This window comes from Anomaloglossus baeobatrachus, chromosome 6, assembly GCF_048569485.1.
Source record: "Anomaloglossus baeobatrachus isolate aAnoBae1 chromosome 6, aAnoBae1.hap1, whole genome shotgun sequence".
Taxonomy (NCBI): Eukaryota; Metazoa; Chordata; class Amphibia; order Anura; family Aromobatidae; genus Anomaloglossus; species Anomaloglossus baeobatrachus.
In genome coordinates, this window is record NC_134358.1 from 550,479,951 (window position 1) to 550,751,954 (window position 272,004).

Genomic DNA, 272,004 nt, shown 5'->3' on the forward strand with positions numbered 1-272,004 from the left:
GTGATGGTTTGTGAGGTGCGGGGCCTGGTGGGCGCAGGGACGCGGGGGCAGCGCTGTGCCTTGCGGCACTGTGGTACTCACTCAGCCTGAGACACGGACACAGTTTGTACGGTAAACCAAACGGCTGGTAGGACGGTCCCACAGACGGCTGCACCTGCACTCCCGGTAGGTGACGGTGATGTCCCTCTTCCTTGCACCTATGGTTGACTTGTGGTAGCGGTGGATTCCCTCCGGTTACCCGCTCCCCGACTACAATCTGGGCCGGAGGAGCTCTACACTTTGCCCGCAGGCGCTGGCCCTGAGAAACTGGTGCCTTGGCGGTGGCGGTGTCTCTCTGCTTCAGGTTGAGCTGTTGCCTTCAATCGGGACTTGGTTGCTGGGGGATCTACGTCCCCTTCACTGACGGATTCGGCAAATTTGGCGACTCCTAGCCTTGCCGGGGTCCGAGAGGCCCCTGCCCTGGTGCTGACTGTCCTTCGGAACACTGCTCCAGACCACCGGGCACACAGCCAACGGGGTCCTTCCAGGAACTTCCAAACGGTCCCCCTCCAGACAGTCACCGCCGTCGCTGACCTTGCTGTTCTGGCCCTACACAAAGCTGGACCCTTCAGGCTTTCCTTCCTTCTTGTCACCTCACTTGCTTTCCTCCTTTACCACTTTTCTACTTTCACTACTTGGTTACTCCTTCACTTAGCTCCTCACTCAAGCTCTGCTGTTTACTCTTGCCCTACCCGGGCTACTCTGCCTGGTTTCTCCCGCCTCCAGAACTGTGACCTCCTCGGTGGGCGGAGCCCACCGCCTGGCCCACCCCCTGGTGTGGATCAACAGCCTCTGGAGGAAGGCAACAAGGATTTGTAGTTTAGCTGTGATGTGCCTACCTGGAGTGTGGGGTGTGGTGGTGTTGTGACCTGTGACCCCTGGCTTGCCCAGGGCGTCACATGAGTACTGAGCACCCGAGCATGGTAGTGCCCGCTCATCACTAGTTACAAGTACAGAGCACCCGAGCATGGTAGTGCCCACTCATCACTAGTTATGAGTACTGAGCACCCGAGCATGGTAGTGCCCACTCATCACTAGTTACAAGTACAGAGCACCCGAGCATGGTAGTGCCCGCTCATCACTAGTTACAAGTACAGAGCACCCGAGCATGGTAGTGCCAATGTGACGCCCTGAGCAAGCCAGGGGTCACAGGTAATGACACCACCACACCCTACACCCCGGATAGGTACACCTAAGCTAGACCTGAAATCCTTGTTGCCTTCATCCAGGGGCTGATGTCCACACCAGGGGGTGGGCCAGGCGGTTGGCTCCGCCCACCGATGAGTTCACAGTCCTGGAGGCGGGAAAACCAGGCAGATGAGTTTAGGAGTTGAGTGGTAAAGGAGCAAGTGTGAGGAGGAAAGTGACAGCAAAGAGCCTGAAGTTGGTCCGGGTGTGTGCCCCGGACTGAGACAGCAAGGTTAGCAGACGGCGGTGACCGTCTGCAGTGGAGGCTGATCGGAGGTTGCTGAAAGGACCGTGGACGGGTGGTGGCCCGGCGGTACCGGACCGGTATACAAAGAGAAGCCAGCACCATTGGCAGGGGCCTTTCGGATCCCGGCAAGGCTAGGAGTCGCCGTGAATTTGCCAAATCCGTCAGTGAAGGGGACCTCCGGGTCTCCAAACAACTAAGTCCCGATTGAAGGCAACAGTCCAAACGTATGAGAGAGACACCGCCACCGCCAAGGCACCAGTTTCTCAGGGCCAGCGCCTGCGGGCAAAGAGGGGCTCCTTCGGCCCATATCCAAGTCGGGGAGCGGGTTACCGGTGGGAATCCATCGCTACCAACATTGAACATAGGTGCAGGGAAAGAGACAGTCACCGTTAACTACCGGGGAAAAGCAACAGCAGCCGTCCGTGGGAACCGTCTTTCCAGCCGTGTGTTTTACCGAGAACTGTGTCAACGTCTCAGGCTGAGTGAGTACCACCGTGCCGTGCGGCACAGCGCTGCCCCCGCGACCCTGCACCTCACCGGGCACCGCACCCGGCCTGCCATCCATCCCTATCCCATCACCGGGCCCCGGGACAACCAACCCCCTACCCACGGAGGGGAGAAATAACAACAAAGCTGCTCCCTGTCACCGCTCCCGGGATCCCCATACAGAGCAGCGGTGGTGTCCACACAATCACCACAACCGTGGGTGGCGTCACGGACAATACATCCCCAAAACCAAACCCCTTTTCACTCACGGGCGAGGAGCGCCGCTCGAGTCCCCGGGATCCGGCACATCGCTCGAGCCACCGAGCAGCAGAGGCCACAGCAGCAGCGCCAGCCGGACCCGAGCAGTGGGAGAGCGCAGCGTCCCCTCCTCCGCCCGCGACACCCACTCATCACTAGTTATGAGTACTGAGCACCCGAGCATGGTAGTGCCCACTCATCACTAGTTACAAGTACAGAGCACTTGAGCATGGTAGTGCCCGCTCATCACTAGTTACGAGTACTGAGTACCCGAGCATGATAGTGCTCACTCATCACTAGTTACGAGTACTGAACACCCGAGCATGATAGTGCTCACTCATCACTAGTTACGAGTACTGAACACCCGAGCATGATAGTGCTCACTCATCACTAGTTACAAGTACTGAGCACCCGAGCATGGTAGTGCCCACTCATCACTACTAAACACACTTGTCATGAAAGGGGTAAATAATCCGGACACAGCAGTAATCTGTGCAGAATTTGGGTGAACCACTTGTTAGGTTAGATTTGTTGAACTCTTTATATTGTTCATATTTCATTACTTTATTGTAAATAGCAGAAATGTAGATATAATATAGAAAGTCACGTTGTAGGTATCTTCCCTCGATCTTGTAAGCCCCATAACATCTGCTGTATCTGCTTCTCAGGCGGTGATCATTAGGTCTCACATCCATTGTGTTTCCATTGTCTTTTTCACAATCCTTCCTAAAAAAAAAAAATACATTTCATTCTGTAAAAAATTGAATAAAATGAATTTCCATATTTCTCATCTATTTCTGTTTTACATGCTGCTATTGAGGCTTTTCAGAAGTAAGTTTCCATATATCGTGCACAGTTTGCTTTCAGCATCTGCGCGGAGGACCCTGCGCTTCCTGCGTCTAATGGCCTCTTACTTCTGCTCACAGTAACGTCTCGGCTCGGTGACATCACTGTTATTTCTGGATCAGTTCCAGGTCCCTGGAGTCTCCTTATACCATCTTTCTGCTAAACACAATTTACTCCTAATGCCGTCTGCTGATGAGACCGGCAGCAGAACGAAACTGCGGAAAAAGGTTGTTGATATGTTAAAATGTATTTGCCTGTAGTTTATTTTAAAAAAAAAAAACCTGGCTTTACTCACCCTCCCCTGGTCCAGCAGAGATTCATTGCTGGACCCATGCATGGTAAGTAAGGCACGATTTGTGAGATAAGGTGTTTTGAAGCTACAAAACCCCTTTAATGATACCAGAGGTCTGACAGAATCTGTTGGTCACTGTTTTAATATTAGAAAGAGGTTCCATATAACCATATTAGAAAAAATCCTGAGGGGCCAATGTTTCCGAGGACTCCACGGGTAGCACAAACTCATAATTATAGTTCAAAGGGGACAAACAATCCGAGTTTTTCTCGTGCAAATAACATAATTTATTATGAAAAAGGTGACAAATTTCGGTAAAAAAGTTGAAAGCATTGAAACGCCATGATCAATCCGGAAGGTGTTAATGGAATATAGAAAATAGAGAATTCTCCAATATTTGCAGAACATATAGGATATGCAGTAGCACATGACCGCAAGGTTTAACAAGATATTTCAATCACAAAAATGCCAAAAATAAGTTTACATCAAAGCGCATATATAAAGAATTATGAAAGATCCCCTTAGTCAGTATCAATATAATACAGCTATTTGTACCAGGACAAAGGACATAAGGGCCCAATATGTGTTTCCCAATTGGTGTAACTAGGTCAAAATAGTCCATAGAGCAAAGGTTCCCTGGGAAGCTGATATCATACCCATTCTATGCCGGCAAGGACTTCAGGAGAATGTGAAGAGTAGTAATTGTTAAAACCGGATGATACTGGATGATCCAGGCGTTGGAGGCCCCCAAAATGCCCAGCGTACGTTTCGATTTTCTAAGATGTGGAATCTTCCTCAGGGGACCACGTCACCTCGTCCCCTGAGGAAGATTCCACATCTTAGAAAATCGAAACATACGTTGGGCGTTTCGGGGGCCTCCAACGCCTCGATCATCCAGTTTTACCGATCACTACTCGGACTGTTTGTCCCCTTTGGTCACTGTGTTAGTGAATAGGGTCTATCAGTGTTATCCTGCATCTGTCATAGCTTCCATGGGCCGAGTGTCCATGCACAAGGTATTGTAGCATGAACAGACACTATATGGTATCATACACACTTTCCCAGAAGGATTTTGGTTACTCATGTACATTTTGGCAAACTGCAGTCTGTCTTTTTTCTGTCTCTGTGTCAGCAGTGGGGTCCTCCTGGGTCTCCTCCATAGCATTTCATTTCATTCAGATGTGGATATATAATTCACGCTAACACTGATGGCCACTGAGCCTGCAGGACAGCTTCCATTTCTTTGGACCTTGATTGAGGCTTATCCACCATCCAGACTATCCTGTGTTGCAAACTTTCATCATATGTAGCATATACTTCCACAAATTACCAGAAGTGAGGCAGGTCTGCATCTCCCTAAAATAAAATGAGTCTGGGTCTTTGTCATTTGCAATGATTGGGGTCAGACTTTTGCTCTCTGCTCCAACTCTCCTATCTGTCAATATGCTTACAGGCATAAACAAGAGGAGGGCGGTTAGTTCAAGGCAACTAAATAATTGGACAAGAATACAGTTATGGCCAAAATTGTTTTAACCCTTGAAATTGTTCCAGAAAATGAAGTATTTCTCCCAGAAAATTACTGCAGTTACACATGTTTTGTTATACACATTTGTATTTTCTTTCTGTGTATTGGAAAAACACAAAAAACATAGAAAAAAAAAGAAAAATTGGACTTAATTTCACACAAAACGCCAAAAATGAGCTGGACAAAATTGTTGGCATATGTCCAAATTTGACGAAAACTTTGTTTCCAGCATGTGATGCTCATTCATTCTCACCTGTGACAAGTAACAGGTGTGGGCAATATGAAAATCACACCTGAAACCAGATAAAAAAGGGAGAAGTTGACTCAATTTTTGCAATGTGTGTCTGTGTGTGCTACACAAAGCTTGGAAAACAGAAAGAGGAGAAGAGAATGATCTGAGGACTTGAGAACCAAAAGTGTTGAAAAATATCAACAATCTCAAGATTACAAATCCATCTCCAGAGAGCTTGATGTTCCTTTGTCCACGGGGTGCAACATAATCAACAAGATTACACCCCATGGCACTGTAGCTAATCTCCCTGGATGTGAAAAGCAGAAAAAAATAATGAAAGTTTGCAACACAGAATAGTCTGGATGGTGGATAAGCCCAAATCAAGTTCCAAAGAAATTCAAGCTGTCCTGCAGGCTCAGTGGGCATCAGTGTCAGCACAAATTTTATATCCACATCTGAATGAAATGAAATGCTATGGAGGAGACCCAGGTGGACCCCACTGCTGACACAGAGACATAAAAAAGCTAAACTGCAGTTTGCCAAAATGTACATCAGTAACCAAAATCCTTCTGGGAAAGCGTCTTGTGGACAGATAAGACCAAGATAGAGTTTTTTGGTAAATCACATCATTCTACTGTTTACCGAAAACATAATGAGGCCTACAAAGAAAAGAACACAAGACCTACAGTCACACATGGTGGAGGTCAGAGATGTTTTGGGGCTGTTTTGCTGCCTCTGGAACTGGGGGCCCTGACTGTATGCAAGACCTCATGAAAGCTGAAGATTACCAAAGGATTTTGAGTGGTAATGTAGAGCCCAGTATCATAAAGCTGGGTGCGCGTCCTAGGTCATGGGTCTTCCAGCAGGACAATGACCCCAAACACTTCAAGAAGCCCCAGAAATGGATGGAAACAAAGCGCTGGAGAGTCTCAAGAGGCAGCAAGGCAGCAATGAGTTCAGATCTAAATCACATTGACTCCCGTGGAGAGATCTTAAAATTCCTGTTGGGAGAAGAGAAGACGCCTTCAGATATGAGAGACCTATTTTTCTATAACATAAAATTATCTCCCCATCATCCTAGGACCTCGTACAGATGATAATTTACATTTTACCTCTTAATTCAGTATATAAAGTAGATGTGTATCCATGTAATACAGATCCTGTATACAACCGTATACATGGGACATGAGGAAGAAGGAAGGAATCCAGCAAAATTCTGCTGAGCACATTATCTACTACCGCAGTATTATAGCAGTTATATTCTTCTACATAGGGGCAGTATTATAGTAGTTATATTCTTGTACATAAGGAGTAGTATTATAGTAGTTATATTCTTGTACATAGGAGAAGTATTATAGTAGTTATATTCTTGTACATAGGGAGCAGTATTATAGTAGTTATATTCTTGTACATAGGAGAAGTATTATAGTAGTTATATTCTTGTACATAAGGAGTAGTATTATAGTAGTTATATTCTTATACATAGGGGCAGTATTATAGTAGTTATATTCTTGTACATAGGGGCAGCATTATAGTAGCTATATTCTTGTACACAGGGGGCAGTATTATACTAGTTATATTCTTGTACATAGGGGGCAGTATTATAGTAGTTATATTCTTGTACATAAGGAGTAGTATTATAGTAGTTATATTCTTGTACATAGGAGAAGTATTATAGTAGTTATATTCTTGTACATAGGGGCAGTATTATACTAGTTATATTCTTGTACATAGGGGGCAGTATTATAGTAGTTATATTCTTGTACATAGGGGCAGTATTATAGTAGTTATATTCTTGTATATAGGGAGCAGTATTATAGTAGTTATATTCTTGTACATAGGAGCAGTATTATAGTAGTTATATTCTTGTACATAGGAGCAGTATTATAGTAGTTATATTCTTGTACATAAGGGCAGTATTATAGTACTTATATTCTTGTACATAGGAGCAGTATTATAGTAGTTATATTCTTATACATAGGGGCAGTATTATAGTAGTTATATTCTTGTACATAGGAGCAGTATTATAGTAGTTATATTCTTATACATAGGGGCAGTATTATAGTAGTTATATTCTTGTACATAGGGGCAGTATTATAGTAGTTATATTCTTGTACATAAGGAGTAGTATTATAGTAGTTATATTCTTGTACATAGGAGAAGTATTATAGTAGTTATATTCTTGTACATAGGGGGCAGTATTATACTAGTTATATTCTTGTACATAAGGAGTAGTATTATAGTAGTTATATTCTTATACATAGGGAGCAGTATTATAGCAGTTATATTCTTGTACATAGGGGCAGTATTATAGTAGTTATATTCTTGTATATAGGGGCAGTATTATAGTAGTTATATTCTTATACATAGGGACAGTATTATAGCAGTTATATTCTTGTACATAGGGGCAGTATTATAGTAGTTATATTCTTGTACATAAGGAGTAGTATTATAGTAGTTATATTCTTATACATAGGGAGCAGTATTATAGCAGTTATATTCTTGTACATAGGGGCAGTATTATAGTAGTTATATTCTTGTACATAAGGAGTAGTATTATAGTAGTTATATTCTTGTACATAGGAGAAGTATTATAGTAGTTATATTCTTGTACATAGGGGGCAGTATTATACTAGTTATATTCTTGTACATAGGGGGCAGTATTATAGTAGTTATATTCTTGTACATAAGGAGTAGTATTATAGTAGTTATATTCTTGTACATAGGAGAAGTATTATAGTAGTTATATTCTTGTACATAGGGGCAGTATTATACTAGTTATATTCTTGTACATAGGGGGCAGTATTATAGTAGTTATATTCTTGTACATAGGGGCAGTATTATAGTAGTTATATTCTTGTATATAGGGAGCAGTATTATAGTAGTTATATTCTTGTACATAGGAGCAGTATTATAGTAGTTATATTCTTGTACATAGGAGCAGTATTATAGTAGTTATATTCTTGTACATAAGGGCAGTATTATAGTAGTTATATTCTTGTACATAGGAGCAGTATTATAGTAGTTATATTCTTATACATAGGGGCAGTATTATAGTAGTTATATTCTTGTACATAGGAGCAGTATTATAGTAGTTATATTCTTATACATAGGGGCAGTATTATAGTAGTTATATTCTTGTACATAGGGGCAGTATTATAGTAGTTATATTCTTGTACATAAGGAGTAGTATTATAGTAGTTATATTCTTGTACATAGGAGAAGTATTATAGTAGTTATATTCTTGTACATAGGGGGCAGTATTATACTAGTTATATTCTTGTACATAGGGGGTAGTATTATAGTAGTTATATTCTTGTACATAGGAGAAGTATTATAGTAGTTATATTCTTGTACATAGGGGCAGTATTATACTAGTTATATTCTTGTACATAGGCGGCAGTATTATAGTAGTTATATTCTTGTACATAGGGGCAGTATTATAGTAGTTATATTCTTGTATATAGGGAGCAGTATTATAGTAGTTATATTCTTGTACATAGGAGCAGTATTATAGTAGTTATATTCTTGTACATAGGAGCAGTATTATAGTAGTTATATTCTTGTACATAAGGGCAGTATTATAGTAGTTATATTCTTGTACATAGGAGCAGTATTATAGTAGTTATATTCTTATACATAGGGGCAGTATTATAGTAGTTATATTCTTGTACATAGGAGCAGTATTATAGTAGTTATATTCTTATACATAGGGGCAGTATTATAGTAGTGATATTCTTGTACATAAGGGCAGTATTATAGTAGTTATATTCTTGTACATAGGAGCAGTATTATAGTAGTTATATTCTTATACATAGGGGCAGTATTATAGTAGTTATATTCTTGTACATAGGAGCAGTATTATAGTAGTTATATTCTTGTACATAGGAGCAGTATTATAGTAGTTATATTCTTATACATAGGGGCAGTATTATAGTAGTTATATTCTTGTACATAGGGGGGCAGTATTATAGTAGTTATATTCTTATACATAGGGGCAGTATTATAGTAGTTATATTCTTGTACATAGGAGCAGTATTATAGTAGTTATATTCTTGTACATAGGAGCAGTATTATAGTAGTTATATTCTTATACATAGGGGCAGTATTATAGTAGTTATAGTCTTGTACATAGGAGTAGTATTATAGTAGTTATATTCTTGTACATAGGGGCAGTATTATAGTAGTTATATTCTTGTACATAGGAGCAGTATTATAGTAGTTATATTCTTGTACATAGGAGCAGTATTATAGTAGTTATATTCTTGTACATAGGGGGCAGTATTATAGTAGTTAAATTCTTGTACATAAGGAGTAGTATTATAGTAGTTATATTCTTGTACATAGGAGAAGTATTATAGTAGTTATATTCTTGTACATAGGGGCAGTATTATACTAGTTATATTCTTGTACATAGGCGGCAGTATTATAGTAGTTATATTCTTGTACATAGGGGCAGTATTATAGTAGTTATATTCTTGTATATAGGGAGCAGTATTATAGTAGTTATATTCTTGTACATAGGAGCAGTATTATAGTAGTTATATTCTTGTACATAGGAGCAGTATTATAGTAGTTATATTCTTGTACATAAGGGCAGTATTATAGTAGTTATATTCTTGTACATAGGAGCAGTATTATAGTAGTTATATTCTTATACATAGGGGCAGTATTATAGTAGTTATATTCTTGTACATAGGAGCAGTATTATAGTAGTTATATTCTTATACATAGGGGCAGTATTATAGTAGTGATATTCTTGTACATAAGGGCAGTATTATAGTAGTTATATTCTTGTACATAGGAGCAGTATTATAGTAGTTATATTCTTATACATAGGGGCAGTATTATAGTAGTTATATTCTTGTACATAGGAGCAGTATTATAGTAGTTATATTCTTGTACATAGGAGCAGTATTATAGTAGTTATATTCTTATACATAGGGGCAGTATTATAGTAGTTATATTCTTGTACATATGGGGGCAGTATTATAGTAGTTATATTCTTATACATAGGGGCAGTATTATAGTAGTTATATTCTTGTACATAGGAGCAGTATTATAGTAGTTATATTCTTGTACATAGGAGCAGTATTATAGTAGTTATATTCTTATACATAGGGGCAGTATTATAGTAGTTATAGTCTTGTACATAGGAGTAGTATTATAGTAGTTATATTCTTGTACATAGGGGCAGTATTATAGTAGTTATATTCTTGTACATAGGAGCAGTATTATAGTAGTTATATTCTTGTACATAGGAGCAGTATTATAGTAGTTATATTCTTGTACATAGGGGGCAGTATTATAGTAGTTATATTCTTGTACATAGGGGCAGTATTATAGTAGTTATATTCTTGTATATAGGAGCAGTATTATAGTAGTTATATTCTTGTACATAGGGGCAGTATTATAGTAGGTATATTCTTGTACATAGGAGCAGTATTATAGTAGTTATATTCTTGTACATAGGAGCAGTATTATAGTAGTTATATTCTTGTACATGGGGGCAGTATTATAGTAGTTATATTCTTGTACATAGGAGCAGTATTATAGTAGTTATATTCTTGTTCATAGGGGCAGTATTATAGTAGTTATATTCTTGTTCATAGGGGCAGTATTATAGTAGTTATATTCTTGTTCATAGGGGCAGTATTATAGTAGTTATATTCTTGTTCATAGGGGCAGTATTATAGTAGTTATATTCTTGTTCATAGGGGCAGTATTATAGTAGTTATATTCTTGTTCATAGGGGCAGTATTATAGTAGTTATATTCTTGTTCATAGGGGCAGTATTATAGTAGTTATATTCTTGTTCATAGGGGCAGTATTATAGTAGTTATATTCTTGTTCATAGGGGCAGTATTATAGTAGTTATATTCTTGTTCATAGGGGCAGTATTATAGTAGTTATATTCTTGTTCATAGGGGCAGTATTATAGTAGTTATATTCTTGTTCATAGGGGCAGTACCACTGTGGCTGCTCATGGTAATTATCCTTTGCTAATGGTTTACTTACTGTGCTCACTGTAAATGGGCAATATAACAATGTGTATACATTGGTGAGAGGGTCCTGTGCCTCAGTTCAGGGAGGATGCAGTTAATAATCCACTGGTTTTGCCCCTGGCTGTAGATTATAAGGAATGTCAGGAGAGGGGGAGTCTGGAGAATGAGTCACCTCCTAAACTGTCTTCCAGCTGCTGGAGGTGGAGACTCTGCTGCAGAGAATACAACTTGAGAACTAGATGTGGAGGAGGGTAAATTACAGGCCGGAGCTTTCCTCCATCCACTGCACCGACACAGTATTTCTCCTTCTAGCATATTTCTTTTGTTGTTGTACCCAACCAGTCCACCTACTGACACCCACCACCCCCAATCAGTGACAGTTGCGTTTATGAAGGTCAGGAGAAGTGGTACTGTGCAGTATATATACAGGTGAAAAAAGAAGTTTCATCCACTCTCTATAAAGACACATCTGCAGGTTTTTCCCTCCACGCTCTATACAGACACATCTGCAGGTTTTCCCTCCACTCTATACAGACACATCTGCAGGTTTTCCCTCCGCTCTCTATACAGACACATCTGCAGGTTTTCCCTCCGCTCTCTATATAGACACATCTGCAAGTTTTCCCCTCCGCTCTCTATACAGACACATCTGCAGGTTTTCCCTCCACTCTCTATACAGACACATCTGCAGGTTTTCCCTCCACTCTCTATACAGACACATCTGCAGGTTTTTCCCTCCACTCTCTATACAGACACATCTGCAGGTTTTCCCTCCACTCTCTATACAGACACATCTGCAGGTTTTCCCTCCACTCTCTATACAGACACATCTGCAGGTTTTCCCTCCGCTCTCTATACAGACACATCTGCAGGTTTTCCCTCCGCTCTCTATACAGACACATCTGCAGGTTTTCCCTCTGCTCTCTCTACAGACACATCTGCAGGTTTTCCCTCCACTCTCTATACAGACACATCTGCAGGTTTTCCCTCCGCTCTCTATACAGACACATCTGCAGGTTTTCCCTCCACTCTCTATACAGACACATCTGCAGTTTTTTCTCACTATCTGACATGAAATTAGAATAAACCTTTGCTGTTTTATGTCAATTAGGAACCAAAATTATTTCCATTTGCCAAATGCCAGAATAAAGAGAGAGAGAGAATGTTTTCAGGCATTGTTATTCCTTTCTGCACAGTGAAGTTTCCTCCATGTCATTAGTATTTGGTGGCGTTGCCCTTACACTGTGTGACTTGGGGGAAACGTTTTGGATCTTCTTCCAGAAGCTTCTCACAATAGTTGGTAGTAATTTTGGCCGATTCCTCCTGACAGATCTGGTGTAGCTGAGCCATGTTTGGAGCTCGCCGCTCGCTCCTGACTTTTCAACTTTGCCCATAAATTTTCAATAGGATTGAGATCAGGGCTTTATGATGGCCACTCCAAAACACTGACTTTGTTATCCTTAAGCCCCTTTGTAACCAGTTTGGCAGTAGCTTTGGGTCATTTTCCATTTGGAAGACCTATTTCCGCCCAAGCTTTAAGTTCCTGGCTGATGTCTTGAGATGTTCTTCAGTATTGCCACATAATCTTCTTTCCTTATGATGCCATCTATTTTGTGAAGTGCACTGTGGCGCCCCTGACCTGGTCAGGCACCACTGAGTACTGCACCCATGCTGGGGACAGTACAATACAGGTAATCCAGAAGGCTGACAGGGGTGTGGAACACAGGCGCATAGTGATCAGGTCTCACACATGTACCCATGAGAGGACCCCTGGGGATCCCAGGAGGGGGCAAAGCCTATACCTCCACTGGAATAGTGGCAGGGGGTTAAAAGCCTCCATCTCCTCTCAAGGGGTGTGGTGGAGAGTCTGGTTGCTAGGTGGCGTAGGCAAGAACAGGAGAGGAGGAGCAGTGAGTCAGTTAGAAGGAGAACTCCATAGGGCTCAGTGAGGAGCAGACCTGTGGGGCTGTTGCTGTCTAACAGCGCCCGCGCAGTGGCTACAGACGGGGGAGAACGGTCAACTAGGAGTGCTGCCTGAAAGCCAGCTTCAGCTAGAGAGTGCACGGAGTGGGAAGTACGGAGACTTCTAGAGAGCACCAGGCCCAACCGGGCGGCAGATCCCGAAGCGAGGATAGATTCACCTTTCCCTGCTAAACCTGCCGGTGTGGGGCTCTTACAGCCCACACCACAACTACAAAAGCCGCAGCCACGTAACCGCAAGTAGGGCCCATAGGTCACAGGAGGCAAGAGGCTGGAGTGGCCTGGCCCGGGGAACAAGCACACGGCAACACAAGAAGGGGAGAGAGGCTCGGAGCATCTTCCCTGGGTGACCCCCATAGGGACTCAAAGTCGGGGTCACCCCAAACCACCAAGGGCTAAGGAAGGCGAGTTTGTAGTCACCCTCATACAGTCAGCCGGAAGGATACCTGGTTCCCACCTGGTTCATCCCAGCTACGCCCGGGTTACTCACCCTGCCACCTGAAGTGAGTAAAAACCCTGAAAGACACTCTGCCTGTGTGTGGTCATTCTGCGACTTGTGGTACTACAGCTTTACAAAGGGCCCTGGGGCTTGCCTCACTCTCAGGAGGCTACTACACCCGACTGCACCCACCATCAGCCCCAGGCGTCCTCTAACCTGCAGTGGCGGTCCCCTCTGACCGCAAATACTGAGAGTGGCGTCACGATCAAACACTGAAGATTCCCTACCTGTGACCAGATCCAGCTACGTGGAGTCCCTGAAGGTATGCACTGATACAACACCGGTGGGGCTTCACATCTGGCGTCACGAACAGGATAAGGACTAGACCTGTTCAGACAGGTGACCATGTGCCTGGGCGGTCCGCTTGAAAAATTGGAAGCGCCGCCATATTGCCACCATGAAAAGCGCGCTGAAAAACAACAGCAGCCCGCGCTGGAAGAAGTTACCGCCCACGAAGAGGCGTGGCTACCCAGAGATCCCCTGCAGAGTTCTGACCTTGCCAGCTATGAGAGTGGAAGCGTCGAGAGACGGCGGGAAGGAAAGGAAGCCACAAGCCTGCTGCTGGGAGCGGAGCTGCTGAAAGAGGCAGAGCAGAAACTGGACAGCTTGTTACAGGAGGCAGCGAAGAGTCCACTGCTGGGAGACCGTGCAGAAGACGGCGCGGAAGAAATGGCGTCTGACCGCAGGAACCCAGAACCAGGCTCCGCTGCCTGGTGGTACCGAGAGCTGGCCCAGTTTTGCAACCGGCTGGAGACCCGGGTCGTGGAGCAGATTCGGGAGGAACGGATGGAACTGCAGGAGCTGACCGCGGCGGTTCGGGCCTATGAAGGGAGAGCTGCGCGCCGGGTGTCAGGCGGGACGGCGACGACGCAGACCCCAGTGCTACCAACAACGGGTGAGTCGAATGATGCCCCGGCCCGCGCAAGTGCCCCGACCCCTGCTGCCACGTCCGCGGTCCCTGAAGAGGCGTCCGGTGCGGCGACGCTGAAGCAGGCCGCAGCCACGCCAGGTGCGGCCCTCCAAGCCCCAGCGGCTGCAGCGATGCCCTGCTCGGCCCACCAAGACCCAGTCCCTGCAGCGATGCCCTGCCCGGCCCGCCAGGACCAGGCCGCCGCCATCCTGGGCGCGGCCCGCCAAGACCAGGCCGCCGCCATCCTGGGCGCGGCCCGCCAAGACCAGGCCGCCGCCATACAGGGCGCGGCCCGCCAAGCCCCGGCCGCCGCAGCGATGCCCTGCTCGGCCCGCCAAGACCAGGCCGCCGCCATGCCGGGCGCGGTCCGCCAAGACCAGGCCGTCGCCAAACAGGGCGCGGCCCGCCAAGACCAGGCCGCCGCCATGCCGGGCGCGGCCCGCCAAGACCAGGCCGCCGCCAAACAGGGCGCGGCCCGCCAAGACCAGGCCGCCGCCATGCCGGGCGCGGCCCGCCAAGACAAGGCCGCCGCCATGCTAGGCGCGGCCCGCCAAGGAAAGACTACCTCAGCATTTACCCCGGCCTGTAAGGCCAGAGCTGACACTGCTCCCCAGTCCCCGGAGGTCTCTGATAGGAAGCCCACGCTGGAGGAAGAATACTGGCAGATGAGGGCCGACATGGAGGCCAAGTTTCCCCAGTGGTTGGTGGATCTGTACCTGCGCCCCCCATGCACCCCTGAGGAGATTCAGATAACCCCTGCAGCTACACCAGAGAGTCCCCCGCATGGGCCAGAAGGAGAAAGTCCATCCCCAGTCCTGCCATCAGAGGAGTGCCAGGAAGAACTAAGGGGGGGAGGAGGCCAGGAGGCAGAAGGGCTAACTCCGACGCCAGCCGCAGCAGACTCCTACTCAGAGCCGGAGATGCTGCCATACTCCCGCTGGGACGAGGAGGACCTGACCCCCTCTGCAGAAGAAGAGCTGCCTAAGAGCCTCACCTGGGAGTTTGTGAGCTGCCCGCTACAGGATCCAGCCCGCAAGACACGGCGCAGAAGAACACAGTTTGCTCCAGCACCACAGTCTCCTGAACAGAGAGCAGTCACCGCCAGAGACCTAAAGGAGAAGCGTATGTTGAGAGAGTCCAAAGCCCAGGCCAGAGGACCCCTGTGTTATGGCGTAGTGGAAGATTTCAACTTGAAAAGTGGTTATGGCTTCATTGTAGCACCAGGAATAAAAGAAGGGATATTTGTAAACCGCAGAGATGTGAACGCTCACCTGCCTAGAGGACACCCTTGCAGAAATCTGAAAATGGGAGATTTGGTACAGTTTACCATGCACCAAGGTGAAAGGGGATTGTACGCACTTGATGTAACCTTATGTCCCAACAAACCTTACAGTCATCCCATGCCACAAGAAAGACAAGAAAGACAAGAAAGACAAGACAGAGATAAAGAACCAGATGTAGAAACAGATGAAGACCAAGAACGGAAAGATAAAGATCCTACAGATGAAGACAGAGACAAAGAGCAAGAAAGTCACAGGTGCCAGTGCCCAACGTGCCCTCGCCCTAGTGAAAAAGAGGAGTAAAGTAAAGTACAGAAAAGAAGTACAGAAGTTAAAGTTTTGAAAAGTTTTGTTTGCAACGTTTAAGAAATGCGCCCACAAAAACTATTGTGAGAAATAAACTTAAGGCTATGAACTTGCTATAGCCACAAACTCTCGCAGTGTAAATAGTTACACCAGTGGCACCGCCACCAGGGCCAGCCTGTTTAGGGGCTTGGCTCGTCTGCAACCAGGGGGGCCCGTCCGTAGAAAAGGGCCTTGGCTCACCTGCGACCAGAGAGCACGCCTGTTTATGGGGCCTTGGCTCACCACCACAAAGAGGGTACCTGGCCAGCACCAACTGTGGAGGCCGCCTCTGAATCCTGCCAGAAGAGGTTGACGGCGCGGATCCACCAGGCCAGGTATACCCTGAAACCACCAGCCCATGAAAGCCGCCTCTACATCCTGCCAGAAGTGGCTGAAGTCGCGGCCAACGGGAGAGGAAGATTGGAGGAAAGGTCTGGGGAAGTAGATGGCCCAGATCTGGTTACCAAAAGAACCGGTGACCTGCCTCCTGAGAGGGTTTTGGGTGGGTTAACGGACTTGTGGGTGGAGGGAGGTGATGTCTGATACCTGGTGCTTTTAAAAATGTTTTACATGTTTTAAATGTTTTATGCATTTTAAAATGTTGTCTTGCAGCCCGAGGACGTGCTGGTGATAACTAAGGGGGAATGTGGCGCCCCTGACCTGGTCAGGCACCACTGAGTACTGCACCCATGCTGGGGACAGTACAATACAGGTAATCCAGAAGGCTGACAGGGGTGTGGAACACAGGCGCATAGTGATCAGGTCTCACACATGTACCCATGAGAGGACCCCTGGGGATCCCAGGAGGGGGCAAAGCCTATACCTCCACTGGAATAGTGGCAGGGGGTTAAAAGCCTCCATCTCCTCTCAAGGGGTGTGGTGGAGAGTCTGGTTGCTAGGTGGCGTAGGCAAGAACAGGAGAGGAGGAGCAGTGAGTCAGTTAGAAGGAGAACTCCATAGGGCTCAGTGAGGAGCAGACCTGTGGGGCTGTTGCTGTCTAACAGCGCCCGCGCAGTGGCTACAGACGGGGGAGAACGGTCAACTAGGAGTGCTGCCTGAAAGCCAGCTTCAGCTAGAGAGTGCACGGAGTGGGAAGTACGGAGACTTCTAGAGAGCACCAGGCCCAACCGGGCGGCAGATCCCGAAGCGAGGATAGATTCACCTTTCCCTGCTAAACCTGCCGGTGTGGGGCTCTTACAGCCCACACCACAACTACAAAAGCCGCAGCCACGTAACCGCAAGTAGGGCCCATAGGTCACAGGAGGCAAGAGGCTGGAGTGGCCTGGCCCGGGGAACAAGCACACGGCAACACAAGAAGGGGAGAGAGGCTCGGAGCATCTTCCCTGGGTGACCCCCATAGGGACTCAAAGTCGGGGTCACCCCAAACCACCAAGGGCTAAGGAAGGCGAGTTTGTAGTCACCCTCATACAGTCAGCCGGAAGGATACCTGGTTCCCACCTGGTTCATCCCAGCTACGCCCGGGTTACTCACCCTGCCACCTGAAGTGAGTAAAAACCCTGAAAGACACTCTGCCTGTGTGTGGTCATTCTGCGACTTGTGGTACTACAGCTTTACAAAGGGCCCTGGGGCTTGCCTCACTCTCAGGAGGCTACTACACCCGACTGCACCCACCATCAGCCCCAGGCGTCCTCTAACCTGCAGTGGCGGTCCCCTCTGACCGCAAATACTGAGAGTGGCGTCACGATCAAACACTGAAGATTCCCTACCTGTGACCAGATCCAGCTACGTGGAGTCCCTGAAGGTATGCACTGATACAACACCGGTGGGGCTTCACAGCACCAGTCCCTCCTGCAGCAAAACAACCCCACAATGTGATGCTGCCCCCCCGTGTTTCACAGTTGGGATGATCTTCTTAGGCTTCAAAGCTTCTCCATTTTTCCTACAAACATAACGATGGTCATTATGGCCAAACAGTTACATTTTAGTTTTGTCAGACCACAGGACATGTCTCCAAAAATTAAGGTCTTTGTCCCTGTGTGCGTTTGCAAGTATTCATCTGGCTTTTTTCTGTTTCTTTTGGAGTAATGGCTTCTTCCTGGCAGAGCGGCCTTTCAGCCCATGTTGATACAGGACTCGTTTCACTGTAGATAATGACACAATCTTACCAGCTTCCTCCAGCATCTTCACAAGGTCTTTTGCTTTTGTTCTTGGGTTGATATGTACATGTCTGACCAAAGCACGTTCATCTCTGGTACAAAGAACCCATCTCCTTCCTGAGCGGTATGATGGCTGGACATTCCCATCTTGTTTGTACTTGCATATAAATATTTGTACAGATGAACGAGGCATCTTCTGGTATCTTGAAATTGCACCCAAGGATGAACCAGACTTCTGGAAGTCCACAATTCTCTTCCTGAGATCTTGGCTGATTTCTTTCGACTTTCCCATGATGTTACACATAGAAGCAGTGTGTTTCAGGTGTGCATTAAAAAAGATCCACAGGTGTGTCTGTAATTAACTCAGATGTTGCCAATAAACCAATCAGAAGCTGCCAAACACATGACATCATCATATGGGCTTTATCATATAGTTTAAAGGCATAGTGCTCTAAGTGTATGGAAACTTTTCACTGTGCAGAAAGTAATAAAAATGCCTGAAAACATTCTCTCTCTCTCATTATTCTGGCTTTTGACAAATATTAATAATTTTGGTTCCCAATTGAAATAAAACGGGAAATGTTTATTCTGATTTCGTGTCAGATAGTGAGAAAAACCTGCAGATGTGTCTTTATAGAGAGCGGAAGGAAAAACCTGCTTTTTACTGATTTTGTTACATTACATTATTTGTGTACTCTGATTTGTGTGTGATTCATCAGCACTAAATAGTCTGAGTTCGGGAAGTGAAGTGAGAAAAATATAGGAAAAATGTAAATTTATGGGATAAAATAAATAAAAATTGCCATGTGCGTATGTGTTCACTCTTTTTTCTACGAAGCCCCTAAAAATTTCTAGTGCAAGCAGTTACCTTCATAAGTCACATGCTTCGTGACAGGAAGGTCCCCTGTGTGCAATTTACAGTAATTGTCCCGGGGTCTGTCCGTATTTACACACCTTTTCTGAAAGGCTGCAACATCATTATGAGGTTCCACTAACCAAACAACACCATGAAGACCAAGGAGATCTCTAAACATCCCCATGAAGACAAAGGAGATCTCCAAACAACACCATGAAGACTAAGGAGCGCTCCAAACAACACCATGAAGACAAAGGAGATCTCCAAACAACACCATGAAGACCAAGGAGCTCTCCAACAACACCATGAAGACCAAGGAGATCTCCAAACAACACCATGAAGACCAAGGAGCTCTCCAAACAACACCATGAAGACCAAGGAGATCTCCAAAGAACACCATGAAGACAAAGGAGATTTCCAAACAACACCATAAAGAACAAGGAGAACTGCAAACAACACCATGAAGACCAAGGAGCTCTCCAACAACACCATGAAGACCAAGGAGATCTCCAAAGAGCACCATGAAGACAAAGGAGATCTCCAGACAACACCATGAAGACCAAGGATATCTCCAAAGAACACCATGAAGACAAAGGAGATTTCCAAACAACACCATAAAGAACAAGGAGAACTGCAAACAACACCATGAAGACCAAGGAGGTTTCAAAACATCATGAAGACCAAGGAGATCTCCAAATAACACCATGAAGACCAAGGAGGTTTCAAAACATCATGAAGACCAAGGAGATCTCCAAATAACACCATGAAGACAAAGGAGATTTCCAAACAACACCATAAAGAACAAAGAGCACTGCAAACAACACCATGAAGACCAAGGAGATCTCCAAAGAACACCATGAAGACAAAGGAGATTTCCAAACAACACCATAAAGAACAAGGAGAACTGCAAACAACACCATGAAGACCAAGGAGGTTTCAAAACATCATGAAGATATTCAAATAACACCATGAAGACAAAGGAGATTTCCAAACAACACCATAAAGAACAAGAAGAACTGCAAACAACACCATGAAGACCAAGGAGATCTCTAAACAACACCATGAAGACAAAGGAGATCTCCAAACAACACCATGAAGACCAAGGAGATCTCCAAATAACACCATAAAGAACAAGGAGAACTGCAAACAACACCATGAAAACCAAGGAGATCTCCAAACAACACCATGAAGACCAAGGAGATCTCCAAACAACATCATGAAGACAAAGGAGATTTCCAAACAACACCATAAAGAACAAGGAGAACTGCAAACAACACCATGAAGACCAAGGAGATCTCTAAACAACACCATGAAGACCAAGAAGATCTCCAAACAACACCATGAAAACCAAGGAGCTCTCCAAACAACACCATGAAGACAAAGGAGATTTCCAAACAACACCATAAAGAACAAAGAGCACTGCAAACAACACCATGAAGACCAAGGAGATCTCCAAAGAACACCATGAAGACAAAGGAGATTTCCAAACAACACCATAAAGAACAAGGAGAACTGCAAACAACACCATGAAGACCAAGGAGGTTTCAAAACATCATGAAGATATTCAAATAACACCATGAAGACAAAGGAGATTTCCAAACAACACCATAAAGAACAAGAAGAACTGCAAACAACACCATGAAGACCAAGGAGATCTCTAAACAACACCATGAAGACAAAGGAGATCTCCAAACAACACCATGAAGACCAAGGAGATCTCCAAATAACACCATAAAGAACAAGGAGAACTGCAAACAACACCATGAAAACCAAGGAGATCTCCAAACAACACCATGAAGACCAAGGAGATCTCCAAACAACATCATGAAGACAAAGGAGATTTCCAAACAACACCATAAAGAACAAGGAGAACTGCAAACAACACCATGAAGACCAAGGAGATCTCTAAACAACACCATGAAGACCAAGAAGATCTCCAAACAACACCATGAAAACCAAGGAGCTCTCCAAACAACACCATGAAGACCAAGGAGGTTTCAAAACATCATGAAGACCAAGGAGATCTCCAAATAACACAATCAAGACAAAGATTTCCAAACAACACCATAAAGAACAAGGAGAACTGCAAACAACACCATGAAGACCAAGGAGATCTCTAAACAACACCATGAAGACCAAGAAGATCTCCAAACAACACCATGAAAGCTAAGGAAATCTCCAAAGAGCACCATGAAGACAAAGGAGATCTCCAGACAACACCATGAAGACCAAGGAGATCTCCAAAGAACACCATGAAGACCAAGGATATCTCCAAAGAACACCATGAAGACCAAGGATATCTCCCAACACCATGAAGACCAAGGAGGTTTCCAAACACCATGAAGACCAAGGAGATCTCCAAACACCATGAAGACCAAGGAGATCTCCATACAACACCATGAAGACAAAGGAGATTTCCAAACAACACCATAAAGAACAAGGAGAACTGCAAACAACACCATGAAGACCAAGGAAATCTCTAAACAACACCATAAAGATCAAAAAGATCTCCAAACAACACCATGAAGACAAAGACAAGTCACAGTCAACGTGGTGAGAAGTACAAGTCTGGGTTGAGTTCTTGGAAAATATCCCAGTCTCTGATGATCCCCTGGAGCACCATCAAATCCATTCTCATCAAGTGGAAAGAACATGGTACCACAACAAACTTGCCAAGAGAGAGCCGCCAACCAAAACTCTCAGCTGAGAAAGGAGGGCATTAATCAGAGAGCAACACAGAGACCAAAGGTAACCCTGAAGGAGCTGCAGAGTTCTTAAGCAGAGACTCGAGGATCTGTCCATACAACCATACTTTGTGGAAGAGTGACCAGAAAAAAGCCTTTACTTACAGGCCAAAAATCAGAAGTCTCATTTTAAGGTTACCAAAAGACATGTGGGAAACTCCCCAATGTATGGAGGAAGGTGCTGTAGTCAGATGAGACTGAAATTGAACTTTTTAGCCAAAGTAAATGTTATGTCTGGTGCTAAACAATATGGCTGATCACCACAAGAACACCATCCCCACAGTGAAGCATGGTGGTGGCAGCATCATGCAGGGAGGGAGTTTGTTTGGCAGCAGAGATGGGGAAAATGGTCAACGTCAAGGGGAAAATGGATCATGTGAAATACAGGGATATTCTTCAGCAAAAGTTGTTTCAGTCTGTCAGTGATTTGAGACTGGGATGGAGATTTCACCTTCCAACATGACAATGACCAAAAGCTCCTGCTAAAGCGACACTACAGTCATGTAAAGGGAAATGTGTAAATGTATTGGAGCGGCCGAGTCACAGTCCAGACCTTAATCCAACTGAGAATCTGTGGTCAGAGGTGAAGATTGATGTTCACCAGAGGAAACATCTAATGGAAGGAGCTGAAGTTTTCAGCTATTTTATTTTGTTGTTTGCTTCACAATAAAAAGAAAATCAAATATTCACAGTTGTAGGCATGATCTTTACAGGAACTGATGCAAAAAAGAAAAAAATGAAATTCCAGGTTATGAGGTAGGAAAACACAAAAAAATGCCAGAGGGGGAGAAAACGTCGCAAGGCACTGCACAACCAACGTCCAGACAGTAATATACAGTGCTGGCCAAAAGTATTGGCACCCCTGCAATTCTGTCAGATAATACTCAGTTTCTTCTTGAAAATGATGGCAATCACAAATTCTTTGGTATTATCTTCATTTAATTTGTCTTCAATGAAAAAAAAAAAATAGTCATAAAGCCAAATTGGATATAATTCCACACCAAACATAAAAAAGGGGGTGGACAAAAGTATTGGCACTGTTTGAAAAATCATGTGATGCTTCTGTAATTTGTGTAATAACAGCGCCTGTAACTTACCTGTGACACCTAACAGGTGCTGGCAATAATAAATCACACTTGCAGCAGGTGACATGGATTAAAGTTGACTCCACCTCTGTCCTGTGTCCTTGTGTGCACCACATTGAGCATGGAGAAAAGAAAGAAGACCAAAGAACTGTCTGAGGACTTGAGACTCCAAATTGTGAGGAAGCATGAGCAATCTCAAGGCTACAAGTCCATCTCCAAAGATCTGAAAGTTCCTGTGTCTACGGTGCCTAATGTCATCAAGAAGTGTAAAGCCCATGGCACTGTGATAACCTCCCTAGATGTGGAAGGAAAAGAAAAATTGACGAGAGATTTCAACGCAAGATTGTGCGGATGGTGGATAAAGAACCTCGACTAACATCCAAACAAGTTCAAGCTGCCCTGCAGTCCGAGGGTCCAACAGCGTCAACCCGTACTATCCGTCGGCGTCTGAATGAAAAGTGACTGTATGGTAGGATACCCAGGAAGACCCCACTTCTTACCCCGAGACATGAAAAAGACAGGCTGGAGTTTGCCAAAGCTTATCTGAGAAAGCCTAAAACGTTTTGGAAGAATGTTCTCTGGTCAGATGAGACAAAAGTAGAGCTTTTTGGGAAAAGTCATCAACATAGAGTTTACAGGAAAAAATAGAGACATTCAAAGAAAAGAACACGGTCCCTACAGTCAAACATGGCGGAGGTTCCCTGATGTTTTGGGGTTGCTTTGCTGCCTCTGCCACTGGACTGCTTGACCGTGTGCATGGCATTATGAAGTCTGAAGACTACCAACAAATTTTGCAGCATAATGTAGGGCCCAGTGTGAGAAAGCTGGGTCTCCCTCAGAGGTCATGGGTCTTCCAGCAGGACAATGACCCAAAACACACTTCAAAAAGCACTAGAAAATGGTTTGAGAGAAAGCGCTGGAGACTACTAAAGGGGCCAGCAATGAGTCCAGACCTGAACCCCATAGAACACCTGTGGAGAGATCTCACAATGGCAGTTTAGAGAAGGCCCCTTCACATCTCAGGGACCTGGAGCAGTTTGCCAAAGAAGAATGGTCTAAAATTCCTGCAGAGCATTGTAAGAAACTCATTGATGGTTACCGGAAGCGGTTGTGCGCAGTTATTTTGGCTAAAGGTTGTGCAACCAAGTATTAGGGGTACTTTGCACACTACGACATCGCAGGTGCGATGTTGGTGGGGTCAAATTCAAAGTGACGCACATCCAGTGTCGCTCTCGACATCGCAGTGTGTAAAGCCTAGATGATACGATTAACGAGCGCAAAAGCGTCGTAATCGCATCATCGGTGTAGGGTCGGCGTAAACCATAATTACCTTGCTGCGACGGTCCGATGTTGTTCCTCGTTCCTGTGGCAGAACATATCACTGAGTGTAAAGTCACAGGAGCAAGGAACATCTGCTACCTGCGTCCCGGCTGCAATGCGGAAGGAAGGAGGTGGGCGGGATGTTTACATCCTGCTCATCTCCGCCCCTCCGCTGCTATTGGCCGCCTGTCGTGTGACGTCGCTAAGACGCCGCACGACCCGCCCCCTTAATAAGGAGGTGGTTCGCTGGTCACAGCGACGTCGCAAGACAGGTGAGTGCATGTGAAGCTGCCGTAGCGATAATATTCACTACGGCAGCTATCACAAGATATTGCATCTGCGACGGGGGCGGGGACTATCGCACTCGACATCACAGCATCGGCTTGCGATGTCGTAATGTGCAAAGCCCGCCTTAGGCTAAGGGTGCCAATACTTTTGTCTGGCCCATTTTTGGAGTTTTGTGTGAAATGATCAATGATTTGATTTTTGTTTAATTCTCTTTTGTGTTTTTTCAAAGCAAAATAAATGAAGATAATAATACCAAAGAATTTGTGAATGCAATCATTTTCAAGAAGAAACTGAGTATTATCTGACAGAATTGCAGGGGTGCCAATACTTTTGGCCAGCACTGTATATTATAATGGATTGGCACCATATCTTATGCAGCAGGTGCAAGGCTGTATGGACTCATATCCATAGGTTCAATGGATATAGAAAAAGAAAATAAGCAACAGTCCAATGTAATGTGAAAAACGACAGGACTCTTTATTAGACATCAGAGTATGGGAAGAAACCTGAGAACCCGGAGGAAACCCACACAAACGTGGGGAGAACACAAACTCCTGGCAGATGTCGTCTTTGGTGAGATTTCGACCCAAGACCTAAGTGCTACAAAGCAACAGTGCTCACTACTAAGGGGCAGTATTATAGTAGTTATATTCTTGTACATAGGGGCAGTATTATAGTAGTTATATTCTTATACATAGGAGCAGTATTATAGTAGTTATATTCTTGTACATAGGGGCAGTATTATAGTAGTTATATTCTTATACATAGGAGCAGTATTATAGTAGTTATATTCTTGTACATAGGAGCAGTATTATAGTAGTTATATTCTTGTACATAGGTGGCAATATTATAGTAGTTTTATTCATTCTTGTACATAGGGGCAGTATTATAGTAGTTATATTCTTGTACATAGGAGCAGTATTATAGTAGTTATATTCTTGTACATAGGGGGCAGTATTATAGTAGTTATATTCTTGTACATAGGGGGCAGTATTATAGTAGTTATATTCTTGTACATAGGGGGCAGTATTATAGTAGTTATATTCTTGTACATAGGAGCAGTATTATAGTAGTTATATTCTTGTACATAGGGGGCAGTATTATAGTAGTTTTATTCATTCTTGTACATAGGGGCAGTATTATAGTAGTTATATTCTTGTACATAGGAGCAGTATTATAGTAGTTATATTCTTGTACATAGGGGGCAGTATTATAGTAGTTATATTCTTGTACATAGGGGGCAGTATTATAGTAGTTATATTCTTGTACATAGGAGCAGTATTATAGTAGTTATATTCTTGTACATAGGGGGCAGTATTATAGTAGTTTTATTCATTCTTGTACATAGGGGCAGTATTATAGTAGTTATATTCTTGTACATAGGAGCAGTATTATAGTAGTTATATTCTTGTACATAGGGGGCAGTATTATAGTAGTTATATTCTTGTACATAGGGGGCAGTATTATAGTAGTTATATTCTTGTACATAGGAGCAGTATTATAGTAGTTTTATTCATTCTTGTACATAGGGGCACTATTATAGTAGTTATATTCTTGTACATAGGAGGCAGTATTATAGTAGTTATATTCTTGTACATAGGGGCAGTATTATAGTAGTTATATTCTTGTACATAGGAGCAGTATTATAATAGTTTTATTCATTCTTGTATATAGGGGCAGTATTATAGTAGTTATATTCTTGTACATAGGAAGCAGTATTATAGTAGTTATATTCTTGTACATAGAGGGTAGTATTATAGTAGTTATATTCTTGTACATAGGGGACAGTATTATAGTAGTTATATTCTTCTACTAGGGGCAGTATTATAGTAGTTATATTCTTGTACATAGGGGCAGTATTATAGTAGTTATATTCTTGTACATAGGGGGCAGTATTATAGTTGTTATATTCTTGTACATAGGGGGTAGTATTATAGTAGTTATATTCTTCTACATAGGGGCAGTATTATAGTAGTTATATTCTTGTACATAGGGGCAGTAGTATAGTAGTTATATTCTTGTACATAGGGGCAGTATTATAGTAGTTATATTCTTGTACATAGGGAGCAGTATTATAGTAGTTATATTCTTGTGCATAGGGGCAGTATTATAGTAGTTATATTCTTGTACATAGGGGCAGTATTATAGTAGTTATATTCTTGTACATAGGGGCAGTAGTATATTAGCTATATTCTTGTACATAGGAGCAGTATTATAGTAGCTATATTCTTGTACATAGGAGCAGTATTATAGTAGTTATATTCTTGTACATAGGGGACAGTATTATAGTTGTTATATTCTTGTACATAGGGGGTAGTATTATAGTAGTTATATTCTTCTACATAGGGGCAGTATTATAGTAGTTATATTCTTGTACATAGGGGCAGTATTATAGTAGTTATATTCTTGTACATAGGGGCAGTATTATAGTAGTTATATTCTTGTACATAGGGAGCAGTATTATAGTAGTTATATTCTTGTGCATAGGGGCAGTATTATAGTAGTTATATTCTTGTACATAGGGGGCAGTATTATAGTAGTTATATTCTTGTACATAGGAGCAGTATTATAGTAGTTATATTCTTGTACATAGGAGGTAGTATTATAGTAGTTATATTCTTGTACATAGGGGGCAGTATTATAGTAGTTATATTCTTGTACATAGGAGCAGTATTATAGTAGTTTTATTCATTCTTGTACATAGGGGCAGTATTATAGTAGTTATATTCTTGTACATAGGAGGCAGTATTATAGTAGTTATATTCTTGTACATAGAGGGCAGTATTATAGTAGTTATATTCTTGTACATAGGGGACAGTATTATAGTTGTTATATTCTTGTACATAGGGGGTAGAATTATAGTAGTTATATTCTTCTACATAGGGGCAGTATTGTAGTAGTTATATTCTTGTACATAGGGGCAGTATTATAGTAGTTATATTCTTGTACATAGGGGACAGTATTATAGTTGTTATATTCTTGTACATAGGGGGTAGTATTATAGTAGTTATATTCTTCTACATAGGGGCAGTATTATAGTAGTTATATTCTTGTACATAGGGGCAGTATTATAGTAGTTATATTCTTGTACATAGGGGCAGTATTATAGTACTTATATTCTTGTACATAGGGAGCAGTATTATAGTAGTTATATTCTTGTGCATAGGGGCAGTATTATAGTAGTTATATTCTTGTACATAGGGGGCAGTATTATAGTAGTTATATTCTTATACATAGGGGCAGTATTATAGCAGTTATATTCTTGTACATAGGGGCAGTATTATAGTAGTTATATTCTTGTACATAGGAACAGTATTATAGTAGTTATATTCGTGTACATAGGGGGCAGTATTATAGTAGTTATATTCTTGTACATAGGGCCAGTATTATAGTAGTTATATTCTTGTACATAGGGAGCAGTATTATAGTAGTTATATTCTTGTACATAGGGGCAGTATTATAGTAGCTATATTCTTGTACATAGGAGCAGTATTATAGTAGCTATATTCTTGTACATAGGAGCAGTATTATAGTAGTTATATTCTTGTACATAGGGGACAGTATTATAGTTGTTATATTCTTGTACATAGGGGGTAGTATTATAGTAGTTATATTCTTCTATATAGGGGCAGTATTATAGTAGTTATATTCTTGTACATAGGGGCAGTATTATAGTGGTTATATTCTTGTACATAGGGAGCAGTATTATAGTAGTTATATTCTTGTACATAGGAGCAGTATTATAGTAGTTATATTCTTGTACATAGGGGGCAGTATTATAGTAGTTTTATTCATTCTTGTACATAGGGGCAGTATTATAGTAGTTATATTCTTGTACATAGGAGCAGTATTATAGTAGTTATATTCTTGTACATAGGGGGCAGTATTATAGTAGTTATATTCTTGTACATAGGGGGCAGTATTATAGTAGTTATATTCTTGTACATAGGAGCAGTATTATAGTAGTTTTATTCATTCTTGTACATAGGGGCACTATTATAGTAGTTATATTCTTGTACATAGGAGGCAGTATTATAGTAGTTATATTCTTGTACATAGGGGCAGTATTATAGTAGTTATATTCTTGTACATAGGAGCAGTATTATAATAGTTTTATTCATTCTTGTATATAGGGGCAGTATTATAGTAGTTATATTCTTGTACATAGGAAGCAGTATTATAGTAGTTATATTCTTGTACATAGAGGGTAGTATTATAGTAGTTATATTCTTGTACATAGGGGACAGTATTATAGTAGTTATATTCATCTACTAGGGGCAGTATTATAGTAGTTATATTCTTGTACATAGGGGCAGTATTATAGTAGTTATATTCTTGTACATAGGGGGCAGTATTATAGTTGTTATATTCTTGTACATAGGGGGTAGTATTATAGTAGTTATATTCTTCTACATAGGGGCAGTATTATAGTAGTTATATTCTTGTACATAGGGGCAGTAGTATAGTAGTTATATTCTTGTACATAGGGGCAGTATTATAGTAGTTATATTCTTGTACATAGGGAGCAGTATTATAGTAGTTATATTCTTGTGCATAGGGGCAGTATTATAGTAGTTATATTCTTGTACATAGGGGCAGTATTATAGTAGTTATATTCTTGTACATAGGGGCAGTAGTATATTAGCTATATTCTTGTACATAGGAGCAGTATTATAGTAGCTATATTCTTGTACATAGGAGCAGTATTATAGTAGTTATATTCTTGTACATAGGGGACAGTATTATAGTTGTTATATTCTTGTACATAGGGGGTAGTATTATAGTAGTTATATTCTTCTACATAGGGGCAGTATTATAGTAGTTATATTCTTGTACATAGGGGCAGTATTATAGTAGTTATATTCTTGTACATAGGGGCAGTATTATAGTAGTTATATTCTTGTACATAGGGAGCAGTATTATAGTAGTTATATTCTTGTGCATAGGGGCAGTATTATAGTAGTTATATTCTTGTACATAGGGGGCAGTATTATAGTAGTTATATTCTTGTACATAGGAGCAGTATTATAGTAGTTATATTCTTGTACATAGGAGGTAGTATTATAGTAGTTATATTCTTGTACGTAGGGGGCAGTATTATAGTAATTATATTCTTGTACATAGGGGCAGTATTATAGTAGTTATAGTCTTGTACATAGCGGCAGTATTATAGTAGTTATATTCTTGTACATAGGGGCAGTATTATAGTAATTATATTCTTGGACATAGGGGCAGTATTATACTAGTTATATTCTTGTACATAGGGGCAGTATTATAGTAGTTATATTCTTGTACATAGGAGCAGTATTATAGTAGTTTTATTCATTCTTGTACATAGGGGCAGTATTATAGTAGTTATATTCTTGTACATAGGAGGCAGTATTATAGTAGTTATATTCTTGTACATAGAGGGCAGTATTATAGTAGTTATATTCTTGTACATAGGGGACAGTATTATAGTTGTTATATTCTTGTACATAGGGGGTAGAATTATAGTAGTTATATTCTTCTACATAGGGGCAGTATTGTAGTAGTTATATTCTTGTACATAGGGGCAGTATTATAGTAGTTATATTCTTGTACATAGGGGACAGTATTATAGTTGTTATATTCTTGTACATAGGGGGTAGTATTATAGTAGTTATATTCTTCTACATAGGGGCAGTATTATAGTAGTTATATTCTTGTACATAGGGGCAGTATTATAGTAGTTATATTCTTGTACATAGGGGCAGTATTATAGTACTTATATTCTTGTACATAGGGAGCAGTATTATAGTAGTTATATTCTTGTGCATAGGGGCAGTATTATAGTAGTTATATTCTTGTACATAGGGGGCAGTATTATAGTAGTTATATTCTTATACATAGGGGCAGTATTATAGCAGTTATATTCTTGTACATAGGGGCAGTATTATAGTAGTTATATTCTTGTACATAGGAACAGTATTATAGTAGTTATATTCGTGTACATAGGGGGCAGTATTATAGTAGTTATATTCTTGTACATAGGGCCAGTATTATAGTAGTTATATTCTTGTACATAGGGAGCAGTATTATAGTAGTTATATTCTTGTACATAGGGGCAGTATTATAGTAGCTATATTCTTGTACATAGGAGCAGTATTATAGTAGCTATATTCTTGTACATAGGAGCAGTATTATAGTAGTTATATTCTTGTACATAGGGGACAGTATTATAGTTGTTATATTCTTGTACATAGGGGGTAGTATTATAGTAGTTATATTCTTCTATATAGGGGCAGTATTATAGTAGTTATATTCTTGTACATAGGGGCAGTATTATAGTGGTTATATTCTTGTACATAGGGAGCAGTATTATAGTAGTTATATTCTTGTGCATAGGGGCAGTATTATAGTAGTTATATTCTTGTACATAGGGGGCAGTATTATAGTAGTTATATTCTTATACATAGGGGCAGTATTATAGCAGTTATATTCTTGTACATAGGGGCAGTATTATAGTAGTTATATTCTTGTACATAGGAGCAATATTATAGTAGTTATATTCTTGTACATAGGGGGCAGTATTATAGTAGTTATATTCTTGTACATAGGGGCAGTATTATAGTAGTTATATTCTTGTACATAGGGGCAGTATTATAGTAGTTATATTCTTGTACATAGGGAGCAGTATTATAGTAGTTATATTCTTGTACATAAGGGCAGTAGTATAGTAGTTATATTCTTGTACATAGGGGGCAGTATTATAGTAGTTATATTCTTGTACATAGGGGCAGTATTATAGTAGTTATATTCTTGTACATAGGGGCAGTATTATAGTTATTATAGTTATATTTCTGCAAAGCTCAGCAAGTAATAAGGAGCTATATGCAGGCAGTGGCCACGTCTTAGGCGCAGGGATGCTACAGGGGGAGGCAGGGGACGTGTTGCTGCAGGCCGGGCTGTCTGGACAGGAATGTGTGTGACAGAGAAAATGATTTTTAGCTGGAGGGAGAGTTGATCTTCCATCTTCGCCCCCCTCAGTCCTCCCCTCGCTGTCACTTAAAAGAATGATGATCTTCTTAAAGACATTCTTAAGATGCAGCAAGTTCAACTACAGAAGATGTGGCGCTGAACAACATCTTAACCGCTCATGACAACATTTGAGGACAGCTTGAAATCAAGGAGATGCTGAGACCTAGTGCTACAAATGAGTAAAATCAAAGGCAAGTTGCATTAGCTGCTAGTGGCCGATACAACATAGCCGAAATTTTCATGTAGTCTAAGGCGCGGTGCACGTGGGGCCTTTTTTTGCAGTTTTTGGAGCAGAAAGTGAGCAGAATCTCCAAGTTTTAGGCCAGGTGCACACGTGGCGTTAGAGTAGTTTTGACTGTTTGAGGTAGTTTTGGAGACATTTGACCAGGTTTACTTTCAGTTTCTGTTCCAAAATGTCCTAAAACTAATGCCCTTAATGCAGCTGACCCAGAGCAAAGAGGGATTCTGCAGGTATGTGGGAGAACCATGACGAGGCGGTCCTCGTGGGCAAGGTCTGTGTTTCTCGCTCCCTGGCACGCTACATGAAAGAAGGGGTCTTGGCTTGGTGTGTGGACTTTGTAGGCCACATGATGTTGATGGCTTTGGCTGACCAGGACCAGACGTTAACCAGTTTATCGAGAGAGACCACCAGTTTACTTAACAGTTTGATCACAACTACTGTGTAAATTAGAAGGCGGGCACGTGTCTTCTCGAAAGCATCTCGAGACACAATCTCTTCTTCTTGACTTGTTCTAGTCTCCGCTAGTTGCACTTGTTTCACCACAACCCAGCCTAGCTCCACAGCACAGTCCATGAAAGTTAGATTTTCCTTCCGTCGTTCCTTGTCTTCTCCTTCTTTTAGGCCTTGTGCGCACTAGACGGATTTTACCGTGGATTACCCGCAAATTTGCTGCATGTTTCGCTGCAGAAAATCTTCATACCATCTCTGCAGTGATTCACCAGCAAATCCTATGGGAAAAAAAAATGCTGTGCGTACTATGCGGATTTTGACAGCTGCGTGTTTTGCTGCGGGAAACAATTGCATGTCACTTCTTTTCCGCACATCGCTGTGGCATTTCACTCCATTGACTGTAATGTAATCGTGAAATCCTGCAGGGAATAACGCAGGCAGCAAATTCTGTGCGGTTCATTGCGTTTTCTTGCGTTATTACCTGCGGTATTTCGCGGTTTTGGGACATAATGTTCATCGCTGCCTGCGGTTTTGCAGGGAAGTGATGTCATTATGTCAGGAAGAGGAAGCGGAGCAGAGAGTAAACACACACATCACAGACACACACATAGAACACACACAGATCACACACAGAAATATAGAGCACACAGATCACACTCACACACAGACACAGACATATAGAATACACATAGAAATCAAACGTACATTTTACAAATAAAAAAACAAAAAAAAAACGTGGGCTTCGCTGTATTTTTACCGTCTACCGAGGTAAACACACAGCAGTGACCCGGTATTCTCAGGCTGGGGAGAGCGGTGGCCAGGGTTAATGCCCCCCCACCCCCATCCAGCAGCCGAGAATATCAGCCCGCAGCTGCCCCGGGACTGTCGCATGCATTATGCGATAGTCCCGGAGTGTCCCCGACTCTTCCAGATTGCCATGATGCGGTGGCAATCAGGGTAATAATAATGAGTTAATGGCAGCGGATCGCCGCCACTAAGTCCAGGCTTAATCATGGCAGCGTCTATGAGACAGCTTTCAGGATTAACCCGTAAGTAAAGTGAATAAACACACACACACCGAAAAATCCTTTATTTTAAATAAAACACAAAAAAGGCCCTCTTTCACCCCTCCCAACACACAGCTCCGGCGTAATCCACACAGGTCCAACGATGCTTGCAGACTGCTGCAGCCGCGTCTGACACACCGTACTGAATGCAGCCTCGCAACGAGACTGCAGGGGTAATCACAGGTCATTTCTCACGGTCGGTAATGTGAACACATTACCGCTCGTGAGAACTGCAGTGTGTCCTCACAGGGACTCTATCTATTGATTGGTCTGTCCTCTATCTATTGATTATCTATCCCTCTATCTACAGTGCGTAGTATTCAACCCCCTGCAGATTTAGCAGGTTTACACATTCGGAATAAACTTGGCATTGTGACATTTGGACTGTAGATCAGCCTGGAAGTGTGAAATGCACTGCAGCAAAAAAGAATGTTATTTCTTTTTTTATTTATTTTTTTTAAATTGTGAAAAGTTTATTCAGAGGGTCATTTATTATTCAACCCCTCAAACCACAAGAATTCTGTTTGGTTCCCCTAAAGTATTAAGAAGTATTTCAGGCACAAAGAACAATGAGCTTCACATGTTTGGATTAATTATCTCTTTTTCCAGCCTTTTCTGACTAATTAAGACCCTCCCCAAACTTGTGAACAGCACTCATACTTGGTCAACATGGGAAAGACAAAGGAGCATTCCAAGGCCATCAGAGACAAGATCGTGGAGGGTCACAAGGCTGGCAAGGGGTACAAAACCCTTTCCAAGGAGTTGGGCCTACCTGTCTTCACTGTTGGGAGCATCATCCGGAAGTGGAAGGCTTATAGAACTACTGTTAGCCTTCCACGGCCTGGACAGCCTTTGAAAGTTTCCACCCGTGCCGAGGCCAGGCTTGTCCGAAGAGTCAAGGCTAACCCAAGGACAACAAGGAAGGAGCTCCGGGAAGATCTCATGGCAGTGGGGACATTGGTTTCAGTCAATACCATAAGTAACGTACTCCACCGCAATGGTCTCCGTTCCAGACGAGCCCGTAAGGTACCTTTACTTTCAAAGCGTCATTTCAAGGCTCGTCTACAGTTTGCTCATGATCACTTGGAGGACTCTGAGACAGACTGGTTCAAGGTTCTCTGGTCTGATGAGACCAAGATCGAGATCTTTGGTGCCAACCACACACGTGACGTTTGGAGACTGGATGGCACTGCATACGACCCCAAGAATATTATCCCTACAGTCAAGCATGGTGGTGGCAGCATCATGCTGTGGGGCTGTTTCTCAGCCAAGGGGCCTGGCCATCTGGTCCGCATCCATGAGAAGATGGATAGCACGGCCTACCTGGAGATTTTGTCCAAGAACCTGCGCTCCTCCATCAAGGATCTTAAGATGGGTCGTCATTTCATCTTCCAACAAGACAACGACCCAAAGCACACAGCCAAGAAAACCAAGGCCTAGTTCAAGAGGGAAAAAATCAAGGTGTTGCAGTGGCCTAGTCAGTCTCCTGACCTTAACCCAATTGAAAACTTGTGGAAGGAGCTCAAGATTAAAGTCCACATGAGTCACCCAAAGAACCTAGATAACTTGGAGAAGATCTGCATGGAGGAGTGGGCCAAGATAACTCCAGAGACCTGTGCCGGCCTGATCAGGTCTTCTAAAAGACGATTATTAGCTGTAATTGCAAACAAGGGTTATTCCACAAAATATTAAACCTAGGGGTTGAATAATAATTGACCCACACTTTTATGTTGAAAATTTATTAAAATTTAACTGAGCAACATAACTTGTTGGTTTGTAAGATTTATGCATCTGTTAATAAATCCTGCTCTTGTTTGAAGTTTGCAGGCTCTAACTTATTTGTATCTTATCAAACCTGCTAAATCTGCAGGGGGTTGAAGACTACTTGTAGGCACTGTATCTATCTATCTATCTATCTATCTATCTATCTATCTATCTATCCCTCTATCTCTATCTATCTATCTATCCATTATCTATCTATCTATCTATCTATCCATTATCTATCCCTCTATCTATCTATTTATCTATCTATCTATCTATCTATCCCTCTATCTATCTATCCCTCTATCTATCTATCTATATATCTATCTATCTATCTATCTATCCCTCTATCTATCCCTCTATCTATCTATCTATCTATCTATCTATTTATCTATCTATCCCTCTAGCTATCTATCTATTTATTTATCTATCTATCTATATCAGAAGGAAATTACTTTTTTTTTTCTTCAATGTGCTTTCTTGCATTGAATGCATTAAAACACATGTATCAGCCTGCGGAAAACCGCACCAAAACCGCACCAAAACTGCACCAAAACTGCACCAAAACGCAACAAAACGCATGCGGATTTCGGTGCAGTTTTTTGCGGGTTTTTTTCCGCGGGTGCGGAAATCCTTCAAACACTGCGGAATTTTCTTAAGAAAATTCTATTTTCTAGTGCGCACAGGGCCTTAAAGGGATAATTTACCAATATGGTCAAACCTATCTTGTAGCTTTCTGCCGCTTAGGGAACTTCCTCTCAGGGCACTCACTTCATCTCACGTTAGGTTCCATCCAGGCATGTTACCTTTAAGAGTTATAAACTCTGGACCGTCCTGCTAGGCGTCTCGTCCCAAGACCCCTCTCACTCTGTCACTTAGTCAGTGCTCTGACCCAACTCGAATAGATCAATCTATAGATCAGTCATTCTCTCTCTATATTCCGGATCTCACTATCCACGTCCTTGGTCTCCACTCACACTAAGGACTTCCATGTCATGCAACTTGCCACTAGCCATACCTTAGGTCTGCTTCTGTCAAATGCTAGGCCCTATCTGACATTCCAACAGGAAACTGTTACTGTCCCTGCCCTCTAGCGTCTCCCATTATGGGCTAGTCCCTAACATTAACTGTTTATTGCCCTTCTGTTGGAAACATACCATCTATCACTAACTACATTGGTTACAATTAATACTATACATAACCATACCAATAATGTATGACATAATGCACATTACACATTATAACAATACAATTGGTGTCTTCAAGGGGGGGAAATCAACAACATGTTCACCACCTTTCATTTCCCCTCCTTTAATGATGGTCATCCTTTACCGTCAGAAGAATCTTCAAGATACCAATACATTACACTTTAGACTACATAACATTTCAATTAACATAATGTTTTTGTCTGTTCCTTTACGGAATAACACCAACCCGGTTGTACTTGATTAACATCTGGAACCACAATGTCCAGGTGCATTTTTGTCCTTTAACCCGGCACCAGTTCCGCTGTTAGATTTGACCCATTTGACCAAGATCCTTCATGACAATTCAACCAAGATCCTTTAAGTAAATAAATCACAGTTCATCCCTGTAAGGGTAGCTCGTCACGTTGAGGGCAAAGGCCATATCTCATCCATCAGTCCATAAAATGGAGGCACACTGCTTTATTCTCCCATCATTGCGTAGGACGGGGACACAGTCCTGTACACACTTTCCTGTTTACACAACAGGCTCACAGTCCCTTAGGGGCAATGTCCATTTTTAGTAATTTTCAGCCATCTGTGGCTACATCATGAGTTGTACCGGACCCTGATTTGTGGCCCTCTGTGAACTTAAGAACTCTTCAGGTGGTGCAACGGGCACAACACAGCCTTTCTAGCATTCAACTCTGTTTCTTCATGATTTCTCTACTTTCTCTGGATGTGGGGACTTCCTTTCCATAACTTCACCTCCTTGCTCCTGCTCAGGACACAGTCCTGCCTCAGATGCTTTGTGCATATGGATGCTGGCGGATGCCCCTGGCATGATCTGGATCACAACTGACCTGTGCCACATTTTGGGCACTCTCAAGTGCTTCTTCAACAAAACCCACGCGGACCCTCCAGGCTGACAGATTCCCACAGCTCTTTCCCAGTGTCACTTCTCCCTCTGGAAGCATTCAGCCAAGGTCGCATCACATTGGCTGTGACCCACCCGCGAGGGCCATCCATTTTCAGAAATGTCTCCGATATGTGTGCTGTGATATTATGCATCCTCCAAGGCAGGTGCTCAGTCACCACTATGCTCTTCTACACATAGATATGATGACCGGTCAAAAACTCCATAATGAAGTCATGCTTCCGCTGTAGGTCATAACTGAGGACTTCTCCATGGCAAGTAAGACCTTGATAATGTGACGCCCTGGACTAGCCAGGGGGTCACAGATAGGCCCCTGCACAACACCTACCCCCCCAAAAAGGTTCCACCAGACACCAAAAACCCTAAGTCACCCCCATCTGTTCCAGATGTCCACACCCGGGGGCGGGGTCAGGCGGTTGGCCATGCCCACCGAGGAGGATTGATGGGCAGGGGCGGGGAAAAACAGACAGTAGAGAGGAGTTGAGAAGTGACAGTTGAAGGGAGAGGAGTATTGGAGGTGGAAGTGAGAGCAGAAAGCAGAAGTCTGTCAGGGCCTAGGTTGAAGCCTAGGGACCCTGTGGCCAGGAGACAGACGGTGGTGGCCGTCTGCAGGAGGCCGGGAGTAGAACCGGCGGAACCATCAAGGCACCAGGGCAGGGTCGTAGCCCGCCGGTACCGAATCGGGGAGTCAAACCGGAGCACCAGGAAAGGGTACTCAGACCCCGTACAAGGCCCAGAAGCAACTGGACCAAGTCAAATTCACTGATTGCGGTCTGGACTTTAGGTCCATCCCCACCCCAAGTCCCGAGAGAAGGCAACAGCCCACTGAGGGGGATAGGAAGCCACCGCCCAGGCACCAAGATCCCACGGGCCAGCGCCTGCGGGCAGGAGCGCTCCTCCAGCATCTGCAAGTCGGGGAGCGGACTACCGGTGTTCAGGCATAAGTAGTCACACAGTCTACGGAGGTGCAGGGAAAAGACGACACAATCAACCCGAGTAGGGAAAACCACGCAGCCGGCTGCGGGCACCGACCACCATCCCGTTTTTGGTTTACCAGTGACTCAAGTGTGTTTCCTCTGAGTACACCGGTGCCCTCAGGCACAGCGCTGCGCTACGCCGCCCTGCCCTGCACCCCTCTGGCAGACTCTGCACCCTGCACCCCAAACGGGCACCGGGACCAACCGCCCCTACCCATGGACATGTTAACACAAAGCTGCGCCACAACACCGCTCCCGGGAGCCCCCACCATCACCACAGCAGAGGTGGTGCCAATAATCACCACGACCCGTGGGTGGCGTCACGAACAATCTCCATCGCGGCCCCGGCCGCGCACCCACCCGGTCACCAAAACAACCACCCCTTTGCAGAGCGACGTGACCCCCGGTCCGGAGGCGCTCGAGCCACCGACACACAGCTGAGCCCGGATCCGAGCGGCTCGGCAGCAGCAGCTGAGCGCGGGGCGGTACAATAACGCTCAGCTAAGGGATGCACCAACATCTCTCTCGCTTAAGTGATAGCCTGCCTTTTCTCTATTTTTCACATTGCACTTCTCTCCTTGGTCCTCAAGAATCCCGGAAGCAAAGGCCGCGTTGTTCTCTTAGTCCCTGGACCATTGGTGACAAACTGGATCTCCAAAGCAGGTCCCTGCTTCCTCTGCAGGACTAACCAGCTGCAGGTCTTCCACACCCCTTTGTGCTTCTCTGGATGAGAGGTCTGTCTTAGCCATTACACCTCTCATCATTCCACTGCTCTGCTTTTTCCTCAACTCTTTGCAGGGTAATGGCGCCTTTCAACTCAGCACGGAGTCTTGCGTCACTACTCTGCCTTTTGCTGGGTGAGGTGTCTCTCTGCTCACCATCCCGTTTCACCAATGCCTCTGCCCATTTTCCTCTGTTATTTGCATTGAGCGGGCCTGCTACTTCTACTTTACCCTATAAGGATGGGCAACTCTGTCTGTGGGCCGGCAATTCCAAGCGTAACACTCACTATGATAGGTCTAACCGCTGGAGGGCTAGATGGATCTCTGTGCCCTTTCACATCTTCTACATCCTCAATGGGTGAAACCTCCTTTTCGTACTGTGCAACCCACCACTATCTTGCAGTCTGTACTCAGCGCCATTTTAGACTGCATAATGTTCGCCACCATCCATATAACTTGAGCCTTCAACACATCACTTCGATCTTCCAGCTGCAATGCTCTATCCTGCCAACTATGCAAAACTGTAACATGGCATGGGGCGGTTGTCATGACCAAGGTGGTCGTCTTTAGTGCCTTAGCATTCTATATGAAAGAGGAGGCCCTGGCTGGGTGTGTGGACCTCTGCCACAGAGGTGATATGCCTTTGTAGGCCACATGATGACGATGGCTTCAGCTAGCGAGTACCAGAAGATAACCAGTTCATCGATGGAGACCACCAGTTCTTTAAAAACAGTGTTTTACTCAACAACAGTTTGGTACCTTCTCGTATGTTTCATTAACAAAGATCATCTCTAAACACAGAGTCTTTACTTATTCTACTTCACTTGTTTGAGCCTCAACTAGTTTCACTTTTTTCTCCACAACCAAGCCTTCCTCCACCGTAAAGTCATATTTTTTCTTGCAGTTCTGTGTCTTCTCTCTCTTAAAGGGATAATTTACCATTATGGCTGAACTTATCTTGCAGCTTGCTGACACTTAGGGAACTCCTACCTGGGGCACTTACTTCGGCTCATGTTTTGTCACGTACGGGCCCGTTACTATTAAAAGTTATAAGCTCTGGGCCGTCTTGCTAGGCGTCCTGACCTAGAACCCATCTCAGTTGGTCACTTAGTCCTTCGGGCATTCCTCTGACTCGGCTCCAGTAGATCACTCTATAACTCGGTCACTCTCTTAAATCTGAATCTCGCTATCCACATCCTTGGTCTCCACTCACACTCCACGTCATGCAGCTCTACTACTAGCCAGACCTTAGGTCTGATTCTTTCACAAGCTGGGCCCTGTCTCATTTTCTGACAGAAAACTGTCACTGTCCCTGCACTCTAGCCCCTCCCACTGTGGTTAAGTCCCAAACAATAACTGTTTACTGCCATTCTGTTGACAATATAACATTTATCATTAACTACACTGGTTACAATTCACATTATACATTACATACCGTAACAATAATGCATGAAACAATGCACATTACAAGTCACATATACCAACAATATCGGTGTCTTTTGCTGGGATTTGTAGTTACACAGAGGCTGGAGGATAATATGTTCTGTACTTGCATAGAACTGGAATAACAGGGCGTACATCATAGCATATGCTGGGATATGTAGTCCATCAGATGTTGGCAGAGCTACATTTATGCTTGGGATTTGTAGTCAGACTGAAGTCTTTTCATGATATTATCTGCTGGTACTAGTAGTTCTACAGCAAGCAGGGACTCTCTCTCTCCATGAAGAGTGAGCATCTTGTGTGGGTATATATATATATATATATATATATATATATATATATATATATATATATATATATATTAGTCTGATTATTCATATACCACCTCGAAGTTTCATCAGTGACTGGCTTAAGTCTGGAAAATATGACACAGTTGGGGGATGGAGTCGGGGGTGGGGTCCTACAACCTGTATCTTGAGAACACACACACAACAAGACACATGTTTCTTATCAGTTGTGTAGGAAGGAGAAGTTCCAAGACGTTCCAGCAAAGCACAGACCCTTCTCCCTGCCTCCCCCCCTTTACCATACAGGACAATAAATGGTTAAACAATCTAACACATCATCAAGTCGGAAAACTTTGTCTCAGCCGCCAAGTTCAGGCTCCACTTCTCCCTCCCCATCATCGGGGTTGGTCCTGAAGTCTTATGTAGTAATAAAGGAAAGCAGAGACACCATCCCAAAAGAATTTAACTCCACTCCTTCTTACATTTCTTAAAGAAACACGCCCTCTTCATTGTGTTAGACGTGGGACTACGACACCCAACATGTCGAATATCTTCATCTGATTCACAGTATATGGGTAAAGAAGTGGCCATAGTCATAACGGGGGATCTGAATAGTGATTAGGATCCCCACCTAATGCCACCAAGTCCTTATCTCCTCAGTGGAAAAGTCAAAGCCTTGACCCTTGTAGTGACCATTGTAGTGTAGACTCTTGTAGGGGTCCAGATACTCCTGATGCCACCAGGAATCCATTCCCTCTGTGCTGGAGAAGACAAAATCTGTACCCAAGTATTGACCCCTTGTGGTTAGCTGCTTGCCACAGGTTGTCCTACCAGATTCCACTAAGAATTTATATCTTTATTTGGTGGAGAGAACGGAAGCTTTTCCCTTGTGGTGGTCCTCAGGTGACCAGATAAGGACCTTCTGGTGAAACCACCAGGTCCTTATCTCCTCAGTGGAAAAGTCAAAGCCTTGACCCTTGTAGTGACCATTGTAGTGTAGACTCTTGTAGGGGTCCAGATACTCCTGATGCCACCAGGAATCCATTCCCTCTGTGCTGGAGAAGACAAAATCTGTACCCAAGTATTGACCCCTTGTGGTTAGCTGCTTGCCACAGGTTGTCCTACCAGATTCCACTAAGAATTTATATCTTTATTTGGTGGAGAGAACGGAAGCTTTTCCCTTGTGGTGGTCCTCAGGTGACCAGATAAGGACCTTCTGGTGAAACCACCAGGTCCTTATCTCCTCAGTGGAAAAGTCAAAGCCTTGACCCTTGTAGTGACCATTGTAGTGTAGACTCTTGTAGGGGTCCAGATACTCCTGATGCCACCAGGAATCCATTCCCCCTGTGCTGGAGAAGACAAAATCTGTACCCAAGTATTGACCCCTTGTGGTTAGCTGCTGGCCAGAGATTGTCCTACCGGATTCCACTAAGAATTCATATCTATATTTGGTGGAGAGAACGGAAGCTTTTCCCTTGTAGTGGACCTCAGGAGACCAGATAAGGACCTTCTAGTGAAACCACGAGGAACAAAATCTCAGTGGAGCAGAAGACACAATTGGACCCTTTTAATAATCCCTTGTAGTGATAAGAAGATGACGGGTGGCACCTTCTATCTTATGCCATCTTCTTAGAAGTCAAGATACCTTCTGTACACCTATAGTGACCCCTTAAAGACACTTGCAGCAGTTACTTGGTGACTAAGGACTTTCCACTTGACAACTCCAGGTAACTGGCCTGTCCCGAGGAGTGACCACTAGCTCCCTCTACACTGCGCCATCTTCTCAGTGATGAAGGCACAACTCAACCCTTACGGTGATCCGATAAAGACCCTTATTGTGACCAGTGGATGACAATATATCGATCTTCTACCTGATGCCTCCAAAAATCTAAACCCTTGGTGGTGAAAAAGACAAAGTAGTGATCACTTAGGGACCCTTACAGTAATCAAATGACACAATATGCCAACTTTTCAGTGATGAAGAATACACAACTTGTACTTGAGTAGTTATTACAAGGTGATCGGTTATATCACCTTCTCAGTGGTGAAATAAGACATAGCCTATCCCTTATAGTGATCAATAGGAGACCAAATAAGAACCCCCTAGTTTATGCCCTTTATGTTCTGCCACCTCCTCAGTGGTGAACACACAGCTCATTTGGTGACCTGATAAAGAACCTCTTTTTGCCTCCTATTCAGCGGTGAAAAATACTCCACGCGTGCACCTAGAAATCATTAGGTGACCTGATAAAGAGCTTCTACCTGATGCCTGATGCCACCATAACCCATCTCCTCAGTGAAAGTAAAAATACAACCTTTGCTCTTTAAGATGGTGACCTTGTACTTGATGCCACCAAGAAAATACATATTCCTGATAGTGGAGAAGACAACAATAGTGATCAATGGTGACTAGATAAGGACCATATACTATCATATGTATCATGTCTAGCTTCTATACCAGTGATCCCTAACCTGTGTCTCAGGAGCCCAAGTGGCTTGCAGCCTCATGACGTGTGGCACCAGGTCTATAAAATGTATATGAAGAGGAGGTGTCCAGATGGTGACTTTTGTGAGTAACTCTACATAGAAGAGCAGATGTGAATGGGGGTAAGGTAGGATCCCCTGGATCTTGGTGTGATTTTTGCGGAAAAACTGTGGCTGCGCTATACCAGTAATGGCATATGTGGAATGTGGCCCATGACCCTCTGTCTGAGCTAAATGTGGTTCAGAAAGGTTGGAACCTCTGCTCTATTCTAAGCTATCTTCTCCGTGGGGCTTGTGCCCATATAGTCATCCCTCAGATAAGGACCTTCTACCATGGTGTGGAGATATCATTGGTGCAACCTGGGCACTTGCGCATGGGCCAAAGAAATAAGGGGACCATGACCACCTCCAAGGCAGAAGGCATCTTCTGCCACATACACATTATTGGACCACAAAGGGTCTATAGGCTCAGGGACCCTCTTCTTTCTGTGTCCGTCCCTGTGTCTACCAGTCACCAGTCATCCATCCCTGGAAAAGACACAACCTGCAGCAGTGGTAGTGATTAGTCGAGGACTTGCCATCTGATGCCACCACCAGGAGGCCTCACCATCTCCTCAATAGTTCTGCTGGAAAAGACAAAACCTGCAATTTCAAGTAAAAAAAAAAGTTGAAATCTTTTTTAAACTGTCCACGTCCTCAAAAGAATGGAACTAATTTAACAACAGCATTGCCTTCGTCACCACCTCTCCTTTGTTGCCAAAAGTGGTGGGGAAGGCTGGAGATGCGAGGCTCAGCCCCTCCTCATTGGTCTGCTGGCTCCTGATGACTCTGAGCTGAGGGAACCTCCTGCTGTATATATGGGGAGGACCAGGCATTATTATCTTAGCATCAAGGCGGCAGGTTTCTGCAAAGTTTGGAGTAACTCAACAACACTGCATGCCAGCAACCCACAGGATCTAAGCAGTACCACCTTCTCACAAGGAGTCTGCATGACTAGCCACCACTAGCCATGCTCAGCTTTGTGGATTTACGGACTCTGTTGCTGCTTGCAGTGACTACTTACCTAGTAACATGTCAAAGTAAGTGCCTTCCCCTATTCTTCTTCTCAAGTCTGCAGCTAGGTCTACATAGCTTTTGGCTGGAGACTTTCTTGCAAGTTTTATGGATGCAGTGTGGGTTATAAGTAGCATTGTGCCCTGCAACAGATGTTTCATGGCTCCAGAATGTGCTTAAAGGGATTGTCATAAAATGCGCTGTATTTAAGGCATTTGAAAAGAGAAATAAGGAGAAATAAGATGCAGCCCTGCTTTGTGGTATTTGTGTAGGAGTTAGGGATGGATAGGACAAAAGTTTTTGGTACTTTGCGCATCTGGAAGTCCAGGGCGTTGTACTGTATTGTCTGCCGGCGGCTAAGCCTGTACGTCTGCGCCATCTAGCGGCCAACTCGTGTAATGCAGGTAGCTGATTTCTTATACTTTAATTCCTTGCCATTCCTGTGCTTGTCATCGTAAAACAGCAATGTTACATAAAGCAGACATTACATCACCAAAGAAAAATCTATGTCTGCAACTTCAGGGCAAACCTGAGCCCTAAGCTTACAGATTATCCTACAATGTGCACCTAAATATCATTCAGTTATGTGCCATTGTATCTAATGGCTCATCTGCAGGTAAATCACTCCTAGGCAAGGTGTATTGCAATATTAAGGTATTACTGCAGCATAAATCATATGTTATAGCATATCCTATGTGCAGTGGGCAGCTCTGCTGGAACCTGTAGTTCCACATGACCTCCTAGACTATAGCCATGCATTGCTCACCAGCACTAGGCAGGTGAAGAGTTAATGCACATGATCTCTGACTTTTCCCACAGCTGCTTCCAGGCATCTCCAAGTACAGACTGGTTCCCTTAGGAATTCACAGGGGCCATAGAGCTGAGAATACCCCGCCCTCTAGTGGGCATTGTGCAGTATTGCAGCCTCCTGTGTTTTATAAGTGCTCAAAAAAAAAATAAATTGAACACTAAAATACCATTGTGTTAAGTGTTCCCTTTATTTCTTTGAGCAATATATATTAGATATAGACCTGTGATGATCTAGCAGAGCTGAGTTTGTCATTAGGGACAAATTATTTTAGTTGTATAATGTGTATTGGTTTTACCCACATTGCAGGTACCTAAAATAATAAAATACTCAGATGTTTAGATACAAACTAAGCTCTGCTACATCTGTGTTTTGCACCCTAAGTTGCAGGGTTTTTATTATTAAACAGCACCCCTATTCCAAGTAGATGAGACATGAACAGAGTCTACAGAGTCCATGAATAATATGCAGATACAGCCACAAGATATATTACTTATAGGTGAATTAACAGAATGTGATCCCCCTATGATCTGCCCTGAGAGCAAAAAAATCTTCATTGGGTGATAAGTCCCCAACTACAGCTAGAGACCCCTACACCTGCAGCTAGAGACCCCTACACCTGTACCTAGCGACCCCCTACACCTGCAGCTAGAGACCCCTACACCTGCAGATAGAGACCCCCTACACCTGTATCTAGCAACCCCCTACACCTGCAGATAGAGATATGACACCCCTGAAATGGCCTGAAACTGCGCTAATAAGGTGGAACCACCCCTGACAGATGGCTGCAACGTGTGCCAGGGGGTTAACGTGGCATGCTGGGCTTTGTAGTTCTAAAACAGATGTTAGACTGCAGATTTAGTTTCTTATAAAATTAATACACAATATAATATTTTTAGCTATTTTATTTATAACCAAGATATTGTAACATTAGTTTATACATTTTATTATTATTATTATTATTATTATTATTATCTTAATTTTACGATTTTATAATAGTATTATTATATCTCACTACATCATTATAGTAGTTCTACATCTATTATTGTTTTATTATATTAGTCATATTCATCACTATTTTCCATTATTATTATAATTTTTTTTATAATAAGAATATTTATATTTTTTATATGTGTTCTTATTCGTTTTACCAATATTATATTGCTGTTATTATTATTACTATTATTATCATATGTAATAGACAAAATAATTACTGTAAGCCCCAGCTTACATTTATTGCATTATATTATTATTAATAATATTTTGTATTATTATTTATATTATTTTTTTTATTAATAACAATAATGATAATAATTGTTATTATGCATATGATTTGATGTTATTATATTACTATTATTATTATCCTTAGTTATTAGTAATATTATTTGTTTGTATTATTATTATCATCATTATTATCATTATTATTACTATTATTTAATAGTAGTAATAATTTATGTTTTTGTAACATTATTTGGTGTTAATAATAATAATAATAATAATAATAATATAACCAAATAATATTACTAAAATATAAATACTAATAATTATTATTATTTATGATATTATTAATATTATTTGTTGTTATTATTACCATTATTATTATTATTATTATTCATTTGATTTTATTATTTTTATTATTGTAATTTATTGTTATTAGCAATATTATCTGTTGTTATTATTATTATTATTTATATGATCATTATTTTATTACTTCCAAAACAAGGTTACTTAACTATTAATTTTATTTTTTCCCCTCCCTTTTTTCTCTCCTCGTCTCCCGCACAGATCAGGTCAGTAATTTCTACCTTTCCATTTTTGATTTCCCATGTGCATTTGTATATTTTCTTAGATTAGACCAATGGGATGGGCTCTACTCAGGGCCGGTGTTGGGTACCCCATGGATGACCGACATGTTGGCTGGAATGAGCCCACCCAGACGGGGTGTGTGGGTTGGCTTTACCTGGGGGCTCTCTCATATAGGGGGCAACATGGCACAGTCCCTATAGCTCCAATGTAGCGTTCTGCGCTGGATTTGTATGATCTCATTTGCACCTTTCCTATGGATCTGCTCAGGTGCGGATACAAAGTTACAACTTTTTGGGATTCTTTTTTTTTTCTTCATGCTGGAAATCCATTTTCTTGTCTCCTGTCCTTACTTTCCATGGGATCAGGGGATTTGTCATAAGGAATAGTCATAAAACTAACAGAAAACATCTGTGGGCCTGGAATGTATTGTGGTGGCTGGACATTTTTACCAGTATTTCTGGGGGAGGGGGAGTTTTGCAAATTTTGGATTTTTTCTTACTCTCTTTTTGTTTGTTTTTTACCTTTCCATTGTTTCTAGGTGCAAGGGGTAAGGAATTGTCTCTATTATCTTGCAGTATCGAGAGATACAGATGTAACAGAGCTGAGTTTGTCATTTTCCCCAAAACTTATTGTGATAGTGGATTTTACATGGGACTGCATTATCTGATCACAATGCACTTCCATAGGAGTCCAGGTCATATTTGCTACTTAAGGCTAATACATTGCATATCCAATGCACATCCAAAGTATTAAATGACAAATACAGCTCTGCTACATTTATATATATATTTTTTATTTTTATATATATATATATATATATATATATAGATGTATATATACATATATATATATATAGATGTATACATATATATTTTTTTATAGATATATATTTATTTACATATATATACTGTGTGTGTGTGTATATATATATATATATATATGTATATATATATATATATATACAAGCTTAGCTTTTCCCTGTCTGGATTTGGTGGAATGTGGTGCCTCGGGCGACAGCTGCGAGCAGGTCGGGGCAGACCTTGGTAGTGTAATGGGGCTGGGGGCTGTTTCGGGATTGAAACAAATTGAAGAAGATGCTTTGCTTTGATTGACATTTTGGATGCAATGTATATGATATACATGATGTAGCAGAGGTGAGTTTGTATGGCTTTAACATTTTTAGTGATATCATGATATAACTCCTTGCACATTGTGAAAAGCTTTCTTGCAGTCCCATGCAAATCGACAGGTAGAACATTAGAATGAGCTCAACTCAGCTGAGCGCTGCTGCGCTTGACAAGCTCAGCTCTGCTACATCTGTAACCAATGCTGGGTTACAAAACGTCATGTATATATTTATATGCGTGCTATGGTAATGGCTTTGGGTGTTGTATGGTCTGACCTCAGACATTAACTGGTCTCAGCCCATAGGTTCAGCAATATTTAACCATTTAATGGCTGCAGATGGCATCGTTCAGCTTCTTCCTGGCTTTTTCTGCCGCAGGCGGTCGCGATTATTCAATTTGTTGACGTGTTCACGCCTGTTTTTATCTGCAGGGCGCAAGAGGAGATAGAGGCCCAAGAGGAGAGCAGGTAAGGAGCAAAACCACTTAGCGATTCTTAATTTTCCACCAGTAGAGGGCGTGATAGTAAATATTCAGAATTCAATGTTTACAATATTCTATTTTATTTTTTTATTTTTTTTAATAATTTTAAATGAAAACATTCAACTTTTTAAATCAAAGCCATAAAGTCAGCTTCTATGGAATTTCTTTTTTTTTTTATTCTAATTCTTATTTTTGGACATTTTTTTTTACAAAACTGTTACGTCTCTGGGCATATTTATCAAACATTTGTTGCATTTTGACTTTTTTTTTTAAAAGACAAAAAAATTTCATTAGGAGAATAGGAAATGTAGCTATTTAGTGTTTAGTAGTGCATGTGTTTTTTTCATGTGTTTTCCAATTGGCTTTGATATATGGGTAAAAAAGCATGAAAATACACATCTACGCATATAAAGCAACAAAACAAGTTTGTAAAGCAAAAAAAAAGAAAAAACACAATACAAATGGGTATGAAGCCATAGTGTTAGACAGTTATAATGAAATAAAACAGTTATCTACCACATGGTAACTACAACTCACAGCATGCTACATGGAATTGTAGTTTACTAGCATCTGGAAGGCCAATGGTTACAGTCCACTGAGATAAACTTTCCATATATGTATCAGAGTATGTATAAGAGTGAAGATATATTGACGATCTTTGTATCTAAGAGTGAAGGTATATTGATGATCTTTGTATCTAAAGAGAGAAGGTATATTGACGATCTTTTTTCTCTTTATACTTTGTTACCGGTTGAAATTGAGTTTAATGAGATGTAAGAGTAGTTGCCCCTGTGTATGAAAAGAGCCTAAACTCTATATAGTCCCTGGGTCACCTTTAGTCCCAAGATTAAAACTGTACTGTATGAATCATTGTGTATAGTCCATTTGGACACCAGATTGTGATGAAGAACTTCCTCTAAGTTCCAGGCTTTAGAACAAGGTTGACACAGGCAATGCCCAAACTTTGCAATAAACTCTATGGGTCAACTTTAGTCTTCAGGTTGTGACTGCTTTATAGGGACAATATGGAAGTCCATACACGTAGCTTAGTGACTTGTGTAGACACCAGACCTTAATGAAGGACTTCTTCCAAGATCCAGGCTTTAGGCCAAGGTTGACACAGGGAATGCCTAAACTTTGTAATAAACTCTATGGGTCAATTTTAATCTTCAGTTTGGGACTGCTTTATAGGGACAATGTGGAAGTCCATACAGGTAGCTCAGTGATTTGTGTAGACACCAGACCTAAATGAAGAACTTTGTTCAACTTCCAGGCTTTAGGACAAGGTTGACATAACAAATGGCTAAACTTTGTACTATAGTCTCGAGGTCAACTTTAGTCTGCAGGTTGTGAGTACTCCATCTGGACATAGCCTATGAGGAAGTCTAAAACCATAGCCAAGCTACATGAATAGTCTATACATAACTCGGCTATGTTTCTAGACTTCCATATAGTCCATATGGACATGTATGTAGACACAAGACCTCCATGAAGAGCATCTTACAAGATCCAAGCTTTAGGACAATGTTGACATGGGGAAGCTTAAATTTAATTATAAATCAATGAGCCAACATTAATTTTCAGGTTAAGACTGTTTTATAGGGACTATATGGAATTCTATACATGTAGCTTAGCTACTTGTGTAGACTTCCGTATAGTCCATGTAGACCATATGGACATGTGTGTAGACACCAGACCTCCTTGAAGAAAGTGCTCTAATATCCAGGCTTGAAAATCAAGTTAACAAGGCAACTGGCTTACAAAGTTCATGTATTCTCAGTGGTGGGTATAATTACTACTTTTTAGGACCAAACATCCAACCTAATGGTTGAACCACTAGACCTAGGTCATCTTTTGGCCAAACAGGTTGGCCTATGGTTATAAACATAACTGCCTTTGCTCATGGCTGAATGTTGGATCCATTTTTTCCCCCAATTTTAGTCTTCCTCTTAGGGACAGCTTTTGGTGTAACCTTTTGAGCTGAGCACCTAGCATTTTCATGTCCAACTAAGTTTTGAGTGTAAAAAAAAATGCGAGATTGATAAGACGTGGTACAGATTAGCACAACTCAGTAGTAAGCCACCCACATTAATCTTTCCCAGGGCCTACCAGGAAGACCAGGCAGAGATGGCGATGATGGACTCCCAGGCTTACCCGGACCCGCAGGCCCTCCTGGACCCCCTGGACTTGGCGGAGTAAGACATTAAACTTATAGCAAAAATAAAAAAGAATGTAAAAATAAAATAAAAAACTGAAAATATTGATTAAAAAATATATTCTTCTCTCTACTAGAATTTTGCAGCTCAATTTGACGCATCCAAAGCTGGCGGTGATCCCGGCCCTCAGGTGAGAACCATACATATTGCAAAATAGTGCTTGTAAGGCCGGTTCTGGGTTTTATCTTGCCATAGATGTAGCTAGTGATAGCATAGCTTGATGCTCATTTAAGGCGGATGAAGATGGGTCTTCGGGTTGGCAGCTGCAATACCCATACTGTTTACTTGATCGAGCCCATATTTAGTATATGGATATTTTAGAGAACTAGAAATAGTAAAAAAATATAGATCAGATATTACTAAGGAGTTGCTAACAATAAATCACATTTTATTTTGTTTTGTAGGGTATCATGGGACCAAGAGGCCCTCCAGGATCCAACGGACCACCTGTAAGTATATCACTATCTAACAGACTATATGTGCTAATATTTTTAAAATAATGAATAGGTTTGGTTAAAAAAAATTATGGGGAACTCACAAAAAGAAGTAGCTTTAAGATTAGGAATATTGCAGAGCTGGAACTAATAAGCGATAACTGGGATAAGGGAGGTGAAGCTTCAGAATATATTGTTCTCCCTATAGATCTACATCGGGGAGAAGGGAGGATGAAGTTATTGTATAGGGAGTAATGTAAGGAGGCTTTATAGTAAGAGAGGAGGAAATCTCCGGGGTAAGGGTAATGGAGAATTTGGACAAAGGTAATGAACTTTGGACATGGTTGTAAAGCTCGGTGGTTAACTGTGATTTATATTCATTGAATAGGGTAGGATTGCTTTGGGGTAAGGGTAAAGTAACCATTGGATAGAGTGAAGGTGATACAATTTTTGGATAAGGGTAGCCAAAATTCTGGGTTAAGGGTGATGTAGCTTTTGGATAAGGATAGAAATCCCTGGGGTAAGGGTGATGTAGCTTTTGGATAAGGGTAGCAAAGATTTGGGGTATGGGTGATGCTATTCTAGGATAAGGTTAGGGTGGTAAAGCTCTGGATAGATATTTTAAGTAAGGATCGCTCTGGAGTAAGGGTGATAGAAATTTTGGATGAGTAGCTCTGGAGTAAGGGTGATAGAATTTTTGGTTAAGGGTAGGTCAGGAGCAAGGGTGATGGAAATTTTGGATAAGGGTAGCTCTGGAATAAGGGTGATAAAATCTTTGGATAAGGGTAACTATGGAGTAAGGGTGATAGAAATATTTGGGTAAGGGTAGCTCTGGAGTAAAGGTAATACAAATTTTGGATAAGGGTAGTCAGGAGCAAACGTGATGGAAATTTTGGATAAGGGTAGCTCTGGAATAAGGGTGATAAAATCTTTGGATAAGGGTAACTCTGGAGTAAGGGTGATAGAAATATTTGGGTAAGGGTAGCTCTGGAGTAAAGGTAATAGAAATTTTGGATAAGGGTAGTCAGGAGCAGACGTGATAGAAATTTTGGATAAGGGTAGCTTGGGAATAACGGGATAGAAATTTTGGATAAGGATAGCTCTGGAGTAAGGGTGATAGAAATTTTGGATAAGGGTAGCTCTGGAGTAAGGGTGATAGAATTGTTGGATAAGGGTAGCTCTGGAGCAAGAGTAATAGAAATTTTGGATAAGGGTAGTTTTGGAATAAGCGTGATAAAAATTTTGGATAAGGGTAGCTCTGGAATAAGGGTGATTACAAATTTTGGATAAGGGTATAAAGGCTCTGGGGTTAGAGCGATAGAAATTTTGAATAAGGGTAGCTCTAGAGTAAGAGTGATAGAAATTTTTGATAAGGGTATAAAGGCTCTGGGGTAAGAGTGATAGAAATTTTGAATAAGGATGTAAAATCTTTGGAGTAAGGATGATAGATATTTTCGATAAGGTTAGGTCAGGAGAAAGGGTGATAGAAATTTTAGGTAAGGGTGGCTCTTGAGTAAGGGTGATAGATATTTTGGATAAGGGTAGCTCTGGAATAAGGGGATAGATATTTTGGACAAGGGTAACTCTTGAGTAAGGGTGATAGAAATTTTGGATAAGGCTAGCTCTGGAATAAATTAAATTTCTGGCATAAGCGTTATGTAGATTTTGTATAGTAAAGCTGTAGATGGTAATGATGGATTTCTTAGATAGAGGTGCTAAATTAAGGAAGAGAAATTACAGAAAGTTTTGGGGAAAAGGTAATAAAGCTCATGGATCAGAATCCTGTGTGTCTGGAATAGGGGCTATGAAGCATTTGTATGAGGATCATGTAATGTAAGGCACATGTAGGAGACAAATATATAGTAATCATGGGATGAGTAATGAGATTTTGGGATAAGTGTTAACACAGTTCTCAAAAAAGGAACATAAGGGACAATGTATACTTGCTATGCAGAGGATTCTTTTAATGGCGGCTACCATTACTGGACAGATGCTTTTATCTATCATTCATTCCCTTTCTAATCTTTTTGGTGTTTTTTGTAGGGTTCTCAAGGTTTCCAAGGACTGGCAGGAGAGCCTGGTGAACCCGGTCAAACTGTAAGTTCCTCATAAAAAATAATATTAACACATTATGAAGTTAAAGAAGAAGAAAGTTAAAAATGATATTCCCATCAACGTCACATCTTTTTGTATTTTTAGGGTCCCGTAGGTTCCAGAGGCCCCTCTGGACCCCCAGGAAAAGCCGGTGATGATGTAAGTTCTGAGGATCAAGTTGTGAGATTCTAAGTTATTATAATATTACTATTAGTTGTGTTAATTAAAATTGTATTTTGCTTTGGTAATTTTAGGGTCACTCTGGCAAATCTGGAAGACCTGGCGAGAGAGGCCCAGTTGGTCCTCAGGTATGAGATCAACACTTCCATATCTCAGTCCTCTGTGTTTATCCCTTTGACTTGCCATTTGAGGGGCTCCATCAACCAAAACTGAAATTTTAAATGGACTTGCAAAGTTTTAAGGGTCCATTATTCGTCATTACCTTATATTAATTGGCATCGTGAACCCACCAAGAATCTACCCCAAGAGATGGTCCATTTGCATTATGAAGCAGATTATTCATTTTGTATTATGGAGCAGTATGGCAAAAATGGTTGAGGTTCTCCAAACTATGAAAGTGCTCATTGGTTTCAATCCTTCGATCCAGATAATAATGCAGGCCCTACCCACCCACCAAAAATCTACCCTAAGAGATGGTCCATTTGTACTTATGAATGGAGCCAGTATGGGAAAAATGGTTGAGGTTCTCCAAACTATGAAAGTGCTCAATGGTTTCAACCATTCGATCCAGATATTGATGCAGGCCCTATCCCTAAACAATATATCCAGATCATTAAAAAAGAGATATTAATGTAAAGTGTGGTCCGTTATTATCTTTTAGGGTGCCCGTGGCTTCCCTGGAACTCCTGGTCTCCCTGGATTCAAAGGCATTAGAGTAAGTATTATTCTTATTTTATGGGGGCAACACAGGGCTATATGAGTTCTATCACTTCCGGTAGAATGACGTAACTCATGTGGGTGGTGGACTATGTTCAAAACTTTGGATTGGGGCCCCTCCACTTTTGTGGAGGAGTAAAAAAGAGAATATGTGTATAGATCTATCTCTGATAAGTTCTGTCATGATGACAGTGATGTATTTTTACATTGTAGTATACGACATGTCACTGACTTGTGATGTGGGCCGGTACTGATGTAGGTAGCGCCAAGGACCCACATTCATTTTAGACTACCAAAACCCGTTGATTTTGGCCTTACTCTTCACTAGTGTCTTGGGAGAGTATAGAGGCCATGTTGAACTCACCAGATCTTCTTGTTCTCAAAGGGTATAGCCACCACTAGAAGTGATTATCAGCAAGTTTGGGCATATATAGGGGGTGTTGGGTGGGGTCACTGTTATCCGATTGTGATCACAAGTGAGATGAGGATGACCTTTTTGTACTGGGTCTTCTCCAGTGGTGCTGGCCATGGGACATTGCCCCACTTGCCCCTTCTTATTTGGCATCCGGTACTGATGTAGATAGTGCCAAGAACCCACATTAATTTTAGACTTGACCAAACCTATTGATTTTGGCTTTAATATGTGTGCTGGGGCTGCCTTACTCTCCATAAGGGTCTTGGGAGAATAGAGTGACCATGTTGAACTCACTGGATCTTTTTGTTTTCAAAGGGTATAGCCACCACTAGAAGTGATTAGCAGCACGTTTGGCCATATTTAGAGGGTGTTGGGTGGGGTTACTGTTATCCGATTGTGATCACAAGCTGAGATGAGGATGACTTTTTGTGCTGGGTCTTCCCAAGTGGTGCTGACCATGGGACATTGGCCTACCTGCCCCTCCTTATTCGCAATACAAGAGTACAATCTACCAGTTAATTTAATGCTTTGGTTTTGCTTGGCAGATGGATGAACTGACCTTTTTCATTTATTTCAGGGACACACTGGCAGTGATGGACAGAAGGGAGTTTCTGGTGCCTCTGGTAATAAGGTATCTATTCTTATCATCAACAATGGATGGACACTTGGCTATCAACTCTAAAAAAATGAGTGGGAAATGTAAATATTTTTGACAGCAGTAGAAAAACAAAGAAATGTTAGGATCGAAGCATAAACTAGTAAATGGGACCGCAACCTGCTCTGCATTAAAAGGGTAAAAAAGTATAAAACAATTATATAGCACAATAGCAATCAAGATGGCGGGTGGGAAATTCAGTTCTCACTGATTGTAGCCTATTAATCCTGTTAAGCCGCGGTCTTGAATGATGTAGTATGAGATCCTGTATAACCTCATTTACTAAACAATACAAGATTAGCAAAACAATGACTGAATTCAAACACAGCGCCACACCTTTTCACAGGTTGGACCTGGTATTGCAGCTCAGTTCTAATCATTTTGGTATTCAAGTTCAGCTCCCTTTAATAAAACTAGACAGGAGTTTTTAGTTTCTGCATGACTTAAAGCTATTGAATATATTTATATCCAGAAAGGCAGGAAGTTATGTCACAATAATGGATATTATGGGGCAGGGCCTGACTACGATTACACTAAACTCACATCAGTAATGGTTGTTTATGTATGTACATATTTTATTTTTCCTATAGGGTGAGAATGGTGCCAATGGTGAAAATGGATCCCCAGGTCAGGCTGTAAGTATTAAATTTACATAGTTTTTCTATTATTATTTTTATAATAATAATAATAATAATAATAATTATTATTATTATTATTATTATTATTATTATTATTATTATTAGTAGTAGTAGTAGTAGTAGTAGTAGTATTAGTAGTATTATTAATATTGTTATTATTATTATTATTATTACATGTTATTGTTTTACTATATTATAATATTATTTCTTTACTATTTTGGTCTTTTCATAATTTTACTATATTATTATTATTATTATTATTGTATTATACTATTTATATTGAATTAACACATTATTATTATTATTATTATTATTGTATTATACTCTTTATATTTAGTTAAAATTATTACTATTATTATTAATAATAATAATACATGTTATTGTTTTACTATATTATAATGCTATTTCTTGACAATTTTTTGTATAATAAAATTCTATTATCATTATTATCATTATATTTATTACTCTATAATACTATTTATATTTGATTAACATATTATTATTATATTTTATTATCATACAGTAAGATAACATTTTATATGTTAATTAAATATAAATAGTATAATACAGTAATAAATATAAAGACAATAATATAATTTTCTTACACAACAAATCGTCAAGAAGTAACATTATAATATAGTAAAAATAAAATGTAAGAATATTTTGTTGACTATTATTTTATTTTGTTTCTTATCATTATATTATATTGATATTGGTAATAGATTGTATTATTACTTTATTTACTACTTTATTTTTTCACTATATTATTATAATATTTTAACTTTTTTACCTTTTTTAATTTTGATATAAATTCTATATTTTTACATTTTTTTTTGTAAATATGTATCTATTTTAGTTATTCTTACTAGTATAGTAATAATATAGTAATGTCTAAATTATAAAATGTCTAAAATAATAATTCTAATGTCTTCTACATTGTTTCCATTTTAGATTATATTTAATATAAATACTAACATATTTTTTTTTCTGCGTTTATATTAAAGGGTGCTCGTGGTCTCCCTGGTGAGAGAGGTCGTATTGGATCATCAGGCCCCGCTGTAAGTAAATTAATACACTAAAATAATCACTTTTTAAAAATATTAATTAATTAGACAAAATGATACAGAAATATTGTAAACTATTACCGTAGTAGTACTCATATTAATAATTATATTCCATAAAACTGTTACATTTGAAGACCAGAGTTTACGACTTTATGTCAGAGATGGACACTTGGCGGTATAGGGGAGTGTTGGCTCTCTCGTTGCCTCCTCCCCATTTAAGACCACCCATTTTTAGGCAGGGTTTACATAAACCCAACCTCTTTGGCCTTAATTTTCCAGGATAGTTTTTGAAAATTTGGGACAGTCCAAAAAAGTTCAGGATTGTTGGTAACGATAGATCAGCTGACATAATTTTAGCATTGATTGGAAGTATTGGCATTTATATAGCAGAGAGGGCACCAAAGCAGAACCCAAAATGGGGCACTGGGTGGCTCTTTCCATCGTGTCCTAATATTCAAAGTTTCTTAGAATCAAAAAGAGCAGCAGTGTCATCCAGTGGCTGTTTTCTTTTTGCTTACTGCCTAAGTTGGGTCACTTCTTCACAGGGGCCCCATTGTAGTAAGATGACCAACGATGGAAGGCATGTCCCTGAAACCTGTCATAGAGGAAGCTTCCATATATACCAACAGTTGATTGCGTTCCGTAATATCTAACTTTGGTCTCTTTTTTTTTAACAGGGTGCCCGCGGAAGTGACGGTAGCGGTGGCCCAGTCGGACCCGCTGTAAGTATACAATGTATATAAAATGTCTATGCTAATGAGTAGAATTGGAATCATGTCATAGTATGTGTGAGATTTTCTTGTTATCCTCTAATATAAAAATATATGTATCAGTATACAGCAAAAAAGAAAATTGCCCCAAAAAAATGGGAAATGGCCTTTCTTCCCATGGGAACTAACTTGGGTTAGAATTAATAAATAGGGCAAAAAAATTGTAAATGGACTCTTATCCCATGGGAACCTACTTGGGTTAGAATAAATAAATATTTTTATTAGGTTAAGTTTTGGGGGCAGTTCTTCTTTAATATATGACTTTTTACTGATATTCAACTGTTTTATCTCATCCAGGGCCCAATTGGCTCAGGTGGCTCCCCTGGTCTCCCCGGTGCTCCCGGTGCCAAGGTAAGTTGTATATTTAGTGAAGTCTTACATAATATGGATGTAAAAAAATTTGAGAGGGGGATCTTGGTGCAACTTTATAATTGGCTTGTGACATCTTGACAGGGTGAAATCGGACCTTCTGGTAACAATGGCCCAATTGGTGCTGCTGGAGGAAGAGGTGAACCCGGACCCCCTGGCTCTGTTGGTCCCGCTGGACCCGCTGTAAGTAACTTCCTGCATTTTAACTACTAAAAAATATCATTTGTGAATTAGAACTTTATTAACACAATTTTATCATTTTTTAGGGCAACCCCGGTAACAATGGTGTCAACGGAGCAAAGGGTGCAGCTGTAAGTATATGTCTGGATTGTATTGGTTAAAAGGGGATATCTATGGGCTGTGAGTGGTCTTAACATTCAGACTCTAGCACCAAGATTTAAGGTTCCTGAGTTAGGTTCCTAACTCAGAATTTTACCAGTAAGTAAGCCACCATTGACCTCCATGCTATTGGCAAGAAAATGATGCATTTTATGGAACCTTGTGGGGGTATTATTATAGGGTGATATGCAAAAATTAACATGCTTTTATTACATTTCAGGGTCTTCCAGGTGTAGCTGGTGCTCCTGGTCTGCCTGGTGGTCGTGGCATTCCTGGACCTGCTGGACCTTCTGGACCTGCTGGAGCAAGAGGTCTTTCTGTAAGTGGCATTAGTATGTGCATACGGCCATATAGCATAATAGTGTGTCAGTTCTTCTGCTATATTCATGATAATTTTTTTTTTTTTTTCACAGGGAGATCCTGGTGTTGCTGGTTCTAAGGGAGATAGCGGAGCAAAGGGTGAGCCTGTAAGTAACAGCAATCATATCATAATAATTTGTTGATTTATTATAATAATGACATCCCGATAATTTATATATCCATTCTTTAGCTTTTCTCAATACTTATCATGGTTTCTTTTTTTTATTGCAGGGTAGTGCTGGTCCTTCTGGCCCTGCCGGTCCTTCTGGAGAGGAAGGAAAGAGAGGACCCAATGGTGAGGCTGGATCTTCTGGTCCCGCTGGAAATGCTGGAATTAGAGTAAGTATGCTCTGCAATTCCTATTGATGATTAAGAATGAATAAATTGCCTCAAATATCAGAGCCCAGATGTGATATCTGAATTATTTCATAGTTAAGTGACGTTATATAGATGACATCTTTTTTTGTGCGATACACATGTATCATTATACATATCCAGATTACATTGGAAACTTATACTACACAAATAATTTACTATGAAAATGGTCAGGAGTGGTCAATACTGTATATTATCATAGTTTGAAGAGCTGCTATAGGTGTCCATACACATAAGATGAAATCATCCAGCCAATCAAAATATTTACTGTGAAAATGGTCAGTACTGTATATTATCACAATTTGAAGATCTGCTAAAGGTGTCCATAAATATAGGATGAAAGTTGATCAAATCTGTTGATTTATGTGTAAGATATATCCCAACTTTTGCCTAAAGGCAAGTTTTGCTGAAAAGAAGAATTGGGCATGTTACTTTTCAATATGCCCAATCCTTTCTTTCTACAGGAGATTAGCCGAAATAAATGAAAAAAAGTCTAAAAGCAGCTTTTTCCCTTCTCCCCACTAAATTTGCCAGTAGGGAGGAAAGATCTTTGGCTGAATCAACATTAGCGTTAAGCTGCCAGTTATAGATACATGCTGTGTAGTCTGGGGCTTTCTACACTATTACAATGGTATTCAAAACCTAACTTGTGTCTTGCTTATTTTAGGGTGTTCCTGGAACCCGTGGTCTGCCTGGACCTGATGGTAGAGCTGGTGGCATTGTAAGTTAACTTGAAAACTAAATTATCCAAACATTTATTCTTATTTAAAGCCAGTTTAATCCATAACTTGATTTTAATTTTAGGGCCCAGCTGGTAATCGTGGTGCTTCTGGTGCTCCTGGAGCAAGAGGTGCCAATGGAGATGCTGGACGCCCTGGAGAGCCCGGTCTTGTTGGAGCTAGAGTAAGTTAATCTTTCCTTAATCTATAAACCTCTCCTTTGTGTTCCATGGGATGTTATGGATTTACTAATTGATAATCCTATTGTTTTAGGGTCTTCCTGGTTTCTCGGGAAGCACTGGTCCTGGTGGCAAAGAAGGTCTTGCTGTAAGTTTAGTACTATTTTCATTTATTTATGCACCACCATATTCCACAGAGCATTACAGACATGATCATCTCTGACCCCATTGGGGTTCCTAACATATTTTCATTATCACTATGTCTTTGGAGTGTGGGGGGAACATACAAACTTCGTGCAGATGTCATCCTGGGTGGGATTTGTTTTTTTATGCTTGGTCTAGAGTAGTTAAGTAACCATAGTTAAAGGTTGCATTTTGAAGTAGACCATCAGCCTCAAAAAATTGATGACCACTAATATTATTTCATCTATGCTCTATTTTATGCTTACCTGTTTGTCTTATGTTCAAGGGTCCCCAAGGTATTGAAGGCCGCTCTGGTCCTTCTGGTCCAGCTGGTCCAAGAGGAGAACCTGGTAGCATTGGATTCCCTGGACCCAAAGGTCCAAATGTAAGTATTCTATTGAAATATAACATTTAGTGTAATTGAACGACAAATAACCATACATGAGTTTAATCCCGATGTCTTCTCCACCCAGGGTGAGCCTGGAAAGAATGGAGAGAAAGGAAACCAAGGTCCCTCTGGAAACAGAGTAAGTACAATATCTAAAGTGAATCACTAAAGCAGTGAGCTGTACATAGGCAGAAAACGAGAGGCCTAGTTCAGATAGTATAAAGTTTATTTCCTATTAGAAGACACCACAAATTGGTAACACATTTTTGCTAAAAAAAAATATAATTAGCGGGCGACAGATGAGCCATTTGCTAGTTATCGCTGGTGAAGTCTAGCTTATTGTCATTATAGACCTCAAGTCCTGATTTTTTTGTAATGACAGTGAAATTCAGTGAATGTTTTTTTTATTTTCTTAATTTCATTGTATTTGTTTTTAGGGAGCCCCAGGTCCCGATGGAAACAATGGAGCCCAAGGTCCAGCAGGCGTTGGCGTAAGTTGAATTTTCTAATACTTTATACACCTTTTGCTAAACACCGCAATACAAAACTTCTATCCAGAGAAAGATCTAAGATAAGGAATATTTCCTACATTTGATTTCTAGGGTAACACAGGAGAAAAGGGTGAACAAGGTCCATCTGGTGCCTCAGGTTTCCAGGTAAGAACTTCTGACCATTCTCTCACTACAATATTAAGAATTGTATCTCGATCCATGCATACAATCATTAACCGCTGTTCATTCTGTGTCAATAGGGTCTGCCAGGTCCCGGTGGTCCTCCAGGAGAAGTTGGGAAACCCGGTGAAAGAGTAAGTTGGAAATTAATGGAAATTTGCAGTCGTCTAGTAGTCACCAGTTATGGGTTTGGTTACATCTTGCCCATTTATTTTATTAAATCAGATATTATCAGATATTTGTTATTATTATTATTTCCCATGTTCCGTAGAAGTATCCAAAGTTTTGTGTCCTCAATGGGTGCTGTAATCTAAGCTCCCAATGTAAAAGTATTGGGGACACTTTCATAGGTAGAAAATCTACCAGGATGTTTTTCAGAAAAGAAAAACTATATGGGGTGGGGGGAACATACATCCTCAAAGTAGTTATTGTCTTGGAGGATTTGGGTGCTAACCACCAAGCAATCAAATAACATCAGAAGAGTTTTATGATATGTAGTCATGTTCTCCATGACCAGTAGTATATACATACACTGTAGGCTGCAGTTCCTTGGATGATCTCTGTTGGTGTACTCTACAGGGAATCTCCTCTTTTACAGATTGACTACTTCATATTCATTGAAGAAAGACTTGACCGTTACTACTTTTCCCATATTAACTAATATATTTTTTATTTATTCTAGGGTGCCCCTGGTGATTTTGGCCCTGCTGGTGTTGCTGGTACAAGAGTGAGTATTTCATTAAATTATTCTGGCTTTCTTCCACCCTCTATCGCCATCATATATCTCTATATAAAACTTTTCCATGTATTAATTAGTCTGTAAAAAAAATTCCATGTTGCATAATACTATTACTACTATTGCTTTCTAGGGTGAGCGTGGTAACCCTGGTGAGAGCGGAGCCGCTGGCCCACTCGGAGCCCTCGGACCTCGTGGACCAACTGGTGCCCCCGGAACTGATGGAAACAAAGTAATTTTTTGTGGCTTTATTATTATTATTATTATTATTTAAAAAATATTCAATTGCTTAAAAAAATGCAACTTTTTGGAAAACAGAAGTACAATAATACCACACTAAATCATGGGCATGTTTCATGATTGAAAATTACCATTATCTATAGCCTTATTGCAGGCATTGGTACTCAACTGTTGCAGCCAAATTAGAATTATGCAAGTAATCGCTGCAATCATTTTTGTGATAGTGGTATATATTATGCAAGTAGTTGCTGCAATCATTTTTGTGATAGTGGTATATATATGTGTCATTAATCATAAAATATGGATTTATTAGCCACCTACAACCATAGTGTTTAATTACTGATCCAGATAATTCACAATTACTTTAAATATCAGATTCAGAAAAATTATGACAGTGGTCCCGTAGGTAGTTGGTGATCATAAATTATTATATTTTTCACAAATTAACCTAGTGACCAAAAAAAATAATTTACCCAAATATGATTGTGGCATCCACTGTAAATTTTTCATGGTTTAATGACGCTACATTGACGACATTTTCTTTGTCTGATACATATGTATGTCTAAACTCATCGATATTACCTTGGATGTATGGTTATAGATATAGTACACTAATATGTTTGAGAAAAAGAGTGATTGATCGAGCGAAAATGCATAAATTGTGTACTATGTTAGGTCTAGTGTAGAGATAGGAGCATGACAGGGGAGTTAAGAACAAATAAAAGGTCATATCTCATGTTCTGAACATCATGAGTCCTATAATAGGTAACAGGGCCTATGCAATCATAACACAGTATGTCAGTTTTAAATTTTTCTATGGATTCTACATTGTAATGATGTAACTCATTTGTTTCCAGGGAGAGCCTGGTGCTGGTGGTCTGAATGGAGCTCTTGGACCCTCAGGCCCTGGTGGAATCCCAGGAGAGAGAGGTACCGCTGGAATCCCAGGACCCAAGGGTGAAAAGGTAACTTGTTTTTAAAAAATGCTGTGTTACATGACACCCAGTATTTGGAGTATTGGAATATTGATATTGGCCCTTTCCATAGAACCAAGCCAAGACTGGTGAAAATACTCAATATGTCTATTTGATCCACAGGGTGATGCTGGCAATTCTGGAGATTATGGTAGCCCTGGAAGAGATGGTGCTCGTGTGAGTATATTGAAATCTTTAATTTGAGTTCTCCCAACTCTATGATTTCTATAATACATTCCTCCCTGACCCGATACTGCTTCCTAAATATATTGTATATAGTACTAAAATGCAGCATGTTTTATTTTATGAGTCTAACTAAATTGTATGATAACATGCTAAAAAATGCACTCCATCACAACTCTACACTAATATGTGCAGTACCCAACTCTACAATGTAGGAACACATAACTCTACATTATTATGTACCCAACTCTCATTATTTCATGTGTACACAAACCCAACTCTACATTATTACGTACCCAACTCTTAGTATTTCATGTGTACCCAAACCCAACGCTACATTATTACGTACCCAACTCTCAGTATTTCATGTGTACCCAAACCCAACTCTACATTATTACGTACCCAACTTTTAGTATCTCATGTGTACCCAAACCCAACTCTACATTATTAGATACTCAACTTTTAGTATTTCATGTGTACCCAAACTCAACTCTACATTATTACGTAGACATCTCTCAGTATTTCATGTGTACCCAAACCCAACTCTACATTATTACGTACCCAACTCTCATTATTTCATGTGTACCCAAACCCAACTCTATGCTCATATATACCCAACTGTACAATATCCGATATGTACCCAAACCCAACTCTACCTTAATACGTACCCAATTGTTAATATCAGATATAAATCCATACCCATTCCAATTTTACTACCCTACACTAATCATCCGGTTTGGGTCAAATACCGGATAACACATCCTAGATATCTCAGCTGGGAACTGTTTTTCTAAGAGAAGGAAATTTACATACAGGAGAGCTTTGATCACCCACCATAAATTTACATGGTTTGGTTTTTGCCATAATAGTTGTGGTCTGTGGCTTCTGTTTAGTAGTAATTGATCCCATTAGCACCTGAAATCTTTGAGGACTTTTTCCTGTATTCTGTTTCTGATCCCATCGCTCTGACATTGTTTCCTTATATTGCTTTGTATAGGGTCCCGCCGGTGCTGCTGGTGCCCCCGGTCCAGCTGGAGGTCCTGGTGACAGGGTAAGGATGTAATGTGGATACAATACAAGAATCCATTTCCCTATACTATTACACTACAATTATTATATCTTCTGGCTTTAATATTTGTTTTCTTTTTTTTTTAGGGTGAATCTGGACCTGCTGGTCCTTCTGGTAATGCTGGTCCCCGTGGTGCTCCTGTAAGTGTTACCCTTTATAATACAGTAAATTGATTTATGTACCCCAGGAATAGACAAACATTAAACTGATCATTTTCCTTCTTTTAATCTATCTAGGGTGAACGTGGTGAAGCTGGTCCCGCTGGTCCTACTGGTTTTGCTGGACCTCCTGTAAGTAATTGGACTTTTAAAGTACCGTCCAATGGTTTCAACGCTACTAACTGTAATTATAATAGACTAATATAAATATACATTATGTTCCCTAGGGTGCTGCTGGTCATGCTGGAGCTAAGGGAGAAAGAGGTCCAAAGGGAGTCAAAGGAGAACTTGGTTCTGGTGGCCCACTTGGTCCCGCTGGAGCTGTTGGACCTGCCGTAAGTAACTTATTCTTGAAGCATTGGGAGAATGGTAAAGTTTGGCGCTAAATAATGGGTTACAGACCAGATTATCACGTTCCTGAACCATGGTGGTTTGGGGACTCAAGATAGGTCAAATAAGTAAAATCTTTTTGTCTTTTGCTCAGGGTCCCAATGGAGCCGCTGGATCCCCTGGTGCTCGTGGTGATGCTGGTCCTTCTGTAAGTCAACGCCATTAATGCTGTAAAGTTAGGACTACCATGACCTTATAGTGAAAGCATTAACTACACATCATATATCCCAATTACAGGGTGCAACTGGATTCCCTGGCCCTGCCGGAAGAGTCGGTACTCCCGGACCCGCTGTAAGTGCATCGGCAATTTCTTTTACACTGACATTTTTTATTTCATTGGCAATTAATTTGTTAATTACTTATTACCATCAATGTGTTGTAATAGTTGTAACCAGTTCCATCAATTCCCTTTAAAAAAAAAAAAATGACTAGAAGATGCCACAATCAGTTGGTTCATAGAGACGATCGTTACTCTTCACAAGACACATGGTTTATAGGCCTTTATTTTCCTCCCTTGTAGGGTGTTGTTGGCCCTAGTGGTGCAACTGGTTTCCCTGGCAAAGATGGTCCAAGAGGTACACGTGGTGACAGTGGCCCACTTGGTCGTCCAGGTGAACAAGGTCATCTTGGCCCTCAAGGTGTGGCTGGAGATAAAGGTCCCTCTGGAGAAGCCGGTCCTGCTGTAAGTATAAATAAAAAATAATAAAACTGCATGAAATGTAAAGAAGCTAAAGACTCAGATCGGTAGGAATAATATTGACGATAGGTCTTGACAGTGTGCTTTATTAGTATATATATATATATATAAAACTTTTTTTATTTTATTTTTTTTACACATGAAATACAATATCTTTTCATATAATTTTCCAAACACTTAAAAAAAATCCAAATTTTTTTGTTTTTTTCAACAATACTGTATGCAGTTTTCACTACACACAGTATAGGTCCCGATTCATTATTGCATTATTTTTTGTTCCTCTGATCCCCATAGTGGGTGTGTTTTGTTTTGCTTCTTAATCTAAATTAAAAGGAGAGAGGGGAGCCAGCACTGCTTAGGAATTGCTTGCAACAATGAAGAAATAAAAAGTGTAATATTCACAAATTCGTTCCTACTGTAAAAATTCAATGAGATTTTTAGCAAATGATTGATCAATGATTTGAGCCCCCCTGCCCCGTCACGGCAAATCTCTATAGGGGGGTCCCTAACGCTATATTATAAATTATTATGTACCAAAAGGTCTCATATAATGAGCAGGACCATATGAAGACACCACTTACCTGAGACATGTCTGAACCGCTCCCATGCTGCCAGGACTGACAACCGCGAATAAAGGCAGCCCAGGTGCCAGTGTGTGTGGCAGAACCACACACACCAGCACAATGTCAGGACTGGCCCTCACAGTGCCAGACCAGCAAACATGGATGAGGGCGGAACAAGGTTCAGGCAGGTGGTGTTTAAATAATGATGCCTTGGAGCAGGAGGCGGTGGCTGTGTGTGAACAAGCACCAAACTGAATTTTGATGGCTACAGAAGGAATTTGCAAACCACACTGGGCGTGCACGGCATGGTGGCGGTCGACCAGCACTACTTAATCTAAATTAATTACTTGCGATTTAAAAAAAAAAAAAAAAAAGTTGTAACATTATTTGGCAAATGTGTTACAATTATCCCACCCAATCCCACTGGAATGATTTATTATTGTTTTTTATATTTCTGTTCAAATACTAGAGTTGCATGCAAACTTTTAATGCAACTCTACAAAGATGCAAAGAGAAAAGAGAATATTTGATTTTGCCAAAGTTCACGAACCACATGCACCATTTTTAAAAAATTGGTGTAAAGAAAGTAACGACTAGCACAAGAGAAATAAGAAAATTGACATAAAAAAGTGCAAATGTTGACTCAGAACCGAACAATTAGTTGATGAAAGAAAAAAAAAATGGCGCCTGAAGAATCAGGGCGAAACGCGCATCAGGGTGGAGGGACGTGGTGCCGTTTAAAAGATGCCATTACTCTACCAGAATATTCCATAACCCCTTGATATATTCTATGACTAAAGGCGGCAAAGCAAGAAATGCATAACAATATTCCATCTCTTCCTATCATGGATTTTAAACCTTTTTTAACTTTATAAAATAAACCTTTCCAATACAGATGTTTCTACATTCTGGATGATTCAGAACCATAATAGTTTATAGGTTATACCGTATTCATTGATCATTTAATATGAAGCAATTTATGAGTTTTTCCTCTTCTTTCCGGGGAATATAGGGTGCACCTGGTACTGCTGGTCCCTCTGGTGTTCTTGGTGCTCGCGGTATTGTTGGTCTTCCCGGTACAAGAGGAGAGCGCGGTCTTCCCGGTGGAGCTGGTTCCAATGTAAGTTTCCTAATTTGGAAGATAAAGTAAGTTCTGATCAATTAGTAAAAAGTATGGAGGAATGAATACAGCAGCTCGAGCTTCTAGTGATACATGAAATGCAATTTTAGGCTACCTTAGGGTCCAGTAGACATTTATGACTATGAATATTCTAGGCATTAAAAAATTAAATTATACATTTCTTTTTTTCCCCCGTACAGGGTGAATCTGGTCCTGCTGGTCTTGCTGGTCCTGCAGGTAACCGTGGTTCTTCTGGTAATGTTGGATCCCCCGGTCCCGTTGGTCATGCTGGTGAAGCCGGTCGTGATGTGAGTATATTATTTTTTATGCTTTAGGAAGGATATTATGTCTACTAGTTTATTAGATCAGATGATGAATTAGTTAGATGTGGTCATTCATAGACCTCCACAATGATTTCCTATCTTACGATTTATTCTTATCGAAGACGAAGACGTAAAGTTAGTTCTTCAAGTATAATGTATCCAAAAAAATATCCCTCTTCCTATACATATCTCGAAAACCCAAATCCCAACCTGTCCTCAAATCTAACACTTAGGCTGTCCTCTCTTCTCCACACCTAAATGCCTCTATTTTATTCTAGGGCCACCCTGGTAATGATGGACCTCCCGGTCGCGATGGTCTTCCCGGTGCCAAGGTAAGTTTGGACTATTTTTCTCATGCCTGATGGAGAATATTCCTTTCTCTGTGGAGTTAAAAAATAAAAATCCTGTTTTTGTTTTAGGGAGAACGTGGTTATCCTGGTAATACTGGTCCCTCTGGTCTTGCTGGTGCTCCCGGTGCCATGGGCTCTACTGGTCCTGCTGGTAAATCTGGAAACCGTGGTGAGAGTGTAAGTTAAAATTTGGTGAATTTGCACTTTTAAGATAGGACTTTTGGGGAAAATGAAATATTCAATGAGATATATACTATTTACAAAGTATTATTGCAACTTTCTTATGCATCAGTATGACGGATGATTAGTGCCGCCATATGGTGCATCTGTGCAAATGGTTATTTTCCCTTCCTATGTATCAATTACTGCCATAATGGAGTAACATGAAACAAGGCACACATTTTTTCCTCCTCGATTTTGGTTAAGTCAGTGGGGAAAAAAAAATTAAGGTCTAGAGATTTTTATGGGAATGTATTACAAGACCAATCTGTAATATGGTCATAAACTGCAAAAAGATTTGCAGGATCAAATTGGTCAACCAATCTTGGTCAACCAAACCTCTTCCTAATCTGCTGGCATCTCCAGGAATCTTCTGGTTAGTAGGTCCTGCTGACTTATCGGGAATGCCAATAGGCAAGAGGAGGTTTGTAGGGTTCTGGTCGGGTGCTTACGAGCTACCAACATGGCCCCTGCCCCAGGAGCCTGCAAATGATTTTGCTCATCTTTGCTTAGTATCCTAAAATATAGTGGACCTTAACCTAATAAATACATCTTTAGCCCTAATTAAAAATATACTATTTTGTGTTTTATAGTGTGTGTTCCCATAGTAACAGACTACAAATAAACCCTGTGTAGTCAGATCCCATCTGTCAGTTTAAAGTCTTTTGGGTTTCTATCAGGAATGTTTCATAGTCAGTTCTTCCTGATCGGAGACCCCTACTCGTTACGAGGCATATATTGCATTAATAATAGATGAGCTGTGATTTACCGAAATGTATCCAACTGTACTATTGTTCCTCTTGGTAAATGTTTTGCAAATCTGTTTTTTTTCTTTTATTTTAGGGTCCCTCTGGTCCTTCTGGTTCAGTCGGTCCTGCTGGTTCAAGAGGCCCTGCTGTATGTATAATTTTTATATATTTCTTTTATAGCTGTTTTATAGCTTTATATTGACACCTTATTGGCTTCCAAACCCTGGCGCCCACACAAAGAATGAGAAAGCCCATTTTTTAATGTAATATTAAGGGATTTGGGGTTAATAAATGGGATCCCCAAGTACTAGCTCAAGAAGAGTATGGCTAAAACCCATCAACCGTCCCAGAAAGTCCATGTATTACGTAGACATTGCACTGATTTCAATCTCATCATGTAATACTGAATTTCCCCTGTGGGGGTGCTGTAGAATTATTGAACCATTAGTGTCAGATTCTCTCTTAGATTGATGAGGATCCCAACAATAAGACATCATCATCATGATTGGTTTATTGCCAGGGAACTCTTCCGACAAAAAAGTTTTTTTTCCCCCCCAAGCGTTCCATTCCTTTAGAGGGGTATTCCCATTTTAGACATCTATGGGTCCGTTTTCAAGAACAGGAACCCGAATGTACATTTGCACTCCCCATTCACTTCTATGGGAATTCCAAAAATAGTTGAGAGAGGCTGGTGGCAAAAGTGCATTTAGTCGGGCCGACCTTGGCCCGTTAATGAGCACTGATTGACTATATAGAAATCTATCATTAACGTGCCTGTTTACAGGGTCCAGTGAAGAGTGATGTGAACACTACAGAACTATTGTTCTTGACTAAAAAATAATTTGCTTTCATTAGGGTCCTCAAGGTCCTCGTGGTGACAAGGGTGAAGGTGGTGAGAGAGGAGGTAGAGGTCTTGATGGTCGTAAAGGACACAATGGTCTGTCAGGTCTTCCCGGCCCCCATGTGAGTAATGCGCGTACTATTAAATATGCAATTTACCACCATTTTTAGATCTATGTGTTAAGTCTAACATTTCTTTTTACCTTTGCCATCAGGGTACTCCAGGAGAGACTGGTCCCTCAGGCGCAGTTGGTCCAGTTGGCCCTCGTGTATGTAAATTAAATTCAAGTTCATGAAAAAAATAATTATTTGATGGACTATCATTTAATTGAATTTCAAATATCAATTTTTATTGCCATTGTAGGGTCCCGCTGGTCCATCTGGTCCTCCAGGCAAAGAGGGTCGCTCTGGACATGCTGGTTCCATTGGTCCCGTTGGTCCTCGTGGTCCACCTGGTTATGCCGGTCCTATGGTACGTAGTTAAGCTTACAAAGTTCTGGAATGAGACGATCCTGTGAACCTCAAGTCTTCGGACAAACTAAGCAGCTTGAGCTAATGATTACTTTTAACATCACATAGGGTCCTCCTGGTCCCCCTGGTCCTCCTGGCCACGCTGGTCCATCTGGTGGTGGATATGAAGGGGATGGAGGTGAATTCTACAGAGCTGACCAACCTTCTCGCAGACCCAAGGATTACGAAGTGGATGCTACTTTGAAATCTCTGAACAACCAGATCGAAACCATCCTGATCCCAGAAGGCTCAAGAAAGAACCCATCCCGTACCTGCCGCGACCTGAGACTCAGCCACCCCGACTGGACTAGCGGTATGTACAAGAATTGGAACGATCTTTCATTCATAGTTTTTTTTTCTTAGCCTCTTCAATATGTGCATTTGACAACCAATGCTCCCACTAAATGTCCACCTATGTCAAATGGTTAGGCGACTTGACTCATCAGCAACTATCGGGCATTGACAGGATGGGTGTTTAATCCACTATATGGTTAAGGGTCCCATTATCAGCTTATATGAATGAGTGCATAACCACTGCTCCCCAAGACAGAGAATGAAGAGTTGGTCAAGCATGCATATTACCATTCACAGGACTCATTATTTCAGGATTGGTGGCGATCCTATTGGTCGGATTCCCAATAATCATACATTTATCACCTATCCTATAGAAAGAGGTTGTTTTGTTATAGAATCAATGGTTCTTTCCCTTAGGTAGTTTTGAGTAGAAAGCCAAGGAAAGTTAACCCAAAATGGAAAGAGTATGAAGGTGCCACTGAAAAAAATGACTGACCTGTGTGATGTTTGGCTACTTTACAGGATTCTACTGGATTGATCCCAACCAAGGCTGCTCTTCCGATGCCATCAGAGTATTCTGCGACTTCTCTAGTGGTGAGACCTGCATCCATGCCAACCCAGACAGCATCCCACAGAAGAACTGGTACATCAACAAGTCCAACAAGGATAAGAAGCACATCTGGTTCGGTGAAACCATCAACGGTGGCACACAGGTGACTATTTTCAGCAACTTTATGTGTAATTCCTGACAAAAGGGCTACTTTCATAGAAAATGGGATATGCCATTATGTCATGATCAGTGGAAAACTAAGTTTTGGGGCCAACACCAATCCCGACAATGAAGAGTCTTTGGCGCCGATAAGTAGCGATGCATCCACCCGATGGCACTCCTGGCCAAATAGCTGTAGAAGAAATTGCATATGGCCCTGTTTCATGGATGGGATTCTTCATAAGGGTGCTTTACAAGCTGCGATATCGCTAGCGATCTCCTAAGCGATGTGACACGTCAGATCGCAGATGCGATCTGCCGAGATCGCACATGCGTTCGGCACTATAATAACAACCTATGTGCGATCTCTGTAGCGATGTCGCAGCGTGTAAAGCACCCTTTAGTCAGGATCGGTGGAGATCTGAAGGTGGGGACACGGGGCTGCTGTAAAGAGAAGCTTAAAACAAGTGAATAGGGTCATCTGCACTGCCAGGTGGTTGGGAGTGCCGCATTGCAGGGAGAAGTTCGATGGGTTCACCAGGCTGCACCATTGTGGTGCTTCCTTCATTCTCATGATTGGGGGGTTCCCGGAAGCTAGACCAACAATAAATTGATGGCATAATCAATCAATGTATTAGACAAGATTCATATGACTATAGGAATTTATATACTTATGTGCGAATTCATTATTTTTATCTCATTAGTTTGAATACAACGATGAAGGTGTCACTTCCAAGGACATGGCCACTCAATTCGCCTTCATGCGTCTTCTGGCAAACCATGCCTCCCAGAACATCACCTACCACTGCAAGAACAGCATTGCCTACATGGATGGAGAGACTGGCAACCTGAAAAAGGCCATCATTCTGCAAGGATCCAACGATGTCGAACTCAGAGCCGAGGGCAACAGCAGATTCACTTTCAGCGTTCTTGAAGACGGCTGCACGGTAAGTCCATAGCGATGAGTCGGAGAACACAATTTTTGTTAGTCCCCATTGTGGTACTGCGTCCTACCAAGACGGAACCATATATGAAATGGATACCAACTCGGTATGTCCTTCCTTTATGGGAGTGGTGGGTAAATGTCAGATCTAAGTCCACGTACAGGTCTCCCTCTGAGCCCACTATCAAGATGATCAAAAAGATTCTCAGGAAAGATGTCCAGGTCCTATGCACCTCCTACTACTTTTCAATATCCTTGGCATCTCTTCTGCCTAGCAATATCCTGCACGTGTGGTACCATAACACGATGTCAGAAGAGGTGCTAGGCATGTCCTCAGGTAGTGGAACGTTCACGTAGCTCTAATCTGGCAACCAGGGACTACCAATGTGGCCGGTAGACCAGCGTTCTGAGAATCTATTTCCTCATCTTTGGTCACCATGCATTTTATTTAAAATTTTAAAAAAATAAACAGTTCACTAATGATATAAGATTTTATTGACTCACTGCAGTTTTGCACAACTTCCAGAACTTGCAACAAAAACTGTGTCATGTGTTTGACCATACATATGAGGCCACCTCCCTGAGAGGCTGGAGGCACAAGACAAACAATAGAGTCAATGGCCACTTGTAAGATCCCATATTTTAGGTCAACCACCACTGCCAAACATTGTGTAAGCTCCGTGATCTTCAAAGTGGAAAGGTCAACGGAGTAAATAATCTTCATATAAAAACAAAAAAGTTTTCCAAAGTTGATTACAGTGGAGACTATAATGTTGATCCATTCCAGGGTATCTAGTCATCACATGTATCCTTCTATTACAGGCACGTAACGGAGATTGGGGCAAGACAGTCATCGAATACAGAACTAACAAACCATCGCGCTTACCCATCCTCGACATTGCACCTTTGGACATTGGTGGTGCTGACCAAGAGTTCGGAATAGACATTGGTCCTGTCTGTTTCAAATAAACGAACAATGTTTTTTTTAAAAAAAAAACACTAACTTAAGACGCGTTCTCTCTCTTCGTCCTTTCTCTATAAGCTGACATCTTCCAATTCTATGTCGATTTTTTTACAACATCAACTAGAGTAAATTTTGGGCAAGAGAAGAAATTTTCTTTTTTATTTTAAAAAAAGGAGCATTGTGCAAATGAAATCTGATACGTACCAAAAACACACAAAAGAGAGGATACGGAAGTCTTTCACAATCGTAACATCAAGTTGTGGTGAAACAAAATAAGAGATAATTGTCAGCTTTTGTAAAATACAAAAAAATCAAAAACCTAAATAAAAAACGTGAAAGCTTGCATCTTTGTTGATTGTCAATAGCTACCACGGAGAAAGTCTAAAGCTGAGGCTTCCATTAGGTTTTAGCTACCTCATATCCAATGTTCAAGGCTTCTGTTGGGTATACAAAAAATGGTGCTTGGAGAAGGAAGCGGTCTTACTGAGGTGCTAATTATGGTACTTGAACCAGTGAAACGGTGCTAATAAAGATTACCATCCTGTTTTCTGTACTAAATTGTATTGTGTGGCTTTTTTTGGGGGGAAGGGGAATGTCTCGTTGGTGAAAGTGTGACATTTTTTTCCCCAAAAAATGATCATCTCCTTGGATCTTTGGTGGTGCCATTGTCTCTTGTTCCCGTTTTACATACACTGTGTCCACCCATATCCTGTCCACCGCCATTAACTTGAGAACGTTGGCAGCTATAGGCATAGAAGTGGTGTCTAGGTATAGTAAAGTATCCATGCGCTACGCAACAAAACCACCTATAGCGCCACCTGGTGGAAAACAACGGAGTTAGCATTTATATCTTGAAAATGGAACGAGATAAAGAAAAAAAGTGAATTACAAAGTTGTAGGGCATCATGAATTCAATACGAATCAACACCTTGTATACAGAAATGCTATGATTAGAACGTGTAAAACTCACAAGGCTGCGGGCGTGAAGCGATACCTCATGGAGACCTTCCTACAAGTCATTGGGTATGGTGGCTGTGTGGAGTGGCCTCCACACTCACCTGACCTGACCCCATTGGACTTCTTTCTGTGAGGTCACATCAAACACCAGGTGTATGCGACCCCTCCACCAACATTGTAGGACCTACGACGACGTATCACAGATGCTTGTGCAAACGTGTCACCTACCATATTGCACAACGAGCAGCAAGATACAGTATGCTGTGCAGAGTCCAGATGTATCATTGCAGCTGACGGGGGCCACTTTGAGCATCAAAGTTACATGAGCGCCATATGCGTGACCAGCATTCAATGTTTTGGGGGTTCATGGGTTTCATATCATTACATTTCTGTATGCAAGGTGTCGATTCGTATTGAATTGATGATTCCCTACAACTTTGTAATTCACTTTTTTTCTCTATCTCGTTCCGTTTTTGAGATAAAAATGCTAACTCCGTTGTTTTCCACCAGGTGGCGCTATAGTTGTCTTCATTGCATAGCGGATAGATAGTTTACTATACCTAGACACCACTTCTATGCCTATAGCTGCCGCCGTTCTCCAATTAATGGCGGTGGACAGGATATGGGTGGACACACTGTATGTGTGAGGTGTCCAATGTTTGCGACACAAAAAATTAGGACGGGGAAAGTTCCTTGGTATGTGAACCATCTGTTTACAGAGTTTTCAGAGCAGAAACCGATGAGTTTCTGCTTAGTTTCTACTCCAAAAACTCAGCAAATAGACTCCATGTGCACATTAGAGATGAGCAAACCCAATGTTCGGCTTTCGGGCAGAACACCGACATTCCCCCCCCCTCCCCCCAAAAAAACCAGAGTTTGGGTGCTTTACGTATGCTGACCACTCGCGCCAGCATCACTATGCTCAGGTACACTCATTGCTCAGCCCAGTGTGAGCCGCTCACACTGGAGGTTACAACAGCAGGATCGGATGTAATGTGCAACCAAAAAAAGGACAAACCTGCCCATCCTCCACCCGAAGTGTTCTGCTTATGGTTAGCAGCATGTGAGCGGAAATCCAAACTGCCAACCTACATTGGGGTTCGGGTCAAGTCCGAACCAATGGAGGATTAATTCGGCTGCACACACCGAACTAAACTTCCACAGGTTCGCTCATCTCTAGTGCACAGAGCCTTATAATGGATTTGGGCTTTTGCTTTTTGAGTATGTGAATGGTGGCGAGTTATGGATGCAACAAAGATCATTATGAAAACCATTGCAACAATGCTATAAAACTTTTAGGATTTTTTTTTTGTTATTTCCATATATACTGTTTGACTATATTATATAAGGAGTAGTCACGTGCGATCTGTAGGAGAAAAATGCAAGTGTTGAGTTTGCCTGCAGTGCCCCCCCAAGGAGAAATGAAGTATTACACAGCGGCAGCTATAGTCTGATGAATTAATGAGGATCGTGAAGGGGAAGCTCCAATCTTTTATCTCAGTAATAAAGTATCTTACTAAATACTGATATTGCTGAAAAATAAATGACTACAGGTCAGATCTGCCTGGGATCCCATTTCTCTTGTGATTAGTGATAGCCCTACTCACGAGGGACATTGATGGCCTAGTGCAATGTGGTTGGTTTCGGGCAGCTATGAATTCTTGGAAGTGGTAAACTGCTAATGTCCAGTCCAATTATTGTGGCTATGCCAATCAAAAATTTGTGTCATAAACTAATACCATACCACCGACATCTATTCTGAGACAACCCTCATAACTGCGGACAGTGTTCAATCTTACCCCACAATAACCCTATTTGCACCCTACACAGAACAATGTAGAACTGATGTGACAATATGGCACAAGAGCTGTACCGGAGCCATCACTGTTGGGTGCCAGCTGTGCTGTACAGTAGACAACCAATTCTAACCGTTGGTATTATAGAGTAACTCAGATTCCGAATGTTTAACATCTTAAACGTAGCGATCAGTGCTGGCCATGGCATCTAAGTGGTTAGAGAGCGTGAAGGAGCTCTTCATTGGTAATCTTTGCGAGCCATGGCCATCAGAGTCCTAAAATTGGCCACCAGGAATGAGCAAATACTAAAGGGTGCTTTACACGCTGCGACATCGTTAGCGATGACGAGCGCGATAGCACCTGCCCCCGTCGTACGTGCGATATTGTGTGATCGCTGCCGTAGCGAACATTATCGGTACGGCAGCGTCACACGCACATACCTGTGCAGCGACGTCGCTGTGACCGCCGAACAATCCCTCCTTCAAGGGGGAGGTGCGTTCGGCGTCACAGCGGCGCCACTAAGCGGCCGGCCAATAGAAGCGGAGAATAGTGTGACGTAACATCCCGCCCACCTCCTTCCTTCCTCATTGCTGGTGGCCGGAGGTAAGGAGATGTTTGTCGCTAGTGCGGTGTCACACACAGCGATGTGTGGTGCTGCAGGAACGAGGAACAACATCGCTACTTACCTGACAACGATTTTTTGTTATTAAACGATCTCTCCAAAACCAACGATTTTTGTCTTTTTTACGATTATTTTAGGTCGCTCCTTGGTGTCTCACGCTGCGATGTCTCTAACGGCGCCGGATGTGCATCACTAACACCGTGACCCCGACGATATATTGTTAGCGATGTCGCAGCGTGTAAAGCACCCTTTAGATGATCGAGTGCTCAGTAGTCAAAACAAGTAGGTCAGATGCTTGGATGGATGAGCTCGATTGTATCACCGAGTATAATGGAAGTCAATGGGAAATTCGAGCCTTTTTCCAGAAGAGTTTCCCATTGACTTCCATTATACTCGTTATTAGAGTCGAGCCCATCCAAGCTTCCGACTTGCTTGTTTCGAGCATTTTAGCACTCACTCATCACTAATGGATCCCCTTTCTGTCATGTACATTAGCCAATTAGGATACACAACAAAATATAGCCAAATAGAGGTGCCGAACCACATTTCAACCCACCTTGAGGTTCGGAAGGTGCCTTGTAGAAAGTGGTCCAAAAGGCAAATTCCACCAGTGCCGTTTCAATGCCTACACTTCTGAGAGGAGCAGACAGTAATGGTAGCATACTCCAAACTTTAAAGAGAATCTGTCACCAGGTTTTTCCCTTATAACTTGTGGCCATCACCAGTGAGTCCTAATATACAGCGTTATAGAATACTGTATATAGGAGCCTAGGCTGCTCTGTAGAACATAAAAAAACCTTTATAATACCTAGGGGGTGGTCCAGCCCGATAGGTGTCACTGCTCTCGAGTACGCCTCCTCCTTTCCAGCCCCATGTGGATGACGTGTACTACGTCATCCACAAACAGTTCTCCGTTGCGCTCCTGCGCATGTGCACTTTGATCTGCCTGGCTGAGGTCAGAGCAAAGTACTGTAATGCGCAGGAGCAAGGAAAGGAAAAAGATCGGTCGTGCATGCGCACTACAATACTTTGATTTGCCCTCAGCATGGAGCGCAATGCTCTGTGTGGATGAGGTAGGACGCATCGTTCACACTGGCCTGGGAAGGAAGATGGCGACTGGACAAGATGGAGGAGGCACCGGACCCGAGAGCAGCGACACCTGTTGGACCGGACCACCCTCTAGGTGAGTATAATAAAGGTGGTTTTTATGTTATACAGAGAGGCCAGGGCTCTTATATACAGTAATGCTGTATATAAGGGCTTACTTACGCTGGCTGCAGCGTATAAGGAAAAAACCTGCTGACAGGTTCCCTTTAACCTGGGTGTGAAATCTATGATACAGTGTGGAACAATGTCGGTCCTTTTTTTTTTTTCAAATATAATTTTGGGCATTGGAGGGAATATTAAGATGTCATTATTCTCTCTGGATCGAAAAGCAAGGCAAAATTGCCCCCACAAAATTAAAAAATTGTGACCTTTGCTGCAGCGATTGCCCTTGTCCTTGCTGTGTTGCCTCTACCTCTGCTGCAGGTCGCCCCCTCTGACAGTCCCTGCCACCCAACCCTCCAAGACCTGTCCACACCATGTACGATTTATGCCAGGGAAGAGCCCCCTGAATATTGCCAAGCTACAGAATCCTGCCCTCCTATCACTCCCAGGATAGGTGGGTGCAGAGTTTATGCACAGGCCATGCTGGGACTTGTAGTCACTCAATATTACAGTGAGCATCCCCCACTTCTGTACTATGACTAATGGTATCTCAGTGTTACCATGTAGGTTTATCCACTTCTGGGTAATGCTGGTATTTGTAGGATCTCATTTTTGCAGTGGGCATTTATGTACTTCTGAGCTATGCTGGGACTTGTAGTACCTGTGCTGATGCGTGGAGGCATTTGTAGAATACATTTGCACTATTTTTGTGCACCTATAGTCACATGGCAGAGCTCAGTTATCCACTCGCCCTGCTGATTGTAAGAGTGAAGGGAATTATTTTTCACCCGTAATATTTAAAGGGGGGGTCCGGGCGTACCCCATCAATCAGCTGTCATTCCCAGTGTGACGTGGACTGGACCATCGGAAAAGGTAAAGCGGCAAACTGGAAAGGATGGGGGAGCTAAGCGGGCTGAGGAACCATTTAAAAAAAAAAAAATCCCTTAAGCCCCCCTCCCCTTTAATTCTTCTTCATGGGCAGTTTCGTAGATAACACAGGTTTGCAGGGATAAAACTATTTGAAAAGAGGTGATTTTTATAGACTTTCGATCTCTTGAGTAAAATATCGAAAAAGTTCCATTTTCACAAACACTGACTCCATAGGCTTATTCTTGCGCCCTACTTTGACCCCCTTTGTGTGACCTTATTGGATGATTTTGGGGTCATTAGATGAGTTCATGAACGTTGTGCTGTGATTGGCTGCTGTGGGCAGAGATTTTCTTAACACAAAAAGTGTAGTGGTGTCCATAGCATCGATCACAGCACTGGTTTCATTTTACCTCAGCAGTATAAGAAGTGAAAACAGCGCTGTGATTGGTTGTTATAGGCAGTAAAGATATATTTTTTAATTCACAGTTCATAACAGTGTGGTGATGTCCATAGCAACCAATCGGAGCACTGGTTTCATTTTACCTCAGCAGTATAAAAATTGAAAGCTGCACTGTTGTTGTTATGGGGGAGCAAAGGCCAATTATTGTTTAGAAAGAGCTCATAAGTGTAGCACCTGGTCCCGCTCTCATGCCTCGGCGGGGGTGCCGTTCTCTTCACCTAACCGGCAGGGTCCGTGCGGTCCGTTCCTGCTATGGGGTCTCCCTACTGTTTCCAGGCCACACACAGGCCTTCTGGTAGTGCCTGAAAGGTATCCTCGCAGCCACGCTCCTTTCTTAAAAGACCAGCGTCCTATTACCCGGAAGTGACCCTTGAGGTCAGCTTCCACCCTAAAGGTATTTAAGACTCTCCTCCCTTAAGGGAGGTGCCTGAGCAACATTGCCTATCCGTAGTGCGTTGCTAGTTCTCAGATCCTGTTACTGTATCTAGTCCTGCATCTTGTAATCTAGTAACAGTTACCTGTGCCTACTGCATCTCTTTCTAGAGTCTGCTACCACCACTTCCGGGCTGCCATATCTAAACTACCACCACCTCCGTGCTGCCACATCTGAGCTACCACCACTTTCGAGCCGCCTGTCTGTACTGGTCTTCCGTCTCTCCTGCCCATAAGAGCCACTATCACTGGTCCTGGCAGTCGTGCATTTAGGCCCCCCTGGGGCTGCGCCTGAGAATCTCTGTATAGAGCACGGTTCCCCAACTCCAGTCCTCGAGGGCCGCCAACAGTGCATGTTTTCAGGATTTCCTTAGCATTGCATGGGTGTTAATTTAATCACCTGCACAGTTGATGATTCCAACACCCATGCAATGCTAAGGAAATCCTGAAAACATGCACTGTTGGCGGCCCTTGAGGACTGGAATTGGGGACCCATGGTATAGAGGTTAGCTCCTCCAGGGGAGGCCGGTGTACGGCCCAGTGGGTCCACGCCCAAGTGTTTTCCCCGCTCTCCGGCAACCGTAACAATAAGAATGTGGTGGAGCTGCATATGACGATTCCTGTCAGTATTTAATGGTTGTGCTGGATTATACTGGTTTCTTACAACGTGATCAAAATGGCAACCACCTGACAACTTTTACTACATTTGCGGTTGTTTTGTAGTGAAGAAATAACTAAGGAAGATTAGCGACATTAGAAAAGTGTATTACGTGTACTCTGGTGTAAAACTAGGTGATCAGGACAACTTGTGGGCTCCATGTATAGTGTAATCTGTGTAGAAGATCTACGACAGTGGTCTAAAGGGAAGAAGCTTTTGTTTTGGTGTGCCCATCAGCTGGAGGGAGCTGCAAAATCATAGTGATGACTACTACTTTTGTACATGCAACGTGGAGGGATTCAACTTAAGAAGGAAATGATGCACTCTGATCTCCCGTCAGCGATTCGCCCTGTGCCTCATGGTCCAGGAAAACCTATCCCTTCACCTCCAGAGACACTTCATTCAGAACATGAAGAGCGGCATTCACGCTAGTCCCAATAGGCAACAGCTTTATTCATAGGTCGGTCGAATGAAATAATTTAGTCAGGGACTTAAGGCCGCTTTACACGCTATGATATATCTAACGATATGTCGTCTGGGTCATGTCGTTGGTGACGCACATCCGGCCTCGTTTGACATATCGTTGCGTGTAACACAAATGAGCGACTGTGAACGAGCAAAAATACTCACCTTATCGTTGCTCATTGACACGTCGCTCATTTTCAAAAAAATCGAACGTCCTTCTGTGTTCCGGTTGTTCATCGTTCCCGAGGCAGCACACGTCGCTCCGTGTGACACACCGGGAACGATGAACTGCAGCTTACTTGCAGCTGCCGGCAATGCGGAAGGAAGGAGGTGGGTGGGATGTTTACGTCCCGCTCATCTCCGCCCCTCCGCTTCTATTGGCCGGCCGCTGTGTGACGCCGCTGTGACGCTGAACGTCCCTCCCCCTTCAGGAAGAGGATGTTCGCCGCCCACAGTGAGGTCGTTCGGAAGGTAAGTGTGACGGGGGTTACCGACTTTGTGCGACACGGGCAACAAATTGCCCGTATCGCACAAACAATGGGGGCGGGTGCGATCGCACGATAAATTGATAGGTGTAAAGCCGCCTTTAGACGTTCCTTAATACTCTGCAGAGCTTTTTGGCTCTAGACTAAAAAGAAAAAAAAGAACCTGCTAGCTCCTGGTACTTGTTTTTCATGGTAGGGAAGTAGGAATTCCTTCCATACTTTTCTCAAGACAGTGCTTACAGTGAAGTTCCTGGGCTAATGAAAAAAAAATAACATAGAATATGAGAGATTGGAAACTATTGATTAATCCCAATAAAAGTCTGAAATCTGCTGCTACACAATGGCAGCAAGTATGCTTCCATGTCTGTAGGGCATTCTGTGGACTTGAAGGAAAGCTATGAGAATTTACTTTATTCCCAAGAAACTTAACTTCAAGGATGGTCAATATGTGGTGATCTGAAAGTTCTCTCTTTGTGTATCAATCTTGCTGCCCAAGGAGCAAAGTGCCCGTGCATATTTGTGTATGGGATGGCTGGGATAGAACTCATCACTGGAGCCAAAAAAGTTGGCCAATAGTAACATCTTTGAAACCTAGACTCAAGAACATATTTGCGGAAAGTTTAGTTGATCCCACTAAAGTTCTCCGGCCACCACTCCATATTAAGCTTGGACTGATGAAGGAGTTTGTAAAAGCTCTATCGAAAGGAGAGACTTATAAGTACATGTGTACAAAGTATCAGAGACTAGCTGAAACATAATTGAAAGAAGGCATTTTTGTGGGTCCCGGATACTAAGAAAATCATAAAGGATGACGTGTTCAAAACAAAAATGAAAGCTGTTGAGAAAAGGGCTTTGGATTCTTTTAAAGAAGTCGTGAAAAACATTCTAGGTGACAGCAAAGATCCACAATTTAAGTCCATCGTGGAGAACATGCTGAAATGCTTCAAAACCTTGGGTTGCCTGATAAATTTGAAGTTACATTTTTTACATTCCCATTTGGACATCTTTCCAGAAAACCTTGGTGCTGTTGTCGAAGAGCAAGGAGAAAGATTTTATCAGGATATCAAGGAGACAAAATGATGCTACCAAGGTAAATGGAACGTGAACATGAAGGGGGACAACTGCTGGATGCTTCACAGAGAAGATCCGCAGCCTTCTATAAGAGAAAAGGGATCAAGAGTAATGATGGGCAGACTCGCAGATATCCGGGATCGGTGAGTCCAACCGGGTTTAAAAAAAAAACACAAACAAAAAACAAAAAAAACACTGTTCGGGCCTGGAATTGATCCCCGATATCTGGCCGGATGCCGGTCCACATAGCCACATGCAGCTTTTATAATTAAATAATTAAAAAAACTGCATGCAGTCCCCCCAATTTTGAAACTCAGCCATGATAAAGCCTACAGCTGGGGGCTGGCATTTTCAGGCTGGGGAGACCAATGCCTAACAATAGCCTGCAGTCGCCCGAGATTGTCGCATCCTTAGGGACGCGTCTGACTGCAACCAGAGACGCGGGGACTGCCAGTTGGCGGGGGAAACAGTTCATATGCATGAGGTTAATGAGCGGCCCCGGAAGTAGTAGGAGTGGCCTAGAAGCAGTGTACAGCCGAGAGACAGACATGGTAAGTATAACGCGCCTGCTCTCCCCTTCTTTTTCTTTATTTTTCCTTTCATTTTTTTTTAATTACCAGACCTGGATTGGTAACGGAGTTCCCCGAGAACTCCGAGCCTGGGGTCGGTGCTCGGATATTTTTGAACCCGTGGAGATCCGAACTTTTACAGTTCGGGTCAGCCCATCACTAATCAAGAATAAAAGGAAAAGGCGCAAGAACAGATCTAATTTGCTAAGATGCTGGGTGCAGGTGACAGCTGCGAGCGGCAGCCTTAGGCTGCTTTCACACATCCGGTAGGTGCAGAGCTGGCCAGTCCGGCTCTAAAACCAATGCAACGGATGCGGCGAAAAAGCCGCATCCTTTGCATAAGTTTTTTAAATGTGTCCCGTCCGTTTTTTGCCGCTTGCAGCATGCTATTTGAGCATGCACAGTGGCAAAAACCGCATGCGGCGGCCGGATGCGGTTTTTGCCGCATCGCGGCGCATCTGGAGTCCATAGGCATGCATTGAAAAATGCGCCGCATCGGCTGGATGCGGCGCGATGCGGTTTTTTTTTCCGCACAAAAAAACGTGCCAGGCAACGTTCCATCCGGCCGCCGCATTGGCTAAATCTGCCGCATGCGGCAAAAAACGGACGGAACGCAAGCCCATGCGGCACTAATTAAAGTCTATGCAGGAAAAATGCAACCGGCAGCAAAAAAACACGGTTGCGTTTTTCCTGCAAAGTACCGGATTGTGCCGCACAGGAAAAACCGGAAGTGTGAAAGCAGCCTTAGATCTCCTGCTCCCTCTCATATAATATGCACAGCAGCTGTCCATCAGCAGCGTGGTGCTGAAAGTGCATCACGCTGAGGGGCTGGGGCAGCGGGGCATATTATATCTGCCTGTGCTCCCTTTGATCGCACATGATCCCCCCCTATGTTAGATATGGCCCCCGTGCTGCTGCCCATAGTAAAAATAAAAAAACCTTTACTTACCTCCAGCGCTGATCTCCGGTCTCCTGCTGCTGCTGTCTGTGATAAGGCATGCAGAGATGATGATACTCTGCCGTGCCGATCACATGACCGGCAGCAAGAACCAGGAAGTGGAGGAGGAGCTCAACTGCGAGGTGGAAGACAGAGGAGGGACAGCGCTGAGAAGGTAAGGAAAGAGTGTTTTATTTTATTATGGGCAGCAGCATGGGGGGCATATCTAACACAGGGGAGATGTGCCATCTATAGGGGCCATGGGCAGCACACATGGGGGGCATATCTAACAGGGGAGCTGTGCGATCTATAGGGGCCATGGGCAGCACACATGGGGGCATATCTAACACAGGGGAGATGTGCCATCTATAGTGGCCATGGGCAGCACACATGGGGGCATATCTAACACAGGGGAGATGTGCCATCTATAGTGGCCACGGGCAGCAGCATGGGGGGCATATGAAACACAGGGGAGATGTGCCATCTATAGTGGCCATGGGCAGCACACATGGGGGGCATATCTAACACAGGGGAGATGTGCGATCTATAGTGGCCATGGGCAGCAGCATGGGGGGCATATCTAACACAGGGGAGATGTGCCATCTATAGTGGCCATGGGCAGCAGCATGGGGGGCATATCTAACACAGGGGAGATGTGCCATCTATAGTGGCCATGGGCAGCACACATGGGGGGCATATCTAACACAGGGGAGATGTGCCATCTATAGTGGCCATGGGCAGCACACATGGGGGCCATATGAAACACAGGGGAGATGTGCCATCTATAGTGGCCATGGGCAGCACACATGGGGGGCATATCTAACACAGGGGAGATGTGCCATCTATAGAGGCCATGGGCAGCAGCATGGGGGGCATATCTAACACAGGGGAGATGTGCAATCTATAGGGGCCATGGGCAGCACACATGGGGGGCATATCTAACACAGGGGAGATGTGCCATCTATAGTGGCCATGGGCAGCACACATGGGGGCATATCTAACACAGGAGAGATGTGCCATCTATAGTGGCCATGGGCAGCAGCATGGGGGGCATATCTAACACAGGGGAGATGTGCCATCTATAGTGGCCATGGGCAGCACACATGGGGGGCATATCTAACACAGGGGAGATGTGCCATCTATAGTGGCCATGGGCAGCACACATGGGGGGCATATCTAACACAGGGGAGATGTGCCATCTATAGTGGCCATGGGCAGCACACATGGGGGCCATATGAAACACAGGGGAGATGTGCCATCTATAGTGGCCATGGGCAGCACACATGGGGGGCATATCTAACACAGGGGAGATGTGCAATCTATAGGGGCCATGGGCAGCACACATGGGGGGCATATGAAACACAGGGGAGATGTGCCATCTATAGTGGCCATGGGCAGCACACATGGGGGGCATATCTAACACAGGGGAGATGTGCAATCTATAGGGGCCATGGGCAGCACACATGGGGGGCATATCTAACACAGGGGAGATGTGCCATCTATAGAGGCCATGGGCAGCACACATGGGGGGCATATCTAACACAGGGGAGATGTGCCATCTATAGTGGCCATGGGCAGCACACATGGGGGCATATCTAACACAGGAGAGATGTGCCATCTATAGTGGCCATGGGCAGCAGCATGGGGGGCATATCTAACACGGGAGATGTGCCATCTATAGTGGCCATGGGCAGCACACATGGGGGGCATATCTAACACAGGGGAGATGTGCCATCTATAGTGGCCATGGGCAGCACACATGGGGGGCATATCTAACACAGGGGAGATGTGCCATCTATAGTGGCCATGGGCAGCACACATGGGGGCCATATGAAACACAGGGGAGATGTGCCATCTATAGTGGCCATGGGCAGCACACATGGGGGGCATATCTAACACAGGGGAGATGTGCAATCTATAGGGGCCATGGGCAGCACACATGAGGGGCATATCTAACACAGGGGAGATGTGCCATCTATAGTGGCCATGGGCAGCACACATGGGGGGCATATCTAACACAGGGGAGATGTGCCATCTATAGTGGCCATGGGCAGCACACATGGGGGGCATATCTAACACAGGGGAGATGTTCCATCTATAGTGGCCATGGGCAGCACACATGGGGGCATATCTAACACAGGGGAGATGTGCCATCTATAGTGGCCATGGGCAGCACACATGGGGGCATATCTAACACAGGGGAGATGTGCCATCTATAGTGGCCATGGGCAGCACACATGGGGGGCATATCTATCACAGGGGAGATGTGCGATCTATAGTGGCCATGGGCAGCACACATGGGGGCATATCTAACACAGGGGAGATGTGCCATCTATAGTGGCCATGGGCAGCATCATGGGGGGCATATCTAACACAGGGGAGATGTGCCATCTATAGTGGCCATGGGCAGCACACATGGGGGCATATCTAACACAGGGGAGATGTGCCATCTATAGTGGCCATGGGCAGCACACATGGGGGGCATATCTAACACAGGGGAGATGTGCCATCTATAGTGGCCATGGGCAGCACACATGGGGGGCATATCTAACACAGGGGAGATGTGCCATCTATAGTGGCCATGGGCAGCAGCATGGGGGGCATATCTAACACAGGGGAGATGTGCCATCTATAGTGGCCATGGGCAGCACACATGGGGGTATATCTAACACAGGGGAGATGTGCCATCTATAGTGGCCATGGGCAGCACACATGGGGGCATATCTAACACAGGGGAGATGTGCCATCTATAGTGGCCATGGGCAGCAGCATGGGGGGCATATCTAACACAGGGGAGATGTGCCATCTATAGTGGCCATGGGCAGCACACATGGGGGTATATCTAACACAGGGGAGATGTGCCATCTATAGTGGCCATGGGCAGCAGCATGGGGGGCATATCTAACACAGGGGAGATGTGCCATCTATAGTGGCCATGGGCAAAAGCATGGGGGGCATATCTAACACAGGGGAGATGTGCCATCTATAGTGGCCATGGGCAGCACACATGGGGGGCATATCTAACACAGGGGAGATGTGCCATCTATAGTGGCCATGGGCAGCACACATGGGGGCCATATGAAACACAGGGGAGATGTGCCATCTATAGTGGCCATGGGCAGCACACATGGGAGGCATATCTAACACAGGGGAGATGTGCCATCTATAGTGGCCATCAGGGCTGTGGAGTCGGAGTCGGAGCTCATTTTGGTGGAGTCGGAGTCGGAGTCGGTATAAAATGCACCGACTCCGACTCTTAAAATATATAATAAATTGGGGACAGGAGTGCAATGCAGAATGTGCTGAATATTTTACTAAATAATAACATTTAGTATAATGCTTATATTTAAGTGAAAAATTTATTGTAGTACAATGTGAACATCAGACATTTAATTGTTTTTATGATACAATAATCAAGATATTTGGATAGAACATAAAATATTTATTGGAATACAACTTTAGAACACAAAAAACTAATAAATTGTAAATATGTAATATATATATATATATATATATATATATATATATATATATATATATATATATATACAGTGTATATACACACACAAGATATATATGTAATCTACTGTATATTACATAGTGTATTACATATTTACAATTTATTACAGTTTTTTGTGTTCTAAAGTTGTATTCCAATAAATATATTTTATGTTCTATCCAAATATCTTGATTATCGTATCATAAAAATTATTAAATGTCTGATGTTCACATACACATATTCATGTACTACAATAAATTTTTCACCTAACTAAGCAATATATGTAGGAGTCGGAGTCGGAGCCGGAGTCGGAGCCGGAGTCGGTGCAAGAGAATTTGAGGAGTCGGAGTCGGAGTCGAAGGTTTGGCTTACCGACTCCACAGCCCTGGTGGCCATGGGCAGCACACATGGTGGGCATATCTAACACAGGGGAGATGTGCCATCTATAGTGGCCATGGGCAGCACACATGGGGGGCATATCTAACACAGGGGAGATGTGCGATCTATAAGGGCCATGGGCAGCACACATAAGGGGCATATCTAACACAGGGGAGATGTGCCATCTATAGTGGCCATGGGCAGCACACATGGGGGGCATATCTAACACAGGGGAGATGTGCGATCTATAGTGGCCATGGGCAGCACACATGGGGGCATATCTAACACAGGGGAGATGTGCCATCTATAGTGGCCATGGGCAGCAGCATGGGGGGCATATCTAACACAGGGGAGATGTGCCATCTATAGTGGCCATGGGCAGCACACATGGGGGGCATATCTAACACAGGGGAGATGTACCATCTATAGTGGCCATGGGCAGCACACATGGGGGGCATATCTAACACAGGGGAGATGTGCGATCTATAAGGGCCATGGGCAGCACACATAAGGGGCATATCTAACACAGGGGAGTTGTGCCATCTATAGTGGCCATGGGCAGCACACACGGGGGGCATATCTAACACAGGGGAGATGTGCGATCTATAAGGGCCATGGGCAGCACACATGGGGGGCATATCTAACACAGGGGAGATGTGCGATCTATAAGGGCCATGGGCAGCACACATGGGGGGCATATCTAACACAGGGGAGATGTGCCATCTATAGGGGCCATGGGCAGCACACATGGGGGGCATATCTAACACAGGGGAGATGTGCGATCTATAAGGGCCATGGGCAGCACACATGGGGGGCATATCTAACACAGGGGAGATGTGCCATCTATAGTGGCCATGGACAGCACACATGGGGGGCATATCAAACACAGGGGAGATGTGCCATCTATAGTGGCCATGGGCAGCACACATGGGGGGCATATCAAACACAGGGGAGGTGTACCATCTATAGGGGCCATGGGCAGCACAGGGGGACGTGTCCCAGCACAATGGGGCTATATTCAATATAAGGGGGCCATATCCAGATTAAGGGGGGCTAATTTTAGGATGGGGGGCTATGAGGGACATATACCCTATATGATTTGTTAGACGGACACTGGCATTATAAGATGGACCCCATTTAACATTAAAAAAAAAAAATCTCTTTTCCTTCACCAAATTTGGGGGTGCGTCTTATAATCAGGTGCGTCTTATAAAGCGAAAAATATGGTATATATATACACATATGCATACACACAGTATATATTATTATGTACATTAAGAGTTTTCTTGTTCATCTTGCTTGTGTTGTAATTTCGTGCGTGGTTTGTCCAAAATTCATATGTGATAGTTAAAAATAGAAGCGTGTTTGAATCAGGGCATAAGAATAAAACAAAGTCATTAGATTTTCAAAAAATTTTCATAAACCCAAATTTTGCATACCTGTGTAATATATGGCAGGTTTATTTTTTCCTTTCATCACTCCCTTTCTGCTCCTGGTTTTCGCTGCGTTAATTTCAATCCCTTTGCGGCTTGGTAGACTTTTTTTTTTTCTTATATTTAGACCCAAATTAAAATTCTGCTACGACGAATTGCTTTCATTGTGTACATTGTTCTTTGCAATCCCTCCCTGTTTAGGATAATGTAGGATCCATAAAAGTAATCATTACATTTGAAGAAAAAAAAGAAACAAGACACGAGAAGGAAGTTAAATTGGTTTTATTTCCCCCTCATTTCCCCCGATACTTAATATACACTTCATAAGATAAATTAAATAAAGAATCCCGCCAATCAGGGTGTAAACACGTGCACACGTATAAATAACAGAAAAAATAAGAACGTCCTACATAAAGCTCATTCACGACAGGCCGTAACCCCATAATTGTATTGTAAAACTCTAAGTACCAAAAATCATCATCTTCAAACCCGCAGCCGTAGACCCGCACCATCCAATGACTTCAACGCAAGATTGAGGCAGAACATGGGGTCTCCTCTTTTTCCTCCTCCTCCTAAAAATAGTGCCTCTCTATTCCATTGGGTCTGGGATTGCAGCTTTGCCCCATTTATTAGAGAAGAACAGTTTTTGAGAGGAGGTTGAAGGGGGCAACTTCTTGGAGAACCCCTTGAAAAATCAATTTTTGAAGTTGGACATGGTTTGAAAGAATCAGGGTGAAGTTCAGACAGAATAGCAATCATCAAAGGAGTATCCCGACTTACAATAATTATCACCCGGGCAATAAAAAGAGCATAATTGTTAAATAGGTGAGGGGTCTAGTTGCAGGATTTATGGCCGTGACTTTCCCACAGCCATGAGAAGTTGAATAGAGTGGGTAGTCACACATGCCACACTAAACTGTATTTAAAGGGAACGGTCATCACATGGAAGTAGTGCTACGGATCTATAGGTGCATCTTCCCTGATCAAAATGATACCGTTTTTGTTTAGATCCGATGTGCCAGTCATGAGAAATTCTTAGCAGAAATCATATAGAATTTGGCAGGAAGTAGTGCATTGGGGTGTGTCCATCTACTTGGACTACTTCCTGTAAATGCGTTAACACGCCCCATAATTTGCATACGGCTTCTATCGTAGATTTCTCGTGGCTGGAACATCGGATCTAAACAAGAAAGTTATCGTTTTAATGGGCAGACAAGCACCAATACTACCGTACCACTTCCTATGTAAACACTTGTTGCAGGTTCCCGTTAAAGTTTGCGGCGCTGAACAACACAGCTAAAAACTACATCACTCCCATGGAGAACAGCAGGGTGTATGCACGACCGACTCCTTCTTACAACTGCTACTGTCTGTGGTCTTTCAGCCATTGGCCTATCATCCTGGTGATTGGTGAGGTTCCCAATATAGGTACGTTGTCAATGTCGGAAGCCAAACAAGGGTGAACTTCCTTGGCGGCACTTGCATGCCGATACCCTGGGCACCACTGGCGATTACAAGGTCCCCATGATGTCTTAATCATTAGTCCTAAAGCAGTGTCATGATACAACAGAGGCCTTGTAAATTTAACCACCCAGGACGCCGAGAAGATTACATGGCCATGGTCAGGATGAAGCAGAGTACCAACGTGGATGCCAGACGAGGGATATGCTAATCTTTTCTGGTCATCTTTAGCGATGGTCTAATAATAATCATCATCTATCCATTGGGTTAATGATATTTTTGTTAATTGGAATACCCTTATAAAATCGGACAATTGAAATTCTGACAGTCCGCACAGGACCAGACTTCAAAGACCCCATAGGTCTCATTATTGGCAGATTAAAGGGCTTGGAAAAGATTAGAAAAACATTGCAGCTTCCTTAAAAACAAAAATAAGCCTGGACAATCCCTTTAAAAAAAAAAAAAATAAAAAAAATTGACTGTAGTAAAAGCCACAAGACTACAATTTGAAAATGTCCTAAAAGCATATTTAATGCTACGTCTACACATTGCAAATTGCTGCCGCGAAAGTGCAATAATAATGCTGCCCGGAGTGTACACGGCCTAAATGGGAGAAAATGAATAAAAAAAAAAATAAATTTGTTTTAAATAAATAAAAAAATGACTTTAAAATATATACATCTCATCTCTATTCTGCTAGTCAGCCCATAATATACATCTATACACACTCACAGTCGCTTAAACATCAAATCAATGCCCAGAGAAGGAAAGGACACCCCGAAATACCAAAAAAATAATAAAAAAAAGAACCCCTGCATTGTGTGATACAAATCTTTAGGAAAGTCTCAGTGATCTACAATTCCTGATGATGGGCAGACCCTGGGACCAGACATGATGGCATGAGAGGATCGGAGCAAGGGGCATTTATGCCACTCCGAAGGTGTACGCCACTTATGTCCGATAGATAAGAGACCCCCGATGTGCGCTCTCGTGGAACGGAGGGGTGGCCGCACATTGCATCCAGAACACAGCCTGTGTTATACTCCAGAGCTGCACTCAAATTAGAGTAGGAACCTATATGTAGGCAATGAACCAGCAAGGAACGACGAGAAATTTGAGTCCTTAAACCTGCAGAATTGTGCATACAGCTCTGGAGTAAAAAAAAAAAAAAGGAAATACAATGAGACAAATGAGCTATCCCGGAGAAAGAAATCTGTCTATGTAGTGCTATGTATTGTTGTGAACTGTTTGTCTGGATTTGTTTGACCCCGCTATGTCAAACAGGTGGTGTCCACAAGAAAAGTAACTCTTGAGAGCTGCAAAAACCACCCCGCAAAATTAATGTATCTTTGAAGCACTCTGCTTTGTATGTGGATCTGTTGTATATGTGGGTCGTACGTGTTTTGTGCTGCTGGGTTAGGAGCAATACATGATATACAGGTTCACAAAGCATATATACACAACCCCCCTTTCTTATAAATTACAAATCTAGCATACCTAATAGGAGAAAATAAACAAAACAGCTTTATAGGTTCGGCTCTTCGCCCCCTCCCCGTAGAGGCCCGCTCCCTCTCTGTCGCCTTACCGTGGAGGTTCACTCACTCTCTGTCCTCTCCCAGCGGAAGTCCGCTCCATTTCCTTTCCAGCGTAGGTCAGTTCTGTATCCGCCCCCTCCCCGCGGAGGTTAGCTCAACCTCTTCCCTACTTATGGAAGTTAGCTACACCTCTTCCTCACAGAGGTCAGCTTCATCTCTTCCCTCCACGCGGAGGTCAGCTCAACCTCTCCCCTCCACGCGGAGGTCAGCTCAACCTATTCCCTCCACGCGGAGGTCAGCTCAACCTATTCCCTCCACGCGGAGGTCAGCTCAACCTCTTCCCCTCCACGCGGAGGTCAGCTCAACCTCTTCCCCTCCACGCGGAGGTCAGCTCAACCTCTTCCCTCCACGCGGAGGTCAGCTCAACCTCTTCCCTCCACGCGGAGGTCAGCTCAACCTCTTCCCTCCACGCGGAGGTCAGCTCAACCTCTTCCCTCCATGCGGAGCAACCTCTTCCCTCCACGCGGAGCAACCTCTTGCCTCCACGCGGAGGTCAGCTCCACCTCTTCACAGCTTCAGTGGTAAGTAAGCTTTCACCCCCAACATCTATAGCAAATCCAAAAAAGCAAAGGGACTTAACCCCACCCCAGCGGTCTCCCCCTGTATAGAAACATGTAAACGGAAGGTATTCTTATTAAATAAGAAAAAAAAAAAAAAGTTTCTTCTGTACAGTGTTTTTCCTCCTTCACTCTCCTATATCCATAAGTATCCTGTTTTCTATAGCTTAGCGGTCTGCTTTTGAGAAACCCCTACTTCCCGCACGTCCGAGGTCGTAGTTTTGCAACAGCACGGACAGTGATTGCAGGCTGCTCCTGCACAAGACGTGGTCCGTGTGTTCTCCGACGCTGCGTGACATTAGGTAGGCACGTTTCTTGGAGTCTTTGTGACAGTCTAGGCCCGCTGTCCGGCTAATGTTGGACAGCGGCTAAAAACAGGAGTATAAAAAAGAAGCTGGCGATGCAGAGTAACCTCTTGGTAAGCGCCGACATGTCCTTCGGAACGGCGATCTGCGCCAGGTCGTTGGTTATGTGCGAGATTTCATGCGCCACGCACACGAATATGAACGTGCTAATGATGATGTTCAGCATGGGGTTCCCAGGGATGAGGACCAGGATCCCCTTTGTGTCGGCCGCCAGCCAAATGTGATACTGACAGATGAATAACTGGAAGATAAAATTAAGAGGTGTTAGATAATAAGGAGGGAATTAAGTACCCAAAATTCTTTTTGTTCAGGACGGATACACTGGATGAAGTATATGGAGTAATGCTCAGTGCTGGGCTGGACAGGAAGTAGCTCTGCAGGGGCGTGACGAGCATTTGGCCATGTCCCACCCCCTCGGGACTTGAAGAAGGCCACAATGGTTTTGACTTATTTTTTAAAAAAAGGGAAAATGACCCAATATCAAATGTCTAAGTAGGAAAAGAATAAAATAATAATATTTATTCATTAATATAGCGCTATTAATTCCATAATCTTTACATACATTGGCAACACTGTCCCCATTGAGGCTCACAATCTAGAGTCCCTACCAGTATGTTCTGGTGTGTGGGAGGAAACCGGAGAACCCGGAGGAAACCCACGCAAACACGGGGAGAACATACAACCTCCCTAGGGATGGTGTCCTTGGTGGGACTTGAACCCAGGACCTCAGCGCTGCAAGACTGCAGTGCTAACCACTGAGCCACCGTGCTGCAGAATGTGAACCTTTAGGATTAGCAAATAATTTGAAGGTGAAATTAGAGTCTGGTGTTTTCAATCAATGGGATGACAATCCAATGTGAATGGGCGACCAGTTTTATTTAAAGAATAAGGAGCTATCAAAGTCTGATCCTCACAAGACATATTTGTGGAAGTATATCATGGCACGGATAAAGGAGATTTCTAAACGAGAGTAAAAGAAAAGTTGTTCATGCTCATCAGGCTGGAAACTCTTCTAAAACCATCTCTGAAGATTTTTAGTCTCCACCAATCCAGAATCAGAGTGCATACAAATGAAAAAGATTGAAGAACATTAAAAGCCTCCAACGGAAAAATCGACCAACAAAGATCACTCCAAGAGCAAGGCGTATAATATTATATGAGGTCACAAAGGGACCCAAGGTAACCTCTAAGCAACTAAAGGCCTTTCTTCACATTAGCTAATATTTATGTTCATGATTGAGACAATCTTTTGTGGACGGAGGAGACCCAAATAGAGCTTTTTTTTTTTTTTGGTTAAATGAGAAGAGTTGTGTTCGGAGAAAGAAAAACCATAATAAACTAAAATCAGAAAGGTCAGAAAGGCGACAAACTTACCTCCAAAGAAATTCTGCCAAACCAGGCAAAGAAGGAGCTGTACACGGAGCGGGCGTACCCGGGAATGTTCCTGATGAGGACGAAAGCTAAAATCTGCACAAGAGAAAGAGGTCAGGTCATTTTTGTGGGTAAATGTAAGACTTATCAGTCCTGCTTGGTTTTCTATGCACTGTCTGCTTCCTGCTTCCTATACACCCACAGTTAACCCGTACAAATAAAGATGCAGTGTAAAGCATGGAGGACCAATAGAAATGCCTCTTTTTTAGATCTCAGAGACCAAACTGACGGGACAGAAATGTTATATGCTCTCACGGAAGTGATCACGATCTGTCTGTGACACATTATGGACGTATCCCACCACCCAAAGACATGAGAACAGTCAGTACCTGCACAACGGAAATGGACGGGTGCATCTCGTTGCATTCGGTCTTGTTTTTACAACTGCTGGCCCATATGGAATAGGTCTGAGGAAAGAAGGAGGACAGTGGTTATATCCTTACCACAAACACTCACATTACAAAGGACCCCCCTAACGATGAAAGCAGGACACGGATAAAATAAAAAGCAATGGCGGAGTTGTTTGGGGTTGTTTTTTTTTTTTACAAGCCTGGGAGGGAATTTTACAGCCCTAAATTGTTTTGTAAAAATGATTTATTGGGTCAGTATGATTATAGAGATACTATATATATAGGTTAGTGGAACCTCGGTTTACGAGTAACTTGGTGTGCGAGTATTTCGCTATACGAGCAAAGCTTGCTGTAAATTTGTAACTCGGTTTACGAGCAATCTTTGCTGTACGAGCAAATACTCACCGCACACACTTCCGGTTCCGTACCTTCACCCTGCTCTGACCCACTCTTGCAGTCTTGCACAAACACACACATATTATGCTCACCTTACCTTCCATTCCCTCGCCGGCCTCCTGGTTCTTGTAGTCCGCTGGTACAGTATGTGTATCGGGTAACCATCGTGACGATGGAGGAACTTCAGCTGTGAGCTGCTTCTCAAAGGCAGCGCGCTGACCAATCAGAGGCAAGCGGCTCCTGCGTATGACGTCTGCTGCTGAAGCGCTGAAAGCAGAAGCTCCGCCATCGGTCGCGATGGTTAACCGATACACATCCTGTACCTGTGGACTACAAGATCCAGGAGGCCGGCGATGGAACGGAGGGTGTGTGTTTGTACGTGTGTGGTTGGGACATTCAACAAGTTGTGGAACGAATTGTCTGAGCTTCCACTATTTCCTATGGGAAATCTTGCTTTGCTGCACGAATAACTTTGTTTACAAGCACACTCCCAGAACGGATTGTTCTTGTAAACCAAGGTTCTACTGTGTGTATATATTATATATATATATATATATATATATATATATATATATATATATATATTATATATATTATATATTATATATATATATATATATTATATATATTTTTATATATATATATATATATATATATAATTTTTTTTTCTTTCTAATCTCTTTAACGGTACGTGCCCACAATGAGTTTTCCTTGCGTCCTTAACACTGCATATTTTTGCAAAGTCAAAAACATATTGTTTTACAGCACAAAAAAAAAAAATTATAGGATTAATAGAAATCTCCCGACTCAGCTTCTTTTGTTATGCTGCGTAAACTGACCTGTGGACTGTTTTTCCAATCCGCAGCATGTCAATTTCTTTTGCAGATACGCTGAGTTTTCTGTGCGGAATTTCCCCATTGACTTGCATTGGATGCGGAAAATTTGCAGGTAAAAAAAAAAACAAACCCAACAAAAACGCCCAGGCGTTTTTGGTGCGTTTACACGGCAGAAAGGCATAAAAAAAAAAGCATGTAATCCGCACCTAATGATGTCAATACCAGGAAGATTAAAAAAAAAGAGAATTTTGTTACTTACCGTAAATTCTTTTTCTTATAGTTCCGTATTGGGAGACCCAGACCATGGGTGTTTGGTTTCTACCTCCGGAGGACACACAAAGTACTACACTTAAAAGTGTAGCTCCTCCCCCTGAGCTTATACACCCCCTGGTGAGCAGACCCAGCCAGTTTAGTGCAAAAGCTGAAGGAGAATAGCCACCCACAAGTAGAACAGAGCAAAAGCCGGAACAACCGGAGACTCTGTCCACGACAACAGCCGGTGATAACACGTGGAACAAGAAAATTGCCAACAGGCAACAGGGAGGGTGCTGGGTCTCCCAATACGGAACTATAAGAAAAAGAATTTACGGTAAGTAAACAAAATTCTCTTTTTCTTTATCATTCCTATGGGAGACCCAGACCATGGGACGTTCCAAAGCAGTCCCTGGGTGGGAAATAAACCGAAAAAAGGGAAGAAGTAGGCAGAACCTAACTTCACAAATGGGTGACAGCCGCCTGAAGGATGCGTCTGCCCAAGCTCGCATCTGCCGAAGCATGAGCATGCACTTGGTAGTGCTTCGAGAAGGTATGCAGGCTAGTCCAAGTGGCAGCCTGACAGACTTGTTGAGCCGTAGCCTGGTGCCTGAAAGCCCAAGAGGCACCGACAGCTCTGGTCGAGTGTGCCTTGATCCCCGGCGGGGGAGGCACCTGAGAACTATGGTAGGCGTCCGAAATGGTCAATCTAATCCAACGGGCCAAGGTTGGCTTAGAAGCAGAGAGGCCCTTGCGCCAACCTGTGGTTAGCACAAAAAGAGAAGTGCACCGCCTAAGAGCAGCGGTGCGAGACACATAGATCCGGAGCGCACGCACCAGATCCAGAGTATGCAGCGCTTTCTCAAAGCGATGAACAGGAGCCGGACAAAAGGAAGGTAGGGTAATGTCCTGGTTAAGGTGGAAAGGGGAGACCACCTTAGGAAGAAAATCCGGAGTCGGACGGAGAACCACCTTGTCTTGATGAAAAACTAAAAAAGGTGACTCCGAAGAGAGCGCGGCCAAATCAGAGACTCTCCTGAGGGAAGTTATGGCCATCAGAAAAACCACTTTCTGTGAAAGACGATGCAAAGAGACCTCCCTAAGAGGCTCAAAGGGGGGTTTCTGCAAAACCGTGAGAACTAAATTAAGGTCCCAGGGATCCAAGGGCCGCCGGTAAGGCGGAATGATGTGCAACGCGCCTTGCATGAAGGTGCGGACCTGAGCCAGCCGAGCGAGATGCTGCTGGAACAGAACTGACAGAGCTGAGACTTGTCCCTTGAGAGAGTTGAGGGACAGTCCTAGCTGCAGACCGGACTGTAAAAAAGACAGAAGGGTCGGCAAGGAGAATGGCCAAGGAGGATGGTCAGTAGAGCGACACCAGGACAGGAAAATTTTCCAAGTCCTGTGATAGATCTTAGCGGAGGAAGACTTATGGGCCCGAGTCATAGTGGAGATGACTTCAGGAGGGATACCAGAAGTCGTCAAGATCCAGGACTCAAGAGCCACGCCGTCAATTTGAGAGCCGCAGAATTCAGGCGGAAAAACGGACCTTGTGAGAGTAGGTCTGGACGGTCCGGGAGATGCCACGGCATCTCTACGGACAGATGGAGCAGGTCTGGATACCAAGCTCGCCTGGGCCAGTCCGGTGCAATGAGGATGACTCGACAGCCCTCCGTTCGGATCTTGCGCAGAACTCTGGGCAAGAGAGCTAGAGGGGGAGACACGTAGGACAGACGAAACTGGGACCAGTCTTGAACCAGTGCGTCCGCGGCGAATGCCTGAGGGTCGTGGGAGTGAGCCACGTAAACGGGAACCTTGTTGTTGTGACGGGATGCCATTAGGTCCACGTCCGGAGTGCCCCATTTGCGGCAGATTGACTGAAACACTGCCGGGTGCAGGGACCACTCGCCACCGTCCACGGTTTGACGGCTGAGATAATCTGCCTCCCAGTTTTCCATGCCTGGGATGTGGACTGCTGATATGGTGGACTTGGAGTCCTCCGCCCATTGAAGGACGCGTTGTACTTCCAACATCGCCAGGCGGCTGCGTGTCCCGCCTTGGTGATTGATGTAGGCAACCGCTGTCGCGTTGTCTGACTGGACTCGAATGTGCCTGCCCGCCAACAGGTGGTGAAAAGCTAGGAGAGCTAGAAGCACGGCTCTGGTTTCCAGCACATTGATTGAAAAGGCTGACTCGGACGGAGTCCAAGTGCCCTGCGCTCTGTGGTGGAGATATACCGCTCCCCAGCCGGATAGACTGGCATCCGTGGTGAGAATCACCCAGGACGGGGCCAGGAAGGAGCGCCACTGGGACAGGGAGAGGGGCCGAAGCCACCACTGAAGAGAGCTCCTGGTTTGTGGCGACAGAGCCACTAACCTGTGTAAGGAGGAAGGCCGCTTGTCCCAACAGCGGAGAATGTTCAGCTGTAGGGGGCACAGATGGAACTGGGCAAAGGGAACAGCCTCCATGGACGCCACCATTTGACCCAGCACCTGCATCAGACGCCTGAGGGTATAACGGCGGGGCCTCAGCAGAGAGCGCACCGCCAGATGGAGGGACTGCTGTTTGACTAAGGGCAACTTCACAAGTGCCGTCAAGGTCTCGAACTGCATCCCTAGGTACGTGAGACTCTGGGTCGGAGTCAGAGTGGATTTGGGCAGATTGACCAGCCACCCGAATTGAGCTAGGGTGGAGAGAGTGAGCGAGACACTCCGCTGACAGTCTGCGCTGGATGAAGCCTTGACTAGAAGGTCGTCCAGGTAAGGAATCACTGCCAACCCCTGGAGGTGCAGAACTGCAATCACTGCTGCCATGACCTTGGTGAATACCCGAGGGGCCGTGGACAACCCGAAGGGGAGAGCCACGAATTGGAAGTGATCTTCTCCTACTGCAAAACGTAGCCAACGCTGGTGTGACACTGCAATTGGCACATGCAGATAGGCATCTCTGATGTCGATGGATGCCAGGAAATCCCCTTGGGACATAGAGGCAATGACTGATCGCAGAGACTCCATGCGAAAGCGCCGCACCTGAACATGCTTGTCGAGAAGCTTCAGATCCAGGATGAGCCGGAAGGTACAGTCCTTTTTGGGAACTAGGAAGAGATTTGAGTAGAAACCTCTGAACCGTTCCCGAGCGGGAACTGGTACAATTACTCCATTGGCCTGTAAGGCTGCCACGGCCTGTGAGAAGGCGGTGGCCATGGAGCAGGGGGGAGTTGAGAGAAAAAACCTGTTTGGCGGACTGGAAGAGAATTCTATCTTGTAGCCGTGGGAGATGATATCTCTCACCCACTAATCGGAGACGTGTTGAAACCAAGCGTCGCCAAAGTGGGAGAGCCTGCCACCGACTAAGGACGTTGCTGGAGCGGGCAGATAATCACGAGGAGGCTGCCTTAGTGGCAGCAGCTCCTGCGGTCTTCTGTGGACGCGCTTTTGTGCGCCAGTTGGATTTCTGGTCCTTGGCTGAGTTAGCGGACGAGGCTGAGCGCTTAGAGGACGACCAGTTGGAGGAACGAAAGGAGCGAAACCTCGACTGATTCCTACCCTGGACAGGTTTCCTGGCTTTAGTTTGAGGCATGGAAGTACTCTTCCCGCCAGTAGCTTCCTTAATAATTTCATCCAGCTGTTCTCCGAACAGCCGGGACCCAGCAAAAGGGAGCCCAGCAAGGTACTTCTTTGAGGAAGCATCTGCCTTCCACTCTCGAAGCCACAAGATTCTGCGGATAGCGAGGGAATTAGCCGAAGCCACCGCAGTGCGGTGAGAAGCCTCCAGCATGGCAGACATGGCATAGGATGAAAAGGCCGAAGCTTGGGAAGTTAAGGCATCCATTTCGGGCATAGATTCCCAGGTGAGGGAATGCATCTCCTCTAGAGAAGCAGAGATGGCCTTGAGAGCCCACACTGCTGCAAAAGTCGGAGAAAACGCGGCCCCTGCCGCTTCATACACGGATTTGGCCAGAAGGTCAACCTGGCGGTCAGTGGGATCCTTAAGGGAAGTGCCATCAGCCACCGACACAACGGTCCGGGCTGAGAGTCTAGACACCGGAGGGGGTCCACCTTTGGTGAGTGAGCCCACTCCTTGACCACCTCAGGTGGAAAGGGAAAACGGTCATCAGAACCACGCTTTGGGAAGCGCTTGTCAGGACAGGCCCTGGGCTTGGTCACAGCGGCCTGAAAACTGGAGTGGTTAAAGAACACACTCTTTGCTCTCTTAGGCAAGGTAAACTGGTGCTTTTCTGCCAGAGAGGGTTGCTCCTCTGATACTGGCGGATTGAGATCCAGTACAGAATAAATAGAAGCAATCAAGTCACTAAGATCTGAGTCACTTTCGGACAGATCAATGGGACACATGGAGTTAGCCTCCGAGCCCCCTGTAAAGGCATCCTCCTCATCCAGCGAGTCAGCGTCTGAATCAGAGCCGCGGGACGAGGAAGGAGAGGGAACCCTGCGTCTCTTCTTAGGAGGACGGGGTCTGGGCCCTGATGATGAATCCTCTGTGAGCTCCGGTCCTGAGAGACCCCTAGCAGCGGAGGCACCCTGTGAAGGGGGCTGATGCATATTCATCAGAGTCCTGGACAGAAGTCCCATGGACTCAGCAAAAGACTGGGAGATAGACCTAGAAAAGGATTCTACCCAAGCCGGGGGTTCAGCCACAGGAGCAGGAGCAGCCTGAGAAACCACTGGGGGTGAGACTCCAGGCTGTGGCACCGCCAAGTTAGAGCAGGCATCACAATGTGGGAAGGTGCTCGGTTCGGGCAGCAGGAGCTTACATGCAGCGCATACAGCATAAAGCTTTGGGGCCTTGCTCCTTGTGTGAGACATGCTGCTGGAGTGGGGGCTCTGCCAGAGAATGAACCCCAGAGGGTATATACAGAGGTCCACAACCGGAGACCGGTTGTGGCTTACCAGACCGCTGGAGCGGTGTTGTGTGCCCTCCAGATCCCGAAGCCCGGACCCCCAAGCACAGCACCTCAGCAGAGATGCTGCAGACCAGTGCTGCAATGACTGATCGCAGAGAGAACGCTGAGAAAATGGCCGCCGGAGCGAAGAGAGGGGGCGGGACTTGCTTGAGGAGCGGGATCTGGAGGACCATAGAGACCTACAGGGGAGGGGACACACACTGCAGTGGGGAGTGTCCCTCCCCTGTATAGAACGGCCGCCGGGAGGAGCCGAGCCTGTCCCTCTGCATGAGTGACATGCGAGGGCAGTGAAACAGAAACTAGGCCTCCGGCGAAGCCGGGGCCTAAATTTGAGCGGCGCGGCCGATGCACAGGCACCATCGGCGCGGTTCTCAGGCGACAGCTAGAGAACCCGCCGGAAATGTCAGTGAACACAATAAGCACACTCTACCCCAACAATAAAGTACAGGGACCCCGAAATATAAACGTCTCAGGTACTTAGCTGCTGAGACGCAGGGCCAAGTCCCTGGGGATGAGTGCTCTGGTCCAGCAGGGTCCTGAAGGGCTGCGGATGGAGACCGGTCTCCTGCCAAGCATGGAGACCGTGCTGGCTCCCACTTCAAGCCAGAGCCCAGGAGGGATGGTGAAGGAGCACGGCATGTAAGGCTCCAGCCTTGGAATCAACCTTACAACACCGCCGACACAGTGGGGTGAGAAGGGACATGCCGGGGGTCCAGACGTGGACCCCACTCTTCAATCTCGTTCCAAAAGGAAAAAATCATATGAGAATGCATGTGTGGATGTATGCCTCCTGAACACAAAGCGATAAACTGGCTGGGTCTGCTCACCAGGGGGTGTATAAGCTCAGGGGGAGGAGCTACACTTTTAAGTGTAGTACTTTCTGTGTCCTCCGGAGGTAGAAGCTAAACACCCATGGTCTGGGTCTCCCAAAGGAATGATAAAGAAACAGTTATTTAAATATTTAAAGGGAACCTGTCAGCAGAAATTTCGCAATAAACCTAAAAGATTCCCCCTCTGCAGCTCCTGGGCTGCATTCTGGAAAGGTTCCTGTTGCTATTCTGCCCCCTTTGAGACCTAAATAAATACTTTATAAAGTCTTACCTTTTGGTATGCAAATGTTTTTTATGGTCACGGGGTGGGCTGTCTTGCGTCCGTTATTCGCCCTCCTACTGCTGTACGTCATCCCCCATTGCTCATTTCCATATCATACCTGAGGACGCCGCCCATTGCTCCCGAGGTCTCGCGTATGCCCAGTGGCACTATCGTGGGACAGCACTGTGTAAAGCGTGACTGCTGGTGAGTTGATTGCGCAGGTGCAAGATTATGGGCAGCGCTGTGATTGTCATCAACAGCGTCATCCAAGTACCCGCCCATAATCTCGTGCCCGCGGTAATAGGTGACGTGGATGATATGGCCAGCGCTAGCGTATAACAGTGGAGGCAGAGGGAAAAGCGCGGGCACGACATTATGGGCGGGTACTTGGATGACGCTGCTGATGACAATCACAGCGCCGCCCATAATCTCGCGCCTGCGCAATCAACTCACCAGCAGTCACGCTTTACACAGTGCTGTCCCGCGATAGTGCCACTGGGCATGCGCGAGACGTCGGGAGCACTGGGTGGCGTCCTCAGGTATAGAAATGAGCAATGGGGGACGGCGTAAAGCGGCAGGAGGGGGAATAACGGACACAAGACAGCCCACCCCCGTGACCATAAAAAAAGATTTCCATACAAAAAGGTAAGACTTTATAAAGTATTTATTTAGGTCTCAAAGGGGGCACAATAGCAAGAGGAACCTTTCTAGAATGCAGCCCAGGAGCTGCAGAGGGGGAATCTTTTAGGTTTATTATGAAATTTCTGGTGACAGGTTCCCTTTAAAGGATGACACAACGAACAGAAGTAAAAAATGCAACGTAAAAATGCAATTAAAAAAAAAAGAAAAGAAAAAAAAAAAAGATGGTGCTGAAATTCTGCAGTGTCAAAAACTCAATGGATACTGATCGTGGGAACATAGCTTTAGTGTTTTACTATATGAGACTAATGTATGCAGCAGTAGGTTTTTGTTGTTTTTTTTTTTAAATGGGTGATTTAATATGTGTATCCATAGACACATCACTGTCCTAGTCAAAAGTTTTAGGCAGGTAAAGAAAAGAACATGCTGCAAAGTAACAATGGTTTTAAACAATAATAAAAAAAAGTGTTAAGAGTTAATTTTATCAAATATCGAAATGCAAACTGAATGGACAAAAGAGAAATCTAAATCCCATCTAGATTTGATGGTCGCCCTTCATCAGTTCTGCTAGTTACACTTGTCACTTGCAGAAAGTGAGGAATTTTGGAGGATTAAAGTCAGGTGTCTCAGAATCCAATTATATCAAACAGGAGATAATGATCATTTTCATATGTAGGTTGTAACAGTCATTAACTGAAACAGAAACAGTTGTGTAGGAGGCGTAAAACTGGGTGAGGATCATATAAACTCTGCTACAAAGGATGTGGAAACGTTTCACTGGTCATATACTGTCGCAAAACTGAGCACAGCAACAATACACAAGGTAGTTATAGTTATACTTCATCAGACAGGTGTCTCCCAGGCAGAGATTTTACAGGAGACTGGGGTTTAGAGATGTGCTATTCAAGCGCTTTTGGACAAACACCAAGAAATGGGTAACGTTGAGGATCATATGCACAGTGGTCGGTCAATCAAACTTAGTGCAGATGAAAGAACATCATGATTACTTTCTTTCGAAATTAGAAGACGTGCAGCAGTGCCATCAGCTCAGAACTGGCAGCGAAGAGTGGAATTGGCTGCACCCATCTACTGTTCCTTATCAAATACATTTAAGTTTGTGAGTGAAAAGTGAGATGTGAAAAAGTTCATGGGATATGAAGTCACTGTGGGTAATCAGTAGTTGTTTAATAAGAGTGTCCTATTCACAGGATGTGTCTTAATTAGACCTTCTCTAGTATTCCAGCACAAACTATTTACTTAAAAAGAAGGGAATTTTGTTACTTACCGTAAATTCCTTTTCTTCTAGCTCCTATTGGGAGACCCAGACGATTGGGTGTATAGCACTGCCTCCGGAGGCCACACAAAGCATTACACTAAAAAGTGTAAGGCCCCTCCCCTTCTGGCTATACACCCCCAGTGGGATCACTGGCTCACCAGTTTTAGTGCAAAAGCAAGAAGGAGGAAAGCCAAGAACTGGTTTAAACAAATTCACTCCGAAGTAACATCGGAGAACTGAAAACCATTCAACATGAACAACATGTGTACCCGAAAAACAACCAAAAATCCCGAAGGACAACAGGGCGGGTGCTGGGTCTCCCAATAGGAGCTAGAAGAAAAGGAATTTACGGTAAGTAACAAAATTCCCTTCTTCTTCGGCGCTCCATTGGGAGACCCAGACGATTGGGACGTCCAAAAGCTGTCCCTGGGTGGGTAAAGAAATACCTCATGTTAGAGCTGCAAAGACAGCCCTCCCCTACGGGGAGGCAACTGCCGCCTGCAGGACTCTTCTACCTAGGCTGGCGTCCGCCGAAGCATAGGTATGCACCTGATAATGTTTGGTGAAAGTGTGCAGACTCGACCAGGTAGCTGCCTGGCACACCTGTTGAGCCGTAGCCTGGTGCCGTAATGCCCAGGACGCACCCACGGCTCTGGTAGAATGGGCCTTCAGCCCTGATGGAACCGGAAGCCCAGCAGAACGGTAGGCTTCAAGAATTGGTTCTTTGATCCATCGAGCCAGGGTGGCTTTGGAAGCCTGCGACCCTTTGCGCTTACCAGCGACAAGGACAAAGAGTGCATCCGAGCGGCGCAGGGGCGCCGTGCGGGAAATGTAGATTCTGAGTGCTCTCACCAGATCCAACAAATGTAAATCCTTTTCATACCGATGAACTGCATGCGGATAAAAGGAAGGCAAGGAGATATCCTGATTAAGATGAAAAGAGGATACCACCTTAGGGAGAAACTCCTGAATGGGACGCAGCACTACCTTGTCCTGGTGGAACACCAGGAAAGGAGCTTTGGATGACAGCGCTGCTAGTTCAGACACTCTCCGAAGAGACGTGACCGCTACCAGAAAGGCCACTTTCTGTGAGAGTCGAGAAAGTGACACATCCCTCAGAGGCTCGAAGGGCGGCTTCTGGAGAGTAACAAGGACCTTGTTTAGATCCCACGGATCTAACGGCCGCCTGTACGGAGGTACGATATGACAAACCCCCTGCAGGAACGTGCGCACCTGAGAAAGTCGTGCTAGACGCTTCTGAAAAAACACGGATAGTGCCGAGACTTGCCCTTTAAGGGAGCCGAGCGACAAGCCCTTTTCCAACCCAGATTGCAGGAAGGAAAGAAAGACAGGTAACGCGAATGGCCAGGGAGATACTCCTTGTGCAGAGCACCAGGATAAGAAAATCTTCCACGTTCTGTGGTAGATCTTAGCAGAAGTGGACTTCCTAGCCTGTCTCATGGTGGCAACGACCCCTTGGGATAATCCTGAAGACGCTAGGATCCAGGACTCAATGGCCACAGTCAGGTTCAGGGCCGCAGAATTCCGATGGAAAAACGGCCCTTGGGACAGTAAGTCTGGACGGTCTGGTAGTGCCCACGGTTGTCCGACCGTGAGATGCCACAGATCCGGGTACCACGACCTCCTCGGCCAGTCTGGGGCGACTAGTATGACGCGGCCGCAATCGGATCTGATCTTGCGTAACACTCTGGGCAAGAGTGCCAGAGGTGGAAACACATAAGGGAGCCGGAACTGCGACCAATCTTGCACTAAGGCGTCTGCCGCCAGAGCTCTTTGATCGCGAGACCGCGCTATGAAGGTCGGGACCTTGTTGTTGTGCCGAGACGCCATTAGGTCGACGTCCGGCACCCCCCAGCGGCGGCAGATTTCCTGAAACACGTCCGGGTGAAGGGACCATTCCCCTGCGTCCATGCCCTGGCGACTGAGGAAGTCTGCTTCCCAGTTTTCTACGCCCGGGATGTGAACTGCTGATATGGTGGAAGCTCTTTCCTCTACCCACATGAGAATTCGCCTGACTTCCTGGAAGGCTTGCCGACTGCGTGTCCCTCCTTGGTGGTTGATGTATGCCACCGCTGTGGAGTTGTCCGACTGAATTCGGATCTGCTTTCCTTCCAGCCACTGCTGGAAGGCTAATAGGGCAAGATACACTGCCCTGATTTCCAGAACATTGATCTGAAGGGTGGACTCCTGCTGAGTCCACGTCCCTTGAGCCCTGTGGTGGAGAAAAACTGCTCCCCACCCTGACAGACTCGCGTCTGTCGTGACCACTGCCCAGGATGGGGGCAGGAATGATCTTCCCTGCGTTAATGAGGTGGGAAGGAGCCACCATAGCAGAGAATCCTTGGCCGTCTGAGAAAGGGAGACTTTCCTGTCTAGGGAAGTTGTCTTCCCGTCCCACTGGCGGAGAATGTCCCATTGAAGTGGACGCAGATGAAACTGCGCGAACGGGACTGCCTCCATTGCTGCCACCATCTTCCCTAGGAAGTGCATGAGGCGCCTTAAGGGGTGCGACTGACCCTGAAGGAGAGACTGCACCCCTGTCCGTAGAGACCGCTGCTTGTCCAGCGGAAGCTTCACTATCGCTGAGAGAGTATGAAACTCCATGCCAAGATACGTTAGTGATTGAGTCGGTGCCAGGTTTGACTTTGAAAAGTTGATGATCCACCCGAAAGTCTGGAGAGTCTCCAGCGCAACATTCAGGCTGTGTTGGCATGCCTCTTGAGAGGGTGCTTTGACAAGTAGATCGTCTAAGTAAGGGATCACCGAATGACCTTGAGAATGCAAGACTGCTACCACTGCCGCCATGACCTTGGTGAAAACCCGTGGGGCTGTCGCCAGACCAAATGGCAGAGCTACGAACTGGAGATGGTCGTCTCCTATCACGAAACGTAGGAAACGTTGGTGCTCTGTAGCAATCGGCACGTGGAGATAAGCATCTTTGATGTCTATTGATGCAAGGAAATCTCCTTGAGACATTGAGGCAATGACAGAGCGGAGGGATTCCATCTGGAACCGCCTGGCGTTCACATGCTTGTTGAGCAGCTTTAGGTCCAGAACAGGACGGAACGAGCCGTCCTTTTTTTGGAACCACGAAGAGATTGGAGTAAAAACCTTGCCCTTGTTCCTGCAGAGGAACAGGGATCACCACTCCTTCTGCTTTTAGTGAGCACACCGCCTGCAGAAGGGCATCTGCTCGGTCGGGATGTGGGGAGGTTCTGAAGAACCGAGGCGGAGGACGAGAACTGAATTCTATCCTGTACCCGTGAGACAAAATGTCTGCTACCCACCGGTCTTTGACCTGTGGCAGCCATATGTCGCAAAAGCGGGAGAGCCTGCCACCGACCGAGGATGCGGAGGGCTGAGGCCGAAAGTCATGAGGCAGCCGCCTTGGAAGCGGTTCCTCCGGTTGCTTTCTTGGGGCGTGACTGAGCCCGCCAGGAATCTGAGCTCCTTTGCTCCTTCTGAGTCCCTTTGGACGAGGAGAAATGGGTCTTGCTGGAGCCTCGAAAGGACCGAAACCTCGACTGCCACTTCCTCTGTTGAGGTTTGCTTGATCTGGGCTGGGGTAAGGAGGAGTCTATACCCTTGGATTGCTTAATGATTTCAGCCAATTGTTCACCAAACAGTCTATCTACAGATAGCGGCAAGCTGGTTAAACATTTTTTGGAAGCAGAATCCGCTTTCCATTCCTTTAACCACAAGGCTCTGCGCAAGACAACAGAGTTGGCAGACGCAATTGAGGTACGGCTTGTAGAGTCCAGGACAGCGTTGATAGCGTAAGTCGCAAACGCAGACATTTGCGAGGTTAGGGACGCTACTCGCGGCACTGCTGGACATATGATAGAGTCCACCTGTGCCAGGCCAGCTGAAATAGCTTGGAGTGCCCACACGGCCGCGAATGCTGGAGCAAACGACGCGCCAATAGCTTCATAGACAGACTTTAACCAAAGGTCCATCTGTCTGTCATTGGCATCTTTAAGTGAAGCCCCATCTTCCACTGCAACTATGGATCTAGCTGCAAGCCTGGAGATTGGGGGATCCACCTTTGGACACTGGTTCCAGCGTTTGACCACGTCAGGGGGAAAGGGATAACGTGTATCCTTAAGACGTTTGGAGAAACGCTTATCTGGGTAGGCATGGTGTTTCTGGACTGATTCTCTGAAGTCAGCGTGGTCCAGAAAAGTACTCAGTTTAGGCTTGGGATACCTGAAATGGAACTTCTCCTGCTGTGCAGCTGCCTCCTCTGCAGAAGGGGCTGGGGGAGAAATATCCAACAGTCTATTGATGGCCGCTATAAGGTCATTTACCATGGCGTCACCATCAGGAATATCCAGATTGAGAGCGGTTTCAGGATTAGACTCCTGATCACCCTCCTCTGTCTCATCATGTAGAGACTCTTCTCGCTGAGACCCTGATCCGCGTGATGACGTGGGGGGTCTCTCCCAGCGAGCACGCTTAGGCTGCCTGGGACTGTCATCTGAATCAGAGCCGTCAGGCTGAGATGCCTGGGACCCCCTTGAAGCACTGATTAACTCCAACTGAGGGGGACCGGGGAACATTGCCGCAGCAGTGTCCATGGACTGAGTAACTGGCCTGGCCTGCAAGGTCTCTAGGATTTTTGTCATAGTGACAGACATCCTGTCAGCAAAAACAGCAAACTCTGTCCCCGTCACCGGGACAGGGTTCACCGGCGACTCTGCCTGGGCCACTACCACCATAGGCTCCGGCTGACGAAGTGGCACAGGGACCGAACATTGCACACAATGGGGGTCATTGTAACCTGCCGGTAGATTAGCCCCACAAGCGGCACAAGCAGCGTTCACAGCCTGTGTCTTGGCACCCTTGCGTTTTGCAGATGACATGTTGTCGTCTCCTCAGAGCAATAGGGGTATACAGCCAAGAAGCGACCTTACAGTGCAATATATATAGATATATCTGGTACAGGAAAAAGTACACCAAATAACACTGTGGCACTAGTGGGGCCAGCACGAATGTGCTGCTTACCGCCCGCTTAACGCGGGTGTGTGGTCGCCAGAAATCCCTTGTCTGGGTCTCCCAGAGCCTGTGTCCGTTCCCCAGCCAGACTGCATGCAGGAATGGCTGCCGGCGTCTCTGTGGAGGGGGGGCGGGCCCTGGGTGTGCTCAGACAAAAAGCGGGAAACCTGCGTCCCACTGTGCCCAGTGAGAGGGCTGGAGCATGTAAATAAGGCTCCAGCCCTCGGCGCTGACGATTGCACAACGCCTGTCCCCTTCCCTGATTGACAGGGAGGGGGCGGGAACGAAGCGGAGCTAGGCCGCAAAAGGCGGGGACTAGATTTATAAGCGCCGCCGTCGTAAAAGCACGGTCGGCGCTAAGTCCCCGGCGCACTACAAGTCCCAGCCGCGCCGCCGCTCCCGGAGCGGCCGGCGCGGTAGTTCCCAACACATAAAGTCACTCAGCCAAGCTGCAGTGACTCAAACCCCAGCGCGCAGCGCTACTGTCCCCGGCGCACTAGCACACCCAGCAAGTCTGGAGTGTGCGCGGCCAGTCCATAGGGGGACACAGAGTACCTGAATGTTGCAGGGCCTTGTCCCTGAACGGTACCCCGGCTCCGTATCCAGCAGGTTCAATGGGTCTGTGGACGGAGCCCGGCCTCAGGGCTTGGAGGCCGGTAAGATCCCACTTCCTCAGAGCCCCTCAGGGGGATGGGGAAGGAAAACAGCATGTGGGCTCCCGCCTCCGTACCCGCAATGGGTACCTCAACCTTACAAACCGCAAGTGGGGTGAGAAGGGAGCATGCTGGGGGCCCTAGTATGGGCCCTCTTTTCTTCCATCCGACATAGTCAGCAGCTGCTGCTGACTAAACAGTGGAGCTATGCGTGGATGTCTGACCTCCTTCGCACAAAGCAGAAAACTGGTGAGCCAGTGATCCCACTGGGGGTGTATAGCCAGAAGGGGAGGGGCCTTACACTTTTTAGTGTAATGCTTTGTGTGGCCTCCGGAGGCAGTGCTATACACCCAATCGTCTGGGTCTCCCAATGGAGCGCCGAAGAAATAACTTCATAAAGCTTCTATTTCTGCAATAGTTGCAGTCAGGTGTAAAAAAAAAAAAATAATGATATTATATCATACATACACTACAGGTTTTTTTTCAATGAAGCTAACATTAAATTAAACAGAAATCCCCTATATATATTGTTAATGTGGTAAATGACTATTCTAGCTGCACACGTCTGGTTTTTAATGCAATATCCACATAGGTGTATAGAGGCCCATTTCCAACATCCACAACTCCAGTGTTCTAATGGTGCATTGTGTTTGCTAACTGTCTAGAAGGCTAATGGATGTTTAGAAATCCCTTGAACACCCTTGTGCAAGTATGTTAGCACAGCTGAAAACAGTTTTGCTGATTAGAGAAGCTATAAAACTGACCTTCCTTTGAGCTAGTTGAGATTCTGGAGCATTACATTTGTTGGTTCCATTAAACTCTCAAAATGGCCAGAAAAAAAGGGAATTTTGTTTACTTACCGTAAATTCCTTTTCTTCTAGCTCCTATTGGGAGACCCAGACAATTGGGTGTATAGCTTCTGCCTCTGGAGGCCACACAAAGTATTACACTTTAAAAAGTGTAACCCCTCCCCTCTGCCTATACACCCTCCCGTGGATCACGGGCTCCTCAGTTTTGGTGCAAAAGCAGGAAGGAGAAAACTTATACATTGGTCTACGGTGAATTCAATCCGAAGGATGTTCGGAGAACTGAAGACCATGAACCATAAGAACAAATCAACATCAACAACATGTGTACACAAATGAACAACCAGCCCGAAGGGCACAGGGGTGGGTGCTGGGTCTCCCAATAGGAGCTAGAAGAAAAGGAATTTACGGTAAGTAAACAAAATTCCCTTCTTCTTTGTCGCTCCATTGGGAGACCCAGACAATTGGGACGTCCAAAAGCAGTCCCTGGGTGGGTAAAAGAATACCTCGATAAAAAGAGCCGAAGACGACCCCCTCTTACAGGTGGGCAACCCCCGCCTGAAGGACTCGCCTACCTAGACTGGCGTCTGCCGAAGCATAGGTATGCACCTGATAGTGTTTCGTGAAAGTGTGCAGACTAGACCAGGTAGCTGCCTGACACACCTGCTGACCCGTCGCCCGGTGCCGCAATGCCCAGGACGCACCCACGGCTCTGGTAGAATGGGCTTTCAGCCCTGAAGGAAGCGAAAGCCCAGAAGAACGATAGGCTTCCAGAATCGGTTCCTTGATCCACCGAGCCAAGGTTGACTTGGAAGCCGGCGAACCCTTACGCTGGCCAGCGACAAGGACAAAGAGCGCATCTGAACGGCGCAGGGGCGCCGTGCGAGACACGTAGAGCCGGAGTGCTCTCACCAGATCTAATGAGTGCAAATCCTTTTCACATTGGTGATTTGGATTAGGGCAAAATGAAGGCAAGGAGATATCCTGATTGAGATGAAAAGGGGATACCACCTTAGGGAGAAATTCCGGAACAGGACGCAGAACCACCTTATCCTGGTGAAAAACCAGGAAGGGGGCTTTGCATGACAGCGCTGCCAGCTCCGACACTCTACGGAGCGATGTAACTGCCACTAGAAATGCCACCTTCTGCGAAAGACGTGATAAAGAGACATCCCGCAGCGGCTCGAAAGGTGGCTTCTGAAGAGCCGTTAGCACCCTGTTAAGGTCCCAGGGTTCCAGCGGACGCTTGTAAGGTGGGACTATGTGGCAAACTCCCTGCAGGAACGTGCGGACCTGCGGAAGTCTGGCTAGACGCTTTTGAAAAAATACGGATAGCGCCGATACTTGGCCCTTGAGAGAGCCGAGAGACAAACCCTTGTCCATTCCGGATTGAAGGAATGAAAGAAAAGTGGGTAAGGCAAAAGGCCAGGGAGTAAAACCATTATCAGAGCACCAGGATAAGAAGATCCTCCAAGACCTGTGATAGATCTTGGCGGACGTTGGTTTCCTGGCCTGTCTCATGGTGGCAATGACATCTAGTATGAGAATGCATGAGTGGATGTGTGCCTCCTTCCACACAAAGCATAAAACTGAGGAGCCCGTGATGCACGGGAGGGTGTATAGGCAGAGGGGAGGGGTTACACTTTTAAAGTGTAATACTTTATGTGGCCTCCGGAGGCAGAAGCTATACACCCAATTGTCTGGGTCTCCCAATGGAGCGACAAAGAAATTCCCTTTTTCTTTGTCGCTCCATTGGGAGACCCAGACAATTGGGACGTCCAAGAGCAGTCCCTGGGTGGGTAAAAGAATACCTCAATAAAAAGAGCCGAAAACTGCCCCCTCTTACAGGTGGGCAACCGCCGCCTGGAGGACTCGCCTACCTAGACTGGCGTCTGCCGAAGCATAGGTATGCACTTGATAGTGCTTCGTGAAAGTGTGCAGACTAGACCACGTAGCTGACTGACACACCTGCTGAGCCGTCGCCCGGTGCCGCAAAGCCCAAGACGCACCTACGGCTCTGGTAGAATGGGCTTTCAACCCTGAAGGAAGCGGAAGCCCAGAAGTACGGTAGGCCTCGAGAATCAGTTCCTTGATCCACCGAGCCAAGGTTGACTTGGAGGCCTGAGAGCCCTTACGCTGGCCAGCGACAAGGACAAAGAACGCGTCTGAACGGCGCAGGGGCGCCGTGTGAGACACGCAGAACTGGAGTGCTCTCACTAGATCCAAAGAGTGCAAATCCTTTTCACACTGGTGAATTGGATTAGGGCAAAATGAAGGTAAGGAGATATCCTGATTTAGATGAAAAGGGGATACCACCTTAGGGAGAAATTCCGGGACAGGACGCAGAACCACCTTATCCTGGTGGAAAACCAGGAAGGGGGCTTTGCATGACAGCGCTGCAAGCTCAGACACTCTCCGAAGTGATGTGACTGCCACCAGGAAGGCCACCTTCTGAGAAAGACGGGAGAGAGAGAGACATCCCGTCGCGGCTCAAAAGGTGGCTTTTGAAGAGCCGTCAGAACCCTGTTAAGATCCCAAGGTTCCAACGGACATTTGTAAGGTGGGACCATGTGGCAAACCCCCTGCAGGAACGTGCGGACCTGCGGAAGCCTGGCAAGACGCTTTTGAAAAAACACGGAGAGCGCCGACACTTGGCCCTTGAGAGAGCCGAGGGACAAACCCTTGTCCATTCCAGATTGTAGGAATGAAAGAAATGTGGGTAAAGCAAACGGTCATGGAGGAAAACCGTTATCAGAGCACCAGGATAAGAAGATTTGCCAAGACCTGTAATAGATCTTGGCGGACGTTGGCTTCCTGGCTTGTCTTATGGTGGCAATGACATCCTGAGATAGCCCTGAAGACGCTAGGAGCCAGGACTCAATGGCCACACCGTCAGGTTGAGGGCCACAGAATTCAGATGGAAAAACGGGCCTTGTGACAGCAAGTCTGGGCGGTCTGGAAGTGCCCACGGTTGACCCACCGTGAGATGCCACAGATCCGGATACCACGACCGCCTCGGCCAGTCTGGAGCGACGAGAATGGCGCGACGGCAGTCGGACCGGATCTTGCGTAGTACTCTGGGCAGCATCGCCAGAGGGGGAAACACATATGGCAGTCGAAACTGCGACCAATCCTGGACCGCTGCCAGAGCTCTGTGATCCTGAGACCGTGCCATGAAGGCCGGGACCTTGTTGTTGTGTCGGGACGCCATGAGATCGACGTCCGGCGTACCCCAGCGGCGACAGATCTCTCGAAACACGTCTGGGTGAAGAGACCATTCCCCCGCGTCCATGCCCTGACGACTGAGAAAATCTGCTTCCCAGTTTTCCACGCCCGGGATGTGAACTGCGGAGATGGTGGAGCCTGTGACTTCCACCCACTGCAGAATCCGCCCGACTTCCTGGAAGGCTTGACGACTGCGAGTGCCGCCTTGGTGGTTGATGTAGGCGACGGCAGTGGCGTTGTCCGACTGGATTCGGATCTGCCTGCCCTCCAGCCACCGATGGAAAGCCAATAGGGCTAGATATACTGCCCTTATCTCCAGAATATTGATCTGAAGGGACGATTCTATTGGAGTCCAGGTTCCTTGAGCCCTGTGGTGGAAAAAAACCGCTCCCCAACCTGACAGGCTCGCGTCCGTGGTGACCACGGCCCAGGTTGGGGGGAGGAAGGATTTTCCCCGAGACAGAGATGTGGGTAGGAGCCACCACTGAAGTGATGTTTTGGTTGCAAGTGAAAGGGAGATGTTCTTGTCGAGGGAAGCCGAACTCTTGTCCCATTTGCGAAGAATGTCCCATTGGAGTGGCCGTAGATGGAATTGCGCGAACGGCACTGCCTCCATAGCTGCAACCATCTTCCCCAGGAAGTGCATGAGGCGCCTTAAGGGGTGTGACTGACTCCGAAGAAGTGACTGCACCCCCGCCTGCAGAGGAAGCTGTTTGTCCCGCGGTAGCTTGACTAACGCTGTCTGGGTATGAAACTCCATCCCGAGGTAAGTCAGTGATTGGGTCGGCGTCAACTTGGATTTCGGGAAATCGATGATCCACCCGAACTGCTGGAGAGTCGCCAGAGTGACGGTAAGACTTTGTTGACACGCCACCCGAGAAGGGGCCCTGACTAGGAGATCGTCCAAGTATGGGATCACCGAGTGGCCCTGAGAGTGCAGGACCGCCACGACGGATGCCATGACTTTGGTGAAAACCTGTGGGGCTGTCGCCAGGCCGAAGGGCAATGCGACGAACTGGAGGTGTTCGTCCCCGATGGCGTAACGCAAGAAACGATGTTCGGGTGCGATCGGCACCTGGAGATAAGCATCCTTGATGTCGATCGATGCTAGGAAGTCTCCTTGTGACATCGAAGCGATGACCGAGCGGAGAGATTCCATCCGAAACCATCTGGTTCTCACATGTCTGTTCAGCAGCTTGAGGTCCAGAACGGGACGGAATGACCCGTCCTTTTTTGGCACCACGAACAAGTTGGAGTAAAATCCGCGATCACGTTCCTGAAGGGGAACGGGAATCACAACTCCTTCTGTCTTCAGAGCGTCCACTGCCTGAAAAAGTGCGTCGGCCTGTGCGGGGGGTGGGGAGGTTCTGAAAAAACGAGCCGTAGGTCGAGAGCTGAACTCTATCCTGTAAGCATGAGACAGAATGTCTCTCACCCATCGGTCTTGATTGTGTGGCCACCAGGCGTCGCCAAAGCGGGAGAGCCTGCCACCGACCAAGGATGTGGCTAGATGAGGCCGAGAGTCATGAGGAGGCCGTCTTGGAGGCAGTGCCTCCTGCGGCCTTTTGGGGGCGTGACTTGGACCGCCACGCATAGGAGTTCCTCTGGCCTTTCTCCGGCCGGTTGGACGAAGAGGATTGGGGCTTGGCGGAGGGACGAAAGGACCGAAACCTCGATTGGATTTTCCTCTGCTGAGGTCTCTTAGGTTTGGACTGGGGTAAGGAGGAGTCCTTTCCCGAGGATTCCTTAATAATCTCATCCAACCGTTCGCCAAACAAACGTTCGCCAGAAAAAGGCAAACCAGTTAAGAACCTTTTGGAAGCAGAGTCTGCTTTCCATTCGCGCAGCCACATGGCCCTGCGGACTGCCACGGAGTTAGCGGATGCTACAGCCGTATGGCTAGCGGAGTCCAGGACAGCGTTCATGGCGTAGGACGAAAATGCTGATGCCTGAGAGGTCAAAGAAGACACATTCGGAGCAGAATTCCGTGTGACGGCATTAATCTCAGTCAGACATGCCGAGATTGCTTGAAGAGCCCACACAGCCGCAAAGGCCGGGTCAAAAGACGCACCCGTGGCCTCATAAATAGACTTCACCAAGAGCTCTATCTGTCTGTCAGTGGCATCCTTCAGGGATGAGCCAACGGCAACAGACACAACAGACCTAGCAGCCAATCTAGAGACTGGAGGATCCACCTTGGGAGAGTGTGCCCAGCCCTTAACGACTTCAGCTGGAAAGGGGTAACGCGTGTCAGTGTGACGTTTAGCAAAGCGATTGTCCGGGACCGCTCTGGGCTTCTGGACAGCGTCCCTGAAGTTAGAGTGATCAAAAAACGTATTGCGCGTACGTTTGGGGAATCGAAATTGGTGTTTCTCCTGCTGAGAAGCCGACTCCTCTGCAGGAGGAGGCGGTGGTGAGAGATCCAACACCTGGTTGATGGACGAGATAAGATCATTTACTAAGGCGTCCCCCTCAGGGGTATCAAGGTTAAGGGCGAAGTCAGGGTCAGAGCCCTGAGCTCCCACGTCCGCCTCGTCTTCCTGAGAGTCCTCAAACTGGGATCCAGAGCAGCGTGAGGAGGCCGGGGAAGAGTCCCAGCGAGGCCGCTTAGCAGGTCTGGGGCTGCGATCCGGACAGGAGTCCTCCGCCTGGGACCTAGGCGCTATCCTGGAAGCGCGCTGCGGCGCTGACCGAGAAGGGCCTGGAGGAGACAAACTAACAGAGACCGGGGCCTGTGAAGAGCCCGGTCTGGACTGCAATGCCTCAAGCAGCTTAGATGACCATTTGTCCATAGACTGTGCAATGGATTGAGAAAGTGACAGGGTTTCTCAGCGAAAGATGCCTGCAGCCTGCTCAGGGGGAGCAAGGGGATCTACCTGAGCCGAGGGGCCCACAATTACCCTAGGCTCTGGCTGAGCAAGCGTGGCAGGAGTCGAGCATTGGTCACAGTGAGGGTAGGTGGATCCCGCAGGCAACATAGCCCCACAAGAGGTACAGGCCGCGAAAAAAATCTGTGCCTTAGTAGCTTTGCTCCTTGTGGACGACATGCTGTTGTCTCTTAGGAGTGACCACTGAGGGTATATGGGAAAAGGGTATACCGCCTTTCCGAACAGATATATATATATATATATATATATCCCGGCACCTTAGGGGGACCAGCACCGGGTGACCGGTGTGGCTTACCAACCGCTCACGAGCGGAGTGTGTCCTCCAGATTCCCTGTCGTGGATCCCCCTGAGCTGCAGAGCCTTGCTGCTGAATAGCATCCACCGGCAGAATGCTAAAAATGGCTGCCGGAGCTCTCAGGGGGGGGGGGGGCGGCGCTAGCAGAGAGCTAAATTTAAGGCCGTGCCCGACAAGCAGGCACGGTCGGCGCGGAAGTCCGCCGAAAGAAGGGAATTTTGTTACTTACCGTAAATTCCTTTTCTTCTAGCTCTTATTGGGAGACCCAGACGATTGGGGTATAGCTACTGCCCTCTGGAGGCCACACAAAGCACTACATTAAAAGTGCAAGGCCCCTCCCCCTCTGGCTATACCCCCCCCCGTGGTATCACGGGTTCTCCAGTTTTAGTGCCAAAGCAAGAAGGAGGAAGCCAATAACTGGTTTAAACAAATTAACTCCGAATAACATCGGAGAACTGAAAAACCGTTCAACATGAACAACATGTGTACCCGCAAACAACAAAAAAACATCCCGAAGGACAACAGGGCGGGTGCTGGGTCTCCCAATAAGAGCTAGAAGAAAAGGAATTTACGGTAAGTAACAAAATTCCCTTCTTCAGCGCTCTATTGGGAGACCCAGACGATTGGGACGTCCAAAAGCTGTCCCTGGGTGGGTAAAGAAATACCTCATGTTAGAGCTGCAAAACAGCCCTCCCCTACGGGGGTGTCACTGCCGCCTGCAGGACTCTTCTACCTAAGCTGGCATCCGCCGAAGCATAGGTATGCACCTGATAATGCTTGGTGAAAGTGTGCAGACTGGACCAGGTAGCTGCCTGGCACACCTGTTGAGCCGAAGCCTGGTGACGTAATGCCCAGGACGCACCCACGGCTCTGGTTGAGTGGGCTTTTAGCCCTGAAGGAACCGGAAGCCCCGCAGAACGGTAGGCCTCTAGAATTGGTTCTTTGATCCATCGAGCCAGGGTGGCTTTAGAAGCCTGCAACCCCTTGCGCGGACCAGCGACAAGGACAAAAAGTGCATCGGCACGGCGCATGGGCGCCGTGCGGGAAATGTAGATTCTGAGTGCTCTCACCAGATCTAGCAAACGTAAGTCCTTTTCATACCGGTGAACCGGATGAGGACAAAAAGAAGGCAAGGATATATCCTGATTAAGATGAAAAGAGGATACGACCTTAGGGAGAAACTCCGGAATAGGGCGCAGCACTACCTTGTCCTGGTGGAACACCAGGAAGGGAGCCTTGGATGACAGAGCTGCCAGCTCAGACACTCGCCGAAGCGATGTGATCGCAACAAGAAACGCCACTTTCTGTGACAGCCGAGAAAAGGAAACTTCCTTCAGAGGCTCGAAGGGCGGCTTCTGGAGAGCAACTAGTACCCTGTTCAGATCCCATGGATCTAACGGCCGCTTGTACGGGGGCACAATATGACAGACCCCCTGCAGGAACGTGCGCACCTTAGAAAGACGTGCTAGACGCTTCTGAAAAAACACGGATAGTGCCGAAACTTGCCCTTTAAGGGAGCTGAGCGACAAGCCCTTTTCTAACCCCGATTGCAGGAAGGAAAGAAACTTGGGCAATGCAAATGGCCAGGGAGACACTCCCTGAGCAGAGCACCAGGATAAGAAAATCTTCCACGTTCTGTGGTAGATCTTAGCCGAATTCGACTTTCTAGCTTGTCTCATTGTGGCAACGACTCCTTGAGATAATCCTGCAGATGCTAGGATCCAGGACTCAATGGCCACACAGTCAGGTTCAGGGCCGCAGAATTCTGATGGAAAAACGGCCCTTGGGACAGTAAGTCTGGTCGGTCTGGCAGTGACCACGGTCGACCGATCGTGAGATGCCACAGATCCGGATACCACGACCTCCTCGGCCAGTCTGGAGCGACGAGTATGATGCGGCTGCACTCGGATCTGATCTTGCGTAGCACTCTGGGCAAGAGCGCCAGAGGCGGAAACACGTATGGGAGCTGAAACTGCGACCAATCTTGAACCAAGGCGTCTGCCGCCAGAGCTCTTTGATCGCGCGACCTCGCCATGAATGCCGGGACCTTGTTGTTGTGCCGGGATGCCATTAGGTCGACGTCCGGCACTCCCCAGCGGCGACAGATTTCCTGAAACACGTCCGGGTGAAGGGACCATTCCCCTGCGTCCATGCCCTGGCGACTGAGGAAGTCTGCTTCCCAGTTTTCTACGCCTGGGATGTGAACCGCGGATATGGTGGATGCTCTGTCCTCCACCCACATTAGAATGCGCCGGACTTCTTGGAAGGCTTGCCGACTGCGCGTCCCTCCTTGGTGGTTGATGTATGCCACCGCTGTGGAGTTGTCCGATTGGATTCGGATCTGCTTTCCTTCCAGCCACTGTTGGAAGGCCAGTAGAGCAAGATGCACTGCTCTGATCTCCAGAACATTGATCTGAAGGGTGGACTCCTGCGGAGTCCACGTCCCCTGAGCCCTGTGGTGGAGAAATACTGCTCCCCACCCTGACAGACTCGCATCTGTCGTGACTACTGCCCAGGATGGGGGCAGGAAGGATCTTCCCTGAGACAATGAGGTGGGAAGGAGCCACCATTGTAGGGAGTCCTTGGCCGTCTGGGAAAGCGAGACTTTCCTGTCCAGGGACGTTGACTTCCCGTCCCATTGGCGGAGAATGTCCCATTGAAGTGGGCGCAGATGAAACTGCGCAAAGGGAACTGCTTCCATGGCTGCCACCATCTTCCCTAGGAAATGCATGAGGCGCCGCAAGGGATGCAACTGGCCCTGCAGAAGAGATTGCACCCCTGTCTGTAGTGACCGCTGCTTGTTCAGCGGAAGCTTCACTATCGCTGCTAGAGTATGAAACTCCATGCCAAGATACGTTAGTGATTGAGTCGGTGATAGGATCGACTTTGGAAAGTTGATGATCCATCCGAAAGACTGTAGGGTCTCCAGCGTAGCATTCAGGCTGTGCTGACATGCCTCTTGAGAGGGAGCTTTGACCAATAAATCGTCTAGGTAAGGGATCACCGAGTGTCCCTGAGAGTGCAAGACTGCTACCACCGCCGCCATGACCTTGGTGAAGACCCGTGGGGCTGTCGCCAGACCAAATGGCAGAGCTACGAACTGAAAATGGTCGTCTCCTATCACAAAACGTAGAAAACGTTGATGTTCTGTAGCAATTGGCACGTGGAGATAAGCATCTTTGATGTCTATTGAGGCAAGGAAGTCTCCTCTGGACATTGAGGCAATGACAGAACGCAGGGTTTCCATCCGGAACTTCCTGGCGTGCACATGTTTGTTGAGCCGTTTTAGGTCCAGAACAGGACGGAACGAGCCGTCCTTTTTTGGAACCACAAAGAGATTGGAGTAAAACCCTTGCCCTTGTTCCTGAGGAGGGACTGGGATCACCACTCCTTCCGCTCTTAGGGAGTCCACCGCCTGCAGCAGAGCATCTGCTCGGTCTGGATGTGGGGAGGTTCTGAAAAACCGAGCTGGAGGACGAGAATTGAACTCGATTCTGTACCCGCGAGACAAAATGTCCGTCACCCACCGGTCTTTGACCTGTGACATCCAAATGCCGGAAAAGCGGGAGAGCCTGCCCCCGACCGGCGATGCGGAGGGAGGGGGCTGGAAGTCATGAGGTAGCCGCTTTGGAAGTGGTACCTCCATTTGCTTTCTTGGGGCGCGTGTGAGCCCGCCACGAATCTGAGTTTCTTTGCGTCCTCTGAGTCCCTTTGGACGAGGTAAACGGTGTCTTGCCCGAACCTCGAAAGGACTGAAACCTCTGCTGCCACTTTTTCTGCTGAGGTTTGGTTGTTCTGGGTTGTGGTAAAGAGGAGTCTTTACCCTTGGACTGCTTAATGATATCAGCCAATGGCTCGCCAAACAGTCTATCTCTAGATAAAGGCAAACTGGTTAAACATTTTTTGGAACCAGCATCTGCTTTCCAGTCCTTTAACCACAAGGCTCTGCGCAAAACTACCGAATTGGCGGACGCCATTGAGGTGCGACTGGTAGATTCTAGGACCGCATTGATAGCGTAAGACGCAAACGCCGACATCTGCGTGGTAAGGTGCGCCACTTGCGGCACTGCTGGATGTATGATAGCATCCACTTTTGCTAAGCCAGCTGAAATAGCCTGGAGTGCCCATACGGCTGCGAATGCCGGAGCAAACGACGCGCCGATAGCTTCATAGACAGATTTTAACCAAAGGTCCATCTGTCTGTCATTGGCATCTTTAAGTGAAGCGCCATCCTCCACTGCAACTATGGACCTAGCTGCGAGTTTGGAAATCGGGGGGTCTACCTTTGGACACTGTGTCCAGCGCTTGACCACCTCAGGGGGGAAAGGGAAACGCGTATCTTTAGATCGTTTAGAGAAACGCCTTTCTGGGTGAGCGTCGTGCTTCTGGATTGATTCTCTGAAGTCAGCGTGATCCAACAAAGCACTCAATTTACGCTTGGGATAAAGAAAACGAAACTTCTCCTGCTCCGCAGCCGCCTCTTCTGCTGAAGGGGCTGGGGGAGAAATATCCAACAGCCTATTGATGGCTGAGATAAGGTCGTTTACCATGGCATCCCCATCAGGGGTATCCAGGTTGAGAGGGGTTCCAGGAATGGATTCCTGATCACTCTCATCAGACACATCACAGGGAGACTGATTGCGCTGAGACCCTGAGCAGTGTGATGACGTCGAGGGTCTTTCCCAGCGAGCTCGCTTAGGGTGGCTGGGGCTATCATCTGAGTCATAATCCTCGGCCTGTGAAGCCGGGGACCCCCGTGTGGGCTGGATTAATTCCAAGTGAGGGGGACCTGAGGACAGAGGCCTCGCCGTGCCCAAAGACTGAGCCCCATGCATAGATTGCAAGGTTTCAAGGATTTTTGCCATAGACACAGACATATTATCAGCAAAAACTGCAAAGTCTGTCCCTGTCACCGGGGCAGAACTTACAAGCGTCTCAGCCTGGGTCACTACCTCTCCTGACTCCGGCTGGCGAAGCAGCACCGGGTCGGAGCATTGCACACAATGGGTCATCGGAGCCTGCTGGTAGATTAGCCCCACATGCAGCACACGCAGTATACACAGCCCTAGCCTTGGCAGCCTTGCGTTTTGAGGATGGCATGTTGTTGCTTCCACAGAGGGATCTGGGAGATGCAGCCAGAAGCGACCTCACAGTGCAAGAAATACAATATCTCTATATCCTACACAGTACACCGATACACCGTGAGGCACTAGAGGGACCAGCACAGAAAAATCGCTTACCGCCCGCTTAAAAAGCGGGTGTGTGGTCGCTAGATAGCCCCTAGTCCAGGTCTCCCAGAGCCTTGCGTCCTTCCTCCAGCCAGACTGCATGTAATGGCTGCCGGTGTCCTGAGAGAGAAGGGGGGCGGGCCCTGGGCGTTCCTGGCTAAGAGCGGGAAGCCTGCTTCCCTCTGTGCCTAGTGTGAGGGCTGGAGCATGTAAATCAGGCTCCAGCCCTCGTCGCTGCTAGCGAACAGCGTCTCTCCCCTACCCCGAATGACAGGGTGGGGGCGGGAACGAATCGGAGCTGCCGGCGTCCTAGGCCCAAAAAGCCGGGGACTCAATTTATAACCGCCGCCGCCGTAAAAGCGCGGACGGCGGATCCCCGGCGCACCACAAGTCACAGCAGCGCCGCCCGGTCCAGAGGGGGTCGGCGCTGCGTTCCCATACACAAAAAATCCCCCAGTAATCTGTAGGGACACTAACTCCAACGTTGCGGTCCCCGGCGCACTACAACACCCAGCCAGCCCGGAGTGTGTCTGTGCCTGCCGGGGACACAGAGTACCTGTATGATGCAGGGCCTGTCCCTGATCGTACTCCTGCTCCGTCTCCATCAGGTTCTAATGGGTCTGTGGATGGAGCCCGGCGTCAGAGCTGAGAGGCCGGCAGGATCCCACTTCCACAGAGCCCTACCAGGGGATGTGGAAGGAAAACAGCATGTCAGGCTCCAGCCCTGTACCAGCAATAGGTACCTCAACCTTACAACACCATCCAGGGGTGAGAAGGGAGCATGCTGGGGACACTATATGTGTCCTCTTTTCTTCCATCCGAAATAGTCAGCAGCTACTGCTGACTAAAATCTGTGGAGCAATGCATGGAATGTCTGACCTCCTTCGCACACAAAGCTAAAACTGGAGAACCCGTGATACCACGGGGGGGGTATAGCCAGAGGGGGAGGGGCCTTGCACTTTTAATGTAGTGCTTTGTGTGGCCTCCAGAGGGCAGTAGCTATACCCCAATCGTCTGGGTCTCCCAATAGAGCGCTGAAGAAAGATAACGGACGGAACCAACGCGGCTTCCAGGGAGCAGGTGCGACCCCTGTACAGTCCCCACATGAGGATACAGAGTACCTTCAAGATGCAGGGCCCGGTCCCTGGGGATGAAGAAGCTCCGGTCCGGCAGGTTCCACCAGGGGCTGCGGAGGGAGCACGGTCCCAGCAAATGGATGACCGCATAGAATCCCACTTCTCCCAGAGCCGCATAAGGGATGGTGAAGGAGACGGCATGTGGCTCCAGCCTCTGTACCCGCAATGGGTACCTCAACCTTAACAACACCGCCGACATAGTGGGGTGAGAAGGGAACATGCCGGGGACCCCATCGGGGACCTCTTTTCTTCCATCCGACATAACTATGTATGAGAATGCATGAGTGGATGTGTGCCTCCTTCCACACAAAGCATAAAACTGAGGAGCCCGTGGTCCACGGGAGGGTGTATAGGCAGAGGGGAGGGGTTACACTTTTTAAAGTGTAATACTTTGTGTGGCCTCCAGAGGCAGAAGCTATACACCCAATTGTCTGGGTCTCCCAATGGAGCGACAAAGAAAGAGAACTTTCATGTGAAATGCGACAGTCTAATCTTGTTCTTAGAAATGAAGGATATTCCATATGAAAAATTGCCAAGAAACTGAAGATTTCCTACAACGGTGTGTACTGCTCCCTTCAGAGGAGAGCACAAACAGGCTCTAACCAGAGTAGAGAGAAGTGGGAGGCCGCGCTGCACAACTGAGCAACAAGACAAGGACATTACAGTCTCTAGTGTGAGACATCAAGACCTCAAAAGGTCCTCAACTGGCAGCTTCATTAAATAGTACCCGCAAAACACAAGTGTCAACGTCTACAGTGAAGAGGCGACTCCGGGATGCCGGCCTTCAGGGCAGAGTGGCAAAGAAAAAGCCATATCTGAGACTGGCTAATAAAAGGAAAAGATTAATATGTGCAAAAGAACACAGACATTGGACAGAGGAAGATTGGAAAAAAGTGTTATGGACAGATGAATCGGAGTTTGAGGTGTTTGGATCACACAGAAGAACATATGTGAGATGCAGAACCACTGAAAAGATGCTGGAAGACTGCCTGACGCCATCTGTCAAGCATGGTGGAGGTAATGTGATGGTCTGGGGTTGCTTTGGTGCTGGTAAAGTGGGATATTTGTACAAGGTAAAAGGGATTTTGAATAAAGAAGGCTATCACTCCATTTTACAACACCATGCCATACCCTGTGCACAGCGCTTCATTGGAGCCAATTTCATCCTACAACAGGACAATGACCCAAAGCACACCTCCAAATTATGCATGAACTATTTAGGGAAGAAGCCGGCAGCTGGTATTCTATCTATGATGGAGGGGCCCAGTCACCAGACCTCAACCCTATAGAGCTGTTGTGGGAGCAGCTTGACCGTATGGTACCAAAAAGTGCCCATCAAGCCAATCCAACTTGTGGAGGGGGGAAGCATGGGGGGAAATATCTCCAGATTACCTCCGCAAATTAACACCTAGCATGCCAAACGTCTGCAAAGCTGGAATTGCTGCAAAGGAGCATTCTGTGCCGAAAGCAAAGTGTGAAGAGAAAATTATTATTTCAAGTAAAAACCATTATTTCCAACCTCATCACTGTCTGGACGATATTCTCTATTCATTATGCAGCTCATTTATAAATAAAAGTAGGATCTTTCATGGAAAAGATAAAGTTGTCTGGAGGACCCCAAACCTTTGAACTGTAGTGTGTATGTATATGTATATACTAGAAGGTGGCCCGATTCTACGCATCGGGTATTCTAGAATTTAAGTATTGTGTAGTTCATGTATGATTTTTGTTATATATATATATATATATATATATATATATATATATATATATATATATATATATATATATATATATATATAGATGTTGTTGTGTGTAGTTACCAAGTGTTTGTGTATGGCGCTGTACATGTTCTGGGTGTTGTCTGGGTGTGATGGGGGGTGAGAGCGGTGTTGTTTGTGTGTTGCGTTGATTGTGGAGCGCTGTGTGTCTGTAGCGTTGTGTGTGTGTTGCGCGGTTTGTGTGTGTGTGGTGTGTTTTGGGGGGAGGTATGTTTTGTGCAATGTGTGTGTTGTGCGGTATGTGCGTATATTTGTGTGTGCAGCGTTGTCTGTGTGTGGGTGTCTGTGTAGGGCAGTTGTTTGTGGTTCCCAGTGTGTGTGTGTGTGGTGTGTTGTGCAGTGCGCGCGCGTGTGTGTGTGTTGGGGGGAGGTGTGCACTTCCCATCGTGCTCCATCCCCCATGCAGCGCACTCCCAAACGTGCTCCATCCGCCATGCAGCGCACTCCCCATCGTGCTCCATCCCCCATGCTGCGCACTCCCAAACGTGCTCCATCCGCCATGCTGCGCACTCCCCATCGTGCTCCATCCCCCATGCTGCGTACTCCCAAACGTGCTCCATCCGCCATGCTGCGCACTCCCAAACGTGCTCCATCCGCCATGCTGCGCACTCCCAAACGTGCTCCATGCGCCATACTCCGCACTCCCCATCGTGCTCCATCCGCCATGCAGCGCACTCCCCATCGTGCTCCATCCCCCATGCTGCGCACTCCCCAACGTGCTCCATCCGCCATGCTGCGCCAGCATCAGCCTCTCTGCCCGCAGCATCAGCCTCTCTGCCCGCAGCATCAGCCTCTCTCCTCCCAGCATCAGCCTCTCTGTCCCCAGCCTCAGCCTCTCTGTCCCCAGCCTCAGCCTCTCTGTCCCCAGCCTCAGCCTCTCTGTCCCCAGCCTCAGCCTCTCTGTCCCCAGCCTCAGCCTCTCTGTCCCCAGCCTCAGCCTCTCTGTCCCCAGCCTCAGCCTCTCTGTCCCCAGCCTCAGCCTCTCTGTCCCCAGCCTCAGCCTCTCTGTCCCCAGCCTCAGCCTCTCTGTCCCCAGCCTCAGCCTCTCTGTCCCCAGCCTCAGCCTCTCTGTCCCCAGCCTCAGCCTCTCTGTCCCCAGCCTCAGCCTCTCTGTCCCCAGCCTCAGCCTCTCTGTCCCCAGCCTCAGCCTCTCTGTCCCCAGCCTCAGCCTCTCTGTCCCCAGCCTCAGCCTCTCTGTCCCCAGCCTCAGCCTCTCTGTCCCCAGCCTCAGCCTCTCTGTCCCCAGCATCAGCCTCTCTGTCCCCAGCATCAGCCTCTCTGTCCCCAGCATCAGCCTCTCTGTCCCCAGCATCAGCCTCTCTGTCCCCAGCATCAGCCTCTCTCATCCCAGCATCAGCCTCTCTCATCCCAGCATCAGCCTCTCTCATCCCAGCATCAGCCTCTCTGTCCCCAGCATCAGCCTCCCCATCCCAGCCTTCCCCAGGATCAGCCTCTCTCCTCCCAGCCTCCTCCAGCACGCCATGCTCCTCTGCCGGCACTCACAGATCCGATCGCATACACTCACACACACCGACACACACCCGATCGCATACACTCACGCACACACACTGACGATATTGCACATACGCGCTCATACTCGCAACATCCGGAGATACCACATGCTTCTGGCCATGTGATCCTCCGGCAGGTCCTGGAAGGTCACAACAGCACAGTATCGAGGCCGAGAAGCAAGCGATATCGCCGGATGCTGTGAGTGTGTGGATGCGATGTGTGTGTGAGGTGTGTGTGAGGTGTTTGTGAGAGTGAGTGTGATCTGATGTGTGTGTATGTGTGTGTGCTGTTATGTGTGTGCGTGTGGATCTTCCGCCGCTGCAGGACCTTGATGTGCTGGTAACTATGCTAGCATGGTTACCAGCTGGTAACTATGCTAGCATGGTTACCAACGTATCCCGTCCCCCGCTCGCACGGGAGCCCACACCAGCATACGGCGACAAGGCCAGCAATGCGAGGGTAAGTGGTGGCTGGGTTGGCGGCGTGCGCTGATGTGGGCTCCCGTTGGGGGGAGGGGGGGTGGGAGTACAGTACTCACCTGGGAGCCGTGACAGTTCAGGGAATGCGCGGGGGGGGGGGGCAGAGCTAGTGTGCATTGCGTGAAGGGGGTGGGGCGTGGCGTGGCCGAGTTGCCAATGCCTGCAGGGTGCCGGGGCGAGAGGCCAATCTGTGGGGGGGGCGCAGCCTGGGCGAGCGGCCAATCCGTGTGGGGGGGGCGGGGCCATGGCGAGCCCAGCAGCCAATCAGCTTTTTCACCGTAAGGACACAATGTCACCGGAAGGACACAATTTTGGAACATGACAGACAGACAGAATAAGGCAATTATATATATATAGATATATATTTATTTATTTATTTATATATATATATATATGGCATTATTGGTTATCGTATTGGTCATATGGGTTGCGCCCTGGTGATAGGTCCTGGATCTTTGTGCACATTCGTTAATGTTTTTTTGTCTTGTACAGGTTTTTGTGTTTGTTACATAATAAAGATATAATTGATTAAATGCAGAAAGTACAACCGATCTTTTGCACGCGTCTTCCCATTATTTAAATTATTTTGTTTGCATTATTTTTGCGCAACACTATCAATATACAGGAGGTGCCCACTACTACACTGAGCTTTTAGTAGCCTTATCGGCTATGGAAACTCATTGTGTCCCCCTGAACTAATTTTGTGAGGGAGGCGATGGACATCGTGACAAGTGTGTACACTTCCAACAGAAACATTCGTAATGACCCAGAAGGTGCCATGTATTGCTTGGTGTCATTCTGTCATATGAAATGTAAGTTATCGCTCTGTAATACCGCTGGAGACCAGCAGATGGCAGTATGGCAGTATAAGGGTTGGCAAGGGACTGTATTGTAAGATGTCTGATCAACATCTTCTATAGTCTGGTCACTACAATGACTAGTAAGAGAGTCGGCAGTTGGTAGCTGGCAGTTGAGATAAGCCCAGGTAGAGGTGAGAAGCAGAGTACAAGAGCTGCTAGGACTGAGCATCTTGCTAGACAGTTTTTTCAGAGCACTGACAACCAAGAGCCTACAACAGGAGAAATATAAAAGGCAATGGTTCATAGGGGCAGACGGTGTGGCGGCTATAACTAAAAGTGGCAGACAGTGAGGTGACTATAGCTCACTAAGATGGACAGTGTATCGGGGTGTAGCTCATATAGGCAGACAGTAGGCCATATACCATAGGAGGGTTATTTAGGTTACAATATGGACCTATGGAGAAGTCTGCAGAGATAAGCTGTGGATGTGAAAAGTCATCATGGCATCTGGACAAGATGGAGATGAAAAGAAATAACCTACTCAATTATAGAAAATGTCACCTATAAAAGTACCTGAATGGAAATGTTTACTTGTTGATACTGACTTGGTTCCTGTATTGTCCACAGTCTGATAATTTCTGATAAGTCTAAGCATCTCCTTACTATTGCATACTGGGAGTTGTAGGTTCATGAGATATAAATGTATATTGGCCTGACTTGACATCACAAATGACTGCTGTGTTAATCTTGGTGATGTATTCAAGTACTGATACTGGTTCTGGTGATGCATTTATCTAAATAATTCTGGTTCTGCTGACATATACATGTACTGATGGTAGTTCTAGTGACCTATTAATTTAAAGAAGTGGTTCACCCATATTTATTATTGGCCACATCGATATTATGTTGAGAAACAAGGTTTCTCTCAAATACCTTGTGTTGCCAATAGTGCCTGTGAGTGGCGCCATTGCAGTCCGCTTCTCCCCATTGCCTGACCCCCGGGGCTCCATGACCTTGGAGATCTGATGAGGTCCCGTCAACTTCCTGCTCACCTGACATCGCCGCGGCCGGCCCCAGTCTCCGTGAGTCACCGGGCTGTGGGCGGTGTTTCACTGCTCATCACAGCCCAGTGTGTCTCCTGCTTGCGCACTCTGCAGAGGAGGATGAGTGAGCAGGGAGATGCTGCACTGCGACGCTGGGCTGTGCTGAGCGGTGAAACAACATCCGCAGCCCAGTCACTCACGGAGACTGGGGCCGGCCGCGGTGATGTCAGGTCAGCAGGAAGCAGATATGACATCACCGGATCCCCGAGGTCACGGAGCCTGGGGGTAAGGAAATGGGGAAGAGCGGTCCTCAATAACGCCGCTCACAGGCACTATTGGCAGCACAAGGTACTTGAGAGAAACCTTGTTTCTCAACATAATATCATTGTGGCTAATAATCAGTATGGGTGAACCACTCCTTTAGTGATTATGGTTCTGGTGCTGTTTTTATATACTGTTGATAGCTCTGATGATGTATTCATGCAGTAATTATTATTTTAGTGTCGTATTCGTGTACTGATGATGGTTCTGGGGAATAATACAGCACCAGAATCATCATCACTATATGAATACATCAATCAGAGCCATCAAAAGTACATGAATACAGCACCAGAATAACTATTACTACAGGAATACATCATCAGAGCCATCAAAAGTACATGAATACAGCACCAGAACCACCATAACTACATGAAGATGTCACAACCACCATCATTACAGGAATACGAGACCAGAACCACCATTAGTACATGAATAAATCAGCAAAACCACTATTCATACAGGAATGTGGCACCAGAACCAACATCAGTTTAGTTGCAAACTGAATTTGTTGAATAACATTTATAAAGAAGGGAATTTTGTTTACTTACCGTAAATTCCTTTTCTTCTAGCTCTAATTGGGAGACCCAGACAATTGGGGTGTATAGGCTATGCCTCCGGAGGCCGCACAAAGTACTACACTTAAAAGTGTTAGGCCCCTCCCCTTCTGCCTATACACCCCCCGTGCTCCCACGGGCTGCTCAGTTTTGGTGCAAAAGCAAGAAGGAGGAAAAAATAATTATAAACTGGTTTAAAGTAACTTCAATCCGAAGGAAACTCGGAGAACTGAAACCATTCAACATGAACAACATGTGTACACAAAAAAACAGGGGCGGGTGCTGGGTCTCCCAATTAGAGCTAGAAGAAAAGGAATTTACGGTAAGTAAACAAAATTCCCTTCTTCTTTTTCGCTCTATTGGGAGACCCAGACAATTGGGACGTCCAAAAGCAGTCCCTGGGTGGGTAAAATAATACCTCGTAAGAGAGCCGTAAAACGGCCCTTTCCTACAGGTGGGCAACCGCCGCCTGAAGGACTCGTCCACCTAGGCTGGCATCCGCCGCAGCATAGGTATGCACCTGATAGTGCTTCGTGAAAGTGTGTAGGCTCGACCAGGTAGCCGCCTGACACACCTGTTGAGCCGTAGCCTGGTGCCTCAAAGCCCAGGACGCTCCCACGGCTCTGGTAGAATGGGCCTTCAGCCCTGAGGGAACCGGAAGCCCAGCCGAACGGTAAGCTTCGATAATTGGCTCCTTGATCCACCGAGCCAGGGTTGATTTGGAAGCCTGTGACCCTTTACGCTGGCCAGCGACAAGGACAAAGAGTGCATCCGAGCGGCGCAGGGGCGCCGTACGAGAAATGTAGAGTCTGAGTGCTCTCACCAGATCTAACAAGTGCAAATCCTTTTCACATTGGTGAACTGGATGAGGATAAAAAGAGGGTAAGGAAATATCCTGATTGAGATGAAAGGGGGATACCACCTTAGGGAGAAATTCCGGAACCGGACGTAGAACCACCTTGTCCTAGTGAAAAACCAGAAAAGGGGCTTTGCACGACAACGCTGCTAGCTCAGACACTCTCCGAAGAGAAGTGACTGCTACTAGAAAAACCACTTTCTGCGAAAGTCGTGAGAGGGAGATATCTCTCATTGGCTCGAATGGTGGTTTCTGAAGAACCATCAGCACCCTGTTTAGATCCCAGGGTTCTAACGGCCGCTTGTAAGGTGGAACGATGTGACAAACTCCCTGCAGGAACGTGCGTACCTGTGGAAGTCTAGCTAGGCGCTTCTGGAAAAACACAGAGAGCGCTGAAACTTGTCCCTTAAGGGAACCGAGCGACAAACCCTTTTCCAGTCCAGATTGAAGGAAGGACAGAAAAGTAGGTAATGCAAATGGCCAGGGAGAAAAACCCTGAGCAGAGCACCACGACAGGAAAATTTTCCACGTCCTGTGATAAATCTTGGCGGACGTTGGTTTCCTAGCCTGTCTCATAGTGGCAATGACGTCTTGAGATAACCCTGAAGACGCTAGGGTCCAGGACTCAATGGCCACACAGTCAGGTTGAGGGCCGCAGAATTCAGATGGAAAAACGGCCCTTGAGACAGCAAGTCTGGTCGGTCTGGTAGTGCCCACGGTTGGCCGACCGTGAGATGCCACAGATCCGGGTACCACGACCTCCTCGGCCAGTCTGGAGCGACGAGGATGGCGCGGCGGCAGTCGGCCCTGATCTTGCGTAACACTCTGGGCAACAGTGCCAGCGGAGGAAACACATAAGGGAGCTGAAACTGCGACCAATCCTGAACTAAGGCGTCTGCCGCCAGAGCTCTGGGATCTTGAGACCATGCCATGAACGTTGGTACCTTGTTGTTGTGCCGGGACGCCATGAGGTCGACGTCCGGCACCCCCCAGCGGCAACAGATCTCCTGAAACACGTCCGGGTGAAGGGACCATTCCCCTGCGTCCATGCCCTGGCGACTGAGATAATCTGCTTCCCAGTTTTCCACGCCTGGGATGTGAACTGCGGATATGGTGGAGGCCGTGGCTTCCACCCACATCAAAATCCGCCGGACTTCCTGGAAGGCTTGTCGACTGCGTGTGCCGCCTTGGTGGTTGATGTATGCCACCGCTGTAGAATTGTCCGACTGAATTCGGATCTGCTTGCCTTCCATCCACTGCTGGAACGCTTTCAGGGCAAGATACACTGCCCGAATTTCCAGAACATTGATCTGAAGCGAGGACTCTTGCCGGGTCCACGTACCCTGAGTCCTGTGGTGGAGAAAAACCGCTCCCCACCCTGACAGACTTGCGTCCGTCGTGACTACTTCCCAGGATGGGGGTAGGAAGGATTTCCCCTTCGATAATGAAGTGGGAAGAAGCCACCACCGAAGGGAAGCTTTGGTCGCCTGAGAGAGGGAGACGGTCCTGTCGAGGGACGTCGGCTTCCTGTCCCATTTGCGTAGGATGTCCCATTGAAGAGGACGCAGGTGAAACTGCGCGAAAGGGACTGCTTCCATTGCTGCCACCATCTTCCCCAGGAAGTGCATGAGGCGCCTCAAGGGGTGTGACTGGCCTTGAAGGAGAGATTGTACCCCTGTCTCTAGTGACCGCTGCTTGATCAGCGGAAGCTTCACTATCGCTGAGAGGGTATGAAACTCCATGCCAAGGTATGTGAGCGATTGGGCCGGTGTCAGATTTGACTTTGGAAAATTGATGATCCACCCGAAACTCTGGAGAGTCTCCAGGGTAGCGTCGAGGCTGTGTTGGCATGCCTCTAGAGAGGGTGCCTTGATCAACAGATCGTCCAAGTACGGGATCACCGAGTGACCCTGAGAATGGAGGACCGCTACTACAGTAGCCATAACCTTGGTGAAAACCCGTGGGGCTGTTGCCAGGCCGAATGGCAGTGCCACGAACTGCAGGTGTTCGTTTCCTATGGCGAAGCGCAAGAAGCGCTGGTGCTCTGGGGCAATCGGAACGTGGAGATAAGCATCTTTGATATCGATCGATGCAAGGAAATCTCCTTGGGACATTGAGGCGATGACGGAGCGAAGGGATTCCATCCGGAACCGCCTGGTCTTTACGTGTTTGTTGAGAAGTTTCAGGTCTAGGACAGGACGGAAAGACCCGTCCTTCTTTGGGACCACAAACAAGTTGGAGTAAAAACCGTGGCCCTGTTGATGAAGAGGAACAGGGACCACCACTCCTTCTGCCTTCAGAGTGCCCAGCGCCTGCAGAAGAGCCTCGGCTCTCTCGGGAGGCGGAGAAGACCTGAAGAATCGAGTCGGGGGACGAGAGATGAACTCTATCTTGTAACCGTGAGACAGAATGTCTCTCACCCAGCAGTCTTTTATTTGTGGCAGCCAGGCGTCGCAAAAGCGGGAGAGCCTGCCACCGACCGAGGATGCTACTAGAGGAGGTCGAAAGTCATGAGGAAGCCGCCTTGTTAGCGGTGCCTCCAATGTTCTTTTTAGGACGTGACTTAGACCGCCATGCATCAGAGTTCCTTTGTTCTTTTTGAGACCTTTTGGACGAGGAGAATTGGGACCTGCCCGCGCCCCGAAAGGACCGAAACCTCGACTGCCCTCTCCTCTGTTGGGGAATGTTCTGTTTGGGCTGGGGTAAGGATGTATCCTTTCCCTTGGATTGTTTGATGATTTCATCCAGACGCTCGCCAAACAGCCTGTCGCCAGAAATTGGCAAACTGGTTAAGCGCTTTTTGGAAGCAGAATCTGCCTTCCATTCCCGTAGCCACAAGGCCCTGCGGAGTACCACCGAATTGGCGGTCGCCACCGCCGTACGGCTCACAGAGTCCAGGACAGCATTAATAGCGTAAGACGCAATTGCCGAGGTCTGGGTGGTAATGGATGCCACTTGTGGCGCGGCCGTGCATGTGGCTGCTTCAATTTGCGCTTGACCTGCTGAGATAGCTTGCAGCGCCCATACGGCTGCGAATGCTGGGGCAAAAGAAGCTCCGATAGCTTCATAGATGGATTTCAACCAGAGCTCCATCTGCCTGTCAGTGGCATCTTTGAGCGAGGCCCCATCTTCCACTGCAAGTATGGATCTAGCCGCCAGTCTGGAGATTGGAGGATCCACTTTGGGACATTGAGTCCAACCTTTAACCACGTCCGGGGGGAAAGGATAACGTGTATCCTTAAGGCGCTTAGAAAAACGCTTATCTGGACAAGCATGGTGATTCTGGATTGCCTCTCTGAAATCAGAGTGGTCCAGAAACATACTCTGTGTCCGCTTGGGAAACCTGAAACGAAATTTCTCCTGCTGAGAAGCTGACTCCTCCGCCGGAGGGGCTGAGGGAGAAATATCCAGCAACTGATGGATGGACGCAATAAGATCGTTTACTATGGCGTCCCCGTCTGGAGTGAAGGGAATTTTGTTTACTTACCGTAAATTCCTTTTCTTCTAGCTCCAATTGGGAGACCCAGACAATTGGGTGTATAGCTACTGCCTCCGGAGGCCACACAAAGCATTACACTTAAAAGTGTAAGGCCCCTCCCCTTCTGCCTATACACCCCCCGTGGGATCACGGGTTCCTCAGTTTTAGTGCCAAAGCAAGAAGGAGGAAAGCCAATAACTGGTTTAAGAACAAATTCAATCCGAAGGAACATCGGAGAACCGAAACCATTCAACATGAACAACATGTGTACCCGAACAAACAAAAATCCCTAAGCAAACAGGGCGGGTGCTGGGTCTCCCAATTGGAGCTAGAAGAAAAGGAATTTACGGTAAGTAAACAAAATTCCCTTCTTCTTTGTCGCTCCTAATTGGGAGACCCAGACAATTGGGACGTCCAAAAGCAGTCCCTGGGTGGGTATAATAACCCCTCGTGATAGGACCGTAAAAACAGCCCTACCCTACAGGTGGGCCGTCGCCGCCTGAAGGACTTGTCTACCTAGGCTGGCGTCCGCCGAAACGTAGGTATGCACTTGATAGTGTTTGGTAAAAGTGTGCAGACTCGACCAGGTAGCCGCCTGGCACACCTGCTGAGCCGTAGCCTGGTGTCGTAATGCCCAGGACGCACCCACGGCTCTGGTAGAATGGGCCTTCAGCCCTGAGGGAACCGGAAGCCCAGCAGAACGGTAGGCTTCAAGAATTGGTTCCTTGATCCACCGAGCTAGGGTGGATTTGGAAGCTTGCGACCCTCTGCGCTGACCAGCGACAAGGACAAAGAGTGCATCCGAGCGGCGCAGGGGCGCCGTGCGGGAAATGTAGATCCTGAGTGCTCTCACGAGATCCAACAAATGCAAATCCTTTTCAATTGATGAACTGGATGAGGGCACAAGGAAGGCAAGGAGATATCCTGATTAAGATGAAACGGGGATACCACCTTAGGGAGAAACTCCGGAATAGGGCGCAAAACCACCTTGTCCTGGTGAATCACCAGGAAGGGAGATTTGCATGACAGCGCTGCTAGCTCGGACACTCTCCGGAGAGACGTGACCGCTACTAGAAAGGCCACTTTCTGTGAAAGGCGAGAAAGGGAAACATCCCTCATAGGCTCGAAAGGCGGCTTCTGAAGAACAATTAGAACCCTGTTCCGATCCCAGGGCTCTAACGGCCGCTTGTAAGGAGGGACGATATGACAGACCCCTTGCAGGAACGTGCGTACCTGAGGAAGTCGTGCTGGGCGCTTCTGAAAAAATACAGATAGCGCTGAGACTTGCCCCTTGAGGGAGCTGAGCGACAAACCTTTTTCCAACCCGGATTGCAGGAAGGAAAGAAAAGTAGGCAAACTAAATAGCCAGGGAGAGACTCCCTGAGCAGAGCACCAAGACAAGAGTATTTTCCACGTCCTGTGGTATATCTTGGCCCAGGTAGGTTCTCAGGCCTGTCTCATGGTGGCCATGACCTCTTGAGACAATCCTGAACCCGCTAGGATCCAGGACTCAATGGCCATACAGTCAGGTTCAGGGCCGCAGAATTCTGATGGAAAAAACGTCCCTTGAGACAGCAAGTCTGGTCGGTCTGGTAGTGCCCACGGTTGGCCTACCGCGAGGTGCCACAGATCCGGGTACCACGACCTCCTTGGCCAGTCTGGAGCGACGAGGATGGTGCGGCGGCAGTCGGACCTGATCTTGCGCAGCACTCTGGGCAACAGAGCCAGAGGTGGAAACACATAAGGAAGCGACCAATCTTGAACTAAGGCATCTGCCGCCAGAGCCCGGTGATCGTGAGACCGTGCCATGAAAACTGGGACCTTGTTGTTGTGCCGGGACGCCATTAGGTCGACGTCCGGCAGCTCCCAGCGGCGACAGATCTCTTAAAACACGTCCGTGTGAAGAGACCATTCCCCTGCGTCCATACCCTGGCGACTGAGGAAGTCTGCTTCCCAGTTGTCCACGCCTGGGATGTGAACTGCGGATATGGTGGAGGCCGTGGCTTCCACCCACGTCAGAATCCGCCTGCCTTCCTGGAAGGCTTGCCGACTGCGAGTTCCTCCTTGGTGGTTGATGTATGCCACTGCTGTGGAGTTGTCCGACTGAATACGGATCTGCTTGCCTTCCAGCCCCTGCTGGAAGGCTGGTAGGGCAAGATACACTGCTCTGATCTCCAGAACGTTGATCTGAAGAGTGGACTCTTGCTGAGTCCACATACCTTGAGCCCTGTGGTGGAGAAAGACTGCTCCCCACCCTGACAGACTCGCATCTGTCGTCACTACCGCTCAGGATGGAGGTAGGAAGGATTTCCCTTTCGACAATGAGGTGGGAAGCAGCCACCATCGAAGAGAATCCTTGGCCGCCTGAGAGAGAGAGACGTTGCTGTCGAGGGACGTCGACCTCCCGTCCCATTGGCGGAGAATGTCCCATTGTAGTGGACGCAGATGAAACTGCGCGAAAGGGACTGCCTCTATTGCTGCCACCATCTTCCCTAGGAAGTGCATGAGGCGTCTCAAGGGGTGTGACTGACCTTGAAGGAGAGATTGCACCCCTGTCTGCAATGGACGCTATTTGACAAGCGGAAGCTTCACTACCGCTGAGAGAGTATGAAACTCCATGCCAAGATATGTTATCGACTGGGTCGGGGTTAGATTCGACTTGGAAAGTTGATGATCCACCCGAAACCCTGGAGGGTCTCCAGCGCCACGTTCAGGCTGTGTTGGCATGCCTCTTGAGAAGGCGCCTTGACCAGCAGATCGTCTAAGTAAGGGATCACGGAGTGTCCCTGAGAGTGTAGGACTGCAACTACAGCTGCCATGACTTTGGTGAAGACCCGTGGGGCTGTCGCCAGACCAAAAGGCAGGGCTACGAACTGAAGGTGTTCGTCTCCTATAACGAAGCGTAGAAAACGCTGATGCTCTGGAGCAATCGGTACGTGGAGATAAGCATCCTTGATGTCTATCGATGCTGGGAAATCTCCTTGAGACATTGCGGCGATGACGGATCGGAGGGATTCCATCCGGAACCGTCTGGTTCTCACGTGGATGTTGAGAAGTTTTAGGTCCAGAACGGGCCGGAAAGACCCGTCCTTTTTTGGTACCACAAACAAATTGGAGTAAAAACCGTGACCTTGCTCTTGAAGAGGAACAGGGATCACCACTCCTTCCGCCTTTAGAGTGCATACGCCTGTAGGAGCGCATCGGCTCGGTCGGGAGGCGGAGACGTTCTGAAGAATCGAGTTGGAGGACGAGAACTGAACTCTATCCTGTACCCGTGAGACAGAATGTCTCGCACCCAACGGTCTCAGACCTGTGGCAGCCAAATGTCGCCAAAGCGGGAGAGCCTGCCACCGACCGAGGATGCGGAGGGAGGAGGCCGGAAGTCATGAGGAAGCCGCCTTGGTAGCGGGTCTTCCGGCTGTCTTTTTTGGGCGTGACTGAGCCCGCCAAGAATCTGAACTCCTCTGATCCTTTTGAGTCCTTTTGGACGAGGAGAATTGGGACCTGCCCGAACTTCGAAAGGACCGAAACCCCGACTGTCCCCTCCTCTGTTGGGGTTTGTTTTGTCTGGGCTGAGGTAAGGATGAATCCTGACCCTTGGTCTGTTTAATGATTTCATCCAAGCGCTCGCCAAACAGCCGGTCACCTGAAATGGCAAACTGGTTAAACATTTTTAGGAAGCAGAATCTGCTTTCCATTCCCTTAACCACAAGGCTCTGCGTAAAACCACGGAGTAGGCAGATGCCACTGCCGTACGGCTCGTAGAGTCCAGGACAGCATTAATCGCGTAAGACGCAAATGCAGACATTTGAGAGGTTAAGGATGCCACCTGCGGAACAGATGTACGTGTGACCGTGTCAATCTGTGCAAGACCAGCTGAAATAGCTTGGAGTGCCCATACGGCTGTGAATGCAGGAGCAAACGACGCGCCGAAAGCCTCATAGATGGATTTCAACCAGAGATCCATCTGTCTGTCAGTGGCATCTTTAAGTGCAGCCCCATCCTCCATTGCAACTATGGATCTAGCCGCAAGCCTGGAGATAGGGGGATCCACCTTGGGACACTGGGTCCAGCTCTTGACCACGTCAGGAGGAAAGGGATAACGTGTATCCTTAAGCCGTTTGGAGAAACACTTATCTGGATAAGCGTGGTGTTTCTGGACTGACTCTCTAAAGTCAGAGTGGTCCAGAAAAGTACTTAATTTCAGCTTGGGAAATCTGAAATGGAATTTCTCCTGCTGTGAAGCTGACTCCTCCACTTGAGGAGCTGGGGGAGAAGAAGGGAATTTTGTTACTTACCGTAAATTCCTTTTCTTCTAGCTCTTATTGGGAGACCCAGACGATTGGGGTATAGCTACTGCCCTCCGGAGGCCACACAAAGCACTACACTAAAAAGTGCAAGGCCCCTCCCCTTCTGGCTATACCCCCCCGTGATATCACGGGTTCTCCAGTTTTAGTGCCAAAGCAAGAAGGAGGAAAGCCAATAACTGGTTTAAACAAATTAACTCCGAGTAACATCGGAGAACTGAAAAACCGTTCAACATGAACAACATGTGTACCCGCAAACAACAAAAAAATCCCGAAGGACAACAGGGCGGGTGCTGGGTCTCCCAATAAGAGCTAGAAGAAAAGGAATTTACGGTAAGTAACAAAATTCCCTTCTTCTTCAGCGCTCTATTGGGAGACCCAGACGATTGGGACGTCCAAAAGCTGTCCCTGGGTGGGTAAAGAAATACCTCATGTTAGAGCTGCAAGACAGCCCTCCCCTATGGGGAAGCCACTGCCACCTGCAGGGCTCTTCTACCTAGGCTGGCGTCCGCCGAAGCATAGGTATGCACCTGATAATGTTTGGTGAAAAATGTGCAGGCTCGACCAGGTAGCTGCCTGGCACACCTGTTGAGCCGTAGCCTGGTGTCGTAATGCCCAAAACGCACCTACGGCTCTGGTAGAATGGACCTTCAGCCCTGAAGGAACCGGAAGCCCCGCAGAACGGTAGTCTTCAAGAATTGGTTCTTTGATCCATCGAGCCATGGTGGCTTTAGAAACCTGCAACCCCTTGCGCGTACCAGCGACAAGGACAAAAAATGCATCAGAGCGGCGCATGGGCGCCGTGCGGGAAATGTAGATTCTGAGTGCTCTCACCAGAACTAACAACTGTAAATCCTTTTCATACCGGAGAACCGGATGAGAACAAAAGGAAGGAAAGGGTATATCCCGATTAAGAAGAAACGCGGATACAACCTTAGGGAGAAACTCCTGAATAGGGCGCAGCACTACCTTGTCCTGGTGGAACACTAGGAAGGGAGCCTTGAATGACAGAGCCGCCAGCTTAGACACTCGCCGAAGCGACGTGATCGCAACCAGAAAGGCCACTTTCTGTGACAGGCGCGAAAGGGAAACTTCCCTCAGAGGCTCGAAATGCGGCTTCTGGAGAGCAACTAGTACCCTGTTCAGATCCCATGGATCTAACGGCCGCTTGTACGGGGGCACAATATGACAAACCCCCTGTAGTAACGTGCGCACCTTAGGAAGACGTGCTAGACGCTTCTGAAAAGAACACGGATAGTGCCGAGACTTGCCCTTAAAGGGAGCCGAGCGACCAACCTCTTTCCCAACCAGATTGCAGGAGGGAAGGCAAAGTAGGCAATGCCGATGGCCAGGGAGACCCTCCCTGAGCAGAACACTAAGATAAGAATATCTTCCACGAGTTGTGGTAGATCTTGGCAGACCGCGGCTGGCTAGCCCGTCTCATGGTGGCAATGACGTCGTGCTCACGGTCGACCGACGGTGAGATGCCACAGATCACGGTACCACGACCTCCCCGGCCAGTCTGGGGCGACGAGAATGGTGTGGCAGCAATCGGTAGCTGGAACTGTGACCAATCCTGAGCCAAGGCGCCTGTCGCCAGAGCTCTTTGATCGTAAGACCGCGTCATGAAAATCGGGACCTTGTTGTTGCCGAGAAGCCATGACGTCGACGTCCGTCTTCATCCTGCGTCTACAGAATTCTTGCAAACAAACGGGTGCAGAGCCCATTCCCCTGCGTCCACGCCCTGGCGACTGAGGAAGTCTGCTTCCTAGTGTCGTACGCCCGGGATGTGAACAGCTGATATGGTGTATGCTCTGTCTTCTACCCATAGCAGAATCCGCCGGACCTCTTGGGAGTCTTGTCGACTGCGTAGTCCGCCTTGGTGGTTGGTGTATGCCACCGCTGTAGATAGTCCGACTGAATTCGGATCTATTTGCATTCCAGCCACTGCAGGAAGGCTTGCAGTGCAAGATACACTGCCCAGAGCTCCAGACCACTGAGTTGAAGAGTGGACTCCTCTGAAGATGGTCTTTGACCGTCTGGAAAAGCTAAAACTCGCCTCTGGATGAGGCGCCTCCTTGAAGGAGAGACTGTCCCCTCGTCTGTAGTGAACGCTGTTTGTCCAGCGGAAGCTTCACTATCGCTGAGAGAGTGTGAAAACTCTCCAGGAGATGCCAGCGATTGGGTTCAACCTTGAAAAGTTGAAGACCCACCCGAAACTCTGGGAAGGGTCCAGCGCCATGTTCAGGTTGTGTTGGCATGCTTGTAAAGGAGAGTGCCTTGACCAGTAGATTGCCCAAGTAAAGGATCACAGAGTGACCGTGAGAGCGCGGGACTGCTCCCTCTGCTGCCACGAACTTGGTGAACACCCGTGGGGCTGTCGCCAGCCAAAGGGTATGGCTACGAAACGAAATATTCTCGTCTTTAATAACGAATCGTAGCCAACGCCGGTGCCTCGGAGCAATCGGCACATGTAGATAAGCATCCTGATGTCTATTGAAGCTAGGAAAACTCCTTGAGACAGAGAGGCAATGACGGAGCGGAGTGATGCCATCCGGAACCGCCTGGTTTTCACGTGCTCGTTAAGCAGTATAAAGTCCAGAACGGGACGGAAGGAGCCGTCCTATTTTGGCACCACGACCAGGTCGGGGCAAAATGCGTATCTGGTTCCTGAAGAGGAACAGGGATTACCGCTCTTTCCGCCTGCAGAAGAGCCTCGGCTCGGTCGGTGCGGTAGTTTGAAAACAAACTGACTCTCACTCACAGGCCCTCAACCTGCGGTAGGTAAATGCCGCTAAAGCGGGGGAGTCTGCCCCCCCGCGGTTGCGGAGTGAGAGGGCTGAAAATTATGAGGAAAACGCTTTGGTAGCGGATCCTCCGGCTGCCTTCCCCGGGCGTGAATTGAGCCCGCTAGGAATCTATGCCCTTCTGGGCTTTTTGAGTCGTCTTGGATAGTTGAATGATTTCATTCAACCCTTACCAACAGACTATCACTAGATAAAGGCAACCTGGTTAAGCACTTCGTTGGAAGCAGCCTCTGTTCCAATCTCTCAACTACTAGCCTCTGCGTAAAAACACGGAGTTGGCGGATGCCACTGACGTCCGGCTCGTAGAGTCTCGGACAGCAATAACAGCATGATTCGCCATGCCGACATTGCGAGTTAAAGACGCTGCTGGGACCGAGAGTACCTGTGACAGCGACCCTCTGCGCAATACTAGCTGAAATAGCTTGGAGTGCCTTCACGGCTGCGACTGCCGGAGCAGCCGACCTGCCGATAGCTTCATAGACAGATTGCAACCAGAGGCCAATCTGCCTGTCAATGGCATTTTGAAGTGAAGTCCTATCCACCACTACAACTATAGATCTAGCTGCAAGCATGGAGATTGGGGGATCCACATTTGGATACTGGGTCTAGCGCTTGACCACGTCAGGGGGAGCGACACGTGTCTCATTAATACGGTCGGAGAAACGCTTATCGTGATAAGCGTGTCGTTTCTGGACTGCGTCTCTGGAGTCAGAGTGCTAAACAAGTACTCAATATATAGAGATTTCTCTTGCTGTGAAGCTGACCCCTCCACTGGAGGAGTTGAGGGAGAAATACCCAACCTTTCGTTGATGGACGCAATAAGATTATTCACTATAGCGTCACCATCCGGTGTATCCGGATTGAGAGCGGTCTCAGGAACAGAGTCCTGAACAGCTACGTCTGCCTCATCGTACAGAGAGTACTCCAGCTGGGACCTTGCCCAGTGATGTAGTCGAGGGCTAATGCCAGCGAGCCCGCTTAGGCCATCTGGGACTGTCGACCGTGTCGGATGCCTGCTCTCTGGGATGCCTGGAATCACTCTGGCGCCTTGAGATGCTCCAGATCAGGGCGGCCAGGGTCATTGCAACCATACTGCCCACGGTCTGCTTGGGGTGCAAAGTCTGTAAGATGTCAGTCATAGTCACAGACAATATATCAGCGGAAAAACTGCAACTTCGTCCCTGTCTCTGGACAGAGATCACAGGTGGTTCCTTTGGCCACATATAGCAGAGACCCCGGTTGAGCAATTGCACGCACTGGGGGTCCTGAAACCGTATGACATGCAGTACAAGCAGCATAGAAAGCCCGTGCATTGGCAACTTGTCTTTTTCTGCTGTTGTTGTCTAGCTATCTAAGAGCCTAGCCGAGGATAGCGACCGTACAGTGAATAGTCATACAAGCATGAAGTACAAATAAACACTTCAGCACATGTAGTACACGCAGCATTGAAAACTTGTGGCTTGGCACATTTGCTCTTCTGCTGCTGTTGTCTATTTATCTAGGAGCATGAGACAAGGATAGCGACATACAGTGAATGTATAGCATACAGCATGACAGTAAACACTGCAGCCCATGCAATCCAAGCAGCATTGAAAGCTTGCGCGTTAGCACCCTAGCCTTTCTGCTGCTGTTGTCTATTTATCCAGGAACATTAGCCAAGGATAGCGACATACAGTGAATGTATAGCATACAAGCATGACAGTAAACACTGCAGCCAATGCAAGTCAAGCAGCATTGAAAACTTGTGCCGTAGCACCATTGCTCTACTGCTGCTTTTGTCTGTTTATCTGGGCGCATTAGCCAAGAATAGCGACATACAGTGAATGTATAGCATAACAATAAACCGTGCAGCACATGCAAGCGAAGCAGCATTGAAAGCTTGTGCCTTAGCACAAATTGCTCTACTGCTGCTGTTGCCCAATCTGACAGTAAACACTGCAGCACATGCAAACGAAGAAGCATTGAAAGCTTGTGCCTCAGCAGCATTGCTTATTTGCTGCTGTTGCCCAGAATAGCGACAGTACAGTACAGTGCATAGCATATCAGCACACAGCCCAAAAGCCCACTTCAGCATTAGTGGTGTCAGTTGCTTACCGCCCGCACAAGAGCGGGTGCGAGGTCGCCCAAAAACCTGTGACTGGTTCCGTTCTCCCAGAGTGGAAACCATAATGGCTGCCGGCTTCTCTTCCCCGTCCTGTGCAGAGGGGCGGGCCGTGGGCGAGCCCCAGCCAAGAGCGGGAACCCGGCGTCTCACTGTGTTCAGTGAGAGGGGGCTGGAGAATGCAAAGCAGACTCCAGCTCCCTGCGCTGAGCTACTGTACAGCGTCCCGCCCCTCCTCTGACTGGCAGGGCTGGGGCGGGAACGAAACGAAAACTAGGCCGCAAAGCCGGGGACTCTAGTAATAAGCACGGCCGTCCTATGTGCACGGCCGACGCCGAAGTCCCCCGGCGCACCACAAGTCCCAGCCGCGCCACAATGTAAAAAACAACCAGCAGCGGCCGGCGCGGCCGTTTTCAATACATAAATTCACTCAGCAAAGCTGCAGTGAATAAAAGCACCAGCGCTCCGCGCTGTTGTCCCCGGCGCACTAACACTCCCAGCAATGCTGGTGTGTGTGGGCGCGATGTGCATGGGAACACAGAGTACCTTGATGTAGCAGGGCCCTGTCCCTGACGATACTCCGCTCCATATCCAGCAGGTTCTTTTGGGTCTGTGGATGGAGCTCGGTCTCTGTGCCTGGAGACCGGTAAGATCCCACTTCACCCAGAGCCCCTCATGGGGATGGGGAAGGAAAACAGCATGTGGGCTCCGGCCTCTGTACTAGCAATAAGTACCTCAACCTTACAACACCATCCACGGGTGAGAAGGGAGCATGCTGGGGGCCCTACATGGGCCCTCTTTTCTTCCATCCGACATAGTCAGCAGCTGCTGCTGACTAAAATCTGTGGAGCTATGCATGGATGTCTGACCTCCTTCGCACACAAAGCTAAAACTGGAGAACCCGTGATATCACGGGGGGGTATAGCCAGAAGGGGAGGGGCCTTGCACTTTTTAGTGTAGTGCTTTGTGTGGCCTCCGGAGGGCAGTAGCTATACCCCAATCGTCTGGGTCTCCCAATAGAGCGCTGAAGAAATATCCAACACTTTATTGATGGACGCGATAGATTGTTCACTATGGCGTCACCATCAGGAGTATCTAGATTGAGAGCGGTCTCAGGGTCAGAATCCTGATCAGCTATTTCCGTCTCATCACACAGAGAATCCTCCTGCTGAGAGCCTGACCAGTGAGATGATGTAGAGGGCCGCTCATAGCGAGCCCTCTTAGGCTGTCTGGGACTGTCGTCCGTATCAGAGCCATCACCCTGGGATGCGTGGGACACCCCCGGAGCTGTTCCAACTGAGGGGGGCCAGGGAGCAATGAATCAACAGCGCCCATGTCTGAGTTACTGGTCTAGACTGCAAAGTTTCTAGAATCTGAGGCATAGTCACAGATAATCTATCCGCAAAAATTGCAAACTCTGTCCCCGTCACCTGGACAGTATTCACAGGTGGATCTCTCTGGGACACCTCCAGCAGAGGCCCTGGCCGAGCAGGGAGCACAGGGACCGAACACTGCACACAATGGGGGTCAGTGGAACCTGCCTGTAGAACAGCCGCACAAGCGGTGCAAGCAGCATAGAAAGCCTGTGCCTTGGCACCCCTGTTTTTTGCGGACGACATGCTATATTCTCCTCCAGGAGGGTATATAGCCAAGAATCACCAGCGACTTAGTGCAATGTATAGCATGCATGCATAAAAATACAAATGAACACTTTCACTAGTGGGGTCAGCACCGGAGGGTGCCGCTTACCGCCCGCTAAGAGCGGGTGTGTAGTCGCCAGAATCCCGTGCCTGGGTGTCCCAGAACTTGTCTCCCCTTTCCAGCTCAGCCTGCACATCAGGAATGGCTGCCGGCGTTCTGTGAAGAGGGGCGGACCGTGGGCGTGCCTCAGACAAAGTGCGGGAAACTGGCTTCCCACTGTGCTCAATGTGAGGGCTGGAGTATGTAAAGCAGATTCCAGCCCTCGGCGCTGACTTTCTGTATAGCGTCCCGCCCTTCCCCTGACTGGCAGGCCTGGGGGCGGGAACGAAACGGAACTAGGCCGCAAAAGCCGGGGACTCTAGTAAAAAGCGCGGCCGACAAATCTGCACGGCCAGCGCGGAAGTCCCCGGCGCACCACAAGTCCCAGCCGCGTCACAGTAAAAACTGTCAGCAGGGGCCGGCGCGGCAGTTCCCCACACACTAACTCCCTTAGCAAGCTCTGGAAGTGTGGCACAAGCGCAGCAGCGCTATTGTCCCCGGCGCACTAACACACCCAGCAATGCTGCCGTGTGTGCGCGGTCTGTACGGGGACACAGAGTACCTTGGCGTAGCAGGGCCCTGTCCCTGACGAAACTCCGCTCCATATCCAGCAGATTCCCCAGGGGCTGTGGACGGAGCACGGTCTCTGTGCCTGGAGACCGGTAAATCCCACTTCACCCAGAGCCCAAAGGGGGATGGGGAAGGATGCAGCATATGGGCTCCAGCCTCTGTACCCGCAATGGATACCTCAACCTTAACAAACACCGCCGACACAAAGTGGGGTGAGAAGGGAGCATGCTGGGGGCCCAAGTATGGGCTCTCTTTTCTTCCAACCGACATAGTCAGCAGCTGCTGCTGACTAAAACAGTGGAGCTATGCGTGGATGTCTGACCTCCTTCGCACAAAGCTTGAAAACTGAGGAACCCGTGATCCCACGGGGGGTGTATAGGCAGAAGGGGAGGGGCCTTACACTTTTAAGTGTAATGCTTTGTGTGGCCTCCGGAGGCAGTAGCTATACACCCAATTGTCTGGGTCTCCCAATTAGGAGCGACAAAGAAATTAAGATTGAGAGCGCTCTCAGGATCAGAATCCTGATCAGCTGTCTCCGCATCATCAACCAAAGATTCCCCCCGCTGAGACCCTAAACAATATGATGTCGAGGGAAATTCTAAGCGAGCCCGCTTAGTCAATCTGGGGCAGGGGTCTAAGTCAGAACCCTCAGACTGGGATGTAGGAGATACCCCGGGAGGACATTGTTGGTCCAACTGAGGGGGGCCCGGGAACAACGATTCAACAGGGTCCCGTTGCTGAGATACCGGCCTGGACTGCAAGGCTTCTAGTATCTTAGCCATAGTCTCAGAGAGTTTAGCAAACTCAGTCCCCGTCACCTGGACAGTGCCAACAGGTGGCTCCCCCTGGGCCCCTCTTAGCATAGGCTCCGGCTGAAGAAGTGGCACAGGGGTCGAACACTGCACACAATGAGGGTCAGTGGAACCTGCCGGTAGTGGGGTCTTACAAGCGGCGCAGGCAGCATAATAAGCCTGTGTTTTGGCACCCCTGCCTTTTGTGGGCGCCATGCTATAGTTTTCCTTGAGTTACACAAAAGGGTATATAGCCAGAGTGCACTGTGCTCATACAGTGTAAAGTATATATGATACACAAATAATGTACCAATACCCTACAGCACCATGGGGCTAGCACCAACAGGTGCTGCTTACCAGCCGCCTAAAGCGGTTGTGAGGCCACCAGAGACCGTGTCTGGGTCTCCCAGGACTTGTCCCTCTTCTGCAGCGTCGGTGGAGCTGACAGGAATGGCTGCGGCGTCCTGACGAGATGAGGGAGCTGTGGGCGTGGCCGAGAAAAAGCGCGAACTGGTGCTCACACCGTGCAGTGAGGGGGGTGGAGTATGTAAATCATACTCCAGCCCTCAGAGCTGCTCGCTCCGTGCAGCGTCCCGCCCTTCCCCCTGCCTGTCAGGGCTGAGGGCGGGAGAAAAGTAAACTAGGCCGCAAGGAAGCCGGGGACTCTAGTAATAAACGCGGCCGCCGTAAAAGCGCGGCCGGCGTGAAAGTCCCCGGCGAACTACAAGTCCCAGCCGTGCCGCAGTGTCCCATGGCAGCGGCGGTTAGTGCGGTAGCCCTTACATATAAACACACTCAGCGACGCTGAGTGTGTAATGGCACATATAGACCCGGTCAGCGCCGCGGTCCCCGGTGCACTAGCACACCCAGCAAAGCTGAGGTGATGCCGTGCGCGGTCCCCACAGGGATACAGAGTACCTCCAAGATGCAGGGCCATGTCCCTGAACGATACTCGGCTCCTATCCATCAGGCTCCACAGGAGTTGTGGATGGAGCACAGTCTCAGTGCCTGGAGACCGGTAAGATCCCACTTCACCCAGAGCCCAGAGGGGGATGGGGAAGGAAAGCAGCATGTGGGCTCCAGCCTCCGTACCCGCAATGGATACCTCAACCTTAACAACACCGCCGACAAGAGTGGGGTGAGAAGGGAGCATGCTGGGGGCCCTATATGGGCCCACTTTTCTTCCATCCGACATAGTCAGCAGCTGCTGCTGACTAATCTGTGGAGCTGTGCTGTGCGTGTCTGACCTCCTTCGCACAAAGCAAAAAACTGAGCAGCCCGTGGGAGCACGGGGGGTGTATAGGCAGAAGGGGAGGGGCCTAACACTTTTAAGTGTAGTACTTTGTGCGGCCTCCGGAGGCATAGCCTATACACCCCAATTGTCTGGGTCTCCCAATAGAGCGAAAAAGAAAACCATCATACATATTCCCTTATCATTGGATACGATTAGCTTCCATTGGGGTATCTGCCAAATGCCAAACGCCTTAACTGAAACCAAACGACCCCCATTATAGTTAAACAATAGTAGTTACCATGACTGTCCTGGAGTTTATATCTAACTATGGAAACACTCCCTAAAGTACACCACTTTATTATTTTTTTTTTTTTACTTTTGCTGGTATTTTTTGGTTTTTGTTCTCACTAAAACGCACCTAGCTTTAAACTCTTAAGACTAGGATTTTTTTGCCTATTATTCAGCTCAATGCATGTTATAACTATATGGCACTAACGTGACATTATTGAATTTTTCGAACCTTTTCTGATTAATAATTATATACACCATCTGCAATAAGAGTGGTGTTTTTGACATAGGTTCGTTCATGGTTGGTCCTTTTTGGACTTGAATGTTGTTTTTTTGGTTTGCACAATTTTTTTTTTATAATTGCATCACTGCGCAATTTTTTAAGATTTATTGATTAAAGGTTATGTATTATAATTTCCTCTATTATTGCTGCCAATTATTTTTTGGTGAAACGGGTAACAATTATAGTGGATGTGGTCAACAGAGCTTGTTATCTGACCCATCGGAGAAAAAGGGGGGGGGAGTGCGTTTGGGGTCGGATCACCATAGTCTCTGCTCCATTTCTTTACATAAGGGTTGATGGTTTATATATGGGGGAAGCGTCATCGGCTTTCATTTGCCTAGGGCACCAAAATAAATGGTCACGGACCTTCATATATTAATCTAGAGTCGGGAAGGAAACATCATGGGCCACTGAGCAAAAGCTGAAGACAGGGACTCGCATCCGGAAGAAGACTATTAGCACACTGGTCTATTTTGCATTAATTTCAGACATTGGAGCAAAGGAAAAAAGCGCTGGAGAACCTCTACAGTTTCCACGATGTCCTGTACATGATCTTAAAAGGGTGATCCAGTCTTACAATATTGCTTTGACATTCCCATAGAATAAGGACTTACCAGAAAGCACACGACGGAGAAGAAAAGTAACACGTTGGAGACTTTGGTGGAAAACAGAGGTTCTCCTTTTCCTTCGAAAAGCACCTGATATTTCTGCAACGCCAGGTAGATGAATGCAAACAGCATGCCATGGAAAACAGCCTGCAACACAAGTCACAACGTAAGAATCAGCCGCCATCCAAGAGTCCTTGTAATCACTGCGTGATTGCAAACTATCCAAGACCTGCCCTTCTGGAATCTTGGAAAGCTGGATATTTATACTCTTTCCCCATATCCACCGATCAGGTAACCGCTGGGTCTGCTGCGCTGTCAGCTCTTCCTATATTATAGTGTACACAGCGCTTGTTCAGTTTTGCGTATACGGTTATTGGGAAGGCAGACACAATAATAAACCCTCTCTGCCTTCTCTTTGGGGAGTCTGGCTGTGTCTGACATCCAGCTTTTTCGCTCTTGCAGCTGCGCAATGTCGCGCACATGCTGAACTGCGCAGTGACGTTTTAGAACGTCACTGTAGAGTAGAACACGGACCACCCAAACACTTAAAGTCTATGGTTACACTGAAAGTAGTTAAAATAACTGTGATTATTGCTTGTGGGACAAGTTGCAGGTTTTGATCTGTACTAAGGATGATCGAATACTTCAATTATTCGGCTTCGCGAATATTTTCCGAAAACCTCGCCGCTATTCGATTATTCGCGAATATTCGATGCGCAATGTAAGTCTATGGGAAACCCGAATAACAACTATTCGGAACTATTCGGGCTTGCCATAGACTTACATTGCGCATCGAGTAGCGGCGAGGTATTCGGAAAATATTGTCGAAGCTGAATAATCGAAGTATTCGATCATCCCTAATCTGTACCAGTTTGAGCTACACAGGAATTCTGGAAGTATATTGAGGTGATGTGATCATAAATAAACCCCCAAAAAACTATTTTGCCCTTTAAACCCATAATACAGCATTTGGTAAGAAGAAGGTTATGTGTTTTATTTGTTTGGATTTTTTTTTTCTTGCATTATTGGAATGGACCCTGTGAGCCTTTAAAATAGTAAATAATACACTGCACTACTTATGTATCACAGGGTCTCATGCCCGATAGGTTTATTATGCCCTGCGCTATATACCTGGCAAACATGGAGAATGATATTAGGCCCCCCCGATATCAAGACAATTCACTGTCCCCTCGCCACTGAATCAAAAGGGGCATCGATGAGACTGGCAGGGAAACGTATAAAAGAAATCTTTGTTTGGGGTTCTTTTTAACAAAGGATGACCAATAGCAGAGGAACACCCATGCACAAAATACTAACAAAAGAGATAATGTAAAACAGACTTGTCAGGAGGCAACCATAATCCATAGGAGAGCGGAGAAGATACTTACATATCGGTCTAAGCTCCATCGAAACCACCACTCGTAGACTTCACCGTTCAGCTCAAACAGTTTGGAAATCGGCCAAAGAGAGAAGATCTTCTCGAAGGAATCCTGGGAGGAAAGATCCGGACGTCAGAGAGAAGAATGGGAGGGAAACGAATGAACAGAATACAAGAGAGAGTCTACACTACTAAGGAGTCACAACAGAGGTAGAGAGAAGGGAACCCGAACTGTAAAGTTTGGGGATCGTATCAAACACTGACTCTTAAATAAAAATCAGTGTGTGAGTTTGGAGTTCAGGTGCTGTACGTATGCCGAAAAACAATGCCAAGGGGTGCCCTCGTCCCTGGCTTGCAGGACCACGGGGGGGGTGCCTCGTCCCTGGCTCGCAGGACCACGGGGGGGTGCCTCGTCCCTGGCTCGCAGGACCACGGGGGGGGGGGGGTGCCTCGTCCCTGGCTCGCAGGACCACGGGGGGGGGGGGGGGTGCCTCGTCCCTGGCTCGCAGGACCACGGGGGGGGGGGGGGTGCCTCGTCCCTGGCTCGCAGGACCACGGGGGGGGGGGGGGGGGTGCCTCGTCCCTGGCTCGCAGGACCACGGGGGGGGGGGGGGTGCCTCGTCCCTGGCTCGCAGGACCACGGGGGGGGGGGGGGGGGGGTGCCTCGTCCCTGGCTCGCAGGACCACGGGGGGGGGGGGGGGGGGGGGGTGCCTCGTCCCTGGCTCGCAGGACCACGGGGGGTGCCTCGTCCCTGGCTCGCAGGACCACGGGGGGTGCCTCGTCCCTGGCTCGCAGGACCACGGGGGGTGCCTCGTCCCTGGCTCGCAGGGCCACGGGGGGTGCCTCGTCCCTGGCTCGCAGGACCACGGGGGGTGCCTCGTCCCTGGCTCGCAGGACCACGGGGGGTGCCTCGTCCCTGGCTCGCAGGACCACGGGGGGTGCCTCGTCCCTGGCTCGCAGGACCACGGGGGGTGCCTCATCCCTGGCTCGCAGGACCACGGGGGGTGCCTCGTCCCTGGCTCGCAGGACCACGGGGGGTGCCTCGTCCCTGGCTCGCAGGACCACGGGGGGGTGCCTCGTCCCTGGCTCGCAGGACCACGGGGGGGTGCCTCGTCCCTGGCTCGCAGGACCACGGGGGGGTGCCTCGTCCCTGGCTTGCACATGCAAGGGCCCCAGGTCCCTTTTTCTGGCTCTGCCTCTCTGCTAAACACTGGCTGTGTTGACGTAAAACACAGCCCGTATGTAGTAGAGGAGGTGGCGCCAGCACAGGGGGTGGGTGCCATCTTGCATTTTGAGTTTCAACGCACACCTTCACACTGCTCTTTAAAAGAAACTCGAAGGCAGCGACCAGAGAAGGACCGGCTGTACTTACGAGGAAAGCGCGAAGCTGATCCTTCTGTGTCTCGACCTCACAGTCGTGGGCCACATAAAATAATGGGTTGTACCCCCCTGACCCAAATTATAGGGAAACGTAGCATACCTGAGCGCGAGACAGGACGTAGATACACAGCAGCAGGAAGCCAAGCTTCAACACCAGGCCGAAATACCAAATGTTATTAGCTGCAAAAAGAGGAAACACAAAATCAGAGGTGACAGCAGAACAGACAAATTATTAAGGAAAATATTATTACCAGATGAGTCTGGCAGCGACTTATTTCACGCTACCCCAGCATGCACGTCATTAACCCCTTCAGCCCCCGGGCACTTTCCGTTTTTGCGTTTTTGTTTTTTGCTCCCCTTCTTCCAAGAGCCGTAACTTTTTTATTTTTCCATCAATCTTGCCATATGAGGGCTTGTTTTTTGCGGGACGAGTTGTACTTTTAAATGAAACCATAAGTTTTACCATATAGTGTACTGGAAAACGGCAAAAAAATTCCAAGTGCGGAAAAATTGCAAAAAAAAGTGTGATCGTACAATAGTTTTTGGGATATTTTATTCACTGTGTTCACTATATGGTAAAACTGATGTGTGGGTGTGATGCCTGAGGTCTATGCGAGTTTGTAGACACCAAACATGTATAGGTTTACTTGTATCTCAGGGGTTAAAAAAAATTCACAAGCTTGTCCAAAAAAAGTGGCGCACGTTTTGCGCCATTTTCCAAAACCCGTAGCGTTCTTATTTTTCGGGATCTGAGGCTCAGTGATGGCTTATTTTTTGCGTCTCGACCTGATGTTTTAAACGGTACCATTTTTGAGCAGATGCTACGTTTTGATCGCCTGTTATTGCATTTTGCGCAAAATTTGTGGCGACCAAAAAACGTAATTTTGGCGTTTGGAATTTTTTTGCCGCTACGTCATTTACTGATCAGATTCATTGATTTTATATTTTGATAGATCGGGCATTTCTGAACGCGGCGATACCACATGTGTGTATATTTTTTATTTTTTTAACCCTTTAATTTCAATGGGGTGAAAGGGGGGTGATTTGAACTTTTAGGGTTTTTTATAATTTTTTAAAACTTTTTTTTTAATTTTTTTTTTTTATTTTACTAGTCCCCCTAGGGGGCTATAGCGATCAGCAATCCGATCGCTCTGCACTATCTGCAGATCAAAGCTACAGAGCTGAGAACTGCAGATTTGCTGCTTCACTTTCAATGCCGGCTGTATTCCGGCATTGAGAGGAAGTGAGTCATGTTAGCTACAGGCGTCATCACATGACCCTGTGCTACCATGGCAACCACCGAAAGTCACGTGATCATGTCACGTGACTTCCGGTGGGGACGGGGTAAGTGACTGTTATGGCGGCGCCCATATACATATCGCTGCCAGATTTTGGCAGCGAAATGTAAGGGGTTAATGGCCGCAGGTGGAAGCGATTCCACCCGCGTCTAGCAGGCACACATGTCAGCTGTTGATAACAGCTGATATGTGCGTGGATCGCTGCCGCCTGCCGGCGGCAGGGGGCGGGGCTTACCGGCACACGATCCATGACGTACCCAGTACATCATGGGTCGTTAAGGGGTTAAGAGGTATAATAAATGGTCATAGTAAGTATTGAACACGTCCCCAATTTTCTAAGTAAATATATTTCTTAAGGTGATATTGACATGAATTTCTCACCAGATGTCGGTAACAACCCATCCAATCCACACAGGCAAAGAAATCACTCCATAGATGTCCATAAATTTAGTGATGTGTAATAATGAGAAATGACACAGGGAAAAAGTATTGAGCACGATTACGGAAGAAGGGAATTTTGTTACTTACCGTAAATTCCTTTTCTTCTAGCTCCTATTGGGAGACCCAGACGATTGGGTGTATAGCACTGCCTCCAGAGGCCACACAAAGCAATTACACTAAAAAGTGTAAGGCCCCTCCCCTTCTGGCTATACACCCCCAGTGGGATCACTGGCTCACCAGTTTTAGTGCAAAAGCAAGAAGGAGGAAAGCCAATAACTGGTTTAAACAAATTCACTCCGAAGTAACGTCGGAGAACTGAAAACCGTTCAACATGAACAACATGTGTACCCGAAAAACAACCAAAAATCCCGAAGGACAACAGGGCGGGTGCTGGGTCTCCCAATAGGAGCTAGAAGAAAAGGAATTTACGGTAAGTAACAAAATTCCCTTCTTCTTCGGCGCTCCATTGGGAGACCCAGACGATTGGGACGTCCAAAAGCTGTCCCTGGGTGGGTAAAGAATACCTCATGTTAGAGCTGCAAGACAGCCCTCCCCTATAGGGAGGCAACTGCCGCCTGCAGGACTCTTCTACCTAGGCTGGCGTCCGCCGAAGCATAGGTATGCACCTGATAATGTTTGGTGAAAGTGTGCAGACTCGACCAGGTAGCTGCCTGGCACACCTGTTGAGCCGTAGCCTGGTGTCGCAATGCCCAGGACGCACCCACGGCTCTGGTAGAATGGGCCTTCAGCCCTGATGGAACCGGAAGCCCAGCAGAACGGTAGGCTTCAAGAATTGGTTCTTTGATCCATCGAGCCAGGGTGGCCTTAGAAGCCTGCGACCCTTTGCGCTTACCAGCGACAAGGACAAAGAGTGCATCCGAACGGCGCAAGGGCGCCGTGCGGGAAGAAGGGAATTTTGTTACTTACCGTAAATTCCTTTTCTTCTAGCTCCTATTGGGAGACCCAGACGATTGGGTGTATAGCTACTGCCTCCGGAGGCCACACAAAGCATTACACTAAAAAGTGTAAGGCCCCTCCCCTTCTGGCTATACACCCCCAGTGGGATCACTGGCTCACCAGTTTTAGTGCAAAAGCAAGAAGGAGGAAAGCCAATAACTTGGTTAAACAAATTCACTCCGAGTAACATCGGAGAACTGAAAAACCGTTCAACATGAACAACATGTGTACCCGAAAAAACCCAAAAATCCCGAAGGACAACAGGGCGGGTGCTGGGTCTCCCAATAGGAGCTAGAAGAAAAGGAATTTACGGTAAGTAACAAAATTCCCTTCTTCTTCGGCGCTCCATTGGGAGACCCAGACGATTGGGACGTCCCAAAGCTGTCCCTGGGTGGGTAAAGAAATACCTTATGTTAGAGCTGCGAAGACAGCCCTCCCCTACGGGGAGGCAACTGCCGCCTGCAGGACTCTTCTACCTAGGCTGGCGTCCGCCGAAGCATAGGTATGCACCTGATAATGTTTGGTGAAAGTGTGCAGACTCGACCAGGTAGCTGCCTGGCACACCTGTTGAGCCGTAGCCTGGTGTCGCAATGCCCAGGACGCACCCACGGCTCTGGTAGAATGGGCCTTCAGCCCTGATGGAACCGGAAGCCCAGCAGAACAGTAGGCTTCAAGAATTGGTTCTTTGATCCATCGAGCCAGGGTGGCTTTGGAAGCCTGCGACCCTTTGCGCTTACCAGCGACAAGGACAAAGAGTGCATCGGAGCGGCGCAGGGGCGCCGTGCGGGAAATGTAGATTCTGAGTGCTCTCACCAGATCTAACAAATGTAAATTCTTCTCATACCGATGAACTGCATGAGGACAAAAAGAAGGCAAAGAGATATCCTGATTAAGATGAAAAGAGGATACCACCTTCGGGAGAAACTCCTGAATGGGGCGCAGCACTACCTTGTCCTGGTGGAAGACCAGGAAAGGAGCCTTGGATGACAGCGCTGCTAGCTCAGACACTCTCCGAAGAGATGTGATCGCTACCAGAAAAGCCACTTTCTGTGATAGTCTAGAAAGTGAAACCTCCCTCAGAGGCTCGAAGGGCGGCTTCTGGAGGGCAACTAGTACCCTGTTCAGATCCCATGGATCTAACGGCCGCTTGTACGGGGGTACAATATGACAAACCCCCTGCAGGAACGTGCGCACCTTAGGAAGTCGTGCTAGACGCTTTTGAAAAAAGACGGATAGCGCCGAGACTTGCCCTTTAAGGGAGCCGAGCGACAAACCTTTTTCTAACCCAGATTGCAGGAAAGAAAGAAAGGTAGGCAATGCAAAAGGCCAGGGAGACACTCCCTGAGCAGAGCACCAGGATAAGAATATCCTCCACGTTCTGTGGTAGATCTTAGCGGACGTGGGCTTCCTAGCCTGTCTCATGGTGGCAACGACCCCTTGGGATAATCCTGAAGACCCTAGGATCCAGGACTCAATGGCCACACAGTCAGGTTCAGGGCCGCAGAATTCCGATGGAAAAACGGCCCTTGGGACAGTAAGTCTGGTCAGTCTGGTAGTGCCGACGGTTGGCCGACCGTGAGATGCCACAGATCCGGATACCACGCCCTCCTTGGCCAGTCTGGGGCGACGAGTATGACGCGGCTGCAGTCGGATCTGATCTTGCGTAGCACTCTGGGCAAGAGTGCCAGAGGTGGAAACACATAAGGGAGCCGGAACTGCGACCAATCTTGCACTAAGGCGTCTGCCGCCAGAGCTCTGTGATCGCGAGACCGTGCTATGAAGGTTGGGACCTTGTTGTTGTGCCTGGACGCCATTAGGTCGACGTCCGGCCTTCCCCAGCGGCTACAGATTTCCTGAAACACGTCCGGGTGAAGGGACCATTCCCCTGCGTCCATGCCCTGGCGGCTGAGGAAGTCTGCTTCCCAGTTTTCTACGCCGGGGATGTGAACTGCGGATACGGTGGAGGCCGTGGCTTCCACCCACATCAGAATCCGCCGGACTTCCTGGAAGGCTTGCCGACTGCGTGTCCCTCCTTGGTGATTGATGTATGCCACCGCTGTGGAGTTGTCCGACTGAATTCGGATCTGCTTTCCTTCCAGCCACTGCTGGAAGGCTAGTAGGGCAAGATACACTGCTCTGATTTCCAGAACATGGATCTGAAGGGTGGACTCCTGCTGAGTCCACGTACCCTGAGCCCTGTGGTGGAGAAAAACTGCTCCCCACCCTGACAGACTCGCGTCTGTCGTGAGTACCGCCCAAGACGGTGGTAGGAAGGATCTTCCCTGTGATAATGAGGTGGGAAGAAGCCACCATTGCAGAGAGTCCTTTTGTGAAAAGGATACTTTCCTGTTCAGGGATGTTGACTTCCCGTCCCATTGGCGGAGAATGTCCCAATAAGAGGACGCAGATGAAACTGCGCAAACGGAACCGCCTCCATTGCCGCCACCATCTTCCCGAGGAAGTGCATGAGGCGTCTTAAGGAGTGCGACTGACCTTGACGGAGAGTCTGCACCCCAGTCTGTAGTGACCGCTGCTTGTCCAGCGGAAGCTTCACTAGCGCTGAGAGGGTATGAAACTCCATGCCAAGATACGTTAGTGATTGGGTCGGTGACAGGTTTGACTTTGAGAAGTCGATGATCCACCCGAACGTCTGGAGAGTCTCCAGCGCAACATTCAGGCTGAGTTGGCATGCCTCTTGAGAGGGTGCCTTGACAAGTAGATCGTCCAAGTAAGGGATCACAGAGTGTCCCTGTGAGTGCAAGACTGCTACCACTGCCGCCATGACCTTGGTGAACACCCGTGGGGCTGTCGCCAGACCGAATGGCAGAGCTACGAACTGAAGATGGTCGTCTCCCATCACGAAACGTAGAAAACATTGGTGCTCTGTAGCAATCGGCACGTGGAGATAAGCATCTTTGATGTCTATTGATGCTAGGAAATATCCTTGAGACATTGAGGCAATGACGGAGCGGAGGGTTTCATCCGGAACCGCCTGGCCTCCACGTGCTTGTTGAGCAGTTTTAGGTCCAGAACGGAACGGAAAGAGCCATCCTTTTTTGGCACCACAACCAGATTGGAGGAAAACCGTGTCTTGTTCCTGAAGAGGAACAGGGATTACCACTCCTTCTGCCTGCAGAAGAGCATCGGCTCGGTGGGGAGGTGGGGACGTTCTGAAGAATCGAGTCGGAGGACGAGAACAGAACTCTGTCCTGTGCACGTGGGCACAATGTCCCTCACCCACCGGTCTGTGACCTGTGGCAGCTAAATGTCGCCAAAGGCGAGCGAGTCTGCCATCAACCGCGGATGCGGAGAGATGAGAGAGCTGAGAGTCATGAGGAGACCGCCTTGGTAGCGGTTCCTCCGGCTGCCTTCCTTGGGCGTGATTGAGCCCCCGGAAACTGAGCCCCTCTGAGGCTTTTCAGCTCTTTTGGACGAGGACAATTGGGACCTGCCCGAGCTTGGGAAGGACCGAAACCTCGACTGTCCTTCCAGGACAGCATTAATAGGGTAAGTCGCAATGCAGACATTGCGAGGTTACGGACGCCCCTGCGGCACAAATGTACATATGCTCAAGACCAGCTGTGCAAGAACAGCTGAAAAGCTTAGGGTGCCCATACGGCTGTAAATGCCGGAGCAACCGACACGCCGATAGCCTCATAGACAGATTTCAACCAGAGTCCATCTGTCTGGCATCTTTAAGTGAAGTCCCATCTCCACTGCAACTATAGCTCTAGCCGCAAGCCTGGAGATTGGAGAATCCACCTTTGGACCCTGGGTCCCGCGCTTGACCACGTCAGGGGGAAAAGGATAACGTGTATCCTTAATACGTTTGGAGAAAACGCTTATCTGGTAAGCGTGGTGTTCCTGGACTGCTTCTCTGAAGTCAGCGTGGCCAGAAAAATACTCAATATACGTTTGAGCTACTGAAATGGGACTTCTCCTGCTGTGAAGCTGACTCCTCCGCTGGGGGAGCTGAGGGAGAAAGATCCAACATTCCATTGATGGACGCTATAGGATCATTCCTTATGGCGTCACCATCCGGTGTATCCGGATTGAGAGCGTTGTCAGGATCAAAGTCCTGATGAGCTACGTCTGCCTCATCATACAGAGAGCCTCCTGGGACCCCCCCCGGAGCACCGATTTTATTCCCAATGAGGGTGGCCAGGGAGCAATGATCCAGATTGCCCATGGCCTGTCCGGACTGCAAGTCTCTATCCCATTGCAACTCCATCCCTGTCCTTGGACAGGGTTGACAGGTGGTTCCTTTGGCCACGTCTAGTAGAGACCCCGGCTGACCAAGTGCTCCAGGGGAGCATTGCACACAATGGGGTTCAGTGCCGTGGAACAGTATCACATGCAGTAAAAACAGCATCGAAAGCCTGTGTTGCTTATATGCTGCTGCCGACTAGCCATCTAGGACATAGAGCCAAGAATGGCGACCGTACAATGCAATGTATAGCATACAAGCATAAAGTACAATGAACACTGCAGCACATGCAATACAAGCAGCATAGAAAGCCTGTGCCTTGGCACCCCTGCTTTTCTGCTGCTGTAGACTAGCCATCTAGGGGAATATAGCCCAGAATATCGACCATACAGTGCAATGTATAGCATACAAGCATAAGTACAAATGAACACTGCAACCCCTGCAATACAAGCAGCATAGAAAAAACCTGTGCCTCAGCACCCCTGCTTTTCTGCTGCTGTAGTCTAGTCATTCTAGGCGAAAATAGCCCAGACTAGCGACCGTACAGTGCAGTGTATAGCATACAAGCATAAATACACATGAACACTTCAGTACATGCAATACAAGCAGCATAGAAAGCCTGTGCCTTAGCACCCCTGCTTTCCTGCTGCTGATGTGTCGCCATCTAAGAGGGCATATAGCCAAAAATAGCGACCTATGCAGTGTAAGCATAAAAATACAAATGGACAACTGCGGTATTTAGTGGGGTCAGCACTTCAGGTGCCGCTTACCGCCCGCCTATAAGCGGGTGTGTGGTCGCCCTAGTCCTGTGCCTGGTTGCCCAGAGTCCGATCTCTCAGCTCGGACTGCAGGAATGGCTGCCGGCGTCCTTCTCCAGCTCGTGTGAGTAGGGGCGGGCCGTGGGCGTGCCCCCAAGTCAGAGCGGGAAACCGGCGTCCCACAGTGTCCAGTGAGAGGGCTGGAGCATGTAAATAAGGCTCCAGCCCTCGGCGCTGCTGATTGTACAGCGTCTCTCCCCTACCCTGATTGACAGGGTGGGGGCGGGAACGAAGCGGAGCTAGGCCGCAAAAGCCGGGGACTGGATTTATAAGCGCCGCCGCCGTAAAAGCGCGGTCGGCGCTAAGTCCCCGGCGCACTACAAGTCCCAGCCGCGCCGCCGCTCCCGGAGCGTCCGGCGCGGTAGTTCCCCATACATAAAGTCACTCAACTAGGCTGCAGTGACTGTAACCCTTTACTGTCCCCGGCGCACTAGCACACCCAGCAAGTCTGGAGTGTGCTGTGCCTGTGTGTACGGGGACACAGAGTACCTGAATGGTGCAGGGCCATGTCCCTGAACGGTACCCAGCTCCGTATCCAGCAGATTCAATGGGTCTGTGGATGGAGCCCGGCCTCAGGGCTTTGGGGCCGGTAAGATCCCACTTCCTCAGAGCCCCTCAGGGGGATGTGGAAGGAAAACAGCATGTGGGCTCCAGCCGCCGTACCAGCAATAGGTACCTCAACCTTACAAACCACAAGCGGGGTGAGAAGGGAGCATGCTGGGGGCCCTATATGGGCCCTCTTTTCTTCCATCCGATATAGTCAGCAGCTACTGCTGACTAAACAGTGGAGCTATGCGTGGATGTCTGACCTCCTTCGCACAAAGCAGAAAACTGGTGAGCCAGTGATCCCACTGGGGGTGTATAGCCAGAAGGGGAGGGGCCTTACACTTTTTAGTGTAATGCTTTGTGTGGCCTCCGGAGGCAGTAGCTATACACCCAATCGTCTGGGTCTCCCAATGGAGCGCCGAAGAAATGTAGATTCTGAGTGCTCTCACCAGATCCAACAAATGTAAATCCTTCTCATACCGATGAACTGCATGAGGACAAAACGAAGGCAAAGAGATATCCTGATTAAGATGAAAAGAGGATACCACCTTCGGGAGAAACTCCTGAATGGGGCGCAGCACTACCTTGTCCTGGTGGAAGACCAGGAAGGGAGCCTTGGATGATAGCGCTGCCAGCTCAGACACTCTCCGAAGAGATGTTATCGCTACCAGAAAAGCCACTTTCTGTGATAGTCTAGAAAGTGAAACCTCCCTCAGAGGCTCGAAGGGCGGCTTCTGGAGGGCAACTAGTACCCTGTTCAGATCCCATGGATCTAACGGCCGCTTGTACGGGGGTACGATATGGCAAACCCCCTGTAGGAACGTGCGCACCTTAGGAAGGCGTGCCAAATGCCTCTGAAAAAAGACGGATAGCGCCGAGACCTGACCTTTAAGGGAGCCGAGCGACAAACCTTTTTCTAACCCAGATTGCAGGAAAGAAAGAAAGGTAGGCAATGCAAATGGCCAGGGGGACACTCCCTGAGCAGAGCACCAGGATAAGAATATCCTCCACGTTCTGTGGTAGATCTTAGCGGACGTGGGCTTCCTAGCCTGTCTCATGGTGGCAACGACCCCTTGGGATAATCCTGAAGACGCTAGGATCCAGGACTCAATGGCCACACAGTCAGGTTCAGGGCCGCAGAATTCCGATGGAAAAACGGCCCTTGGGACAGTAAGTCTGGTCGGTCTGGTAGTGCCCACGGTTGGCCGACCGTGAGCTGCCACAGATCCGGATACCACGCCCTCCTCGGCCAGTCTGGGGCGACGAGTATGACGCGGCTGCAATCGGATCTGATCTTGCGTAGCACTCTGGGCAAGAGTGCCAGAGGTGGAAACACATAAGGGAGCCGGAACTGCGACCAATCTTGCACTAGGGCGTCTGCCGCCAGCGCTCTTTGATCGCGAGACCGTGCCATGAAGGTTGGGACCTTGTTGTTGTGCCGGGACGCCATGAGGTCGACGTCCGGCCTTCCCCATCGGCGACAGATTTCCTGAAACACGTCTGGGTGAAGGGACCATTCCCCTGCGTCCATGCCCTGGCGACTGAGGAAGTCTGCTTCCCAGTTTTCTACGCCGGGGATGTGAACTGCGGATATGGTGGAGGCCGTGGCTTCCACCCACATCAGAATCCGCCGGACTTCCTGGAAGGCTTGCCGACTGCGTGTCCCCCCTTGGTGGTTGATGTATGCCACCGCTGTGGAGTTGTCCGACTGAATTCGGATCTGCCTTCCTTCCAGCCACTGCTGGAAGGCTAGTAGGGCAAGATACACTGCTCTGATTTCCAGAACATTGATCTGAAGGGTGGACTCCTGCTGAGTCCACGTACCCTGAGCCCTGTGGTGGAGAAAAACTGCTCCCCACCCTGACAGACTCGCGTCTGTCGTGACCACCGCCCAAGACGGTGGTAGGAAGGATCTTCCCTGTGATAATGAGGTGGGAAGAAGCCACCACTGCAGAGAGTCCTTGGCCGTCTGGGAAAGGGAGACTTTCCTGTCCAGGGATTTTGACTTCCCGTCCCATTGGCGGAGAATGTCCCATTGAAGTGGGCGCAAATGAAACTGCGCAAACGGAACCGCCTCCATTGCCGCCACCATCTTCCCGAGGAAGTGCATGAGGCGTCTTAAGGAGTGCGACTGACTTTGAAGGAGAGCCTGCACCCCAGTCTGTAGAGACCGCTGCTTGTCCAGCGGAAGCTTCACTATCGCTGAGAGAGTATGAAACTCCATGCCAAGATACGTTAGTGATTGGGTCGGTGACAGATTTGACTTTGAGAAGTTGATGATCCACCCGAACGTCTGGAGAGTCTCCAGTGCAACCGTCAAGCTGAGTTGGCATGCCTCTTGAGAGGGTGCCTTGACCAGTAGATCGTCCAAGTAAGGGATCACCGAGTGTCCCTGAGAGTGCAAGACTGCTACCACTGCCGCCATGATCTTGGTGAACACCCGTGGGGCTGTCGCCAGACCAAATGGCAGAGCTACGAACTGAAGATGGTCGTCTCCTATCACGAAGCGTAGAAAGCGTTGGTGCTCTGTAGCAATCGGCACGTGGAGATAAGCATCCTTGATGTCTATTGATGCTAGGAAATCTCCTTGAGACATTGAGGCAATGACTGAGCGGAGGGATTCCATCCGGAACCGCCTGGCGTTCACATGCTTGTTGAGCAGTTTTAGGTCCAGAACAGGACGGAATGAGCCGTCCTTTTTTGGCACCACAAAGAGATTGGAGTAAAAACCTTGACCTCGTTCCTGAAGAGGAACAGGGACCACCACTCCTTCTGCTCTTAGAGAATTCACCGCCTGCAGAAGGGCATCTGCTCGGTCGGGATGTGGGGAAGTTCTGAAGAACCGAGGCGGAGGACGAGAACTGAACTCTATCCTGTACCCGTGAGACAAAATGTCTGTTACCCACCGGTCTTTGACCTGTGGCAGCCAAATGTCGCAAAAGCGGGAGAGCCTGCCACCGACCGAGGATGCGGAGGGAGGCGGCCGAAAGTCATGAGGCAGCCGCCTTGGAAGCGGTACCTCCGGTTGCTTTCTTGGGGCGTGAGTGAGCCCGCCAGGAATCAGAGCTCCTTTGCTCTTTCTGAGTCCCTTTGGACGAGGAGAATTGGGGCTTGCCCGAGCCTCGAAAGGACCGAAACTTTGACTGCCACTTCCTCTGTGGAGGTTTGCTTGATCTGGGCTGGGGTAAGGAGGAGTCCTTACCTTTGGACTGTTTAATGATTTCCGCCAATTGCTCACCAAACAGTCTGTCTCCAGATAATGGCAAGCTGGTTAAACATTTTTTAGAAGCAGAATCTGCTTTCCATTCCTTTAACCACAAGGCTCTGCGCAAAACTACAGAGTTGGCGGATGCCATTGAGGTACGGCTCGTAGAGTCCAGTACCGCATTGATAGCGTAGGTCGCAAACGCAGACATTTGCGTAGTTAGGGACGCCACTTGCGGCACTGCTGGACGTATGAGAGAGTCCACCTGTGCCAGACCAGCTGAAATAGCTTGGAGCGCCCACACGGCCGCGAATGCTGGAGCAAACGACGCGCCAATAGCTTCATAGACAGATTTCAACCAAAGGTCCATCTGTCTGTCATTGGCATCTTTAAGTGAAGCCCCATCCTCCACTGCAACTATGGATCTAGCTGCAAGCCTGGATATTGGAGGGTCCACTTTTGGACACTGGGTCCAGCGTTTGACCACGTCAGGGGGAAAAGGATAACGGGTATCCTTAAGGCGTTTAGAAGAAGGGAATTTTGTTACTTACCGTAAATTCCTTTTCTTCTAGCTCTTATTGGGAGACCCAGACGATTGGGGTATAGCTACTGCCCTCTGGAGGCCACACAAAGCACTACACTAAAAGTGCAAGGCCCCTCCCCCTCTGGCTATACCCCCCCCGTGGTATCACGGGTTCTCCAGTTTTAGTGCCAAAGCAAGAAGGAGGAAGCCAATAACTGGTTTAAACAAATTAACTCCGAATAACATCGGAGAACTGAAAAACCGTTCAACATGAACAACATGTGTACCCGCAAACAACAAAAAAACATCCCGAAAGACAACAGGGCGGGTGCTGGGTCTCCCAATAAGAGCTAGAAGAAAAGGAATTTACGGTAAGTAACAAAATTCCCTTCTTCTTCAGCGCTCTATTGGGAGACCCAGACGATTGGGACGTCCAAAAGCTGTCCCTGGGTGGGTAAATAAATACCTCATGTTAGAGCTGCAAAACAGCCCTCCCCTACGGGGGTGTCACTGCCGCCTGCAGGACTCTTCTACCTAAGCTGGCATCCGCCGAAGCATAGGTATGCACCTGATAATGCTTGGTGAAAGTGTGCAGACTGGACCAGGTAGCTGCCTGGCACACCTGTTGAGCCGAAGCCTGGTGACGTAATGCCCAGGACGCACCCACGGCTCTGGTTGAGTGGGCTTTTAGCCCTGAAGGAACCGGAAGCCCCGCAGAACGGTAGGCCTCAAGAATTGGTTCTTTGATCCATCGAGCCAGGGTGGCTTTAGAAGCCTGCAACCCCTTGCGCGGACCAGCGACAAGGACAAAAAGTGCATCGGCACGGCGTATGGGCGCCGTGCGGGAAATGTAGATTCTGAGTGCTCTCACCAGATCTAGCAAACGTAAGTCCTTTTCATACCGGTGAACCGGATGAGGGCAAAAAGAAGGCAAGGAAATATCCTGATTAAGATGAAAAGAGGATACGACCTTAGGAAGAAACTCCGGAATGGGGCGCAGCACAACCTTGTCCTGGTGGAACACCAGGAAGGGAGCCTTGGATGACAGAGCTGCCAGCTCAGACACTCGCCGAAGCGATGTGATCGCAACAAGAAACGCCACTTTCTGCGACAGCCGAGAAAAGGAAACTTCCTTCAGAGGCTCGAAGGGCGGCTTCTGGAGAGCAACTAGTACCCTGTTCAGATCCCATGGATCTAACGGTCGCTTGTACGGGGGCACAATATGACAGACCCCCTGCAGGAACGTGCGCACCTTAGGAAGACGTGCTAGACGCTTCTGAAAAAACACGGATAGTGCCGAAACTTGCCCTTTAAGGGAGCTGAGCGACAAGCCCTTTTCTAACCCCGATTGCAGGAAGGAAAGAAACTTGGGTAATGCAAATGGCCAGGGAGACACTCCCTGGGCCGAGCACCAGGATAAGAAAATCTTCCACGTTCTGTGGTAGATCTTAGCAGAATTCGACTTTCTAGCTTGTCTCATTGTGGCAACCACTCCTTGAGATAATCCTGCAGATGCTAGGATCCAGGACTCAATGGCCACACAGTCAGGTTCAGGGCCGCAGAATTCTGATGGAAAAACGGCCCTTGGGACAGTAAGTCTGGTCGGTCTGGCAGTGACCACGGTCGACCGATCGTGAGATGCCACAGATCCGGATACCACGACCTCCTCGGCCAGTTTGGAGCGACGAGTATGATGCGGCTGCACTCGGATCTGATCTTGCGTAGCACTCTGGGCAAGAGCGCCAGAGGCGGAAACACGTACGGGAGCTGAAACTGCGACCAATCTTGAACCAAGGCGTCTGCCGCCAGAGCTCTTTGATCGCGCGACCTCGCCATGAATGCCGGGACCTTGTTGTTGTGCCGGGATGCCATTAGGTCGACGTCCGGCACTCCCCAGCGGCGACAGATTTCCTGAAACACGTCCGGGTGAAGGGACCATTCCCCTGCGTCCATGCCCTGGCGACTGAGGAAGTCTGCTTCCCAGTTTTCTACGCCTGGGATGTGAACCGCGGATATGGTGGATGCTCTGTCCTCCACCCACATTAGAATGCGCCGGACTTCTTGGAAGGCTTGCCGACTGCGCGTCCCTCCTTGGTGGTTGATGTATGCCACCGCTGTGGAGTTGTCCGATTGGATTCGGATCTGCTTTCCTTCCAGCCACTGCTGGAAGGCTAGTAGGGCAAGATACACTGCTCTGATTTCCAGAACATTGATCTGAAGGGTGGACTCCTGCGGAGTCCACGTCCCCTGAGCCCTGTGGTGGAGAAACACTGCTCCCCACCCCGACAGACTCGCATCTGTCGTAACTACTGCCCAGGATGGGGGCAGGAAGGATCTTCCCTGAGATAATGAGGTGGGAAGGAGCCACCATTGTAGAGAGTCCTTGGCCGTCTGGGAAAGCGAGACTTTCCTGTCCAGGGACGTTGACTTCCCGTCCCATTGGCGGAGAATGTCCCATTGAAGTGGGCGCAGATGAAACTGCGCAAAGGGAACTGCTTCCATGGCTGCCACCATCTTCCCTAGGAAATGCATGAGACGCCGCAAGGGATGCAACTGGCCCTGCAGGAGAGATTGCACCCCTGTCTGTAGTGACCGCTGCTTGTTCAGCGGCAGCTTCACTATCGCTGCTAGAGTATGAAACTCCATGCCAAGATACGTTAGTGACTGAGTCGGTGATAGGATCGACTTTGGAAAGTTGATGATCCATCCGAAAGACTGTAGAGTCTCCAGCGTAGCATTCAGGCTGTGCTGACATGCCTCCTGAGAGGGAGCTTTGACCAATAAGTCGTCTAGGTAAGGGATCACCGAGTGTCCCTGAGAGTGCAAGACTGCTACCACCGCCGCCATGACCTTGGTGAAGACCCGTGGGGCTGTCGCCAGACCAAATGGAAGAGCTACGAACTGAAAATGGTCGTCTCCTATCACAAAACGTAGAAAACGTTGGTGTTCTGTAGCAATTGGCACGTGGAGATAAGCATCTTTGATGTCTATTGAGGCAAGGAAGTCTCCTCTGGACATTGAGGCAATGACAGAGCGGAGGGTTTCCATCCGGAACCTCCTGGCGTGCACATGTTTGTTGAGCCGTTTTAGGTCCAGAACAGGACGGAACGAGCCGTCCTTTTTTGGAACCACAAAGAGATTGGAGTAAAACCCTTGCCCTTGTTCCTGAGGAGGGACTGGGATCACCACTCCTTCCGCTTTTAGGGAATCCACCGCCTGCAGCAGAGCATCTGCTCGGTCTGGATGTGGGGAGGTTCTGAAGAACCGAGCTGGAGGACGAGAATTGAACTCGATTCTGTACCCGCGAGACAAAATGTCCGTCACCCACCGGTCTTTGACCTGTGACATCCAAATGCCGGAAAAGCGGGAGAGCCTGCCCCCGACCGGCGATGCGGAGGGGGGGGGCTGGAAGTCATGAGGTAGCCGCTTTGGAAGCGGTACCTCCATTTGCTTTCTTGGGGCGTGTGTGAGTCCGCCACGAATCTGAGTTTCTTTGCGTCCTCTGAGTCCCTTTGGACGAGGTAAATGGTGTCTTGCCCGAACCTCGAAAGGACTGAAACCTCTGCTGCCACTTTTTCTGCTGAGGTTTGGATGTTCTGGGTTGTGGTAAAGAGGAGTCTTTACCCTTGGACTGCTTAATGATGTCAGCCAATGGCTCGCCAAACAGTCTATCTCTAGACAAAGGCAAACTGGTTAAACATTTTTTGGAACCAGCATCTGCTTTCCAGTCCTTTAACCACAAGGCTCTGCGCAAAACTACCGAATTGGCGGACGCCATTGAGGTGCGACTGGTAGATTCTAGGACCGCATTGATAGCGTAAGACGCAAACGCCGACATCTGCGTGGTAAGGTGCGCCACTTGCGGCACTGCTGGATGCATGATAGCATCCACTTTTGCTAGGCCAGCTGAAATAGCCTGGAGTGCCCATACGGCTGCGAATGCCGGAGCAAACGACGCGCCGATAGCTTCATAGACAGATTTTAACCAAAGGTCCATCTGTCTGTCATTGGCATCTTTAAGTGAAGCGCCATCCTCCACTGCAACTATGGATCTAGCTGCAAGTTTGGAAATCGGGGGGTCTACCTTTGGACACTGTGTCCAGCGCTTGACCACCTCAGGGGGGAAAGGGAAACGCGTATCTTTAGATCGTTTAGAGAAACGCCTTTCTGGGTGAGCGTCGTGCTTCTGGATTGATTCTCTGAAGTCAGAGTGATCTAACAAAGCACTCAATTTACGCTTGGGATAAAGGAAACGAAACTTCTCCTGCTCCGCAGCCGCCTCTTCTGCTGAAGGGGCTGGGGGAGAAATATCCAACAGCCTATTGATGGCTGAGATAAGGTCGTTTACCATGGCATCCCCATCCGGGGTATCCAGGTTGAGAGGGGTTCCAGGAGTGGATTCCTGATCACTCTCATCAGACACATCACAGGGAGACTGATTGCGCTGAGACCCTGAGCAGTGTGAAGACGTCGAGGGTCTTTCCCAGCGAGCTCGCTTAGGGTGGCTGGGGCCATCATCTGAGTCATAATCCTCGGCCTGTGAAGCCGGGGACCCCCCTGTGGGCTGGATACATTCCAAGTAAGGGGGACCTGAGGACAGAGGCCTCGCCGTGCCCAGAGACTGAGCCCCATGCATAGATTGCAAGGTTTCAAGGATTTTTGCCATAGACACAGACATATTATCTGCAAAAACTGCAAAGTCTGTCCCTGTCACCGGGGCAGAACTTACAAGCGTCTCAGCCTGGGTCGCTACCTCTCCTGACTCCGGCTGGCGAAGCAGCACCGGGTCGGAGCATTGCACACAATGGGGGTCATCGGAGCCTGCTGGTAGATTAGCCCCACATGCAGCACACGCAGTATACACAGCCCTTTTTGCCTTGGCCGCCTTGCGTTTTGAGGATGACATGTTGCTGCTTCCACAGAGCGATCTGGGATATGCAGCCAGAAGCGACCTCACAGTGCAAGAAATACAATATCTATATATCTGTACACAGTACACCGATACACCGTGAGGCACTAGAGGGACCAGCACAGAAAAATCGCTTACCGCCCGCTTAAAAAAGCGGGTGTGTGGTCGCCAGATAGCCCCTAGTCCAGGTCTCCCAGAGCCTTGCGTCCTTCCTCCAGCCAGGCATGCATGTAATGGCTGCCGGCGTCTCGAGAGAGGAAGGGGGGCGGGCCCTGGGCGTTCCTGGCCAAGAGCGGGAAGCCTGCTTCCCTCTGTGCCAAGTGAGAGGGCTGGAGCATGTAAATCAGGCTCCAGCCCTCGTCGCTGCTAGCGAACAGCGTCTCTCCCCTACCCTGAATGACAGGGTGGGGGCGGGAACGAATCGGAGCTGCCGGCGTCCTAGGCCCAAAAAGCCGGGGACTAAATTTATAACCGCCGCCGCCGTAAAAGCGCGGACGGCGGATCCCCGGCGCACCACAAGTCACAGCAGCGCAGCCCGGTCCAGAGGGGGTCGGCGCTGCGTTCCCATACACAAAAAAAGTCCCCCAGTAATCTGTAGGGACACCAACTCCACGTTGCGGTCCCCGGCGCACTACAACACCCAGCCAGCCCGGAGTGTGTCTGTGCCTGCCGGGGACACAGAGTACCTGTATGATGCAGGGCCTGTCCCTGATCGTACTCCTGCTCCGTCTCCATCAGGTTCTAATGGGTCTGTGGATGGAGCCCGGCGTCAGAGCTGAGAGGCCGGCAGGATCCCACTTCCACAGAGCCCTACCAGGGGATGTGGAAGGAAAACAGCATGTCAGGCTCCAGCCCTGTACCAGCAATAGGTACCTCAACCTTACAACACCATCCAGGGGTGAGAAGGGAGCATGCTGGGAACACTATATGTGTCCTCTTTTCTTCCATCCGAAACAGTCAGCAGCTACTGCTGACTAAAATCTGTGGAGCTATGCATGGAATGTCTGACCTCCTTCGCACACAAAGCTAAAACTGGAGAACCCGTGATACCACGGGGGGGGTATAGCCAGAGGGGGAGGGGCCTTGCACTTTTAGTGTAGTGCTTTGTGTGGCCTCCAGAGGGCAGTAGCTATACCCCAATCGTCTGGGTCTCCCAATAGAGCGCTGAAGAAAAACGCTTGTCCGGATAAGTATTGTGTTTCTGGATGGATTCTCTGAAGTCAGAGTGGTCCAGAAAAGTACTCAATTTACGCTTGGGATACAGGAAATGGAATTTCTCCTGCTGTGCAGCTGCCTCCTCTGCAGAAGGGGCTGGGGGAGAAATATCCAACAGCCTATTGATGGCCGCTATAAGGTCATTTACCATGGCGTCACCATCTGGCGTATCCAAATTGAGTGCGGCGTCAGGACAAGACTCCTGATCACCCACCTCTGAGCCATCATATAGAGACCCTTCTCGCTGAGACCCTGATCCGCGTGATGACGTGGAGGGTCTCTCCCAGCGAGCTCGCTTAGGCGGACAGGGACTGTCATCGGAGTCAGAGCCCTCAGCCTGTGATGCCTGGGACCCCCTTGAATTACGGATTAATTCCAGCTGAGGGGGGCCGGGGAACATAGACACAGCGGTGTCCATGGTCTGAGCAACTGGCCTGGACTGCAAGGTCTCCAGGATTTTTGTCATAGTCACAGACATTTTATCAGCAAAGACTGCAAATTCTGTCCCCGTCACCGGGGTAGGGTTCACAGGCGTCTCTGCCTGGGCTACCACCACAATAGGCTCTGGCTGACGAAGTGCCACTGGGACTGAACATTGCACACAATGAGAGTCGTTGGAGCCTGCTGGTAGATTAGCCCCACATGCTGTACAAGCAGTGTATACAGCCCGTGCCTTGGCACCCTTGCGTTTTGCGGATGACATGCTGTTGTCTCCTCAAAGCAATATAGGGTGTACAGCCAAGAAGCGACCTTACAGTGCAGTACACAAATATAACACTGTGGCACTAGTGGGGCCGCACGTATGTGCTGCTTACCGCCCGCTTAGCGCGGGTGTGTGGTCGCCAGAAACCCCTAGCCTGGGTCCCTCAGAGCCTGCGTCCGTTCTCCAGCCAGACTGCATGTGTATAATGGCTGCCGGCGTCCTGGGGAGCTGCAAGCCTGGGGGCGGGCCTAGGGCGTGCACAGAGAAAAAGCGCGAAGCCTGTGTCCTACTGTGCTCAGTGAGAGGGCTGGAGCATGTAAATCGTGCTCCAGCCCTCGGCGCTGCCGATTGAACAACGTCTCTCCCCTACCCTGATTGACAGGGTGGGGGGCGTTAACGAAGCGGAGCTAGGCCGCAGAAAACCGGGGACTAAAGTTAGAAGCGCCGCCGCCGTAAAAGCGCGGTCGGCGCGTCCCCGGCGCACTACAAGTCGCAGCTGCGCCGCCGCTCCAGGGGCGGTCGGCGCGGCGATCCACACACATAAAGTCCCCCAGTAATCTGCGGGGACTATAAGCCCAGCGCACAGCGCTACAGTCCCCGGCGCACTAGCACACCCAGCAAGCCTGGGGTGTGCGTGGCCTGCCATACGGGGACACAGAGTACCTGAAAGTTGCAGGGCCTTGTCCCTGAACGGCACTCCCGCTCCACATCCAGCAGGTTCTATGGGTCTGTGGATGGAGCCCGGCCTCAGGGCTTGGTGGCCGGTAAGATCCCACTTCCTCAGAGCCCCTCAGGGGGATGGGGAAGGAAAACAGCATGTGGGCTCCAGCCTCCGTACCCGCAATGGGTACCTCAACCTTACAAACCACAAGTGGGGTAAGAAGGGAGCATGCTGGGGGCCCCATATGGGCCCTCTTTTCTTCCATCCGATATAGTCAGCAGCTACTGCTGACTAAACAGTGGAGCTATGCGTGGATGTCTGACCTCCTTCGCACAAAGCAGAAAACTGGTGAGCCAGTGATCCCACTGGGGGTGTATAGCCAGAAGGGGAGGGGCCTTACACTTTTTAGTGTAATTGCTTTGTGTGGCCTCCGGAGGCAGTGCTATACACCCAATCGTCTGGGTCTCCCAATGGAGCGCCGAAGAAATGTATTTAAAACATCGTACAAAAGCCTTTGTTGGTGATGACGCCTCAATGTGCCTCCTGTATGGGAAAACTAGTCGTGTGCATTGCTCAGGTGGGAGTTTGGCCATTCTTCCACACAAACACTCCTCACATCCTGCAGGTCCCGGCTCCTTCTATGAACTCTGAGCTTTATTCCTCCCATACATTTCTATTGGGTTCAGCTCCGGTGATCGGCTCGGCCAGTCTAGCAGCTTTATTTTCTTTCTCTCAAACCAGTTGAGAGTTTCCTTGGCCGTGTGTTTGGGATCATTGTGTTGCTGAAATGTTCATCTTCATTTCATCTTCATCATCCTCGTAGATGGCAGCAGATTTTTTATTAAGAATGTCTCAGTACATTTGTCCATTCATCTTTCCTTCAATTATATGGTTTGCCAGTGCTGTATGCTGAAACACAGCCCCACACCATGATGTTCCCACCTCCACACTTCACTGCTGGTGTGATTTGCCTTTTGGCCTCCAAACATGGTGTGTATTGTGGCCTCCAAAGAGTTCCATTTTTATCTCCCTCAACAGGACTATATTCTCACAGTATTTCACAGACTTGTCTACATGTTGTTGAGCAAACTTTAACGCACTGGAACCTGCTTTCTGTTCAGCAATAGAGTCTTGTGTGGTGAGCGTGCATACAGGAGCGTGCATGCAGGCCATGGAGGGTGAGTGCATTACTTATTGTTTTATGCGAAACAATTGCACCTGCTGATTCCAGGTCTTTCTCTAGCTCTCCACTGGTGATTCATGGTTCTTGGACAACTCTTCTGATAATGCTTTTCACTCCTCTGTCTGAAATCTTGTGTGGGTCATTCCATGTCAAGTGAACCAATGATTTTTACCTCTATATTTTTAATTCTTTTGAGATTTTGTTATTTGGTAATAGTGTGTCAAAGAATGCAAAATGTGAAGAAAAAAAAAATTCTAGATATTTTTTTTATTTTTAATTGATTTTCAAAGTTCGGAAAAAGTACGAATTTCGGGGTTGCCTGCCTTTACATTTCTCCTCATAACTCAGGCTAGAAAAACGATAGAGAAAAAAAATAAACACCTTTCTACTCAGAACTCTACAGGTTTTCACCGGATATGTCACAAGAGTATCTTTGTTAATATTTTACCCATCAAAACGCAAAGTTTTAAAACGAATTTCCGAAAAAAACCCGTTTAATTTAAAAAATTTCAAAAAGAAGGGAATTTTGTTACTTACCGTAAATTCCTTTTCTTCTAGCTCTTATTGGGAGACCCAGACGATTGGGTGTATAGCTACTGCCTCCGGAGGCCACACAAAGCATTACACTAAAAAGTGTAAGGCCCCTCCCCTTCTGGCTATACACCCCCCGTGGGATCACGGGCTGCTCAGTTTTAGTGCTAAAGCAAGAAGGAGGAAAGCCAATAACTGGTTTAAACAAATTCACTCCGAGTAACATCGGAGAACTGAAAACCGTTCAACATGAACAACATGTGTACCCGCAAACAAACCAAAAATCCCGAAGGACAACAGGGCGGGTGCTGGGTCTCCCAATAAGAGCTAGAAGAAAAGGAATTTACGGTAAGTAACAAAATTCCCTTCTTCTTCGGCGCTCTATTGGGAGACCCAGACGATTGGGACGTCCAAAAGCAGTCCCTGGGTGGGTAACAAAATACCTCAAGTTAGAGCTGCAAGACAGCCCTCCTCTACGAGGAGGCCACTGCCGCCTGCAGGACTCTTCTACCTAGGCTGGCGTCCGCCGAAGCATAGGTATGCACCTGATAATGTTTGGTGAAAGTGTGCAAACTCGACCAGGTAGCTGCCTGGCACACTTGTTGAGCCGAAGCCTGGTGTCGTAATGCCCAGGACGCACCCACGGCTCTGGTTGAATGGGCCTTCAGCCCTGAAGGAACCGGAAGCCCCGCAGAACGGTAGGCTTCCAGAATTGGTTCTTTGATCCATCGAGCCAGGGTGGCTTTAGAAGCCTGCGACCCCTTGTGCTGGCCAGCGACAAGGACAAAGAGTGCATCAGAGCGGCGCAGGGGCGCCGTGCGGGAAATGTAGATTCTGAGTCCTCTCACCAGATCTAACAAATGTAAATCCTTTTCATACCGGTGAACCGGATGAGGACAAAAGGAAGGTAAGGAGATATCCTGATTAATATGAAACGAGGATACTACCTTAGGGAGAAACTCCTGAATGGGGCGCAGCACTACCTTGTCCTGGTGGACCACCAGGAAGGGAGCCTTGGATGACAGCGCTGCTAGCTCAGACACTCTCCGAAGAGACGTGATCGCTACCAGAAAGGCCACTTTCTGTGATAGTCGAGAGAGTGAAACATCCGTCAGAGACTCGAAAGGCGGCTTCTGGAGAGCAACTAGTACCCTGTTCAGATCCCATGGATCTAACGGCCGCTCGTACGGGGGGACGATATGACAAACCCCCTGCAGGAACGTGCGTACCTGCGGACGTCGTGCTAGACGCTTCTGAAAAAACACCAATAGCGCCGAGACTTGCCCTATAAAGGAGCCGAGCGACAAGCCCTTTTCCAACCCAGATTGCAGGAAGGAAAGAAAAGTAGGCAATGCCAATGGCCAGGGGGACACTCCTTGTACAGAGCACCAGTAAAAGAAAATCTTCCACTTCCGTGGTAGATCTTAGCAGACGTGGGCTTCATAGCCTGTCTCATGGTGGCAACGACCCCTTGGGATAATCCTGAGGACACTAGGATCTAGGACGCAATGGCCACACAGTAGGTTCAGGGCCGTAGAATTCAGATGGAAAAACGGCCCTTGGGACAGTAAGTCTGGCCGGTCTGGTAGTGCCCACGGTTGACCGACCGTGAGATGCCTGTCGCCAGAGCTCTTTGATCGTCATGAAAACCGGGACCTTGCTGTTGTGCCGATTCGTGAAACCCGTCCGGGTGCAGAGACCATTCTCCTGCGTCCACGCCCTGGTGACTGAGGAAGTCTGCTTCCCAGTTTTCTACGCCCGGGATGTGAACTGCGGATATGGTGTATGCTCTGTCTTCCACCCCTAGCAGAATCCGGCGGACTTCCTGGGAGGCTCGCCGACTGCGTAGTCCGCCTTGGTGGTTGATGTATGCCACCGCTGTGGATTGTCCGACTGAATTCGGATCTGTTTGCCTTCCAGCCACTGCAGGAAGTCTTGCAGGGCAATATACACTGCCCAGAGCTCCAGACAATTGATCTGAAGAGTGGACTCCTCTGAAGAGAGTCCTTGATCGTCTGAGAAAGGGGGACGTTCCTGTGTAGGGACATCGACTTCCCCTCCCATTAGCGAAGAATGTTCTATTGAAGTGGACGCAGATGAAACTGCGTGAAAGGGACTGCCTCTGGATGAGGTGTCTCCTTGAAGGAGAGACTGCACCCCCGTCTGTAGTGACCGCTGTTTGTCCAGTGGAAGCTTCACCATCGCTGAGAGAGTGTGAAACCCCAAGCTAAGATATGCCAGCGATTGGGTTTAACTTTGAAAAGTTGAGGACCCACCCGAAACTCTGGGAAGTCTCCAGCGCCATGTTCAGGCTGTGTTGGCATGTCTCTTAAAAGAGTGCCTTGACAAGTAGATGGTCTAAGTAAGGGATCACAGGGTGACCCTGAGAGTGCGGGAGTGGTCCCACTGCTGCCATGAACTTGGTGAAAACCCGTGGGGCTGTCGCCAGACCGAAGGGTAGAGCTACGAACCGAAGATGCTCGTCTTCAATAACGAATCGTAGCAAACGCCGGTGCTCTGGAGCAATCGGCACGTGGAGATAAGCATCCTGATGTCTATTGATGCTAGGAAATCTCCTTGAGACATTGAGGCAATGACGGAGCGGAGGGATTCCATCCGGAACCGCCTGGTTTTCACGTGCTTGTTGAGCAGTTTAAGGTCCAGAACGGAACGGAAGGAGTCGTCCTATTTTGTCACCCCGACCAGATCGGAGTAAAAAGTGTCTCTTGTTCCTGAGGAGGAACCGGGATTACGACTCCTACTGCCTGCAGAAGAGCCTCGGCTCGGCCGGTGAGGAAGTTTTTGCGACAAACTGTCTCTCACCCACCGGCCATTGACCTGTGGCAGTTAAATGTCGCTAAAGCGGGGGGAGTCTGCCACCGACCGCGGACGCGGAGAGAGAGGGCTGAAAGTCATGAGGAAACCGCCTTGGTAGCGGTTCCTCCGGCTGCCTTCTCCGGGCGTGATTGAGCCCGCCAGGAACCTGCGCCCCTCTGAGCCTTTTGAGTCCTGTTGGACGAGGGCAATTGGGACGTGCCCGAGCCTGGGAAGGACCGAAACCTCGACTGTCCCTTCTCCTGATGGGTCTTGTTTGATAGCTGGGGTAAGGAAGAATCCGTACCCTTGGACAGTTGAATGATTTAATCCAACCGCTCACGAAACAGTCTGTCACCAGATAAAGGCAATCTGGTTAAGCACTGTTGTGGAAGCAGCATCTGCTCCAATCCCTTAACACTAGGAGCGTAACAACACGGAGTTGGCGGACGCCACCGACGTACGGCTCGTAGAGTCCAGGACAGCATAAACAGCTTGAGTCGCAATGCCGACATTGCGAGGTGAAAGACGCTACTGCGGCCAAGATGTACATGTGACCGCGTCCCTCTGCGCAATACTAGCTGAAATAGCTTGGAGTGCCTCTATGGCTGCGAATGCCGGGGCAACCGACCCGCCGATAGCTTCATAGACAGATTGCAACCAGAGGGCTATCTGTCTGTCAATGGCATCTTTAAGTGAAGTCCCATCTTCCACTGCAACTATAGATCTAGCCGCAAGCCTGGAGATTGGGGGATCCACCCTTGGAGCGCTTGAGCACGTCAGGGGGGAAGAGACAACGCGTATCCTCAATACGGTTGGAGAAACGCTTATCGGGATAAGCGTGGTGTTCCTGGACTGCTTCTCTGGAGTCAGAGTGACCAGAAAAGTACTCAATATACGCTTGAGATACCGAAATAGGGATTTCTTCCGCTGTGAAGCTGACCCCTCCACTAGAGGAGTTGAGGGAGAAATACCCAACCTTCCATTGATGGACGCTATAAGATTATTCACTATAGCGTCACCATCCGGTGTATCCGGATTGAGAGCGGTCTCAGGATCAGAGTCCTGAACAGCTACGTCTGCATCATCATACAGAGAGTACTGTGATGAAGTCGAGGGCCGTTCTTAGGGAGCTCGCTTAGGCCGTCTGGGACTGTCGTCCGTGTCAGAGCCTGCACCCTGGGATGCATGGGACCCTCCTGGAGCCATGATTTGTTTCAAAATCAGGGTGGCCAGGGGCATTGAATCAACATTGCCCAAGGTCTGTCTGGACTGCAAAGTCTGTAAGATGTTAGTCATAGTCACAGACAATATATCAGCGGAAACTGCAACTCCGTCCCTGTCCCTGGACAGGGATCACAGGTGGTTCTTTTGGCCACCTGTAGCAGAGACCCCGTTGAGTAATTGCACACACTGGGGGTCCTGGAACAGTATCGCATGCAGTACAAGCAGCATAGAAAGCCTGTGCCTTGGCACCCATGCTTTTTTTTTTTTTTTTTTTTTTGCTGTTGCTGTCTAGCCATCTAGGAGCATTAGCCAAGAATAGCGACCGTACAGTGCAATGTATAGCATACAAGCATGAAGTACAATAAACACTTCAGCACATGCAGTACAAGGAGCATAGAAAGCCTGTGCCTTGGCACCTTTGCTTTTCTGCTGCCGTTGTCTAGTTATTCAGGAGCATTAGCCAAGAAAAGCGACATACAGTGAATGTATAGCATACAAGCATGAAAATAACCACTGCAGCACATGCAATCCAAGCAGCATTGAAAGCTTGTGCCTTAGCACCCTTGCTTTTCTGCTGCTGTTGTCTAGTCATCAAGGAGCATTAGCCAAGAATAGCGACATGCAGTGAATGTACAAGCATGAAAATAAACTCTGCAGTACATGCAATCCAAGCAGCATTGAAAGCCTGTGCCTTAGCACCATTGCTGTTTGCTGCCGCTGTCTAGCCATCTAGGCGGGTAGACAGCCAAGAATAGCCCTTACAGTGCAATGTAAAGCATACAAGCATAAAGGACACATGACACTGCAGCACATGCAAGACAAGCAGCATATAGAGTCTGTGCTTTAGCACCCCTGATCTTTTGCTGCTGTTTCTAGGTCTGCATCCTGAATAGCGACCGTACAAAAGTACAACAGGACACTTCGGCATTAGTGGGTCAGCACTTTAGTTGCCGCTTACCGCCCGCACAAAAGCGGGTGTGTGGCGCCGGAATCCTGTGCTGGTAGCTCAGCGCTTGTCTCCGTTTTCCCGCTCTGCGTGCCGGAATGGCTGCCGGCGTCCAGAGGAGAGGGGCGGGCCGAGGGCGTGCCCGAGACAAGAGCGGGAACCCGGCGCCCACTGTGTCTAGTGAAGGGGGCTGGAGAATGCAAATAAGGCTCCAGCCCTCGGCGCTGCTATAGAACAGCGTCTCTCCCTTTCCCTGAGTGACAGGGTGGGGGCGGGAACGAAGCGGCGCTAGGCCGCAAAAGCCGGGGACTAAAGTTAGAAGCGCCGCCGCCGTAAAAGCGCGGTCGGCGCGTCCCCGGCGCACTACAAGTCGCAGCTGCGCCGCCGCTCCAGGGGCGGTCGGCGCGGCGGTCCCCACACGTAAAGTCCCCCAGTAATCTGCAGGGACTATAAGCCCAGCGCACAGCGCTACAGTCCCCGGCGCACTAGCACACCCAGCAAGCCTGGAGTGTGCGTGGCCTGCCATACGGGGACACAGAGTACCTGAAAGTTGCAGGGCCTTGTCCCTGAACGGCACTCCCGCTCCACATCCAGCAGGTTCTATGGGTCTGTGGATGGAGCCCGGCCTCAGGGCTTGGTGGCCGGAAAGATCCCACTTCCTCAGAGCCCCTCAGGGGGATGGGGAAGGAAAGCAGCATGTGGGCTCCAGCCTCCGTACCAGCAATAGGTACCTCAACCTTACAAACCGCAAGTGGGGTGAGAAGGGAGCATGCTGGGGGCCCTAGTATGGGCCCTCTTTTCTTCCATCCGATATAGTCAGCAGCTACTGCTGACTAAACAGTGGAGCTATGCGTGGATGTCTGACCTCCTTCGCACAAAGCAGAAAACTGGTGAGCCAGTGATCCCACTGGGGGTGTATAGCCAGAAGGGGAGGGGCCTTACACTTTTTAGTGTAATGCTTTGTGTGGCCTCCGGAGGCAGTAGCTATACACCCAATCGTCTGGGTCTCCCAATAGAGCGCCGAAGAAATGCACATGTGCCTCCTTTGTTCCTGGCCACATCTGTTCCAAAATTCAAGTTGGGATCGTAATGGGATCATATTTAAAAAAAGAGAATTTTGTTTACTTACCGTAAATTCTTTTTCTTATAGTTCCGTAATGGGAGACCCAGACCATGGGTGTATAGCTTCTGCCTCCGGAGGACACACAAAGTACTACACTTAAAAGTGTAGCTCCTCCCTCCGAGCATATACACCCCCTGGATAACCAAATATAGCCAATTTAGTGCAAAAGCTGAAGGAGAGTAGCCACCCACAAGTAGAGACAGAGCAAAAAACCGGAACAACCGGAGCCTCTGTCTACAACAACAGCCGGTGAAAACACACGGAACAAGAAAACTGCCAACAGGCAACAGGGAGGGTGCTGGGTCTCCCATTACGGAACTATAAGAAAAAGAATTTACGGTAAGTAAACAAAATTCTCTTTTTCTTCATCGTTCCTTATGGGAGACCCAGACCATGGGACGTCTCAAAGCAGTCCATGGGTGGGAAATAAACAGAAAACTGAGAAGTAGGCGAAACCTAACTTCACAAATGGGTGACAGCCACCTGAAGGATGCGACTGCCCAAGCACGCATCTGCCGAAGCATGAGGATGCACTTGGTAGTGCTTCGAAAAGGTATGCAGACTAGACCAAGTGGCAGCCTGACAGACTTGTTGAGCCGTAGCCTGGTGCCTGAAAGCCCAAGAGGCACCGACAGCTCTGGTCGAATGTGCCTTGATCCCCGGCGGGGGAGGCACCTGAGAACTCTGGTAGGCGTCCGAAATGGTCGATCTGATCCAACGGGCCAAGGTCGGCTTAGAAGCAGAGAGACCCTTGCGCTGACCTGTGGTTAGCACAAAAAGAGAAGTGCACCGCCTAAGAGCAGCGGTGCGAGACACATAGATCCGGAGAGCACGCACCAGATCTAGAGTATGCAGCGCTTTTTCAAAGCGATGAACAGGGGCCGGACAGAAGGAAGGTAAGGTAATGTCCTGGTTAAGGTGGAAAGGAGAGACCACTTAAGGAAGAAAATCCGGAGTCGGACGGAGAACCACCTTGTCTTGATGAAAAACTAAAAAAGGGGCGACTCCGAAGAGAGTGCAGCCAAATCAGAGACTCTCCTGAGGGAAGTTATGGCCACCAGAAAAAACACTTTCTGTGAAAGACTATGCAAAGAGACCTCCCTAAGAGGCTCAAAGGGGGGTTTCTGCAAAACCGTGAGAACTAAATTAAGGTCCCAGGGACCCAAGGGCCGCCGGTAAGGCGTAATGATGTGAGACGCGCCTTGCATGAAGGTGTGGACCTGAGCCAGCCGAGCGATACGCCGCTGGAACAGCACTGACAGAGCTGAGACTTGTCCCTTGAGAGAGCTGAGGGACAGTCCCAGCTGCAGACCGGACTGTAGAAAAGACAAAAGGGTCGGCAAGGAGAATGGCCAAGGAGGATGGTCAGTAGAGTGACACCAGGACAGGAAAATTCTCCAAGTCCTGTGATAGATCTTGGCGGAGGAAGACTTACGGGCCCGAGTCATAGTGGAGATGACTTCAGGAGGGATACCAGAAGCCGTCAAGATCCAGGACTCAAGAGCCACGCCGTCAATTTGAGAGCCGCAGAATTCAGGTGGAAAAAACGGACCTTGTGAGAGAAGGTCTGGACGGTCCGGGAGATGCCACGGCATCTCTACGGACAGATGGAGCAGGTCTGGATACCAAGCTCGCCTGGGCCAGTCCGGTGCAATGAGGATGACTCGACAGCCCTCCATTCTGATCTTGCGCAGAACTCTGGGCAAGAGAGCTAGAGGGGGAAAACACGTAGGACAGACGAAACTGGGACCAGTCTTGAACCAGTGCGTCCGCGGCGAATGCCTGAGAGTCGTGGGAGCGAGCCACGTAAACGGGAACCTTATTGTTGTGACGGGATGCCATTAGGTCCACGTCCGGAGTGCTCCATTTGCGGCAGATTGACTGAAACACTGCCGGGTGCAGGGACCACTCGCCACCGTCCACGGTTTGACGGCTGAGATAATCTGCCTCCCAGTTTTCCACGCTTGGGATGTGGACTACGGATATGGTGGACTTGGAGTCCTCCGCCTATTGAAGGATGCGTTGTACTTCCAACATCGCCAGGCGGCTGCGTGTCCCGCCTTGGTGATTGATGTAGGCAACCGCTGTCGCGTTGTCTGACTGGACTCGAATGTGCCTGCCCGCCAACAGGTGGTGAAAAGCTAGGAGAGCCAGGAGCACGGCTCTGGTTTCCAGCACATTGATTGAAAGGGCTGACTCGGACGGAGTCCAAGTGCCCTGCGCTCTGTGGTGGAGACATACCGCTCCCCAGCCGGATAGGCTGGCATCCGTGGTGAGAATCAACCAGGACGGGGCCAGGAAGGAGCGCCCTTGGGACAGGGAGAGGGGTCGAAGCCACCACTGAAGAGAGCTCCTGGTCCGTGGCGACAGAGCCACTAACCTGTATAAGGAGGAAGGCCGCTTGTCCCAACAGCGGAGAATGTCCAGCTGCAGGGGGCGCAGATGGAACTGGGCAAAGGGAACCGCTTCCATTGATGCCACCATCTGACCCAGCACCTGCATCAGGTGCCTGATGGAATAACGGCGGGGCCTCAGCAGAGAGCGCACCGCCAGCTGGAGTGACAGCTGTTTGTTTAAGGGCAACTTCACAAGTGCCGGCAAAGTCTCGAACTGCATCCCTAGGTACGTGAGCCTCTGGGTCGGAGTCAGAGTGGATTTGGGCAGATTGACCAGCCACCCGAATTGGGCTAGAGTGGCGAGAGTGAGCGAGACACTCCGCTGACAGTCTGCGCTGGATGAAGCCTTGACTAGAAGGTCGTCCAGGTAAGGAATCACTGCTAACCCATGGAGGTGCAGAACCGCAATCACTGCTGCCATGACCTTGGTGAATACCCGAGGGGCCGTGGCTAACCCGAAGGGGAGAGCCACGAATTGGAAATGTTCCTCTCCGATTGCAAAACGTAGTCAACGCTGGTGTGAAACTGCAATTGGCACATGCAGATAGGCATCTCTGATGTCGATGGATGCCAGGAAATCCCCTTGGGACATAGAGGCAATGACCGATCGCAGAGACTCCATGCGAAAGCGCCGCACCTGAACATGCTTGTTGAGAAGCTTGAGATCCAGGATGGGCCGGAAGGAACCGTCCTTCTTGGGGACTAGGAAGAGGTTTGAGTAGAAAACTCTGAACCGTTCCCGGGCGGGAAGCAGTACAATTACTCCATTGGCCTGTAAGGCTGCCACGGCCTGTGAGAAGGCGGCGGCCTTGGAGCAGGGGGGAGTTGAGAGAAAAAATCTGTTTGGCGGGCTGGAAGAGAACTCTATCCTGTAGCCGTGAGAAATGATATCTCTCACTCACTGATCGGAAACGTGTTGAAACCACGCGTCGCCAAAGTGGGAGAGCCTGCCACCGACTAAGGACGTTGCTGGCGCGGACAGATAGTCACGAGGAGTCTGCCTTAGTGGCAGCAGCTCCTGCAGTCTTCTGTGGACGCGCTTTTGGGCGCCAGTTGGATTTCTGGTCCTTGGCTGAGTTAGCGGACAAGGCCGAGGGCTTAGAGGATGACCAGTTGGAGGAACGAAAGGAGCGAAACCTCGACTGATTCCTACCCTGGACAGGTTTCCTGGCTTTATAGTTTGAGGCATGGATGTACTCTTCCCGCCAGTAGCTTCCTTAATAATTTCATCCAGCTGTTCTCCGAACAGCCGGGACCCAGCAAAAGGGAGCCCAGCAAGGTACTTCTTTGAAGAAGCATCTGCCTTCCACTCTCGAAGCCACAAGATTCTGCGGATAGCGAGGGAATTAGCCGAAGCCACCGCAGTGCGGTGAGAAGCCTCCAGCATGGCTGACATGGCATAGGATGAAAAGGCCGAAGCTTAGGAAGTTAAGGCAACCATCTCGGGCATAGAGTCCCTGGTGAGGGAATGCATCTCCTCTAGAGAAGCAGAGATGGCTTTGAGAGCCCACACTGCTGCAAAAGTTGGAGAAAACGCGGCCCCCGCCGCTTCATACACGGATTTGGCCAGAAGGTCAATCTGGCGGTCAGTGGAATCCTTAAGGGAGGTGCCATCAGCCACCGACACAACGGTCCGGGCTGAGAGCCTAGACACCGGAGGGTCTACCTTTGGGGAATGAGCCCACTCCTTGACCACCTCAGGTGGAAAGGGAAACCGGTCATCAGAACCACGCTTTGGGAAGCGTTTGTCAGGACAGGCCCTAGGCTTGGTCACAGCGGCCTGAAAACTGGAGTGGTTAAAGAACACACTCTTTGTCCTCTTAGGCGAGGTAAACTGGTGCTTTTCTGCCAGAGAGGGTTGTTCCTCTGATACTGGCGGATTGAGATCCAGTACAGAATTAATGGAGGCAATCAAGTCACTAACATCTGAGTCACTTTCGGACAGATCAATGGGGCACATGGAGTTAGCCTCCGAGCCCCCTGTAAAGGCATCCTCCTCATCCAGCGAGTTAGCTCTGGAATCAGAGCCGCGGGAGGAGGAGGGAGAGGGAGCCCTGCGTCTCTTCTTAGGAGGACGGGGTCTGGACCCTGATGATGAATCCTCTGTGAGCTCCGGTCCTGAGAGAGCCCTAGCAGCAGAGGCACCCTGTGAAGGGGGCTGATGCATATTCATCAGAGTCCTGGACAGCTGTCCCATGGAGTCAGCAAAGGACTGGGATATGGACCTAGAAAAGGATTCTATCCAAGCCGGGGGGTTCAGCCACAGGAGCAGGAGCAGCCTGAGAAACCACTGGGGGTGAGACTCCAGGCTGTGGCACCGCCAAGTTAGAGCAGGCATCACAATGTGGGTAGGTGCTCGGTTCAGGCAGCAGGAGCTTACATGCAGCGCACACAGTATAAAGCTTTGGGGCCTTGCTCCTCGTGTGAGACATGCTGCTGGAGTGGGGGCTCTGCCAGAGAATGAACCCCAGAGGGTATATACAGAGGTCCACAACCGGAGACCGGTTGTGGCTTACCAGACCGCTGGAGCGGTGTTGTGTGCCCTCCAGATCCCGAAGCCCGGACCCCCAAGCACAGCACCTCAGCAGAGATGCTGCAGACCAGCGCTGCAATGACTGATCGCAGAGAGAACGCTGAGAAAATGGCCGCCGGAGCGGAGAGGGGGCGGGACTTGCTTGAGGAGCGGGATCTGAAGGGCCATAGAGACCTACAGGGGAGGGGACACACACTGCAGTGGGGAGTGTCCCTCCCCTGTACAGAACGGCTGCCGGGAGGAGCCGAGCCTGTCCCTCTGCATGAATGACATGTGAGGGCAGTGAAACAGAAACTAGGCCTCCGGCAAAGCTGGGGCCTAAATTTGAGCGGCGCGGCCGACGCGCAGGCACCGTCGGCGCGGTTCTCAGGCGACAGCTAGAGAACCCGCCGGAAATGTCAGTAAACACAATAAGCACACTCTCCCCAACAATAAAGTACAGGGACCCCGAAATCTAAACGTCTCAGGTACTTAGCTGCTGAGACGCAGGGCCAAGTCCCTGGGGATGAGTGCTCCGGTCCAGCAGGGTCCTGAAGGACTGCGGATGGAGAGCGGTCTCCTGCCAAGCATGGAGACTGTGCTGGCTCCCACTTCAAGCCAGAGCCCAGGAGGGATGGTGAAGGAGCACGGCATGTAAGGCTCCAGCCTAGGAAATCAACCTTAACAGCACCGCCGACACAGTGGGGTGAGAAGGGACATGCCGGGGGTCCAGACGTGGACCCCACTCTTCAATCTCGTTCCAAAAGGAAAAAATCATATGAGAATGCATGTGTGGATGTATGCCTCCTGAACACAAAGCGATAAACTGGCTGGGTCTGCTCACCAGGGGGTGTATAAGCTCAGGGGGAGGAGCTACACTTTTAAGTGTAGTACTTTGTGTGTCCTCCGGAGGTAGAAGCTATACACCCAATGTCTGGGTCTCCCAAAGGAACGATAAAGAAAGAAGTTAAATGCTGTTGAATTAAACCAAATACAGATTAGGGAAATCCACAAATCTATACTATTCAGAATGACCCAGAGGTGATCGTTACCATTTGCTTTCTTCTGGGTGATCTGTGGCCATAAAGCCATGGATCCATAAATCACCATGAACCAGAACGTGACCAGCGGGACAAAGTAGTAGAACTGATACGGGCGGTCCATCACGATGCAGAGGATGACCACCAGGAAGTTCAGGCGGAATAAGACCTGCGGTGACAGAAATGAATGTTACTAATAACATAAAGCAGATGTTCGGGGTACATGGAGTACTATACTAAAATCTCAATAAAAATCCAAGGGTCAACCCCCCCTATTTTTTTTAGTCTGTTTTGTTGAAGTGTAGAAATGGCCGAGCCACAGTAGGCACCTCTACTACAAAATGTGGGGGTCCCGGCCTTCCTATTCTCCCAATACACTCATTCACATGCCACATGTTTGGTCAGCGTCCCCTTTTAACAAAAGGAGAAGTTTTGCTGCTCTTCTGTACATTGGATATGAAACCCCATCCCCAGAGCGCCCCCCAGTGGAACATTGGAATATTTACCAGACGGCAGTTAATGCACTTACATTACTTTGCAAATTTGCAAAAATGTCCGTACCTGGGAGATCCGGTAGATTCCGAAATCCCCCTTTAGCCAGAAATAGGAAAAGTGTCCATATCCAGTCTGAAATAAATAGGCAGCGACCAGAACCCGAACGTGCATGTACACCGGCAAAAACTAGGAGAGAAGGGAGGAAGGCATTAGTGGCTACATCTAGTGTATATTATGGAGTTCTGCAGCAGCTAAAGATTACATTATGAGGTTCTGCAGTGACTAAGATGTGTTATTATGAGTTTCTGCAGCAGCTGAGGTGCGCATTATGAGATTCTGCTGCAGCTGAAGGGTGCATTATGAGGTTCTGCTGCAGCTGAGGGGTGCAAAATGAGGTTCTGCTGCAGCTGAGGGGTGCAAAATGAGGTTCTGCTGCAGCTGAGGGGCGCAATATGAGATTCTGCTGCAGCTGAGGGACGCATTATGAAGTTCTGCTGCAGCCGAGGGGCGCATTATGAGGTTCTGCTGCAGCTGAGGGGCGCATTATGAGGTTCTGCTGCAGCTGAGGGGCGCATTATGAGGTTCTGCTGCAGCTGAGGGGCGCATTATGAGGTTCTGCTGCAGCTGAGGGGTGCATTATGAGGTTCTGCTGCAGCTGAGGGGCGCATTATGAGGTTCTGCTGCAGCCGAGGGGCGCATTATGAGGTTCTGCTGCAGCCGAGGGGCGCATTATGAGGTTCTGAAGTCACAGATGTGTGCTATGAGGTTCTGCAGCAGCTGGTACACAATACTGCATAACACATATTTGACCAACAGAAGAACCTCTTTTTCTCACAGATGGGGCCTACATGTCAATAAGTGGTCGGCCCCAACAGGTGGGGCTTTCTGCAGTCCGAGATCAGAAGCGTCCATGAGGTTCTGCAGCAGCTGGTACACAATACTGCATAAAACACATTTGAGCAACAGAAGAACCTCTTCTTCAGACAGATGTGGAGGAGATGGCGCGTTCTGCAGTCAGAGATCAGCAGCGTCCATGTATTGCCGCTTGTCCGTGCAGATTTCCCTTCCCCTGTGCATTATACGTGGCACGGACAATTCCTTGAAGTGACGATACTCACAGAGCTGGCTCCGGATACATGGTAGATTAATATAACCAGCTGCATCCATCCCTTCCACTCGTCCGTCTGATCACGGTTCAACAATTTTGTCTGAAACCAAACAATGAGAATGTTTTGGTCAGGAAAGCTTCATATATGGTATATACACATCATGTAAACCTCTCTACGGCCACCAAAGGGACAACCAATATCACTCCCTGTGATCAGATCTGAAAACGCTGCCTCCTGCAACAAGGCCTGTGCAACCGCTGCAGCCAATCACTGCCCGCAGTGATGTCCAACACATGACTAACAGCAGCCACGTCTGTCTAAACCAAGGAAGTAACCACAGAAAAGCTCTATGAGATCCATAGTACAAAAGTACAGTAACTGCAGAGATACCTCATCATCAGAGAATTGTACGTAGTAAAATGACTTATTGTCCTCGCAAGTGAAAAACATCAATAAAGAGTAATATCAGCGCTGCGATAACAAAGGTGGCCGATGCCCGAGCACAGGTGCAATATCACCGACATTCCTGCACGTCACCTACACACATAAAAGATTATAGAAACTGTGCTGGTGCAGTCACTGTGTACATACATTACATTACTGATCCTGTACTGATCCTGAGTTACCTCCTGTATTATACTCCAGAGCTGCACTCACTATTCTGCTGGTGCAGTCACTGTGTACATGTATTACATTACTGATCCTGTACTGATCCTGAGTTACCTCCTGTATTATACTCCAGAGCTGCACTCACTATTCTGCTGGTGCAGTCACTGTGTACATACATTACATTACTGATCCTGTACTGATCCTGAGTTACCTCCTGTATTATACTCCAGAGCTGCACTCACTATTCTGCTGGTGCAGTCACTGTGTACATGTATTACATTACTGATCCTGTGCTGATCCTGAGTTACCTCCTGTATTATACTCCAGAGCTGCACTCACTATTCTGCTGGTGCAGTCACTCTGTACATACATTACATTACTGATCCTGAGTTACCTCCTGTATTATATTCCAGAGCTGCACTCACTATTCTGCTGGAGCAGTCACTGTGTACATACATTACATTACTGATCCTGAGTTACCTCCTGTATTATACTCCAGAGCTGCACTCACTATTCTGCTTGTGCAGTCACTCTGTACATATATTACATTACTGATCCGGTACTGATCCAGAGTTACCTCCTGTATTACACTGCAGAGCTGCACTCACTATTCTGCTGGTGCAGTCACTGTGTACATACATTACTTAGCCTGTACTGATCCTGAGTTACATCCTGTATTATATTCCAGAGCTGCACTCACTATTCTGCTGGTGCAGTCACTGTGTACATGCATTATATTTCGGATCCTGTACTGATCCTGAGTTACCTCCTGTATTATACTCCAGAGCTGCACTCACTATTCTGCTGGTGCAGTCACTGTGTACATACATTACTGATCCTGAGTTACCTCCTGTATTATACTCCAGAGCTGCACTCACTATTCTGCTGGTGCAGTCACTGTGTACATACATTACATTACTGATCCTGTAATGATCCTGAGTTACCTCCTGTATTATACTCCAGAGCTGTACTCACTATTCTGCTGGTTGTGTACATACATTACTGATCCTGAGTTACCTCCTGTATTATACTCCAGAGCTGCACTCACTATTCTGCTTCTGCAGTCACTCTGTACATACATTACATTACTTATCCTGTACTGATCCAGAGTTACCTCCTGTATTATCCTCCAGAGCTGCACTCACTATTCTGCTGGTGCAGTCACTGTGTACATACATTATATCTAATTTCAGCCCCTGAATGTTCCCATTCACGGAGTTCAAACAGAGATTGGTGAGAAATTGAAAGACAAAACCTAAAAAAAAAGTGTAGACCTTGTTGCAATTACACGCGGAGCAGACAATCCCCCCATGAGGCGGACGTTACCTCCTTCGTGCTCTCGTTGTAGAAGACCCCCAGCACCAGGATGTAGATGATGGGTATGAAGAACGAGGAGTGGGTGTAGAACTTGTTTTCCTTCATGTACAGGTTGGCGCGGTCACAGAAGTAGAAGTACGCCATGATGAGGCCGAGCTTGGCGAAGGAGAAGAGGGCGACCTCCAGTGTGGAGGCTGCTGGGGTGACGGAGGCCGGCTTCTTCTCCTCCCCGCTCTCTATGTCTGTGCACATCTTGTTCTTCCGGTGTCTGTTCCTCTGGATCACACTGATCGCCACATAGGCCCCGATGGACAAAGCAAAAAAGCATGCTGCCAGCTTCTGTATGAGGGTGAGGGGCGGGGTGGGCTGGCAGCAGGAGCCATCGATGGGCTTGAGGATTTTATTGCAGTAGGAATTCATAAGGATCATGGCGCTCTGCAAGAGAGGACGGTATTACATATAGCCATCATATCACTAATGCCCCCACTGCCCCACTGTGCTAGACAGCCCCAGGATGTGCCCCGAGCCGGGTCATCCAGACACGCCGCCCCCAGAGCCGGGTCGTCCAGACACGCCGCCCCCAGAGCCGGGTCGTCCAGACACGACGCCCCCAGAGCCGGGTCGTCCAGACACGACGCCCCCAGAGACGGGTCGTCCAGCCACGCCGCCCCCAGAGACGGGTCGTCCAGCCTCGACGCCCCCAGAGACGGGTCGTCCAGCCTCGACGCCCCCAGAGACGGGTCGTCCAGCCACGCCGCCCCCAGAGACGGGTCGTCCAGCCTCGACGCCCCCAGAGACGGGTCGTCCAGCCTCGACGCCCCCAGAGCCGGGTCGTCCAGCCTCGACGCCCCCAGAGCCGGGTCGTCCAGCCTCGACGCCCCCAGAGCCGGGTCGTCCAGCCACGACGCCCCCAGAGCCGGGTCGTCCAGCCACGCCGCCCCCAGAGCCGGGTCGTCAAGCCTCGCCGCCCCCAGAGCCGGGTCGTCCAGCCTCGCCGCCCCCCAGAGCCGGGTCGTCCAGCCTCGCCGACCCCCAGAGCCGGGTCGTCCAGCCTCGACGCCCCCAGAGACGGGTCGTCCAGCCTCGACGCCCCCAGAGCCGGGTCGTCCAGCCTCGACGCCCCCAGAGCCGGGTCGTCCAGCCTCGACGCCCCCAGAGCCGGGTCGTCCAGCCACGCCGCCCCCAGAGCCGGGTCGTCCAGCCTCGCCGCCCCCCAGAGCCGGGTCGTCCAGCCTCGCCGCCCCCCAGAGACGGGTCGTCCAGCCACGCCGCCCCCAGAGCCGGGTCGTCCAGCCTCGACGCCCCCAGAGCCGGGTCGTCCAGCCTCGACGCCCCCAGAGCCGGGTCGTCCAGCCTCGACGCCCCCAGAGCCGGGTCGTCCAGCCTCGACGCCCCCAGAGCCGGGTCGTCCAGCCTCGACGCCCCCAGAGTCGGGTCGTCCAGCCTCGACGCCCCCAGAGCCGGGTCGTCCTGCTCTCTATCTGGCTGCCATCCATCAAAACTCTGGCACTTACTATATCTCTGCTGGTTTCTGGGATATGAAGACCATCCAAGGACTGCTCTATCGTTTCTTCTGAGATGAGCCTGGAGACACTGAAAATTTTGATTTTTGATCTTGATTTTCTATTGGTGCCGTTCAATATCGCTGCTGCAATCTCGTTGTAAGCGTCGATCCGCGTGTTGGTGATCATCCTGCGACTGTCAGCCAATAATTGTTCATAGACGGGATCTGTAAACGAGAAACCAACAGGATATTTACATCATCATCATCGAATCTACGGATTCATCTTGTGTCAAGTATTGTGCGGAGAACTGGTCTGACAACATGGAGGATTAGCTCAATACTTTTTATGCAGGGTTGTCGGACAGCGACAGGATGAGGTGTGCCGCCTCTCCCTACACCAGAAGTGATAATGTACGGCACCTTGTAACATCCAGTAGACGTCACTGGTGTCCGCCAGCTTCCCCAAAAACGGCTCCACATCCGTCAGGTTCACTTTGTACTGAGCCAGAGACTCCGCGCTGCCATTGTTCATCTTTATCGACCACTGAAAATAAAGAGGAAAGTTACACGGTGCGTCCTGACCGGCGACATTGCCCTGTGGCCACATTATCATATTACACTGATAGAGCGCTAATTTCTACTGGCCATAGTGTAGCTTTCATCATTACTCTTCTGTATAACTCTCTGATCTCATTTTGGGGGGATTGTGACATCTCAAAGCAGGAGATTCTGTCATTTACATTTTTTTTCCATTTCGGGGCTCAGGATTTTTGTTTTTTTATAAATTCACCCAATCACGCACATACCAAATATGTTAAAAAAGGAAAAAAAAAAATGTACTTGTATTTTGGAAAAGAAAGATTTCAACTTTTATATTTTGTGAGTGTATATATGTAATAAAGAGAATTTTGTTGCTTACCGTAAATTCTTTTTCTTATAGTTCCGACATGGGAGACCCAGACCATGGGTGTATAGCTTCTGCCTCCGGAGGACACACAAAGTACTACACTAAAAGTGTAGCTCCTCCCTCCGAGCATATACACCCCCTGGATGACAAATCTAACCAGTTTAGTGCAAAAGCTGAAGGAGGACATCCACCCATAAGTAGAGAAAGAGTAAAACCCGGAATAACCGGAACCTCTGTCTACAACAACAGCCGGTGAAAACACACGGAACAAGAACTGCCAACAGGCAACAGGAGGGTGCTGGGTCTCCCATGTCGGAACTATAAGAAAAAGAATTTACGGTAAGTAACAAAATTCTCTTTTTCTTCATCGTTCCTTATGGGAGACCCAGACCATGGGACGTCTCAAAGCAGTCCATGGGTGGGAAATAAACAGAACTGAGAAGTAGGCAAAACCTAACTTCACAAATGGGCGACAGCCGCCTGAAGGATGCGTCTGCCCAAGCTCGCATCTGCCGAAGCATGAGCATGCACTTGGTAGTGCTTCGAAAAGGTGTGCAGACTAGACCAAGTGGCAGCCTGACAAACCTGCTGAGCCGAAGCCTGGTGCCTGAAAGCCCAAGAGGCACCGACAGCTCTGGTCGAGTGCGCCTTAATCCCTGGCGGTGGGGGCACCTGAGAACATTGCTAGGCATCGGATATGGCCGACCTAATCCAACGAGCTAGGGTCGGTTTAGAAGCCGAGAGACCCTTGCGCTGACCCGTGGTTAGCACAAAAAGAGAGGTGCACCGCCTAAGAACAGCGGTGCGTGACACATAGATTTGGAGCGCCCGCACCAAATCCAAAGTATGCAATGCTTTCTCAAAGCGATGCACAGGGGCCGGACAAAGGGAAGGCAATGAAATGTCCTGGTTAAGGTGGAAAGGAGACACCACCTTAGGGAGAAAGTCCGGAGTCGGACGAAGAACCACCTTGTCTTGGTGAAAAACCAAAAAAGGTGACTCCGAAGAGAGCGCAGCCAAATCAGAGACTCTCCTGAGAGAAGTGATGGCCACCAGAAAGACCACTTTCTGTGAAAGTCGAAACAAAGGAACCACCCTAAGAGGCTCAAAGGGGGGTTTCTGTAAGGCCGTGAGGACCAGATTAAGGTCCCAGGGATCCAAAGGCCGCCGGTAAGGAGGAATGATGTGAGATGCGCCCTGTATGAAGGTGCGCACCTGGGCCAGTCGGGCGATACGCCGCTGGAACAATACCGACAGAGCCGAGACCTGTCCCTTGAGGGAATTGAGGGATAGTCCTAGCTGCAGACCGGACTGTAGAAAGGACAGGATGGTCGGCAAAGAAAACGGCCAAGGAGCATGGCCGGAAGAGCGACACCAGGACAGGAAAATCCTCCAAGTCCTGTGGTAAATCCTGGCCGAGGAAGACTTCCGAGCCTGAGTCATAGTGGAGATGACCTCGGAAGGAATGCCTGAAGCCGTCAGGATCCAGGACTCAAGAGCCACGCCGTCAATCTGAGAGCCGCAGAATTCTGGCAGAAAAACGGACCTTGTGAGAGAAGGTCTGGGCGGTCCGGGAGATGCCACGGCATTTCTACAGACAGACGGATCAGGTCTGGGTACCAAGCTCGCCTGGGCCAGTCTGGAGCAATGATTATAACCCGACGGCCCTCCATTCTGATCTTGCGCAGGACTCTGGGCAAGAGAGCAAGAGGGGGAAACACGTAGCCCAGACGGAACTGGGACCAATCTTGAACCAGCGCGTCCGCTGCCAAGGCCTGAGGATCGTGGGAGCGAGCCACGTAAACCGGGACCTTGTTGTTGTGCCGGGATGCCATTAGATCCACTTACGGAGTGCCCCACTTGCGGCAGATTGACCGGAACACTGCCGGATGCAGGGCCCACTCGCCGCTGTCCACGGTTTGACGGCTGAGATAATCTGCCTCCCAGTTTTCTACGCCTGGGATGTGGACTGCGGATATGGTGGACTTGGAGTCCTCCGTCCACTGAAGGATGCGTTGAACCTCCAACATCGCCAGGCGGCTGCGAGTCCCGCCCTGGTGATTGATGTAGGCAACTGCTGTCGCGTTGTCCGACTGGACTCGAATGTGCTTGCCCGCCAACAGGTGGTGAAAGGCTACGAGAGCTAGAAGTACAGCAATGATTTCCAGCACATTGATCGAGAGGACTGATTCGGACGGAGTCCAAGTGCCCTGTGCTCGGTGGTGGAGAAATACTGCTCCCCAGCCGGAGAGACTGGCGTCCGTGGTGAGGATCACCCAGGACGGAGTCAGGAAGGAGCGTCCCTGGGACAGAGAGAGGGGCCGAAGCCACCACTGAAGAGAGCTCCTGGTCTGTGGCGACAGAGCCACCAGCCTGTGCAAGGAAGCGGTCCGCTTGTCCCAAAAGCGGAGAATGTCCAGCTGCAGAGGGCGCAGATGGAACTGGGCAAAGGGAACCGCTTCCATTGACGCCACCATCTGACCCAGCACCTGCATGAGGTGCCTGATGGAATGACGGCGGGGCTTCATCAGAGAACGCACCGCCAGATGAAGGGACTGCTGTTTGACTAAGGGCAGCTTCACAAGTGCCGGCAGAGTCTCGAATTGCATCCCTAGGTACGTAAGTTCCTGGGTCGGAGTCAGAGTGGACTTGGGCAGATTGACAAGCCACCCGAATTGAACAAGCGTGGCGAGAGTGAGCGAGACACTCCGCTGACAGTCTGCACTGGATGAGGCCTTGACTAGAAGGTCGTCCAGGTAGGGGATTACTGCCAACCCCTGGAGATGCAGAACCGCAACCACTGCTGCCATGACCTTGGTGAACACACGAGGGGCCGTGGCTAACCCGAAGGGGAGAGCCACGAATTGGAAATGTTCCTCTCCGATTGCAAAGCGTAGCCAACGCTGGTGTGAAACTGCAATTGGCACATGCAGATAAGCATCTCTGATGTCGATGGATGCTAGAAAATCTCCTTGGGTCATTGAGGCAATGACCGATCGCAGAGATTCCATGCGAAAGTGCCGCACCTGAACATGCTTGTTGAGAAGCTTGAGATCCAGGATGGGCCGGAAGGAACCGTCCTTCTTGGGGACTAGGAAGAGGTTTGAGTAGAAAACTCTGAACCATTCCCGGGCGGGAACCGGAACAATTACTCCGTTGGCCTGCAAGGATGCCACGGCCTGTGAGAAGGCGGCGGCTTTGGAGCAGGGGGGAGTGGACATAAAAAATCTGTTTGGCGGGCTGGAAGAAAATTCTATCCTGTAGCCGTGGGAGATGATATCCCGCACCCACTGATCGGAGACGTGTTGAAACCACACGTCGCCAAAGTGGGAGAGCCTGCCACCGACCAAGGACATTGCTGGCGCAGCCAGATAGTCAAGAGGAGGCTGCCTTAGTGGCAGCGGCTCCTCCGTTCTTCTGAGGACGCGGCTTCGCGCGCCAGCTGGGTTTTCGATCCTTGGCTGAGTTAGTGGACGAAGCTGAGGGCTTAGAGGATGACCAGTTAGAGGAACGAAAGGAACGAAACCTCGACTGGTTCCTGCCCTGGACAGGTTTCCTGGTTTTAGTTTGTAGCAAGGAAGTACTCTTCCCGCCAGTGGCTTCCTTAATTATCTCATCCAGTTGTTCACCGAACAGCCGGGACCCAGCAAAGGGGAGCCCAGCAAGGTACTTCTTAGAAGAAGCGTCTGCTTTCCACTCTCGAAGCCACAAGATCCTGCGGATCGCGAGGGAATTAGCGGAAGCCACCGCCGTGCGGTGAGAAGCCTCCAGAATGGCAGACATGGCATAGGATGAAAAAGCGGAAGCTTGGGAAGTTAAGGCAACCATTTCGGGTATAGAGTCCCTGGCGAGGGAATGTATCTCCGCCAGAGAAGCAGAGACTGCCTTAAGAGCCCACACTGCTGCAAAAGACGGGGAGAACGAGGCTCCTGCCGCCTCATATACAGATTTGGCCAGAAGGTCAACCTGGCGGTCAGTGGGATCCTTAAGAGAGGTGCCATCGGCCACAGATACGACTGTCCGGGCCGAGATTCTAGACACCGGAGGGTCTACCTTTGGTGAGTGAGCCCACTCCTCGACCACTTCTGGTGGAAAGGGGAAAACGGTCATCAGAACTACGCTTTGGGAAGCGTTTGTCAGGACAGGCCCTGGGCTTGGTAACAGTGGCCTGAAAACTGGAGTGGTTAAAAAACATACTCCTTGCTCTCTTAGGTGAGGTAAACTGGTGTTTTTCTACCAGAGAGGCTTGTTCCTCTGACACTGGTGGATTGAGGTTCAGTACGGAGTTAATGGATGCAATCAAGTCACTAACATCCGCATCACCCTCAGATAAATCAATGGGGTACATAGAGGTAGCGTCTGAGCCCACAGTAAAAGTATCCTCCTCGCCCTGCAATTCAGCTCGTGAATCAGAGCCGTGGGACGAGGAAGGAGAAGAGTCCCTGCGTCTCCGTTTAGGAGGACGGGGTCCAAAAACATGCTCTGTTAGCTCTGCAGAGCGAGTCGGAGCAGCAGAGGCGCCCTGAGAAGGGGGCTGATGCATGGTCAGCAGAGTCCGGGACAGCTGTCCCATAGAGTCGGCAAAAGACTGGGAGATAGCTCTGGAAAAAGATGCTACCCAAGCCGGGGGTTCAGCCACCGGGGCCGGAGCAGCCGGAGGGACCCCTGAGGAGGCTCCAGGCTGAGGCACCACCATGTTAGAGCAGGCATCACAATGTGGATATGTGCTCGGTTCTGGCAGAATGAGCTTAAATGCAGTGCATATAGAGTACAGCTTAGCAGACTTGCTCCTAGTGAGAGACATGCTGCTGAGGTGGAGGCTCTGCAGTAAAGAATACACTCCTTTAGAATGACCCCCAGAGAGTGTATAATAAAGCCCACAACCAGAGGTTGTGGCTTACCAGACCGGTTTTTGTGTGCCCTCCGGATTCCACAGCTCGGACCCCCAGTGGATGCAGCAGCTGCAGCAGCCAGCGCCGATCAGTGTGTAAACGCTGATAAAATGGCGCCGGAGTGAGGAGGGGGGGCGGGGATTAGCCCAAGAGCGGGAACCGGAGGGCCAAGGAGAGATACAGGGGAGGGAAACATCCCCTCAGAGAGGAGTGTCCTCCCCTCTGCTGAACGGCCGGTGGGCGGCGCCACACTGTTCCCCTGCATGACTGACATGCAGGGGAACTGAAAACGAAACTAGGCCGCAACTGAAGCCGGGGCCTAGATTTTTACATGCGGCCGACGAGCAGGCACCCTCGGCGCGGTTCTCAGGAAAAACCCAGAGAACCGGCCGGAAATCACAGCAAAGGTAAAAAACACACTCCCCCCTCAATAAATGTACAAGGGACCCCTGAATAACGTCTCAAGCCGGGGCCTAAATTTGAGCGGTGCGGCCGGCGCGCAGGCACCATCGGCGCGGTTCTCAGGCGACAGCTAGAGAACCCGCCGGAAATGTCATAAAACTCACTCAGCACACTCTCCCACAACAATAAAGTACAGGGACCCCCAATATATAAACGTCTCAGGTACTTAGCTGCTGAGACGCAGGGTTCCAAGTCACTGGGGATGAGTGCTCCGGTCCAGCAGGATCCTGAAGGGCTGCAGATGGAGACCGGTCTCCTGCCAAGCATGGAGAACCGTGCTGGCTCCCACTTCAAGCCAGAGCCCAGGAGGGATGGTGAAGGAGCACGGCATGTAAGGCTGCAGCCTTGGAATCAACCTTAACAGCACCGCCGACACAGTGGGGTGAGAAGGGACATGCCAGGGGTCCAGACTTGTACCCGCTTTTCTTAAAACTCTTTCCAAAAATGAAAAATCAGATGAGAATGCATGTGTGGATGTATGCCTCCTGACACAAAGCGATAAACTGGCTAGATCTGGTTCTCCAGGGGGTGTATAAGCTCAGAGGGAGGAGCTACACTTTTGAGTGTAGTACTTTGTGTGTCCTCCGGAGGCAAAAGCTATACACCCCATTGTCTGGGTCTCCCATAGGAACGATAAAGAATTGCTCCCTGACTTTATATTATTCCTACTGTCAGTACTCATTGTACTAGGTAGCTTTCCTGCTGGATTTATGTCTGTTCCCCTTTAGGTCCCAGCGAAGCTCTCCTCCCATCCAGCTGCTGATTATCAGTATTCCCCTTGGGCTATGTGCCCACAGGACTACGTACCCGCGGATTTTGCCGTGGAAAACCTACGGATTTATCTGGAGTTTCTAGATAAATATGCAGGTTTCAGCATGTACAGACACTCCCCATGTTATCCTATGGGACATGGGGAGTGCTGTGTCCATGCTGCGGTATGTGCGGCTGCAGAATATGCTGCGGATGTCCCGCAGTCAGACATAACTGCATGTCAATTATTCCTGCGGAAATCCCGCTCCTCCACTATGGAGATACAGGCCGGGACTTCCGCAGGTAAATCACATGAATATCCGCAGATTTTCCGCTGGAATCACGCAGCTATGGATAGCTGCGGATTCCGGGGAGCTGCTGCGGGAAACCTGCGGATATATCCGCGGGTACATAGCCCCGTGGGCACATAGCCTTGTGCTTATATACTCCCTTCTTACCTGGACTGGGGCTGGTGGGTATTATTGAGTTCATTCCTCTGGGTGCAAGCAGGTGGCTTGTACTCGTCTGTGGTATTGTGGCTGAAACTTACCGATCTTCTACCTGTGTCATTTGTGGATAAGTAGTTTATGCATTTTCCCCGTGTGTCCTGCATGATGAAGAGCGCATCCTACTCATTCCCCATTTAGATTCCAGCACTAGGGATACCTAGGGTCAGGTATCCTGCTAGGCACATAGGTGCGGAACCTATGTAGCATGGTGTGTGACCTCAGGTACCAGCGATAGGTTTGCTTACGGGTCTCCCCCTTCCCTAGACACAGGGCTTCCCTTTCCTTTCTCTTGGTACTTCCCAGTACCTAGGATGACACCTAAACTTTTAAATGCCGCTTGCCTGATTGACAGCAGCATCTCAGAGGTTACACTGTTGGGATCATATAATGTATAACCATAGGGGGTTTATGAGAATAAAAGCCTCTCTCTTCTACAGAAGAAAGGCTCTGAACATTTATTTTATGAGCCATCTTAAAGGGAACCTGTGACTAGTTTTTTCACTATTAAACTAAAAGAATCCCCTTCTGCAGCTCCGGGGCTGCATTCTATGAAGGTGCATCTTGGCCCCGACTCCCCTTCCAGACCCCAAAAATAATAAAACCTGACCATTAGATATGTTAATTACCTTTTGTGGCTCAGAAGGGCGGGCTCACTTTCTGCTCCTTTATCCCCCTCCTGCCGCTGATCGCCATCCTCCTTTCTTGATTGACGGGATGACATCCTCCCCCTCGTTGCATTTTCAAATCTCGCGCCTGTGCAGTTATGTCCGCTCGCGCAGGCGCAGTTCCCTCTGAAATATCGCGGGCAGAGCAGAAAACATAGCTGCCCTCTCTCGCGCTGGTGAGCTAAATGCGCAGGCGCGCGGATTAGGTTCGGTATGAGGATGACGCTGGTGAGGTCATGCACAACGCTGACCATAATATCGCGCCTGCACATTTAGCTCACCGCTGCGCGCAAAAGCAGCTATGTTTTCTGCTCTGCCCGCAAAATGGCCGAGCTCACTGCGCCTGCGCGAGATTTGAAAATGCGACAAGGAGGATGATGGAGGCGTCAATCAAATAAGGAGGACGGCGAAAAGCGGCAGGAGGGGGATAAAGGAGCAGAAAATGAGCCCGCCCATCTGAGCCACACAGGTAATTAGCATACCTAACAGTCAGGTTTTATTAAGTTATGTTTGGGGTCTGGAAGGGGAGTCAGGGCCAAGGTGCACCTTCATAGAACGCGGCCCAGGAGCTGCAGAAGGGGAGACTTTTAGTTTAATAGGGAAAAATCTGGTGACAGGTTCCCTTTAAAGGGACGGTCTTATTAACCAATCAAGGTGATCAGCGCTCAAAGTTACAGTATTATTAGCAACTTACCGTGGCGGCTCCGGCTACAACAATTTGAGGCTTTGACGATGGGCTCTGGATAGTAAGAATAGAATAAAAAGACATTAAATGCAATAAGAGGCTTCACCCGACATCTACAACAACTTTACATTTGCAATCATAACAATGCTGCCCCCTACATAGTCAAAATCAGTTAAAACACCCAGCGATCATAATGTGACTAGCCCTTTAAGGGGCATATGACGAGAGCTGTATAAATCTGTACGCAGTGATCAGAGCAATAGAGGAGGGTGTCCGCATGCACCTCGATCAGAGTGTGGAAGCATTGCTTCATGGAGCCGTTCACCTCCGGATACCACAGGAAATCCTGGAAGAAAAAAAAAAAATCAGATTTTTGTCAATGCTCCGTATTCTATCAGCATCATTATTTAAATAAAGCTGGACTTCAAGGGGTTAAACTTTAACACAGCATATGCCGTGAAGTGTGAGATCTAAAAGGGGGGCCGCACTTGCCCACCACCACTTCATTTATTCTCAATCTGATGCTGCATTCAACCATCCCATGGAAAAAGAAAGAAGCGGTGGCGCACATTGATCAAGACCCCGCCTATCAGGAACTGATCACCTATCATTTGGATCTGATCAATTTTGGTGCTGGATTCACGGTAGTAGAAGGAGGAACCACTTACCACCCGGATGTTATGGTCGTCGTCCTCGAACGGTATGTTCTCATGCTGTGGAGACAAGAAAGATGATCATCCAAATGCCATGGAAGGACACAAGGCGCAATGCTGCGTCTTCACCTCTTGCCGTCTATGATATCCCTATTCCCTGACAGCAAGAAGAGATCTTGAAAATGGGGAGAACTTGATCAGAAAATATCCCACCTCGAATGATCAATATTAGTCCTGTACACGGACCCCACTGAGCAAACCCCACAGACGTGTCCACCCGGTACGTCTGATTATGCTGTCAGCTGTAAATGACCCGGGCAGCGGCCGACCATGTAATATAGTGACTGATGGGGAGTCCGGACATCACCGACATCTGCAGACATCAGGACCTAGCACTATATATGTACGTGCTTATATCAGAAGCCAATGATGTGACCGGACTCCAGGAGGCAGCGCACCGCAGCCTGTGTCACCGCAGAAAACAGACAGCCCGAGGGCCGGCACGCTCCTCACAGACACTCACCTTGATTCCTTGCTCTTTGACGTGTGGGTTAAGAATCTTCACAAAAGCGAAGAACAGCTGACGGATGCGAGAGTCTCCCACAAACGTGACACGCTGGTTTCTCAGGCAGCTTGTGGCATCGCTAGGAAAGAAAGACGAAAAACGAACGGCTCAGAGGAGGAGGAGGTGAGCTGTGAAATCACCTACTGAGGATCGGGTATTATTTTCTGTATATAGAGGTGTTGTCAATCATTGTACAGGAGGGGGGAGAAGGTGAGCTGTGACCACCTATCGTGAATGGTGGATCCTGTGTTATCTTGGTGTTACGTCATTATAATGCGGGTGGGGAGGAGGGGAGAGCGTGGGAGGGCGGGTTTGGAGACGACGCGGGGCGGGCGGGTTGGGAGACGACGCGGGGCGGGCGGGTTGGGAGACGACGCGGGGCGGGCGAGTTGGGAGACGACGCGGGGCGGGCGGGAGGGGAGACGACGCGGGGCGGGCGGGAGGGGAGACGACGCGGGGCGGGCGGGAGGGGAGACGACGCGGGGCGGGCGGGAGGGGAGACGACGCGGGGCGGGCGGGAGGGGAGACGACGCGGGGCGAGCGGGAGGGGAGAGAGCGATCCTAAATCGAGTAACGAGCACACTCACTCATGACTATGACAACCCCTTTAAGCGCATTAAAAAAAACCTCATCACTAAATTTTTGTTAGAAGTTTTTACAAGAGATTGTCCAAAGCAGAGGACCCGATGTGTGGACGCAGGGCTGGCCGGGTCAGGGAGGGAGGAACGCAGGTTTCTGACCCTCTCCATACCTTGACTTGTATTTGTGCATCATACAGGTGTACGGCTGCCACACGTTCTCCCCCAGGAAGCGGCCGCTGGATATGAGGTATCCGCACGTGTCATCTCCTGCTAGGAAGAAACATAAGAGGGTATTAGCCAAGTTACATCCCTGACAGCCACGTAACCAGCGGGGACAACTCTACGACACCAAAAAATGGGGCAGCTTTTCTTGGACCTGGTTTTGAAAAGAAGGGAATTTTGTTTACTTACCGTAAATTCCTTTTCTTCTACCTCCAATTGGGAGACCCAGACAATTGGGTGTATAGCTACTGCCTCCGGAGGCCACACAAAGTATTACACTCAAAAGTGTAAACCCCTCCCCTCTGCTATACACCCTCCCGTGCATCACGGGCTCCTCAGTTTTGGTGCAAAAGCAGGAAGGAGGAAACTTATAAATTGGTCTAAGGTAAATTCAATCCGAAGGATGTTCGGAGAACTGAAACCATGACCAAGAACAATTCACTCTGAACAACATGTGAACACAAAGAATAACAGCCCGAAGGGAACAGGGGCGGGTGCTGGGTCTCCCAATTGGAGCTAGAAGAAAAGGAATTTACGGTAAGTAAACAAAATTCCCTTCTTCTTTGTCGCTCCATTGGGAGACCCAGACAATTGGGACGTCCAAAAGCAGTCCCTGGGTGGGTAAAAGAATACCTCGTAATAGAGCCGTAAAACGGCCCCTTCCTACAGGTGGGCAACCTCCGCCTGAAGGACTCGGCTACCTAAGCTGGCATCTGCCGAGCGTAGATATGCACTAGATAGTGCTCCGTGAAAGCGTGCAGACTCAACCAGTTAGTCGCCTGACACACCTGCTGAGCCGTAGCCTGGTGCAGCAACGCCCAGGACGCACCCACGGCTCTGGTAGAATGGGCCTTCAGCCTTGAAGGAACCGGAAGCCCAGCAGAACGGTAGGCTTCAAGAATTGGTTCCTTGATCCACCGAGCCAAGTTGACTTGGGAGCTTGCGACCCTTTACGCTGGTCAGCGACAAGGACAAGAGCGCATCCAAGCGGCGCAGGAGCGCCGTACAAGAATGTAGAGTCTGAGTGCTCTCACCAGACCTAACAAGTGCAAATCCTTTTCACGTTGGTGAACCGGATGAGACCAACAGAAGGTAAGAAGATATCCTGATTGAGATGAACAGAGGATACCACCTTCGGGAGAAATTCCAGAACCGAATGCAGAACCAGCTTGTCCTGGTGCAACCCCAGGAAGGGGGACTTTACATGACAGCGCTGTTATGTCAGACACTCTGCGGAGTGACGTGACTACCACTAGGAAGACCACGCTCTGCGAAGGCGTGAAAGAGAATATCCCTCATTGGCTCGAAGGGTGGATTCTGAAGAGCCGGTATCACCCTGTTCCGATTCCAGGGTTCTAGCCGACGCTTGTAAGGAGGGACTATATGGCAAACCCCCTGCAGGACCGTGCGTACCTGAGGGAGTTTGGCTAGACGCTTTTGAAACACAAACACAGAAAGCGTCGAAACTTGTCCCTTAAGGGAACCGAGAGACAACCCCTTTTCCATTCTGGATTGAAGGAAGGACAGAAGTGGCAAGGCGAATGGCCAGAGAGTAAAACTCTGATCAGAGCACCAGGATAAGAAGATCTTCCACGTCCTGTGGTAGATCTTGGCGGACGTTGGTTTCTTGGCCTGTCTCATAGTGGCCATGACCTCTTGAGATAACCCTGAAGACGCTAGGATCCAGTACTCAATGGCTACGCAGTCAGGTTGAGGGTCGCAGAATTCAGAATGCGTCTGCCGCCAGAGCTCTGTGATCTTGAGAACGTGCCATGAATGCCGGGACCTTGTTGTTGTGCCGGGACGCCAATAGGTCGACGTCCGGCTTCCCCCAGCGGCAACAATCTCTTGAAACACGACCGGTCGAAGAGACCATTCCCCTGCGTCCATGCCCTGGCGACTGAGAAAGTCTACTTCCCAGTTTTCTACGCCCGGGATGTGAACTGCGGAGATGGTGGAGGCTGTGGCTTCCACCCAAAGCAGAATCCGCCGGACTTGCTGGAAGGCTTGACGACTGCTTGTGCCGCCTTGGTGGTTGATGTATGCCACCGCCGTGGCGTTGTCCGACTGAATTCGGATCTGCCTGCCTTCCAGCCATGGCTGGAACGCTATTAGGGCTAGAACACTGCCCTTATCTCCAGAACATTGATCTGGAGGGGGGACTCTGCTGAGTCCATGTACCCTGAGCCCTGTGGTGGAGGAAGACTCCCTGACAGACTCGCGTCCGCCGTGACCACAGCCCAGGATGTGGGCAGGAAGGATTTTTCCTTCGACAAGAGTGGGAAGAAGCCACCACTGAAGGGAGGCCATGGCTGCCCGAGAAGGAGCAACGTTCTTGTCGAGGGACGTCGATTTGCTGTCCCATTTGCGGAGAACGTCCCATTAAGGTGGGCGCAGATGACTCTGCGCAAACGGAGCTGCCTCCATTGCTGCCACCAACTTCTCTAGGAAGTGCATGAGGCGCCTCAAGGGTGTGACTGGGCTCGAAGGAACGATTGCACTCTGTCTGAAGTGAACGCTGTTTGTCCAGCGGAAGCTTCACTATCGCTGAGAGAGTATGAAACTCCATGCCGAGATATGTCAGTGATTGGGCCGGTGTCAATTTTGACTTTAGGAAAAATTGATGAACCACTCGAATCTCTGGAGAGTCTTAGAGCAATGTTCAGGCTGTGTTGGCATGCCATCCGAGAGGGGGCCTTGACCAGCAGATTGCCTGAGAGAGTAGGACCGCTACCACCGTTGTCATGACCTTGGTGAAGGCCCGTAGGGCTGTCACCAGGCCGAAAGTTAGTGCCACGAACTGAAGGTGTTCGTTCCCTATGGCGAAGCGCAGGAAGCGCTGATATTCTGGTACAATCGGCACGTGGAAATAAGCATCCCTGATGTCGATTGATGCTAGGAAACCTCCTTGGGCCCTCAAAGGTGATGGCAAGCGGAGAGATTCCATCCGGAACCGTCAGGTTCTCAGTCCGTTGAGCCGTGCGAAGTCCAGAACGGGGCGGAGTGACCCGTCCTATCTGGTACCACGAACAAGCTGGAGCAAAAAGCCGCGACTACGTTCTTGAAGGGGAACGAGGATCGCAACTCCTCCTGCCTTTGGAGTGTTCACCGTGCATCGGCTCGCTCGGGGGACGGAGATGCTGTGAAACAACGAGTCGGAGGACGAGAACTGAGCTCTATCCTGTGACCGTAAGACAGAATGTCTCCTACATCGGTCTTGGACATGTGGGGACCACTCCCCTGACCTGGACCGCCATGCAGAAAGGGTTCTCTGTGCACGGCGGAGGATGAAATACCACCGCCTGAGACGTCAAGACGCTAATTGCGGAGCACAGGATGACAGCATTGATCTGAGACAGAGCAGCTGAGATAGCCTGGAGTGCCCACCCCTGCAAAGGCTGGGGCAACGGACGCGCCTATGGCTTCATAGATGGATCCCATTAGGAGTTCTATCTGTCTGTTTTTGGCATTCTTGAGCGAGGACCCGCCAGCCACTGCTACTACTGATCTAGCCGCCAGTCCGAGACTGGCGGGCACCTTATGACACTGAGCCGAAACCTTAACAACGTCAGAGGGGAAGGGACAACGTGTTATAAGGCGTTCAGTAAAACGCTTGTCCGGGAAGGTGTGCTTCTGGACAAAATCTGTGAAGCCTTGAGAGCCACGTCCGGACAGAGTCCTGGGTTGCGACCTCCGCCCCATCCTCTAGAGAGTCCTAAAGCTGAGACCCTAGAAGTCAGGGAAGATTCCAAGCAAGGCTGCTTAGCCGGACTGGGACTGCGGTTCGTGCTGGAGTTTACCACGTAATAACTAGAGGCCACCCCAGGAACACGCTTCGTCGCAGACCGAGGGAGGCCTGGGGCGATCCCGCAGTGCCCGGGGCCTGTGTAAGGGGCCGGTCTGGACTGCAAACTCCTAGTCTCTTAGCCGACCATTTGTCCATAGCCTGAGACATGGATAGTGAAAATGACCCAGAGAGTTTCTCAGCAAGGCTGTAACTCTGTCCCTGCCGCCTGGACAGGGAACGCCGGCGAAGCTCAACCAGTGAAACTGCATTCAAACATTATATAGCCATATATACAGTGTATCACATATACAGTTCATCACTCTAGGGGGCCCAGCATCGAGAAGAAGCCCCCTGGTGTACCGACCCTGAAGCAGTATGTGCTGCTGAAAACATGGCTGTCGGCGTGTACAGTGGAGGGGGGAGCCGTGGGCTTAACCCCGAAAATGCGGGAATCTGGTGCCCTGAGCGAAACGTGAGGGAGGCGGAGGACAGCCAAGTGTGCTCCAGCCGTCACTGCTAGCCTCCTACTGACCATCCCGCCCTTCCCCCTGACTGGCAGGGCCAGGGACGGGAGGTTAAGGCGCTAGGCCGTAAAAAACCGGGAACTAAAGTTACAGACCGCGGCCGGCAAGCAGGCGCGGTCGGCGTGGTAGTCGCCGAGTCTGAGGCGAAGCTGCTCTCTGCACCGTCCCCAAGGGGACACTGAGTCCTTGAGGGGATCCGTTCCGTAGCGTGATTAGTGAGGGGGGCGGAGAACAGCGAAGTGTGCTCCGGCCCTCACTGTCGGCGTCAGCCCGACTGTCCCGCCCTTCCTCCTGACTGGCAGGTCCGGGGGTGGTATAATGATTGAACAGTGCCCGGGGCTGGACTGTAAGGCTTCTCTAGGAGTAGCCAAAAATCAACAGTGCGACCATACTACAAGCATATATATATATATATATATATATATATATATATATATATATATATATATATATACACTTCGGCACTCAGTGGGGCCAGCACCTCAGGTGCTGCTTACCGACCGCTCACAGCGGTTGTGTGATCACCAGAATCCGTGCCCAGGCCCCCCTGGAGTTGTCTCTCCTCTGCAGCGTCAGAAGTGCTGACAGTAATGGCTGCCGGCGTTCTGTGGGGAGGAGGGGGCCGTGGGCGTGCCCTAGAAAGTGCGGGAATCCAGTGCCCCACTGTGCTGAGTGAGGGGGGAGGAGGATACAGAGTATGCTCCAGCCCTCAGTGCTGCCGTCCTGTGCAGCGTCCCGCCCTTCCCCTGACTGGCAGGCCTGTGGGCGGGAATAAGCGAAACTAGGCCGCAAAAGCCGGGGACTAAAGTTATAAGCGCGGCCGGCAAATAAGCACGGCCGGCGCGGTAGTCCCCGGCGCACTAACACACCCAGCAATGCTGCAGTGTGTATGGCACAAGCGCTGCATGCGCGGTCCCCACGGGGACACAGAGTACCTTACAGTAGCAGGGCCTTGTCCCTGACGATACCCGGCTCCTGTCCAGCCGATTCCCCAGGGGCTGCGGAGGGAGCACGGTCCCAGTGCCTGGAGACCGATTAGGATCCCACTTCACCCAGAGCCCTAAAGGGATGGGGAAGGAAAACAGCATGTGGCTCCTGCCTATGTACCCGCAATAGGTACCTCAACCTTAACAACACCGCCGACCAGAGTGGGGTGAGAAGGGAGCATGCTGGGGGCCCTATATGGGCCCTCTTTTCTTCCATCCGACCTAGTCAGCAGCTGCTGCTGACTAAGATGTGGAGCTATGCGTGGATGTCTGCCTCCTTCGCACAAAGCATAAAAACTGAGGAGCCCGTGATGCACGGGAGGGTGTATAGCAGAGGGGAGGGGTTTACACTTTTGAGTGTAATACTTTGTGTGGCCTCCGGAGGCAGTAGCTATACACCCAATTGTCTGGGTCTCCCCAATGGAGCGACAAAGAAATAGAGGGGATCCCATGCTGATTTTTTTAATTATTTGAAGAAAGTGGGGAAGGGCCATGGTTATTTGGCAATTCACAGCTGTCATCAACCCCATATATCACCCCGTTTGCCACAGGAGAAGGGCAATGGGAAGAGAAGAGTACAGCAGCACTTCTGGGGCGGCAATGGGCAGCTATTTTTAGGCTGCGAAGGTTGAAATAACCATGGCCCTTCCCACCCTAATAATATCAGCCCTCAGTTGTTTCTTGGCAGGTTTTGCAAAAATGAGGGGGGGGGGGGGGGGGGGCACCCTATGCCGTTTTTATAAATTATCTTGTCAAATAATTTAAAAAAAAAAAAAATCAGTGAGTGATCCCCCATATTTTTCAGAACCAGCCAAGGGATCGCTGACAGCCGAGGGTCGCAGCCAGCATGGTCAGTAAAAAAAAAAAAATGGACGTCTCCGTGTGGAGCACATGGAGAAACGGATTATACATGTGAACACACTGTCGGTGTGAAGCTCTCTATTGACTTTAATTAGTTTGTATGTGAACGTGTCTCCGGTACGTGTGAAAATGGACTCCACATGGATCAGAAACTTGGATGTGTAAAGGGGGCCTTAGGCAAAATGGAAAGGGGTGAGGGATCATTAATACACGGCGGTTCTGCTCCCAGCACATTCTGCAGAGATGGGCCACGGCTGTCAATGATTTTCAGGCCACCTCAACGAGCCGATCGCCTGATGACCATCGGACCATCGCTGGGAAGGAGTTTGGAAAGTTACAGGTTTGTGTTAATAAACCGGATTTTTGGACTGCATCTTCTAGTCTATAGCCAGAGGAGCGCAGCAGCGCCAAACCCTATAGGTCAGGCACAAAGCTCATAATGTGCCCTTAAAAGACAAGATCCATCAACACACAATGGCGTGAGATCAAGCTAAAGGCTGTTAAAATAAATAAAAAACATGAAATAAGATTGTTAAAGGGTATAGTTATAAACAGATATATACCCTATAGTTATAAACAGGTATTGTCGGATAGAATGGTTTTGCAATTTGCTGCTTATTACAATTTGCAGCCGTTCTTGAGCTATTAATGCTTTTGTTTACAAATTGTTGTCTTGGAAACCGACCACCGACCTGTGCTAAACAACAGAGCAGGCGCAGCGTCTACAAGCTCTTTCCAAGCCTTGCGTGTTACGACTGAATCCACCCGACCGCTTCCTTTGAGTGGACAGAGTGTTCACACGGCGCTCTGCCCAATCATTGAGCCAACTGTGCAGCAGTTCAAAGTGACGTCTACCCCACCACTCCCAGTACAAGTTTTAATTGGTATACAAATATAGATATAACAAGTTCAGAATGTAATTGAGGGAACGCTGTCGCCTGGTGATTCCGATGACGCCAATGACAGCCCCAAATGAAATGTAAAGATGGAGGATGACAAAGACAGGAACCGGCTGTGGGGTGCAAGGATCTCATCGCAGACCCGGGGGGCTTCACCAGGTAGCAGGGGGCTGTGCTGCACCAGGTGGCCCCCCTGTACCAAATACAACAACAATCCATTATAAGGGGTGAGCGGACTTGGTTGTCTACCTCCGAGGACAATTTCTATTATTTCTCATTAAATGCACGGATTGTTTTCTTGCTGGGTTTTATATGTTTGCGTTCTGCTTTTACAGACTCTTTGTTACCCTGCAGAACATTCAACTTTGATGTGGTCTGTGGTCTTCATATCCTCAACGCCCCGCGTCACCTTCATGACCCACACGCATGTGAGCAGAGAAAAAAAAAGGACTCTTGGAAGAAGGGGAGAAAAAGTAATAGCGTGCAAAAATTAGATATTGCCTCATATTTAAAGGGGGAGCTGTGACTACACATTACAGCGCCAGTGTTTGCGCTGAGCGACCTCCGAGACCCAACCGACCTGCATGATCTCCTTGACCAGGGAGCCCTCTGTACCCTACGCACCCGGCGCACACCTTCTGTGACCCGCACATCTTCCACCACCGACGTGCCCTCCATACCCTCCGCTACTCACATGCCCTCCCCAACCCAAGCATCCTCTGTGACCCATGCATCCCCCACAACCAGTGTGCCCTCCATACCCTCCACGACCCATGCATCCCCACAACCAGTGTGCCCTCCATACCCTCCACGACCCATGCATCCCCACAACCAGTGTGCCCTCCATACCCTCCACGACCCATGCACCCCCCACAACCAGTGTGCCCTCCATACCCTCCACGACCCATGCACCCCCCACAACCAGTGTGCCCTCCATACCCTCCACGACCCATGCACCCCCCACAACCAGTGTGCCCTCCATACCCTCCACGACCCATGCACCCCCCACAACCAGTGTGCCCTCCATACCCTCCACGACCCATGCATCCCCACAACCAGTGTGCCCTCCATACCCTCCACGACCCATGCATCCCCACAACCAGTGTGCCCTCCATACCCTCCACGACCCATGCATCCCCACAACCAGTGTGCCCTCCATACCCTCCACGACCCATGCATCCCCACAACCAGTGTGCCCTCCATACCCTCCACGACCCATGCATCCCCACAACCAGTGTGCCCTCCATACCCTCCACGACCCATGCACCCCCCACAACCAGTGTGCCCTCCATACCCTCCACGACCCATGCACCCCCCACAACCAGTGTGCCCTCCATACCCTCCACGACCCATGCATCCCCACAACCAGTGTGCCCTCCATACCCTCCACGACCCATGCATCCCCACAACCAGTGTGCCCTCCATACCCTCCACGACCCATGCATCCCCCACAACCAGTGTGCCCTCCATACCCTCCACGACCCATGCATCCCCCACAACCAGTGTGCCCTCCATACCCTCCACGACCCATGCATCCCCACAACCAGTGTGCCCTCCATACCCTCCACGACCCATGCATCCCCACAACCAGTGTGCCCTCCATACCCTCCACGACCCATGCACCCCCCACAACCAGTGTGCCCTCCATACCCTCCACGACCCATGCACCCCCCACAACCAGTGTGCCCTCCATACCCTCCACGACCCATGCACCCCCCACAACCAGTGTGCCCTCCATACCCTCCACGACCCATGCACCCCCCACAACCAGTGTGCCCTCCATACCCTCCACGACCCATGCATCCCCCACAACCAGTGTGCCCTCCATACCCTCCACGACCCATGCATCCCCACAACCAGTGTGCCCTCCATACCCTCCACGACCCATGCATCCTCACAACCAGTGTGCCCTCCATACCCTCCACGACCCATGCACCCCCCACAACCAGTGTGCCCTCCATACCCTCCACGACCCATGCACCCCCCACAACCAGTGTGCCCTCCATACCCTCCACGACCCATGCATCCCCACAACCAGTGTGCCCTCCATACCCTCCACGACCCATGCATCCCCACAACCAGTGTGCCCTCCATACCCTCCACGACCCATGCATCTCCACAACCAGTGTGCCCTCCATACCCTCCACGACCCATGCACCCCCCACAACCAGTGTGCCCTCCATACCCTCCACGACCCATGCACCCCCCACAACCAGTGTGCCCTCCATACCCTCCACGACCCATGCACCCCCCACAACCAGTGTGCCCTCCATACCCTCCACGACCCATGCACCCCCCACAACCAGTGTGCCCTCCATACCCTCCACGACCCATGCATCGCCACAACCAGTGTGCCCTCCATACCCTCCACGACCCATGCACCCCCCACAACCAGTGTGCCCTCCATACCCTCCACGACCCATGCATCGCCACAACCAGTGTGCCCTCCATACCCTCCACGACCCATGCATCCCCCACAACCAGTGTGTCCTCCATACCCTCTGCAACCCACAGGCCCTCCTTAACTTGTGCGCCCTCAACAACTTGCACCCACCCTCTGCGACCCACGCGCCCTCCTCATAATAAAGCGGCTCTGCAACAGCGATTTTAACCCTTTCTTGCTGTGGACAAATTTCTGCAATTTTTCCTTCCCTTCATCCAACTGCCATAATTTTCTTTTCATTGTCCGTTCACGACGTATGAGGATTTGTTTTTCTGTTTGTTTTTTTTTTCCTGTTTTTTTTTCTGACACTGGCCACTTTATACATGGACAGAAAAGAGGGGGAAGAAAAAAATAAAAAAAAATAAAATTAAAATCGCAATCCCCCCTGATTTTTGCGTTTGGTTCTTGTGACATCGTTCGTTGTGTGATTTTTTTTTTTAATTACTGGAAAAAAAAAAGAAAACATTCATTTAAAATAAAAACATACATGTGGCTGTTTTCTGCAGCCAGGCGGTGCGGTCTGTATTTTCGGGCGCCGTTCATCTCTGTTTATGGCGTTTTCTCTGGCGGTGCGGTTATCGTGACTACAGCAGATCACGACGCTGAGCGAGCGCAACCGAGACACACGACGCTGAACGAGCGCAACCGAGACACACGACGCTGAGCGAGCGCAACCGAGACACACGACGCTGAGCGAGCGCAACCGAGACACACGACGCTGAGCGAGCGCAACCAAGACACACGACGCTGAACGAGCGCAACCGAGACACACGACGCTGAGCGAGCGCAACCGACACACGCTGTGCGAGCGCAACCGACACACGCTGTGCGAGCGCAACCGACACACGCTGTGCGAGCGCAACCGACACACGCTGACTTTTTGGGACAAGCCACCTACTACAGATGAGGCTCACATGACTGGGTAAACAGCTGTCGCCATGACGCCCGGCACATCGCCATGACGCCCGGCACATCGCCATGACGCCCGGCACATCGCCATGACATCTGGGTCATTGCCGCCAACCTACATCTGAATCATTGGCGAAGGTCACATGACAACAGTAGACACAACTTTATCGACAACGATGATCGTTAACGACCTACAACCACTTCTAACCAATGGAGAGCGCGGTGTTTGATGCAGGCGGTTATTACACCCCACATATGTCTATACAGGGGGGCTACTGTCGTGATAGAAGCGCTTGTCCTCCTGTCACGATATATGAGCAGATACAGGCAAGGAAGGAGGAGCAGAGCTGTCACCACAGGGGGAGGGAGGGAGGGGGAGCTGTCACGATAGCAGCAGGTGGAGCTGTCACGACACCACACAGGGTGACACTGATGATAATGGAGCACTCACCGTGAGACGAGAGTCCCCAGAACACGGCATGGCAGGCGGAGACGAGCAGCGCCGCCCCCAGCGCCAGCAGCTTGGCATTCCTCACACTGAAGTGCTGGTTGATTTCCCGCTTGCCCAGGTTGTAGGCCAGGGCCGCCATCTTGGCTCCTCCATGACAGCAGCGTGCAATGGAGCCGCCGGCCGCTGGGGGGCAGCAGCAGCGCAGCGGGAGTGAGGAGGGGGCGTGGTTCGCCTTGTGGGGCGGAGCAGAGGCGGGGTCTGCTTCGGGGGCGGGGTCTCCGGCGCTCGGGAGCAGGGGTTCTCGGTCTTCCGGGGGCTCGGGGACGGTGCTGCGTTTCTTCCTGGGGGGCTCGGGCTCGTCCGGTCCGGGGCTGCGGCTCTTCATGTCAGCGGAGGAGTCCGAGCTGCCGTCCACGAGAGACATGAAGGCGGGAGAGACTGCAAGAGAAAAACGGAGATAACAGAGAGCAAAAGAGACACATGAAGGCGGGAGAGACTGCAAGAGAAAAACGGAGATAACAGAGAGCAAAAGAGACATGAAGGCGGGAGAGACTGCAAGAGAAAAACGGAGATAACAGAGAGCAAAAGAGACACATGAAGGCGAGAGAGACTGCAAGAGAAAGACGGAGATAACAGAGAGCAAAAGAGACACATGAAGGCGAGAGAGACTGCAAGAGAAAGACGGAGATAACAGAGAGCAAAAGAGACATGAAGGCGGGAGAGACTGCAAGAGAAAAACGGAGATAACAGAGAGCAAAAGAGACACATGAAGGCAGGAGAGAGACTGCAAGAGAAAGACGGAGATAACAGAGAGCAAAAGAGACATAGACATGAAGGCAGGAGAGAGACTGCAAGAGAAAAACGGAGATAACAGAGAGCAAAAGAGACATAGAAATGAAGGCAGGAGAGAGACTGCAAGAGAAAGACGGAGATAACAGAGAGCAAAAGAGACATAGAAATGAAGGCAGGAGAGAGACTGCAAGAGAAAGACGGAGATAACAGAGAGCAAAAGAGACATAGACATGAAGGCAGGAGAGAGACTGCAAGAGAAAGACGGAGATAACAGAGAGCAAAAGAGACATGAAGGCGGGAGAGACTGCAAGAGAAAAACGGAGATAACAGAGAGCAAAAGAGACATGAAGGCGGGAGAGAGACTGCAAGAGAAAAACGGAGATAACAGAGAGCAAAAGAGACATAGAAATGAAGGCAGGAGAGAGACTGCAAGAGAAAAACGGAGATAACAGAGAGCAAAAGAGACATGAAGGCAGGAGAGAGACTGCAAGAGAAAGACGGAGATAACAGAGAGCAAAAGAGACATGAAGGCAGGAGAGAGACTGCAAGAGAAAGACGGAGATAACAGAGAGCAAAAGAGACATAGATATGAAGGCAGGAGAGAGACTGCAAGAGAAAAACGGAGATAACAGAGAGCAAAAGAGACATAGAAATGAAGGCAGGAGAGAGACTGCAAGAGAAAAACGGAGATAACAGAGAGCAAAAGAGACATAGAAATGAAGGCAGGAGAGAGACTGCAAGAGAAAGACGGAGATAACAGAGAGCAAAAGAGACACATGAAGGCGGGAGAGAGACTGCAAGAGAAAGACGGAGATAACAGAGAGCAAAAGAGACACATGAAGGCAGGAGAGAGACTGCAAGAGAAAGACGGAGATAACAGAGAGCAAAAGAGACACATGAAGGCGGGAGAGAGACTGCAAGAGAAAGACGGAGATAACAGAGAGCAAAAGAGACACATGAAGGCGGGAGAGAGACTGCAAGAGAAAGACGGAGATAACAGAGAGCAAAAGAGACACATGAAGGCAGGAGAGAGACTGCAAGAGAAAGACGGAGATAACAGAGAGCAAAAGAGACACATGAAGGCAGGAGAGAGACTGCAAGAGAAAGACGGAGATAACAGAGAGCAAAAGAGACACATGAAGGCGGGAGAGAGACTGCAAGAGAAAGACGGAGATAACAGAGAGCAAAAGAGACATAGGCAGGAGAGAGACTGCAAGAGAAAGACGGAGATAACAGAGAGCAAAAGAGACACATGAAGGCGAGAGAGAGAGGGAGACCTAACGGAGAGCAAAAGAGATAGCGAAAACGGACGTGAGACGGAGACATAACGGACAGATAAAACAGGCATGAAGGCGGGAGAGACATAACGGAGAGCTATAAAAGAGACAGACATGAAGGCGAGAGAGAGACTGCAAGAGAGAGGGACAGATAACGGACAGCTATAAAAGACTGCAGAAAAGAGACAGACATAGCGAACAGCGAAAAAGGACGTGAGGTGGAGGCAGGAACTAGTTACATCTACTCAGTACAGCCTTACAATTTCAATCTCTCGGTTGCACTCGCTCACCGTCTCCCAGTTGCACTCGCTCACCGTCTCCCGGTTGCACTCGCTCACCGTCTCCCGGTTGCACTCGCTCACCGTCTCCCGGTTGCACTCGCTCACCGTCTCCCGGTTGCACTCGCTCACCGTCTCCCGGTTGCACTCGCTCAGCGTCTGTCTCTCAGTTGCACTCACTCAGCGTCTGTCTCTCAGTTGCACTAGCTCAGCGTCTGTCTCTCAGTTGCACTAGCTCAGCATCTGTCTCTCAGTTGCACTAGCTCAGCATCTGTCTCTCAGTTGCACTAGCTCAGCGCCTGTCTCTCAGTTGCACTAGCTCAGCGTCTGTCTCTCAGTTGCACTAGCTCAGCGTCTGTCTCTCAGTTGCACTAGCTCAGCGTCTGTCTCGGTTGCACTAGCTCAGCGTCTGTCTCTCGGTTGCACTAGCTCAGCGCCTGTCTCTCAGTTGCACTAGCTCAGCGCCTGTCTCTCAGTTGCACTAGCTCAGCGTCTGTCTCTCAGTTGCACTAGCTCAGCGTCTGTCTCTCGGTTGCACTAGCTCAGCGTCTCTCTCGGTTGCACTATCTCAGAGTCTGTCACAGTTGCACTCGCTCAGCATCTGTCTCTCAGTTGCACTCGCTCAGCGTCTGTCTCAGTTGCACTAGCTCAGCGTCTGTCTCTCGGTTGCGCTAGCTCAGCATCTGTCTCTCAGTTGCACTAGCTCAGCATCTGTCTCTCAGTTGCACTCGCTCAGCGTCTGTCTCAGTTGCACTAGCTCAGCGTCTGTCTCTCGGTTGCACTAGCTCAGCATCTGTCTCTCAGTTGCACTAGCTCAGCATCTGTCTCTCAGTTGCACTAGCTCAGCATCTGACTCTCAGTTGCACTAGCTCAGCGTCTGTCTCAGTTGCACTAGCTCAGCATCTGTCTCTCAGTTGCACTAGCTCAGCATCTGTCTCTCAGTTGCACTCGCTCAGCGTCTGTCTCAGTTGCACTCGCTCAGCGTCTGTCTCAGTTGCACTAGCTCAGCGTCTGTCTCTGTTGCACTAGCTCAGTGTCTGTCTCTCAGTTGCACTCACTCGGCGTCTGTCTCTCGGTTGCACTAGCTCAGCGTCTGTCTCTCGGTTGCACTAGCTCAGCGTCTGTCTCTCGGTTGCACTAGCTCAGCATCTGTCTCTCAGTTTCACTAGCTCAGCATCTGACTCTCAGTTGCACTAGCTCAGCGTCTGTCTCTCAGTTGCACTAGCTCAGCGTCTGTCTCTCAGTTGCACTAGCTCAGCGTCTGTCTCTCAGTTGCACTAGCTCAGCATCTGTCTCTCAGTTGCACTAGCTCAGCATCTGTCAGTTGCACTAGCTCAGCATCTGTCTCTCAGTTGCACTAGCTCAGCGTCTGTCTCAGTTGCACTAGCTCAGCATCTGTCTCTCAGTTGCACTAGCTCAGCGTCTGTCTCAGTTGCACTAGCTCAGCATCTGTCTCTCAGTTGCACTAGCTCAGCATCTGTCTCTCAGTTGCACTAGCTCAGCGTCTGTCTCATTTGCACTAGCTCAGCATCTGTCTCTCAGTTGCACTAGCTCAGCATCTGACTCTCAGTTGCACTAGCTCAGCGTCTGTCTCTCAGTTGCACTAGCTCAGCGTCTGTCTCTCAGTTGCACTAGCTCAGCGTCTGTCTCTCAGTTGCAGTAGCTCAGCATCTGTCTCTCAGTTGCACTAGCTCAGCATCTGTCAGTTGCACTAGCTCAGCATCTGTCTCTCAGTTGCACTAGCTCAGCATCTGTCTCTCAGTTGCACTAGCTCAGCATCTGTCTCTCAGTTGCACTAGCTCAGCGTCTGTCTCAGTTGCACTAGCTCAGCATCTGTCTCTCAGTTGCACTAGCTCAGCATCTGTCTCTCAGTTGCACTAGCTCAGCATCTGTCTCTCAGTTGCACTAGCTCAGCGTCTGTCTCAGTTGCACTAGCTCAGCATCTGTCTCTCAGTTGCACTCGCTCAGCATCTGTCTCTCAGTTGCACTCGCTCAGCGTCTGTCTCAGTTGCACTCGCTCAGCGTCTGTCTCAGTTGCACTAGCTCAGCGTCTGTCTCTGTTGCACTAGCTCAGTGTCTGTCTCTCGGTTGCACTAGCTCAGCGTCTGTCTCTCAGTTGCACTAGCTCAGCATCTGTCTCTCAGTTGCACTCACTCGGCGTCTGTCTCTCGGTTGCACTAGCTCAGCGTCTGTCTCTCGGTTGCACTAGCTCAGCATCTGTCTCTCAGTTGCACTAGCTCAGCATCTGACTCTCAGTTGCACTAGCTCAGCGTCTGTCTCTCAGTTGCACTAGCTCAGCATCTGTCTCTCAGTTGCACTAGCTCAGCATCTGTCAGTTGCACTAGCTCAGCATCTGTCTCTCAGTTGCACTAGCTCAGCGTCTGTCTCAGTTGCACTAGCTCAGCATCTGTCTCTCAGTTGCACTAGCTCAGCGTCTGTCTCAGTTGCACTAGCTCAGCATCTGTCTCTCAGTTGCACTAGCTCAGCATCTGTCTCTCAGTTGCACTAGCTCAGCGTCTGTCTCATTTGCACTAGCTCAGCATCTGTCTCTCAGTTGCACTAGCTCAGCATCTGACTCTCAGTTGCACTAGCTCAGCGTCTGTCTCTCAGTTGCACTAGCTCAGCGTCTGTCTCTCAGTTGCACTAGCTCAGCGTCTGTCTCTCAGTTGCAGTAGCTCAGCATCTGTCTCTCAGTTGCACTAGCTCAGCATCTGTCAGTTGCACTAGCTCAGCATCTGTCTCTCAGTTGCACTAGCTCAGCATCTGTCTCTCAGTTGCACTAGCTCAGCGTCTGTCTCAGTTGCACTAGCTCAGCATCTGTCTCTCAGTTGCACTAGCTCAGCATCTGTCTCTCAGTTGCACTAGCTCAGCGTCTGTCTCAGTTGCACTAGCTCAGCATCTGTCTCTCAGTTGCACTAGCTCAGCGTCTGTCTCAGTTGCACTAGCTCAGCATCTGTCTCTCAGTTGCACTCGCTCAGCGTCTGTCTCTCGGTTGCACTATCTCAGTGTCTGTCTCAGTTGCACTAGCTCAGCGTCTGTCTCTCGGTTGCACTCGCTCAGCGTCTGTCTCAGTTGCACTCGCTCAGCGTCTGTCTCAGTTGCACTAGCTCAGCGTCTGTCTTTCGGTTGCACTATCTCAGCGTCTGTCTCTCAGTTGCACTAGCTCAGCATCTGTCTCTCAGTTGCACTAGCTCAGCGTCTGTCTCTCAGTTGCACTAGCTCAGCATCTGACTCTCAGTTGCACTAGCTCAGCGTCTGTCTCTCAGTTGCACTAGCTCAGCATCTGTCTCTCAGTTGCACTAGCTCAGCGTCTGTCTCAGTTGCACTAGCTCAGCATCTGTCTCTCAGTTGCACTCGCTCAGCGTCTGTCTCAGTTGCACTAGCTCAGCATCTGTCTCTCAGTTGCACTCGCTCAGCATCTGTCTCTCAGTTGCACTCGCTCAGCATCTGTCTCTCAGTTGCACTCGCTCAGCGTCTGTCTCAGTTGCACTAGCTCAGCATCTGTCTCTCAGTTGCACTAGCTCAGCGTCTGTCTCTCAGTTGCACTCGCTCAGCATCTGTCTCAGTTAGACTCGTTCGGCGTCTGTCTCAGTTGCACTCGCGCACCGCCTGTCTCGGTTGCACCTGTCTGACGGTTGCACTTGCTCAGCGCCTGGCTGACAGTTGCACTCACTTAGGCCTCCTTCATACCACTGTGTCTCTGATACGTGTGGTGTCCGTTTTCACATGTACCGGTGACCTGTTCACACACACAGCTTGTTTTCACAGGACCGTGTGTCTGTGTGACACCTGCGTGTTTGTGTGATCCACACAGAGACATGTCTGTTTTTTACCGACAGCATTGGTGAAACACAGCACACGGATGACATCCAACCAGCCAAGGTAAAGCAGACAGCTGTGGGCTGATATCAGACTGAGAGGTCTCATGGTTATTTGGCCCTTCCCGGCCTAAAAATATCAGCCCCAGAAATGGGGCATCACATTAGATTCTCCAATTCTGGCGCTTTGCCCGCCTCTTCCCAATTGCCCTGGTGCGGTGGCAATCTAGTAATGGAGAGGTGTCTATCAGACATGCCTGGCAGATGTAAAAAGCAAAATACAAAAACAAATTATTTAAAAAAACACCAATTTAAAATAAAAGTAGAGAATTAAAAATATAAATACAGGACACAGTCCCTCATTCACCAATTTATTTCCAAAAGGACTCCAACGTAATCCACATGGAGGTCCCACGACTTCCCCGACTCATGGACACTGTTCAGAGAACGGGCCCCATAGCCTAGAGCAGCAGCCACTACCGGCTGTCACCCTGTGCTCTGCAAGAGCCGGCGGCGGTGCAGAGAGGTGACGTCCTAAGGTTACCGCAGGTCACAGCAGCTGGCCGTTCTCATGCTACCCTGGCTACTCAGGGACCGTGGTGGGACCTCCATATGGATTACGTCGGAACTGCCTGGGAGTTCTTTTTGGGAATGAATTGGTGAAGGAGGGACTGTGTCCTGTCTTTATTTCTTTTATTCTCATTTTATTTTTAAGCAAAATACTTGTGTGTGTGTGTGTTTTGCTCTTTATATCTACTAGGCTAGTAATGGGGGCCTCTCCATTATTAACACCAGGGCTTGATGCCAGCTGACACTACGCAGCTGCCATCAACCCCACTAGTATCACCACAGTTGCCACCGCATCAGGGCAATTGGAAAGTGCCGGGCAAAGCACCAGGATCGGAGAATCTAATGTGATGCCCCACTTCTCAGGCGGCTGTGGGCTGATATTTTAAGGCTGGGAAGGACCAAATAACCATGGACCTTTCCTGCCTGATAATATCAGCCCCCAGCTGTCTGCTTTACCTTGGCTGGTTATTAAAAATGAGGGGGGACCGTTTCTTTAAATTATTTAATTAAAAAAAAATGGCATGGGAACCCTTCTATGTTTGATAACTAGCCAAGGTAGAGCTGAGCGTTGCAGCCCGCAGCTGCTGATTTATTAACACATTAGTCCCAACTTCAAATTAAGAAGCATCACTCGATTAAGACACTAACAACATTGTCACCAAATATCAATTCAGGAGACACAAAGAGTGTATTTACGCATATTAATGATTTCAATAAACTCTTTTAGGATAAAACCCAAACTTTATTGAATAATCAGATATACAAATATTAAAAATAAACAGGGAGACACACCTTGTTGGAGAACGGTTATAAGCCCCTATTCTCTACACACATCAGTATTAAACGTCAGATATCAACTCAAGATCACTACCTTTTTATTTATTAATACATCTAGTCAATTATTATTGATATAGGATCAAAGTTATTGCCTAGGTATTGTTGCTATACAATTGCAGCATACTGCTACTCATATTTCCACTCAATGCAGCTTTCCAACCAGGAATATTACCAAATTACAATAAGTGATCAAGAAGCTATCATATACCCAAATGGTTCCATTTACCTAACACCATGAAGTGTCACAGCATGCACATAGACAGAGGCATAGGCGGCAGCGCATCAAATGGTTTTTTATATTTTAATATTTTTTTCTCAAAACATTTTTATCAGATTTTTTAAAATACTATTATACCCATACAGACACTGCATTATCCCTGCGTTTAGATTAAATGTCCAAAAATCACCAATTGTGTTTACACGCAGGGGTAAGTCAGTTGTTATATAATACGATATTCCATTGGGCTATATTAAATCCGATGCGCTGTCGTCGGTGCACTCACGCCACGTGCATCAACCACCCCACAAATTTGCAAAAGTAAATGCAGATATTGCCATCAAAAATTCATTGCAGGATCACCAATGAATTTGCCATATGCAGAAATTCACAAGCATAACCAAATGCTATAGTAAATAAGGGTGGCCGCTATTACATTTAGTTGGAATATATCAGATTTACTTGTTCAGAACCAACAGACATATATATATATATCTAACTGCATATAGTCTAAATTTTAAAGGCACATCCACATTATTTAATCACTAATGGATTTGTAGCATGCATATAGTCGCATACAAAGTCAACTGCTACATTGAAGCGAAATAGCTGCTGTTATATTCAATTTGAAAAGACATATATTTTTAATCACCAGGCATACATATATATCTAGTGGTACAATTTTAGTTTCAACAAATGTGCCGGTGATAGAAGATGCATTTACCAAAACGAATGTATGAATCATTAAGCACATATACCAAAAGACAAACTGACGTAAGTTCGTTATACCTGAGTGTGGGGCAGACCGTCCCTCCACCTTTGACGCACGTTTCACTAATGCTTCTTCAAAGGTGGAGGGACGGTCTGCCCCACACTCAGGTATAACGAACTTACGTCAGTTTGTCTTTTGGTATATGTGCTTAATGATTCATACATTCGTTTTGGTAAATGCATCTTCTATCACCGGCACATTTGTTGAAACTAAAATTGTACCACTAGATATATATGTATGCCTGGTGATTAAAAATATATGTCTTTTCAAATTGAATATAACAGCAGCTATTTCGCTTCAATGTAGCAGTTGACTTTGTATGCGACTATATGCATGCTACAAATCCATTAGTGATTAAATAATGTGGATGTGCCTTTAAAATTTAGACTATATGCAGTTAGATATATATATATATGTCTGTTGGTTCTGAACAAGTAAATCTGATATATTCCAACTAAATGTAATAGCGGCCACCCTTATTTACTATAGCATTTGGTTATGCTTGTGAATTTCTGCATATGGCAAATTCATTGGTGATCCTGCAATGAATTTTTGATGGCAATATCTGCATTTACTTTTGGAAATTTGTGGGGTGGTTGATGCACGTGGCGTGAGTGCACCGACGACAGCGCATCGGATTTAATATAGCCCAATGGAATATCGTATTATATAACAACTGACTTACCCCTGCGTGTAAACACAATTGGTGATTTTTGGACATTTAATCTAAACGCAGGGATAATGCAGTGTCTGTATGGGTATAATAGTATTTTAAAAAATCTGATAAAAATGTTTTGAGAAAAAAATATTAAAATATAAAAAACCATTTGATGCGCTGCCGCCTATGCCTCTGTCTATGTGCATGCTGTGACACTTCATGGTGTTAGGTAAATGGAACCATTTGGGTATATGATAGCTTCTTGATCACTTATTGTAATTTGGTAATATTCCTGGTTGGAAAGCTGCATTGAGTGGAAATATGAGTAGCAGTATGCTGCAATTGTATAGCAACAATACCTAGGCAATAACTTTGATCCTATATCAATAATAATTGACTAGATGTATTAATAAATAAAAAGGTAGTGATCTTGAGTTGATATCTGACGTTTAATACTGATGTGTGTAGAGAATAGGGGCTTATAACCGTTCTCCAACAAGGTGTGTCTCCCTGTTTATTTTTAATATTTGTATATCTGATTATTCAATAAAGTTTGGGTTTTATCCTAAAAGAGTTTATTGAAATCATTAATATGCGTAAATACACTCTTTGTGTCTCCTGAATTGATATTTGGTGACAATGTTGTTAGCGCAGCTGCTGATTTACCTGTGCTGATTGTCAAAACTAAGGGTAACCCCACGTAAGTTTTTTTTTTTTCCTTTAATATTTATTTGGCTAAGGCTACGTGCGCACGCTGCGTTTTTTTGTCGCGTTTTTTTGGTGAAGTTTTGTTGTCAGAACGTTCTGACATTTGACTTCCCAGCAAAGTCTATTAGAAGTCAGATTTGCTGTGCGCATGTTGCAGTTTGTCAGCTCTTTTTTGTTTTTACAAAAGTTTTTGATAAAAAAGAAGCAGCGTGTTCATTCTTGCGTTTTTGTCACCCATTGAAATAAATGAGGGGATGAAACACGCATGGTTACAACGTTTTTGCGTTTTGCATGCGTTTTAGCCGCGGTTTTGTCAATAAAAACGCAGGTCATCAGCTTAGTTCCAGAATGACAAAATCAATGCTGGAGTGATTTTGGCATGTCTGTGTCTCTCCAAGAACTACATACTCACCAATCACCGGCGCACCTGTCACACTGCTCCTGCGGCCTCTCATTCTTATTCCCGACCCGCTCATTAGCCTCATTACATATTCACTGCACCTGCTCATTAGGCTCATACATATTCACTCCTCCCTCCGTCTGTGATTGGTTGCAGTCAGACGCGCCCCCATGCTGAGTAACAGCTGTCTGACTGCAACCAATCACAGCCGCCGTTGGGTGTGTCTACATCGTACAGTACAATAAATAATTTAAAAAAACGGCGTATGGTCCCCCCCAATTTTGATACCCAGCCAAGATAAAGCCTTACAGCTGAGTCCTGGTATTTTCAGGCTGGGGATACCCATGTTATTGGGAGCCCCCCAGCCTAAAAATATCAGCCAGCACCCGTCCGGATTTGCCGCATCCATTAAATGCAACAGCCACAGGACTTTTCTGGCTCTTCCCGATTACCCTGGTGTGGTGGCAATCGGGGTAATAAGGAGTTAATGGCAGACCATAGCTGCCACTAAGTCCTAGATTAGTCATGGCAGGCGTCTATGAAACACCCCCCCCATTACTAATCTGTAAATGAACGTAAATAAATAGGAACACTGAAAAATCCTTTATTTCAAATAAAAGACAATCCCCTCTTTCACCACTTTATTAACCCCATCAATAACACCCCTCCAGGTCCGGCGTAATCAAGCACTGCTACATCTGACACAGCGCGCACCATAGAACAAGACTGCCTGCTGTGAGCACCATGCAGCAAGTGAAGTCAGCCACGCTATCAGTGGTGATGTCACTCAGGTTAGCCGCTGCCACAGGTGGAGTCCTCCACCTGTGTCTGCAAATCACCCGAGTGACTGAAGTGAGCCGAGATATCATCAGAGCCAGCTGGAGTCCTGCACCTGTGAGAGCAAATCAGGCCGCGACTGAAGTGAGCCACAGCTGGAGGACTCACGTGAGTGACGGCATCGCTGATGGCGTGACTCACTTCAGTAGCGGCCTGAACCTCACAGCGGTGAGCCCATGACGTCACTGCTGTGACACACGCCGTGCTGTGGGGCCCGTTGCTACTATGACATCAGGGATTCACCCCAGTTCATTCTGATCGCTGCGGCTCCGTCTGCACTCACAGCTGGCAGTCATGTTCTATGACGTTCGCTGTGACTGGACAGGGATGTGGCAGAGCTGAATCGCCATAGGACCTCGTGTGGATTACTTCGGACTTGGAAGGGTGTTTCTGGGTTAATAAAGTAGTGAAAGAGGGGGCTTTTAATTTTATTTTCATCTGCACCAAGACAAGTATGCACCATATAAGTATGATGCATTGAATTAGGCCAGAAATATTATTATGATGCACTTGGTCATCTATCATCACTTCTCTGCCATCATCTAATCATCATGTCTATCTCCCCACAGGTATGTTAAATCATCCATCCTACTTTCCCATGAACTCAACTGATCTCCCCTTTTCTCTGCTACCTGTGCTAATACCTGGTATGTTAAATCATCCACCCTACTTTCCCAATATATCTGACCTGTTCTCTCCTTGCTTCAATATCTCCCAGGTCTGCTCTAGCATCTCACTGTGACCTCTTCCCCCTGATCCCTACCTTCCTTTTATGACCTTTGTTTACTCTGCCTATGTGATGCTGCATCTGGTTTCTTTGAGTGATCAAGAGGTTCTTGCTGCACCCCACCCCTTCACAGCTGATTGCACTTGTATATGTATATATTGGGGCAACTAAAAGTCTGCATCAAGACAAGTATGCACCATATAAGTATGATGCATTGAATTAGGCCAGAATTGGGCCGGAAGTGACCGGCAGGTAACTGGATACATAGACTCTGTAAACAATGTTTGTGTTTATCTTCACTTTTACCCCTATAATACTTCACTTTCTACTGCCCCCTCTGATCCCTAAACCCAGTACTTTTCATCTCTCCCTCCATCCTCCCCACCCATCTCACCTTCCCCTCACATATTTTCCTCCACATTTCACCCAGTGTCTCCAGACACACACGACCATCTCATGGCCTCTCCTGCTCCCACCTACTAACACTCTCACTGCTTCTCCTCACTGCTGGGGATATCTCTCCTAATCCTGGCCCTCCTCACCACATCCCTATTGTCACTTCAAACCCTCATCCACAACCTAACACAAATTTCCGCACCCTCTCAAACCTCATACCCATTCACCCAGCCCCCGCTCCCCCAGTCCCACTAACAGGAGCTCTATGGAACACTCGCTCTGTCTGCAACAAACTTTCCTACATTCATGATCTTTTCATCACTAATAAACTTTCCTTCCTCGGCATCCCAGAAACCTGGCTCACCCCCTCTGACACGGCCTCTCCTGCTGCACTTTTTTATGGCGGTCTCCAACTCTCTCACACACCCCGCTCCAGTAACAAGCATGGTGGAGGAGTTGGTTTGCTCCTGTCCGACCAATGCTCCTTTACACCAATTCCACTACCACCCTCTGTTACTCTCCCATCTTTTGAGGTGCACTCCGTACGCATCTATGCCCCCTCCAACCTTCAGCTGGCTGTCATTTACCGCCCTCCAGGGCCAGCCACTGCCTTTTTTGATCATTTCACCACCTGGCTACTACACTTCCTTTCCACCGACATCCTCACCATCATCATGGGTGATTTCAACATCACCATTGACACTTCCCACTCATCTGTCTCTAAACTTCTAACACTCGCTTCCTCCTTAGTCCTCACCCAATGGTCTTCTGCAGCTACTCACAAAGATGGCCACACGCTGGACCTCATCTTCACTCGCCTCTGTTCCCTATCTATCCTCTCTAACTCGCCTCTCCCCCTGCCTGACCACAACCTTCTCACATTCTCTTCCCTCTTTTCTCCAAGTACGCAACCCCCCCTCCACAAACTCTCACACCCTCGCAGAAATATCAAACACATTGATTTACACGCCCTTTCTCAGTCCCTTCTCCCTCTCACAGACATTGCATTTCTACACGATGCAGATGCTGCTGCAACTTTATACAACACTACAATCTCTGCAGCTCTCGAATCAGCTGCACCCCTCACACACACCAAAACCCGCACAATCAACAGACAACCATGGCACACGAGTCAGACTAAAGAACTGAGACGGGCTTCCAGAATTGCTGAGCGCAGATGAAAGAAGTCTCATTCCACTGAGCACTTCATTGCATATAAAGAGTCCCTGACCACTTTCAAGTCCACACTCACTTCTGCAAAACAAGCCTACTTCTCATCCCTCATATCTTCTCTCTCTCACAACCCTAAACAGCTATTCAACACTTTCAATTCTCTCCTCCATCCCCCAGCACCACCTCCCTCTCCTCTCATCTCGGCTAAAGACTTTGCCTCTTTCTTCAAGCAGAAGACTGACAACATCAGAGCAAGCTTTGGCCCACAATCCCCACAGCCCCTCATCGTAGCTACTCAAAGTTCTTCCTCCAAACCCAGCTTCTCCACCATGGCAGAAAACAATCTTTTCACTCTACTCTCAAGATCACATCTAACAACCTGTGCACTGGACCCGCTCCCATCGCACCTCATCCCCAACATCACCGCAGTCCTCATCCCAGCCCTAACCCATCTCTTCAACCTATCACTAGCAAGTGGTATATTCCCTTCATGCCTTAAACATGCCTCCATTACACCCATCCTCAAAAAGCCCTCCCTTGACCCATCGTCTGTGTCAAACTATCGCCCCATATTCCTTCTCCCCTATGCCTCAAAACTACTGGAACAGCATGTCCATCTTGAACTGTCCTCATACCTCTCCTCCTGCTCCCTCTTTGACCAGCTTCAATCTGGCTTCCGACCGCATAACTCTACTGAAACTGCCCTAACCAAAGTCACCAATGATCTACTAACCGCCAAAGCCAAGCGACACTACTCTATCCTCCTCCTCCTGGACCTGTCCTCTGCCCTCTACACTACTCTGTCCTCCTCCTGGACCTGTCCTCTGCCTTCGACACAGTAGACCATTCCCTCCTACTACAGATTCTCTCATCTCTGGGCATCACAGACGTGGCCCTATCTTGGATCTCCTCATACCTAACCGACCGAACTTTCAGCGTCTCCCATTCTCACACCACTTCCTCATCTCGCCCTATCTGTCGGTGTCCCCCAAGGCTCAGTTCTTGGACCCCTGCTGTTCTCCATCTACACCTTCGGCCTGGGACAGCTCATAGAGTCCCACGGCTTTCAGTATCATCTCTATGCCGATGACACACAGATCTAACTCTCTGGACCTGACATTACCTCTCTACTAACCAGAATTCCACAATGTCTGTCTGCTATTTCATCCTTCTCTGCGCGATTCCTAAAACTTAACATGGACAAAACAGAGTTCATTGTCTTTCCTCCTCCTCACTCATCTCCTCCAACAAGCCTTCCATCAAACTTGATGGTTGCTCACTCTCCCCAGTCTCACAAGCTCGTTGCCTTGGAGTAACCCTAGACTCTGCTCTATCCTTCAAGCCACACATCCAAGCCCTCTTCACCTCATGCCGATTACAACTCAAAAATATCTACCGGATCCGTGCTTTCCTTAACCAAGAATCAGCAAAAACATTAGTGCATGCCCTCATCATCTCCCGCCTCGACTACTGCAACCTCCTGCTCTCTGGCCTCCCTTCCAACACTCTCGCACTCCTCCAATCTATCCTAAACTTTGCGGCCCGCTTAATCCACCTCTCCCCTCGCTACTCCCCAGCCTCGCCACTCTGCCAATCCCTTCACTGGCTTCCCATCGCCCAACGACTCCAGTTCAAAACATTAACCATGACCTACAAAGCCACCCACAACCTGTCTCCTCCCTACATTTGTAACCTAGTCTCCCGGTACCTACCTGCACGCAACCTCAGATCCTCACAAGATCTCCTTCTCTGCTCCTCTCTTATCTCCTCTTCCCACAATCGTGTACAAGATTTCTCCCGTGCCTCCCCCATATTCTGGAACGCTCTACCTCAGCATATCAGACTCTCCCCTACCGTGGAAAGCTTCAAGAGGAACCTGCAAGACCCATCTCTTCCAACAAGCCTACAACCTACAATAACCCTCAGTCCAGTAGACCACTGCGCAACCAGCTCTGTCCTCACCTATTGTACCATCACCCATTCCCTGTAGACTGTGAGCCCTCGCGGGCAGGGTCCTCTCTCCTCCTATACCAGTCTGTTTTGTACTGTTAATGATTGTTGTACGTATACCCTCTTTCACTTGTAAAGCGCCATGGAATAAATGGCGCTATAATAATAAATAATAAAAATTTTAAAGGATTTTTTAGCTGTTTGTGTTTATTTACTTTCACTTACAGATTAGTGATGGGGTGGGGTCTCACGCGCCTGACATCACTAATCTAGGGCTTAGTGGCAGCTATGGGCTACCATTAACCCCTTATTACCACGATTGACACCGCACCAGGGCAATGGGGAAGAGCTGGATCCAGTGCTAGAGTTAGCGCATCTTATGGATGTGCTACTTCTGGGGCGGCTGTGGGCTGCTATCATTAGGCTGGAAAGGGCCAAATAACGATGGCCCTTCCCACCCTAATATCAGCCCCCAGTTGTTTGCTGTACCTTGGCTGGTATTCGAAAAATGGGAGGACCCATTTATTTATTTTTTCTTTTTTAAATAAATCAGATAATTAAAAAAAGTGTGGGATCCCCTCTATTTTTCATAACCAGCCAAGGTACACCATTTTCCTATCATATTTTGTTTCTCCTTTAAAAAACGCATTACAAAAAACGCAACAAAAATGCATCAAAAAACCTGCATTACAAGCGGGGTTTTTTTCACATTTCCAGGCTCTCTCTGATGCAGTTTTGGTTGCAGTTTGTGCTCAGAAAAAACTGCAGCGTGAGCAGTTGCACTCTCAGTGTCTGTCTCTCTGTTGCACTAACTCAGTTTCTGTCTCTCGGTTGCACTCAGTGTCTGTCTCTCGGTTGCACTCAGTGACTGTCCCTGCTGCACTCACTCAGTGTCTGTCTCTCGGTTGCACTCACTAAGTGTCTGTCTCTCGGTTGCACTCACTCAGTGTCTTGTCTGTCCCTCGGTTGCACTCACTCAGTGTCTGTCTCTCGGTTGCACTCAGTGTCTGTCTCTCGGTTGCACTCAGTGTCTGTCTCTCTGTTGCACTCAGTGACTGTCTCTCTGTTGCACTCACTCTGTGTCTGTCTCTCGGTTGCACTCAGTGTCTGTCTCTATGTTGCACTCACTCAGTGTCTGTCTCTCGGTTGCACTAACTAAGTGACTGTCTCTCTGCTGCCCTCAGTGTCTGTCTCTCTGCTGCACTCACTCAGTGTCTGTCTCTCGGTTGCACTCAGTGTCTGTCTCTCGGTTGAACTCAGTGACTGTCTCTCGGTTGCACTCAGTGTCTGTCTCTATGTTGCACTCACTCAGTGTCTGTCTCGGTTGCACTCAGTGTCTGTCTCTCGGTTGCACTCACTCAGTGTCTGTCTCTCGGTTGCACTCAGTGTCTGTCTCTATGTTGCACTCAGTGTCTGTCTCTGTTGCACTCACTCAGCGTCTGTCTCTCTGTTGCACTCACTCTGTGTCTGTCTCTCCGTTGCACTCAGTGTCTGTCTCTATGTTACACTCACTCAGTGTCTGTCTCTCGGTTGCACTCACTCTGTGTCTGTCTCTCCGTTGCACTCAGTGTCTGTCTCTATGTTACACTCACTCAGTGTCTGTCTCTCGGTTGCACTCAGTGTCTGTCTTTCGGTTGCACTCAATGTCTGTCTCTCGATTGCACTCAGTGTTTGTCTCTTTGTTGCACTCAGTGTCTGTCTCTCGGTTGCACTCAGTGTCTATCTCTCGGTTGCACTCAGTGTCTGTCTCGGTTGCACTTACTTAGTGTCTGTCACTTGTTAGCACTCGGATGTGCCCTCTCATTCCAGTATTCGCAGCCTCCCTCCGCTGCTGCTGTCACTTTCTTGCTCGCTGTCTCTGGGCTGTCACTTTCTTGCTCGCTGTCTCCGGGCTGTCACTTTCTTGCTCGCTGTCTCCGGGCTGTCACTTTCTTGCTCGCTGTCTCCGGGCTGTCACTTTATTGCTCGCTGTCTTCGGGCTGTCACTTTCTTGCTCGCTGTCTCCGGGCTGTCACTTTCTTGCTCGCTGTCTCCGGGCTGTCACTTTCTTGCTCGCTGTCTCCGGGCTGTCACTTTCTTGCTCGCTGTCTCTGGGCTGTCACTTTCTTGCTCGCTGTCTCCGGGCTGTCACTTTCTTGCTCGCTGTCTCCGGGCTGTCACTTTCTTGCTCGCTGTCTCCGGGCTGTCACTTTATTGCTCGCTGTCTCCGGGCTGTCACTTTCTTGCTCGCTGTCTCCGGGCTGTCACTTTCTTGCTCGCTGTCTCCGGGCTGTCACTTTCTTGCTCGCTGTCTCCGGGCTGTCACTTTCTTGCTCGCTGTCTCTGGGCTGTCACTTTCTTGCTCGCTGTCTCCGGGCTGTCACTTTCTTGCTCGCTGTTTCCGGGCTGTCACTTTCTTGCTCGCTGTCTCCGGGCTGTCACTTTATTGCTCGCTGTCTCCGGGCTGTCACTTTCTTGCTCGCTGTCTCCGGGCTGTCACTTTCTTGCTCGCTGTCTCCGGGCTGTCACTTTCTTGCTCGCTGTCTCCGGGCTGTCACTTTATTGCTCGCTGTCTTCGGGCTGTCACTTTCTTGCTCGCTGTCTCCGGGCTGTCACTTTCTTGCTCGCTGTCTCCGGGCTGTCACTTTATTGCTCGCTGTCTTCGGGCTGTCACTTTCTTGCTCGCTGTCTCCGGGCTGTCACTTTCTTGCTCGCTGTCTCCGGGCTGTCACTTTCTTGCTCGCTGTCTCCGGGCTGTCACTTTCTTGCTCGCTGTCTCCGGGCTGTCACTTTCTTGCTCGCTGTCTCCGGGCTGTCACTTTCTTGCTCGCTGTCTCCGGGCTGTCACTTGCTCGCTGTCTCCGGGCTGTCACTTTCTTGCTCGCTGTCTCCGGGCTGTCACTTGCTCGCTGTCTCCGGGCTGTCACTTTCTTGCTCGCTGTCTCCGGGCTGTCACTTTCTTGCTCGCTGTCTCCGGGCTGTCACCTTCCTGCACTCGTCCCGGGATGTTGGCGCAGATCAGCGGCTTCCTGGTCCCTGTGCTGTCTTGTGGCCGTTTCCCGGTGTGTGCGGTGAGTCCCGGGCACAGGGGCGGGGAGTGCAGAACCTGCAGAGCGGGCTCGGCCGCTTCTCCCCAGCTGCTGCAGACATTGACCCCGCTGCTACAGGCGGCTCCGCACTTCCCGCTGCTCTGTGCATGCTCCGGGCTCACATCAATTGTAGGATTTTATTACTCATCCATTTGACACCTCATTACAGGGGCTCTCCCTGCATTACACAATCCTTCATTAATGCCTCATGATCATAAATGGGTAAAATTGCAAAAGTGTTTGTAAAAGAAAAAAAAATATCTAACAACTTTCCCTCATATTAAAAATGCTCTCTGTTCTCAAGAATGAAGGGCTAAATTACCGACCACCACTGCAGCCTATCGGAGGTGGCCAGATTCCATGCTTGTATGTGCGCTGCTCTGAAACTGGATGGCTTGACCCTGTTTTCCTCCAGCACACTTGCACTCCTCCTGTTCTCTGACGCCCCTGCGCTCCTTCAGCTCTCCTCAGACACCCCTGCTTTCCTCTAGCCCCCCTGCTCTCCTCCGGCATCCCTGTGCTCCTGCACCCCTGCTCTTCTCCGGGACACGCCTGCACCCCTGCTCTTCTCCGGGACACGCCTGCACCCCTGCTCTTCTCCGGGACACGCCTGCACCTCTGCTCTTCTCCGGGACACGCCTGCACCCCTGCTCTCCTCCGGACACACCTGTCCCCCCCTGCTTTCCTCCAATGCCGCTGCCCCCCTCCTGCTTTCCTCCATTGCTGCTGCCTCCCTCCTGCTTTCCTCTGGCGCCCCTGCGCTCCTTCTCCTTTCCTCCAGCTCCCTTGCGCTCCTGCTCTCTTATCACGCCCTTGCGCTCCTCCTGCTCTCCTCCTTTGTCCTTGGGCTCCTCCGGCGTTCCTGTGCTCCTCCTCCTCTCCTCCCACACCACTGCTCCCTTCCTGCTGACTTCTGACGCCCTCACGCTCCTGCTTTCCTCTGGCGCCCATACGCTCCTTCTACTTTCCTCCGGCACCCCTGCTCTCCTGCTTTCCTCCGGCACTCCTGCGCTACTGCTTTTTTCCGGTACCCCTGCGCACCTTCTGCTTTCCTCCAGCTGCCCTGCACTCCTCTTGCTCTCCTCTGGCGTGCGTACACTCCTCCTGCTCTCCTCTGGCATGCCTGCGCTCCTTCTGCCCTCTTCCAGCGCTGCTGCGCCCTCCCTGCTTTCCTCTGGCGCCCCTGCGCTCCTTCTCCTTTCCTCCAGCTCCCTTGCGCTCCTGCTCTCCTATGACGCCCTCGCGCGCCTCCTGCTCTCCTCCTTTGTCCTTGCGCTCCTCCGGCGTTCCTGTGCTCATCCTGCTCTCCTCCCACACCACTGCTCCCTTCCTGCTTTCTTCTGACGCCCCCGCACTCCTGCTTTCCTCCGGCGCCCAAACGCCCCTCTGCTTTCTTCCGGCGCCCGTGCTCTCCTTCAGCTTTCCACCAGCACCCCTGTGCTCCTGCTTTCCTACGGTACCCCTGTGCGCCTTCTGCTTTCCTCCAGCTGCCCTGCACCCCTGCTCTCCTCTGGCGCTTACACTCCTCCTGCTCTCCTCTGGCACCCCTGCTCTCCTCTGGCGCTTACACTCCTCCTGCTCTCTTCCAGCGCTGCTGTGCCCTTCCTGCTTTCCTCTGGCGCCTCTGCGCTCCTTATGCTTTCCTCCGGTGCCCCTGCGCTCCTTATGCTTTCCTTCAAGTCTCATGTACTCTTCCTGCTCTCCTCTGGCGCCCTGCGCTCCTCTTGCTCCCTTCTGATGCGGCTGTGCTCCTACTGCTCTCTTCCGGTACCATTGCTCTCCTCTTCTGGCACCACTGCTCTCCACCTGCTCTCTCCTGGCACCACATAGTCTCGTCAGTATAATCAGGAACCAAGCCAAAGGTCGACCTCAGAAAAATCAGGAAGGATGCGGCAGACCGAAAGCCAAGACGGGAGCATTGTCAGGAATCGAGACAAGGGTCAGAGGCAGGAGGGGAACAATAGGTACCAGATGAACAATCCCAAAGAGACAGAACAGAGTTAATTAGGAGTCAAAATTATCCACAGCAGCGCAAAAAACGAAAACCAACAGTCGTCAGGCGGGACGTGGCATCATCTCTTGCTGGTGCCACCTTGCAGTCAAGCCCGATCCTCCGTGCCCATTGGAGTTGCCAACCAATAATCTGTATTCTGCTGCTGCACTGCCTGTCTTCCTCCTGTATTGCCTGTACGTGAGTCATCACTGTAATCATGAACCAGGAGGCTCAGGATGAATAATAGGATGATATTGAAGGCATAGCTATAGAGGGTACAGAGGAAGCAGGTACATACTTGGGTAAGGCTCGTGATGCATGAACAAGCTGCAGGTCTCCTGACCTGAACTGCTAAGCTCTGGTAGGGAGACCTATGGTCGGTTCGTGGACGGCGACACATGGATCTAAGAACCCGGCCTTACCTATAGCCCAGAGAAGGCAAGAAGGAAGTGCAAAGACTTACTGTGGCTCCTCACACCATCTGAGGAAGGATTGCAGACAGCCTGTGCACTGAGCTGCAATACCAGCCACAGCCTGTGGAATAAAGAGAGGCGCTGTTTATGGACATATGTAGTATTGTATATGCAGGCAGGACTCAGAGGCAGGAGAAGGAATTAAGAAGAGACTTTTCCAGGACTAAAACTATCAAAGTTCTATATTTGGGAGTCAAAAGCAGAAAAGAGGTCACCGAGGTGGTGCTTATGTGACCGATACTGGGGCCACACGTCTTATTTCTGAGCATTTAGGAAACCTCAGGGTCTGGTCCAGCCACGTACCGGGCGATGTGTCACCGTGACCCAGAACGCCGCGTCACACAAGATTTAGGATATTACAAGTCATTTACATTATTCTCCACCCTGGATAAAAATAACCGTATAAGTCAGGGATGTACCGTATGTAGGTCACCCGGAGAGTCATCACATCAGATCCAGAGGTCGCAATTGTGAATAATGGCGGCAATTACGGAAGATTAGATGTTTAACCCGGAATGGTGGGGGGTGCGTATGCCCATCCTCCGCTTCCTTCAGCCGAACCTCCAGCGACCAGTACGTTTGTCATTATCCATAGGGGATACAGTGTCCCAACCTATTTACGTATATGACTTCTTCATCTCCGGCCCCGATTCATCATTTGCGACTTATTGAAATCGCTTTTTTTCTGTCTCTCACCAATTTATTTATTTTTTTTAATTTTTAAAGCCTTATTTCTGGCGGAATTAACTTGAAAAAGGCGCTGCATGGGGGGATAAAAAAACACATTGTACTCATTCTGTGCCGAAATGTTGCAGATTTGCACAGTACGTCTTGATCTGATACATTTATTACCGCGCTTCTGCAATGGGTATATCCACCGATGCTGATTTTACTCATCATACACATGTAAATCAATGTAATTTTACAGATATTTGCAGCTAAATTTGGAGAGAAAATCACGGGCCGCGCCTGCGAGTCCCTTTGGCAGGTCACCATCGCTGTTTATGAGGAATCAGACGGATCCATTAGCTCGTGCTCCACACCTACACAAGGCAAGACGGATTATATTATACTCTGATGACACGATGGCTGAGGTTTTTTTAGATCATCTAGTTAATTATTAGTTTCTTTTATTGTACCAGAAACAAGTTCTGCGAGATCGGCTGGACAGGAATGTACAGTTAGGTCCAGAAATATTTGGACAGTGACACAAGTTTTGTTATTTTAGCTGTTTACAAAAACATGTTCAGAAATACAATTATATATAATATGGGCTGAAAGTGCACACTCCCAGCTGCAATATGAGAGTTTTCACATCCAAATCGGAGAAAGGGTTTAGGAATCATAGCTCTGTAATGCATAGCCTCCTCTTTTTCAAGGGACCAAAAGTAATTGGACAAGGGACTCTAAGGGCTGCAATTAACTCTGAAGTCGTCTCCCTCGTTAACCTGTAATCAATGAAGTAGTTAAAAGGTCTGGGGTTGATTACAGGTGTGTGGTTTTGCATTTGGAAGCTGTTGCTGTGACCAGACAACATGCGGTCTAAGGAACTCTCAATTGAGGTGAAGCAGAACATCCTGAGGCTGAAAAAAAAGAAAAAATCCATCAGAGAGATAGCAGACATGCTTGGAGTAGCAAAATCAACAGTCGGGTACATTCTGAGAAAAAAGGAATTGACTGGTGAGCTTGGGAACTCAAAAAGGCCTGGGCGTCCACGGATGACAACAGTGGTGGATGATCGCCGCATACTTTCTTTGGTGAAGAAGAACCCGTTCACAACATCAACTGAAGTCCAGAACACTCTCAGTGAAGTAGGTGTATCTGTCTCTAAGTCAACAGTAAAGAGAAGACTCCATGAAAGTAAATACAAAGGGTTCACATCTAGATGCAAACCATTCATCAATTCCAAAAATAGACAGGCTAGAGTTAAATTTGCTGAAAAACACCTCATGAAGCCAGCTCAGTTCTGGAAAAGTATTCTATGGACAGATGAGACAAAGATCAACCTGTACCAGAATGATGGGAAGAAAAAAGTTTGGAGAAGAAAGGGAACGGCACATGATCCAAGGCACACCACATCCTCTGTAAAACATGGTGGAGGCAACGTGATGGCATGGGCATGCATGGCTTTCAATGGCACTGGGTCACTTGTGTTTATTGATGACATAACAGCAGACAAGAGTAGCCGGATGAATTCTGAAGTGTACCGGGATATACTTTCAGGCCAGATTCAGCCAAATGCCGCAAAGTTGATCGGACGGCGCTTCATAGTACAGATGGACAATGACCCCAAGCATACAGCCAAAGCTACCCAGGAGTTCATGAGTGCAAAAAAGTGGAACATTCTGCAATGGCCAAGTCAATCACCAGATCTTAACCCAATTGAGCATGCATTTCACTTGCTCAAATCCAGACTTAAGACGGAAAGACCCACAAACAAGCAAGACCTGAAGGCTGCGGCTGTAAAGGCCTGGCAAAGCATTAAGAAGGAGGAAACCCAGCGTTTGGTGATGTCCATGGGTTCCAGACTTAAGGCAGTGATTGCCTCCAAAGGATTCGCAACAAAATATTGAAAATAAAAATATTTTGTTTGGGTTTGGTTTATTTGTCCAATTACTTTTGACCTCCTAAAATGTGGAGTGTTTGTAAAGAAATGTGACAATTCCTACAATTTCTATCAGATATTTTTGTTCAAACCTTCAAATTAAACGTTACAATCTGCACTTGAATTCTGTTGTAGAGGTTTCATTTCAAATCCAATGTGGTGGCATGCAGAGCCCAACTCGCCAAAATTGTGTCACTGTCCAAATATTTCTGGACCTAACTGTAGGTGTTTTATTGTTGTGGATGACATATTAGTATGGGCTGTTGCACTTATTTAAAGGGCACCTGATGGGACAGATGGTAGGTCTCAGACTACCATAGACACCATTACACAATGCAGGAATGATAGAGTCACTGATCTTAGCTGTGATGTAATGAAGCAAAGCTGCCAACACTAAAGAAAACTGGTGGATAGAGTCTATAGGTGTCACGCTTGCCGGGTGTAGCAAGCGTGGCGAGGTGCATTCAGACCTACGTACGTCTGATGCACAAGAAAAACAGAAGAAACGGGGAGTACTGGGGACACAGAAACAACGGGAGGTCCTGGAACTAAGAAGAGGGGTAGGTGGGCACTTCCTAATAACACCTGCACCAGTCCCTATACAGTCTCTACAACTGTCGCTGAACGGGGACCTGAGACCCTCGGAAAACCCTATAGTAGCCCTGACTAGTGAGGGGCAGGTGGGGTTCACTAGACCTCACCGCTGCACTAACAACACACCAGGGACGTAACGACAAACAGGAGGGGACCTCTACTGCAGAACCTTCCTCCAAGGCGGCCAGAGACCAAAAGACTTTGTATCTTCAGCAGGGATTGCTGAGATACACCATTATTTAACCCTGATAAGCGTGACTACAAAGGAAGTGTAGCAGAAAACACTCAGCAAGGAACTGCTTGGTAAGGCTGCAAGAGAAAAACTGATACTTTAACCACTTCAGTGCCAAAAGAAACTAAACCTATGAAATGTAGAGAGCCAGATGAGAGGCTCCTTTCCAAAAGCTGCTATTGGTCTCTACATGCAGGGAGACGGACGGGACAATTGGTTTTAAAGAATAGCCTTCATAATAATTTTTATTCCATTAATCAATAGTACACGTGAAGGTAAGAAACTTTATTACAGTTCTTATCAGAGCTCATGTTTCAAAAGATTCAACCATATTTGTCAACCCCAGGCATACCCCCTGCAAAAGCGGACGTGATCTTTGAAGAACGCCTTAAGTTGGGACCATGTTGGACCCCATGGCCATCCCCCATGGCTGTCACTAAAAATTCCCAAACAGAAAGTAATTCTGTAAGACTATGAACCCTAGCAGTTCCAGAATGAAACATATACACACCGGGGACATGTCCGAGGCGGCCAGTTATTGAACACTGGACCTATACTTTAATTAATCCAAATGTAAATGAACATCATAGAGACAGTCTGCAATAGGGGTCATGACATGAGTAATTCTGATTACGTTGTTGTTCATTGTTACCGATGTAAACAGTCCCGGTGGTGTTTTGCACATGCACGCTGGCCCGTGGGATCTCTGAGCCGTGGCGGTGGCCTTTTATCCCCCTCGGTGAGCTGTTGCCTTCAATCGGGACTTTGGGTGGGACAGGACCTCTAGTCCTGGCTGCAATCAGTTAATTAACCAGTTCCAGTCACTTCTGGACCTAGCTTCAGGGTCTGAGTACCCCCCTGTGTGTTCCGGTTTCCGAGTCGGTTCCCCGGGTCGGTACCGGCGGGCTACAACCCTGTCCCGGTCCACCTCGGTTCCACCATCCATTCTTCTGGTGATACTGCTTGCCAATATTGCATACTTACTGTTTAGAATAGACCAGGCCTCAGGCCTTTGTCATAAATACCTTTCCAAAGTTCAAAGACTCTATTCACTAGAAGATGGCCTCAGAAGAGAACCCTTGACCCTGTACCCTTTAATTCTGGGCCTAAGGGCGCCATCTTCAGGAGAGTACCAATATCCGCAATCACTGCATATTCCTAGAGAGCACAAAGATTGACCTGATTGGGTGGTGACATTATGTGGTTATGTTAGGCTTTGTTCGCACATACCTGCTGAATATTCTACAGTGATTTGACACCACATGTGCGTTTCAAATCGCTGCAGAAACACTGGATAATTGATGCAGTGTTTCAGCAGAATAAATCCCGATTTCATGCGCTATGGCTGCTGCCCCCACCATAGACAGTGGGAGCTGCATGCATAGCGCATGGAATAATTGACATGCTCATTTTATGATTGCACAGATTTGGGTCAAAATTTTAGCACCTAAATCGCTACGTTCTAAAAAGCAACGTGCGCACGTGTCATGCACAATCTTCATAAATTGTACAGGGGACGCAGGACGCATGCATTTACACTGCAGTGCGATACCCAGCGTAAATGCATGTTATTATGCAACATGCGCACACAACCTTAGAGGGATAGGCTGTGTCTGACTGTCTGATATACAGTGCCTACAAGTAGTATTCAACCCCCTGCAGATTTAGGTTTACACATTCGGAATTAACTTGGCATTGTGACATTTGGACTGTAGATCAGCCTGGAAGTGTGAAATGCAGCAAAAAAGAATGTTATTTCTTTATTTATTTTTTTTTTTAAATTGTGAAAAGTTTATTCAGAGGGTCATTTATTATTCAACCCCTCAAACCACCAGAATTCTGTTTGGTTCCCCTAAAGTATTAAGAAGTATTTCAGGCACAAAGAACAATGAGCTTCACATGTTTGGATTAATTATCTCTTTTTCCAGCCTTTTCTGACTAATTAAGACCCTCCCCAAACTTGTGAACAGCACTCATACTTGGTCAACATGGGAAAGACAAAGGAGCATTCCAAGGCCATCAGAGACAAGATCGTGGAGGGTCACAAGGCTGGCAAGGGGTACAAAACCCTTTCCAAGGAGTTGGGCCTACCTGTCTCCACTGTTGGGAGCATCATCCGGAAGTGGAAGGCTTATGGAACTACTGTTAGCCTTCCACGGCCTGGACAGCCTTTGAAAGTTTCCACCCGTGCCAAGGCCAGGCTTGTCCGAAGAGTCAAGGCTAACCCAAGGACAACAAGGAAGGAGCTCCGGGAAGATCTCATGGCAGTGGGGACATTGGTTTCAGTCAATACCATAAGTAACATACTCCACCGCAATGGTCTCCGTTCCAGACGAGCCCGTAAGGTACCTTTACTTTCAAAGCGTCATGTCAAGGCTCGTCTACAGTTTGCTCATGATCACTTGGAGGACTCTGAGACAGACTGGTTCAAGGTTCTCTGGTCTGATGAGACCAAGATCGAGATCTTTGGTGCCAACCACACACGTGACGTTTGGAGACTGGATGGCACTGCATACGACCCCAAGAATACCATCCCTACAGTCAAGCATGGTGATGGCAGCATCATGCTGTGGGGCTGTTTCTCAGCCAAGGGGCCTGGCCATCTGGTCCGCATCCATGGGAAGATGGATAGCACGGCCTACCTGGAGATTTTGGCCAAGAACCTCCGCTCCTCCATCAAGAATCTTAAGATGGGTCGTCATTTCATCTTCCAACAAGACAACGACCCAAAGCACACAGCCAAGAAAACCAAGGCCTGGTTCAAGAGGGAAAAAATCAAGGTGTTGCAGTGGCCTAGTCAGTCTCCTGACCTTAATCCAATTGAAAACTTGTGGAAGGAGCTCAAGATTAAAGTCCACATGAGACACCCAAAGAACCTAGATAACTTGGAGAAGATCTGCATGGAGGAGTGGGCCAAGATAACTCCAGAGACCTGTGCCGGCCTGATCAGGTCTTATAAAAGCCGATTATTAGCTGTAATTGCAAACAAGGGTGTGAGGTAAAGCCTGGGATATGAAGAGGAATTATGACGAGGAGTCATAATTGCTCTCATCACTCCCTGGCAGTGCCCCCTCCCTTCTTATTCTCAATGTGCAGCATCTGGAAGGTGTCACATTCCACTTACACATCCATGGCCATGTCCTGTGATATGGAAATGAGATGATGTGAGGACAATGGATCCAGGATGACTCCCTGCCGTCACCCTGTAGCTGGGGCTGCTATCTCATTAGCAAGGCTATGGAAGTAGCCAGACAGAACGACTCCAGTAAAAAATGGTTCATATCTCGCAAGCCATATTTCCGATAAATATGGCAACCATAGAAATGGTGTCTCCGCATGTGGACGATGCTGGCACACCCTTTTTATGGAAGTAGGACATTGGGAAACACACCAAACGTGATATCAGCCATATGGGAACTCGTAGACAGGTCATGAGTCCCCTCGTTCTGTAGCTAAATTCATAACTGTCACAATGAGAGCGTTGACGTCCGTCTACGACGCTCCCAGGCACAGTTATGGCCAAAATCCCCTTTTCTGGATAATTCTGATCCATGCAGGGGGAGTGGCAGTGCTTCCCCGTGAGGTCACTAAGGTAGGAGGAGACCTGGATTTGCCCAGGTTGATAACCCTGCTTCGGCCATTTTCCAAGGTTCTTCTCGCTGGGGGCACGTGCAGGAAACATCTGTGGGAGTTCCTGGAAACCTGGTCTACAGCGCCCCCCTGTGGCCAGACGCAACAAGGTAACTGCTGGAACTGTGTATGCCTGTTTGTAACCCATGCTTTGACTGTAACTGTACTGTGACATAACTGTATATTCTGTAGATTCCCTATTGTATATATTGTAGTTTCTAGTGTGCTTTAGGCGATTAAATTATATAATTAATCTTGGGCTGTTCTGTTATCTCGATCTTGAATCCCACGTCTGTGTGTTCGGCTAATAGTTACCGTGAAGCGGTTGGTGGCAGCGAGTTGTGCCAAGGATTATTGTGGGGAGGCCAGTGAGATTCGGGAAGATATTATATATTCCGCCCGCGGAGGTCGGGGGAATATATACCTTACTCTCACCGGGGACCCTTCAATAATCGGCATAAGTAGTATAGCGGCCTCCTTGCTTATCGTCGGGCAATTCCATAATTGGCCTGACTATAAGAGGGGCGCTAGAGAGCGCGTCACGTGCTCTGTCTGTCGGTCGGGAGGTATAAAGGAGGGGTGACCCCCCCACTTGGTACCCCCCGATCGTGACGTACTGGTAGCCAGCGCGGGGGATTTCTGAGTGTACCCCCCGGTGGTTTCTGACATATTGGTGGCAAGCGGTGGGATCGAGATAATAGTGTGTGTGAGTGTGAGACCCATACTCCCAGACACTAAAGACTGCCTGCAGCAGCTGTGGCTGCTGGGGTCTTCAGACTAGCTCAACACTAGAGTGTCAGAGTGCAGATACTGTAAGGTGTGTGGAGGCATCAGGTGTCAGTTCTGTGTCAGTGACCAAAGTCTGCAACAATGGCTGAGAGCACCAGGAGCAAAACCAAAGGAATGGCCGATGCGCAGGCCAGAGACGATGAGGAGGTTGTCCACGAGTCCTCCAGGAGCCCGACGCCAGAGAACGGCTCTGCAGAGGACATCGCACAACCTAGCACTGCTGGGCAAAATGAGGAAGAGCTCGCCCAAGGGTCCTCAACGAGCCAGATGCCAGCCCTCCGCTCTGCAATGGACAGTGAATCGCCTAGCTCTGCAGCGTGCCGCAGATCACCACGTGCCATTCCACCGAGCCTGGGAGGCTCGGATAGCCTTCTTCAAATGGCTATGGCCCTACGCCAGGCTGGAGACCGGGAGGGCTACGACATACTCATGGCCGAGCGAGAGCGGCAGGCAGAGCGGCAAGCAGCGCGTGAGGCTGCGGAGCGGCAGGCAGCGCGTGAAGAGCGCCAGGCAGAGCGTGACTACCAGCTGCAGCTAGCTCAGCTCCGGCCCTCATCAGCCGCTCGTGACCTTCGAGACACCATAGACACACACTCAGCTGCAGCTGTGACAGGGGAGGGGGTCAGAGAAAGGTGTGACAATGCCTCTACAAGTAACCAGCCTGTGAGCTGGGATCTGTTGCCCTCTGCAGGGATAAGCAGAGAGCAGGGTGCTGCAGGGGGAGGACCAGTGTGTGGGGTGGGGGCTACCACAGCAAATGTGGGGTCCCCAGAGATTTCACAGCGGGGTTCTGTTGCTGCAGGGGGGGAACAGGCAGGTGAGATTGGGGCCGGTCCAGGAGCGGAAGTGCTCCCAGGTAAGATCTCGGTGCAGGGTTCCCCCACAACCGGGGTGTCAGGAAGCCAGGTAGGTCTGCCTGAACCGGCGACTTGGTCAGGAACGGAGGAGGAGCAGGCACGACCCACGGTCGCAGCGGCTGTGGCCGCTGTCACCCGCAGTGGGAGTGCTGGAAGCCAAGGGGCCTCCCGGAGGTCCGATAGCTCTTCCCCTTCTGACCAAGTGGCAGCCGAGTCAGGTGGAGGCCAGGACACAGGTCCCGGGGTACTGACTGAAGATGTGACAGTCTCGTCGATTCTGGCCACATCTAGTCAGGGGTTTCAGGCAGCGTTAGAAGCTGACGACAGCCTGAAAGCTCTTAAGGAGCAGGCGGCACAGCCTCCCTCGGACTCGGACCCGGAGCGAGTGGTCTGGGACCAAGGACGGCTGTACCGGGCCACGGTCCAGCAGGGTTCACCGGAGGCGTGGCCCAGGGACCGACAGTTGGTGGTACCCTATCCGTTCCGGACGGAGTTGTTGCGGATCGCACATGAGATTCCGATGGCCGGACACCTAGGGATCGCTAAGACCAAGGCCAGGTTAAACCAGCATTTCTACTGGCCAAAAATGGGGGCCGATGTGGCTGCCTACTGCCGTTCGTGTGAAACCTGTCAGAGAGTGGGGAAGGCGGGGCCACGCCCCAAAGCCCCACTGGTATCTCTGCCAATCATCGATGAGCCTTTCAGGAGGGTGGCTGTGGATCTGGTCGGCCCGCTGGCCATCCCCAGCAGCTCCGGGAAACGCTTCATACTGACGGTAGTGGACTATGCCACCCGGTACCCAGAAGCAGTGGCCTTGTCGTCCATTCGGGCTGACAAGGTGGCCACCGCATTGCTGGAGATTTTCTCCCGAGTGGGTTTTCCCCAGGAAATGCTCACTGACCGGGGGACCCAATTCATGTCCCAGCTGATGGAGGCCCTCTGTAAGCAAGTCCAGGTGCGACATCTGGTGGCCAGCCCGTACCATCCACAGACTAATGGCCTGTGCGAGCGGTTCAATGGCACCTTAAAGCAGATGCTTAAGATGTTGGTCGACTCCCATGGGCGTGACTGGGAGCGGTATCTCCCACACCTGTTATTTGCTTACCGGGAGGTTCCACAGGCCTCAACAGGATTCTCACCGTTTGAGCTCCTGTACGGGCGACGTGTGCGGGGCCCCCTGGCTCTGGTGAAAGAGGCTTGGGAAGGGGATTTGGCCACCCCTGGAGTGTCGGTTATCGAGTATGTCATGCGCTTCCGGGACAAAATGCAGGCCTTGACGCAACTGGTACACGACAATATGGCTCAAGCCCAGGCCGATCAGAAGCGTTGGTACGACCAGAACGCTTGTGAGAGGACCTACCAAGTGGGTCAAGAGGTGTGGGTACTGGTCCCCGTACCACAGGACAAGCTTCAGGCAGCCTGGGAAGGCCCATACCTCGTGTACCAGCAGCTCAATCCTGTGACGTACCTGGTCACCCTGGACCCTGCCCGTGGAAGGCGGAAGCCCTTCCATGTGAACATGATGAAGGCACATCATGAGCGGGAGGCATGTGCGCTCCCCGTGTGCAACCTGCCCGAGGAGGGAGAAGCGGAAACCCTCTTGGATATGCTAGCCCAGGTTAGGGCAGGCGGATCCCTTGAGGATGTGGAGGTTGGCCACCAGCTCTTGGAGGACCAACGGTCCCAGCTGTGGGCCACCCTACACCCCTTCCGGGGGTTGTTTACCAACCAGCCCGGAAGGACTGACTTGGCTGTCCATCACGTGGACACTGGGGATCATCCCCCGATCCGGCGTTCAGCATATCGGGTCTCCCTGGAAGTGCAGCAACACATGCGCCAGGAGATTGACGAGATGCTGAAGCTGGGGGTGATCCAGGCATCCAACAGCGCTTGGGCCTCGCCTGTAGTCCTCGTCCCTAAGAAGGACCGAACCACTCGGTTCTGCGTGGACTACAGGGGGCTCAATGCTGTCACGGTCGCCGATGCGTACCCAATGCCACGCATCGATGACCTGCTCGATCAGTTGGCCGGGGCTCAGTACCTGACCATCATGGACCTGAGCCGGGGATATTGGCAGATCCCCCTGACTCGCAAGGCCAGGGAACGCTCTGCCTTTATTACCCCATTTGGACTGTACGAGTCCACGGTGATGCCATTCGGGATGAGGAATGCCCCTGCCACTTTCCAGCGGATGGTCAACACCCTGCTCAAGGGACTTGAAGGGTACGCGGCCGCGTACCTGGATGACATTGCCGTCTTCAGTCCCACCTGGGAGGACCACCTAGAGCATCTAGCACAGGTGCTCAGGCGGATCCACCGGGCAGGTTTGACCATCAAGCCGGGAAAGTGTCAGCTGGCCATGAGCGAGGTCCAGTACCTCGGTCACCGGGTAGGTGGGGGAACGCTGAAGCCCGAGCCTGAGAAAGTGGAGGCCATCGCATCCTGGCCCACCCCCAGGACCAAGAAGCAGGTGATGTCCTTCTTGGGGACCGCTGGGTACTATAGGAGGTTTGTTCCACGCTATAGTAGCCTGGCAAAGCCCTTGACGGACCTCACCAAGAAGAAGCTGCCCTCTGCAGTCGATTGGACAATGGACTGCGAGACAGCCTTCCGGGCCCTAAAGGACGCCCTGTCCAGCCCGCCCGTGCTACAGGCAGCCGACTTCACGCGGCCGTTTGTAGTACAGACCGACGCCAGTGACTTCGGCCTCGGTGCGGTGCTCAGCCAGGTGGGCTCTGCGAGCCAAGAGCACCCAGTCTTGTACCTGAGCAGGAAGCTGTTACCAAGGGAAGTGGCCTATTCCACGATGGAGAAGGAGTGCCTGGCCATAGTGTGGGCCCTGCAGCGTCTGCAACCCTATCTATACGGGCGCCACTTCATCGTGGAGACGGACCACAATCCCCTCAGCTGGTTGCACACCGTCTCTGGGACGAATGGGCGATTGTTGCGATGGAGCCTTGCGCTCCAGCAATACGACTTCACCATTCGCCACAAAAGGGGCCGTGACCACGGTAACGCAGACGGGCTGTCCAGACAAGGAGGGGTCGCGGACGGGCGCACGGGGGAACACCGGAGTGTGCTGCCCCCTAGCGCCCTCAAAAGGGGGGAGGTGTGAGGTAAAGCCTGGGATATGAAGAGGAATTATGACGAGGAGTCATAATTGCTCTCATCACTCCCTGGCAGTGCCCCCTCCCTTCTTATTCTCAATGTGCAGCATCTGGAAGGTGTCACATTCCACTTACACATCCATGGCCATGTCCTGTGATATGGAAATGAGATGATGTGAGGACAATGGATCCAGGATGACTCCCTGCCGTCACCCTGTAGCTGGGGCTGCTATCTCATTAGCAAGGCTATGGAAGTAGCCAGACAGAACGACTCCAGTAAAAAATGGTTCATATCTCGCAAGCCATATTTCCGATAAATATGGCAACCATAGAAATGGTGTCTCCGCATGTGGACGATGCTGGCACACCCTTTTTATGGAAGTAGGACATTGGGAAACACACCAAACGTGATATCAGCCATATGGGAACTCGTAGACAGGTCATGAGTCCCCTCGTTCTGTAGCTAAATTCATAACTGTCACAATGAGAGCGTTGACGTCCGTCTACGACGCTCCCAGGCACAGTTATGGCCAAAATCCCCTTTTCTGGATAATTCTGATCCATGCAGGGGGAGTGGCAGTGCTTCCCCGTGAGGTCACTAAGGTAGGAGGAGACCTGGATTTGCCCAGGTTGATAACCCTGCTTCGGCCATTTTCCAAGGTTCTTCTCGCTGGGGGCACGTGCAGGAAACATCTGTGGGAGTTCCTGGAAACCTGGTCTACAGCGCCCCCCTGTGGCCAGACGCAACAAGGTAACTGCTGGAACTGTGTATGCCTGTTTGTAACCCATGCTTTGACTGTAACTGTACTCTGACATAACTGTATATTCTGTAGATTCCCTATTGTATATATTGTAGTTTCTAGTGTGCTTTAGGCGATTAAATTATATAATTAATCTTGGGCTGTTCTGTTATCTCGATCTTGAATCCCACGTCTGTGTGTTCGGCTAATAGTTACCGTGAAGCGGTTGGTGGCAGCGAGTTGTGCCAAGGATTATTGTGGGGAGGCCAGTGAGATTCGGGAAGATATTATATATTCCGCCCGCGGAGGTCGGGGGAATATATACCTTACTCTCACCGGGGACCCTTCAATAATCGGCATAAGTAGTAAAGCGGCCTCCTTGCTTATCGTCGGGCAATTCCATAATTGGCCTGACTATAAGAGGGGCGCTAGAGAGCGCGTCACGTGCTCTGTCTGTCGGTCGGGAGGTATAAAGGAGGGGTGACCCCCCCACTTGGTACCCCCCGATCGTGACGTACTGGTAGCCAGCGCAGGGGATTTCTGAGTGTACCCCCCGGTGGTTTCTGACAAAGGGTTATTCCACAAAATATTAAACCTAGGGGTCGAATAATAATTGACCCACACTTTTATGTTGAAAATTTATTAAAATTTAACTGAGCAACATAACTTGTTGCTTTGTAAGATTTATGCATCTGTTAATAAATCCTGCTCTTGTTTGAAGTTTGCAGGCTCTAACTTATTTGCATCTTATCAAACCTGCTAAATCTGCAGGGGGTTGAATACTACTTGTAGGCACTGTAAATCCCTCCTATGAGGTCCCGGACGTCTTACCCTCAATGTACAGGCTCATCCCATGAGGGTTGAAGGAGTCTGTGTCGAAGCCTTCACTGATGAAGGGTAGCACATAGCTGGGCACTTCCCAAGTTCCCACACCCTCTTTTACTACCTTTTCTTTGTACCTTTGTCCCTTACTTTAGTTTTTCTTATGTATGTCCCTGGATTTAATAAATCCCCTTTCAAAGATCCAGTAATTATTGTTAATTATTAACTGGCATCAGAAAACTCAGCAGAGTTTTCATCCAACTTAATTTGTTACTCTCAAACCTCTATCATCTTGTGTGGCTGTGTACCTGGGGCCTCGCAGGCTGCTAGATACTGTGTTCTATTGTAGATTTCTATGGTTGCACGTTCTAGGGTTAGAGTGAAATAGTGTCCTCCATTATCGTAAAAGCCCTAATTTTGTTCATAAAATCAGTGGTGTCCTGTATTTACAGTTGAAAACCTTAGTTTCCCTCCGTTCTCTATAAAGACACATCTGCAGGTTTTCCCCTCCACTCTCTATAAAGACACATTTGCAGGTTTTCCCTTCGCTCTCTATAAAGACACATCTGCAGGTTTTCCCTTCGCTCTCTATAAAGACACATCTGCAGGTTTTTCCCTCCGCTCTCTATAAAGACACATCTGCAGGTTTTTCCCTCCGCTCTCTATAAAGACACATCTGCAGGTTTTCCCTCCACTCTCTATACAGACACATCTGCAGGTTTTTCCCTCCGCTCTCTATAAAGACACATCTACAAGTTTTTCCCTCCACTCTCTATAAAGACACATCTGCAGGTTTTCCCCTCCACTCTCTATAAAGACACCTGCAGGTTTTTCCCTCCACTCTCTATAAAGACACATCTGCAGGTTTTTCCCTCTGCTCTCTATAAAGACACATCTGCAGGTTTTCCCTTCACTCTCTATAAAGATACATCTTCAGGTTTTTCCCTCCGCTCTCTATAAAGACACATCTGCAGGTTTTCCCTTCGCTCTCTATACAGACACATCTGCAGGTTTTCCCCTCCGCTCTCTATAAAGACACATCTACAGGTTTTCCCCTCCACTCTCTATAAAGACACATCTGCAGGTTTTTCCCTCCACTCTCTATAAAGACACATCTGCAGGTTTTTCCCTCCGCTCTCTATAAAGACACATCTGCAGGTTTTCCCTTCACTCTCTATAAAGATACATCTTCAGGTTTTTCCCTCCACTCTCTATAAAGACACATCTGCAGGTTTTTCCCTCCACTCTCTATAAAGACACATCTGCAGGTTTTCCCTTCACTCTCTATAAAGATACATCTTCAGGTTTTTCCCTCCGCTCTCTATAAAGACACATCTGCAGGTTTTCCCTTCGCTCTCTATACAGACATATCTGCAGGTTTTTCCCTCGGATCTCTATAAAGACACATCTGCAGGTTTTCCCTTCGCTCTCTATAAAGATACATCTGCAGGTTTTTCCTTCCGCTCTCTATAAAGACACATCTGCAGGTTTTCCTTCCACTCTCTGTAAAGACACATCTGCAGGTTTTCCCCTCCACTCTCTATAAAGACACATTTGCAGGTTTTTCCCTCCGCTCTCTATAAAGACACATCTGCAGGTTTTTCCCTCCACTCTCTATAAAGACACATCTGCAGATTTTCCCCTCCACTCTCTATAAAGACACATCTGCAGGTTTTTCCCTCCACTCTCTATAAAGACACATCTGCAGGTTTTTCCCTCCGCTCTCTATAAAGACACATCTGCAGGTTTTCCCTTCACTCTCTATAAAGATACATCTTCAGGTTTTTCCCTCCGCTCTCTATAAAGACACATCTGCAGGTTTTCCCTTCGCTCTCTATACAGACATATCTGCAGGTTTTTCTCTCCGCTCTCTATAAAGACACATCTGCAGGTTTTTCCCTCTGCTCTCTATAAAGACACATCTGCAGGTTTTCCCTTCACTCTCTATAAAGATACATCTTCAGGTTTTTCCCTCCGCTCTCTATAAAGACACATCTGCAGGTTTTCCCTTCGCTCTCTATACAGACACATCTGCAGGTTTTCCCCTCCACTCTCTATAAAGACACATCTGCAGGTTTTTCCCTCCACTCTCTATAAAGACACATCTGCAGGTTTTCCCCTCCACTCTCTATAAAGACACATCTGCAGGTTTTTCCCTCCACTCTCTATAAAGACACATCTGCAGGTTTTTCCCTCCGCTCTCTATAAAGACACATCTGCAGGTTTTCCCTTCACTCTCTATAAAGATACATCTTCAGGTTTTTCCCTCCGCTCTCTATAAAGACACATCTGCAGGTTTTCCGTTCGCTCTCTATACAGACATATCTGCAGGTTTTTCCCTCCGCTCTCTATAAAGACACATCTGCAGGTTTTTCCCTCTGCTCTCTATAAAGACACATCTGCAGGTTTTCCCTTCACTCTCTATAAAGATACATCTTCAGGTTTTTCCCTCCGCTCTCTATAAAGACACATCTGCAGGTTTTCCCTTCGCTCTCTATACAGACACATCTGCAGGTTTTTCCCTCCGCTCTCTATAAAGACACATCTACAGGTTTTTCCCTCCACTCTCTATAAAGACACATCTGCAGGTTTTCCCCTCCACTCTCTATAAAGACACATCTGCAGGTTTTTCCCTCCGCTCTCTATAAAGACACATCTGCAGGTTTTTCCCTCCGCTCTCTATAAAGACACATCTGCAGGATTTCCCTTCACTCTCTATAAAGATACATCTTCAGGTTTTTCCCTCCGCTCTCTATAAAGACACATCTGCAGGTTTTTCCCTCCGCTCTCTATAAAGACACATCTGCAGGTTTTTCCCTCCACTCTCTATAAAGACACATCTGCAGATTTTCCCCTCCACTCTCTATAAAGACACATCTGCAGGTTTTTCCCTCCACTCTCTATAATGACACATCTGCAGGTTTTTCCCTCCGCTCTCTATAAAGACACATCTGCAGGTTTTCCCTTCACTCTCTATAAAGATACATCTTCAGGTTTTTCCCTCCGCTCTCTATAAAGACACATCTGCAGGTTTTCCCTTCGCTCTCTATACAGACATATCTGCAGGTTTTTCTCTCCGCTCTCTATAAAGACACATCTGCAGGTTTTTCCCTCTGCTCTCTATAAAGACACATCTGCAGGTTTTCCCTTCACTCTCTATAAAGATACATCTTCAGGTTTTTCCCTCCGCTCTCTATAAAGACACATCTGCAGGTTTTCCCTTCGCTCTCTATACAGACACATCTGCAGGTTTTCCCCTCCACTCTCTATAAAGACACATCTGCAGGTTTTTCCCTCCACTCTCTATAAAGACACATCTGCAGGTTTTCCCCTCCACTCTCTATAAAGACACATCTGCAGGTTTTTCCCTCCACTCTCTATAAAGACACATCTGCAGGTTTTTCCCTCCGCTCTCTATAAAGACACATCTGCAGGTTTTCCCTTCACTCTCTATAAAGATACATCTTCAGGTTTTTCCCTCCGCTCTCTATAAAGACACATCTGCAGGTTTTCCGTTCGCTCTCTATACAGACATATCTGCAGGTTTTTCCCTCCGCTCTCTATAAAGACACATCTGCAGGTTTTTCCCTCTGCTCTCTATAAAGACACATCTGCAGGTTTTCCCTTCACTCTCTATAAAGATACATCTTCAGGTTTTTCCCTCCGCTCTCTATAAAGACACATCTGCAGGTTTTCCCTTCGCTCTCTATACAGACACATCTGCAGGTTTTTCCCTCCGCTCTCTATAAAGACACATCTACAGGTTTTTCCCTCCACTCTCTATAAAGACACATCTGCAGGTTTTCCCCTCCACTCTCTATAAAAACATATCTGCAGGTTTTTCCCTCCGCTCTCTGTAAAGACACATCTGCAGGTTTTTCCCTCCGCTCTCTATAAAGACACATCTGCAGGATTTCCCTTCACTCTCTATAAAGATACATCTTCAGGTTTTTCCCTCCGCTCTCTATAAAGACACATCTGCAGGTTTTCCCTTCGCTCTCTATAAAGACACATCTGTAGGTTTTCCCTCCGCTCTCTATAAAGACACATCTGCAGGTTTTCCCTCCACTCTCTATAAAGACACATCTGCAGGTTTTCCCCTCCACTCTCTATAAAGACACATCTGCAGGTTTTTCCCTCCACTCCCTAGGAAGACACATCTGCAGGTTTTCCCCTCCACTCTCTATAAAGACACATCTGCAGGTTTTCCCTTCGCTCTCTATGTAGACAATATGTATTTGAATGCTTCTTTGTGTATATACTATAATGCTCTCTCTGAATCTAGCAATCTAGGCCTAGTAATAGTTAGAAAAAGTGTAAGGCCTTGTTCACACACTGCGTTTTTTGCCATAGATAATGGTAAAATACCGCAGGGACCAACCTGCGGAAAAACCGTATCAAAAACACATAAAAAACACACAAAACCACGGTAAAACCGCATGCGGTTTTCAGTGCGGTATTGGTGCGTTTTTTTAACCGCAAATGCTCTAATCTTTCAGACTCAGACAAATTTCTTGAGAAAAATCCTTTTTCTAGTGTGAACGAAGCCTAAAACTGGAACTGCAGCTCTTAGCAACTAATTAAAACATCATTAAGCTGTGTATATTGTTCATGATTGAATACTACGGTACTTTCAATCATCATCTTCTGTCATATCGGTCGTGGCCTATGTAGAAGATTAACAGCTGTTCACATCAGTTTGTCAGAAGGTTTTGCGCTCCGCATAGGCAGCAATCTAGAAAGCAACAATGCTCAATTAGTTATTTTTTGTCATTTCTGCCTATGCAGAGAGCACCAGTTGATGACAAACGTATCCCTCGTGCTGCGTGCAGCATCTCGCCTGGGAGCTCAGTTCGCTGCACTTTTTGGGGTTAAGGGGTCACGTGTGTTCATTCTTGGAACAGAATATTAATTGTATCCTAATGTCTTGACAACAATGGGATTTTGCAGCGAGCGACGGCAGAGTAAATATTTGTCGGGTGACTCGGGTCATCGACATCCGTGTTCTTAATAAAAGCAAACAAAGTAAAGTAATATCTTTTCACATCCCGTAACGACAAAGCCTAAAAATAAAAAAAATTAAAAAAAAAAATTAAAAAAAAGGTCATTGCTTTCGGTATCCTTCATCTTTTGTCAAGCAGAATTCAAGATCTCTGCTTGCTGTCATTGAGTAAGAACGTAAATCTGTCCTGATCTAATAAATAATAAATCTTTATTTTTATATAGCGCTAACATATTCCGCAGCGCTGTACATACATCAGGAACACTGTCCCCATTGGGGCTCACAATCTAAATTCCCTATCTGTATGTTTTTTGGAGTGTGGGAGGAAACCGGAGACCCCGGAGGAAACCCACGCAAACACGGGGAGAACATACAAACTCCTTGCAGATGGTGTCCTTGGTGGGATTCAAACCCAGGACCCCAGTGCTGCAAGACTGCAGTGCTAACCACTGAGCCACCACAAGACTGAAGTGCTAACCACTGAGCCACCACAAGACTACAGTGCTAACCACTGAGCCACCACAAGACTGCAGTGCTAACCACTGAGCCACCACAAGACTGCAGTGCTAACCACTGAGCCACCACAAGACCGCAGTGCTAACCACTGAGCCACCACAAGACTGCAGTGCTAACCACTGAGCCACCACAAGACCGCAGTGCTAACCACTGAGCCACCACAAGACTGCAGTGCTAACCACTGAGCCACCACAAGACTGAAGTGCTAACCACTGAGCCACCACAAGACTGCAGTGCTAACCACTGAGCCACCACAAGACTGCAGTGCTAACCACTGAGCCACCGTGCTCAGTGATGTCCACAAAGGTGCAGGACTTGTAGCAAAGGCGCAGTCCCCTAACTGTACAGTAATGACTCTATTCAATGACAGCAAGCAGAGATCTTCAGAACCAGAGCTGGATCCAACCTCAGATGAACATTGACCCATAAATGACACCGCATCCAAGGATGTCACTGTAACAGGGGTAGAGGATGTAACCGCACCCGGGCCCTGGAGTGATGGGTGGCCCAAATAAACAGTTCACTATACTATTAGGCCATGTGCACACGCTGCAGTTTTTGACTTTTTTTATGCATTTTTTTCCAAAATCTGCATAGTCTATAATAATATATAGTCTCTTGAAGCCTGTGAAATGCTGTGCCAATGTTGCCATTTTTTTTCCTTGCAGATCTGGGGCTTTTTTTGATGCAGAAAAAAATCAGCAGCATGTCCATTATTGGTCCGGATTTTGCAGCGTTTTTTCATGCATTGACTTGTTGTGATGAAAAAATGCTGCAAATCCACAGGTGTGTTCACACAGTGAGTTTTTGGTGCGGTTTTGCCATATTTTTGCAACGTTTGCTAAAACAGGAAGTGATGTCATCAGGAGCAGGACAATGGAAAATGAAATACAAGAACAGTTGAAATGGGAAATTAGATCTAGAAAGCTTTTTTTTCTCTTTTATACTCTAGCTTGATTGACAGTCTATTCCTTGTTGCATGAAAACAAAAAAAATTAAAAAAAAGCACCTCCCAAAAAACACATCAAAGATTGCATGAAAACCGCAGGTGGTTTTTGGTGCATTTTTCGTCCACAAGGTGCAGAATTAGTCCGCACCAATCTGCAGCGTGTGCATGTGCATGTACCGCCCCGCTCTCAGCAGCCGAGCTGCTCGGATCCGGACTTCTGTGGGTGGCTCGAGGGTCTCCGGACCCGGGGGTCTCGCGGTCACTCCGATCAAAAAGGGGGGTTATAGTGGTGGATGTAGGACGTATATGTACGGGCTGAGCCGTATTAATTTTGTGACGCCAACCATGGTATGTGGTGAGGTTGGACACCACCGCTGCAGTTACGGGGCACCCGGGGGAGATGTTGTGCAGCAAGTTGTTAACCCCTCCGTGGGCAGGGATGGTGGCCCCCGGGACCCGTTGGGGATTTGTTGGTGCAGGGAGATGGGCGACCGCAGGGTGCTGGTGTACTCACTATTGAAGGAAACACACAAGTCTCTGGTAAACCAAGGTGATGGTGGTCGGTGCCCGCAGCCGGCTGCGTTCTGATCCCCCACCCGGCTGGTGGTCTCTGTCTTTCTCCTGCACCTTTGTAATGTCGCGGGCGGGGAGGGGAACGCTGCGCTCACCACGCTCGGGTCCGGCGCTGCTGCTGCTGCTGCTCGGTGGCTCGAGCGGTGGGCCGGATCCGGGGACTCGAGCGGCGCTCCTCGCCCGTGAGTGAAAAGGGAATAGTTTTTGGGGTTTGGGAAGTCGGTTTGTGACGCCACCCACGGTTGTGGTGAGGTTGGGGACACCACCGCTGCTCTGGACGGGGATCCCGGGAGCGATGACAGGGAGCAGCCGAGATGTTTCTCTCCCCTCCGTGGGTAGGGGGTTTGGTGGTCCCGGGGCCCTTTGAGGGTGACTGGAAAGTGGACGGCAGGGTCTGGTGAGGTGCAGGGTCGCGGGGGCAGCGCGGTGCCAGACGGCACGGTGGTACTCACTCAGCCAGTAACGTACACGGAGTCTCTGGTAAAACAAACGGCTGGATGGACGGGTCCCGCAGCCGGCTGCGGTGGTCACTCCCGGTAGGTTGGCGGTGACTGCCTCTCCCTGCACCTGTGATGTGTTTTCGGCCCCGATGGCTTCCCACCGGTAGCCCGCTCCCCAGCAGTGTATTTGCCAGAGGAGCCCCTTTTGCCCGCAGGCTCTGGCCCTGGGAACTCTAGCTGTGGCAGTAGCTGTATTTCCCTTCACGGTTGAGCGGTTGCCTTCAGACGGGTCTTTGCTGCTGGGAAACCCCGGAGGTTCCTGTCGCTGACGGATTTGACCGGTTTTACGGCGACTCCAAGCCTGGTCGGGGTCCGTAGGCCCTGCCGGATGGTGCTGGCTTCTCTTCGCTCCCCGGTTCGGTACCAGCGGGCCACCGCCCGTCCCCGGTCCTTACGGTTGTGCGTCAATCGGCCTCTCCTGCAGACGGTCACCACCGTCTGCCAACCTTGCTGTAGGTGTCCAGGCCACGTACCGGACACGGTCAGACTGCTCCTCTACCACTTCACTCCTCTTACTTCACTCTCCCTAACTTCACTGACTCTTTTCCCGCCTCCAGGACTGTGAACTCCTCAGTGGGTGGAGCCAACCGCCTGGCTCCGCCCCACCCGGTGTGGACATCTGCCCCTGGAGGGAGGCAACAATGATTTGTGTGTGTGACTGATGTGCCTAACCGGGGTGTGGGGTGTGTTGTTGCAGTACCTGCGACGTCCTGGCTTGTCCAGGGCGCCACATTCCCCCTTGGTTAAATGCAGACCGTCCGTGGGCTGCCTGTCCATCACCAGTTTTATTTTGCAAAAACTGTAAAAAAGTAGAAAACACATAACATCAACATAAGCATTTAATAAAACTTCCCTTAACGGGAGGCACTTTCTTAACGTTACTAAATGGTAGTCAATTTTATTAACGGTAACGGCTTCCTCTCTCTCCCACCCAAACAACCTGGCCCTGATGCTGCCTCTAAGAAGTGGGCAGCACCCCTTGCCCCAGTCCATCACCAGGCTGCCCGAGCGGGTACGGTCTCTTTCAGGGGACCCACGTCCATGGGGAACCCCTGACCCCCGGAGGATCGCCACCGGTTACGGTAGTGGCGCGCCTGGGCCATCCCTTTCCTCCAGGCCCATCCTCCTAAATCAGCCTCTCCGGAGGCGGTCACGGAATAAAACAAATATTATTTACATGCCACAAGTTTGTGGTTGCCCTGCAAGTTCTCGGGCGTGTCCGTAAGCAGTTTCTTACGCAAACGGTGCAGAAAGTCCCTACAGGGACTAGTTGCTGGCAACGGCCGGTTCAATCACGGTTGCAAATCAGATAAACTTCGGTTGATTACTTTTCCTATCATTCGGTTACTTATTCATACATTCAACAGATCGGTGCTGATGGTCCCAACTGGGACAACGGTGTAACAGGGGACCGCTGCATTCACTTCAGGTCCACCCCACAGACCGGGGGAGGGGGTTGGGCTGGTGCTTGGGGCCCCTGGCCTCCTCTCAGCCTAGCGTCCAGTGCAAACCAGCCCCTCTCCCCACAGTGCCGAGTATATGTGACGAGGTCACCGGGGAGCAGGTTGCGGCCCGGGTGGTCCTCCGGCAGGTGGGCATTCACGTCCTGTCGGGCCACAAAAACTTCGGCCTCCAGGCCCGGCTCAAAGATGAATCCGTATCCCCTACGGACATCGAATCTCCTCACTTCCCCCACATATCTCGGGCCCCGAACCCGGAAAGTGGCTCTGCGGAGGCTCTCCTTCTCCTGGATGGTGCGGGCTATCAGCTCCGCCTTCCTCTTCTCCCTCTCCGCAATCTCTCGGGCCAGCGGGGTCGGCTCCCTGTCCCAGTAAGGGGCTGCTGCGGGCCCCGGCGCGCGGGTCAGGCCCCGCGAGACTTCCTTTACGCTGCCCATTACTGGCGTTCTGGGCGGAAGGTCCCGCGGTGTCATGGCCTGGGGTGCTGCCTCACAGCAACGACCCGGCGCAGCCTCAGCCGAGGCGTGGGGGATGGGTACAGGGGTCCTCTCCCGCTTGACCTCCGCCTCCTCCTGTACGGGACGGGCTGCCGGGGTCGGTACGGGACCAGGCACGATCACTATATGTGCCTCCGGTATATCTCCGCTGATGGGCTCGGTCTTCAGCAGCTTCCAGGGCAGCGGTTCAGGGTGGCCACGGGCTTCGGCTGCAGGTCGGTCCGCTCGGGCGAATAGGCAGGGTACCGCTACCGGTTGCGGTGGTAGCGGGCCTAGTGTTGGGGCAGCAGCAGCCAACATGGGCAGCGGGGGAGGCAGCAGGGCAAGCGGGCGCAGACCAGGTCCCTCAGCCGCAACGACTGTCCCGATAGGGATACAGGGGAGTGGGTCACTTACCCGCTCTTCCAAAACTTCCTCCACCTCGCGTCTCCGTATGGCCGCCACCACATCCGCCATGTCGGCCTCTCACTCCTCCAAGAGGAGCTGCATGCGGACCTGCAGACGGCTACTCAACTGGACGGTCCGGGCCTCCACCCACGCCGCGGTGCCGGGCGTGGGGGCTACGGTATTGCCGGATGGGCTGTACATCGTTGCAGCGGCCACTTCCAGGAACCAAAGATGGCCGCAGAGTCCTGGCGTCCCTGCTTTTATAGCTGCGGTCTACATGCGGCCAGACGCCATCCGTGCCCCCTTGGTTTCTTTCCAGCACCTCCTCTTTAGGGGCGGAGCTTCGGCTTTCGCGCCTCCACTGCTCGAGGAGACGCTCAAGCGGGGAACTTTTCGCGCCCAAGATGGCGGCTTCCGAAAATTTTCGGCCGGACACCTCCGGCGGGACACAAGGCGCACTTCTACCAGGCGGCAGAACGGTAGGATCCTGTTCGTGACGCCAAGTTGTCGCGGGCGGGGAGGGGGACGCTGTGCTCACCACGCTCGGGTCCGGCGCTGCTGCTGCTGCTCGGTGGCTCGAGCGGTGGGCCGGATCCGGGGACTCGAGCATCTTCCAACCGCCTGGTTCTGCCCCCTGGTGTGTCCATGTAGCCCTGAGAGGGTGACTAGGGTTTTAAAGGTTGGCTGATGTCACCTGTGAGGGAAAGGTGTAGTGCAGGGGCCTGTCTGTGACTGCCTGGCCTGGTCAGGGCGTCACACTCCCCCTTGGTTAAACACAGACCGTCCGCGGGCTGTCCGACCACCACCGGTTTATTTTGTAACTTCAAAAGGGGATAAAAGGGGATAAAACATTTACTTATTAGGATGTCTGGGCATGATATTCGGGTATTCGGTTGCAGAAATTTCAGCACCATTTCTGCACCTTTTGGCAGGAAAAAAAGCGCTGTTTAGATGCGTTTTTCAAATTTTATTCAATGGGTTAAAAAAACTGAATTGACACGCTGCAGATTATTTTCTGCACCAAATCTGCAAGGAGAAAATCCTTCTGTGTGTGCACAGCGCTTCCCGATTCTCATTGACTTTGATGGCATCAGGATTTGCTTGCAGTTTTATGACAAATCTGAAAACAAAAATGTATCAGAAAACGCGCTGTGTGCACAACGCCTAATGCTTCTCATCCATACGGCTTGTGCTGCAGGTTTCAGACAATCTCATTCATTTTACTGATACTGTAAATTGCATGTTTTTTTTTCCCTTGGAAAACGAGCAAAACAAAATGAGGCAAAAACGCAGTGTGCGAACAAGCCCCTAACATTCTGGATGTTAGCTTGTATCTTATTCGCTCACAGGTTTACACTGTATTCCTGATCTACTTTTGCACTCTGCACCCTAAGGTGCATTAGATTTGGTGAACGCCGGCCATTCATTGCATACCAAGGCTGGCGATATGATCATGTAGTGATATAGGTGAATGTGCATCACAAAAATAATAATTGATAGCTGAATCCAAGAGGAGAAACGATCAACAGGATAAACAAGACCTAAAAGATGACATTTATTAAATATAAATATAAAAGAGCCAAAGGCTCACAAGGTGAGTAAAAACAAGGGCCGATAAACAGCCAACAAATGGTGCTATAGTAGGGCATAAATCAGAAAGCCCAAGTCAAATCACCCTTGATAACAAGCAACACAAGGTGACAGTCCTCAGGAACCGAGGAGCCTCCTATGAAGTAACCAAAGGTTAATAAGACAAATATTGGTGACACATACCTCCTTTGTGCCAATAACCAAAGGCCACAGTGGAGAGCAATTATGTCCCAAAACTGCTTCTTGAGGATCAAGGAAACGTAATTCTCATTTAATCCCCTATAGGGAACGTTCTTACCAGATCCTGAAGAGGTGGCAGGGCGACTCAACCAAACAATTCAGGTCTCCTAGGGGAGCTGTCAATCAGCTCTTCAAATCCCACAGGAATGCCACGATAATAAACTCCGTATAAACAGAAACACTCACTCCCAACGCGTTTCATGGGGATCAATCATCAGGGGAGTATAGGTGAAAGAGCCTTGGGTACTGCTTCAAATATTTCCAATGGCGCAGTAATCTCATGCCCAAGACGCTAAAAGATAAGACAAAATATATACAATAAGCCCAGAGCAGTATATTGGCAAGGCCTATCTATATGCCCCATACATGGGAAACTCACCGCACACAGCGTGTGTCATAGTGTATCGTTCTGAAAATGCCGCGCTGGCGTCCCGGAAACACATTCCATTTATATCCCGGCGCATGCGCAGTAAATAACAACAGACAGTGACGTGCATACCAGGATGCACCCGAACCGGAAATGCACGTCACTGAGCGCCGTGTCCCATAGAGAGAACGTAGCCCAATCCAGTGACATCATATCCTGGAGAAACGCTCGCCCTGAATGAATAAAGCGCGTTGCCATCGCAACCAAGGTACGCTTTCAAGAGCAGGACGGCGGTTCAAAATATTGCCATGCTGGCGAAGAATCGCCGCATGGTGGGCATATAAGCCACACATGACAGTGTATCAATATTAATCATGACACAGATATCCACAAAGAGGGTTACATGAGATATATTTTCATAGTGTAGAAATTGAAAGGTAATCATGGAAGCAGATTATCAAACAACGGTGTCACCAAAAACAATATAACCGCTGTAAGAAAAAAACAGGCAGGTACATATTATATGACAAAATGCATTGATGTAGATCAATCAGAATCCGGGATCGCAGCCATCCCTATACCTAATCAATCTGGATCAATGGGCACAGTTAAATCCTGACCAGTGCGAAATGAGGGCCGGCCAGCGGAGAGGAAACAGACACAGGGGCCATATAAACACATCCAGAGAAGAAAGTGAAAAGCTAAAGTGCCCCCTACAGATAGACCCTTACAAAACACTCTCTCCCTACCTAACATGTGGGGGTCGGCACCCTAAAAAGAGCCTACGTAAATGGTGCCCCCACTCGGCCGTCGTCTCACCCTCCTATACTTACCCTGATACTAAGGTGCTCCTACAGGAAGGGTGTGAAAGACAGTGATTCATTTAGACCAAATGGTGCCATCGTGTTAAGGTTGTAGATCCAATAGCACTCTTTCCGGAGTATTTTCATGTTCCAGTTTCCACCTCTGGGTGGGGGATGAATGAGGTCAATCCCCATGATTCTCAAATTGCTCAGGTCCCCATTATGAAAATTGTTAATGTGTCGGGCGACCGGGGTATCATTCTTCCTGAGGATATCATTCTTATGTTCCCCCACTCTTCGTCGCAGCTCCCTGATAGTCTTCCCAATATAGAGTTTTCCACATGTACATTTCATCCTATAGATGACCCCCTTTGACTTACAGGTAATCAATGATCTAATGGAAAAACTCCTATCGTCATCAAAATCCGTAAACTCCTTGCCCTCCTCAATGAACCTGCAATTCACACAGTCATGGCATTTAAAGCAGCCCCTAATTACTGTACCCGCCGCCGCCGGCCCACCTTCGCTAAAATGACTGTGCACCAGTCTGTCACCCAAGGATCTAGCCTTCCTATAGGTGACAGACGGCCGCACTGACAGGCACCTGTCAATGAAGGGATCCATCTTCAAAACCTGCCAGTGTTTCGAGAGGAATTCCCTGAGGTTCCCTGATCCATTGTTAAAGGTCGTGATAAACCTCAGGACATCCTCAGGCTCTTCTCTCTTTACATTTGGGTTCAACAGTTTAGCACGATCCATATTGCGTACAGAACTATACGCCCTATGGATAATGCCATCCGGATAGCCTCTGTCTCTCAAACGTCCCATTAGGTCATGGGCCTGTTTCTTAAAGCCTGCCTCCTCGGAGCAGTTCCGCCTCATTCTGATGAATTGCCCCTTAGGGATTCCTCTCTTCAGTGGGGCGGGATGGGCGCTTTCCCACTTGAGTAGAGAATTAGAGGACGTTGCCTTCCTAAATGTGGTCGTCACGAGGCGTCCATCTGCCCCTCTTTCCACCAGCACATCAAGGAAGGCCAGGCTGTTCGTACCGACTTCACTGGTAAATCTCAAACCGATGTCGTTAACATTTAGTTTGGTGATGAAATGGTGGAAGCCTATGATATCACCCTTCCAGACCACGAAGACGTTGTCAATGTACCTTAGCCACAAGACGACGTCCTCGGTGTCCAGAAGGCCTCCAAACACCACCGTTTCCTCCCACCAGCCCAGGAGGAGGTTAGCATACGATGGGGCACAGCAACTCCCCATCGCTGTCCCCCTGAGCTGGTGAAAGAACCTCCCTCCAAAGGTAAAGATGTTCCTGGTGAGACAAAACTCCAAGGCTTTTATAACGAAGTCATTGTGCTGGCGGAATTGACTACCTCTTGATCCCAAAAAGTATCTGACCGCCTCCACTCCCGCCTTGTGCGGGATAGATGAATATAAAGCTTCCACGTCAATAGAGCAAAGTATCATCCCCTCCTCAAGAAAGATGTCTTCTATCCTACGTAAAAAGTCGGTTGTGTCCCTGAGGTAGGAGTTTAGGGATAACACAAAGGGGCGCAAGATCTTATCGACATATACACTGAGTTTCTCCGTTAGGCTACCTATGCCCGAGACAATGGGGCGACCTTTCAAGGGGCTCAAGCCCTTGTGTATTTTGGGTAAAATATAAAAGGTCGCCACCACTGGAAAGACAGGCAACAGGTATTCAAATTCGTTCTTATCGATTATATTGGACTCCAAAGCCTCCTCCAAAAGAGTCTTCAACTCCTCCCTATGTCCCTGGAGTGGATTGGAGTCCAACATTGCATAACAGGAATCATCCCTGAGAATATTCAAACAGATATCCTTGTAGTCACTGGAGTCCAGTATCACCACGTTCCCCCCTTTATCAGAGGGTTTAATGGTGATACTGGAATCATTCTCCAGATTTTTCAGACTAAATATCTCTGCCTTGGTCAGATTATAATGACCTTTGTGTTTCCCCCTGTTATTCCTGATGTCCTCAGTTACCAGATTGATGAATATATCAATTGCGTCAACCTCGGTCATAACTGGGGGCATCTTCACGCTCTTGTTTTTAAGACATGTAAAGGGGCCTTCGCCCAGATCATTCGGGTTCGTATCCCCAAGGTGGAACAGTAATTTTACATCCTGGAGAAGCTCTCCTGGAATCCCAAGCTCAGCTGATGTTCTCTCTGTTTGTCTAGCAAAGAACTTCTTCCATTTGAGGCGTCTTGCAAAAAGATGCAAGTCCTTAACTGCCTCAAATTCATCGAAGTCTGTTGTCGGTACAAAGGACAGACCCTTGTTCAAAATGGATAAATCCATCTCAGTGAGGGATCTTGAAGACAAGTTTATCACCTGAGGAGCCCCGCCTAGGATTGCGGGTTGAGCTGTCCTTTGCTCCTCAGGTGATATTGGTTGTCTAAAAAACCCCCCCTGTTACCAAAATTGTGTGATGCCCCTCTATGGTTGGGCCTTCCCCTTCCTCTCTGTTTCTTATATTGTTGCGGGGGTCTAAAGGAAGTATTCCTGGTGTCTGAGTCGGAAAACTCTGCATCCGTTGAAGAAATATCAGTCTCACTATGTCTAATATTACGGTTACTGGGAGGAAAGTAAACCCTATTCTCCTTGAAGTCCTGGAGGTCCCTTATATAGAATTTATGTTTCTTTTCTTTTAGCTTATATTGAAACTTCTCAATTACTCCCTGCAGAACTAACTCCTTGTTTGCAAACTCAACCTCATTTGCAAACTTCCGGGTAATATCAATATGTTCCTTAAGGGAATCCTCCAGGCTTGTGAGATTCTTTTTTTCTTCCTCCAATAACAGTCTCATGAGCCTAAGGGAGCTTTCAGTCGCCTCCTTTTCCCATAGGCTCATGAAATCCGTGTTTTTATGTCGGAAGCCAGGCTGTAGTGTTATCCTTAGATGTCGTGGGACTATCCTGTCCTTTAAGTAGCTCTCCAAGGACTGGACCTCCCACCAAGATGTTATACGTTCCTTATAGACCCTAGTAAGGTCTTTGAAAGCTCCACTCAAAGTGGGTGTGTATCTCTTTAATACAAGATTTTTTTCGGAAAATACATCTCTAGCCTCTGTGGCCCATTGTCTAGTGTCAAGATCATTAGATAAGAAACCTGCCATAAGGCGAAAGTATTAAGGTACATAAATAGCAATTTGCTATTTATGAATGTGCATCACAAGCCTCTATGGATGCACTGAACTGTGAGGAATGCGGTGAGGGTTGAAGCGTGTAGCGATACACACACACACACTGACTTTTTCTGGTGAAGGAGCGCAGAGCCCGTATTGCCCGGCTTCTGTGCCTTCCTTGATTACGACAGACAAGACTTTTGGGGGAAAACCAAACAGCATAACAACACAAATACCGCATACAAACAGTAAAGCATGGTGGTGACTGGGTGAGGACTTGGGCAACTTTGGACTCCTCTGTTCACCAAAGTATTCTAAAGAAGCTTGGCCAAAACCTGTCCGGGCCGTGCAATAGGACAATGATCGCAAGCACAGAAGCAAATCTGCATCAAGATGGCTGAAAAAAAAGAAGAAGAATCAAGGTATTGCAACGGCCGAGTCACAGCCCAGACTCCAACCAAGGGCGTAAAGGCTATTTCGGCCTGCTGTGCCACCACTATGGGACCCATAAGCCCCAGAGAGGCCCGGCATTACTTGACACCTGGCCCTTCTCCTGCCCGTCATCACAATTTCAGCCCCATCTCGTCCTCAGGACACAGATACCGTTCAATAGAATGGCGGATCAGGGAGCTGAAGGCACCATGATCAACCAGTCAGCTTGTGCTTGTGAGTCTGAGACGCCATGCAGGCACAATGTCAGTCCATCACGCAATGCAGAGCCTCAGCACTCACACTGCACAGACCGGAGCATCATGCTGGGGGAACGGGGCGAAGGGAGGAGTGTTTATGTTATTATTCTTTAATGACAGTAGCTGTGGGGACATCATACTAAGCGGGTGGCTGAGAGGAACATCATACTATGTAGGGGACATCATACTATGTGTGGGACATTATACAGAGTGGGGACCATCATACTGAGTGGGGGGCTGTGGGGGATATTATACTGAGTGTGAGGCTGTGGGGAACTGAACGGGGACCATCATACTGAGTGGGGGGCTGTGGAGGACATCATACTATGTAGGGGACATCATACTATGTGGGGTACATTATACAGAGTGAGAACCATCATACTGAGTGGGGGGAGTTGTGGGGGACATTATACTGAATGGGGACCATCATATTGAGTGTGAGGCTGTGGGGTACATTATATTGAGTAGGGACCATCATACTGAGTGTGTGGGACATTATACTGAGTGTGGGGCTGAGGGGAACATTATACTGAGTGGTGACCATCATACTGAAACTGAGTGTGAGGCTGTGGGTACATTATATTGAGTGGGGACTATCATACTGAGTGTGGGGGACATTATATTGATTGTGGGGCTGTAGGGGACATTATACTGAGTGTGGACCATCATACTGAGTGGGGGGCTGTGGGGGACATCATACAAAGTGAGGACCATCATACTGAATGGAGGACATTATACTGAGTGGGAACCATCATACTGAGTGTGAGGCTGTGGGGTACATTGTATTGAGTGGGGACCATCACACTGAGTGTGGACCATCATACTGAGTGTGGGGCTGTGGGGGACATTATACTGAGTGTGGGGCTGCGGGGGACATTATACAGAGTGGGGACCATCATACTGAGTATGGGATTGTTGGGGACATTATACTGAGTGGGGACCATCTTATTGAGTGTGGGGGACATTATACTGAGTGTGGGGCTGTGGGGTACATTATACTGAGTGGGAACCATCATATTGGGTGTGGGGCTATGGGGGACATAATACAGAGTGAGGACCATGATACTGAATGTGGGGGACATTATACTGAGTGGGGACCATCATAATGAGTGTGGGGATGTGGGGGACATTATACAGAGTGGGGACCATCATACTCAGTATGGGATTGTTGGGGACATTATACTGAGTGGGGACCATCTTATTGAGTGTGGGGGACATTATACTGAGTGTGGGGCTGTGGGGTACATTATACTGAGTGGGAACCATCATATTGGGTGTGGGGCTATGGGGGACATAATACAGAGTGAGGACCATCATACTGAATTTGGGGGACATTATACTGAGTGGGGACCATCATAATGAGTGTGGGATGTGGGGTACATTATACTGAGTGGGGACCATCATACTGTATAGTGTGGGGATGTGGAAACAACTTATTGAGTGGCAGCCTGTAGGGCCATCATACTGAGTGGGCTGTGGGGTGCAAAATACTAAATGGGAGTAGTCTGTAGGGGACATCATGCTGGTGGGTGGCAGGTTGGGACATCAAACTGATTTTGGAACATAATACTGATTGGGGGGCTATGGTGGGTCATCATACTGAGTGGGTGGCTGGCATCAGGGACCATCATGCTGAGTGGGGCACAATACTCAATAATGCAGCATCATACTGAGAGGCCTCCTTACTGTGTAAGGGGCTGCGGGGCAGTGATACTATGTGGGGGTATCATACAGAGTAATGGCTGTGGGTGTGGGGGCATCATATTCTTAGGCATTTTTGAGAGCGTCAATCACTATAATGGCCATTAAAATAAAAGATTTCTATAGGTGCATAATCACTGTATTTGTTGCAATAAACATCTCTCTCCCTCTTTGTAAAAGTTGGGAGACATGACCCTGCGCACTCCACCTGTATTTTTTTTTTGGGGGGGGGGGGGCAGCAATTCAGACTTTTGCTATGAGCCCCCTTTCATTTTATGTACACCCCTGACCCCAACCCAATAGAAATGCTGTGTCGGGACCATAACAGTTTCAAAGAACTTAAGCAACACAATAAAGAAGAGTCGTCCAAAATCCTTCCAGAACGACGTGAGCGAATAATGCAGAAAACCAGACCTGCGGGTTATTGCTGCCAAACATGGCTATTTAACATAATGATTCATGGGGTGTGCTCAATTTTTCACGCAGCGCTTTTACATTTTGCCCATATTTTTGGTAAATTAATAAGTGGTATAACCTGTAGCCCGTTGGTCCCAATGCAAATTCTCCCAAATTGCCCCCAACTATCACAGCTCCGTTAGACTGTGTTCACAAGTTGCATTTTTGCTGCTTTTGTGGTGCGTTAAACTAACTTTATTTCAACATGTACTGTAGACAAATAACACACCAAAACCACTGCAAAAAAAGCAGCTTTTTACTGCCAAGACATGGTTGCGTCTTTTGCAGCGTTTTTGCACTTTTTCATTACTTTCTATGGTGGAAAAAAAGCTGCAATAGTACTCAAAGAGTTAACATTGCTGCCATATTCAAAAAAAGTAAGAAGTTTCCAAGTAAAAGCTGCGCGCGTGAGATTTCTGAAATCTCACAGCTTTTTCTGGTACTACTGAGGCTTTGTGCGCACACTGCATTTTTTGATGCGTTTTTGCAGCAGTTTGTTGCCCAAATCTGCACGTCTCCTCTCCTTATGCCAGCAAAGTGTCATGATCCAGGCCGGCTTTTCCCTGCTGCTGGTTACACCGAGCTCTGGCCTGGTCATGTCAGGGGTTAACGTCCCTTGCCTCGTTCCGGATCCCTGACACTATCTTGCCTCTCTACCTATGGTTCAGTGCCAGTGATATTTCTGCCTTGCAGCGTGTATACTGGCTCTGGTGAGAGTTCCCAATCTGTCCTGCCTCCCTGCTACTGTGCCCTGACTTGTACCCTTTCCCGTTCATCCGTCTGTCCCGGTCCCTGACTTCCTGCTCCTGTCTGTTGTTTGTGTTTCCCTCTGCATACCTGATCTCCCGGCTTCCGACTCGGTTCTGTTTTATGACTTGATTTTGATACTCCCCTATGCAGTGACTTGACTTTCCTGGCTTGACCCTGACTGTTTGACTACTCTATTGCCCCCTGGTGGTTCGCCTGTTAACTGCCTGCTGAAGTTACTCTGCTGAACTTCAGCTGCCTTTCTGTTACACTTTGACTTTGTCTCGCCTTCACTACTCTGCTGCCACCTAGTGGGGAATACGCTGTACTACGTCTTACTAGCCCTTTGTACAGCATGATACAAAGTCAATGAGAATTCTGAAGTGCTGTGCACACGTTGCTTCTTTTTGCCTTGCAGTTATGGGTGCAGAAAAAAAGAAGCAGCGGGTCAATTGTTAGTGCATTTTTTCCTATGTTTTGTAGCCCTTCCAGCCTTTGATTTTTTCCCCCAAAAAAACCACATCACACAAAAATGCACCAAAACACAACAAAAAATGCATGCGTTTTTTGGTGTGTTTTTCTGCCACAAAGTGCACAATCTGGTGCAGAAATATTTCTGCACCTAATCTGAAGCGTGTGCATGTACTCTAATAAGCAGCTTTTAATTTGCACTTAAAAAAATGCTGTGAAAGCGCAATGTGGAACATAATCTAACAGATGCATGCAGTCATCAGATTCACCATAGTCAGCTGGAGCTTTCTGATCAGAAGATAGTAGATGCCAGATAAATTGTAATCCATCACTGCACAGATCACGTCTTCTCCAGAGCCCAGTGGTGGCGGCTTTACACTTCTCCATCCGACTCTCGTATTGTGCTTGGTGATGTACGGCTCGTCATTGTGCTTGGTGACGTACAGCTCAGCATTGTGCTTGGTGATGTATGGCTCAGCATTGTGCTTGGTGATGTACGGCTCAGCATTGTGCTTGGTGATGTACGGCTCAGCATTGTGCTTGGTGATGTACGGCTCGGCATTGTGCTTGGTGATGTATGGCTCGGCATTGTGCTTGGTGATGTATGGCTCAGCATTGTGCTTGGTGATGTATGGCTCGGCATTGTGCTTGGTGATGTATGGCTCGGCATTGTGCTTGGTGATGTATGGCTCAGCATTGTGCTTGGTGATGTATGGCTCGGCATTGTGCTTGGTGATGTATGGCTCAGCATTGTGCTTGGTGATGTATGGCTCAGCATTGTGCTTGGTGATGTACGGCTCGGCATTGTGCTTGGTGATGTATGGCTCGGCATTGTGCTTGGTGATGTATGGCTCAGCATTGTGCTTGGTGATGTATGGCTCAGCATTGTGCTTGGTGATGTACGGCTCAGCATTGTGCTTGGTGATGTACGGCTCGGCATTGTGCTTGATGATGTACGGCTCGGCATTGTGCTTGGTGATGTACGGCTCGGCATTGTGCTTGGTGATGTATGGCTCGGCATTGTGTTTGGTGATGTACGGCTCGGCATTGTGCTGGGTGATGTACGGCTCGGCATTGTGTTTGGTGATGTACAGCTCTACATTGTGCTTTGTGATGTACGGCTCGGCATTGTGCTTGGTGATGTACGGCTCGGCATTGTGCTTGGTGATGTATGGCTCGGCATTGTGCTTGGTGATGTACGGCTCGGCATTGTGCTTGGTGATGCAAGGCTGGGCATTGTGTTTGGTGATGTACAGCTCTATATTGTGCTTGGTGATGCAAGGCTGGGCATTGTGTTTGGTGATGTACGGCTCGGCATTGCGCTTGGTGATGTACGGCTCAGCATTGTGCTGGGTGATGTACGGCTCAGCATTGTGCTTCGTGATGTACGGCTCGGCATTGTACTTGGTGATGTACGGCTCAGCATTGTGCTGGGTGATGTACGGCTCGGCATTGTGCTTCGTGATGTACGGCTCAGCATTTTGCTTGGTGATGTACGGCTCGGCATTGTGCTTTGTGATGTACGGCTCTGCATTGTGCTTGGTGATGTACGGCTCGGCATTGTGCTTTGTGATGTATGGCTCAGCATTGTGCTTGGTGATGTACGGCCCAGCATTGTGCTTGGTGATGTACAGCTCGGCATTGTGCTTGATGATGTATGGCTCGGCATTGTGCTTGGTGATGTACGGCTCAGCATTGTGCTTGGTGATGTACGGCCCAGCATTGTGCTTGGTGATGTACAGCTCGGCATTGTGCTTGGTGATGTACGGCTCGGCATTGTGCTTGGTGATGTACGGCTCGGCATTGTGCTTGGTGATGTACGGCTCAGCATTGTGCTTTGTGATGTACAGCTCGGCATTGTGCTTGGTGATGTACGGCTCGGCATTGTGCTTGGTGATGCAAGGCTGGGCATTGTGTTTGGTGATGTACAGCTCTATATTGTGCTTGGTGATGCAAGGCTGGGCATTGTGTTTGGTGATGTACGGCTCGGCATTGTGCTTGGTGATGTACGGCTCAGCATTGTGCTGGGTGATGTACGGCTCGGCATTGTGCTTCGTGATGTACGGCTCGGCATTGTACTTGGTGATGTACGGCTCAGCATTGTGCTGGGTGATGTACGGCTCGGCATTGTGCTTCGTGATGTACGGCTCTGCATTGTGCTTGGTGATGTACGGCTCGGCATTGTGCTTTGTGATGTATGGCTCAGCATTGTGCTTGGTGATGTACGGCCCAGCATTGTGCTTGGTGATGTACAGCTCGGCATTGTGCTTGATGATGTATGGCTCGGCATTGTGCTTGGTGATGTACGGCTCAGCATTGTGCTTGGTGATGTACGGCCCAGCATTGTGCTTGGTGATGTACGGCTCGGCATTGTGCTTCGTGATGTACGGCTCGGCATTGTACTTGGTGATGTACGGCTCAGCATTGTGCTGGGTGATGTACGGCTCGGCATTGTGCTTCGTGATGTACGGCTCAGCATTGTGCTTGGTGATGTACGGCTCGGCATTGTGCTTTGTGATGTACGGCTCTGCATTGTGCTTGGTGATGTACGGCTCGGCATTGTGCTTTGTGATGTATGGCTCAGCATTGTGCTTGGTGATGTACAGCTCGGCATTGTGCTTGATGATGTATGGCTCGGCATTGTGCTTGGTGATGTACGGCTCAGCATTGTGCTTGGTGATGTACGGCCCAGCATTGTGCTTGGTGATGTACAGCTCGGCATTGTGCTTGGTGATGTACGGCTCGGCATTGTGCTTGGTGATGTACGGCTCGGCATTGTGCTTTGTGATGTACAGCTCGGCATTGTGCTTTGTGATGTACGACTCGGCATTGTGCTTGGTGATGTACGGCTCGGCATTGTGCTTGGTGATGTACGGCTCAGCATTGTGCTTTGTGATGTACAGCTCGGCATTGTGCTTTGTGATGTACGGCTCGGCATTGTGCTTGGCGATGTACGGCTCAGCATTGTGCTTGGTGATGTACAGCTCAGCATTGTGCTTGGTGATGTACGGCTCGGCATTGTGCTTGGTGATATGCGGCTGCAGCTGCTAGGTCATGAAGCTCCCGGCAGGCGCAGTGTTTGTACTGATGATACCAGAGGAGGTCTAGACTCTGCAGTTATGGGGTCAGCAGAGCGGTGGGGACTTTTCTTCCCTCTGTTCTTCAGCACTCGGCCCCCTGCTCAGTAACATTACGGACTCTCCACATCGTGGCTGAGTTGCTGCGGCTCCTTCCATTTCTCAATAATATCACTCACAGGTGATGGGGAAGATTTAGGAGGAAGAAACGTCATGAACGGATTGTTACCCCGGTGACTCCTATTACAGGACTGCGCTGGTATCAGTGAGATCTGCACCATCAGCTGTTCTGCAACATGTTAGTAAAGGCAGATGGCATGGAGGGACTGGATGTTATACAACTAGAGGTAATGGGGCCACATGTTATACACTGGGGGTAATGAGGCCGATGTTATACACTGGGGGTAATGGGGCCGGATGTTATACACTGGGGGTAATGGGGCCGGATATTATACACTGGGGGTAATGGGGCCGGATATTATACACTGGGGGGTAATAGGGCCGGATGTTATACACTGGGGGTAATGGGGCGGATGTTATACACTGGGGGTAATGGGGGCTGGATGTTATACACTGGGGGTAATGGGGCTGGATGTTATACACTGGGGGTAATGGGGCTGGATGTTATACACTGGGGGGTAATGGGGCCGGATGTTATACACTGGGGGTAATGAGGCCGGATGTTATACACTGGGGGTAATGGGGCCGGATGTTATACACTGGGGGTAATGGGGCCGGATATTATACACTGGGGGGTAATGGGGCCGGATGTTATACACTGGGGGTAATGGGCCGGATGTTATACACTGGAGGTAATGGGGCCGGATGTTATACACTAGGGGTAATGGGGCCGGATGTTATACACTGGGGGTATTAGGGCGGGATGTTATACACTGGGGGTAATGGGGGCCGGATGTTATACACTGGGGGGTAATGGGGCCGGATGTTATACACTGGGGGTAATGGGGCCGGATGTTATACACTGGGGGTAATGGGGCTGGATGTTATACACTGGGGGTAATGGGGGCCGGATGTTATACACTGGGGGTAATGGGGCTGGATGTTATACACTGGGGGTAATGGGGCCGGATGTTATACACTGGGGGTAATGGGGCGGGATGTTATACACTGGGGTAATTGAGGCCGGATGTTATACACTGGGGGTAATGGGGCCGGATGTTATACACTGGGGGTAATGGGGCCGGATATTATACACTGGAGGTAATGGGGCCGGATGTTATACACTGGGGGTAATGGGGCCGGATGTTATACACTGGGGGTAATGGGGCCGGATTTATACACTGGGGGTAATGGGGCCGGATGTTATACACTGGGGGTAATGGGGCCGGATGTTATACACTGGGGGTAATGGGGCCGGATGTTATACACTGGGGGTAATGGGGCCGGATGTTATACACTGGGGTAATGGGCCGGATGTTATACACTGGGGGTAATGGGCCGGATGTTATACACTGGGGGTAATGGGGCCGGATGTTATACACTGGGGGTAATGGGGCCGGATGTTATACACTGGGGGTAATGGGGCCGGATGTTATACACTGGGGGTAATGGGGCCGGATGTTATACACTGGGGGTAATGGGGCCGGATGTTATACACTGGGGGTAATGGGGCCGGATGTTATACACTGGGGGTAATGGGGCCTGGATGTTATACACTGGGGGTAATGGGGCCGGATGTTATACACTGGGGGTAATGGGGCCGGATGTTATACACTGGGGGTAATGGGGCCGGATGTTATACACTGGGGGTAATGGGGCCGGATGTTATACACTGGGGGTAATGGGGCCGGATGTTATACACTGGGGGTAATGGGGCCGGATGTTATACACTGGGGGTAATGGGGTCCGGGATGTTATACACTGGGGGTTAATGGGGCCGGATGTTATACACTGGGGTGGGTAATGGGGCCGGATGTTATACACTGGGGGTAATGGGGCCTGATGTTATACACTGGAGGTAATGGGGCCGGATGTTATACACTGGAGGTAATGGGGCCGGATGTTATACACTGGGGGTAATGGGGCCGGATGTTATACACTGGGGGTAATGGGGGCCGGATGTATACACTGGGGGTAATGGGGCCGGATGTTATACACTGGGGGTAATGGGGGCCGGATGTTATACACTGGGGGTAATGGGGCCGGATGTTATACACTGGGGTAATGGGGGTCGGATGTTATACACTGGGGGTAATGGGGCTGGATGTTATACACTGGGGGGTAATGGGGCCGGATGTTATACACAGGGGGTAATGTGGGCCGGATGTTTATACACTGGGGGGTAATGGGGCCGGATGTTATATCACTGGGGGTAATGGGGCCGGATGTTATACACTTGGGGGTAATGGGGCCAGATGTTATACACTGGGGTAATGGGGCCGGATGTTATACACTGGGGGTTAATGGCCGGATGTTATACACTGGGGGGTAATGGGGCCGGATGTTATACACTGGGGGTAATGGGGCTGGATGTTTATACACTGGGGGTAATGGGGCTGGATGTTATACACTGGGGATAATGGGGCCGGATGTTATACACTGGGGGTAATGGGGCTGGGATGTTATACACTGGGGGTGATGGGGCCGGATGTTATACACTGGAGGTAATGGGGCCGGGATGTTATACACTGGGGGTAATGGGGCCGGATGTTATACACTGGGGATAATGGGGGCCGGATGTTATACACTGGGGGTAATGGGG

The 272,004-nt window shown here is 48.4% G+C and overlaps 2 protein-coding genes and 1 long non-coding RNA gene across 4 annotated transcripts in view; 2 read left to right on the forward strand and 1 right to left on the reverse strand.

The window, feature by feature from the left end:
• Nucleotides 1-43,956: 43,956 nt before the first annotated feature.
• On the forward strand, nt 43,957-73,508 carry COL1A2 (collagen type I alpha 2 chain). Its single transcript, XM_075315667.1, has 51 exons — nt 43,957-44,173; nt 47,911-47,915; nt 48,319-48,354; nt 50,471-50,563; nt 50,661-50,714; nt 50,989-51,033; nt 53,062-53,115; nt 53,218-53,271; nt 53,367-53,420; nt 53,954-54,007; nt 55,002-55,055; nt 55,670-55,714; nt 56,722-56,775; nt 57,459-57,503; nt 57,849-57,902; nt 58,005-58,103; nt 58,187-58,231; nt 58,480-58,578; nt 58,673-58,726; nt 58,851-58,958; nt 59,662-59,715; nt 59,799-59,897; nt 59,987-60,040; nt 60,362-60,460; nt 60,549-60,602; nt 60,901-60,954; nt 61,066-61,119; nt 61,215-61,268; nt 61,817-61,861; nt 62,004-62,102; nt 62,968-63,075; nt 63,208-63,261; nt 64,265-64,318; nt 64,423-64,476; nt 64,573-64,626; nt 64,722-64,829; nt 64,979-65,032; nt 65,122-65,175; nt 65,405-65,566; nt 67,157-67,264; nt 67,465-67,572; nt 67,866-67,919; nt 68,007-68,114; nt 69,000-69,053; nt 69,761-69,868; nt 69,961-70,014; nt 70,110-70,217; nt 70,325-70,568; nt 71,072-71,262; nt 71,963-72,205; nt 73,024-73,508. The coding sequence occupies exons 1-51, from the start codon at nt 44,104-44,106 to the stop codon at nt 73,168-73,170; spliced, it is 4,071 nt and encodes a 1,356-aa protein (XP_075171782.1). The 5' UTR covers nt 43,957-44,103; the 3' UTR covers nt 73,171-73,508.
• Nucleotides 73,509-89,273: 15,765 nt separating this feature from the next.
• Nucleotides 89,274-229,220, reverse strand: CASD1 (CAS1 domain sialic acid O acetyltransferase 1). 2 transcript variants are annotated; one of them, XM_075315665.1, is made up of 19 exons: nt 228,949-229,220; nt 211,777-212,214; nt 200,865-200,964; nt 200,072-200,192; nt 199,564-199,608; nt 199,179-199,241; nt 198,905-198,949; nt 190,446-190,569; nt 190,036-190,250; nt 188,531-188,956; nt 186,605-186,694; nt 185,553-185,672; nt 185,004-185,160; nt 151,837-151,916; nt 150,366-150,467; nt 148,984-149,124; nt 94,745-94,822; nt 94,359-94,451; nt 89,274-93,225 (listed from the first exon to the last, which is right to left on the reverse strand). In XM_075315665.1, exons 2-19 carry the CDS (start codon nt 212,198-212,200, stop codon nt 92,971-92,973), a joined length of 2,679 nt encoding a protein of 892 aa, XP_075171780.1. In that variant the 5' UTR covers nt 212,201-212,214; nt 228,949-229,220; the 3' UTR covers nt 89,274-92,970. The 2 variants fall into 2 exon arrangements, with proteins under 2 accessions (XP_075171780.1, XP_075171781.1); XM_075315666.1 differs by having other exon boundaries at nt 200,865-200,961; nt 228,949-229,219.
• Nucleotides 229,221-245,092: 15,872 nt separating this feature from the next.
• LOC142243600 (uncharacterized) overlaps nt 245,093-272,004 on the forward strand; it is a 47,181-nt gene continuing 20,269 nt past the window's right edge. The window contains exon 1 of the long non-coding RNA XR_012724385.1: nt 245,093-245,285. This is a non-coding gene — a long non-coding RNA (uncharacterized LOC142243600). The remainder of the gene's footprint in view (nt 245,286-272,004) is intronic.

What these genes read in the sequence shown, in the direction of transcription:
- COL1A2 (XM_075315667.1), top strand. Translation starts at nt 44,104, where the DNA reads ATGCTCAGCTTTGTGGATTTACGGACTCTGTTGCTGCTTGCAGTGACT. An exon ending in ATGGATCCCCAGGTCAGGCT is followed by an intron (nt 55,715 to 56,721) that starts GTAAGTATTAAA and finishes TTTATATTAAAG; the next exon opens with GGTGCTCGTGGTCTCCCTGG. An exon ending in CCATCAACGGTGGCACACAG is followed by an intron (nt 71,263 to 71,962) that starts GTGACTATTTTC and finishes TTATCTCATTAG; the next exon opens with TTTGAATACAACGATGAAGG.
- CASD1 (XM_075315665.1), bottom strand. Translation starts at nt 212,200, where the DNA reads ATGTCTCTCGTGGACGGCAGCTCGGACTCCTCCGCTGACATGAAGAGC. An exon ending in TTGTAGCCGGAGCCGCCACG is followed by an intron (nt 190,570 to 198,904) that starts GTAAGTTGCTAA and finishes CTTTATTTTCAG; the next exon opens with TGGTCGATAAAGATGAACAA. An exon ending in CGTCTACTGGATGTTACAAG is followed by an intron (nt 190,251 to 190,445) that starts GTGCCGTACATT and finishes TCTCGTTTACAG; the next exon opens with ATCCCGTCTATGAACAATTA.